The sequence below is a fragment of the Anastrepha obliqua genome, chromosome 4 (assembly GCF_027943255.1).
Source record: "Anastrepha obliqua isolate idAnaObli1 chromosome 4, idAnaObli1_1.0, whole genome shotgun sequence".
NCBI classification, from domain to species: Eukaryota; Metazoa; Arthropoda; class Insecta; order Diptera; family Tephritidae; genus Anastrepha; species Anastrepha obliqua.
In genome coordinates this window covers 3301062-3589419 of record NC_072895.1, presented here as the reverse complement: position 1 = coordinate 3589419, position 288358 = coordinate 3301062, and the positions used below count along the sequence as shown (strand labels likewise).

General features: G+C 37.3%; 11 protein-coding genes and 1 long non-coding RNA gene across 14 annotated transcripts; 4 read left to right on the top strand and 8 right to left on the bottom strand.

Annotated features, from left to right (window-relative positions):
- Nucleotides 1–56311: 56311 nt before the first annotated feature.
- LOC129245402 (uncharacterized) lies at nt 56312–57383 on the top strand. The gene is made up of 2 exons (XM_054883529.1): nt 56312–56802; nt 57048–57383. The coding sequence occupies exons 1-2, from the start codon at nt 56649–56651 to the stop codon at nt 57302–57304; spliced, it is 411 nt and encodes a 136-aa protein (XP_054739504.1). The 5' UTR covers nt 56312–56648; the 3' UTR covers nt 57305–57383.
- Nucleotides 57384–112101: 54718 nt separating this feature from the next.
- On the top strand, nt 112102–113543 carry LOC129245928 (transmembrane protein 177). The gene is made up of 4 exons (XM_054884374.1): nt 112102–112364; nt 112434–112570; nt 112649–112968; nt 113026–113543. Exons 1-4 carry the CDS (start codon nt 112192–112194, stop codon nt 113365–113367), a joined length of 972 nt encoding a protein of 323 aa, XP_054740349.1. The 5' UTR covers nt 112102–112191; the 3' UTR covers nt 113368–113543.
- Nucleotides 113398–114029, bottom strand: LOC129245929 (gamma-secretase subunit pen-2). Its single transcript, XM_054884375.1, has 3 exons — nt 113869–114029; nt 113695–113799; nt 113398–113626 (listed from the first exon to the last, which is right to left on the bottom strand). Exons 1-3 carry the CDS (start codon nt 113927–113929, stop codon nt 113487–113489), a joined length of 306 nt encoding a protein of 101 aa, XP_054740350.1. The 5' UTR covers nt 113930–114029; the 3' UTR covers nt 113398–113486.
- Nucleotides 114030–114447: 418 nt separating this feature from the next.
- LOC129245603 (otefin) lies at nt 114448–115898 on the top strand. The gene is made up of 2 exons (XM_054883870.1): nt 114448–115176; nt 115227–115898. The coding sequence occupies exons 1-2, from the start codon at nt 114535–114537 to the stop codon at nt 115770–115772; spliced, it is 1188 nt and encodes a 395-aa protein (XP_054739845.1). The 5' UTR covers nt 114448–114534; the 3' UTR covers nt 115773–115898.
- A 123-nt stretch (nt 115899–116021) lies between these two features.
- On the bottom strand, nt 116022–116963 carry LOC129245604 (peptidyl-prolyl cis-trans isomerase-like 3). Its single transcript, XM_054883871.1, has 4 exons — nt 116834–116963; nt 116527–116763; nt 116359–116477; nt 116022–116308 (listed from the first exon to the last, which is right to left on the bottom strand). The coding sequence occupies exons 1-4, from the start codon at nt 116864–116866 to the stop codon at nt 116182–116184; spliced, it is 516 nt and encodes a 171-aa protein (XP_054739846.1). The 5' UTR covers nt 116867–116963; the 3' UTR covers nt 116022–116181.
- Nucleotides 116964–121795: 4832 nt separating this feature from the next.
- LOC129243488 (ornithine decarboxylase antizyme) lies at nt 121796–155096 on the bottom strand. The gene is given in 5 exon segments (XM_054880540.1): nt 121796–123010; nt 123109–123347; nt 123416–123470; nt 123472–123637; nt 154906–155096. Coding segments are annotated over 5 exon segments (771 nt in total). The 5' UTR covers nt 154932–155096; the 3' UTR covers nt 121796–122725.
- Nucleotides 124442–125236, top strand: LOC129243489 (small nuclear ribonucleoprotein Sm D3). Its single transcript, XM_054880541.1, has 2 exons — nt 124442–124960; nt 125022–125236. Exons 1-2 carry the CDS (start codon nt 124642–124644, stop codon nt 125147–125149), a joined length of 447 nt encoding a protein of 148 aa, XP_054736516.1. The 5' UTR covers nt 124442–124641; the 3' UTR covers nt 125150–125236.
- Nucleotides 127999–129003, bottom strand: LOC129243490 (uncharacterized). The gene is made up of 2 exons (XR_008582321.1): nt 128895–129003; nt 127999–128661 (listed from the first exon to the last, which is right to left on the bottom strand). It is a non-coding gene; the product is annotated as an uncharacterized LOC129243490 (long non-coding RNA).
- Nucleotides 155097–165775: 10679 nt separating the features above from the next.
- On the bottom strand, nt 165776–253873 carry LOC129246153 (calcium release-activated calcium channel protein 1). 3 transcript variants are annotated; one of them, XM_054884725.1, is made up of 6 exons: nt 253407–253873; nt 252498–252682; nt 239904–240056; nt 190523–191050; nt 170172–170318; nt 165776–166741 (listed from the first exon to the last, which is right to left on the bottom strand). In XM_054884725.1, the coding sequence occupies exons 4-6, from the start codon at nt 191012–191014 to the stop codon at nt 166202–166204; spliced, it is 1179 nt and encodes a 392-aa protein (XP_054740700.1). In that variant the 5' UTR covers nt 191015–191050; nt 239904–240056; nt 252498–252682; nt 253407–253873; the 3' UTR covers nt 165776–166201. The 3 variants fall into 3 exon arrangements, with proteins under 3 accessions (XP_054740700.1, XP_054740699.1, XP_054740698.1); XM_054884724.1 differs by lacking the exons at nt 239904–240056; nt 252498–252682; nt 253407–253873 and having other exon boundaries at nt 190523–191385; XM_054884723.1 differs by lacking the exons at nt 190523–191050; nt 239904–240056; nt 252498–252682; nt 253407–253873 and having other exon boundaries at nt 170172–171934.
- LOC129246154 (GATA zinc finger domain-containing protein 10) lies at nt 214430–217975 on the bottom strand. Its single transcript, XM_054884726.1, has one exon. The coding sequence runs from the start codon at nt 215944–215946 to the stop codon at nt 214777–214779; it is 1170 nt and encodes a 389-aa protein (XP_054740701.1). The 5' UTR covers nt 215947–217975; the 3' UTR covers nt 214430–214776.
- A 5389-nt stretch (nt 253874–259262) lies between the features above and the next one.
- Nucleotides 259263–263679, bottom strand: LOC129246204 (alkaline phosphatase-like). Its single transcript, XM_054884805.1, has 4 exons — nt 263518–263679; nt 263121–263452; nt 262047–263055; nt 259263–259984 (listed from the first exon to the last, which is right to left on the bottom strand). Exons 1-4 carry the CDS (start codon nt 263606–263608, stop codon nt 259794–259796), a joined length of 1623 nt encoding a protein of 540 aa, XP_054740780.1. The 5' UTR covers nt 263609–263679; the 3' UTR covers nt 259263–259793.
- Nucleotides 263680–276225: 12546 nt separating this feature from the next.
- LOC129245425 (membrane-bound alkaline phosphatase-like) lies at nt 276226–278359 on the bottom strand. Its single transcript, XM_054883584.1, has 4 exons — nt 278286–278359; nt 277900–278219; nt 276821–277835; nt 276226–276735 (listed from the first exon to the last, which is right to left on the bottom strand). Exons 1-4 carry the CDS (start codon nt 278347–278349, stop codon nt 276557–276559), a joined length of 1578 nt encoding a protein of 525 aa, XP_054739559.1. The 5' UTR covers nt 278350–278359; the 3' UTR covers nt 276226–276556.
- Nucleotides 278360–288358: the final 9999 nt, after the last annotated feature.

Sequence of the window (288358 nt, the reverse complement as noted above, 5' to 3'; positions counted from 1 at the left end):
TTTCACGTGAAAAGAGTTACAACAAATCAGTGAAGTACAGTGAACAACACTTGCAGACAATTCATAGACAAAACAACAAAAAAGAAAGAAATATTGAACACCTATAAATTGGCTCAAAAAATCGTTGGTTTTTCTTACCATATAAATTTGTAAAGATAGAACCCATTGAATATTGTTGCAAATCCACTACATATATACAATATAAATTTTAAAAATATTTCAACAAATTTGTTTTCCAAACAATACCTACACTGTAAACTGTAGAGCTGTATTCCTCGATATGTCTCAAGCACTCAACTGAGTATGGCAGAATGGCTTACTTTATAAAGTGAAGAATATTCTCTCGATTAACTGTTATATTTTAATTGAATCATGCCTCAAAAACCAATTCTTCTTTGTTAATCAAAGAGAAGAACAGTCTGTACCTAAAATACTTTTTCAAACTGTGCCACAGTTAGGCAGTTTCAAAAATAAAATTTCTTAATTTTCAATTGAAACGATGCTAAGTTTGTTAGTTGCTTGAAACAAGTGATTACTGTATGCCGCAAATGCAGTTAAGAGGAAATAAAACCGCAGACAAACAATTTGAACTTCTTTCATTCTTTCATGCAAAGACAGTACAAGACACTACAGATTTCGTGAGCTCTGTGACGGTTAGTCGCTAAAACAGTCGCTTGCACACATTGGTTTTTACTAGGTAAGCTACCCTGTGGGGAATGGTTGGGCTCTCACCTGTTGCCTTACAGGCGAATTTTGCTGCAAACAAAAAATCCAAATTTAGTTTGTGTTGCAGTTATTGCATAAAAATTAATTTATAAAAAAGTCTGTTTGTCGGTTTTCATTAAAAATTGCTACCTATAGAAGCTGGAGGAGCACATGATGATGAGATGGTGAGAAACTATAGAGAAAATGCAAATAAATTCATCTTTGAGAGCTTGCGACAAGTTTTTAAATATTATTTTTTGGACATACTTATAGCGCTAACTTATTCAATCATTTTCCGTATAATAGTTGTTGTAGTAGTTTGAAAAATAATTTCCTAAGTTTTGACTGCAAAATTTTGAAAATTGCGCGAGTGACAGTAAATCTCCGGAGGATACTCTGCTATGTACTTCAGAACTCGCAATAGAATCGCCGGAAATAAAAAAAATCAAAATGCACTTGTAAATGCCGGATGTTTCCTTGTGAGGAAATTTGTGCTCGATCTCCTATTTTTCGTAGCACTTTGAAACCAAAAAACTGATTTTTGCTAAAAAAAATTGTTATTGTTACTATAAGATTAATAACACAAAAGCTCCCAAGAACACCCTGGGAGCTATGTGAAGAAGTAATGCACACAATTTCAACACGTTTGATCCTGTACACTGGCTTCAAAAAGAAAAAGTTTAAGCAGGACGCTTTAAAGACGAGTAGGTATGGAAATCTAGACGGACGCTCAAATAATCATAACTTCGTTAATTTCGCTACGATCGACTTGTAATTTTGACACAATATTCTCGAGATATTATTCCTTCATTAAAGTACAGTGTCATATCATTTAAGCGGGCACTTTTTAAGTACATACCACCAATCCTTAAGAATTTTTTTTCTCTTGAGCGGACAACGCGCGCATAACATGTTAACCCTCCCATTAATTTGGGGAAAAATAAAAATATTATTTTTGCCAACAATTTTTGCGTAAATGGTTTAAAACTGTTTTATGGTGGATCTTTAGCTCCTGGATAATTCTACGACTACTAACATGCCTGTTATCTTTGATTATTTATGTGAGATTTTATCGACATTTTCGACGACGGGTCTGCCTGTGAGAGGTGCATCTTTAATTCCCTGAACCGAATCAACAAAACCAAAATTGCACGTAATGGTTGGTTAATGGTAGTAAAGGGTTAAGGTATGGCCCTTTAGCCCTGAGACCATATTGATCTATTGTGCACCCTATGCTGTCTATTGACTATTAAGTATGCTTATGAATTGTACCAGCTCCTTCTGAGGGAGTGATTGTAGGTCTTCATCTATAAGCATGAATTTGTTTAAAAACTTTTCCCTTCTATGCGTCAACCCCGGACATTCGATGATGAGATGTTCTATAGACTCCTCATCTTCGCAGCAGAATCTGCAGGTGCTGGTGTTAGTTATGCCTAATTTATGTAAGTGTTTGTTGCAGGTGAAGTGACTCGTGAGGGCGCCTGTGAGAGTGCGGATGCTCTTTTTGTTTAACGTGAGGGCCATGTTAGCTCTTTTAGCATTGAAACTTAGGAACTTTTTGGAGTGTCTAAGACCCTCTACGTTGTTCCAATGCAGATTTAATAGAGTTTTGGCCCAGTATTTTACTTTTTGTTTTAGGCTGTTTTTGTTGAATCCGAACATGGGACTAGGTCCGATGAAGTTTACATCTGCCCCTTTTTTGGTTTGAAAGTCTGCCTTTTCATTGCCGTCATATCCCTCACGTCCTGGTACCCAAATTAATGAGACATTGTTTTTGGATGCCAGGTTATTGAGTGCCTTGTGGCATTCTAAGAGAGTTTGTGAGTTGTAGGTATAGCTATCTTAAGCTTTTAGAACTGATTGGCTGTCTGAGAGTATTTTGATCTTTACTCTCTTGTGGTTTCTAGTGAATGATTTGTGGATTCTGGGCCCACTACTCCTCCTCCTACACCGAAATTGCACGTAACTCCATTCACAATTTCAGCGACCTGGTTTGCGTTTGCGCTTTTATCAAATAATTTCCTCTTTGTTGACTTCCATTGTTAACACTTTGTTACTCACAACCGAATGGAACAAACAGAAAACAGCAAACGAATATTTTTATTGCGAAATGGCACCTTGATAATGAGCATAAACTTTAATTGATACTTTACGAGATATCGAACACTACATCCACCTACCGAGAAAATAATGGTTTTCTTTTATCCCAAGCTAATATTTAGTGACAGTAAAAATCTTCAGTGACAAATAACACTTTTCAGCAGCATAGCACTGATTCTTGAAAATAAACCATAATTTTGAGTTGAAACTTTGAATTAAACCGCACCAAAAATAGGAAAATATAATTAATTTTTATTTGCTTTTTGTAATACCAATTTGATTAATTTCAGTTGGCGCAGGGGAAGGAAGCGGTGTGTTGTATTTTAAATGCATTTTTTATAATAGGAAAGCAGTGCGAACCACCAATGCTCTATCATCGTCCTTTAAGTACAAAATTACTGCGGCTGCTAAAGGTCCGCCATGAGAGTCTACATATAATATTAATTTCCATCTAAAAAACGAAGTTATTAACAAAAATTTCACAGAATTAATTTCGTTCAATCGAAAACCTCCTCGAGTTCGAGAAATAAAATATAAATTTTAAGTTTTCGTAAGCTAAACGTCCCATTTTCGTATTGATGGACACTAAAGCGGGAATAAAATAACCAAAGAACATATTTTGTTCTGTTTGAAGGAAGTCTGTAGGTTCTGCGATACGTTGCATTACTCTTGCATATTCTTTCAAATATTCAATTTCTTCCTCATGAAAAGTAGAAATTTCCAGCTGTAGCAAGTTTACCTAACCTGTTTTTGACTTATAGAATTTGGAGAGCGCCAAATAAATGTGTCTGCTGTTGACACCAATCAGCACCACCGTAATTTATTTCGCTAGATTGGCTTAAAAGCCAATGTATGGTCCGGCTAACACAATAGACCGCATTTGCTCCAACAATGAAATCGAGAAATTCTTAAAAGACAAACTGTAATACGTTTTATCAAAGCCCAAAAGCTTTTATTTTAACACCCATTGGGGGAAGAAAAAGAAGACGCTCACGAAAGAGATGGCTAGATGACGTCGAATTAGATCTAAGGAAATGAACGTGCGAAACTGGAGAGATCAAACCATAGGTGGAAAGTGGAGAAGAATTATTGATGAAGCTATGGCCCGCCACGTGCTGTGAAGCTACGAAGAAGAAGATTTGCTTTAATTACACCGTCTATACACCAACAACCATTTTTATAAACAAAGTGGTGGACTAATATATATATATTTATATATATAATTGACGTGTACACCCTTTTAGGGTGTATCGCTTCCTATTTGTGGCATGCGTCTTGATGTTGTTCCACAAATGGAGGGACCTACAGTTTCAAGCCGAACAGCAGATATTTTTTATGAGAAGCTTTTTCATGGCAGAAATATCGGCATTATATATAAATGCTAATGTATTTAGTTAAAAATCATATTTCACTGAAAATTTATTGTTAGTGAAAAAAAGTTGCTTTTTCACCAATATTTAGTAATAGCTAATTTTTTCTCACTATCACTAAAAGTTAAGACTGAATAGACAATGGTAGTGAAATTTAGTGGTGGTGCAAAAATTTCCAACCCTGGTATTTAGTACCATTTTCTTACAACCAAAGCTAGTCGAAGTTCCAAACTTACTGGGAGCGCATCAGTTGTCAAACAATTGATTTCCTACTGGGTATTTACATACTTTTATGTACCTACAAGTAGGACCAACATTGCAGTCAGTCTCCGCCACACTTTTACGACTGTTGGCTGCATTTCTTTTTCTATATTTTATTTTTTGCATCATCATCAACATAAACAACAATACTAGATACAGTATACACCTTCCTATCAGCGACTTTAATGTGTTCAAGTGTTTCAAATGTACATTTATAGGTATGTTGGTGTGCTGGTATGTCGGGGTAGATTTCGTTTTGAAATATGAAAGAAAAAGAGAACAAAACAAGGAAGTGTTGCAACTTGGTTGTCGGGGCATATTGGTCCAACTATAACTTGAGTGGTCTAATGAAATATGCGCTTGGGTGGTACAGGCGGAAGAATAAATGCAAGCCGCTGGAGAAACGCATATGTGTAGTTAAAGGCTAGTATTGGCGCACTTGGTGTACCAACACAAGTCGGAGGGTCTAGCATTTCCTTGCGGTTTCGAATTTGGCTGTGGATGAATGAGAAAATGACTGTGGTGCCGCTTTTAGAGTGTCAATTGAATATGGCCGCGTTACAAATTAACAAATTCATCTCATTAGAATTGATGACAAAATCCAACATCTGCTGTGATTCATCTCTTCGACTTCCACAGTGCGCGATCAGCCGGCCGGTTCATTTGCCAGCGCTACATCACCAAGGTTATGGGGTTTTAGCAATTGGAAACAAATCCGCAACGTTTCCGTCATTAATCAGCGATAAAAGCTTCTAATGCATTTCGAGCTGTCAATGTTTTGTGTTTTACTATGCGGCGAAAGACTACGCTCGGCTTAGCTGCGCCGCTGAGGACGGCTTGCTTAGCTTTTGCTTAGTTGGGTCTGGGTCTGGCATTTTTTTATCGTTATTTGATTCCGAGAATTTACGACACTCAAGCGGCATTCGCGTTTCGCCAATCCTAAAAAAGTTATTAAAATTCAGAATATGGCTAAGGTGATAAAATGACAGCACAACACCCACATACGGACAGACAAACAGACAAACAGCCAAACATACATACACGAGGACGCATACAAGGTAGAGGACGCAGCGTCATACAAGCCGGCACAAGAGAGCCAAGTATGTGGCATAGCGACGCACGCATGCGCGAATTTCTCAAAACGCTGCACTAGGAAAATAACAAAAACAACAGAAACACAAGCAAGTAGAGTGGCAATAATAACAACAACAAACATGCATAACAAACCACTAAGCAAGGCTTAAAGCAGATTAAAAGAATTGGCAATTTTTACGACGACATTCGCGCGATACTCGTTGAATGAACGGAACAGCTTCGCAAGCAACAAAAAAAAAACAAAAATCAACAACATTATACAACAAAAAATACAACACAAGCATATATAAAATCAGAATGAAAGCAAAAAACGCATGCAAATGCAAACAAGTCTAAAAGAATTCTGTCGCTCGCCACCCGCCGCTCGTCCCAACTTGTGTGTGCAGCCATAGCCCCAGAGCCCCAATGTGGTTATGAAGTGATTGAGGTTTGGCGTCGGCGTCGGATATGTGGCCGGTCGGTCGGTTGGTCGGTAGCAGGCAGCCTTGCCTGTTTGCCAATCGAAACGATTTCAGAGTGGGAAATACTTTATTTTGATATAAATTAATGGATTAAGTCGCATCAAGATGCATCGAATGGGGCACAGCTTGGCGAAGCATTCCCAAAAACTAAAACTAAAAAACAGCGACCGAGAGAAAATTAACAAGACGACGCAAATCAGGTCCCGCCAGCGACATCACTACTGTGGAATTTATATTATGAGTTTCTTTTTTTTAGTTTTTTGCTTAGTTGTTTTGGTGCTTTCGAAAAAATCAAAAACATTTACGGTTGAATTAAGCAATAAATGGATTGTGAATGAGAAAAAATGACAATATCCAGTGGCGCGCCAGCCAAAGACTAGTGTGAATCATCGTCGGCTATATTGGCTTTTGTTAATTTGTTCATTCCTTTTTCATTTTATGGCGAGGTTTCATTAATAAACATCATATTAATCCGTTTAAGTGATATGAAAATTTTTTATTTCAAAAATTTCTTAATAAACATCTTAAATTGTATCTGTATGATATGACCTTGTGTTTATAAGTCAAGGGCAAGGATACACTGAAACACTGATATCAAAATAGGAGAGGTGTGAACTTTATGGAGTCATGCACAAATTTAACTAATTTTGAAGTAATATTAATTTCCATAATTTCCACAGCGCCAATGTTCTGTATTGGTAGATAGCAACTCTCTGGGATATATTATTAATTATTAAAACCGAGTGAAGCTACCACAAGGGATCGGTATTGAAAACAATTAATGCGTTTGTACCAAGCACTGAAGGAAAATTGCTACAGTATCAAAATAGACCCGTCAAAGTTATTCCCCAGCATGATAACATTCGATATCATGCTGCAAAAGGTGTGAAGTCGTACTTAGAAACATTGAAGTAGGAGGTTTTACCTTACACGCAAAGTTATTAGCACTTACATCCTTTATTGGGAATTTCCTCAGATTTTTGGTGTGCATCTTGACAATTCAAAAAATATTTTTTTTTTATCTTGTTCAGCTCCTCCTTCGATGCCGTTTTCATCTCGTCAATCGTAGGGTAGCGTCGTCCTTTCATCGGCCTCATTATATTATCGTGATGCAAGAGCCAATTTCTGTTCTTCAACAAATCCGGGCCTTCCTGGCGGATTGCTTCGCGCAAATTGCGCATAACTTTCCGGTAATATTCCTTATTGACCTTTTTACCCTGTGGCAAGAACTCATGATGCACAACGCCCCTGCAATCGAAGAAAACGGTAAGCAAAACTTTTACATTCGACCGAACTTGGCGCGCTTTTTTCGGTCTTGGTTCATGCGGTAGCTTCTATTGAGATGATTGAGCTTTGGTTTCCATGTCATAACCATAAACTCACGATTCGTCACCAGTTATGACCCTTTAGAGAAACTTTGGGACGTCGTGGACAGCGTCCAACATGTTCAACGTTCATGCGATGCTGCTTTTGGTCGAAATTGAGCAGTTTTGGTACGAATTTTGCGGCGACCGGTCTCGTGCCCAAATCTTTGAAAAAAATCGAATGGCACGAGCCAATCGGTAAGTCTAGATCCTCAGCAGCTTCTCTAACGGTGATTCGGCGATTCGCCACTACCATTTTCATCACTTCATCAATTTTTTCGTCGTTGCCTTCTGAGAACATTTTGTACACCGATAAACGTTGCTTTGGTCCCTAGTAGCTTCTCTGTATGACACAGTTGACATTCATAATGCATCCGCGCACTTAATTTCGTTTTTCACACAAAATTTGATACAGGTTCTTTGATCTATCTTTTTGAATAGGTAAAAATCGAAGACGAGCCGAAACACGTGCAAGCAAAGCAGCTGCCAACAATTAACTGAACATTCAAAATGGCCGAACTCGTCCGCATGAGTGAGTGACATGAGTACCAACATCTCGCCACAAAAACAATCGAAATTTGAATATACGTAAAGTGCGAAAATTCAAAATTCGCGATACTTTTTGAACACACCTCGTATGCAGTAAAAAAGTCGCAGTGACTCCTTATAAATCTCGACGAAATCACCACGGTCTTGGTTTTGTTTTAATTTGTAGTAAACGATTATTCTGCTCCGTTCCATTGGTTCCGTTTTGTTTTTGTCCCACTCCATGGCAGCAAGAAAAGTAAAAATGTTCAGCAATAGAAAGAATTTATAATGCAAGAACCAAAAGTATTTCTTAACGGCTAAAATGAGAGATAAATTTTGGCTTATGCACCCATATGTTTCATTTAATTCAGAATTTCACATGGTTTCAAAATCAGAAAGTACGTCAGGCTACTCGAGATGGAACATTAAGGTCAACCCGACAGACAAAATTGGTCTATTCATACCCTGAGAACAGTTAAGCCATAAATAATATTTCCAGTATCTTGCCGCTACCAACAAGAGTGGAGAGATTAATGAGTTTTAAATGGCTGTTATGGAAGATGGGTAGAGAGGCTCTATTATATAGAGAACCCCAACGAGAATTGCTTAAGTCAAAAAGTGGAAAACGTCGTTGAATAGATCCTATCCTAGCTGCGTACAATTGAAAAGTCAGGCTCTAGACAATGGAACCGTATTCCAGAATCGATCTTATTAATGTTGTAAAAAGCGTTTTAGTGGTCCACTGCATTATTCTGGCAACCGCTTTACAAATGCCAGATCAGCTCGAGTTATGTTAAGTGTAACGATAGCTGAATATTAAATTTAACTTTGGCTTCCATTAGAACGCCCAGGCTGCATACTTTTTCTAAGCGTGTTTTCTTCAAAGCCAGGTACTCCTACTCTTCGAATATTTTATGATAGTAGAAATATCGTTTTTATAAAGCGAAAACAGAATTGGCTCAAGATGTCTGCTCTGGAGAAGCACTTAACATCAATTATGTTGGGGCAATAGCTTTTAACAGCAATTCGTTGTGTGAGACCAGACTGGAAGCCAAGAAGATCTAGTTGACGAACTTATGCAATGCGTCATTGAGGTCGGTGTATATAACAACAGGTGGACACATTATCTAAGTCTGTTTATGATGTGTGCCGTTGATGTTTATTCTTTTTTGCATTTTTAACTTTGGATAAATAAAATATTCCCCAAAAAATACTCTGTCTATGTTATCTTCGGTTGATTTAAAGAGAGGGTTTTAAAAAATCATACGCGAGTAGAGGACGTTACCTTAATCTGAGTCCAGTGACACTGGAACGTTGAAGGAAACGATAAAGTAGGCGAAGGCATACAACTGTAAATCCAATTATTTTATAATGCAACATCAAGACTTAGAGCACAAATTGGAGGAGAAGCTTAGGCAAACATCTAACAAAGGATGTGTAATATATAATATATAAAAACACGTATACCTACAAATTTATATTCAAACTATTGTACTTGAAAGGAGCTATGCGCTTAGTAAAAATCTCCTCAATGCTTTTGTCAACTCCTGACACAAAATCAAGCAAACATCCTCTAAATATACTGGATGCTTCCTATTCATTGTATTGTCGCGGCGAATTCCCACTACTGTCCGAAAGGATGCAGTGTAATCGATACTCAGCACAAACGGAAAGCTGGTCTTTTGTTTGCAATTTCCGAGAGAGCGCATCGAAGGCGTCAAAGTTGAAGGATGTGCACATTGTTAATGGTGTGAAATTAAAGTAAATTGTTTTTAACACCACGCTGGAAGGCAAGCGCACGAACGAACGCAAGGGTACGAATGCAAATAAATATTTATTTGCACGTAAGCACACATACACACACACTTGTTGGTAAAAGGAATACTGCGGCCATTTAAATGAGGTGTTAATAGGAAATTTTGTAATTTTTATTTTCGTGTACTAAATGTCCCTTTATGGCGCTTTGATTTGAAGGTGCGACACTTAGCACAACGATACACTCATACGTACATAATAGACATAAATATGCATAAGTATACCCGTAGATGCGTTTGTGAGTATGTAAATATTTGTAAATATGTGTGTGTGAGTAGTTGTATGCGTCTCCTCGAACATATGACGCATTTGCATTCTCCACGCTTCAAAAGCAAACAGCCTCAACGTCACAATGCCGAACCCCAGAAATAAAAAATTGCTGGGAAGAAGAATGAAGGCATGGTAAAATATGAGAATGCATCAGCGCTAATGGAAGCCGGCAATAGCTGTGAGGCGTCTGAAGAGAACGAAGATGAAACTCAAGCATCAAATGCGAAATGCGAGTGTGTGTAGGTACTCGTACTCGTATGGGTACGACGCAGAGGAAGGAAGGTAAAATTGAAATTTAAAAAACCAACGCCTTTCGCAAACACAGCATGTCGTCCGCGTCAGAGCAAAAAATTAAATAAAACAACAACAACAAAGCAACCAAAAAAATACTAATAAAATAAAAGAAATAACAAAAGGAAGGAATCTTAAGGATACGGTGGCAAAAGCAAACCACCTCAAGCGTGTATAGAACCAACTGATGTGACCGAAGCGTTCGGCAGGAGGCAGTGGAAGTATTCAACTAAAAAGCGCCGAGACCGTTGCAAGAAACAAGCCAAAAAAGAATTAAGCAATGAAAAGAAAAAATTAAATAATATAAGAAATAAGCTACAACAGTAACAACAGTAACAACAGCAGCAACCATCACAACGACAGCAACAACAACTATAACAACAGTCAAACAAAGACAACAGGAGTTCTTTCTAGCTGTTACAAAAATTATGAACAATTCATTTAACACCCCAGCAATGCTGGCAGCAGCGACGCAGGGGGAACAGCCCCTGTCACAGTCACAGCCACAGCGACAACTATAGCGGAAAAGGTAGCAAGCGGTAGGTTTCTTTTTTTTCTTGCCTCACAGACTGTGGCGTGCCTCAATATTGTGCGGGTGCGCGGGAGCACTTGCAGCATATTTGCCAGCTTGCGCGAACGACCGATTATAAGTACTTCAATGAAGCCAGGAACGCCAAGAACTACTTTGTTCGAAAATTTGTTGAATATTTAAAAATTGCCATCAACAGATCCAACGCTTAGCTGTGCTGCCCTGTTCTTGCATGTTAAGCTAAATGTTTTTGTAAAGTGCCTTTCTTTTTTGCCTTTTTTTCCTACTTTCTATCTCAGCGCGGCAATAAGGGGAGCAAAAACAGAAAAATGACCGACCTCGGCGTAAATGAAGTGAACTCATATCCAGTTTAAACTTCACACCTTCTGAAATTTCGCTTCGTTTGTCGCTCACTTGCTGTGCTGAGCTGGTGCTGGAGCCGGTGCCGGTACCGGTGCTGTACTGGTGTTGTATTGCATTTGGGGCTGTGCAGCGGTGCAGTGATGTATGCGCCAGTGATCGAAGTTTGCGCAGGCGCAATCGCAGGTGGTGGTGGCGGCGGCGGCAACGGTAACCCTGGTGCTGGTGTTGGTGGTGGCAATTGCACGGAGTGGCGGGCAAACACGCTCTGACGCTGGTATAGAATTTCAAAACCGAAACGCACTTGCCTCCAGCGGCTGACCGACCATTCTAGCAGACGCAGACAGCGAAAGCAGCAGCAGCCGCATGGAGTTTGTGTGGCTGGTGTAGTTGACCGCTGTCGTGGGAGCTCTCATATTTAAAACAATGAATATTTGTACTTTCACACTTGGAGTGGGAATTGTTTTATGTTGGTGGCTGGTCTGCGAGTAGTAGGTATTTTTAATTTAGCTAAAAAATGTCACATATTCTTTATTTGTATGTATGTTTATGCGCTGGAAATTTTTGGTTGTAGACTGCCGCTGAGTTTGACATAACTTACAACAATTGAAATGGGAAAAGCACACGAATCTGACTGAATCCACTTATGTCTAGTAAGTTTACATTTCAACTAGGTAGGTATTTTCCACATCAAGAATTTAGTTTAAGGAAATAGTTAAATAATTTGTATTTTTGTGAATATGTGCGTATGTATGTATCTTTGAAAATACCAGTTGGCCGAAATAATTCATAGATTCCGACTTTTTGTATAACCAGAAGCTAGAATTTATCCTTTGACACGGCAGAAAGCTACTGATCTCTGAAGTTTGGGAAAAAGTTCTCCCTCCACACAAGCAAGTGGAGTATTGGCGGTCAATATTTATCCCAAAAGTCTTGAAGAAGTAACTCTTTATCTCATTCACTCTCTCTCTCTCTGGGATAAGTAAAAGTGCACTTGAAATTAGTCAAGGAAAATCTGACCTCCTTGACCCTGATATAGGTACCAAGGCACAGTGACTCTGCAGGAAGCTGAAGACTGATAAGCTGACTAAGTTGGACACAATTGTGGTAGTTTCAAGAAGCAAATAGATTTTAAGAGATTTCCTTAGCTGCTTGCGACCATAGTGAAAAAAATTCAAAAGGTGTGACTAATATCAGACCGTTAATCGGCTATCAGCGAATTTGAAAGAATCGGCTAATTGGGTGACGTCACCTAGATCATGATAACGGTTTGTTTACGAAAAATCTGAGATTGCGTTAGTGATATACGAAAAAATCTACACAGCCCACGCCCATATGGCTTCGTTGCCGTCGGAACTATCGAACTGATTGCACGAGTGTGTCAATACGTATGAAATGAATGGGCAGAATGCCGAGTAGCCGATGACGCGGCAGTCCAAGTTGCAGATGGCCAAACCTGGTAATCTTTCATCCTTGGCTTGCAACATATTTCTGACAAGAGAAGCCATACGTTAGCTCAAACATCAAGTTTAACATTGAAAAAACGGTTGCAAGACCCTTCCGTTGATGGTCATATCGAAGGCGGCCAAGGGCGCATCTTGGTGCAGATTTTAACCGGACAAGGGAATTCATACAGATAAATGATTGAAGTGGCATCATTTCAACATGTATTCATCAGCACTTCTGATTTCTATGACGCCTATGATTGCATTTTCCATATATATGCCGAAGGAGCTTTCAGGGTTGCATATTAGCCACTAGCAGAACTTTTTTTGTCAGCAAGCGAAGAATTTCCTACTCTTGTTTCTTAAAATATCGCCTTTCAATAATTCTTTTGTCTACTTTTTATCCTTTCCTCTTCTTTCTAAACTACAATGCTGCCATAGCAGACGTTCGAGTGTAGCCCTTTCGGAGTTCCCACTATGTTATGTAGCTTTTGTAGTATCAGCTCATTTCTGTCTTTAGGTCCAACAGGTAGGATCTCATCTAGATTTGATAATTTTAAGTTAACAAATGAATATATAAAAACCTAACGGCATTATCACACCAATTCTAGCAACAAATCGGTCTTATCTAGCAACTTAAATTTTTTCTTGTTACCGGACTAACCTTCTTGAGATTGGCAGGCGCTTCCAGAGTTTCACAGGGACTATTTTAGCACCTAAGTCACTTACTTTTCACACTCACACTCCGGTGTTTGCTTATTCTCACATACAACAAAAAGGTGTCGCTCTGCTTTCTATTATTTAAATTTGCTACTTTAGCCCTCCCAGTACTTTGAAACATCTCAATATAGAGTTCTTATACTTACATCGAAACAACCTTATTTAAAGTACGAAAATTTTGAAGAATCTTCTTATACGACTGACCTTTGATAGCTTCCAAATTTAGAGAGCCAGATAGACCTTAGTCATGTAAAATCACATGAGGGAAAAAAGGAGCTCGATCCCGGTAGTTATTGAATCGAACATATATCAAACTTGAGAAACTTTCAAGGCATCAGTTTGCAAATGACCTCTTTTCCCCTATGGACTTCATTCAAAGGCTATTTTGGCTATTGATCTCCAGATTAGTGGACGTATTGCTGATGGTGAGAGCGAGAAGATTTTCGTTTAAGATGGTAACTGACAAGGGACATGGTAGAATTTTTGAGCAGTTAACACCGTATTTCTCTGAACTTCCGACAGATCTCTCTATTCGCAAGCTGGAGTTTGAGGGTCGACCCAGGGCAATCTTTCCAAATAAGCAGCATTGAACAAGGGAAAAATCTGCACCAAAGCTGGTACCTCTGTATTTACTGACGACTCCAAGATGGAATCGGGAGTCGGTGCAGGGTTTTTATTTAAACCAGCCAATTTATTTATTCCATTAAAATTGCCGAATACTGCTGCAACGTGCTTAGGGAGCTTGAGAGCGAGGAAGATATTCACTTTTTTTCTAATAGTCAAGCCACGATCAAGGCTCTGACGACGCCACGGTGCTGATCCAAATTAGTCAACTTATGTATGTATGTAAAGAGGAAATCAAATATCTTAGGTGCGCAGGTAACATTTCTCTGATCTGGGTTCCAGGACATAGGCACATAGAGGGAAATGAAATTGCTGATGAGCTTGCCAGGAAGGGGTCTCAGAGACCTCCTGCCCGGTCATCGGGATACCCTTGACTGTTGTCAGAGGGGGATTGCACAACTTATTTCTTAGGAAAGAGCAGAAAATATGGAGCTCTATTTCTTCATGTGCTATTTCGAAAACCCTTTTGCCTCAGTACAATAAAATAAGGACTCAGAGGACTCCACGTCATTCAATTTCCAAACTCGTAGCTGTGTTTACGGGCCATTGGACGATCGGTACACACGAGGAAAAACTAGGTTTACCATATAACCCCCATTGAAGAAGCTGTGAATATCCGGGCTTGGCAGCTAGACAATTTAGTTCACTGGGTGCTCCATTCTTCGACAGCCTGGAGCAGTGCACCAACATAAATCCCATCAATCTTCTCCATTACATCAATAGCTCTGTCTGCTACTTGGGGCATGCCAAAGTGGTAGTTCAACCAGTTCATTTATCTACCTAGTAGCTGGCCAGAAATAATGGATTATTCGAAAACAATTATTTACAGAAGCTTGAAGTTTGGTATAGACCGTATCAGTCGCTTTCCATATTTCGATTCCATCCAGAAGAGCTGGCTTGATGCTCGATTTTTTTTTTTACAATATAAAAAAGGATGCGCGCGCTTCTGGATAATGATCGACCATAAAACTATTTTAAACCATTTGCACAACAATTTTACGCAAAAATAATGGATTTCTTTTTTTCCCAAATTAAGATTTACCTGAGCCGGACACATTTGAAAGAATTTGTTTTCCATTTAAGAATTTGTTTTTGCATTTTGTACATTTTAAGAATTTGTTTTCCAATGGATCACCGCACTTGATAGAAAAGTTTGAGCTCAAACGGCCTGCATAAAAATATTCAAAAATTTTAATAATAAAATTAAAACCCTGATATCTAGGAAAAAATTTAGACATGAATGGAATAGATTTCCAAGAAATAAGAAAGGTCGAAAGCTACTTTCTAATATTACCATAGAAGTCTACATTGCTTAAGATTTGACTGGGTTATTTAAGTTTTACGTAAACCTATCTTCCCAAAAGGTTCAAAATTGACTTCAATGAAAATTAAATTGAAAATCTTTTTGGAATGCACTTAGCAACTTCTAACCGACTTGCCACAGCTGGAAAACAAAGGTGTTCTGCGCATACTTAGAAACGCATATCTCTGTGTACAAGCACGAAATACTAGCTAAGTAATCTCCAACCTGCCTTTGCACGCCTCTGCGCCACTGTCCAAGTCAATTCAATGGCATAAATCATTTTAATGTAAGTAGCGCTTAATCGCACCAACATACACACATACATACGTATGTGAATATGCAAGAGCACACCAACACATATCCGTAAATAGGTTTACATTAATTTATGCCATCCAATAAACCAAGTGCAAGCCAAACGTCATATGTTGACACAGCAGCCGTGACCAAAGTAACACCTTATTTGAGCAACAAGCCATCCAAACATATGTCCGTCCATATGTACACATATATGTGTGCATGTATGTTGGTAATTTACCTGTGCGAGTATTTATTGCCATTTTGGTGCAACTTGCCCACCACACACCACATATCGGCACCACATGTGCACACATTCTTATGTACAGAAGTATGTGGTGTCGACTCCGCGTCATTCAAGGCTGTTGTTGGCGCCTTTGACGGCTGTTAAATTCGTTGTTTAATTAAATGTTGAATGAAGTGTTTTTGCTGCAATTAGATAACAAATCCGTGGTGGTAAAGTGGAATGTGTAAATAATATTTGCAGCTACTGTGCACCGATCACTCAAAAATGTTTACATAAATACGAGTAATGTGAGTTATAAAAGCACGGGAAATTTTTGTTTTAAAGTTACATACTAGGTTGTTTAATAAGTTCTGCGGTTCGGTAAAAAAAGCAAAATTGTATGGCTTGAAATCCACTTCATTATTCAGTAAGTCTCCCTGGACCTCAATACACTTATTCCACGTAGAATGAATTCCAATCCTGAAGTGAGAATATAGAAGGGCTGCAAAATACGCTTCCACAGCTGTTATGACCTCATCATTTGATGAAAAATGCTTTCCATCCACGCATTTTTTTAGGCCTGGAAGCAGATAGAAGTCGTTAGGGGCCAAATCTGGTGGATACGGTAGATGCTCCAATATTTCGAACTTTAATTCATGGATTTTAGCAATTGCCAAAATGCTCTTGTGTATTGTGCATTGCTCCGTGCATTGTCCTGATGAAAAAGAATTTTTTTCTCAGCTGGTCTAAAATGTTACAATAACACTGCGTTACACACATTCTGTCCTATGAACCAAATATACTTTTTCGGAAAGGAGATAAAAAATAAAAATACACATGTATCGACGATTTTCATGTATATCTGTATAGCCACACGATCTCAGGATTAGCTTAATGGATTTGAATGAAATTGGGCACACAGATAGTGTATCACATTTCTAGACTTTTCACCTAGGTGTTGCCACTGACAATGTTTCACAGGGTTGCCACCTGTTCGAAATTAAAAAAAAAAATTACATGTGGGTATCAAACGAAAGGTATTTCACTCCGCATTACAATAGAGATATAAAACCCCGAATTTTTTTATTAATTTTATTATATTAAAATTAAAAATTGTTACATTAAAAAGTTTAATGCTTTTAAAGAAACTTAGGCCTTTTATTTTTGCGTTTGTAAGCATTTGTGTCAGTATCGCGACAAATAGACCAACAGTATTCGCCAAGCATATGCATAATGTATTGTCCTTTAAAGGGCTTTTCAATAGCCGCAATGTCCTGATGAAACCTTTCGCCATGTTCATCGCTACAAGCTCCTAAATCACCAGGGAAACAATCTAAATGATTGTGAAGGAAATGGATCTTTAGCGACATTAATATGTCCATTTCGCCATATGCCGAAATCATTTCTGCAACAATATTTTTATAATTGTCAGCTCGTTTGTTGCTAAGAAACTGCTCAATAACGGCAACTGTGCCTTTCCATGCACGTTGTTCGATAGCATTCAATTTTGATGAAAATTCATAACTTGCAACTATTTTTTTTATCTGCGGACCACTGAAAACACCTTAAATTATACACATCATTAAAAAAATAAAGTTACTAAAAGCCTTCGTAAAAAAATACCTGCATGAATCTTTGCGCCGCTCAGTTTCGGAAAAATATTGCGCAAACTTGCAATCGCCTCGCCCTCACGATCCAGTTTTTTAACAAAATTTGATACGTCACCGAGCTTAATGTGTAGTGATGGCAAAATGATTTGAGATGGCTGCACTAATGGTAGATTTTCTATACTTTCTACGCCTACTTTGTAGCATGTTCGCGGCTTCCACTTAAATTCAGTGTAATGCTGGTGTCAACTGTCAGATGATCGGAACTTCCGGAACTGTAACAAACACACAAACGTCACAGAGTGTGTTGCATGAAACAATAAATTAAAGGTTAATAAGTTGTTTAAAAATTTGGAGTCCCTTCAAGTTATGCCGAAAATAGAAAAAAAAATTCAAGAAAATCTGAGAATTGATAAAAATTTTTTTTTTTTAATTTTACATAATAAAAACATTTCCACGAGGCTGCCTGCAGAAATTCAGCGCGATTGGATCACGGAAAAAGGGTTAAGAATTGATCCAAAGTTTTTCACACAGGCAGACTACGAGCTCTATATTTTATACATAAAAAAAAAAATTTTGACGTGTACATGAAAATCGCCGATACACGTGTATTTCTATTTTTTCACCCCTTTCCGAAAAAGTGTATTTGGTTCATAGGACAGAAAAAAGTTCGTTTTTGTAACGCAGTGTAATATTCAGAATTTATTGTTTTACCAGTTCGCAAGTAATCCACAAACAAAATTCCTTTCGTATACCAAAAAACTGGTGCTAACACCTTCATTCGAAGGTGTTTTTGTTCCATTATTAGCGAATGCGGTGCCCATTGTGCACACAGCTGAAACCCAATACTTCAGTCAACATATAGTACTATATTGCTTACACTGCCTAATGAGATGCCTAGGGCTTCTACTAAATCTCTTTCAGTCACAGTTTTCCAATACAATATTCTGTGTTTTGCCTACGATTTCTGGTATTGTTCCTACTTCTTTATCGTCCTTGACGTGGATCGTCTTCAAGACTTGTACGACCGCGTTGAAATTCAGCAACCCATCTTTCAACTGCACTAATTGATGGTCAAAAGCCCTTATACACTTTCAACATTCGTTCATAATTTTTCTTTGCTTTTAAACCTTCCAGAAATAAAAGTTTAATCACTGCACGATACTTGATTTTTTCCATTGTAGAAAATACGGCGACTCGTCGATACTAAATGGCTTGTAAACAAAGAATAAATTGACAGAATGAAATGAAGCTTCACATATATTCATATGAAGAATGTACCAACATAACAAAAAAAATGTAGGCCAGTAGGCCAGTAGGCCAACGCCCTCTCTTATCGAATCGCAAAACTTATTGAACAACCTAGTATGTGTATATCTGGTTTATAAAATTGTTCATTAAAGAATAATAAAAATAAAACCGTATGCGTGTGCTTACAGAAATCAATATATTGCGTTATGTGATTTTTGGGCAATGTATAATATTATGGACCAATAGAGGTGTGGAGTGCATATTTAGATTTGCATACATATAAGTGCATATGTGTTTGTTTGACCTTGTGCAACAATATTTGCTTTTTTTCGCTATCTTTCAAGGTAACTTTTTGCTCTCTTGAAGAAAGAAATGCATAAGCATAAAATTTTTTATTGGGACAAACGTAACGACAAATAATGTAACTTTTTGGATGAAAAATGGTTAAATGGTTTTCTTGACGCGTGTACATAAGTGAACACATACACACACACATATATTTATGTAAATAGATACATATATGAATTTTTTTATCTCCATTTGTTAAATGCAGTCATACATAACATTAAGATGGCAAATGTAAGAATTCCCAATAGAGTCCATTACTTAAAGTCTACATTTTAAATCTTTGTGGCAGATCTGCGTGGGATGTTGGTTTGGTGTGATAGGATGGTCGCCCGAGGATTTGTGGTTAGCGAGCCGGTTGTTATATCTTATGCTGATGTCGCCAATTTCTTCATGTACTGATACCACTCCAAGATCACGAAGAATTATATCGTTGCAGAAACCCCATCTGGCACCTCTGTATAATGTGAAGATTTGATTTTGAAGCTGAGCTCGAGATTTGCACTCCGCTTTGGTTTATGGACAAGTAGCTAATTAGGGGAACGAAGTTTTATTCCAAGCTGCTTCCGCTTTGAAAATATATGATATCGCCACGTAAGACGTCAATCAAAATGAATGCTTAAGTATAGAATTTAGCGTGGTCCGTTTGGGGTTAGGTGTTGTTAAGATGAACTGTGAAGGAAGTGAGAACTGTATAAAGTACTGGACATTTCCCTGCGGCACACCTGCGTCTGTTTTGTAAGTTTGATTTTAGCAGCAGAAAAAAATTGTGAGGAAGATTAATTTTTAGTTTATACCTATGCAGGCCTTCGTGCCATACCTTATGAAATGCTTGTGCTATGTCTAGGAAGACGGCAACACATTCTTCTCTATTTCCGAATGCTTCCCTGGCGAAATTGTATACAGAGTTGACCTGCTCGATGGTGGAATGGTATTTCCTGAATCCAAACTGATGGGTAGGGATAAGATTTCTTTGTGAAATTATAGGATTGAAGCAATATAAATAGTAAAAGTTTTTTTAACATACTTATTGGTCTCTAAGAGATTTTTTTAGTTTTCTATTATTGACAACAAGCCTTCGCTCCTCAACTGTGCAATGCTTTCGTCTTAGAAGACAACTACTGAAATTTCAAGAGGAATTTTTTGTGGAACATTTCAACCCTCTATAGACTCTACAACTTTAATATTTTTCTAATTTAAAAAAATAACTGTCAAAATGATCTACTCCCGTAAGAAATATTGGGTTGAAATGATCTACTAAATTTTATTATCGACTTTTAAATAAAATATTAATGTTAAATGCAGTTTTACACGAGTTTTTCTAATTAATTTAGATTAATCGTTAGTGTCTATTAATAAAATATATGTATAAGTATATATCAATGCCGTTCACATTTTCCGTGTTGACTTATTTCTGGTGTAAAAGTTGAATTTTGAGTTTTGAGTTATGAGTATTTTTTTGCTTCTCCTGCTCTTTTCTGCTCGCTTCACGAAAAATTTGTATGTTAAAGCAATAACAAAGTTATCGAGCAAGATTTGCCGCTAGCGAATAAAACTGTTATAACTCATTATTTTCAATGCTGCCAGCTCTCCTTCAAGATCTCATTCATACAGGGAGATTTTTGTTGCTTCAACTTTGCGAATTCTCTCTTAGTGTTGCCCTTCGTGCTCACATTCCTTGCAATTGTTAGTTTTTAATCTACAATCAATAATAACATCGAGAAGAACGAGAACTCAAAGGGTATTGGCAGAGTACGATCATCAGAAGTAAGGAATTAAAGTAAAAAATGTTTACCTGTGCGAACGCGGTCTTACTAACACTCTTTAAGTGCTTCCAAACAAATGTAACTTTTGACAGCTCTTTTCCAGTGCTACCAACAAAAGTTTATTTATGCCAGTTGCTTATTCTAGGCGCTAGTTGCTCGAAAGCGACTATGACATCCTCATTTATATTGCATTAAACTGGCATAATACCTCAGATATGCTTAGCCTACGTTCGATCTGGTGCTCAAGGAAGAGAATAAACTTTAACTTGTGTATTTTTATTCTCTTCAAAGCTCTTCATCGCCCGGGTGAACACGAATCATCCAGATGTGACTCCATCTCATTATCTTTTGCTACGGTGGTTGAAGAATGTAACCTTCGAGCAGGAGTGTCTTGCAATTACTAGACAGCAAGAGGTACCCTACGTAAGTCACACCAGAAGTATGCAACATTGTGGGGGCTTTTGATAATACCACTTTTGGCTCAATCTATGTTCCTCTGGAGTTAATTAAACCGTTGTAAAGTGCGTATACTCCATGCTCTCTGAGAGGCTACGATGAACTAATCATCGTTAGGGCCAAGCAAGGATGTCCCCAAGGGGGTTTCCTTCTTCATGTCCTAGCATATGCGCTCGATGTCTGTGCAACATCTGATAAATCCCTAAGAGGGCTTTGCATGAAAGTGCAGAGGATTCTGGACCAAATCGATGACTGGTGAATAAGACAAAGTCTTTCCGTCAATCCGAAAAAACCATCATAGTCTTGTTCACGAGAAAACGGAAATTGGATGGAATTAGTCTTCCAACACTGAAAGGTGTGACACTTGGTCTTTCCGACGAAGAAGCTGACTGGGAGACACATGTTTCACTGAAGGTGAATGGCACATTAAGGATTTTTTTAGCAATGCCGCAGAGCCTTTCGTAAAACTTGGGGTCTGAAACCTACTGTGTTCCTATGGATATACACAGCACTTATCACACTGAAAATACAACAGGAAGCAATAAAAGCAATGTGCCAACTCCATAATTATGGTTTCTGGCACGAAGACGGAACTTCGGGACACAGAGAAATCTTTAAGTTGCTATTTGAGCAGTATCCACTGTTTTTGGCACCTAAAGACGACCTGATACCCATAGTTTCATTTGGAAGGAAATTTGATGTCAGATTTCCACTGCGTGAGCAATGGAGCAATCCAGAATGCATTCAGGGAGGTTTTCTTTACCGATGGGTCCAAGAATGAAATAGGGTATGGAGCCGGATGGTACTTACTATGCGATATGGCAACTCTTTTCTAAACGGATTTTTACCATCTTGAAAGTATCCGAATGGATAATCGAGAGGAGATGGAGAGGAAAACAGATTGGAGTTTTCAGTGACAGTCAGGCTGCACTGAAGGCCCTGGAGAATACGAAGCAAACCTCAAAGATTGTTCAAGAATATAAGAAGAAGCTTAATTCTGTCACAAGACAGAACAGGCTTGGACTTATATGGGTTCCTGGACACTCCGGTGTTCAAAGAAACGTGATTGCCGATGAATTGGCCTATCGTGGATCAGCGGTTCCTCCACTAGGGCCAGAGACAATAATCGGAATCAGTTCCGCAGGAATCTGGAATTGGATCAGCGATTATGTATGCAATTTATATAAAGAGCGATGGACCAGTCTACAGTGCTGCAGAACTGCAAAGTGTTTTGTGACAAATTCGAACAGAAAACTGTCAAACTTTATACTAAAACTTGAAAGGAAAGACGTCCGATTGATGGTCGGTATTATTACGGGGCACAACCCATGAGGTCAGCATACGACCACCATTAGAATCATTAAGGACCCAATGTGCCTGTCTTGCTTGGAGGAAGCGGATAACACCGAACACTTTCTCTGTGAGTATCCTGCCCTTGCTAGAGCAAGACTACGAGTTTTGGGTTCCGATGCCGTGAGAATGAGTAATATTCGCTGTCTAAAACTCGTTCTTCTTCTCTAATATTTACAGATTTACCAAAGAATCTGGAAATTCTCACAGGACTAACTACCCCTGTCTCTGTCTCCGTCTCTATTCTTTCCTATCTCTTTCTCTGACACTATTCTCCTTTCCTCCTTGACTATCTTGACTATCTACCTTCTTTCCCTCTGTCTGAGTGTTTTAGGAGCCACCAAATCTCTTGGCGCTCCTTGGCTCGAGCAATTCAAATTTCAATTCAATGCAACGCTAGATGCCATTGGACGATACTAGGAAAAAAAGAGGAACGTGATAAGAGACTATCCGCGGGTGAATCCAAGATTTGCATCAAATACCGGAGCATTAGATTTCGCCATACGCTAAATGACTTGTGCTTGTGTAAATGTAAGGGAATAACCCTAAGAAATTATAGAAAAAAAAAACATTTAGAATAAAAGCACAAAAATAAATGTTGAACCTGAATGTGCTGTGCATCCTAATAAAATTTTAAATTTTGTTGTGTGAAATGCTGAAGTCGCCAGCGGAACACCTCACTCAGCTCAATAGAGAGACAAGTTGCAAAATTCCTTGACCTCAACCCAAATAAATATACGAATGTGGAAGTTTTACTCTAGAATAAAAAAATTCGAGTGCTCTATTTTCAAACCAAGAAAACTCACAAACTATGCCTCAAAATTTATTTCCACCTTCTTCAACTTCCTGTTTTATAAAAATAAATCAATAAATAATGAAGCATATTCCCCTTCTGAATGCATGCACACATGCACACATACAAGCACACACATTTGACACTTGGTAGTAACTATTGTGTCCCATAATAAAGCGGTAATGGCCAGAGCAGCTCACCAAATAATAACCAATACCCAATCGTAGCTAAAGCGGAAAATCACAGCTTCAATTGCAGCAGCACTCACCTTCTCTTGCCTTTACTCCATCTTCTTCTTATTCTTCTAAGTCCCTAAGCTGCTTTGTAGCTTTTGTTAAATCACCCTAATTAATTACCAACTCATTTGACAGCGATTTGAATGAGCAATAAATAATAAAATGATTCTATAAATCATCTTCATTCGCCCAGCTATTGCAGAGTAAACGCATCTAAGGCAATCGGCTAGCCAAAGTTGAAGTTGAAGCGTTTGCGCTTGCGCTTGCGCAAAATATTGGCGCGGCGTGACGCTGCCACTGACAACAATACCCGTACTTAGGCATATGAGAAAGTGTAATGCACATCCACGAATGTGAATGTGTGTGTGTGTTTATGTACGTTGAATATTTGCAAGTTGAATTTTACGAGTATATGAAAGGCATTTTATGACCGGCTCCTGATCTACCACCGCGCAGCTGTGCGAATAATCGCTTCTGCATTAAGGCCCAACACAAAATAGTCGAAGTACAAGAATATCTGCGTATGTAAATACTTATGCATAAAGAAAGCCAATAGAAGATATTTTCACGCTGTACTGCACTAAATGTGCGCCGTTCAATATTTATAAGCCAAAGAGCCAAAGGCCTTTTAGGGTAAAAATAAATATACCTAAGTGGACACACATAGTCGGGCAGTGTATGTGGAAGTGATTGTCCGTATGTTTAGCATTTTTCCAACTTTTACGAATTGATCTCAATGAAATTGCCTAACAAGACAGCCAACATACATGCATACAGGTACATACATACATACATGCATAACTACATAGGAATGTATGTAGTTGGTCAGTTGCCGATGCGGCATGCCAACGACCCAGTAAACGACGTGTGGCGAAACGAGAAAACAACAATAAATACTGCAGCCGCCACACCATGAACTTGGTCGATGGACAAGAGTTCTAACTAGTCAACCATTCAATCGCTTCTCATATGATTTAACGCACTAGCCGCAGCTTCAGCGGCAGCGACAGCAGCAGCACTAATGCTGACAGAATTAAGTACATCCATACACATACATACATATGTACATGTACATATAAATATGTTGAAAGCAACAGCATCAAGGAAATATTCAGCGGCAACAACAATCAACAATTTGTTGTCGCTGGCTTCTTGATTTGAATGCCAGAATCTTTACACGTGATCTAGCAGCTTGTATGCACATGCGTAGTTATGTAGGTACATGTGTATGTGCATGTGTGGGCATTTGTATACATACATACATATATAGCCATCCGATACAAACTTTGGCATCCCCATATGGATCTTTTCACAGTTTCGCGAACAATTAACAGTTTTTCTAATTATTTCATCTTAGACACTGGCTCTACAGAGCATTTAAATGTAATTAAGAAGCTTCAAGTTTGTGCGCAGGCATCAGAAGAGTTGTAATTATTATGAATAAGTTGCGGTCAACATTTGAAAGGGATTATCTCCAAAAAATAAATGCCAAGAATGGTTCTATACAAAAATAATAAAGATTACCCGATCAGTTTGAATTTTCATTGTTTTATTTCTATTTAAAATCCGATACCCCTAAACTGATCACCCTTTATAGAGTATATATTTTTTATTTTTAGTTTTGTATAATTTGCGCGAACCGAGCTACTGCTCCTATTTGTGGTGTGCGTGTTGACACAGTTCAACTGCTAAATTTGTAACCAGAATAACCAAATCGCAAGTTTCAAGTGACTACTAAATACCGTTGATTTTTGACACTTTCTTTTCGCTTAGGTGTCACGCCTTTTCTTCCACACAAATGAGTGTTTGTACTCCATATACTTCCAAGTGCATAACAATAACAACAATAAAGCAATTCGCAAATTTTTTTTCCAATTTGATTTTTTATTGAATTCTTAATTATATAAAATAACTAGCATTTCCCAGTGGGCTTCGCACCACCATACATAAAATGTTTTTTTATATCGCAAGAAATTTTTCATATTAAGTTTTCTATATAGAACTCGTAAAATGTTTAAACAGTTGAATTAGTTGATTTTTTTCATTCAACATACTTTCTAAAGATGTCACAATAGTCTTTTCTGTACTTTTTTAAATTTGATTGTGGTGGTCACCTATATACAGGTAAGGTGAAAGAGCCGATAAAAACTTGTAATTAAACTTTGATTCTTTAATTTCCATTGCAATTTTTTACGCTAAATAAATTATGCTAAAATAAATAAAGTTAAAAATGTTTTTCCAGTTCCTTGAATGCTCCAGTTTTTATTATATTTTCGTCCAAAATTAATATTAACATAATACACTTACAACCACAACAGTACAACAGAAACGCTCATAAGCGGCTGTGTATTTGTTGTTGTTTCTCCCATACAGGCATTTCGTATGAGAGGAAACCATTACTCACATAAAATGTCATAACTCAGGAACGGCTGCACCGATTTCAATCAAACTTCACACAAACCACCTCCTTAAAGATAGAAAAGAACTCTAAAATTTTTGTGTCAATCGGTTCGGCGGTTCTTGAGTTATAAGATTACCAAGGAAATGTAACTTCTTTTTATATATATAGATAACACAAAACAAAAAATAACAAGTTCTAGAAAGTAAGCGAATAAAACAAAAACAACTTCTCTATACTCAATTTTGCACCTTTCAGCAATGGTACGGACGGAGTATGTATTGGCCGGGCCTCTTTGATAACGTCCCAACCGTCTTTGCACGGATAACCACAAGATCTTAATCGGATTGAGGTCAGGACGTTGAGCGGCCCACTGCATCGTCTCGAAGATTTGCCCAGCTGGCGATTCTTTTATGATTTTGGTCGTACGCTTGGCGTCGTCATCCTGATCAAATGTTTCAGGATAGGCGGCATTGTCAACAAAATCGAATTTTTTAGATGGAAAAAAGTTTAAAGTTTTGACGAAATTTTGAAAAATTTTCTACAAAATTGGAAAATTTGCATTATATGATTTTTATTGTAATATGAACTACTTTTTAATAAAAAAAATAATGGCTTGCTTGTCACGGCGTGTATAGGAGTTGAAAGCGTGGAGATACGCATTAATAGTAGAAGGGGTTTCGGCAAATTGAAGTACATACGAGGGTTGCCTTCTGCATTTTGCACCTAATAATGAAAACACAGTAAAATAACAATAAAAATAGCTTTATTGTTTTTCGAAATATTATCCTGCGAAGTCAATACACTACAAAAAATGTTCAAGCACTTTTGCCACTCAGAAATGGATACCTCAAAAATGAGCTGTTTAAAGGCTTCAACTGCTTCTTCAGGCGTTGAAAAACGTTGACTCGCATTTTATTTTTGATATTCGGGAACAAAAAGAAACCATCAGGTGTCAGGGTTGTAAGACGGATGTCGCATTAATTCGATATTTTGAATGTTCAAAAACTCTCCTGTGTGAGTCGATACGTGAGAGCTCACATTGTCTGGGTGAAGAATGAGCTTTACGACGACATAGACATTGCGCAGCGAATAAAGATCCCGCGGCTACGTCGGCTGGGTCATGTCATCCGAATGGATACAAACGCTCCGGCTCTGAAAGTATTCGATGCGGTACCAGCAGGTCGTAGCAGAGATAAAGGAAGGCCTTCACTGCGTTGGAAAGATCAGGTGGAGAACGACTTGGCTTCAATTACTGTGTCCAACTGGCGCCGGTTAGCACGAGAAATAAACGACTGGCGCACTTTATTTAGCTCTGCTAAAATTGCGTAAACGGTTATCGCACAATCAAGAAGAAGAAACCCTCTATAACAAAGAATTTAACACTGCAGAATATTCTCGGTTCCTTCTATTGCAAAATAATGCATTCTTATACCTGGAATATTGATATCTCATTATACAAATTAATTTAATAGAGTATCGTCATTTCCTTTACAGCTTTCGTTGTGATATTTTTCAGTTAACATTTTTTGCAATTTAGACTTTGCTGTTACCTTAAAACTCAAAGTCTGTTGTGACTTAAAACTGATTAAAATTCATCAGCATTCATAAGACATTCGAGACTGGCGAGAATGCAATTTTTTTCTTGCGATTGCCGATAAGTTCGTGAATGGGACAATTCAACCACTGATTTTATACTTTTTTTTATCTTGTCCTAAGTCATTATTCGGTTGTTTTTGCCATGTGTCTAATTCTTTATTTCATAAAGTTAATTCTTGACTTCTTAAATGGAAAGTTTTTTAAAAAAGAGAACTCTGAAATGGTTTAACTCTGCAGTCCACACGTATTTAGCCGTCAGTGTCACCTTTACAAGTTCTTCATCAATACAGGACGTTAAAAAGAATGGAAGAAAGTGAGTGACCTGTGTACAATTGCCTATTGTTAAGCTTAACGATTCCGTTATGATTTGTATGTATGCATGTATATAGATTTTAACACCTGACTACCCTCCATTTTACAAATGCGTATCTTTCTTTTAATTCAATAAACACATTTTCCTTTTGAATCAAAGAATTTCTTTTTGTCTACCACTTGAAAAATTGATTATCATAAAATTTTTCAGTTATGTTTTCTTTTCGAAATTAATCAAACTCATAAGTTCTTAGTGCATGCATACATACATACGTACACACATACTCGTATGTAGATATGTGCATACGTAGCGCCACATGAAGCGTCCAAGTCGAAATATAAAATTGAAACCAAACCAAAAGCACAACCGCAATGTATGTAATTGAAGATTAATTGACATCCAGCTGTGCAGTTTGCTGCACAACAGTGTAATTCAAAAGTCAAACAAAAAGAAAGAAATATTTACCCTGCTTATGGTGGTTATAAGTCCACGCACTCATATGCACACTCTTCATATGGAAATAGTACCATTTTGGACTTCAGAGCGAGAGAGAGAGAGAGAAAAACACATTGATCATCAAATATGCACTTGACATTAGTTTTGAGACTTCTCAGTCTTGCATATGCAAGTGTGCACTTGTTCAGAAGATTGAATATCAAGTTCGTTTTTAATTCGAAAGAAATTTTAATTTTATATTATGCAAATTTTACGAGCATTCCTGTAAGAGCAAATATTTCAAATCAGCTATTCGTAATCCCCCTTTAGAAAGCTCAATTTTAGAATTATGTGAATAACTTGTAAATACCCGGCATTTGCTACTTTGCTGTCAACGCAAAGTTGTTTCTTCTAACACCTGCTTTGCTTTTCCATCTTCTGGAAAAAAAAAATTAATTGTTTGAATTTGCCATACGAGATTAGGGACAAATAACCGACCATGAAAGTAAAGTTTTCTATTGCTCGTATTCGGCGTTTTGATAAAAGAAGTGCGTTAAAGAAATTTTCTCCATGAAATTTTTGACTTTCATGTACGCAAAAATTACTGCATTTCCATTTATCTGGCACTATTTTTATGGATTGAATCTGGAGGGCGATATTGGCTAGGTTTTGAACCGTAAATATTTATTTCAATAAGCATCCCAATTCCACTCAGATTTCCAACTCAATCAAATCAAACCATAAATCGAATGGAGCCATAAAAAGAATTAAACGCCAATTGAAAAGAAAGGAAATGAACCAAAAACAAAGTGGAAATAGTAAGAAGGTTTTTTGGATTACTGGATGATGACCAACAGTTGCTAATTACGTGCATATTAACCGCTTCAAGCTTTTTATGAATTTCACCAGATGTGGGATAATGAAACCTGCCATATCCAGAGGGGTAGCAAACAAGTGAAAGCCAAGATGTCTAAATCTTTACCCTACGAATACAGGGCTGCTGAGATGATTCCACCTCGTTCTCCTAACAAGAAGGACTTGAAACAATCCCAAGTCTTACCGCATGGCTACCTAGCCGACAATGTTCGGTAAGGACACCCACCAAATTCGAGAGCTGCGGCTTTGTTAGTCTTAGAAGTTTCCTCGAGCGTCCCCGAACTACACGTAGCCAGAAGCATCTCGCGACCTTGCACACCTGCGCACTAACTCAGCGCTCACTGAGTTGATGCGAGGCCCATCTTTCCAGGAGTAGACCACAGGATCTTCATCCTCCCGTTTTGCGACGAACCATCTCCAGGGTCACCTATCAAGTCAGCTCATCAGCCTAGCAGTTTCCCTTTATGCCGCTATAACCGGGAACCCAAATGAGCCTAATATCGAATTATTCGCATGCAGTCAAGAGAGAAGTCAAGCATTCTTCGACTGATGCCGAACGCACAAATAACGAGCCCAAAGCCCTAATTGACGCCTGGCTGTCAGTTTAGATATTTAGGTCCATTACAGTAATTACAGAAGTACGCAACCAATTCAATGCTTCTTTAATTGCGGCTACCTCCGCTTGCAAAAAATTACATTGGTCCGGAAGCCTAAAAAATTATTGCAACTAATGGAGATTTTATTGAGTTATTTTATAGACATACAAATATAATATTATAAGTTAATGGTGTGAATAAAATTTCGTGAAGTTAGTTCAATTTTGTTCAAAATAAAAGCTAATTAGTGTTACTCTCAAGCAAGTGTGCGGGTATAAAAATACCTGCCGATATGTTAATTGTCGCAGATATGAATGGCTGTGAGAAAAATCACATCTTCGACAATGGGAGCATAGACGGGTCCCTTCGTTTTGACTTGGGCGCTAATATGCAATAATGGAGTTCCGTATAGACAAATGGTGGATTACAAAGATATCGATAAGACAGCAATGCACCATTGCGCAAGCACCAATGCACCATGGCCAATTATAGTCATCCAAGTGTGACGGCTCCTTTTATCCTTTAGTTGAGTTTTAATTTATCAAATTTCATTTTAGAAAATAAGAAAACGAGTGTAAATAAGCAGCATTCGAAATTTCAATATTTTCAAATAAAATATTGCAAGCTAGGACCTGCTTCAATAATAATACATAATAATGTATATACATATAATTGGCGCTTACACGCTTTTTAGGTGTTTGACCGAGCTCCTCCTTCTATTTGTGGTGCGCGTCTTGTTGTTGTTCCACAAATAGAGAGGACTACAGTTTCAAGCCGACTCCGAACGGCAGATATTTTTTATGAAGAGCTTTCTCATGGCAGAAATACACTCGGAGGCTTGTCATTGCCTACCCAAGGCCGATCGCTATTAAAACAAAAGTTTTTTATTTAAGTGTTTCGCGGAGACTCGAACCTACGTATTCCGAATTCCGAACGGTTAGTTACGCACCAACCCATTCAGCTATGGCGGCCTCCTACACAATACACCTACATAAAACACATAGCTTAAATAGATATTTTTCAGTAGTAGACAGAAGCCGTAATACTTCCGAGGAATCTGTACGTATCTCATAAAAAGGCGTTTTCTTCAGCAGCCACTCACAAGTGTCTGTATTTTAGGAAAATAAAAACAAATATCAAACAGAAATGCCTTCACTTCGCAAAAGGGCGCTTCATAATTATGGTATTTAATCCATAACGCGCCTTAAATATACTAAAGAACGCAGAATAGAGTAGTTAAATTGAATGTTGTCACGGGTGAGACTTCTGCCACACACAGCAACAGCAACAGCAGCGGCAGCAGCACCAGCAACACTCCATTTGGTCTGGCTTGGCTTCGCTGAATGCGGATTTCAATGCAAACACAACAATTTCTCAATAATCCGGCAAGTTGGCCGATATGGGCGCATGTTGATCAGTCATTTAATCCAACACCACATCATGCGGCCCCTCACCCCACCAGCTTGCCGCCGCATGACTCTTCCGCTCGGCATTTGCCGCACGCAAAGCACTGCAAATCAAAGGCAATGAATAAAAATAAAAATAAAAATAAAAATAAAAATAAAAATAAGAACAGCAACAACTACAACAGCAGCAACAAGTTGATGGCAGCAAGGTAAAGCGAGTGGTTGAATGCTCAAAAAGCGCTTACAGTAACATCCACCCATTTGCTGTAGTTATTTATCGAGCATTAATAAAAGATCAGCGTTTAGATAAATTCTCTCGAGCGCAGTTGTGGCCATATGGAGACATCTACATATTCGAAAACTTGTGTCTACACACTCATGCATACACACATACGCGTCGCGCTTACCAAAAGTGCCACACCAGGAACGGCCGAAAGCACCGGCAGCACGTGTTACCTACACGACCAGACCCAGGTTAACAATTGCAATTGCAACAAAACCAACAACAGCTAGTCAATGCGCCGTGTGGCACTGCAAGGAAATACTCAGCCCATTCCTTTTGCATCTGAAACTTGTCGTCTTCCTGTTCGGTCGATGGGTCGGTCGTCCGTTCGTTCGGTTGGTGCGCGCGAAATTTACGATTTTTTAAGAAGTGTCAAAAGGATACTGTGTACCGTCAATATCCGCCACTTCATGTCGCCGCAACCCCACCCATCCTCTTCTCCACTGCTGTATGCAGGCGTAATATATAAACATTTATATATAGTAAGTAGTGTTCCAATTGATTTGCACTGTCTGTTGTTCGGTCGCTGATGAGATTACATGTGTTATTATTGCTATTGTTGTTGTGGTTGTTGTAGTTGTCATTGCTGTTGGTGTTTGTAATGCCGGCGGTGGCGGTGACGGTGGCGATGACGATAGTCAAGGCGATGACCAAGGCAACGGATAAGCTGATGGCAATAGCGTAGCTTATGTTACCGCCGCAGCCTTTAATTCCGAGTCAAGGTGATTGCTGATTATCAAACTATGTCCATCGCGAGCGTCATTGGTGCTAAACAGGCTGGTCAGCCGAACGCCGAACTTGACTTCTTCGAATATGCGGCTAAACATATGTTCCATAGACACCCAACTCTGCATAAATGCATATATTAATATAGCAGCCTAGTAAGGGTGAGTGTGCATGTGTGAGTATGAATGTTGCATGCGTGTGTTGCATGTTGGATGTATCAATTGGAAATTGATATCAAATAAAATTGCTACATTACAGCTTAATATGAGTTTCGTTAGATTGAAAAATTTACGAGCTGTTTGCGGTAAGAAAAATTGTGAATAATGGCGGGAGGATGAGCAGACGCACACGCAGACGAAATGAACGTGTGTGGCAGCGGTGGCTCCTAGGTGGTTCAAAGGAAAAACAAATAAAGTTGCGAGAGTATAAAAAATGAATAGAAAAAACAAATTAATTAAATTTAATAAGAATGAGATGTCGTAGTGTATTTGCTGATTCATTACTGCGACTTCTACGACCATGCGCTCATGCATCAGGGTAGTAAAAGCGGAACTGTTGAATTTTATCACCCGCGATTTAAAGCTATGTTTACACGTCATAACAAAACTCTAATTAAAATTGTGATAGTCGTTTTCAGCGCCGTAGGTTAGGTTAGAATAGGTAAAGTGGCTGTCTTACAACGTAGCTGGGCCAAGTAGAAGCCCCTTGTGATACCACCGGAACCATCCCATCTTTACTCCACTTGGGCCTCTTCAAACCATCTTGTGAGCTTTATAAATCTAGTTAGTCTAGCTAATTGTATATATAAACATCCAGAAAAGCTATTCCGAGCTAATTCAATCTTCTTCAACACCGAAAACAAACAATCCCCAGATAGCACTTCTACTAATATTCTTAAGTCTTTCCTAATAAATTTAAGTAGACTGTTAGCGCGACCCATATTCCATTCCGGCCATGTCTGTCTTTAGTTTTTTTTTTATTTATTTTTTTTTGTTTTTTGTCGGGACAACTAGCAAGTGCAGCACTCAGACATTAATTAACTCCGTTATACTACACTTGAAACACGTCTGTCTAATAATGCTACAGGTATGTAATTATCTCCAGCGATTATTGGCAATACTTAAAGCGAATAAGTATCTATCTACAGGGTGGGCCATATAGCGTTTGCTTTTTGAACCACCTATTTTTTTGGGAATGGAAGCAAAAATGACATGTCAAATGTGTTCGTAATTTACTTAGGGGTTCGACATTTACGAAATGGGACGCTATACGCTTGAACAAAATTGGGAAATATTGAAAACCTATTTCCAAAGTGGGATAGTCTTCTTCTTCTTTTCTGATGAAGCTCATTTTCACATCGGTGGCTACGTCAATAAGCAAAATTGTTGGACTTGGGGCTCAGAAAATCCACACGTTGCTGTAGAGAAGCAAATGCATCCATAACCAGTCATTGTTTGGTGCGGTTTTTGGTCTGGCGGCATCAGCAGGCCATTTTTTTTCAAAAATGAGCGAGGAGCCGCGGTTACAGTAAATGGCGAGCGTTACCGTGACATGCTCAACGAGTTGTTTCCAAAAATTGAAGAGGATGACATGGACGATATTTGGTTTCAACAGGACGGTGCAACTTGTCACACTGTCAAAGTTACACTCGAACTTTTGGCTACCGTTTTTGAATTCCGATATCAAATGGCCGCCTCGGAGCTGTGATTTAAGCCCGTTGGACTATTTTTTGTGGGGAGCCGTTAAGGACAAATGCTTTGCGAACCATCCAGATACGATTGATGCTTTAAAATACGAAATCGAAGTTGTCATTCATGAAATTGGAGCCCAAACAATCGAAAATGTGCTTAAAAATTGGGTTGATCGAATGGCCTACTGTAAAGCCAGTCGTGGCAGTCATTTGAACGATATTTGTTTTCAATCATAAATGACAATGTTCAATCTTCAAAATAAAAAAAGGGTTTGAAAAAATATTGATTCGTTTTTTTTTTTTTATAGCCGATTCAAAAAGCGAATTTTACATGGTCCACCCTGTATTTGCAGCTTACATGTTGCCAAGGGCATAGGTATATCAACTTTGTCTTGAGTAATTTCGAGCGTAGTGCCCAGTCTAGCTAACTCATAGCACCGCGAGACATCGCATTGAAAGCCAAAATCATGATTTACTCTTCCAACGCAAAATTCACCAACTATATAATTTTTAACACTGTGCTGTGACTTTCGATGACAAATCGATTCATTCAATTCAATTGCCTACTTAGTCCAAAGTAGCACCTGTTGGCAAGGGAGTTTCTACGTTGAATTTCAAGGCTGACATTATTATCGAAGTCTCTGACAACCTCAAAATCATAACTGTCAACAGTGACATGGGTGCCGATACGCGCGTGCGCCGACCCATTCGCTTTACCTCTTTATACAGTTTGGAGAAAGTAGAACTAACAGCGCAGTTACTAAGGCCTATGATGTCAATATCATCGGCATACGCCAACAATTGTAACATACGCTCTTATAAAAAGTTGTGCCAGAGCGATTAAGTTCGGCTCGTACGATGCTCTCCAACATCAGGTTAAAGAAGTCACCCGACAGCGAGTCACCCTGTCTGAAGCCTTGTTTGGTATCAAACGGTTCGGAGAGGTCCTTCCCAATTCTGACGGCGCTGCTGTTATTAAGCAACGTTATTTTTCATAACCGTATTAGTTTTGCGGTGATACAAAACTCAGACACCGCGGCATATAGCTAACTCCTTTTCTCCTTTCATCGGTATTTTCCAAGACTTGACATATTGGCCGCCTTACAACGCCATAAATCGAGAAGAACAAAGCTTCTGGTCTTCAGCCCTTCGCTCGCACTGCTAAACGCCCACTTGTATTACGATAGTAAAGAGCACGTGACCAAATCGGCGGAAAACGTCCACGCAATGTTGTTTTTCACTTTGGATTATCTTAAAGCATCGCGAGGCATCGCATGGGACCAATCATGATTTGATGGGCCAAACTCATGATTTGTTCATCCAAAGCAAAATCCTTCAGCTATTTTTTAACAGCGAGCCGTGACTTTCGATGACAAATCGATCCATTGGATAGATTAAGTGAGATTAATCTGACTGATCAAGAATGATATCACATAGGTAGGTTGTTGTTGTTGTTGTTGTTATATCACCATAAACATTTCTCACACATATACGGGGAGTGCTGCTGAAGTGACAGTCCTTGGCCGGATATAAATCCGGGTGGCTCCGGCTATATAGAACCGACTGTCGTGGGAACGCAAGTTAGTGGGCGGATGCGTAGGCTTCTGATCTTAATTATGATGTGCTATTTCGCAAACGGTATTAGAACGATAATCCTCTTATAAGCGACATTCCTCCATAAGGCAGTACCGCGGCTGGTGCACCCTGGGCCCTAACAAACACTTTCATTGGACATGCTAGACATCCCTCACTTTGCATCAGTCCAATTTTTGTCGCGTAAGATCGTGTAAGTCAGTGTCCAGTCAGGAAAAGATACAACAGCTTACTTACTTATGTGGCGCTATAACCGTGTGTCGGTTTTGGCCGAACCCAAAATGGCGCCCCAGCTGTTTCTGTCCTGCGATTATTGGTGCGAGTTGGACATCTCGAGTGAAGACAGGTACTGCAGCACTTGGTATTTCCAAAGGAGATGTCGTCTTCCTCTTCCACACCTTCCTTTTTGGGGTACCGTGTCGTAAATTCCGATTGCTGGAGCGTCTTCTTTCATACGTGTGACATGGCCAAGCCAGCGTAGCCGTTGTATTTTTACACGCTTAACTATGTCCATGTCCCTATATAGCTCATACAACTCGCTGTTGTATCACTAACGCGGAGGGGGCCAAAGATCTTACGCAGAATTTTTCTCTCGAAGGCTCAAAAAACTTTTTCATCCGCTGTTAACATCGTCCATGCTTGTGTGCCATATATTAGGACGGGAATGATGAGCGTTTTGTAGAGTGCCAGTTTAGTCCTTCGAGAAAGAGCTCTACTTCTCAATTACCTACTGAGCCCAAAGTAACACCTGTTGGCAAGAGCTTTCCTCCGTTTGATCTCCAAAAATACAACAACTAATAGTCTAAAATCTACGCTTGGGATTGTTAAAACAATGCAAGAAACATTTTCTGTATAGCCGTTAGAGCAGTCAGAAGGTCAACCAGAATCCTCTCAGCTCTACTCGCCATCGTTCTCAGTATGATATCATTTTGGTGTTTCATGCACGGAGATTCGAACCTGCGCAACTTTCGAATGGTAGTCACACACCATCCCATTCAGCAACGGCGGCCGTCAACATGTACTTACAAACAGTATTTAATCACAAGTAATAAAAATATTCCCAACCTCACGTGTGGACGCTTGTTACGTAGTCGGATGTATGTCAATACCCAAGAGTCGTGTGTAAGAAAAATATTTGTTTATACATATTTATATTTTTTAGTTATTAAGCAACCTAGTAAAACTAACAAACATGACGCTCTGGGTTAAATAACAAATGCATCCAATTAATAAAATTTCTTAACAAGGGTGGTCCGGCTGAGAGTGCACGATAATCAGGACCAAGAGTGCATTACATACGCACTCGCACATAGGGGCTCCTTTCATGAATACGGAGAAATTGCTTAAATGATTCGTTGTAAAAATAACACAGCGAGCCCAAGCGAATGCAATGATAAATACGAAAGCACCGAAGCAAACAAAAATACAGGAATACTTAATCCCAAATGATGCTTTATTCTAACGCTGAAATTTGTGACTGAGAAAACAAAAACAAAAATTTTCAATAAAAAAGTAACAAGTTTTGGATACATTAGGGGTATTCACACCACTTTCGTTACTTTGGCGGTTTGCTAGATGGGAGTTTGGCAAATATTCGTTTGGGGAAAAATAAATCCATTATTTTCTCGGTAGTTGGCTGTAGGGATCGATATCGCGTAAAGTATCGATCAAACAACAAAAGTTTAAGCTCGTTGTCAAGGTGGCATTTTACACTAAAAAAATTCGTTTGTTGTTTTTTTGATTGTTCCATTCGTTGTGAGTTACAGGGCGTTAACAGTGGAAGTCAACAAAAGGCGAAAATACAAGGCAGGCCACTGAAATTGTGAATGGTGTTTATGGTGTCGATACTGTAACAAAGAATTACCTGCACTTTTGGTTTCGTCGATTCCATTCAGAAAATATCGAAAACGTCGATAAAATCATAGAAATAATCGAACTTGGCCGGCATGTTAGTAGTCGCCCAGGAGTTATCGATCGACCAGGAAACTGCTTTAAACTATTCGCAAAAGTAAAAGGTTTCATTTCTTTACTTTTCACTTTACCTCTATTAACCTTGTTCACTTATTTCTGTTAGCTTGGTGATGCTTTCTTGCATCAGCTGAATCACTTGCGAATTAGCCTCGTTTCATCCACAAAAAAACTATTCTTGAAATATAAAATTTTCGGCTGCAGAAATAATTTGCTTATTGTTTTCTTCACTTTTTGATATTTTGAACTTAAACTTCGCGCCTTTATGGTCAGGCGCCACTTGTTGTCAAATTGTTTGTCAAATTGCCAACAAATTGCCACGGCGACGCTTCATTACTTGGCGCTCTGGCTATTTCATTAGATTTACAAAAACAAAATATAATACAATTGGCAAATAGTGAAGCAACGCGCTCGGTATGAAGACCCCTATTATTTTTCCTCAAAATGCGCAAGAAAGCCGAAAATAAATGTTTGTAAAGTGATATGGATATTTCCTTTATGTACTTATACGCATACCAATATTCGTTATGATTGTTTTTGTTGTTTTTTTTTTTCTTTTATCAATTCTTTAGACATTTCAATCTTTATTGATACGTCGAGGTAATTTTTTAAAGACGAAGATTAGTTTTCAAAGGCGTGTCTCCATTCTCCGTCGGTTTGGTGAGTCATGCCAAGAAACATATAATACGATGCGATACGAATCTTGAATGAGCGCGGCCAGAGGACAAGTGCTGGGTAGGGAAGGCAATGAAAAGAATTAAAGGAAATTGGTGACATGGGATGGCTTTACACGTCCAAACACACTCACCCACATGCACTAACAGATAAGCCAAGCACACACGCACACACACGTTTGTCGGCTTCGAGGCGCTGCACCCAAGCGCGTTATTGTCGTAAATTTGTGCCTTTCATTGCTTACACTTTGACAAAAGAAAGATGATAAAAAAGAAAGTAAATTTTCCGTCAATTTTCCACGACGATAGGAGAGTGCCCCTATTTGCTGTCGCTGCAATTAAGGCTGAAAACTCAAAACTCGAGAAACGCTACTTAAACGCACAAACGCACCAACGACATGTCCGCCTTTCGGGGTTTTTGCTTTTGTTTTGTTGTACCTTTCTTTTTTTGTTTAGTTTTTGAGTAGTTGAAATCCAAAGCGAAAGGTGTTTTGTGCTGTATTATGAACTCGAGGTAAGTGGCTGCATGAAAGATTTAATAATTTAATAAAGAGTTCATTTAACCTGGTTACTTTTAAAATACTTATGAATATAAAATTTAATATGCTTATGCACTTAGAGTCATAGTACGATAAGTCTTTTTTTGACGTTGATGTTCGATTGCTGATTAAAGAAACCAGTAACATTTTTTTTTACTAATTTTTAATTTTTAGGGGAGTTAAATTTACTTTACTTATTTTCTGATACTTTTCGCAATGATAGCATAGAGAAGGAATCCAAGGGATTGGGCCACTGCAGCAGCAGAAAATTAGAATTTCTTAATTCTCAACGTCACATGGGATCCGTTTTCTACTTTAGCCGACGTGCCGTTGCATAAACTATCAGAAAATAGCTTCTATATCTACCCTTAGCAGTGCCAATTTAAGAAACTGCACAGACATTCTTGGTTACCTTGTAATTTATATATCCTAGTACAAATATATCCTTTGCTTACTATTATTGGTGTATGATTCGCGTGCATGAAGGCCAGATGCCAAGGTTAGATTAGGATAAATGGCTTCCCAAACCAGGGCTCACTTGGACAAAGAATCAAATTCGCCCATTGTGATGCCATACAGAGAGGAAAAATAGAGGGAACAAACGAAACAAAATCAGAAAAGAGGGGCTGATCAAACAGTGACTAATTACGTTAACCACTTAAATTTTCTAATGAAATTCACCAGGAGCGTAATGCTTAAACCTCCTGTATCCGCAGGTGTAACAAAAACGTTACAGCCCAGATGTCTAAATCTTAGTGCGACGAGGGCGGACCAGCTGTGGAAAAGGTGCTGAGATTATTCCACCTCGTCCTCCAAACAGCTTCCGCAAAAACAACGTAAGGCAACCCTAAGTCTCATTACATGGACACCTAACGGGCAATGCCCCGTAAGGACACCCACCAAATTTGAGGGCTGCGGCTTTGTTAGCCTTCGAAGTTCCTCGAGCGCCCCCGATCGATCCGTGACCCAGAAGGATCTCGCGACTTTGCACGCCTGCACACTAACTCGGCGCTTACAGATTTGACGCGAGGCCCATCTTTCCAGTAGACCAAAGATTCTCAAGGGAGCCCCAATCCTCTCGTTTTGCGATGAAACTATCTCATCAGCCCAGCAGTTTTCCTCTGTGCCGAACCCAAATGAGACTAATATTGAGTATTCGCATACAGTAGAGAGAGAAGTCAGGAATTCTTCGATTATTTCCGAACGCATAAATAACGAGCCCAAAGCCCTAGTTGCCGCCTGGCTGTCGAAGTAGATATTTACCTCTCTCATAATAATTGCAATGGTAAGTAAGGCGGCCGCCGTAGCCGAATGGGTTGGTGCGTGATTACCATTCGGAATTCACAGTGAGGTCGTTGGTTCGAATCTCGGTGAAACACCAAATTGAGAAAAACATTTTTCTAATAGCGGTCGCCCCTCGGCAGGCAATGGCAAACCTCCGAGTGTATTTCTGCCATGAAAAAGCTCCTCATAAAAATATCTGCCGTTCGGAGTCGGCTTGAAACTGTAGGTCCGTCCATTTGTGGAACAACATCAAGGCGCACACCACAAATAGGAGGAGGAGCTCGGCCAAACACCTAGCAGAAGTGTACGCGCCAATTATTTATTTTTTTTTTTAAGTAACCAATCAACTGCTTCTTTTTGCGGCTACCTCCGCTTGGAAAACTTTACATTGGTCCGGTAGCCTAAATTGGACATGATGGACATGATGGAATACTTCCCCACCAACCCGAGCCATCCGTCCAACTTCTAGCCATTCTTTAATAAGTTAGCTATGCTCTGTTTCCAAATTTTACACACCGGCCACTCCACCCTTGAGGAAATATGGAAGGAAAAAGTACCGCTCGGCCCCAGCGAGGGTGGAGATGAACTCAAAGTGTCTAAAAATACTTTAGCATCCGTAGCTTACGTCTAGCGTGTGGCCCAAATAACATAATGTGATTGCAGTGCATGCAACGGCAGTTTTCACTGCGATATCCACGGGATGACAAACAGCTCTTGGTTTTTCCACCACGATACAACATTCATTTCTTGTGACCAATTGGTCGAAAAGTCAACTTATACAGTTCCACAATTACTGTTTTGCCTGATTTAGCTCCGTGCGACTTCTAAATAACTATTCAATAAACTGAAAATGTCGTCTCGAAGAAGCTCTTTCGAGTTAACAGAAAAGATTCAAAGTGGATCGCTGCTTGAATACCTTTTCGTGAATCGACTTAAAAAAATTATTCTAGGATTAAAAATAAAACTTTGACATTATAATATATGAACTGTTAGAAATGACGATAACACCGTATTCTTCTTACGCTATAAACTGAATGAATCTTTATTTCTGCAAAACGGCATATCGTACCAAACGCTACCATCAACGAGTCTTAAGGTCTAATTACAACGAATGCTTAGCGAGTAAGTCTTAAGGTCTAATTACAACGAAAGCTTACTAAATAAGTCTTAAGGGCTAATTACGTAAGTATAGGGTGATCAATTAAGAGGAGTTTTTTTCATTTGCGTTTTTTTTACAGATCGCGCGCGAGTTGTGGCAAACTGTCATCGTGGATTTGTTGAACAGCGTTTGGCATTTCATCATGGAAAGACTCACACCGCAACAACGTCTACAAATTGTTCAACTGTATTATGAAAATCAGCGTTCTGTGCCATACAGCTCGTGAAACAATGACTTTATTGAGAAGTCATTTCGGAGAGCAGCTGATTTCACGTTTAGGACCTGTGAGTTGGCCACCAAGATCTTGTGATATCACACCTTTGGACTTTTTTCTTTGGGGATTCGTGAAGTCCAAGGTCTATGCTGATAAACCAGCTACGATTGAAGCTCCGGAAGCCAACATTACGCGTGTTATTCACGACATACCAGTCGAATGATTGAAAATTGGACCTTCAGAATGGACCACCTTAAGCGTAGTTGCGGCCAACATTTGAATGAAGTCATATTCAAAAAGTAAATGTCAAAGAATGTCCTTTCAAATGATAAATAAAGGTTTTGAACATAATTTACATTTTTGTTTTTTTTAACTATTGAAAAAAGCACCTCATGATTGATCACCCTATATAAGCACATGCCTACAACTACTGTTTACAACATAAGTGTTTTTTGTTTCGGGGGTGAATCGCTGTAAGAGATTTGGTGAAATAAGTGAAGTTTCTAAAATTTATAGACAAAGTCACGTGCTCATCAAGAAGCCATAAGAAGGAATGTATGAATATCCGTACCGGTTCTAAAATATATAAATTTAAAAGCAAATATCTGAAAAGTTACTGGTTCCTAGTTGTCCTCTACATATTTAAGCTTGCTAATTTTAATTTTCGTAGAACCGGTAGCGATCTGATTCAAATATCTAATGTATGTGTCGAGCTTGAACCTGGTTCCGGACGACTAAAAAACTATATTCCTTTAAACTATCCCCAAGTCTTCCGGACTAGTTTGCTATTGGTTGTCTTTTAATCAATCAAAACACATTTCTATTATAGATAGACAGTATAAATCTAACTTAACTTAAAAATAATAACCTACCTAAGATTTTCCAGCTGGAGAGAAGTGGCAGAGCGGATGAGTGGGCAAGGCAAAGCTCTGAACTGGACCTTCCGCGACTGCTAGAGGGCATAAGAGTTCCTCTAAACGAACTGTATACTGCGATTGACCACAACTGAATCTTAAAAGAACAAAATGTCGGCTCGCTTCAACACATCAACCACCAGAGTCCTCACAGGTGTTATAGCGGCCCACAGCGCTATTGGCACCCTAGCCAGTAGAATGAGTGCCCCTCACAATGACTTCTGCAGGAGTTGTGGAGATGAGGAAGAAATTGAGTCGATACAACACCTCCTCTGTGAATGTCCTGTCAAATATCTTGGCGATTACTTCTTTGATACCTGAGAAATTTGCAAAATGTCTCACTGGAGAGACTACTTACCTTCTTAAACAAATCTAAGTGGCTTAAGCAACTCTGTTAGGGGGTGGAAATCAAACGCTGAGAACACAAAGGGCCTTAAGGCAACTGAGACTCTTGTCTTAGCCAAGAAAACTGGCAAACCTTAGTTTAGGCCTAAGGCTCAAGTAAAGCGAAAAAGTAGGAAATTTTGATGTGTGTATTTTTCTCTGAAATTTGTTAAATTTTTGTGAAATTTTTGTACAAAGTTTGGCGATTTGAGCTCCATGGTGTTGTAGTGTGAATTATAATTGTATAAAAAGACAAAAATAGTTAAACGTTGATAATTCGTCGCACTACCATTATTTTGAACATAGGTGTACGAGTCGTAGTTTCCTCGCTCCAAATTTCTTTTTAAAATTCGCACTATTCTAGAAACACATCCACTGCTGTGTAGTAAGTTTTCAATATTTCTCACCGTTGTTCAATGGCAAAGCAATCACTGAGTCTCTTAAACTCACGTTTCAAAAATACACCTACCAGCTGGTGACCCACCTTCTAAAAAATGATGTAAGACATTAAAACGTGATTACAATTTCAACTAACCTAAGTAGCACTCGGGCCATTTACTTGTACTAATATGCCATATTTGTCACCACCCTAACGGTCCCTCAATATATTTATTACCCCTTAGGGTGATTTTAAAGTAAATGGTGAAATCATTTCACCTAAACTATGCTACGTGATCGGTTTAGAGAAATAACTTACCGCAGTCTGTGACTCCTGGCCAGCTGCTTTTACTCGCTGAGCGTTGAACGGAAGCCACACGTGCGCCACGTACAAAATCACGGGCGTACCTTTTCATAGGTTAAATAATCAACAGCCGCAACAAAGAAAACGTGAGAAGGACACATGGGTTGGAAAGAATATAAAATAACAAAATTTTTATAAAAATCTTGGCAAAATTCTAAAAACTGCACAAGTAGGCAAGCACACGGGAGTCAATGAGTCATCTTTTGCGAAAGAATACTGTTATAGGCAAGTCATCCCACCGTCGCAACTATTGTTCAGGAGTTTCTGTTTTTTGTTTTTGTTTTTTGCTATTAACATTAGGTTTGTGTGACGCACTCCCCGTTTTTGTTTTTTTTATTACAGTTTTTGTTTTTAAATTTTTCTTATCTAAAACCTTTAACGCCAACGCATCTGCCTCTCCCGTTCTGCGCGCCGCACAAGCTTAGTTGGTCGTTTTGGAGTTTACAACGATTTCCTTACACTTAACTACCGGCTGCACTCATTCATACCCATATTTATCACTTCGCTTGGCGACAACATAATTCTTTCAGTTTGGCCCATTTGCGTGCACGCGCATTTATCCATCGTCTGGTCGAAAAGTCAGTCATTCAATGGCTTCGGCGCAGCATTGCGTGCGCAAACTCAAGGCATAACATTTTCGCATAGGCATACCTACATATGAGACATACATATGTACATACATTCATAAATATATACAAACAACTAAAAATATTAAGGGTATTTCAAAAGTGACGCTTCGATGTTAGTATTGAAAAATTTCTGACGGTACCTTTTTTAATGTCATCTTTGACAGTTGTCAAGCAGACAGATGTAAATGAAAAAATGGTCGATCTTAAGGAACAACATTTCGAAAAATTTGTGATTTTTTTTGGTAGAGATAATCGTTCAATTCAATTCAAAGGTTGGGAAACTGATTATGCTGAGGATAGAAAAAGGACTGACAGACCAAAAACTGGTCGCTCTGTTTGGAATATTGCCGCTGTAGTGCAAAGTGTTGCTGAACAACCTTCAACATACTAAAGATATCTCAACGTTTGGCGGATTTTCCCTGTAGACGAGCTCTTGGTGGCCATTTAAATGATGTAACATACGATTGTTACAAGTAGCACTAACGCGCAATTTTGAAACCATTATGAGCCCTCAGACAGACAGAGCTGTAAATGTAATTGAGAATATTTATGGAATTTAGGCTGGCATACTGCCCCAGGCTGTCGAGGAATGGAGCACCCAGTGCCAGCTGCCAAGCCCAAAACATTTACAGAAAAAGTGCTCAACAGCCTCCTCCCCATCCGCTTCTGCAATGGGGGTTAAATGGTAAACCTAGCTTTTCCTCGTGTGTACCGATCGTCCAAAGGCCAGTAAACAAAGCTACGAGTTTGGAAATTGGATGACGTGGATTCTCCAGAACTGTTTTCCGTCTATTATACTGGGGCCAAAGGGTTTTCCAAATAGCACATGAAATAGCTCCATTTGTGGAACAACAACAAGGCGCACACCACAAATACGAGGAGGAGCTCGGCCAAACACCCAAAAAGGGTGTACGCGCCAATTATATATATATATATATATATATATACATGAAGAAATAGAGCTCCATCCTTTCTGCACTTTTCTGAGAAATAAGTTAGGCAGTTCCCCTTAACAACAGTTAGGTGGATGTCGTTGACCGGGTAGGAGGTCTCTGAGACCAATTCAGTCCCCTTCCTAGAAAGCTCATCAACAAGTTCATTTGCCTCCATATTATTTGAACCCAGATCAGAGACATGTTACCTGCACACCCAAGAGATATGATCTCCTCCTTACAGGAGTTGACTAGTTTTGATCGCGGCTTGACTATCGCTCGCACATTTCCTAAACATTTTTCATTAAGAGTCGTATTTTGAATAAAAAATAGTGAAGCCTGAAATAATCTAAATTTCTACATGTTTTATTGTAAAACATCATCTAAGCGCGCCTTTTGAAATACCCTTTACTTGTACAAACGTATGTAGATGCAGGGCATCTGCTTGTTTGACCAGCCGGGAGACGAAAAGTTAGGATGTTGCCAGATTTGTTTTGGATACATTTTAAAATAGTTAGAAAATGCAAATCCTTCCAAAATCCATTTCCTTCTAAAAAGTTCGATGCTAATGAATTCCATTGTCCAGAACATCTCAGATAATAAACATATATTCCGCCGATAGTCCCTTATAAGAGAATAAAGAGATTAAACGGCGTTATTCTGTATCTTTCAACTGCTGTATAAAATAACATTTTGATATTTTTGAAGCGATATGAAATTAACCAAAAATCACAGAGCTGTGCATGGCTGAAGAGCGAGAAAATGGTGGCGGCCGATTAAAAAATCAAAACTTTCCATACCATTCCGCTCCATTTGCTCTGCGAGACAGTCTCAGCTTATGTTCAGATAGAAAAGAGAATCTTAAAAGAAATAATACCAAGATTATCATAACAAAGGCTTCAAAGGGACATCAGGTCAAGCTCGGCAAAGTTACAATTCAGTATTCGATGATAGTTTCCATGTATTTTGTTTTTATGAAATTAACCAAATATTGAATAAACTGTGTAAATGTAACATTACTAAACTGGATTTATAGTTTGCAATTGAAAACGAAAGGTACCATTTTATAAAAAAAAAAATCAGCTTTTGGTTCTGATTTGAAACTTATTCTGGTGTAGAGGCATGCATTTCGCCTGCTTTTTGAAACGCTGTACAAATGAAGCAAAAAATATTTTACTATCAATTTTTTTATCATTCTTTTATTTATTCTTATGATATTTATTACAATAAAAACTAACCCAAAAAAAATTAAAATTGACAAAATTATGCGCGATCAAAGTAAGGCGTGCCTGATTCCAGCCCTCCTGGAGATCTGAAAAAGAAAACCCAAGAGGACAAGGTAAAAAAAATTGTTTCCACAATATGGCGGCTGTTTGAAAAAAAATTGTTTTTGCATATTTTTTTCAATAACTCCGATGTTTTTTAATACTAAATGAAAATTCAGTTGAGCCATCCGATGAAGGAATGTATAAAGAACATCCTCCCTAAATTTAAAGTAAATCGGTCCGTTAGAATTCGACATATCCTTAGCGCCAGCTCGAAAAAAATAGTTTTGAGAAAAACGCGTGCAAAGTTTTCAGAAAAGACGGGTCGGAACCGATGATATGTCACCCAAAAGGCTATAACTCATGAAATAATAGAAATTTTACAAAATCCCCTTAATGACATATTCTTAAATGTCTAAGCTTTGAAAGTATGCAAAAAACAAATTTCGGTTTTTCAAAATTCTACACTAAAATACCCCCTTAACTAGCTTTGGGTGAGCTCTTATTAAGAGATAAGCTAGTAAGCCCACGCGCAGCAAGAAAAGGAAGGTTCAATAAAAATATACTAAATCGGTAGTCTCCCAAGACCGTGCCTTCATTCGTGGTGCGGTAACTCCCATCCCTGGGCACTGCCACATGAGGATGCACGGCAAGCTGCAGAGCACGTCGAACACAATTTTTACAACTATCCCGCGCTCTATCTTAGTGGGTTTTTCTTTAAATGCCTGGCCGGCTTCAAGTCTATGGGCATTCGGAATCTCCAACATTCGTTAAAAGAAACCACATGTGCCTTCACAAGGGTTGTTGGCCTAAGCGTGCCATTCTGCGTTAGCCACCACAATCTAACCTAACCTGACTCAAATGCATGAGTTAAAGTTAACTTCAGCTTAACCCGCCACTGTGGGCAGGTCTTTTATATGTAGTATTTTGAGTACAGAAAGTTTTTTCTAAACATTTAAATTAAAAGTGCATTTTTATTTACTCTTCATGTATGATTATACTTTAGGCCGGTCGATTTGTGGGGAGGCAAAAAAATCGCCCATTGCTCTGTGAACATCATATTCTAGGGATCAAAATAAGAAACTTTGCCGAAGAAACCATTCCTCTAAAACGAATTCTGATGTCCTCCAATTTAAAATAGAATACAATTTCACAGAGCACGATTTTCACAGAGCAATGAGCGATTTTTAAATCGATCCGCCCTATTATACTTATATTTTGTAAATTAAAATTTATTGTTGCTACACTGGCAACCTTCTTGCACTTTGCTTGAAAATTTCTTAATTGATGTTCCTACATCCTCCATACTTTTGTTGGTATTTTTATTTTTTATTAAAACCATTGATTTCTGGTCACTTTGCGCAATAAATGCCGACGCGACAATTTTTTTACACACCTTCTTCTCAATTTGCTTTCTACTCTTGCCTACCTGACCGGATCCTTTCCCTTTTTTTTCCTTTTTAGTTTTGCTCACTTTTTTGAAATGTTTTTCTTTCAGATTTTTCTCGGCTGCATTGCGGCATTTTGCCTGTCAACTTGGGCCGCGGCATTTCGGGCTGTCTGTTTGTCTGTCTGTAAGTTCGCTTCGAAGTGCGCCTGATAAGGCTTTAAGTTATGACCTTTTTAAATGTCCAAATGCCTCGATAACATTTGGTTACTACAAATGTAAGAGTTTTTATCATCGATGGGTCCTTTTTATTTTCACTTCACTCTTTCATTTTTGTGAGTTATTCTTTTGTGCAGTTGGAAATTGTCATGAATGCAGTGAATCTTGTATTTCCCATGAATCTGATCCTTCAGGGCGGTTGTTCGTGTCGGAAGCAGAAATGTAAGTATGTAGGTATATCAGCATGCAATGCAAGAACGGCCACATGAGTAGGGGATGTGCACGAGTGTGTGTGTGTGCAAGATTTAAACTGAAATTTGGCGTGTAAATAATTTGATGTAGGTACTTATGAACACTAAATGCTGACAATTTGGGAAATAAAATGACAGGATATTGAATTCGCAAAATGCACACAGGAGTATGTACATATGAGCATGATGATATACGGGTATGTATGTATGTGTATGTTCGTACAAAACTGTGTTCATTTAGAGAAGCTGCCGACATTTCATTCTAAGTTTTTTTATGTTGAGTAGATTTTTTAAATTCCATGGCACAGGTCACCAAGAAAAAGGAATGTATTAACAGAGAGATTGGTACTTCTAAAATGAATGAACAGAATAAGTAGATAACCTCAAAGAAAACTCAAATTTAGGTATAGCGGATTATTAAGTATCAAATTTAATTTGAAATAAGCGATGATCCGTCTAGTTTTTATTTTAATCACAGAGAAGCAGCAACTCAAACTGACTGCAAGAAAGTGACTTATGGCGCCTAAGACATCAAATCTCTTGGGTGTGCAGGTAACATTTACCTGATTTGGGTTCCGGTACATAGGAACATACAAGGAAATGAAATTGCTGATGAGCTTGCCAGTAAGGGGTCGACTAAATTAGTTTCAGAAGCCTTCCGCCCGGTCATCGGCATCCCCCTGACTGTTGTCAAAGGGGAATTGCACTTATTTATCAAGAAAGCACAGATCAGATGGAGCTCCATTTCTTCATGTGGTATTTCGAAAACCTTTTGGCTCCAGTAAAATAGACCCAGGACGCAGATATTGCTGGGGAATCCACGCCATTCAATTTCCAAACTTGTAGCTGTGTTTACCAGTCATTAGACGATTGGCGCGCACGCAGAAAAGCTGAGTGTGTAACCATGCAAAAAGGTTGGGAGTTCTATACTAGGATTATTGTAGAAGTTGCTACAACACGGAAGAAGAGGAAATTATTAAACACCGCCTTTGTGAGTGTGAAGGATTACCCAGAAGAAGAAATCAATTTTGCCCAGCCTCTCCTCTAATTTTGGTGGAACTTAACGTTGTTGCCATGTAACGAATGCTCGGTATATTTTTTTATTCAGTAAAAAAATTGTCAGAAATCAACGCATTTTTGGAGCTACTTGGAATTTGCATTTTATTACACAAAATTCAATAGGCTGTAAAACTACAAACATACGTTCAATTTTTTCTAGAAATTCGGATTAAAAAGTTGGAAATTTTGATTAAAATCTTTTATCTTTTGTTTAGTTTGCCGGTAGTTTGAAACTTGGATGTACGAGTATTTATATGTTTTTTGTAGGAAAGCAAACTACAGGGTGAACGATATGAAGTGTTACCAACTTCACACTGCTTGTATCTGTAAAACAGCTCATGACATCATCGTCAAAATTGTTCTAATGACAGTTCAATATATTGTTTATAAGCCATCAGAAGCATTTGCGTCTCGGTTTTGTTGAATTTTTTTTCTGTGATGGAATTCAAACGTTATAGTGTGATTGCGTTATATTTAGCTGGAAAATCACAACCAGCCATTGTTCGTGAGCTCAGTCACCTCAAAGTGAATAAAATGTTTATGTATAGCACTATAAAACCTTACTATGATACTGGTAGCATTGGAAAACGCATGGAGGTGGACCAAGAAAAACCGCCACAACGCCAGAAATGGTTCGGAAAGTGAAGGCTCGACTTGAACGAAATCCACGTCGAAGTGGAAGAAAAATGGCCAAAGAACTGAAAATATCGCAAGACAGCATTCGATATTCATATTGAAAAATGAACTCAAGGTCAAGGCTTACATCGCAAGTAATGGTTTGGGCCGCAGTGACCGCTGATGGACGCTCTCCAATCGTTTTTATCGATCCTGTAGTCAAAGTGAATGCGACTTATTATCGGGAAAATGTTTTAGAAGCTGCTTTAGAGCCGTGGACACGCAAACATTTCGGTCGTAGACCATGGACGTTCCAACAGGACTCGGCACCGTCTCATAAAGCTCGTGTGAACCAAGAATGGTTAAAAAGTCATGTTCCACACTTCATTTCGTCCACACAATGGCTTTCGAATTCGCCAGACGCAAATCCGATGGACTATTCCATCTGTTCCATTTTGGAGAGCAAGGTGAGGACTAAAAAATATGCCAGTATGGACGTCTGGGCCAAAATACCTCAAGATCACATTCGTGCAGCATGCAACTCATTTTTTGACTGTTTGAAGGCTATAGTCAAGGCAAAAGGTGGTTATATCGAGCTAAAGTGAATATATGTTAAAATTGTAATCATTTTTGAACAATTTTGTCTTTGAAATCAATAAAAACTAATTTCACACACAAAAGTAATGGTGTTTTGAATAGGTAACACTTCATATCGTTCACCTTGTATATTTTCGTGAAAAAATTAAATAAGAAATAAAAAATGGGTAAAACTTGTCAATGAGCTTTCGTGCTATAGTTTTTTAACACAGTGTAGAATTTGGTGTCGTTTCCGAACAGCTGGTTGCTTTTTGTGACAAGCCTTTAAATGACAGAAATGCATCCAGTGGGGTTGCAATTCGCTGCCAGATGCCGACAAGGATTAGAAAAAAAAATGTTCCTATCATTTGCTACATCAAGCCAACAAGTTGGGAAGCTCGTACCTGCCACTCGCTTCCCAGCGTCATGATTGCCATTTACTTAATTTAATTTTTCAATCCGAAATGAGGAAGAATTTCGATTCACCGACCGTAATGCAACCATTTCCTTTACATGTGCGCACATATTGAAGCAATTACACATACTTACTTACATACATAAGTAGATTAACATATCGAACTTGTTGTTTACGAGACAAATTCCATCACTCGCCAATTCCTCGAAACCATTGCCAAAGTACGCCTGAACGCATTACCACAATAAAATAAAATGTGAGCTCACATCCGACAGGAAAATTGTAAATATTAAATCCTTGTATAATTAAATGATGTATCGGCGTCATGTGAACTAACAATAAATATCTATCAAAACGTCAATTTTTATCTATTCCTCAAATCGATAGTTGTGAACAAGAACCGAAAGCAGCACCGGCATTGGTATCACTTTGGTTCCAGCCCTACACAAGACGTAGCAACGGCAGCAGCAGTGCTGGCGCATGCGTCGACTGCGTGGCTTCGTATGACGACACTCGTTTGCATCCGCTCGCTGGCAGGCAACCAACGAAACTTGCAACCAAGCTGGCCAACTGCTTATTCATGCGATCATGCCGATCAACTTTTGTCGATCGGTAGATGGCAGATTGGCAGGTCACTGGAGCTGTTGTTGTCGGCCACTGCTCCTGCTGCTGCTTTTGCTGCAGCTCAGCAATCAATGCAACGATCACCTTCGAGACAAAATACTTACACACATGTGCACATGCATGTGTATGGCAACAATGCGATGGATAACAGCAAATATTCCACTCATAATTTTTATATAATTTATTCATTTTGGTAGTCGCGTTTAACTTTTGCATATGCAGATTGTGCAGCCGATATCGTAAGTTGCTGCAGTTGCAGTTTCGTCTTTGTCGCTTTTGTTCCGCAGACACTGGACTGACTGTTCCTTGTTGTCCAATATGCTTTAGAACTCAAATATGGCTTAAAGGGATTTCCCGGTTCTTCTTCTTTTTTTAATTTACTTTCTCGTAACTAAGCGCATACACACATACACACACGTACACTTGCATATTTTGGCATACTTAGGTGCATGCATGTGAGGCATTTGCATGAATGTATGTATATAAGTGTGTGTGTGTGGATGTATGCGGAGGGATTGCTGGTGCCGGAGGAGGTGATTATTATAGAATCAGACGATAAAACCAGTTTTTGTATATGTTACCTGTAATAACAATAATAATCATTTACTTATCAAAATTGATGTCAGATTAAGATGGTATGACGAGGTAGTGGCTTCAAGAAAATTACCTGTAAGTGGTGGTGGTGGTGGTGATTGCAGCGACCAAACGACAGAAAACAATCGGCCACGCCAAATGTATGCAAAATAACGCCAATTTGTCAGGAAGCGACTTTAGGTAGTCATAAAAGTATCTTCGCATGAATTTAATATACGAGCGCACGTAATACTCGTACTGTGCGGACTCTGATGTGCGAATAAAATAATGTAGGACACGTTAATGGCGATCACAGCAAAGTCATAAAGTATTATATTTTGAACACAATTATTGTCAGGCTTTTACGTTGTTATAATATTCGCGATTTCCCCCGCAAATACTGTGCCAAGCGTTTGAGTAAATTCTTTTGTGGCTACCATTTGAGCGATCGAAGGCTCGCGCTGTGTTTGATATTTTGGACAAAATGTGGAGATCATCACATAGGTATATCCAGGTGCACGAAATTAAGGATCTGTGAATCAAATGTAAAGTCGGTTGTTCTGTATAGGTGTGAGACATGGAACACAACAATGTCTGATATCAATCGCAGTTTTCGCAAAATTGTGCGCGTTTTCTGCCCTGATACCATCACTAAAGCCAATCTCTGGGTATTAACGAAGCAGATACCTGTTCACCTGGAAATCCGATGGCGAAAGCGGAAATGGACCGGTCACACACTGCGAAAACCACATGGAGATATCTCAAAAGTAGCCCTAGACTGGAACCCGCAAAGCAGTCGGAGATATGGTGGGCCATCTAACACGTGGAGGCGATTAGTGGTAGCAGAAGCGCTACAAACTCGTCGGACTTGGCGACAAATCAAATTCTTAGGTTTAAATAAATCGAAACTTGTTTATTGAGCCCCTTTGTTCCACCTAGGAACTACGGGGAAATACCTGTATATACTGTGGGCAAAAAGTAAGGGGAATTTGGTTGTAAAATGAAAAATCTTTATTTATTCTTGTAAATCAATTTCATCCCGTTCAAAATAATCCCCTCTCGATGAAATACACTTATGCCAACGATTTTCCCAATCCACGAAACATGCCAAATAGTCCATTTCCGGTATAGCCATCAGCACCTTCTTCGATTCAGCTTTTATCTCCTCAACCGACTCGAAACGCGTTCCCCGGAGTGGTCTCTTGAGCTTTGGGAATAGCCAGAAGTCACACGGAACCAAATCAGGTGAATACGGTGGTTGCGGAACGATATGCGTGGAATTTTTGGCGAAATGATCACGAAGAACGAGTGCAGTGTGAGACGGTGCATTATCGTGATGCAAAAACCAAGAGTTGTTGGCCCATAATTTTGGTCTTTTTAGACGAATTGCTTCACGTAAAGGACGCATATCGCTCAAATAATATTCCTTATTAACAGTTTGGCCAGGTGGAAGGAATTCATAGTGCACCACACCACGAAAATCGAAAAAAAACTGTCACCATGACCTTTATTTTTGAACGACTTTGACGTGCTCTTTTCGGTCTCGCCTTTAGCACGATATTCGCTTGATTGGTCGGTTGTTGTAGGGTCGTAAGCATTAATCCAAGTCTCATCTCCCGTAATGATGCATTTGAGCTTGTCCTGATAGTCTGAAAGCATTGTTTCACACACATCAACGCGACGACTTTTTTCCAAGAAATTGAGAGTTTTCGGTACCAAACGAGATTTGACTTTTCGTAGGCCCAAATGGTCTTTCAAAAAGGCTTTACAGATCCTTCTGATATTCCGATCATATCAGTAAGGTCTTTAACAGTCAACCGACGATTTTTGAGCACTAACTCCTTCACTTTATTGACGTGTTGGTCATCTGTTGACGTCGATGGTCGTCCGGAGCGCTCCAAGTCATCAACACGTTCTCGACCCTCTTTGAAGTCTTTGTACCACTTATAAACATTTTTCTGTGACATGGTCGAATCACCAAATGCCTTCTGCATGCTAAACGTTTCCGCAGCCGAAATTTCATTCCGCAAACAAAATTTGATGGCACTTCTCTGCTCAATCAAATCAGACATTGTAAAAATCGAAAAATGCACTCTTGGTCGTTTGGTAAACACAAGCGTAAATGTATTACTGATAATGACATTGTTATTAACAGTGCTGCCAACTCATGAAAAAAATAACTAGAGTGAAATTTTAATCCCGCGAAGTTTGACAAATAAATTCACCTTTCTTTTTGCCCACAAATATATTCGGTTGGTCCCGATTGCGATGGCCACTGTAGGACAATATCAACCCAGCAGTAGTACAAATGGGAGCACTAACTCTGACCAACGGCCTACAAAGGATGCACTCGGCAATTATGTGTGTTCGTCCACTTGGTCAATGAAATCACCAAAATGTTTTATCTTCCAGAACAAACGTTTTTGCTCAAATTCCTATTTATAGATACAAAAGGACATCAATGCGACTGGAACCGAGCTTGATATATAATATAATATGTATGTCATAAGCTTAGTCTTACTTAATAGTTCACAATTAAAACAACACTTACAGAGCTTTCTACAGAATGATTTTGCATTTTGTAGCTTCCAACAGTGATTATGAAATTATAAAAGATTAAATGAAACGATATTTCGTACCTTTACCCTTAGAGTACGATGTCTATTTTATTACATAAAGGACGGAGTGGTGTCACTAAAGTCCCCCAAACGAACTAACCTTATAATTATAAATAAATTAATAATAGAATGCCACTAATAAGTGTTTATACAGGACTATCGTAAGGGAAAAAGAGAGAAAGGAATTATTTACGAAGTTATTAAAGAAAAATTAATCTTGGGGGACCTTAAGTCCCCCACTCCGTACTCTAAGGGTTAAAATAATAGCGTAAACATTACCATGGGTGAACAAATTTCTCACCCGAAATAAACGAAGTAAGTTGTGTGTAACACAGCGACTCAGTTTGAGGGCATGACACCAATTTCTCCCATAAAACTTTAATATAACAAAAAAACAACTTTTTCTCTAAAGAGGATCAGCAAAGCTCGAAGTGCATTTTGGCCTTAGAAAAGCGGTTTTTAAATCCACTTGTTTTTAGAGGCGACATGAAATTGCAGATTTCCCTATTTTTACGGAAAAGTCGATGGGTGCAATAAATACACTGGATCACAAATTTCAACTTTTTTTCTGCACCAGAGACGCCGTTATGAAATTCCTATGTAAAATCACCGTCTGATTCCGAAAATCAAGGTTATTTTTTATTCTATGGTAACGTTTTTGAGATATTTATGAATTACCGTTATTTCAAAAAAACAAAAAATTGGGCCCACTTAATCATATATATCTCGAAAACGAATTGAGCGATTCCAAAACCGTTTAAAGCTTTTAAAAGGTAATAAAATTTGCTATAAACTGTGTGTAAAACACTTTCTGCTAGGTCCTGCAGATTCAAAGATAACGAACTATCATAACGGATTTTTTAAATTTTTTTTGTAAAAATATAAAAAAATTTGTACTTTGAGAGAAAGGATCTCGAAAACTGTTTACTTTTTCGTGTATTTTTTGTTTTCACTCTAAGCTCTGTTTTATTACAAAAAAAATAAACTTTGATTAAACAAAATCGATGAACTAATACAAAAGTTACAAGCATTCAAGGAAATATATCCATATAGTAAAACTTAAGTACCCTACAAATAATAGCATGTGTACATATGATTCTTAAACTATCTATTTAGGCGACATATGAAATTTATTACACCAATGAAGTGGAGGGAACCAACTTGCCATTCAACGGACTGCTATATTTGTACTACAAAAGTATTTGGGGTAGGAAAGTCTAGAAAAGTAACCTATGCGAGCATATCTACAGTGTCATTACCAGAACTAAATTCAACGGAAGCTACATTGCCAGAATCAAATTTAACTTTAGTTTCGGCTCCAGTTTCATTGTCAACAGCAGTATCTGATTACGCGGCATCATGTTGTACTGAATTGCAAACGGAAAACGAAAGAAACCCTTTGTCACAAGCACAACTCACTGATTGGATAAGGGATTTGGAATTGTCAAAAGAAAAGGCCGAACTACATGCCCCTCATATGCAACAATTTAAATTTGTTTCATCCGATGTTAAGGTAACATATTATAGGACTCGTCACGAACAATTCTCCCAGCACTATACGAAGAAGGACAGTGTTTGTTATTGCAAAAACATTGCTGGTCTATTTAAACAGTTTGGTAAACCATATGATTCAAAAGAGTGGCGATTGTTCATAGACGGCAATTAAGGCTGTATTATTGCATATTGGCAACCAAAAGCCATCTATCCCGATCGCGCATGCAGTAAATACGAAGGAAACATATGAGACAATGTAAAAATTGCTTAAATTAATTAAATACGAAGAACATGATTGGAAAGCTATGTGGTCTACAATCTGGATACACAAAATACTGTTGCTTTCTATGCAAATGGGATAGCCGAGCACGTCAAGACCACTACATCATAAAGGATTGGCCAGAACGAATCGAGTTTCAAGTTGGGGTGGATAACATAAAATACTCACCACTTATAAAAAAGGAAAAAATAATTCTACCTCCACTCCACATCAAGCTCAGCCTTATCAAAAACTTTGTCAAGGCTTTGGACAAAGAAGGCGAAGCTTTTCATTATTTGAAAACAATCTTTCCACAGATTTCAGAAGCAAAAATATAGGAAGGGATTTTTGTGGGGCCGCGAATAAGGAAAATAATGGCCAATACCCATTTCAAAGAACTATTGTCACCAGTGGAGGCAGCAGCGTGGGACTCTTTTGAAAAGGTCGTTACTTCTTTTTTAGGCAAACACAAAAGTCCTAACTTCGAGCTGATACTGAACGATTTAATCAAAAACTATGCGGAAATGGGTAAATAAAAAACACATATAAGACCGTTTTCCCAGTTAACTTTAAAACCAAACAAAAAACTTCAAAGCAAATTTTTAAATTTACATGAGAATATATAGCCCTTAATCTGAATTTATTGCCCTGCTCCGAACAAACAAGAACGACCAAAATTTGTTCTGAATTGGAAGATTAACCCAGCTTAAGAAAATTATATGCTAATGTGTCACTTATGTATATATCTAATTCCCTTTTTAATTTTCTTTCAGGAGTAAATATGTCTTTCAAAATTCATTTTCTGCACTCCCATTTAAATTTTTTCCCGAAAAATCTTAGCGACGAAAGCGACGAGCATGGCGAAAGGTTTCACCAGCAAATGAAAATGATTGAAAGTCGGTATCAAGGATTCTGGGATGTCGCTATGATGGGTGACTACTGTTGGTTTCTCATAAGAGAAACCGATCCTTATATAAATAAGCGTCAAAACAAGACACATAACTTTTTCAATTATAAAATAAGATCATAGAGTTAAGACAGAGTCATATGTACATATGCTATTATTTGTAGGGTACTTAAGTTTTACTATATGGATATATTTACTTGAATGCTTGTAACTTTTGTATTAGTTCACCGATTTTGTTTAATCAAAGTTTATTTTTTTTGTAATAAAACAGAGCTTAGAGTGAAAACAAAAAATACACGAAAAAGTAAACAGTTTTCGAGATCCTTTCTCTCAAAGTACAAATTTTTTTATATTTTTACAAAAAAAATTTAAAAAATCCGTTATGATAGTTCGTTATCTTTAAATCTGCAGGACCTAGCAGAAAGTGTTTTACACACAGTTTATAGCAAATTTTATTACCTTTTAAAGGCTTTAAACGGTTTTGGAATCGCTCAATTCGTTTTCGAGATATATATGATTAAGTGGGCCCAATTTTTTGTTTTTTTGAAATAACGGTAATTCGTAAATATCTCAAAAACGTTACCATAGAATAAAAAATAACCTTGATTTTCGGAATCAGACGGTGATTTTACATAGGAATTTCATAACGGCGTCTCTGGTGCATTTTGGCTGTAAACCAGTGATATTAGAGAAACAGCTTGGCCAAAATCTATCAACTCTCCCGCATACGCTCTTATGCAACTATCTGTTCATCAAGGGATATCTGCTTTCTATCGGACAGCCAAGCTGCCCTACGAGCCCTGGATGCATTCCAAACAACATCAAGGAGTATCTTACGTTGTCGCCAATCTCTAAATGAGATGGCCAATCAATATCGTACAATCTTATGCTGGATTCCAGACCACCGAGATATACCAGGAAACTGTAGGGCAGACCAACTTGCAAGAGAAGGTACCTGTATGCCAGACATAAGTAATTTTATGGAGATACCTCTCGCAACTTGTAAGCAATAATGCAATAATCAGCTCTGCAAATCAAAGATGGATTAGCGTTAACACCTGTGAAATTGCTAGGCAAACATGCCAAGGCTAAATTTACTTTTGTCCAAGAGTATTATAAAACTGAGTAGTCTTCAAATCAGGACCTTAGTAAAGGCCCTCACAGGACATTGTCTCATAGGAAATCATGCAAGGAGATTAGGCGTTTACACGCATGATTTCTGTCATAGCTGCAGAAATGAGGAGGAGTTGGAAACAATTCAACACCTTTTTTGTACATGCCCAGCTCAAGCCAGAAGTAGGAACCGATTTTTAAAATCCTACTTCTTAACGAATATAGATAATCTATACTATATTTAGGTATCAACAACCTTTTACACTTTATCAAAAGCTCAGGATGGTTCAATATGGAGAGGGAAATGTAGCCCAGCCCCTGCGGCTCACAACGGGCCCATTCCGTGGTCTAAGTGGCATCGTTTTCTCTATGTGCGATGCGGCTGCCAAACCTAACCTAACCTATCTGTTCAATATTCATTTGCTAACAAACTTGTATGCCTTATATCAACCAAATTCGAACTTTTACTCCTCTTTGGCCTCGACTTATTCCTGTGCTCGACGGTATTCGTATCAACTCTTAATGCACTAACACATTAAGAACGCACTTCACTTAACAAACAATTATTTATTTTATTTTTTTATTTATTAAAAGAGTAATAATTATAAATAATTATTCCACTTAAAGAGCTAAAGCCTTCGGCTATTAGTATAATAAAAATGACAGCGTGTCTTATAGCCTTAACTTACATCTAGATACATAATCATAAATCTTATTTAAATTGCATACCGTTGTCTGTTTGATGAGTTCCGTTGGTTTGATGCTTGAGAAAAAGGATGTTCTGATATTTTGTAGGGGAGGACAAGTATCTATCAGATGAAGTGTAGTAAATTCTTTGGAGCCACAAAAAGGGCATGTAGGCTTCTGTGAACCGCTGAGCAGGTGGGCATGTGTCATGAGTGTGTGACCGATTCTCAGTCGAGTAAAGATTTTTGCTTGGTGACAAACAAAAAATTAAAGTTAAGCAAATATGATTAAATTCTTTGAAAGCTGTAAATGTAGGAGCTACTTTTAATGGTCTAATTTTTTCATAAATTTGAAGGATTCTATAATGAGTATGAAAAAAAAAAACGCCTAAGTTGGAATGAAGTGGCATTCGCATCTTTCATAAGATCGAAGATAAAGGTGATGGAAAGGATAATATTTTTACTTTGTAGTGATTTGAAGTAAATTAGGGAACATTTAGCGCTACACCAAGGAATCAAATCAGCGAACTCTGAGCATGAAATTAGCTTGAGCGCAGTTTTAATATTATTTTATTTATTTAATTGATTCTTTATCATCATATATTCCCTTATTTATGATGATAAAGAATCAATTAAATAAATAAAATAGTGTTAAAACTGTGCTTTTTTACTGAAGTGTTTGTCCATTGTGGGGCACACCCAGGATCATAGCCAATTGTGATGCCGTAAATGAATGAATTTGCCATCTCGTTAATAGATGTGCGGCTACCTTGAATGTTGTCGACTGCTTTGTGTAAGATTGTGTACATATGTACATATTAGCTCCAGGTGTCGCATCGCACTGTATCAGCGTCACAGCTTTTATTATTTTTAAGGCGCTACAGTATTCGGAAAGCCGATAACTAAAGGGGATCCACAGGTGTTTAAGCTGCCCTCAAGTTTTGGACTTCGTGCATATTCATGGATGAACTCGCACTGTCTTACATCGTCCCGTTTCCACTCTTTCTTCGAAGGTAGGAGGATAATGAATGTTGTAATGGCAATTGTGGGCGAGAGTGTCACAGTCCATCAACCGCGCCTTAACAACCGCGCTGTTAATATAGTTCTGCTTTCTCACAAAATGGAGAAGCAATGCGAATGGGTCTGGTGGTGAACGAAGACAAAACGAAGTACTTCCTGTAATTAAACAAACAGTCGGCGCACTCGCATATCGACACCCACGTCACTGTTGACAGTTATGATTTTGAGGTTGTCAGAGACTTCGTTTATTTAGGAACCAGTATTAACACCGATAATAATGCCAGCCTTGAAATTCAACGTAAAAACTCTTTTGCCAACAAGTGCTTTTTTGGACTCAGTAGACAACTGAGTAGTAAAGTCCTCTCTCGACGAACAAAACTAAAACGAAGCTCTTATCATGCCCGTCCTAACGTATGGCGCAGAAGCATGGACGATGATAACATCCGATGAAGCGACGCTTGGAGTGTTTGAGTGAAAGACTCTGCGGAAGATTTTTGGACCTCTGCACGTTGGCAACTGCGAATATCGCAGGCGATGAAACGATGAGCGGTATGAGCGACGTAGACATAGCGCAGCGTTGGATACAAACGCTTCGGCTCTGAAAGTATTCAATGCGGTACCAGCTGGTTGGAGCAGAGAAAGAGGAAGAGGAAGGCCTCCTCTACATTGGAAAGGTCAGGTGGAGAATGACTTGGCTTCACTTAGTGTATCCAACTGGAACCGATTAGCACGAAAAAGAAACGACTGGCGCGCTTTGTTAAACTCGATCCAAATCGCGTAAGCTGTTATCGCACCAATTAAGAAAAAGAACTTAAAAAAAACAACTATTTATTTCTAATTTTTAAAATTTTAAGGTATTTGGTATTATACTTCGTTGGGTATCCTTTATTATCAATTACAGCTTGAAATCTACGTGGCATGGAGTTCCTCAAGTTTATTTTTACCTCGTCTGCAAAAAGTGTCGTCTTCCAAAATGCTAGAGTTCTATTTAGATGGTCACGCGCAAACTGCAATCTCTTACTCCTATCGCTTGCGCTTACGAAAGTATTTTTCGAACAGTTTCTGGACGGCAAGTCTTACCTAAAATTTTTTTGGCTATTTCAGTTAACTTTGGAGCGCTTGTCGCTGGGTTTTTCTGCACTTGACGCATTCACCACTGACACTCTTTCTCTGTGGAAGTTTTATTTACCACACGATTTTGACGAACTTAAATGAACAATTACAGTTATTTTAAGCAACGACATTCCTTTTTTGAAATGCTCCAAAACTAAATGACGCTGCTTTTCTATCGAAGTACGTGACCCCATGGTAAAAAAATCAAGCGTTCATAAATTTAATATCGTTTATGTCAAACTCACTCTACAAGCTCTCGCATACTAAAAATACAATTTCGTGAAGCGAAGTGGTGAAGCAAAGTAGGCTCGCTTCTGCATAAAGAGAAAAGGCAACGGATGGTAGGGCGTCATAGAGCATGCAGAAACTGCACGAAAAGGCTCAAACGTGAAATAAGCAACATTACATACAGGTCAAATTACTATAGTACAACGGTACTACTGCATAAATTCTATGATCCAGTTTACCGTTATCTTCATAGAAAACTGAAAGAAAATAGTTTAAAGACATCACTTTTAACTTTCCTTTATCGCTTCTGCAGCAATAAAATCCAACCCAACCTTATCCGTTCGTGCTCATTTGTCGATGCCTTTGGGCCGCACCATCGGCAGCCCTTAGTTTTATAAACAATTGTTAGGAGTAGACATTTTCACATTTGCCGCGTGGGCTTACGTATATTTATACATTCATACATATGTATGGATGTATGTGTGCATGTATGTGCGGGTGTGCAAGCCCCATCAATTTCGGAAGTGAAGCAAACTGCATAGTGACTTTCGAACAATGCAAAAGTGGAGAGTCAAGTCAGTCCCTGATGTTTGTAAGTTAAAATGTATGCGCGTGTTATTATTTGCTTTACAAAAAATTGCGTGCGCAGTTCGAAAAAATGGTAATGACAAAGTTCCCGCCTTTTACTCGCATTTGTATTTGCTGATTGCAAGCAAATCTTTTGTGTCAATGTTTATCTCGCCGCGCGGTCACGCTTACACTTAAAGCAGCGTATCTTTAACTTTGTACGCATATAAATACGTGTATGCGTATGTATGTACATATATGTATGTGTATGTATGTGTGTGTGTATGTAAATAAGTCAATATGTATAAGCGGAACGTGTTTTCTTCTTTCCCTTAAGCTTCGAATGAAAAAGGTGTGTTTGCTTTGTAATCGCACAAACAAACATGCACTCATGCACACATACACATGCAAGTAGATGCAACGGCAAAGAGGCTTAAACACCTACAAATTGTCAACAAATGAACGCAAGTCCGCAGGAACATACGCAACTCAGACGCATTCGTGTTGTACATATATACTCGTATGTTTGTATGAGGTAACATAAAGGTACACATGCACATACATACGCACATACATACATACATAGTACAGAATAATAAATGTAAAGTGACAAAAACCAAATGTAACTTCATTCGAAACCGCTCGGTCAATTGGAGCGTAGTGCGAACTCATTTGAAATATGTCTACACACATACATCCATATGCACCTACCAATATACATCACACGTATAAAAAGTGTTTGGTTTTAATTTTTTGTTTGTTTGATTTCAGTTTGCTTTTCCCAGAAAGTAAACACATGTTTTCCATGCTTACCTTTCCTCATTACCAAATTTTTTTAAAATGTGAACGCACACAGAGATGTGCATACATACAGTGTATCGGAAAAGTGTGCATACCATAATCTAAAGTGTTAATCAAATCTTTGTTTAGTCAGTACATAATTACATATAAATACTAAATATCTAAGCAAAATCCTGGATGGCACTTTGGGGCTTCCCGGACAGGTGGAGTATACAGTCCCGTCTACACTTGCCATTACAACGTTCAAGACCTTCCTACCCTAGAGAGAAGAGTGGGAACGGAACAGTGTAAGACAGGACGAGTCCATGTTTGTATACACAGATAGCTCAAAGCTCGAGGGCAGGGTGAGCGGAGGTGTATATTCCGAGCATCTGGGGATCTCCTTATGTTTTCGGCTTCCCGATTACTGTAGTGCCTTTTAGGCTGAACTGATGGCAATAATGAAAACCGTGACGCTGGTACAGTGTGATGCGATACCTGGAGATGATATCTACATTTTCACTGATAGCCAGGCGACGATAAAATCCCTTGACAGTCGACAACCTCCAAAATGCCGCTCATTTCTTAAGAGAGGTGGCTGAGTCATTTCACCTAATGATAACATGGTTTCCTGGCCATTGTGACATTGAGGGAACTACAGAGCCGATGAACTAGCGAAAATCGGTACGAAATTGACTGATGAGTACATAGCCAATGATATAGGTATACCCTTGCAAATATGTAAACTACGTATGCGCGAAGAAATTGTAAGAGTAGCGAATGAAAGATGGAAGCCACTTGCAAAATCGCCTGACAGCTGTGACCGAATCTCAATGCAAAACGCAAGGAACTTCTACTAAGAAGAGATAAGCACATTCTTAACACACTGATTTCAGTTATTACGAGGCACTCCCTAATCGGTGCGCAAAAACAGACAATGGGCACGCAAACACATAACTTCTGCAGAAGTTGTCTAGACTGACTACGTCAATAAGCAAAATTGCCGTGTACTAACAGGTTATTGTCTAATTGGAAGGTATGGAAGTACTGGGGTACCACATAAAGACTATTGTCGAAGCTGCCAAGATACTGAAGAAGAGGGAACTGTGGAACACCTCCTGTGTGTATGCATTGCTCTATACAGAAAAACGCCTTCCACGCTCGCTTTCAATAAAAACAACGGTTGTGTTTTCAGTGGGACTATTCAGGCCTAAGTGTGTCGGATGACAAGTACTCAACCTAACCTAACGCACTGGTGGATTACCACTGATTTTTTATTTTTAAGATAAGAGGCGTTAGTTTTGCATACTAATAAATTTACATCGCATCCATGTAATTGAGTTTAAATTCAGTTTAAATATATGCAAAAGGTTTGCGTATTAAAGCGGCGTACGAAAACTTTCTAAACTCACTGTACATTTATAGGTGCGCATCCTATACAAATGTGTCTATTTAGTTAATAGACTTTTCTGATGTTTATTGTTGTCGTTCGCCGAGTCGCTACAATCACTTAGAACTATCTCAATTCTTTGAACTCATTCTGCTCATTTGCATTTCTTTTGTGTAAGAGTATGGAAATTTTCGTGTAACTCTTCTTCTGAATAGATTGACTGCGCGCCCCCACATTGACTGAATGGTTAAAAAAGTTTGTATTTTTTTTTTTACTAACTTGTTAGGCACCACGAAAAACATTTACCCCCGCAAAGATATTCTCATAAATTTCCAATTTTCAATTGTTTCGCGAGTTCATTTATTTTCGTATCCATATTATGTAACGTTTCAAATACTTGTCAAGAGCCATACAAATATTACATCTCAACCCCATTTCAAACCCATCTTTCAACGCATTATTACCAAGAAAATGAAAGAATCTACTTGGTAAGGTATACTATGTATGTATGTATGTAGTTGATTACAGGCAACAATTTTTATGGAGGAAAATGATATTAAAGCAACCGGGTTTGATCTAGTCACATATTGGTTCCTGATAATTCAAGTGAATACTGTACTTTGCTCGAAAATACTGTAAACATGCATAAAAATATTATTCCATGTAACGGTATTTGCGCATTAAAGCTATGAAAGGAGAGCATTTTTTAAGCATTAATTGTGTTTGGTCGAACTACAAAAGCAGAAACTGGCTTTGACACCGAAGGTAACCAGTAAAATCCTTATATATATATATAATTGGCACTTACACCCTTTTTGGGTATTTGGCCGAGCTCCTCCTCCTATTTGTGGTGTGCGTCTTGATGTTGCTCCACAAATGGAGGAACCTACAGTTTCAATCCGACTCCGCACGGCAGATATTTTTAAGAGGAGCTTTTTCATGGCAGAAATACACTCGGAGGTTTGCCATTACCTGCCGAGGGGCGACCGCTATTAGAAAAATGTTTTTCTTAATTTTGGTGTTTCACCGATATTCGAACCGACGTTCTCTCTGTGAATTGCGAATGGTAGTCACGCACCAACCCATTCGGCTACGGCGGCCGCCATCCGCATAATCCTTAGGATTGCATAAAAATCCACCCTTCACACAGCAAAAATTAAAGAAATGGCAAATGTTGCATCTGAAGCATAAAAAATTACAAAAAAAAAACAACTCTGAATAAATTTCTCAAAGAACACCATCTCGGTGAATAGATCCCGGTGAATAGATAAAATTAGTATTTAGTGACGAGAAGGAGTTCAATCTGGATGGGCAAATAAAATTTCCATCACATAAGAAAGGAGTAAAGGTGCTTGATTCGGCAGCACAGCCGACATTACTTAATGTCTTGTGGATGACTATGCTAAATCAAATCCTTTGATCCTTCTTTGTTAGACATACTACTTTCATAGGCGTCGTGGTCACCAATTTGTGTATGATTATGCCAAATCAAACACAATTGCTTTTAATACCAAAAATTAAATTTAGACTTTATTTGAAGGAATCAGAAATGTAATGCGCGATGTTTCTGTATGATCGGCAAACAATAGAGAGCGAACGAGTTTTTTGTGTTTGTCAGAAGCCAGGTTTATGTGCTAGATCAATCAGTGTTGTTTTCTCGTTGTACTGCCTCTTAAAAAAGATGTTATTTCTTGCCCTATTCTAAATGGGCGTTGTGGTATAATATACGGGTAACTTGAATCCGAACTCAAACTTTTTTTTTGCCACTTTCTCATCTTTACTTGCGGTACTCATTTTAATGAAATTCCACTCAGATCTTCCAAAAATTTTCAATGCAATCCGTTTTTTTATTAAGGGTGCAAGCTTTCGCGAATTCCGTGTTTCTAGAACTTCTGCAGAAGTCGTTATGGGGCGTTCTCAGCCTCCCCGCATGTTTTCTGTAGGATTATGTGACCTGCCGCGTGTGTTTTTTTCTGTACAGACTGAAGAGCTCCTGTGAGTTTTGCACATTCCACTTTGGGCACATGAGTTTAGTTATATTGGCAGTGCCAAGTTGTTGCTTTTGTCGATCTTCACAGGGTGTCATGCTTAAAATGGTAAAACTAATCCGAAACCGTTAATGAAGAAAAGTACTAGCTTATTCTCCAGGAAAACCGGGTGTCGACCATTTGATCAAAAAGTATCGCGCACGTGGGCACCGGTCCATATTTTTTTCTTATGTTGGTAGGACTGGACTTTTCTATTATTGGTAGGACACGCATCTGTCACTTTTTAGCATCTGTTCTTGGATTTTGCATGGTGTTAACGCGCCATCGCACCGAGCCCAAATTGTGCTGAACTATTTGACCAAACAAGTAAGTACCATTGTGCAAGCACCGTATTCACCTGATATGGCCCCGTGAGACTTCTTTTTGTTTCCCAAGTTGAAGTTACCGCTTCGTGGAAGGAGATTTCAGTCAATAGAGGAGATCAAAGAGAATGCGACGAAGAATCTGAAGGCCATCCCTTCGTCACCCTACCAGGGGTGCATGGAGGATTGGGTTAAACATTGGCACTTGTGTGTTGCTTCAGACGGGTAATATTTTGAAAGAGATAAAATAAATTTGCCTGAAATTTAACTCTGTTTTGTTTTATTTAAACACTCCCGGTACTCTCTGGTCATGTCGGTTTTACGACTCTTGAACGATTTTCATCATTTAAATAATTTCGTTCAGCATTTTTTCAACACTCAACCTGCTCCGCGCTTTAATGATGCATTCAAGGATAAGGTGCATTGGAGTCCGCTGAGATTGGACGCAGAAACGACAAGACCAGTAGACCATATCCCGATTATGAGCAAATGACCGCAGTCTGCAGTGGCCGGTTAGAATGGCCCTGACCTTTCTGAATTTGTCCTCGACAGAGTCTTGAGTGACGTCTAAATGTCGCTCAGAATAGCAATTCGCTCATTCCGAAAATTCCTGTCTAAGTTTATCTCTGCACACAGGTAGATGGCACAGAACGCTTGATTCTGGGGTCATATATTCCAGCGCGATGCCTTCTAATGCCTTCGGGCCATCTGTGTACCAGTGCAAGGTACACTCCTAAAGTTTCCTGTCAATTGCAGGTGTACTGCGGTTTACCTTGGCGTCCAGCTCGATGCTGAACTTCTTTTTAAATTTGATGACTTTGGTGATATAATATCTGAGTAGCTGGGTAAGTGGGAGCTGCAGACGCATGTTTTTACCTGGCAACACTTTTCCTCTCCGAAACCTTCCCTTCTAAATATTTAACAGGGCGCGCTTAGCTGATTGATGGATAACTAACAAGCCAAATGTGCATAATACTGGAGCATTCAGCATTATCAGTGGCAGCCATTTTGTTTTGGCGACATCTGTCAAATCTCTTGTTTATTATTCAGTTGTTTATGCCAAATCATCATGGCAAGTTACACGATTGAACAGAACGTTCAAATGATAAAACTTTATTATCAAAATGAGTGTTCATTAACGCAAACGTTGCGCGCATTGCGCCCATTTTTCGGTAGACGTGGTGGCCCTTCAAAGCCGACTCTTCAACGTTTGGTGGCCAAATTTGAGATGATCGGGTCAGAAAACAATCAGCCAACACCCGTACGTTCAAGGAACGCAAGATCAGCCGAGAACATTGCCGCGGTCCGTGAAAGTGTACAGCAGAACCCGAGGCAGTCTATTCCTCGCCGTGCACAAGAACTTGGCCTTTCGCAGACTTCAACTTGGCGAATTTTGCGTCGGGACTTGGGCCTACACCCGTACAAGATCCAACTGACCCAGGAGCTCAAAGTTGATGACCATAGACAAAGCCGTTTGTTCGCTGACTGGGCTTCGAATCGTTTGGAAGAGAACCCCAGTTTTGGGCGAAAAATCATCTTTAGTGACGAAGCACATTTTTGGATGAATGGCTGTGTTAACAAACAAAATTGCCGTATATGGGACGACACCAATCCATACGAGGTTCACCAGGTGATAATGCATCCTCAAAAAGTTACCGTTTGGTGTGGATTTTGGGCCGGCGGCGTCATTGGTCCGTACTTTTTTGAAAATGACGTTGGTGAGGCGGTCATCGTCAACAGCGAGCGCTACACAACGATGATAACCAATTTCTTATGGCCCATATTGAACCATATGGGCCTAGACGACATGTGGTTCCAGCAGGACGGCGCTACGTGCCACACAGCAAATGCCACGATTGACATTCTGTATGAACGATTTGAGGGTAAGGTTATCTCTCGCAGGGGTGATGTGAATTGGCCACCAGGGTCATGCGATTTGACCCCACTAGACTTTTTCCTGTGGGGTTTCTTGAAGTCTCAGGTCTATGCAAATAAACCACAATCGACCGATGCTCTAAAGGTGAACATAACACAGGCCATCGCTCAAATTCAGCCGGATCTATGCGGAAGAGTCATTGAAAATTGGACCACTCGGATCCGTTCCACCGGAAGAAGCCGAGGCGGGCATTTGAATGATGTCATATTCCACACTTAATGGCATATATGCGCCTTTCAAATAAAAAAATAATTTTGTCAATAACTCACTCACAGCTTGTTTTATTCCATTTCAACATCTACCCGCCCTTATTTAAAATATCTAATACAGGTTGGTCCGTGTGACGCGTAAATGCTTTTCAGTTTTTTTTTTTTTTGCATAAAACAATACCACTAGTATCTTAATTGTGCATGAGTACATGAGTAAGGGTTATGATGTAGCCTCTTATTTAAATTTTTGTAGTCGTTTATTGCCTTTAAATTTTGTTCCTGACCGCCCATGTGCCCTTTTCTCTTGGGCTGTTGTACACACATAAGTAAGTATGTATGTGTGCATGGCTTTCGAATGCAAATAGCCCGCATAAATACTTCCTAGTAATTATGAGATATATTCCCACATCCACATCGCCAACTTAAGTATGGTAACGGAGCTCAAGCTTAACTGACGAATGCAGTTACGGATGTGTGTACGTCCAAATGTACATATGAAACACACATACATACATATAACACATGTTTATATTGCAACTCATTTAGTACTGTGTCAATGGTTAGAAAAACTAGACGCACGACGAAAGGTGAGCGTCGACCGACAACCAACAACCGACGATGGCGACAAGATTTCAAGTTTTCGGTTTGTAAGCCATGAATTCATATACTAACCATTAATTTTCATTTATTCATTAAACACTTTACCTCGCCACAACAACAATAAAAATAAAGCAATCAAAATCAAACACAAGCTGCAAAATAATAAAGTATGATGGGGGAATTTTCATGCATACTTTAATACGAGTACATCCTTACCTATGTACATAAATATGTAGATATAAGTATAGTACATACACCTGTGCTCACCTAATTAAGTCACTTTGTCATTTTGCAATATTCGCAATATTTTTCATAGTAACTTTTTTGCACAACATTGGGAATTTTCTTCCAAATAAAATTTTCTTCCCACCACCATCGGCAAAAAATTGTAGAAAAATCAACGGGATCTTTGAGCGACTTGAAACTTACACTTTATTGTACTACAATTAAATGGGCTATAAAACGGCACTGGCAAACGGAAGCATGCTCGGTGATTGGGCTCTCAGAAAGGTGACCCTACGAACTGCGCCAACTGTCGAGGAATCAGCCTTATCGCTATCGCATATAAAATTCTATGCTGCCCGCTATGTGATAAACTGAAATCTTATGCACATTCCCTAATTGGGCCGTACCAGTGCGATTTCAGACCTGGTCTCTCCACCGTCCAAGGACCAAGCTAACACGCACCACCTATTCGTCGACTACAAGGTAGCCTTTGATAGCCCAATTCGCGATCAACTATATCGCATAATGTGTGAGTTCGGTATCCCTGCTAAGCTGATACGTTGCGGCTTCAGACAAGGTGACCTGTAATCATGCGATCTGTTCAACTTTGTTATGGAGAGTGGTTTTCACAGGGCGGGGGTAGAACGAAACGGAACTTTTTTCTGAAAAGTGTAGGTACAGCTCCTTGCATATGCTGGTGACATCAACATCATCGGTCATACCAAGCGCGATGTCGCCGGCGCTCTTACGGCTTTTGAAAAGAAGTCCGCACGATTGGGTCTGACGGTAAACGAGGGCAAAACCAAGTGTTTGCTCACGTCCTGTAGGGAGTCGCGGCATCTTGACCCACAGATCAAACTTTACAATTATAAATTCGATGTGGTCAAGAGCTTCATATATCTCGGTTCCGCTACTACCAGCAACAGTGATGTCAGCCTTGAAATCTAGCGAAGGATAATTCTTTCCAACATGTGCTACTTTGGGCTAAGTGCGCAATTGATTAGTAAAGCCCTCTCTGGACGAACGAAAATAACACACACACCGTCACCATCACGGTGCTTCTCTATAGCGATGAAGCCTGGACAGTCAAACAATCAGACGCAACCGCTCTTGGAGTTTTCGAGAGAAAAGTGCTTTGCAAGATTTTTGGCCCTGCTCGCGAAGATAGTAAGCGTCATTTGAATGAATCACGAGTTTTTCGGACGTATTGACATAGTCAAACGAGTCAAGATGGCTGGGTCATGTCGTCTGTGCGGAAGGAACTGCTCCGGCGAGGAAGGTATTTGAGACAATAATTGGCGGTTGACGACGAAGAGGATGTCCTCTTAGCCGGTGGAAGGACCAAATTGGAAATTACCTGTCTTCTTTTGGCTTAAGAAACTGGAAAAGGCATTCGAGACATTAGGCCTCTTCTATTCGCCATTTCCCCGTTCACTACCTCTATGTTCGATTAACTTTACGAAAAATTTGCATGCGAAAGCAACAACAAAGAGTAAGATTCCCCACTAGCGAGTATGGCATTGCCGCATTGCCTTACCAACACATGCAGTTTAAGACAGCTCTCTTCCCGCGTTGCCGACATATGTTCACTTGTTAGGTTAGGTTGATATGGTTGCCCAGGGAATGGGCACACTTGGACGAAGAAAGATTCGTCCTTTGTGATGCCATTATGGAGGAGTGAGGCGGGAGAGAAAGACCGATGGGACACAGGGAGAGGGCGGGGAGAGGTGGTGCTGGGATGGTTAGGAGCGTGCGGATTACGAACGATGACTATGTTTGCGTCGACCGCTTTATGCTGCTGATGAAATTCATCAGATTTTTAATGTTAGCGCCAGCTATATCAGCAGGCGTGGCAAAGAAGTAGGAGCCAAGATGCCTAGATCTTAACCCCGCCAGAGCAGGGTAGCTAAGAAGAAGGTGCTGAGATGATTCCACCTCATCCTCCATACATCCAGCGCAAAAGGGACTCGAGATGAGAGGTGAGAGAACCCACGAGTCTAGAGAGCTGATATTTTGTCAGCCTCAGAAGCCCCCGAGCGCCTCCGGTCGACACGTGGCCAGAAGGATTTCGCGACCTTACACGTTTGTGTACTTGCCCAGCGCTCGCTGAGTTGGTGCGATGCCCATCTTTCCAGAAGCAGACCGCAGGTAGTCATTCTCTCCCTTCGCGTTGAAATCCCCTCGCATGCCCCATGTCTGGCCAGCTCATCTGCCTCACAGTTTCCAGCAATGACCAGGAACCCAGATGAGGCTGATGTTAAAGAATTCGGACGCAGTCGAAAGCGAGGTCAAGCATTCCTTGACCAATTCCGAATGCACCGTCATAGACCCGAGGGCCCTTATTGCCGCTTGGCTGTCGGAGTAGATATTTACTTTCTTGACCGTTAATACGCATTTGAGTAGCCAATCAGCTGCCTCCTTGATTGCGACAGCCTCTGCCTGGAACACACTGCAGTGGTCCGGTAGCCTGAATTTGAGTCTGAACCAGTTCACCAGGCCCTGTTCACTTGTAGCAATTGCTTCATCTATTCGCCACTGCTAGCTCTTGGTGAAAAGAAGAGGCCTATTGTTCGGCAGGCTGTAACTCGGTAGCGGGTTGTTACGACCAGTTAATTAAGTAAGAAAGTATAACATAAAACGGCTTACCTAAAAGTTTTCTTAACATTCGGATAAAAGTTGCAAATGGTGATGACAATTTTTCAAAAATTTTCTGAATTTTGTACAAAGTTTGGAACTTTTATTTGCATATAAGGTTTTTGTTATACAATGGACTATATTTTTATTAAAAATTTACGAAAAAACATAGCATGAAAAATATTGCGAATATGGTAAAAGTACAAAGTGACTCAATTATGGAAGCAGAAGTGTATACATATATAATACAAACATACGCATAGAACACTTCGAAGCATTACAACGCAAAGCTGCAAACAAACAAATGTCAAAAACAAATGTTGTGTGGTGGCAAAATGCGAATCCATTACGAATAGCGCGTACAAATGCACACCTATTTGCAACCAAACAAGAACACACACTCCAATACACATACAAGCATTTGTACATAAAGTTGCAGCAGAACGTTAGTTGTTCGTGGAGTACATCTACATAATGCTCTCGCCTGCACTTGATAGGCAACAACTTAATTTCGCTATTGAGTCGCAGCGCATTACGCAGGAGGGTGGGCCAAGAGGAGTGGCAACAACTTTGCTGGCGCGCTCACACACATGCACCTAGATCAATTGATTCCTCACTAGTGTTGGCCAACATCACCATAGCCACTGCCATTCGCCAACACCAACACAGCAACGCCACCGCCATAAGTAAGCAGCAGCACTATAATCGCGCAATGGCCACTAATGCGCTTCCGCGGCGACCCACCCGACAACTGGCCGCACAGCCAACCGAAAGCAGCCGGTTAACAGTCGCACCGCATGGCTGGAGCCATCAGTTCTTCTTTACAAATGTCCAACAACTGTAAAAACGGCTGCCAGCCACTGTTGTCGCCTTTGCACTACTGCGTTGCTGTCGCTGCTGCCGTTCCGAGCCGTTACCAGTTGTGCTGTGGCATGGCAGGGCATAGCGTGGAGCATCCTTATCAATGCCGCAGCTTCGCGCTAGCAACAACAACACAAATGAGCATTCACTGTACACCTTTATGCATGCATATGCCTGTATGAATGTGTGTATATATGTATGTACGCACTCGTGATGCATTGACTATTCTTCGCTTATTTTCATGCGATTCCTCATCGTATTTTTACTGAGCTCATGTTGTTGCAGTTGTGTGCGCTTTGTTTGCGTTGTTGTTGTGGAATAATCTTTAAAAACTGCAAACGCAATTTTTCTCTTTAAACTTTTTTAAATGGGGACTCTCTGGGATTGGTTTGTGTGGAATGTTTTGATGGTTCGCTTTTGTTACGCTCGGTGTGAAATATGTGGAAATATGTTGTAATTGCAAGCTGAATTGCGAATTGCAGATCCGCAGCTAACGATGTGGCAGCAGAAGACGGAGCCGTGACCGAAACGATTGCATCGAGAAATAGATGTTAGGACATAATTTGAAATCTTAAGTAATTGAAATGTATGTGCAACTACATAACTACAACCACGCATACGAGTATGCACCGTGCCCACATACACACACACACACATAGGCATTTAGGTGAACATTGCCAGTCACGTGAAAGCAAATATGGGGAAGGAGAATAGAGAATTAATCATTGGGGAAAGGAAGTAGACAATAAATATTACACGTCCGCTCAGTGGTGAGTCTTCGGGGACATTACAATGGTGGTCAATAAATGAGACTAATCGTTGGACCATATGGAATACCAACGACGTTTCGCAAATCGGATTTAGATTCTTACTTCCAATGAAAAGTAGCACAAAGACCATTAATTATCGGGAATTAAACCTCTGGGTAAAATGCCGTAGCAAAAACGTGAAGGCCCAATGTTCCATGAAATGCACTCTAAACTTCCGGCGCCTAAATAGGAAAGATGTTTCCGTTAGGAGCATAAGACCACGCAGTTGTGCTACACCTTTCATCTGAAAGTCGCGTTAGAGGCTTTGTGTGATGTTTATTGCCAGTTGTTTATACGTAGCGGTTCCCAGTTTAACGCACAAAGACATTTTTGGATATTTTGTTGTGAGACACCTTTCCAAAGCGAGCTGCTAGCTCCAAGACACGCCTTTCTGCAGTCGCACGTACAGGCAAACAAACGCTGGAAATCCTATTCAGCCTTCAAATCGAAAACTTCGGAGTGGCTTCACGAGAGTGTTTGGTTGCTACCCAGAGGAGAGGATGAAGTGGTGTACTGGTGAATGGCAGTCGAAAATAGTTCTCACTTGCGTCAACTTCAGCGCAAGAAAATACTGCATCGGAGAATCCTTATTGCCAACAAATAAGCGGTGGACTAAATAAACAATTGATCAAACTAAAATCATATTGTATGGATCCCTCATTCTGACTGCCCTGCTATATAGCGCAGCGGCAATGGATGGCAATACAATCTAATTGGGCGGCTCGTGGAGTGATTAAAAAAATGGTTTTGTGGAGCATTTACTGAAATTTTTGCATTGGTAGGCTCGAAGGGTTTTTTATCTTGCATGTGATGGGTTGTAAATCGGTATTCTTATCGAAAAGTAAATATTTTTTCAACAAACGTACATATAACGTATTCACTTACGAACTTTATTTGTTCTTTTGCAGTGTGTTGAAAACTACATCTGACCCAAAAGATGGAATTAACTCGTTCAAGTCTGCAGCAAGCAGCAAGTTGGTTGCGACAGCATAATCCAACAAATCTTCTGGGAACAGCTCGAAAACCTACTTATCTGTATTCCCACAGATGAAATAAAACTTCTATGTGGTGACCCAAACGGCCATATTGGCGAAACCAATAAGATGTGTGAACCAATACACTGCAGCATTGGTTTTGGGGTTTGAAACGCACAGGGCGTTAAAATACTTGATTTCGCACAAGCGATTGAAGTGGCAGTAATTAACGGCTATTTCACAAGACCAAATGAACACTTCATCATTTCCGAACATGCGCGTCCGTAACTATGCTCAATTTTTCAAAAGACTGCAAATTCATTCCTGGCGAGGCACTCACCGCGCAACACAGATTGCTAGACGCAGATTTTCGCCTGGAACACTAACACAACCAAGCCGCGGCCAGCGAATCTAACGGGCTAAGAATAAGCCGCACAATAATCGTAGCAATAGAGTTCCGTTTTGCAGCATTGGTTGCGAGTGGCCAGCTCTAACAACCGATACCGTCCCTATCAGAATGGTGAAAATCTATAAATATGTAATTGGCTTCGCATGCTAGTGAACATAGTACTTTCGAGCGAGAAATGACACACGGAATTCAATGCGGATGGCAAAGCTGGAGAACAGCTTCTGGTGTCCTGTGCGACAACAAAAAATACCACAACACCCGGAAATGAGCTGTACGAGACAGAAATGCGGATGCTGAGTTGAGTCAATGGCATAACTCCGTTGGATGCAGAACAACTTTTATCTTGGCAGGAGCAAAGTCGCTCCAATTAGCTCAAAACTTTAAGAAACTCGCCTTCGTTGGTACGACCATGTTCTGAGAAGACCAGAAGATCACGCAATGAGCCAAGTGTTGCAGATGGAGGAGTTAAAAAGAGGACCAGACAGGGCACCAAAATTATGGAAAATTACTATTAAAAACGAGATGCGATGCAGAAGCTTGAGCGAAGAAGCAACTCAGGACAGTATGACCTGAACACATCGCACAAGGAGAGCCGACCCGAAATACGATAAGGCTAGGCAAAAGAAGAAGATGTATGTGCATATTCATTTAATCGGCGGATATTTGTAAGTCAAAGAAAGCGAGATTTTTGAAGAACGAGGATCTTATAAAAATTTAAAAAATTAAATTTAATGATTAAATGTCCTTTGGTTTTTTTAGTCTTTCGCAAAATGCAGAACTTTCGTTACACTTTCCGAAGAATTTCACTTTTGGAGATGCCATGCCTATGAAATGAAAATGTTGGGATACATTTGCTAAAAATTGTGGTCATTCATTTTTTCACACATTTAGACAGAATGTAGTGGGAAAACATTAACTAAATAACCGCATCTCAAGCGGACATACATACATACATATATATGCGCAAACAATCACAGCGCCACGTGTTTCCACAGTCTCCAAATGAGCCTTGTGTGCCGTTGATAAGCTTCACTGCGCCACGACAACCGATCAATTCGGCCGCCTTCCCTGTTTGCCTGGCCGCCGGCCATGCAACCCTGTGTGCTGTGTGCCAGGAACCACAAAAAAATCACTTCGCGGCTTTCTCCTTGACATATGATCGCATACGCAAGTGATTATGCTAATGGAAAGTGGACAGCCCTATAACCTCCACGCGCACACAAACACACGCAAACCAGAAGGTAGCGCATGGAGTTGTGGACCTACTGCCGCACATTCACACTCCAAAGCACGATATCCACAGACGCAGACACAGCCAGTGGTCGAAATGTGCTTAAAAATGAACCAGCAGCAATAGCAGCAGCACCAGCAGCAGTGGAGAAGACAAATGTAACAATTCACCAGGGAAAACACTCACCAGCTGAGCATGCGATGAATATTCCGACTATGAATACAGTAAAAGGTAACCGTAGAGACACACATATGAATAGGAAAGTGTAGACATAAACGTAAATTTCGAGAGAGCTCTGTAGGAAATGGTAGGCGTGGGAAAGACGTTAAGTCTAAAAAAGATAAAGACAAAATTAATATTAGATGCCTAAGTCTAGGCCAGTGAGAGGCCCCCTCGTGTTACCACCGGAACTGCCGTATCCTCAGTCTACTTGGTCCCTCTAAACCGTTGTTTAATCTTTAAAAAGCTGGCTATCCTAGCTAGTTTGAGATTCGCAACATCCGCAATGTTGTCCAAAAAAACGAGACCGAGAAATCTTAACCTTCTTCTACAGAGAGCCAGTCGACTGTCTCTTCCTTTTCTATATCCTGACTATATCCACATTGGTGACGAAAAAAATTTGTAAGGTTTATGGGCCCAGTACAATAACGTTATGCAAAGCAAAAACCTCGAAGATGAGGCACGATATGGTAGACTAACCGTTGAAGATGCTGTTGAGTCATGGAAATCAACGAGTCATGGCGACATTTCGTTCATTCCATTGCACAGGAGCTGAAGATAAAAATTTGAGAACATCGGATAATCCTTGTAGAAATAAAGTGAAAATAGTTGAATCTCTAAGGCAAATCAACTAATCCCAAGTATGATAGATTTATTGGTTCAAAACTATCGATAGTGGACATCATTAATAGTGGCCGATAGTTTTTAAAATATCTTCTGTAATTTTCGATAAAGTAGCGAATTAACAAAAGAGGAAATAAGGGGACAGAATAGTTGGACTTTCTGCAAGTGATTAATAGTTTTATGTGAAAATTTTAAAATATCCGTATATTTTGGCTTTTATCTTGGCATAATTCGTTAGATAAAATCGTTTCACTAACTTTATTGGCGAGCAAAAACATTTCGTCATAAATATCCTTAATGGTTTTCAATCCTCTACTGAAATCTGGACAATGATTATTTTTTTTTTACTGGTCTCTAACTCTTGAAGTAACTCGAACGCACAAAATACTGCCGAGGAGCAAAAAATAAAAAAGCAAAACCGGAGGTTCTGACATGTCAAGATGTGTGGCCTCATTACTTTCATCGGTTCTGCTTTCCTATGAAACTCTTTTGCTTAATTTATTTGCATTATTTTTGTATTGTGAACCTTCTTCTTTTAACTGAGGCTTCAAAAATTACGCTCTTGTTTAACTGCAAATAGATAAATAAAATAAAAGTAGGGCCAATTAGTTGAGTTTGACATAAACAACCGTTGAAGTAGAGAGATGCGAAAATACTGTGATAGTATTGAACCGTTGCACCATTAAACCAAGCGAGTTTTCAGAGCTCTTTATTAGTCTTCTTTGCAAATGTTACTTTCACTTCTGTAAATGTGCGATATCGACATGGGCAGTTCAGCATACCATAACATTTTGGATTTCCATTCATCAATAAGTTATTTGCCAGAAATGGCAATCTGTTTGCGTGCAGTTCGCGTGCAAAAATGGGGCGGGAATTGCGACACTGTGTTAACTACCAACGGGAAAGTGATGTTGGACAAAAATTAGATTAGATTATTTCACTTCGAGGTTTGCACTTCGCCCTCATGGCCTTTTGTGTCGTCTACTTATCACAGTACCTCATCCAGACCCAGTTCCCTTATTAACTCAATATAGGGCTGGGTTGGGTTAAGCGTATGTGTTTTGTTTCTGGCTGCAGTTGGCCGAGATGTCTTAACCTTCTTCTCGCTAAAGCGCTGCATTCAAGGCGAAGGTGCATTGGAACCTCCTGGGACTACTCGCAGAATCAGTGGACCATATCCCGATCAAGGGTAGAAAGCTACGCAGCTGGCAGTAACCTGTAAGAATGCCATGAGAAAAAAATTGTTTCTATAATTTCTGTAACAGTTTGCTAGTACACCCTCGAATGTAAGTATACATCACCCGCGACTGCCGGGTCGTAGCCGAATGTGCTTGCGCATGGCTGCCATTCATTGCCTAGGGTTCGAAATCGCTGCACGCATAAAATATGAAATGATAGAAAAAATTTATTTCTAATAGCGGCCGTCACTAGGAAGTCAATGGCAAACCTTTTGAAGAAATACCCCCACGTTATAACGGGTGGAAGACAGTAAATGGCGGCGATTTCACACTGACAGTGAAATTGACACCGATGCTTCCTGATGCTTCCTTCTCTAAATAAAAACGTTCACGATAGTTCTTAAAGCAAAACGGTGCCGATTATTCGATCGAAACTCCGACCTGGAGGTCCTCGAAAGTTGAAAAAACATGCGTGACGATATTGAAAGTTAATTTTTGATTACCTTGACGAACGATGAATGCAGTGCAACCCTCACACCCTTACAAAAAATTTTTTGAATATGGAAAGCAACCATTTAAGGATCGGCTGTTTATTCTTATTTCGTAATATTTTAATTAGAAGCTAATTAACTGTCAAAAATGATTCCCATTGGGTCCTTGTACATTTTTTTTCGTCGGTACACCAAATTGAGGAATATTTGCCTCACTAGTTGATGGCAAATGTTTGGAATTCCTGGGTGTTCTACTTCACGGTGAGTGCATCACAATTGTAACGCCCAGAACTTCAGTGCCACATACGAGCTATGGACACTAATGCGGATGCAATGGGAGCAAATAAACAATACACACATCATACACAAGCACACATGCATTGAAAGAAGATCACAATACATACGTACACACGTGAGTGTATGCATATGCATGAGCCCCACAAAGCGCGAGTAAGTGGTAACCGAAAAGCACGACATATGAAATTGGTCTGCAAGGGGTATACGTGAATTTGCGGATGAATTGGTAGGGTTTGGTGATATTAATGCGGTCCTGTCCGACTGGCAAATGAAAGTCATCAATCAGCACAGACGCAGTGTAAATCCAGTCACACTGTGCGCATGCGCGCACGCTCACAAACATTCTCATACTATGTACATATGTGTGCCTTTGTATTTGAGGCAACAAGGCTTTCGAAAACACTGGGGACACTTCTGTTTAGTATTGTATCCAAGTTGATATTCTTGTTTGTATTTGCATTGTGCGCGTTGAGTACTTTAAGTGAGCGGTGCATGGTGTCTAGCGACTGGTGGGTAGGTTGAGGCGAATGTTTGCCGGCAATGATTGGTGCTTGATGGGTTTACTAAGCTTTGCTTGAAAATGTTGGTGGCGGTTGGTTGGGCTCGAGCTGCATGTATGCAAATCCACTAAAGAAAATATGCAAGTATGTGCGTATGTATGTCCACTTATGAGTTGAAGAGTGCATACTTCAGCTTTGGTGGAATGTTTGTACACATTAAGAAGTGGGCAACGAGTGAGTGAAGCGAGATTAGGGCGCCATTTATGGTCCATTTGAACGAAATATTGCCATAATAGCAGTAGCAATGGCATTTAGGCCTCTCAGGAAGCCATCACGAGCAAAAACAAAAACCATGACGATACGCTAAAGTTGGTTTATTGTGCTTCTGTGGAATTAGTAGTAAATTGGATGCTTGGAAAAAAATCTATTTGAACATAATGAAACTACTAATGTTTTTTCACAAAGCCTAAAAAACTTGATCTTAAGCAATGGAAACTTTGTTATTCCGTATAGAAAACTTGATGTAGTTCGGATCGGAACAAACTTTTTCACAAGTAAATTGTTTTTTTGATTCATATAGGAAAGATAAACAGCATAGCTATAACACTCGACCAAGAAATATACAGGGCGGTCCATTAAAAATTAATAATAAATACAAGGTGGCGCAATGTTATTTGGCTTGCGTTGTTTTTTGGCTGTAATTTAAAAAAAATGAAAAACTTTGATTCTTCTTGTGGATTATTTTTATTTGGCCTTTTAATTTTTTTTACATCAAGTCGAGAATATGATGTCATGTAAATGGCCGCCGCCACAGTTGATTGCCATTTGAGCCCTTCTTATGGCATTTTCCATCACTTTGGCCAAAACTTCCGGCGACAGGTCCTCATATTCTTGACGGATATTGTCTTTAAGAGCTGCAAGAGTCTGAGGCTTGTTGACATAAACCGGCGACTTCAAAAAGCCCCACAAAAAGAAGTCTGGAGCGGTAAAATCAGGCGATCTTGCTGGACAAAGCAAATCGCCAAAACGGGAGATTAGGCGCCCGGGAAATGCATCTTTCAGCATATCGGTTGTGGCACGTGCAGTGTGTGCCGTTGCACCGTCCTGTTGGAACCACGGATTTTCAGTGCCCCAGAAGCGTAAATTTTGCTTATTTACGTACCCGCTAAGATGGAAATGGGCCTCATCACTCATGATTATTTTTGATGAAAAATCATCTTCCTCTTGGTGGTGATTAAGGATGGCTTGAGCGTATGTTAGACGCGATTGGCGGTCAGCAGCTAACAGCTGATGCACCGTCTGGACTTTATACGGAAACATCTTCAAATCTTATACCAAAATTCAATGTAAAGACCGTCGACTGATACCCATTTGCGTGGCACGTCGTCTGGTCGATGTCGACGGCGCTTCCATGACATCCTCGGCAACAGCAGCAATATTCTCTGCAGAACGGCTACTCTGGGGTCTTCCACGCCTGGCAGCATCTCGTGTAGTGCCAGTCTTTTCGAGGCGAGCGGCTAAACGTCGCAGTGTTTCACCAGTAGACGTTGGACAGCGAGGAAATCTGCGACGAAATTCACGTTGTGCCAAAGTCACCGACCGATTATTGGTCAAATAAATAGTCAGCAATATTCCGCGTTCTAGAGCAGTGTAGCGTAACATTGTTTATTAACGTGTATTTCACATGAGTTTACTACACAAATGTCAAAACAGAACTGGGGCAAACGCAAAATTTATAGCATTTTCTGATAGGAGGATTACTTTAGCGCCACCTGTTAATTGGCGCGTACACTTCTGTTAGGTGTTTGGCCGAGCTCATCCTCTCATTTGTGGCGTGCGTCTTAATGTAAGCCGACTCCGAACGGAAAATGGCTTTTAATGAGAAACTTTTTCATGGCAGAAATACACTCGGAAGTTTGCCATGGCCTACACAGGCGCGACTGCTATTAGAAAAAACTTTTTGTATCATTTTTTCCATTTCACGCACGGAGATTCGAACCTACACGCTCCCGAATGGTAGTCACGCACCAACGCATTCGGCTACAGCGCCCGCCATTAGAAGGGTGATCCATTGGCTTTTGAAATTGAATTCAAGTTTTTAATCGTCTTCGGATGGTAGACGTAACATTTACTCGTAACAGCGGCTTATAAAAATATGGATAAAAGTAAGGGGCAAATATGTTGAAAATTGGTACATGGAAAAAATTAACTCGATTTTCCGAGTCAGCGCATTGGAAATTGAATAGTGGCATCATGTGCGCATTTTTGGTGTAAGCCAGTGTTATTGGATTTTCGAGTATGCAAAAGATCGGATGTGAGTGCATTTATTCAAACGAAAAGCAATCCATTTTGTAAATGTCTGACCGAAATTTGTCTTACTTAGCCGAAAAACTCAAAAACACAGTCTATAGTTCTAATATCAAGAAATTACCTTAAAGAATATTATTTAAGCTGTTTAAGCAGGTTTCAGAAACTTAATAGCCATACCTCGTATGTTGGTCAACTTTTAATAAAACAGTTTATCTTGGCTTTAGCAGTTTTTTCATCTGGATCAGTAAATCTCGACACTACACAAAAAAATTAATACTTTAATACAATTTTTAGTAAGATGTACCATCCCATTTATATTTATCGGTCATAATTGTCGATAATACACACCAAAAGATAGAAAAAGTTGATTTTGTAACGGCGGTCGCACCTCGACAGGCAATGGCAAACTTCCGAACGTATTTCTGTCAAGAAAAAGCTCCTCAAAAAAAACCACAACGCTACCAATTACGAATCATAAAATCAATGTTTATAAATTTTAAAGTTTTCTGGAACTTAAAACAAATTTCAGCTTAGGAAACCTTTATGGAATAATTTCTTTTCATACTTCAAAATTAGGTCCTATATAGGTTGGGTTAGGTTAGCAAGACAAGACACTCGATGACCCTAAGGCCCTTTGTGTTACCTGCGTTTGATTTCCACCCCTTAACTAAGTTTCTTGAGCCACTTAAATTTTTTTAAGAAGGTAAGTAGTCTCTACACTGAGTCATTTTGGAAATTTCCCAAGTCTTCAAAGAAATAATCGCCAAGATATTTGGCACGGTTTCTTTGAAATGCAGGATATTCACAGAGGAGGTGTAGTATCGACTCAGTTTCTTCCTCATGACCACAACACCTGCAGAAGTCATTGTGAGGCGCATCCATCCTACTGGCTAGGGTGCCAATAGCGCAGTGAGCCATTATAACACTTGTGAGGATGCTGGTAGTTGATCTGTTATATCCAAGCAGGCATTTTGTCCTTTTAAAATATAGTTCTAGCCAGAGCGCTTTGGAGACCCTGCAATTGGTAATCAGAGACCACCTTCTAATAGTTTTCGTGATTACGCTCAAATCAATCGCAATGTACAGTTCGTTAGAGGAACTCTTATGCCCTCTAGCACTCGCTGAAGATCAAGCTCAGATCCTTCTCTGGTTCTTTCGTTTCCGCTCTTTGATTTCCCTCCACTCTAGAGCGGCCGGGGATCCAACCCTGCATTCTTTAACACATTTTGAATTGATGCCCACTGAGGTCAGTGCCTTGATCACAGCTTGACTGTGAACAAAAATAGTAACGTTTGCCTGAGGTAAGTCTTATCGTCTATAGCGTAGATCTCAGCTTGGAAGACGCTACATCGGTCTAGGAGTGTAAAGGAGCAATTTAATGATAATTGTTCCGAGTACACTCCCGGGCCAGTGACATTGTCCATCTTTGAGCCGTCAGTATAAATATGGGCCCATATAAATTGCTTAAGATTTTCAACTGAAAAAAGATGATAAATAATAAGCCACTCTTACACCACTCAACTCAGTGGTAGAAAGGGTAGTCATTCGATTAGAGAGATGGTGAGAAGAGAAAATATGCTGGAGAAGATAAAATATAAGTGTATCTGAGTATCCAGCGTTATAAGAAATATTTAAAAGAAATGCTGGGTCTGTTAGGATAAATAAGTCACAAAGTCTTCGAAACTACGGTAACCTTTATCTCCATAACTGTACTTGTGCGTATGAATATTAATGTCAGCCATACTTTCAAATGCACGCACACACATACACATCCATATCTGTATGTATATGCATAGTTTCATATGTATGTAAATTCGCTCGCATAAAAGTATAAAAATTTGTTCTATGCCTTCATCTAGTTGATATTTTTACGACTTTCGGTCACGGCCTAGGTAATAAAAACAAATTTGTCGCTTCGACGCGCAGACACCAAAATTCAACACGCTTCCTAACACTGCATTTGACATTCATAAAAACCTATTCTGACATTCGCATACAACAAGAAAGTATTAAAAATTCGTCGTAAAAGCATCACTGTTGCAATTGCATATTTCAATGTCGCAGTCAAGCAGTCAGCCCAATTGGGGAAATACTCTTGCACATACGAACTATTAAGTACCTATCCGGCCTATTAAGTACACCATACGGCGTGTTAGCAACGTTTTATGGCATAAAAGGCCGCTTTACGATGTGCGGCGGTGACACCCAATTTTTTCACCATACAGCGTTGGGTAATAAACATTTGATCCCAGCAAGATTTGGTAAAGCAAAAAGAACGCGAATTCAATGTTGCAAATTTTCATACCTTTCCAGCCAGCATCTTTATTTCAAGCATAGTGCACCAGCATATCCCGTAATATGCAAATTGATATTCTCATGCAAATATGCCAAAGAATTGTAAATTAAGCTGGGCGTGAGGTACGATCCTCATAGGATTTGGTACTTAAATCGATTGCTTGCTTACAATGTAACAACTGAGCAATATTTTGCAATTTGATCACATAAAACTGGGTAAGAAGTACTTGAATAATCATGCGATTCTTAAGTTGCCTCACTAGTGCACCTTTACAGTCATTCGATCAATGTCAATGCAACAAATATGCTGAACAGGTTTCATATTTTAGTGTAGCTGCAGCAAATCAATCAATCACCGAATGTCCTCAATTACACACTCAAAGATTCATACAGAAATTTGAAGGGAAATGTCATTGATTTTGTGAAATTTGTCGCTACTCTTCACAAGTTGGCGGCTTCAACTTCAAACAACGTGCAGCCAAGTAAATTAGCAGCCTCAAAAGCACGAAACAAAAACAACAAATTCTTTCACAACAACCATTTTAATTAACAGCAAAGCAATTAGCAGCGTATGTATGTATGTATGTATGTATGAATGTATGCAATCAAAAGCAGGCTCCTTATTTCTTCACTTAATTTTGCACTGTTATCGATAAGCTGCTTCAATTTGAACAATCTTGCCACATATCAATTACTCAACTATTTCTTATGCGCATTTTCAGCAAATTGTCGCCGCAAATTACTGGTCTTTAAGATCTAATTACAAGCAATTGAGATTTAAACTATTTTGCTGAAAAGCTCAGTTATTTCAATTTAGTGAGAATATGGTGCGGTATCCATATATACACACTTACATATGTATGTATTCGTGAGCAATATTTGGTGGCGTATGGAGCTTAGGCGAATACTTGTTTATAAATTCAGTAGCAAAGTGATCCTCAACCGGCCGGCGTAGTCAAATGGGTAATTGCATGATCAATATGCGGAAGGTCTCGGGTTCGAAATCCACTGGGAGCATAAAACATTAAATTAGAAAAAAAGTTGTTTCTAATAGAGGTCCCCCTTGGCAAGCGGCAGGCAACGTTAAACCTCCAAGTGCATTTTTTCCATTAAAAACCTTCTACTAACATCCGACTGCCGCTTAGAGGCGACATAACACTATACTTCCTCTATTTGTAGAAAAATATCAAAAAATACACCACAAATTGGAGGAAAGCTGGACCAAACACCCAATAAAGGGTGTACGCGGTAATTACAAACACTATTTGATATTAGTTTGTGGAAAAATAAATCCATTATTTTCTCGGTAGTTGGCTGTAGTGATCGATATCGCGTAAAGTATCGATCAAACAATTTAATGTTTATGCCCGTTGTCAAGGTGGCATTTAACACTAAACAAATTCGTTTGCTGTTTTTTGTTTGTTCCATTCAGTTGTGAGTCACAGGGTGCTAACAATGGAAGTCAACAAAGAGAAAATTCGATACATTTTACAGTTTTTCTGTGATAAAGGCGAAAATGCAAGCCAGGCCGCTGAAATTGTGAATGGTATTCATGGTGTCGATACCGTAATGGCTAATAGTTTCGGCAATTTGGTTCAGGCATTTTGCAAATTAGATTCCGGCAATTGAGTTCAGTCAGGCAGGCCTGTCGCCGAAAATATCGATCAAATCACAGAAATCATCGAAGTCGGTAATAGTCGTAGCAGCCCCCAGGAACAAACAAAAACATTTTTAAACCATTTGCTCAAAATAAAAAATAAAAATGATGGATTTCTTTTTCCCCAAAATAATATATGTACAGGGTGTCCGGTGGCAGAATAAGAAATTAAAAACTAAATTAAAAAATAATAATAACGATAAAAGTTTATTTCAATACCCTATTACAAAGAATAAAAGTGTGGATTTTTTTTTTAATAAAAAAAAAATAAATAAATAATTGGCGCGTACACTTCAGTTAGGTGTTTGTCCGAGCTCCTCCTCCTATGTGTGGTGTGCGTCTTGATGTTGTTCCACAAATGGAGGGACCTACAGTTTCAAGCCGATTCCGAACGGCAGATATTTTTATGAGGAGCTTTTTCATGGCAGAAATACACTCGGAGGTTTGCCATTGCCTGCCGAGGGGCGACCGCTATTAGAAAAATGTTTTTTATTAATTTTGCTTTCACCGAGATTCGAACCAACGACCTCTCTGTGATTTCCGAATGGTAATCACGCACCAACCCATTCGGCTACGGCGGCCGAATTAATTACTTCCTCTAAATGTTGACTATTACGTGGGATACACTATTGTAATCTAAAAAAAAGATAGTTTTTTTTTTAGTGCTGAGACGGTCGCTCTAGTTGTTTCATATCCCTTACTTTTGAGCTGCCCCACAGATTCTCAGGAAATCGCAGAAAATATGGAGCTCTATTTCTTCTTGTACTATTTCGAAAACCCTCTGGCCTCAGTACATTATACGGAGGAATCTGAAAGGGGACAACACGCCATTATATTTCCAAACTCGTAACTCTGTTTATCGATCATTTGACGCTCGGCTCAGACGCGGAAAACCTTCTACGTTTACCATTTAACCCCCATTGCAGAAGCTGTGGGGACCTTTTAGAGAATGAGACTGGAGACTGTCTCTGTAAATACGCGGGTTTGGCACCTAGACGCTTAAGGCCACTAGGTGTTATTTTCTTCGACACCCTGGGATAGTGCGCCAACCTAAATCCCATCAACCTTCTCCATTACATCAACAGCTCTGTCTGGCTGTAGATATCTGCCTGTTCAAGGTCTCATAATGATATAAAAACGGCGCTTTAGTGCTACTTGGGGAGTGCCGTCTGGTAGTTCAACCATTTCAACTACCAACCTATCTACCCCCGCAGAAAAAGGTCCAGAGTGGTAAAATCGGGCGACCCAGAATATGTCACCGAAACGACTTATCAATGAGTTAGGAAAGAAATCACGAACACCCTGTTTATAGGCGGTAAATTTCTCTCACAACGTTTTAAAGCACATGCGATAGGTTCCTCAGTTTCCTTCTCTATGGAGCACTTACGCCGAGACTGGAGTGTGCTAAGAAGTACTAATCAATATTCGAACGTCAACCTTGAAATGGTCTGAAATGACTGACCAACATAGTAACTCATTATCTTGAAATATTTAGTAATGAGTCTCTAAAACCTGAAAATGAACCAAGTTTCGGAGGCATGCGAAACAATTGTTTAAAACAATTGTTATTCAGTGCATTTATAAAGTGCATTTATAAAGTTTTCAAGTACAATAAAAAACTATCTATTTACTGGGAAAATAGTTCAATACGCTTGAAAAGCTCATGAGGGCATACTATACGCCAGATTCGGAGCCTTGTATCTGATCTTCCTGTGCGATTCCTTTGTATTTTATTACACTGCCCTGCATCGGTTTTGCGAATAAGATGTGACCTAGTGTTCCCGAAGGGAATTTTCGCGCTGAGCACGAATCCGAGTTCAAAAATTTTCCATCACGTCAGGTTTTCAAAAAAAGGGTGTTGAAACCCCTAAAAAATAGCGTATTTGGCCATTTTTCAAAAAATTGTGGAGCAGAACCCTGACGTGCTACGATCTTCAGTATTGTCAGTAATTGAAGGTTGAACTTTGCTCTTTGAAATAAGCCCAAACCCAAATTGTTCGCATGCACCCTTAGAGTAGGGGGTGTACTTATGTCTACGGGGGTAGGGAAAAAAATGAACATAGGAACTTATCTACACCCAAGATTTTTTTTATTTCTTTTTAAATGGAATGTTTGACTTCAGATTTGTAATCAGCGACACTAAATACCTTAGGAACACTGCACTTTTCATTATATCTTATCAGAAAAATTGAAATTTGCAGGGCAGTGTTATCGGCTTCTTACATTTCATTCCACGAGTAAATATAAAATTCATTAAAATCACAATTCCAATATATTAAAAATAAAATATAATAGAAAGTATTTTATGTGTCTTCAATTGACGGAGATATCCAGTTCTCCTTCCATCGTTTTGGAGGTATACCCAGTGCACGCTTCCGCTTGGTTTAGAATCTCTAGCAATCCTTATTATCCGATCACTGGGTGCCCTTGTTATATTGTCATTCCAAGCTCGCCTTCTAGTCCTTACAAGTTTAACAATATCAGTAACTTTTGTGTCCTCCCTTAGTGCTTCATTTCTTATGCAACCTAAACGAGACTTTTGACGTGATAACGTCTTATAATTCGATTTAGCCGGCTGCACGCACGAAAAAATGTGTCGTTACCTTGCTCATTTGTCGTTACCTTGCTCATTGCCGTTACCTTGAATGAACTGCAAGCGAAAGCGCGGAACGAACAAAGCAAACGAACGGCAACGTTCGACATCTTGTTCTCTCCTACTTAAGTGAGCGTATATATGTATGTATATGCGCATATGTACATATATAAATTCACGTATTTGTATTTGCATATGCCTTCTTATTGATTATTATTAATTTGATTTACTTGAAGAATTTTAATGTTATTATTATTAATTTTTTATTATATGTTATATGAAGGAAAAAATGTATGGTAATATTTACCACATACCTTATAAGATATGTTGTATACTAATATATGTATATAAACATGCATATACATATACAATTTCGCGCAATTTTCAAAAAGAACAAATCTATATGTAAAGATGCATACAAGTCATATGGGCATATCAAATAATCTAATCGAATCTATTCCGTACACAAGCAAATGTAAGCTAATGTGCTTGAACTGCAAGCGAGAGCGCGGAACGAACGACAAAGAGCACAATCGGCCCCCGCGTTCGGCAACGTTCGACATCTGGCTCTGTCCTACTTGAGTGAGCATATATATGTATGTATATGCGCATATGTAGGTATATAAATTCACATACTTGTATTTGCATATGCCTTCTTCCTGTGTGCATGGTAATGAACCATTTCTCTGTTGAGAATAGGACGATGATAGAAAAAGTAGGAAATGAAAGGGAGTGTTTCGAGTGTAAAGTGTCTTGAAGAAGGCAAATCGATGATGGTGCCTCTTAGTGTTGTTGACTTATTAACGCCTGATGCACAATCGAAATTGAAGATATCTTTCATGAATTTGATAAATGTTTCGTCATTTTTCACGTTTGTGTAAATGTAACTTGACCTATTCCATTGCAATTCCATTTACCTCCTCCTCTATATCCATACAAAATATCTATCAAACAAATAAAATTAAAATTTTGTTTTGAAAATTGCAACCGTTCCATCAATATTTTCTTATGACGTTGTCACGTTAAACTATCGTCAGTAAACCGACTTTACAGACGACCTCTTTTTTGTTTTGAATGTATCGTAAAACTTGCATTACTTCAGAATGTGTCTTATCACAGATTTGTATTTTCGGGTTTTACCTTCCGTTTTTAAGTACTTTTTCCTCCATATAATGTATTTAAGTCATCCTGATACCTTGCCCGCTTGAGCACATCTTTCACGTACTTACTTAATAATGCTGCGGTCATTGTAGATCTCGATCCAGAGGTATTTAAACTTCATAACTTGTTCAATAACAGTTACAGTTTGGACCTTATTGAATTTTTTGATACGACAAAGCTCTTTATCTGTTCAGTCGATACCCCCATATTAAATTTTTTGCAGTGATTACAAATTTGTGTAATAGGAGTTGCAGGTAATTCTCCGAGTAGGCTATTAAAACAGAGTCGTCCGCAAAGCATATTATGAGGATGCCTGAGTATTGCATTCGGTAACCTTCTAGTTGCTTGACCTTATTTATTATCTGTTCCATCAAAACATTGCAAAGTACGGGACTAAGTGAATCGGCCTGGCAAATCCCCAACATGCATGGTATTTCCTCAATATATTCTCCATCTCTCTCCATCTCGCTTCAGATTTCTTGTAAATCACTTCTTGAAAAAGACAATTTAGGTAGCCTCGTTTGTTAGGCTCTGTGGCCACTGAGTCAAATCTTTTTTAAATTCAACCAAGGATATCCACTGCCCCACAGCAACAGTCCCTCTAATTTGGCATAGAGGAAGATCAATTATTTACGTCTATATATAAAATACCTGCTATTTGTGGATACAAGGTAAGCTTGTTTGTCTCCTTTGTCAATACATTCGCTCCGATTTGCAAGAAAAAAAAGAGATTAATCAAAATGCACAAATGTCAAAATTTTTCTATTTGTTGAAGATGTGAATTCAATCATTTATTGATCTTAAATTGAAGAATCCGTAAATAGTTAAAATAGTCGTAAATAAAATTAGTGCTTTATTTTAACATTTCTACATAAAAATGTGCATACACCATAAAATTTATATATTCCTTTCAAAATAATAAACATCAAGCTACTGGTTTTAGTTTTAATAGCCACCATTTGGCTATTCCAATCACTACTCAACTAACCAGTAAAATATTTATGTTCTCAAAATATTGTCATAACTCACACTCACCTGCCGAATAAACCCGAAGCGATAATAATAAAATTGGTCGGCACATTCTGATTCAACTAAAGAAGGTCGCTGGAATATTAATGATGGATCATTTGAATGCACACAACAACACAACGAAATATGTATGAGGATAAGTACACTAAAAAAATAAAAGGGAAAATCCATAAGTCAAATATGAAAATAAAAAACACGTGACGCCACCGACAAAGTGAAAAGGCATTCATAAAAAGGTGATAAATGTAAATAAAGGTGGAGAAAAAAATCCACAGCAGGAAATCAACTGTCAATTACTTATGAGGTTTATGAGCACTTCCGAATTTCCTCACAGGAGGCAGAGAGAAATTATAAATGCAGTCTTACACTTCTGCCGGTATAAACACATAAATATTTTTTAAGTACACACATACATAGAAATATCCATCAGAAACATTATAAATGGTATTTTTATATTCAAAACATAAATTCCATAGGGTAGTATAACTTCATTAGAGTAACGATGGTTTTGAAGAATGTAGAGTAGACGTCTAAACTCTGCTTAGGCCTCTTAGCGTTAAGTGCGTTTCTACAAAAATGGCATATTTATAATATAGGTACGCGTACATGTGTGCCACGCCTATATTTTTGTTTAAAACTAAATAATATTAGTTTGGTAAAAAAGAAATGCACTATTTTTGCGCAAATGATTTAAAAGTGTTTTATGGTCGATCTTTAGCTCCTGGGCGATGCACCGACTACTAACATGCCGACCGAATTCGATTATTTCTGTGATTTTATAGCCATTTTCGACGACAGACCTGCCGGTGCGAGGTGCATTTTTAACATCCAAAATTCCTGAACGGAATCGACGAAACCAAAATTGCACGTAATTAGCCGTTACAGAATCGACTGTCGGCTGCATAAACACCATTCACAATTTCAGCGGCCTGGCTTGCATTTTCGCGTTTATCAAAGAAAAACTGTAAAATGTATCAAATTTTCTCTTTGTCGATTGAAGCCTAGCTAAAGAATCCTTCAAATTCAGAGTCGTTTAGACTTTTTAAGTAAATAATTTGATATCCTTGTGTTGAATTGTCATCAGACTGTTAGTGTGAACTCTTGAAGGCAGTGTCGATATTTCTAAATTTAGTTGCACTCTGTCGGCCACATTAGTCGCATTCCTGTAGATAACCGACATATCTAAAATGACGGACCCTTCTAGCCAACCCACTTTAGAAATATTCCCCTCTGATATTTGAAGGGCAAATGGTTCACTTTATTACGCCGATATACATATATTATGTTGCTAACTGACCATCATGGCTTGAAATGAAAAAGGAACTGGCAGTGTAAAATTAGTCTATGAATCAAAAAATATGAATAGCTTTTACTTGGTTAAGCGTAAATGTGAGATGTAGTTTTTTTACAAACATGGCATACAAACATTAACTGAAATAATAACGAATTTCAATATAAAATTGTAATAAGAATTCCTCACTTTCAATTTGAGTCTTAAATTTTGTATGCAAATTTCATTCAGAGCGCGGCGTCATAAACTGTTTTTTGTTCACGTTTGCGTTCTTCTTTTTGAACATATATACATATGTACTTAAACATTCATTCGTGTTTATGGCTACACTCATGGACAATAAAATAGGTGTGCGGCATTTTCGTCAGTTATGGTTATTTTACTTTTGTTTATTTATGCAGTATTGCTCTAGTGACGCCCTATGCTCCATATAGGAGTTCAAGGACCCTATATATTAGGGCGGGTCGATTTAAAAATCGCTCATTGCTCTGTGAAAATCATATTCTTGGGATCAAAATAAGAAACTTTGCCGAAGGAACCATACCTCTAAAACGAATTCTGATGTCCCCAATTTAAAAATATCACCATTTTTGGCCTTTACATGAAAAAATCAGCTAAATGGCTATGTTTTTTCTTTATTTTTATTTATTTATAATAATATCTATTTTTTCTCTTAAGAAATTTATTTAGTCAGAACATGTGTAAATGAAAAAAATTAATTTAAGTGAGTTATAGAAAAGAAACTAAAAAGTTCGACCCAAATTGGGGGACATCAGAATTCGTTTTAGAGGTATGGTTCCTTCGGCAAAGTTTCTTATTTTAATCCCAAGAATATGATTTTCACAGAGCAATGGGCGATTTTTTTGCCTCCCCACAAATCGACCCGGCCTACTATGTATATATGTATGTTATTTAGTGTAAGTTTTTTTAGTTAAAGTTTTTTATAAAATTTTATCTCATTATACGAAAAAAACCCATATAAAATGTTTTTGGGAACTTTGTGCGAAAATTATGAGAATTCTGCAAATGCTCACCATAATTTCAACCTTTTTTATCAAAATGTTTGGGAAAAATTTAGTATAATGTCTATCACTTTGAAAAAGAAAGGTTAAAGAGGCAGGGGGGATAGAGGGGTGTAACCCCATCTTAAAACTGAAAACCACACCCTCTGGAGCTTTATAGTTTTTAAGTAATTTAATGTTAAAGTTTTGTAATTTAGTGAAAAGTTGGTGTTGCCATACACCTGAAATAAAAACGAAGTTCGTATGCAGAGATGTTCAGTGGAGGGTTGATTGTAAAACTACGGTATTTTTTGCTGTAATTTAAAATTAAGAAATATTTTTCAAAATAAAAACATATAACTCATCGAAACTTAAAAACATTAATATTAAGCGTATCACAAATAATAATAAAGTAATTAAAACCCAAAAATTACGGTTTATAAGCGTATTGTATTGCTTCGATCAGTTTTACAAACGGGTCCTCATGCTTTTTATAAACGGATTTTCTCCATAAAAATTCGACTATCATATCTGTAAAACAAATAGAGTGGTTGCGTAGAACTCCTTTTGGCGTGGGCGGCCTTCGGCCGCGCTTCAAACAAAGAACCCTCATCAGTCCAACTCCGGCTACGCAATCCACAGTATTTTTGCGTAGAACTCCTTTCCGTGTTAAAACCATTGGACCCGAAATTAAAACGTCATATGCGTGTATGTAGTAAGGAGGCACAATAACCCCCACCCCCATCATTAACACTAAATTGAAATACTTCATTTTTGTTCATATTTTTGTTTTCATTTGCAGGCATCCGGCAACATCATACTGTTGTCATTCCAATCTTCTTCTTATTCGCGTTTAAAATTGTAAAGTGATTATATGGACAAATGCATTTGCATATAATTTTAATAAAAATAATTCGAATATAAGAATAAAAATAAGTAAAAACACGCGTGTGAGTGTATATTTAGTACAATAAATTTTAGTGAAGTGTAAAAAAATATATAATGTAATGTGCTAAATTATAGTGAAATTCCCGAGGGCATTTTGAAAGCAAATAATTACGAAATTATTATTTCCCGAATAATTTGGGGTTATAAAGAGTGTTCCTTAACACCTCACTAACATCTCCACCAAGTTTCATTAATAAAGACATTATAGTTTGTCAAAAGTTGCCCAATAGAAATGATTGCGAATCCCAGTCGAATTTTTAGAATAATTTTTGGTATGCAGTTCTATAGCTCATTCAATTTTAGTGAAATGAAGTAAGTGCAAGTTGTAAGTGGCTGCAAAATACCACTGGTTTTTGACAATTTCTTTTTTTTTTTTTTTGTTGGCAGTATCACGCATTTTCTTCCATATGTTCTAAAATTTCTTTATATGGCAAAATTCAATTATAGCCTATTCAGCATACAAAAAATTGTTTTGAGGGTTCTGAATAATAAGTAAGGAATTTTTGGTGAATATTTGCAGAATTTTGAAAATTTCCATAAGATAGAGATAAGCTTTTATAAAAATTAATAGACACAATTCATGATTAATAACCTGGGAAAATACTGCGCTGTGTGGAGTATAGAACTAAACCCAAATAAATCGGAGATGATTGTCTTTGGAAGAGTTGGACGACTTTCTCAGGCAGAAAAATGGTGGTGCCAAAGTGAAGAAATCAAAGTGGTGCCAGAATATATAAGTCAATATCTTGGTGTCATTGTCACACACAAAATGACGCCTGGCAAGCACTTAGAAGAAAGAAATACTTCAGTTAAAGCTAGTATTAATTGCACATGAGCGATTTCTTAGCCATTCATCCCACTAAAATCAAAATGGAAGCTGTTCCAAGCTGTATGCAGAGCTATACAAACTTACGCCGCTCAAATGTGGGGGTATACCTTATTTGATGAAGTAGATACACTTCCAGGTTACTTCATTAAAAGAATCCTTGAACTACTCGAGTTCACCCCGAATTATGCAAAAACACTAGAAACTAACGTAGAAGATAGCCGCATATATTCTTCAGAGCTGCCCATGAAATATATTTGGAAAATCATTTATGAATACAATGCAACAGACTCCCATCAAACTATATTAACACAAGACATCTTAAATAAAAATGTATTTTGGCTTAAGGGGTAACACCACTGTACATGCGTAAAATAAACACGATTTTTAAAGAATTTTTCTGTATAGAAGGAAAGAGGAAACAATCACTCTGATTTGGGAAGTTATTACTTACATACTAAAATACAAAACTACAAAGTTTGATCGAAAAATTTTACAAAATGGCGGCATTGGAGACATTTTTGTAATGTGGTTTCTCTTGAAGGAGCTCCGCGGCACGCAGCACAGAGGTTGCAAATTTTAATCTGGAACAAAGAAACATTTTTTTTTCTTAATCTAGATAATAATAGCTAGAGAAACACGTAGGGGATTTAAAAAATATTTATTTTTGTGGAATTAGCAAGCATTTGAAGGAAAAAACTCTATTTTGGACTAAAAAAACGGCACTTAAATAATTATAACAATCGTTTAAATTAATCTATCGAAAATCCCCTACGCTCTTCTCTTAATAAGGTTATTATACAGACGTAGTGAAAAACCTGATTAAAAATATTTAAAATTGTTTGAGTTATGCTGCGTGCCAATTTCAGAAAACGTGTTTTGAGAAAAACGCGTTTAAAGTTTGGAAATTTGGAGAAGTCGTTAGGTAGCAGTCACTAACGCTTGGTTAAAAGCTTAAAATATTCAAGCATCTGAACCACACGGGAATGGAGTTCGGCCTGAAGTTTGAAGAAAGCATCTCCGCTACAGTCTGGCAAGATCGCTGTGTGCAGCTTCTTACCAAAATGAGGTTAAAAGATCTGAACATGGCATGGCAAAAAAGCAATCAAGCGCCATGCGAATTTAGAAACAATTAGACTACGCAAAAGGGGAACCGTATATTAAAGAAGATATGCGGCTAGCTGACAATATGACAATTTTCAAAACAGGATGTGGTTTACTAAAGCTAAAAGCGTATGGAAATGCTAAGAAAATTTACACCCTTTGCAATTTATGTGAAGAAGGAAGATGCCCGGTATTAAACGTAGCGAAGCTAATTGAAGCAGAAATAATAGATATACTTAATGACGACTATAGGAAAATACTAACTTGTTTTATATACTCAGCCTTACGCTATAGAGAATTTCTTTATGGCATAGTTTAATTATTATGAGCTGCGACAAACAACATTGTTATTGCTACAAATTTATTATTTAATTCTTTATGTATTTATATATTCAAATTAATTATTGCATAAATTATTAAAAAATATTAAAATGCAGAATTTATAAATAAATAAAGAAATTGTTTTTAATATTACTATATTAATAGACGCCAATTAGAGAAAAGGATAAGTAAAACAGCCAAAACTGGTAAAAATATCACACACCTATTTTATAGCCCATTAGTGTACATATATACATATATTCGCACTGTCGTTTTTTACTATCACATTTTGCTTTTAAATCAAATTTATGGGCTTTTGGTTTTCTCTGCGACAATAGCGACCCAAATGTTTGTTACGCAAGCGCCATATGAAATGTGACTGTCAGTTAGTTAGTCACTCAACGGCGTCAAATGTGTGCTCACGTACTTTCATGGCATGAGGATTTCGATAGAAAGCAAAAGTGTGGCACAGTTAAACCATAAACTCGTTACCTTCAACACCTGAGCGTTTTCCAGCTGTCATAACAGTTTGGGTAGTCTCGGGCGAAATTTACAAGTCTTATAAGAAACAAGGAGCATTTTATTAACTGCTTCTTGAATTTTCTGCTTTTATAACTACCTCATATATTTTTTACTATTATTGCGACTTGGCGACGAGGCGCCAATGCAGCTGCCCGAAGTGTGAGCAAAGGTTATCTGAGTGTGAGTTTTGATGGTTGTTGAACAAAATTAAGGCTGCTTAGTCGTTATATTATTATTATAAATTACATACAATAATAAGAAATAAATCAAAATTAGATAATTACTTTACTGGCTACAAAAACAAAAATCCAAGCCATATCCAAATATTTTTCATTTGCCTTATAATTCGATAGTTTTTGGTTTGAAATACGGCGGTTCTGATTTGACTTAGTCATCTCATGGCTCCAAAAGTGTAAGATGGTAAATTCGTTGGTACCGCAAATTGGCCAGACTGGTTTATTTAGACCTCTTAAGCATAGTACACTATTCCCATTTCACTTGAAATAGCAGTCAAAATCCATATACAATTCGTGGTCTTAAAATTCCACTCCAATTTGACGACAAAATTGTACTACTATGTTCAGGCTATAAAAAAACTCGCAACATGTAGTCGGCATAATGCTAGCAACATAATAAAGAGTTTTCCAATAGCAGGTATTGGCCGGAATTGGATGGTATTGATCTGGACAACGTTTATTTTGAAGAAGACGGTGCTACGGTGCCACACAAGCAACGAAACCATTGATCTTTTACGGGAAAAGTTTCCGGATCGTGTTATCTCTCGAAGAGGAGGTTGTGACTTTTTTCTTTGGGGCCACGTGAAAAAGACGGTCTACGCCAACAGCCCAGGGTCGATTCAAGACCTCTAAGATCGAATTCGTGAGGCTATCGAGGACATAGGGCAGCCACTTTGCAGCTCGGTTATGGAAAATTTCATAAAAAGAGTATTGTCCTGTAAGCGTGGTCGTGGTGGTCATTTACTTGATGTTATTTTCCACTATTAACGGCATATCTTCCTCTTTATAATGAAATAAACATTCGATCATTTATATTAAAAAATTGCATTTTTCTTTGAATATCAAAATAACACCTCTTTGGGGAAACCCTTTACATAAAACCATTAGCGAAAAAAAATAAAAATAATCAAGAGTCGGCATCTAAAAAAAACTTTTTTTAATTGATCGTTTAATGGGCTTTAAAACTACAAACTCGTATTTTTTCCAAAAAAACAGAAATTTTCTAATTTAGATGAAAATTTTATAAATTTTCCCAGAATTTATATAAGATTTGAAAGTTTGATTTATATGGATTTGGTTAAAATATGAAATACATAAAAAATATCAGAAAAAGTTTACCTCGGAAAACATTGTAAATATTAAAAAGTTATGCCCGCTGTTGAATATTTCCAAAATTGAATACTAACCATTTATAATTTTTCGACTGCATTTCATTTGAAGGCGAAAGCTTCACTGAGATATTCTTGGCATTCATCCGCATATACATATTTATTAAGATCGAAATCTGTTTTTAGTTAGGTTGCTAACCTCGAAATAAAATTAATATGAATTTCAGCAAAAACCGTACTATTTTCCTGCATAAGCTATTTCATAAGCCACAAATTTATTAAAAAAACTTCGATTTCTCGTTTTTTGTTTTTGTTTTTATTTTTTGAAATTTCACCAGCCAACTTTATGGCTCTTCACTAATCTTACTAAGCCGCCAGAACGCACGCAATGCTCGTAGATGTCACATGGCCAGCAAAGAGATTCACCGTTTTACAAACGACAGCCGGTTGCGCCCTCAACTGGGTATTGGGTATTTGGAACAAGCCGACCAAACTGCAGTTCGACATGCGCTATGCAATACATTTTCCATAGGCCATATGTATGTTTGTATTCCACATGTAGATATGTTTGAATGTAACTTGTGGCAGATTTTATTTTATTTTATTATCTTCCATTTGACTTTTCCAAGTGCGTTTTTTCTTCAATTTGCAGCGAAATTAGTTGAAAAAGTTGAATCCTTGCATGCATATGAATGCATAAATAAATCCCCGCATAGTTAGAGATTTACAAATATATTTACGCATATTTGCTTGCACAATAAACTAGCAAGGCATAAATACAAGTATACGTATGTATGTGTGTAGCATAGCCATGTTCACTTGTCCATAGTTACAAGTGAGATGCTGAGCGGCGGCGCTGCCAATGCGATCTGGGAGGAGACAAAGAGACAGTTGTAAGCAAATCGGTTTGTAATGAACGATTGACTCGCAGGCAAAAGTAATTGGGAACTGTCATGCAATCTGATAGTGTTCGAATGCCAAATGGACATAAATTTGTTGTTGCCACTCAGTGTGGTTGCACATAGTATGTGTGTACGTGTATTAATATATTCCTAGGCATGCATGTGGACGCGTATTTGGATATGAATACACACTAATACTTATATACATGCGTATGTGTGTAAATTGATAAGTTTCTAATTTTTTTTTTTTTTGTATAGCTTGACTGCTTTTAGACTAGAAATGTACGTGAGTGCTTACAGGGCTTTATAGTGTCTAAGTATTTACAAAGGCACAGCTGTAACTACGCATGGAGATGTATTTATGTGAAAACATTTGTAAATGTGCAATTAACACGCGTAATCGGCGACAAACCGATATAAGCTCGCCTTAAAGTGGACACTTTCTTGCATTTGATGGCGGTTTGCATTGACACTTTGGCTCTTTTCATCAGCTCCATTACATTTCAATAATTTTTTAACAGCACACATGCGTAAATATAATATTTTTTTTTATACGAAAAGCGTGAGAAAGATTGGTTGGCCGCATTTTTTCGAGAAATAATATTTTTCTAGAATTCTTTAAATTTTTATTATGGAATTAATGCCGGTTTTTAGACAGCAGTCACTAGTCACTATTACTGAGTTATTGGTGACTTTTAAACACTCTCGCATCTGAACCCCTGTGACAATACTTTGAAGCATAAATATATATGAAAAGTTTTACTAAAAATTTTTTATTTTTAAAAAATCTATTATATAAAATGTAATCACAGAACGATGTGATATATATATCTATACTCTGTGAAGCATATTTTTGGTGGATTGTGCTTAATACCCTTGACACACATTTTTTTATTAAAAACTTAGACTTTTTTAACAAAGAAATATTGAGCATCGCCTTCAATTGATAACCAAAGCATATTTATTTTGATATTCAAACAGTAATCGGTTGTGGTCAGTAGCCACTTAAAGTAACCAGGGAGCTGCCTGAACTCTAGCATTAGTTGCACTGAACGAAAGACTCAGGAAACAAACCTGTCATTCCACTTTATCAATTTGTTAATAAAGTTAATGTAATAAATTTTAAGAAATTTAAAATGGAACAAAAGAGGAATTTTTCAAACGAATGTGACCGCTCTGGCAGCCAGTGTTGACTTGAAAGATTTTTGTTGGTAATAAAACCAACGCCTTATAAAGCCACGTTGTGTTATGGATACGTGAACTATCGGCCCTGTTTTTTGCAAGACATACAGGACGCCTGTCCAGCGTAATTTTTTAATAACAGAAAAACCTGAATACGTACCGTTTTTCCAAGTGTCTTGCTTTTGCTCCGCATTTTATTCAATATCTTAAAATTCACAGCGGATGCCCTTTACTGATGAAAATATAAGCAATTATCGGTAATGACTACTATTGCTAAGGGACACATGAAGATGTTATCGGAGGATGGGTTAATTTTTTCAAATGACGTCGTGCGTCAATCATATTTGACCCTTGTGATTAGACAGCTGCAGTATCAAACAGACAAGCAACAGAGCGCTGAAGGTCCAAATAAAAATTTCCATTACTCAAAATTACTTTAATTTTGCTTAGTAGAAAAGTTATACAAAAACAATTTGGTGATAAATTTTGCCTTATATTTGCAATATCATTTACGTGCGTGTTATGCAGCGATTGATCATCGAACAAAAATTGCTAAAAAATTCCGTTAATTTTCGATATTTTTTTCTGGAAGTGCTGTTGGTCTTCACTGGAATCGAAATTTTTGTGTGGCAGCTCCCAAACCCCGCACACAATCAGATATCCCAGATTGCTTCGCCTTCTCACATTAGCTTGCTCTCAAAAGGATGTTTGGAAGCTACCCAGAGGATACTTGGACTAAGCCCGGAAGTTGTGAGCTGCTTGGACGATATGCAGAAGAATCGATCTGGCCACTCCCAACTGAATGGCGGTCAGGGGTTTTCCCCACTTGCGTAGACTTAGGCACGGAACCATCTTCGGTCCTTTTCGTGTTGGCGAAAACTAAAGGGTGAGTTTTTAGGAGCTATAGGAAGTTAAAAAAAACACACTTAAAATTCAAAAAAATTCATGAAATTTTTATTTAAATTGGTAGTACAGTCCATATTATTTAATGTTTGCTTAGTCCAATTTTGGCATCCTCATTCCAATGTTTCGGCAGGTATCTCACATATAAATGCTTTAATGTTGTCTTCCAATGCTTTAATTGAAGCAGGCTTGTCTGAACAGACATGAGCTTTAACATAGCCCCACAAAAAATAATCAATAGGACCTATTTACAGGTCCCGAACGTGAAAGAAAATGTTCACCGAACTCGCCCTCAACAAGTCCATTGTTATGCGTGCTGTGTGGTATGTGGCACCGTCTTGCTGAAACTACATGTTGGATATCATTTCACGGTAACGCTCACCATTCACAGTTACGTTACGATTCGCAGCATCTTTGAAGAAGTACGGTCCAATGATACCTCCAACCCATAAACCGCACCAAACTGTGACCTTTTCTGGATACATTGGTAGCTCTTGCAATTCTTCTGGCTGATCTTCACTCCAAAATCGAAAATTCTGCTTATTTACGTACCCATTGATCCAAAAATGAGCTTCGTCGCTGAACACAATTTTTCGATAAAAAAGTGGATCTTCGGCCAACTTTCCAAGAGCAAATTGGTTCTAAATTTCGTCACAATAGCTCGAATAGCCGCTTCAGTGGGTCGATTAAACTGATCATAAAATGGAAGAAGCGCGCGATAAACTTTCTTCACAGAACACGCATTTTTATAATAAAATACAATGATTTTCAAGCGTTGCTCGTTTGTAAGACGATTCATCGTTAAATTATAGACCAAACTGAAGATGTTTGACAAAACACGAAATGTGCGTCAGCTGTTTAAACCAACTGTTTAAAAAGATAATAGCTAAAAAATCACCCGTTATAATAGTTAAGCGCTGGCTGGGCCACGTCGAGCGTTGGATGCAGAAGCTCCAACAAAGAAAGTCCTTAGATGGCAAATTAGATGACAAGGGCGTAGCGCAAGACCATGCCTCCAATGGAAGGATAAAGTCCAGAGAGCCCATATAAAAATAATTTATATATTTTTATAACTGCAACGCAAAAATGTGCTACAAATTTTAATGGAAAACATTGAAATTTTCATGAAATTTTACGATTTTTTTGCTTTTATAAAAAAAAAGGTTTAGTACCAATGAAGAAAATGTAGTTTATGTTTTAAGTATTAATAAATAATAATAATAAATAAATACTAAAAATGCACATATAATCAGTATTTTTATATTGAAATACAAATTTTAATTTAAATAGGTCGAGCCAAGGAGCACCAAGAGATTTGGTGACTCCTAAAACACTCAAGCTAAAAAGCCCATTGTATTTAGAGCTCTCGAAAGAGGGTAGATAGTCAAGGAGGGAGAATAGTGTCAGAGAAAGAGATAGGAAATAATAGAGACAGAGATAAAGGTAGAGAGAATTTTCCAGATTCTATGACAAATCTGTAAATATCCTCCGGTTTATGAGAACGACTATTTCTCATTCTCACGATAACGGAACCCAAAACTCGTAGCGTTGCTCTAGCAAAGGCAGGACATTCACAGAGAAAGTGATCAGTGCTGTCGGTCTCCTCCGAGCCAGACGGGACATTGGGTCCACAATGATTCATTTTTATATTACTTTTATTTTGAATTATCCTACATTTTCGAGTGATATTTATGGTCAAAGTATTTATGGAGATATTAAACTATAGCTTCGAAGTGTTAATCCTTAGCATCAACCAGCCATTTGCAATAAGGAAATATGGCGGTGGTTAATAAAACTCGGTGAGGGAGCTGGAGATGGTTGAAAATCATGATTACCAGTCAGATTAATTAATATTATTCCAATGCAGTCAGTAGTTTTTCTCTCGTGCTATCCGGCACCAGTTGGAAACACTAAGTGAAGCCAAGTTCATATTCATCTGAAAATGTTTAGTTACTCTTGATGAAATAATAAAGGGTTTTTCAATTGGCGCGGGTCGATTTTGGCGCCCTGTGGCAGCCATTTTGTTTTGGTGACATCTGTCAAATCTTTTGTTTATTATTCAGTTGTTTATGCCAAATCATCATGGCAAGTTACACGATTGAACAGCACGTTCAAATGATAAAACTTTATTATCAAAATGAGTGTTCATTTACGCAAACGTTGCGCGTATTGCGTCCATTTTTCGGTAGACGTGGTGGCCCTTCCAATTTCTTATGGCCCATATTGAACCATATGGACCTAGACGACATGTGGTTCCAACAGGACGGCGCTATGTGCCACACAGCAAACGCCGTTTTATTCCATTTCAACATCTACCCGCCCTTATTGAAAAACCCTTTACAAAATTCAACTACATTCGTTACGATCTGATTGAGATGAAAATTGCATTGAGAACATAACACTTTTGATAGCACAAGCCCTCTGCTCTTAAGTTACTACAGTTATGACCTTCCCAGCTGAAGATAACATTTGTATGAGAAGACTCTCCTATTCCTCGCACTTTTTGACAACTGATTCTCCGTAGTTTCACTCAATTTCATAACTGTCAACAGCTTCGTTAATTGAGTAAATATGAAACTGGCAGTTTATTTGAGATACTTCATCTTTTTCTTGTTCACCTTCAGGCTCACTAGGCGCTCAGAAAAGACAGCACTGGAAGCCCGGATGTTGTGGCTGATGATTCTAACATCATCCGCATTCGAAAACAATAGCGCACCGTTGTGCCTGAGTGATTTAGTTTTACAGCTCGAACAATCTTCTCCAACATCAAGTTAGAGACAACATTGGCACACGAGGCCATACAGCGTACATCTCTATCAAATTAAACCGAAAGTAGAGAAACTACAAACTAAAATTTAAAAAACCCTCTCCAAATGTGTATATACGTCATTACTTTCAGACTCATTTTAACCACACGTGAAATATTCGTATGTACATATGTAGCTCGTCCATTCGTCTGTTCGCTATAATAATTTATTCACACATTTATGACAAATCCGCAGCACTTAAAAATAGCTTCCCTCGCCAAAACCAGAGATCAGCGCCATTAAAATTCGAAAAAGCATACTCACATACGTGCATACATATACATATGCATAGGTACTTTTATGCATTCACTATGCACATTTCTATGCAGATATACTTCTGTGCGTATCCTACAGCCATACTCGTCCACACATACACATGTACATATACGCCTGCACTTACACATGTATACTTGTTTGCACACAAAAACATATGTTAAGATCGATGGGATTACGTTAAAAGCGATGCAGGATAGACGATGTTGCCGTAACAATGACAACATAAACAACTACAACAACCAAATAGAGAAAAGAGCAAAAACGACAGCACTGTAACGACAAATGGTGTGTTGCGGATGACAAAAATATTAATGCATTTTCGCACACACATTTGTCGCACAATTAATGCAGTGTTCCAGTCAGTGTTGTCTGCGCTGCTCCAACGCTGTCGGCCTTTTTATTTGTTTCTGCGGAATATGCGAAATAAGCGAACAATAAGAGGCTTGCCTACACCCAGCATTAAGAATTGGAACAGGCTCAGAAAATATACTAAATCGATGCGAACCATTTTGTGCTTCATATTCCTGTTTCCTTTCTATTATCAATTCCTAGAGGTTCAAGTCGGAGTATCCTATGGTTTAGGGTTAATCGGTGGAAAAATGCGCGTTTTTAATATTTATTGGCGATACTGATAGTGCTAGTTTATTCAGTCAATTTCCATAATGCAACATTTAAACAATATTTTCTTAAATTTTCATTGAACATATTGAAAATTGAGCAAGTGACAGTGTACTTTTGGAGCTGTCTCAAAGAGAAGTTGTTTCACGGTATACATCTTAACTTGAAATAATAGAATCATCTGAAACAAAATTCCGAATTATTCGTAGCATTTGGAAGTTGAAAAACTAAGGACACCTGATGTATGTATGTCGTGAAGAAGACCTATGCAAAATTTGAAAATGATTGGTGTAGTGGATTTTGAACCATGTCCCACATGGATTCCAAAAATAACAAATTTCGGAAAAACGTCTCATGGTCTGGAATTGCATTCATTTAAAAAAATAAAAAATGCAAAAAACAGTTTAGTTAATAAATTTAATTTAATAAATTATTGCCTTAATGAATTTTTTATTTTTTTATATTTTTATTATTTTTTTATTTTTATTATTTTTTAATTTTTTATAAATATTTATAGTGGTACGTAGGTAGGTAATATGGTTGAAGTACTACCTGGCACTCCCCAAGTAGCACCAAAGCGCCGTTTTGGTACCATTATGAGACCTCCAATAGCCAGAGCTGTAAATGTAATTGAGAATATTGATGGGATTTAAGTTGGCGCACTGCCCCAGGCTGTCAAAGAAAGGAGCACCCAGTTACCTTAATCGTCTAGGTGCCAAACCAACACATCGCTTGATTTTGAGATATAATTACAGGGATATAATTACATACAGCACCACATCGACTTGTTTTGTATCTACTTTTTTTCAAAACTTGTAACTTCCGTATGCTATTTTTTTAAACTGAGTCTGCAAAATATTCATTCTCACAGCGACATACATATACACAGAGCTTAGGTTAAAATGGTTGTCCAGAGAGAGGTCACACTTGGACGAAGAAATTAAATTCGTCCTTCGTGATATATACATAGATTTACAATAGATATTTGAGTTTAAAGTCATACATCAACAATTTGTTATCGACACTATTAGACTATCCATTATTAGCATAAATAATGCGTGACGCAAGAAGTCGTATCCCTTGTTCAAGCTGTAAACAGTTATTGAACCACTGGGGTGTATTTACATGATACATTAGTATGTACTTGTCCCCCCCGCCCCCCACAAACGCATGCACTCACACATATGCACTAACAGTCTTTAAAAAAGTCAACAGTGTGTGTCGCACACACCTTTCTGCCACTTGGTTTGGTTTGTTTCTCCGCAAGCTCGTCTTGTTGTTGTTACGGAACAGCACTCAAAATCACACCACCTTAACCCACCTCACCTTTTGGCTCTGCATCAGGTAAGGCAATATGTTCATATTTGCTTGACTTTGGCGCACTCTTTGTTATTGTTTTTGTAGTTGCTATTTTTCCCATTGTTGTAGTTGTTATTGAATTTTAGAGTCCCTTTTTTCTCTTTTAACTATCTTTTTGTTTTCATTGTTGTTGGTATTATTGTAAGCTTAGTCGATTTTACTGCCACAGCCACAGCCGCTGCCTCTGTGGGGCATTTTGTTGTTGGAATGATTTTCGTTGTCGCTAGCTGTTGCCGTTGTGTTGTCGTCTACTGCTGTTCAACATGCGCCAAGTATCTGAACGATGCACTTCAATGTCATATCGGATCACATCTTGTCGTATCGCATCGTCTGTGCAGCGGCTGCTTAGAGGCGACCGCGGCAGGAGTGCTCAGGAAATCGGAATAAAGTCAGAGTAGAGCAGATTTGAGTAGAAGTTTGAGGAATTGTAAGAGTGTGCCGACGAGTGGGAAGAGGTGTTTCACATTTGTCTGTCCGTCTGTCTGTCCATTTGTCTACCAATCGACTGGCCGACATTGCAGTGACATAACAATGGTGTTATTTGTACGACTTTGTGGCACGGCGGCGTGTCGCAATCTGCGACAGCTCTGCGCGCGATTATTTCGCCTATACAAAGCACAAACACCGAAACAAAGCTTTCTTATACTATATACACACGTATGCATGTATGTTTGTATGTATGTGCATATGTATATTCCGCTTGCTTTGTGATGATCAAAGTTTTTCTTCTTTATTCTCTTTAATTTGGTTGCAAGTTGTCAGTTTCAAATTGAAGAGGATCAGCAGTGAACGATCTGATCGCAGGGTTGGTAGATTCATTACATAAATATTTGCAACTGCGACACTAATTCGCGTTCAAGCAGAGAGATGACAAAATTGTTTTCTTTTTGTTTTTTTTTTTGCGCACTTCTCTTCTTTGCAATATTGATTCAGTGAACAAAAGGCGTTCAGTAGGAATTGATCGGAACAAATTGCAACACTCGTCTTGACTTATGTACTAACATTTTCATTATTTGTTTTCCTTTTGATTGTCATTTATGCAGGCTGATCTTTGTCATATTTAAGGCATTTTTCACCTTTAGTTGAGATTGACGAACATAAAACTTTATGACTCCGATTGACATAATCATTTATTTTAATGTAGAAACCATTAAAGAAATAATACAATTTTTATTACAATTATTAACTACTTAATTACAATTTTAATATAGGACAACTACTCGTAAATTGTTTTCCTTAATTCCAGGTGTATCGGCCTACGCAATTCTCGCTGAGTTCAACAAAGTATTTTTCATCGTACAGGGGTCACAACTCCACATACTCTGGCCCACTAGATGATAATGGAGCAAATACTTTCGGTGCTGGAGCATTTATTCTTTCGCACGACAAGGCCTGCATGCTTTGCTCTTTCGATCCTTCTCGAACTGCCTTAAATGCACTTAAACTCCTACTCTTCGCTTCCGTCTAAGATACTCCCGTATTAGTGCAATTCAGTAAGCAGTTCTTCGGTTCGACCGGTTTTTTATATAATTTCGCTTTGAAATCTTTTCCATGCCCGATATTTACGCTCTTATTTCGCAAAGTGCAAAGTGTGGCCAACATCAAACCGCTACTTGGCTCTCAATGGATTTGAAGGAATCAGTTGATTTTCTAGAGTAATTTTAATGATTTTTTTATGAAAACGCAGTTCACTCTCCCACAAATTTCATATAAATCTTAGATTCAAATTAAAACAAATAAATAAAATAAATAAATAAATAATTTTTATGAAAATACAGTTCATTCTCCTATAAAAGCCATATAAATCTTAGATTTGAATTTAAAAAAGTTCAAAAAAATTTCACACTTTTGAATCAGTATTTAAAAAATTTTGGATTATCCAGTTTTATAGCCCATTGGAATATTGTAGCAAGCTTCAAGTGGCTCAAAAATCGCATTGATTTTCGACCATTTTTTCCGACGGTGGTGGCTGTGTTCGTCCATATAAGAAAACAGATGTCGAGCATTCTGATTAAAACTTTGTAATTTTTTTTTGTTTGACACTTGGATTCATATGGTTTTTGTAAGGGAGTGAACTATATTTTCAAAAAACATTATTAAAATTAATTGAGACTAAACATGCTATATTGCTAAAACCGTGAACATATCCTCCAGACGAGTGTACCACCATAAAAAAATAATAATCGAAAGTCGAATGTACGTAGTCCCCCAAATTTGAAACCTTCACCTTATTGTTTGAACACACCTCGTATTTAGGAAAAAATGTTTAACATAGAAATTAGTAGAGCACTGCAACGCTGGAGTTTCCAACTGGCGTACAAGATACAGCTCGTTATTATTATCTAAAGCAAAAAATTCAAATGGATTTCTAATTATCATGATTTTTTATTCTAGATGAACTAAGAAAACTGAGAGAAATTCCAAAATTTCAACTTTTTGGAGGTTTTAAAGAAAAAAATGCCTTTCTATAAAAAAAATTTCACTTCAACTTGGTATAAAAATCTTGAAAATTTTTTATCTATTTTGTTAGTTCAAATAGAAGAGAATTTAATACTGAAGGGAACAAGCTATGATTCATTTCAAAAGGTTCATTAGTTTTTTTTTCATTAATGTACGCCAATTCAAAGAAATCATAAAATTGAAAAGTCGAGAAAAGAAGATAAAGTTTGTACTATAGCTGTCCGGTCACAGCGTAACTAAGTAACGCTCGCCTACCTTTGGCTTTGTATCTACGGAAATATTGAGAATTAGGCTCTGTAACTTTGTGGGAATATTCTGAAATATATTAGGAATCGCTTAAAACGAAAAAAAATTGATTTTTTTGACCCTATAAACCAGGCTCCTTAAGCGCCGTGAAGCCATCAGTCATCGTTGTCAATCTCATCGAACGGTAGGCCCAGGAAACATTCTGTTTCGCTAGGACGGGTCCAGAGCGAAAAGGTGCCAGAGTAAAGTATACCATCATATACTATATAGTAAAAAACAATATATGTACTATAATACTTGTAAAGTGTGGACAATTTATAGGTATCTGCGTAAGAAAACTGATAGCCGTCTTAAATCTAAGAGCTTTGCGGACTATCTGTGACTTGTGCTCAATTTCTGTTGACGCTTCTTTCGTCATTAAAGGACTAATTCTGATACACATTTTGGCAAAAGAAATGCAGAGTTTATATAAAGGGTGATTAATTTAGAAATAATACAACGAAAATTCAAATTGATTGGGCAATATTTTTTGACTACGTTGCCCCCTACTGCAGAGCCCAGCATCCGCAGTCGCCTGCCGCGGCGCGGCCGCCCACCATCATAAGACCGCAACAACAAACAGCAGGTCCAACGTACACGCGTCCCCACACCCCGAATTACAACAGTCCCACCGAGAAGATGATAATCAGATAAACCGCGAAATTAACCAAAACCGCCCCTGCGAGTGGACTGTCCTAGTAGCGTCGGACTTGAAGAAGATTTTCGATAATATCAGCCAGCAGTTTATCTGAGTGATAATGACGGTGCGTGCAGTGGTACTGTGCACTCGTCGGAAACCATGCAGATGTGGGGATGAGGTGTTTCGTGTAGAGTGGGAGTAGAAGGGCTTCAAGAATCTTCACTTCTGGGGAAAGGAGAGTTATCGGACGATAAGAATCCCCTTGGTTGGCGGGCTTCCCAGGTTTCAGTAGTGGGACCACTCTCCCTGAATTCCATTTGTCAGGAATAATGGTAGTGGTCATAGACAAATTGAAAACCCTTGTGAGGTACTCTACTCCCAATTGACCCAGTTTTTTCAACATCAGTTTGGTTCGTCAGGACCATTGGCTTTAGAAGATTCATATGGTTAATAACCCCCTGAACCTCATCGCTGGAGAAAACAAGAGGCGCACTGTTGCTCGTCAGTTTGTGCAGCCGTCTAGTGGCACTACGCTTGGATCTGTCGGCCGGAGGATGCAGTATGACTTGCCGGCTAAAATAGCTCGCGCATCTCTTCGAATCCAACGAAGTACAACCGTTGAAGGTTATATCCACCTTCCCATCGTGCTTCCTCGGGTTCGACAGGGCTCTTACGGTGGACCAGAGCTTACTAAAGTAGCCCTGTCTAGGGTACCGTACCCTATTCCAATAGTAATTATATTTTATCTAATCATTTTAAGTTCTCAAGCTCTTAAAATTACACCCGGTAGATGGCTTATAATAAGGTTTTCCAATAAGAGGTGTTATTCCCGTAAAAGATCAATGGTTTCGTTGCTTGTGTGGCACGTAGGGCCGCCTTGGTGAAAATTAAAAATCGTTAATCATCTCTCCATAGCGCAATCCATTCACCGTAACTGTTGCTCCAGCTTCATTTTCGAAAAAGTAAGGCCCTATGACTCCGCCGGACCATAAACCGCACTAAAAAGTCACATGTTGAGGATAGAGGCTTTTCAACAATAACTCTTGAATATTCTGAGCCCCAGATACGACAATTTTGCTTGTTGATGAAGCCACCGAGGTGGAAATTGGCCCCATCTCTCAAGATGATTTTTCGATGGAATTCCGGATCATTTTCATGCATTTCAACGACCCAATCAGCAAAGACACGACGTTGTTGATGATCGGCCGGCTTGAGTTCTTGTGTTAACTGGACTTTATAAGCCTTAAGACCCAAATCTTTATGCAAAATACGGTCTAATGACGTTTGTGGAATGTCTAATTCCAAAGAACGACCAGGAATGGACAAACCTGCGTTTTCTTCAACATTTTCGACTACAACAGCAATATTTTTGGTGTTTCTTGAGCGACGTGCACGGGTTTTATTGTTCACATCTCTAACTTGTCCCAACAGCTCGAATTTTTTCACCAATTTCTGTATTGCGGTCCCACAAGGTGCTTCACAATTACCCAAAAATGTTCGAGTTTTACGAACCGTCCATCCGTCTAGCAAATTTTCACCATTTTTATAGTGAATTTTAATAATTTCAATGCGTTGTTTTTATTAACGTTCCATTTTTATTAACGGCGTAGTTTCTACTTGTCAAATATCAAAAAATGACAGCTTCAAAAGTGACATCTACCGAAATATCGGGCTATTGAAAACGCTTTATATATGAATGCTTGTATTATTTACAAGCGTGCTGAAGGTGGTAACGCCAGTCCTCCATTCTATTGTTTAGTAAAGGCTTTCTGCCATGGTTCTGATATAATAATAAATATATGTATATTAAGGGGGAAGTCTACTGTGACAAGGGAAAAAACAGGCTTATTTTCCGAATTTTATTTCTAACAAAATATTGCTCGTACATAAAATCTATTTAAACTCTTATCTTTATTATATATTTAAGTTTTTGAAAAAAAAAATTTTAAGTCAAAATATTCAAAATGGCCGCTGTGGCACTTCTGCAAGCGCAGGTCCGCTTTTCTTAGGTGCCTAAACGGTGTACATGAAATCTTACGTTTCGGTGATCTAAAACAAAAAAACAAAATATTGTTATCATATACATAGTATTGACTCTCGTCTGACGTAGGATTATGTCGATAAAAAATTTTGGCGTTGAAAAAAAAATTCTTGAAATTTTTTTCTTTTTTTTTGCCTAAAATTGATGTTACTATTGTTTATAACAATTTAACAAATAACGATATCAAAAAAATCCTATGTCAGACGAGAGACACTATTACAGAGAATATATAATTAAATTTTTAAGCTGAAGAATTTTTATCAGAACTCGAGATATCGTGTACACCGTATAGAAAAGCGGACCTGCGCTTGCAGAAGTGCCACAGCGGCCATTTTGAATATTTTGACTTAAAATTTTTTTTTTTCAAAAACTTAAATATATAATAAAGATAAGAGTTTAAATAGATTTTATGTACGAGCAATATTTTGTTAGAAATAAAATCCGGAAAATAAGCCTGTTTTTTCCCTTGTCACAGTAGACTTCCCCCTTAATTCAAAAAAAAAATTTGACAAATTTAAAATTAACTTTTTAAGACTGCTAAACACAGCTTATCGGACTGTAATTATGCAATTGAGGAATTTTTGTATTCTTATAATCAGCTGTCAAAATATTGCCTAAATCTACTTTTATAATTCATAACTTTCCGGCACAATTTTTAGTATTTATTTAATTACTTATTTATAAATAAAAATGAGAAAGGATCCGACGCCAAAACGTGGCTTGATGAGTTTCTTTCAAACCCCCACTGGACGCAATGTGGTGGTGTTTGCCACCGGCGCTACTACTTTGGGGCTTTTCGTAGTTAATTATTTGCCGCATACATTCGGTTTGAAGTACTACAAGGATTTCGTTCAATGCTATCTGTAAGTTAGAAACCGAATTCCTTTCAAAATCTGCGAGTGTTTATGTGGGCTGTGAAATTACTGTTTTAGAAATGGCATTCCACGTCCGGTACCTGAGAAGGTGAAAGAACGGTTAGACAGAGCATTGGACATACTACAGTTACCAGAGTTTGAACGTAAAATTATCAAACCTTTTACCGTTTTCGGGTTCGATCTCTTCGAAGCAGGTATTTAAATTTCCACTTTCTACCTCGAGATGCTCATAATTTGATATACATTTATTGTTGTGTTTGTGCATGAAACAGGTTCAACCAAGTATAGATTTGGTGCTGCATTAGGAGTTCCCGTGAACTATGCTTATTCTGAAAAGCAGGAAATAAATCGACAGGATATACGTTTTCGTGATCAAAGTATTCAATGGAACTCAGATGCTGGAAAATTACTGCAAGACGCATTAGTTTTGACTGAAGATGAGCAACTGTTTGGCTTTTGTAAATCTATTTTGCAATTGCAAACGCACCGAGTTTTGTTGAATTCACTGTTTCCAAGTATTTCCTTTTTGTCCGTGTATACAATTGGCCATTACTTGAATATGCGAATGAACCTGCTTGCGGGACCTTTCAGCGTAAGTTATTACAATTGGTTAGACTTTCCAGAGATTGAAATTTGCGTTTATTTTCAGTTACGTCTTGTTATGTACTCAATATTGGGCTTGTTTGGTATTGGCTCTTGGTCTTTTATGAAAGACTTTAATCAAGTAAATTATGACACAGAAATCGACAAACAGCTATGCAGTTTGGGTCCTCAATTCGTCGAAGCGGGATCGGGTTACTATGATAAACTTCTAAAGAAAAATATGGCACTGCGCGAATTAATTGGTGACGATACTTATACCGCGAAAGGAAATGTGAATTACTTCATTCGGCAAAAGTCACTCCCTCTGACATTTCATAAAGCCTATTTTGAACAAAAACTGAAAGAACTTCAACAAAGTTCAAAAGGAGCAGCGGAAGTTACGAATTAATATAGATTTTGCAAATAAGTACACAATGTGTTTGTTAATATGAAAAACTTATAGTTATGAATATTGTTTATGACTTTAAAGAAAATTTACACAATGATGAATGAATTGGTGTTTTGGTATTAAGCTTTTCCCAATGGTATAATAAAACTCATATAGTCTGCCATTGCTCCCCATTCCGCACGTTTTGTTTGGAATACTATAATCCAACTGATTAAAATGGCTGCCCATACCAGTGAGCCTATCAGTGAAAAGATCACATCTGAAAACATATTTTTCACAAATTAGTTGAACTTAGAATGTGTATGGGAATGGATATACATCTCTTACATTTCTTAATTTTTGTCTGTTCAGGATAAGGAGTCACCCGAAATGCTTCGTTAAAGAACCAGCACACATTGATGGTCCATACAAATGGCAAAAACGCCCACCCAGCTGAGTATAAGTTGAAAAGTGAGTCGAAATTAAATATTGTTTGGAAAGCTGAATTTGTCAATAATTTACCTCTGAAATAGGTTCGGCACAACTGCAATTTTTTTTCATTTGTAGCCTTAGAAATATCCATAATTCTGTAGACTAAATATAAAATACTAGTAAAGCGAAATTATGTTGTACAAGACAAATAAAACTTAATCTGATGACAAGTGCCCAGCTGGTTATAAACATTTATTTTTATTGGATGCACTGTCATTAAAATGCAATAGCAGCGTTGCCCAACCTTCAAAAGCATTGATGTAGGTTAGCCGGCTCTCAGCTAATTTGACAGAATCAGCGGACGGGCTGACGTAGAAGGAGTTATGAATGGGTTTGTTTACGAAAAAGTAACTTTAAATTATCTGTTTAGTAATGAAATGGATTGTAAACATAAACGGAAAATTTTATTTAACAATTTATTTAACATCTAAATTCTTTTTTTTTTTTATTAACTTTCGTTTATTTGCAATCTATTTTTAAAATAGTAAGCAAATTATATAACTATTTAACAATTTGACTTATATATATTATTGAAAGAGATAAAATTAATATGATCAATGTGGCATCAATGGTCGATCACCATTTTTCACATTTGTGCTTAATTGGTCTTCGTGAAACGGCGTTGGTGAAATATTTAAACGCGCAAAAGTGAAGCGAACGTTTTGAAAGGTTAAAAGTAGTAATTAGCGCGCTGAAATGTCTGAAATAGATAATTTGGAGTCGTTGAGCAACGCAGATATACGAAAAAAGTGCTTACAATATGGTTTGCCTAATGTGCCAGTCACGGACTCCAGCCGAAATACGTTGATAAAAAAATTGCGCGCTTCGATATCTGGTTCGCAAACTTCGCAACCAAAGAAGACTCCGCGTCGTGAGACTATACATGTCTCTAAAACAACCGAGAGTAAGGAAGATGTAAAAGTGGACTCTGAGCGACGTACTCCGAGTAGGGGAGCAGGCAGGAGAACAATTGCGGGAACGCCAACAGCTGAATTACAGAAAGCAACTGAAATTCAAGCACAAGCACCTGAAACGATAGTGCCGGCTCCCATTGGCGCACGTCGAAGATCAACCCGCGAATATGAAATTCCACCAACACAAAAGGAGTCAAAACCGGCTAAGATCTATAATCCTGTTATACTTGAGAGTGATGAAGAAGATAGTGAGTTGTTATTGGCTGCTGAGCAAGCAGAACAAAGAGATAAGCCAGTTCCGGCAGCACAAGATGAAAGGAATGTACGCTCACGTTCATCGCGATCAGTTTCTTTGTCAAAGACGGGCGTGGTAACCACATCGTATAGTCAAGGGATATCTAAGCCTTTAGCTCAAGTTCCTGAGGTATGAATTTGTTATAATTTGATATACATATTTAAAACCTTATTCCTTAGTTACCCAGTCGCAATCTACCGTATGAGAGTTTATCACGGGAAGTATATAAACCTCAAATAAATGCAAACATTGGACGCTATAGCTTGCACCCCAACTTTACACAGCAGACCAGCATTGGAGTGAAGAAAGAAGTGCCAGCCATTTCGCGCTACAGTACAAATACACTATTATATGCTTCAAAGGCTACACCTCTTTACAATGAGCAAAGTGATGATAATGAGGAAACCGAGAAACAAGATTACGAGACACCATTTTTGAGCAATTTTGCTCGCAATTTGAATCGCCTCAAATCTGAAGGGGTGGTACTTGGTAAATCCAGCGCTTTTGGAACCTCTGAGTTCGGAGAAGACTATGCATCGCCTCGTCCAATACAACGTGCAAAACGATTTGAAATTACTGGACGACGTCCGGCAAAGGATTCCATTGCCGAGTCTTTTCGTCAATTGCTCATTGCACTGGACCGAAAGTATAACTTAAGGCTTTATGTAGTCCTTGCGACTTTGTTTCTAATAATGGCGCTGATTTATGTTATTTTGTATCAATGAGTTTATGTAATTTTTTCAATTCAAATATTTTGTCTGTGAAACCATTTATGTCTAAAGTTTCAATTCGCATGTCCCCAAAAATGCTTTTAAAATGTCTCTTGTAGTAAATGTCTCCTTTGCAATGTATATCACTGTTTGGCATTTTAACTAAAGTTGTAAGTTTTCAAAAGGTTCGTATTGAGTTTTTCAGCGCATTGACTCTGGCAATTATTACTGGGAGGAATTGTAGAAATAATTTTCTTTACATGGTTAAGTTGTTAAATAAATCTTTCATGTCTCCATTTTTTTATTTTTTATGTTTCTACATATTAACAGTAAATTTTCTTGAGTACCAACGTGGTAACGTAATGCAAAATTAGAAGCACGTAGAACTTAGGAAATAAAATTATTAAACTCCTTACGACTGGCTTTAACCCGCTATAGGATTCGCATGTATGGTGACACTATTAATTTTCTTCTCAACGTGCGGGCGATAAGTTTTAGGATTCACAGGCAGTTTTTCCAGTTCATCTAACGCATCAAATCCATCTATCACTCTGAAAAACAATTCAATGATTGTCGAGGCACAAAGTATTGTTTTACTAACCTTCCAAAAAGTGTATACTTCAGGTCTAGATTAGGTTGCGCCGCGTACGTAATGAAGAATTGGCTGGCGTTCGCATTGGGACCATTATTTGCCATTGATATCATACCACGATCGGAATGCTGTAAATAAATCGTTTACTCTTAGCTTTCCTTTAAATATAAAACTTACCTTAAGTGTGTCCTTAAATTCATCTTCAAATTTTGCGCCCCATATTGATTTCCCATTTTTGCCAGTATTTGTAGGATCACCGGTTTGCACAATGAAGCCTTTTATATTCCGAATAAACGCGCATCCGTTGTAATACTCGCTGGCACAAAGTGCCAAAAAATTGTGGCATGCCTTTGGACAATCCTCACAGAAAAGTTCGATTTTGATGTCGCCCACGTCTGTATGTAATGTAACGGACTGAAAGTAATTAAACAAAATAAATGCTTGTATTGTAATAATACGCAAACTAAAATTATAACTTGTTTACCATTGCGAAATTATGTACAAAAACTAAAAACATACGGTGTTTATAAAAAAAGCGTTCGCATTATTTAAGGATGCCGTATTGATGGAAAAAGTATTACAAAATAAGTTAAAGGGCTGCGCTTTGTGCTGCTTTGTGTTAAAGCCCGAAGTCACTAGTCAAGCGGCAAGGTAAAATTCCGGTTTGAACAAACTATATGAGTAGCGTAAGCCAAGGCGCATTTATTAAAGGTGATGTCACTAGACCAATATTGTTTTGTATGTTTGATTGACACGGCAAAGTAGAAAACAAATGGCCTCGGGTGACGGTCAAGCATTGTTTGACAAGAACTTTATATGTGTGCGTGTCGGCTGATTGACGCTAATATCCAAGGTGGATTTAATAAGGTGACAGCATTCACCCAGCTGAATTTTTCGCCGTAGTGATGGCTTACGTCAAAATGATATGCTTTGTTTGTATGTATTGGTATGTTTACATTCGTATGTTTACATTTGCTTGCTGATTTTGACATGATGCTTGCACCAAACGCAACAACAAATACATCTAGGGTTTTACTTATATGTGTTTGCTGTCACCTGTAATAAATTCGCCTTGCTAATATCTAAAATTTTTGATTTTCATCATTCAAAAGCCGACAACAAGTATGTGTGACACGACGACACCCGACTGCACTAACACACACAAAGCTCAGTCAAGCATGCTGGACCGTTCGCGAGGCCAAAAGAATAAATTCGCCGTGTTTCTTTATGTGCTGACAGCTAAAAATGATAGAATACACGATTGCGCCTTGCTCAATCAAACACAAACAAACTGCGGAAAAACTTTAGTATAATGTATATCGCTTTGGAAAAAACGGTAAAAAGGGGGTGATAGAGGGGTGTATCCCCATCTTAAAACTGAAAACAGAACCAGCCGGAGGCTTATAGTTTTTAAGTAATTTAATGTTAAAGTTCTATAATTTAGCGAAAAGTTGGTGTTGCCATACACCTGAAATGAAAACGAAGTTCGCACGCAGGGATGTTAAGTGGAAGGTTCATTGTAAAACCTCAGTATTTTTTGGTGTAATTTAAAGTTGAGAAATAATTTGGAAATAAAAACATACAACTTATTTAAACTTAAAAACAATGTTATTAAGCGTATCACAAAAAATAATAAAGTAATTAAAATTAAATTAAATTAATTAACACAGTATTTTTGCGTAGAACTTCTTATCGCGTGGGCGGCCTTCGGCCTCACTTCAAAAAAATAACCCTCATCAGTCCAACTCCGGCTACGCAATCCACAGTATTTTTGCGTAGAACTCCTTTTCGCGTGGGCGGCCTTCGGCCGCGCTTCAAAAAAAAAATAACCCTCATCAGTCCAACTCCGGCTACGCAATCGACAGTATTTTTGCGTAGAACTCCTTTCCGTGTTAAAACCATTGAACCCAAAATTAAAACGTCATATGCGTGTATGTAGTAAGGAGGCACAATAACCCCCACCCCCATGATTAACACTAAACTCAAGAACTTATTTTTTGTTTTCATTTGCAGGCATTCGGCAATACCATACTGTTGGCATTCCAATCTTCTTCTTATTCGCGCTTAAAATTGGAATGTGATTGCATAGGCAAATGAATTTGCATTTAATTTTAATAGATATAATTAGAATATTAGCATAAAAATCGGTAAAAACACGCGTGTGGATGTATATTTGGTGAATTTTAGTGAAATGTTAAAAAATATACAGTGTAATGTGGCAAATTATAGTGAAGTTCCCGAGGGCATTATGAATGTAAATAATTTAAAAATTATTATTTCCCGAATAATTTAATGTTATAAAGAGTGTTCCTTAACACTTCATTAACATTTCCACCAAGTTTCATTAAAAAAAACATTATAGTTTGCCAGAAATTCCAAAATATACATTGTTCTAAATTCCAGCCCAAACTGCATTTGGAGACTCTATATTAATTTGTGCTATCTCAATTTAACACACGGCACTTCGTTCATTTGTTTGTTTAGATTAAATGTCAAAAATCACAATATTACCAAACCATTCACTGAATTTTCACAAACATTTAATTTCTTCTCCTTTTGTTTGTTTTGTATTGTTAAGGAGACGGATATCAGACTCGTCAAAATCGCGAAAAATAAAGTAACTGACGCCACCTTCTGTATTCAATTCGCCTTGGATGTATATGCAAAACACGCTGAATATAAGCGTTTTGGAAGCAGTGTAGCCTATATTACACTTGCCGTCAAACTATCGCAATTGCTTGCAAACAAGGTGGATTTAATTAATAAATTCGCCTTGCTTGCAAAGTAGCTCTTGGGAAGAAATGTTTGAAGACATCGTATTTATGGTCCAATTGTCGTTCGGTCATGAAATTAATGCCTTTATTCCCTTTACAAAATCAGCGGCCGTCCTATTTGCAGCCTGAACGCAGAAGGTCAAACTTGATTTGAACATCCCGGTATAAGTAAGGAATAAGTGCTGTTTCGCTAAATAAAGGAAATTGTATGCGAAAACTAAAATGTCGAAAGTTAATGATCAATTTTACGAATTTTAAAAACGTTATTATTTCAAAAACTACTGTGTGAAATGAAATACCACATGCTTAATTTGCTTTTGACTACACTTTGATAAACCGCATTTTTGGTGGAAACGGTAGCGAAACGGTTTGTATTCTTTATTTGGTCCCTCTTTCTCATAAAAAAAAAAGAAAAACAAAAAGGTGGCACGTGTGTTCATAATTAAGTTGCTCCAATTTGGGTGTTGGCGACTATTAGGACGCAATGGTTGAAGCTTGTTTAAACACCCCACTGAGAAGTTTTAGCGAGGGGATTTACTCAGGTAGTCAAGGAGCAAAACATAATGGTAACCATACAACGCTGGTCCAACTACGTTTTGAATTTTATTCAATATAAGCTTAATTTACTATCTATAGACCTAGATTGACCTCAGCTTACCAGAAATCCGTTCGATTGGTGAAGAAATCCGCACCATACTAACTCTTTACATGCCTGTTCAAACCAGCTTCTCCAACAAAATTTTCCTTATTATTTGAACCCGTCGAAATGCCAAATTTGAGTTAACCCCGATTACAACACTTAGAGGAAACCCTTTCTTCGTAAGACTACTAGAACAATAACAGTATGTATTAAGAATTTACTTAATGAAAATCGCATTTCTGTTATGAAGTTCACGCACTCGACTTTCAACATTTAGACTCGAACAGAAGTAACTTTTTGAGACTATTGCTTCGTCTTATATATAGCCGTTTGTCTGCGTATGTTTTTAAATGGTAAACTAGAATAAGTTTATCCTCAAGCTAATTAGAAGAAACCGTAGGGTTTTCCAAGAGGTGGCTCTGTGATCTGTACATCCTTAAAAATCGTGTTTATGGTCCGATTTCAAATCGTACAATTTTCAGCACCTGTATATACCAACGCATATTTTAGTAAAATTTAATCTGGGCTGGCGATTTCGCCCATTTTCTATTCTAAACTACCTTTGACAAGAATAATATGTGTACCAAGTTTTTTTGAATTATATTAATTTTTATTGTGCATGGACGAACGGACAGACACGACTAAATAACACGACAGTCGGTTCTACGTTACCGAAACGACCCGGATTTATATCCGGCCAAGGACTGTCACTCCAGCAGCATTCCCCGTATGTAAGTATGGGGAATGTTTATGCTGCTACAACAACAACAACTAAATAAAGTCCGCTCATCATTATGAGCATATTTTTATATATTTACTGTCTATATCTGATCTTTGTGATATAAAGGGTGTTTTTTTAGAGGTTAGGTTTTCAAGTTGACACTACTTTTTTCGTAGATGGTCCGAAAATATAGGTTTTTGTTCAGCGATGAAGCTCACTTTTGGTTGAATGGGTATGTCAATAAGCAAAATTGTCGCATTTGGAGTGAACATAATCCACAAGCCATTGCTGAGACGCCGTTACATCCTCAAAAAGTCACTGTTTGGGGTGCTCTATGGGCAGAGGGAATCATTGGTCCATATTTCTTTAAAAATGAAGCCGGCCATAATGTTACAGTCAATGGAGAGCGCTATAGAGCCATGATTAATGACTTTTTCGTGCCTGAATTGGACGATGTTGACGTGGACGACCTTTGCTTCCAACAAGACGGCGCTACATGCCATAAAGCCAACGCAACAATCGGTTTATTGAAGGAAACTTTTGGTGAGCGCATTATCTCGCGCCGTGGACCTGTGGCGTGGCCTCCATGATCGTGCGATATAACACCGCTGGACTATTTCTTGTGGGGCTATGTGAAGTCGCTTGTCTACGCAGATAATCCCGAGACGATTGACGTCTTGAAAAAGAATATTCGGCGCGTTATTGCTGACATACGGCCCCAATTGCTGCAAAAAGTGGTCGAAAATTGGGCCTCTCGGCTGGAATTTATTCGAGCCAGCCGCGGCGGCCACTTGCCCGAAATCATTTTTAAAACATAATGGCAAACCCTTATCTTTATAATAAAGCTAAATTCTTGGCCATAACATTAAATTATATACGTTTTATTTCATCTTGAAAACCTAACCTCTAAAAAAAAACACCCTTTATATGCACAACCGTTTTGCCGCCCATACCAACGGTTTAATATAATATTTCTCACAAATTTCTCCCTTTCTTTGAATATAAAACTCTCACTTGTCGCTCATCGAAATCGCTTACAACAATTAGTCGATCAAGCACTTGAGGAACTTTTTCATGACTGAAATACATCGAAGGTTTCCCATTGCCTGCTGAGTGGCGACCGCCATTAGAAAAAACGTTTCCTAACATTTGATGTTTCATGCTCGGAGATTCGAATTACGCACCAACCCATTTGGCTACCGCGGCCGCTTACGCGCTAGTTATTTGGGGTTTTCTTATTATTTATGTTAGCCGTCAGTAAATATGATAATATGTGACATTTTACCTGCATTTGCACTCGAAAAAAAGACATTTTTTTGCTTTTTCTTCCGTTTTATTACATAAGTTCCCTTACTGTTTAAATAATTTTTATAAATATGTGTTAATGATGGCTTCTGTTAAATACTTAGTTATGTAGAATGGAAACAAATTCAATGATGTTGTACTTTTAAAATGAATCAGATAATTTACGAAATAATTAATAATGTATAACTTTTGTTACGAAAATTTTTAGCAAAACTTTTGTAATAAACGGAATTTGTTACAAGTAATCGATAAAAGAAAGTAAAATAAAATAAGTTCATTTTCAAGTAATCGATAAAAGAAAGTAAAATAAAATAAGTTCATTGAATAATAAATTTTGCAGTTTGTTTAAAAAACATAAAATCAATTAAAAAAAAAAAAAAATATACTTCATATATAATGCGTAAGATAAAATAAGTGGAAATTTTGCAGTTTGCTTAAAAAAATTAATTAAATTCAAAATAAAAAGAGACTTCATATATAATGCGTAAGATAAGTTCAAATTAAAAAAAAAAAATTATTCATTTCAAAATAAAAATATACTTCAAATGTAATGCATTTTGTTAGTAAAATTAATCGACACGTTCATATGTGTAGGAGCTGAATATTAATTCGCCTAAAACTATACTTTTTTTTGGATTTTTTTGTTATTTGACTTTTTTTTACATTTTTATTTTTTTAGATATATAATTGAATTTGAATAAAATACGATAATTTTGCCTTTACTCTTAACTTTCTCCAAGTTGACATTTGGTATGTGCGCCAGTGTGAATTGCATAACTGACTAAATAAGGATGTATGTAAGCATTTCTTTTGTTGTCCCTTTTCTTTAAAAAGTGCTTCAATTTGGTGTTGGTGTTGTTGATGTTGTTTCCTTTGTCGTTATGAATAAGCTAGCGGCACATACATACATTTTCAAGATGTTTTTAATATGTCAACTTAGTCTTCAATGTGGTAGATAAGGAAGAAATTCTCAGAATCGTCAGCAGTAGCTGGTGGTGCCATCGGCGATTTCCTTGACAAAGGTTGGAATCCCATGATCAAGAAAGTCTCTAAAAGACATGCACGATCTGGTCGGTTCTTGTTTACACACAACACAACTGCATCCACATCCAACTTCTCCTCGGCGAATTCTAGCAAGGATATGAATGTATCCTTTGAAGCCTCTGGTGGAAGCTCCTCAGGCATTGCAACGTACAAGATGTTATTTATGGGGTTCAAAACCTGTACAAAAAGTTGAAAAAAAAAACACACACACATACATTTAAAGGATACGTATAAATTATGTCCAGAATTGTGTCTTGTGACATCCGTGTACTTACCGACTCCCATTTCGTATATTTGTTTTCAGTTACGTGCAATTTGATGGTAATGCGAGTTGGATTGTCGTGTTGCAAAATGTGTTTGACCATCTCTTGGCAATCGTCTTCAGAATACAGTGAATGCACATCACTACTATGCTGTGAGTCACTGCCGTCCGATTCAGAGCACTCCGACGAAGAGCGGATGCTTTCGAATGCATTGCCACCACCTGAATCCACAGAAGTCTTCCGAGAATAATCTGCAGCAGATGTAAAAATTATGTCATATTTTCTGGGTGATTGTAAAGTTTTTTGTTGTTTAACGTACCAGTTAAGAGTGACGCCCTATCGTGATCAGTTCTGTGGTGGGTAGGGACATCAAAACCACCACAGAGGCCCTACGCCGAGAGAGATACAGAAGGACTCAGTCGACATGTTGGTAGCGCAAGAGGAGGTGGAGACGGTACGCGCCTTAGATACACTGGGGAATCCAAGCGCATTTTCATTAACTTCTCTTCTACTACTGATACTACTACTAAACGTTGGGTCGCTGTAATATAAAAATATATCCTTTTTATTAAAAATCAACTTTTCCATACAAAAATATATATGATCTGCCAGCAAGGAAGTCAATTGTAGTGATACGAGGATTATAATGGGTGTTTAATAATATCGAAATGAGCATTTAACGTTTGTTCAATATATAAATTGGAAATTATTTCTAAGAAATATTATCACAGTGATTTTCTTGGTCATAGCCAGGTTGCTAAGAAGCATTTGTTAGCATTTTATGATGCTGTGTTATCTTTATTATTTTATCAAGTGGCTGTGCAGCGTGTTTGCATTATTTTGAAATTGTTAATATTTAAATTTGTTATTCCTTTATTTACACAACCTCAATACCTGTGGTGATGATGCACTAAAAACGAGTCAGAATGGGTAAACACAAATAATGCGAAGATAAGATTATGAGCAAGAAAATCCTATTATGTATACTATTCTACGGTAAGAAAACTTGTTTTACGATCATATTTCATGGAGTGAAGGGAATCACACGTCCCCCCTAGTTGAAGGCAACAGCTTACCACATAAACAAACAATTTACTTAAAAAAATAATGAAAATATGAGATAAATTAAAATTTAAATTTTTTCAAACCACAAAATGTTTAAATCTAATCTAAACTAGGGGTTACCGTTCTTTTAAAATTGTTAACTGTACTTTGTATGTTTATAAATAATATTTATAAATAGTGAAATAATAAAAATAGGGAAATCACGAAAGAACTAAGTTAATAAAAATTATAGTTTTTATGTACTTTCATTTCCGACAGTTTTGAAAGCACTGGCTTCGTTGTTGCCAACGCCTCGCAAACTGTGTGTCAAGCATAATGGCAAGCACATTCAGCATGCAAATGGCGAGCTCGTGCGAGTTGCTTTTCGGTTGTCAAACGAGTGTAAACGTTTTAATTGTGGTGTGTGAAAAAAAGCGTTTGCCCCACGTTCACGATTAAAAATATTCTATTTCCGTAGCAAATAACACAGTTTAAAGAAAAATGTCTATTGGTGTACCAATAAAAGTGCTGCATGAGGCAGAGGGGCATATTATCACGTGTGAAACAATAACCGGTGAAGTTTACCGAGGCAAACTCATCGAGGCGGAGGACAACATGAATTGCCAAATGACACAAATCACAGTCACGTATCGTGATGGACGTACTGCAAACTTGGAAAATGTATACATACGCGGCTCTAAAATCCGTTTTCTAATCCTGCCTGACATGCTGAAGAACGCGCCAATGTTTAAAAAGCAAACGGGTAAAGGGTTAGGCGGAACGGCTGGGCGAGGAAAAGCGGCGATACTACGCGCGCAAGGTAATAGAGCCGGCATTTGTATTTAGTGGAGAATTGTACGAAATAATTTTTTGATTTGCAGCTCGAGGAAGGGGACGAGGCGGACCAGGTGGTGGTGGTAGAGGTGGGCCGCCAACGGGCGCGCCAGGTGGTGGCCGAGGAGCTTGGCAAGGAGGACCGACGGGTGGACGTGGTCGTGGTGGTCTTTAAGCAATTAGTATTTTAATTCCTATAAATTAAGTTTGGATTACAATGAAGTAAAGGCGTTATTTGAATAAAAAACAACATCAGCTGAAATCTCTTATCTGGTTATTAAGTTTTATTCAATTCTGGAAGATCTATATTTTTCCGGCAGTAAATATATCAACGGACAAATCCACAAATATGTGACTTTAAAAGCAAGGTTGCAATAACATCTATACACATAACTATGTGCCGTAACCCTTTGCACTCGGAATGCCAGCACTGCTGGCATGAGCATTTATTTCGGTAATTCGAAATGCAGACATTGCTGGCATGAAGAAGATGAGACAGGGCGTAATAAACAAAACAATAAAACGGGCGATAACATGAAAGAAAAGGAGATCCTTTTTGGTAGTTTGCCTAAGAATTGGGTAATTAGTTAGGTTAGATGTAATAAGGTACAATAAGATGTTGTTAAATTTCAAAGGATGTTGAGATTCATTAAACTTTTGTTCGGCAACGTGAGCAGTTTAATTTTCCTACAATTTTTTTTTTGTGCTTGTAACAATGGATAAGAAAAAGCAGAAAGTGGTTAATAGTATGGTAGTAGTGGTGATAAGTATATCTGTGAAATGGACACTGAACTCCAAGATTTATTGGAAGATGAGAATTTTCATAGTGAGTTGTTGGAAGGAAATGTGAAAATGGTCTCCGAGTGCAAAGGGCTAAAGTTAATCGCCCGTTATTTCTCTTGGACAGTGTTTTGCGGAATCAATAGAAGATCATTGAAATGATCTGAATATATAGAAATAAATTATAGCACATGTCTTTACACTACTGGTTCGAGGTCTCCGTTCTTTGAGTAGAAATCGCGGTTTTCAGGACAAACAAAATACAGACAAACATTGAGTTTTAGTAAGTTTCGATGATTGTCGAATACTATACAAAAAGAGCAATTCCATGACAGTATATTATAGAACTTGACTGTCGATGGATAGCTCTCTTTATTTTGCCATTCGTTTTGTGGATTTAGATCGGATTAGATCCATCACCAAAAAACAAGCAAACATATACACATACATACACACTTTTTTTTTATAAATTCTCTAAAAATAATCTCTCCATTCGAATTATTTAAGTCAAGGACAAGACAAGTTAAACAGTTTTCTTACATACATATATATAGATATATAATTAAAATGATTAGTATAGACAGATACAGTTAGTAGAAAAACTGCTGCGATCAATTGGATAAAATATAAAGAGAGCAATTCCATGACAGTATTAAATTGGTTGAACTGGACTGTCGATGGACAGCTCTCTTTACTTTTTCGCTGCTTGCATTGGGCTTTGTACAGCCCTATTTGTGTTACATTTATTTCACACGAAGTACATAAAATCAAATTCAAACACGCAGATGTAAACAAAGATTTGACTCAAAGAGGATAAATGCACACAAATTGATGCATGACTTTAGTTTACCCGGCTACACAAATGGGCTAAATATTTGTAAACTGTATTAAATTCAGGGTAAACTGAGAAATAAAAATAAAACATAAGACGAAAAAAAATTTAAAAAAAAAAAATAAAGGCGGAATTTTCATTAGCACAAATGACACGCAACATATAGTAACTTATTGCGCATTTGGCAAACGATATGAATTCACACTAATATATAAAGGGTCTTTCAAAAGACGCGCCTATATGTCGTTGAAATTATGTAAAAATTTAATTTCTCTCAGGTTTCACTATTTTTAATTAAAATACGGCTCTTAGCAATTACATATGAGAAATGACATCAGTGAAATGCGCACCACGGGCACGTCTACAGTCGATTCATGGATGCCTAATTATTGAGAACCTCGAGATATCGGTGTGTTGAAGGCTGTTCAGCAACTCTTTGCGCTACAGCAGAAATATTGTCAACGGAACGTTTAGTTTTTAGGCTGATAGTTCTTTTTCTATCCTCAACAGAACCAGTTTCTTGAAATTATTTCACCAATCATTGGATTGTCGACTCATTCGGACGATTATTTCCACCAAAAAATCACGAATTTTCGATATGTTGTTCCAATAATTTTGACGCGTTGTTCTATCGTGTAAAATTGCACATCTATCTACCTGACAAATGTCAAAGATGACATAAAAAAAGGTACCGTCTAGAGGTTATTCACTACTGACATCCAGGCTCCACTTTTGACAGACCCTTTATAATACGTATATGTAGCATGAATTTTATTTTGATGTATGTATGTGCACGAATTATTGAACATATCGCACCCTAAATACAAAAGGGTCACAACTCAAAATACTAAGATTTTCAGGAGAGACGAAAAACGTTTTATGTGAAAATTATTGTAATATTTAAAGAAAATATTGTTCCATCATGAAAATATACAACATTGAAGAAGGTTCTACTATATTTTCTTCAATTTTATATTATGTTTGCGAAAATAAAACAAAATTTTGACTTATGACTCTTTAACTGAAATTTTTTCGATTAACTAGTGATATTATCTTAAGTTGTGCCTTTTTAACTGATAAAATGTTTTAATTTTATAAGTTTCCTAACCTAATTGAACTCACTTTTCACAACTAAAGAGGCACAATGCAATATAATATACCACGAAATTTATCACTTTTTACAGTTATAGAGGCAGAACTCAAAATAAAACTCTTTATGTGTAATAAAAGTAATCAGCTATTCTTGAGCCCATTAACGCAGCTCAAAATAATTCTCTTTAGTTGATCGTGCAAAAGCAACACAATTGACATAAAAATAGACATAACTGTATTTTTCCAGTTAAAGAAGATAGTTACATATGTGAACGAAATATTTGCAGCAGTTAGAAATGTGTACTCTGAATTAATTTATGCAAAAAACTCAGTTTTGGAAATTTTTGAGTTGTGACCCTTTCGTATTTAGGGTGCGATATCTATGTACATGTGCATATTTCTTTAAGCAAAAAGAATTTTAGTAATGGTAAGATTCCAAATGTAAACTTTCGAGCTCATGTAAAATATGCATACGTACTTATAAAGTATAAAAATACCTCGGGAAGAGACCTACAGGTACTATAGTATGCCGTAAAAACCTAAGATTGATAACAACTTTTTATGAATTTATTAATTTATTCCCTTTGGTTTTAAATTCTTCTCATACATAATGCATGAACTGGTTTGCAAATTTACTTCCCTTGCAGCCTTAAGCATGTCAATGCATTCACACACTTGTGTATGTACATATGTATATGCACGTATTGTTATTGTCACAGGCAATTACTTGCATCTCTGGTTTTGCAAAATTAGCAATTTTTCTCCAGCTCAATTACAATCTTGTCACGTACGATTAATAGTACACTAGATATATGTACATACATATATTAAGTAGAAGCTCACATTGTGGGTGTCAGTTTGTGAGAGTGCACCCTAAATGGGATATTGTTACACGAGTGGACAAGTATTTAATTCGCAACGCCTAGTCGATGCCTGCTAACTTGCATCTGTATTTCACGTTCATTGGCTTAATAGGTTGATTTCTATAAATTGTGTTTGTTGATTAACATGCATTGTGGGGTTGCTTTATGAAAGCCAGTTAAATTGCTTACATAAATTTCTAACGAACTGATAAATGAATTCAAATTGCGCAAAAATTTATTAAAAAATGCAAATGAGTATACCGATAATTTATAGCAAAATAAATATTAAAAAACGCATGCAACTCTTTCCAAAACAAAAGAAGAAATCTGCTGAAACCAGTATAGTGACGTACCATGACGCCGAATTCTCATTAGAGACTACTGAAACAGGTGTATTGTTTGAATTTTGCACACACGCACTCATTTCACTTTTTTAATACTAGCGGCAAAAATTAAAAAAAAAGTTAATAAATAATTTCGCCTTTGCCTTAGAATACAATAAATCGACGTATTTTGTTTCAAACTAAAGTAAGTTGTTCCTTCTTAATATTTAACTACGCTTTCTTTGTTCGTTTTTATCACAGCTGCGTTGCAAATAAACCCAAAAGGTTAGCTTTTGGACGAAAGTTTTCACATTTATAAATGTATATGTTTTGTGCGTATGCTTATTTTTTCATTTATTTCAGTACATCCCACGTAGTGCACACGTAGTTGAATAAATATATGTTCACTTTTGTATGTATATGAATACACAATATTTAGTTACTGTCTTGAGTTTTCATCTGATCAACGTCTCATTTAAGACTAACAAAGCGCCAAGAATATTAAAGATTTTTATAAATGAGGAAAACACATCCTATCCCAGCCATTGGCTACTATACAAGTAGAGCGGTAGGCAGTCGGAGCAGTGCGGTGAGAGCTTGCAAGCTTCAACACGTTAAAACCATCATCGGCACTCACATTAGCACTAAGGAGCGCGCTGAGCACAACGAGATCAAGGTAAAAAAAGTCAGATAGGTAAAATACACAAAAAATCGGCTTTTCATCTAGTGATAGCGCTCATGTGGGTTTGGAAGGAGGCTGGCTGCAACCATTCGGGAAATGTAGATGAGAGAGCGTGACATGTCGCTCATCGTTCGAACGATATGACATAGATGAAAATAGCAACAACTTGTTTTGTTATAAAACAATGCAATGAATTTACATATATTCAGTTGTGCAATTGTGTTGCAGCGTCAACAATAATACACTGTGCGCCACAAATGTGCGCAAATGCACGAACTGATTATATTTGGATTGAAAAATATTAACGTAGTACGTAAATATGTATGTATGTATATGATTACGGTAGCATCCAGAACTGGAATATTTGGCGATTTACTTCGCGTCCTTTCGAAAGCGTTGCATTTACTCAGCAATTTTGGCATATTTACATTTTTTTATTGGAATTTGTAATTTGAGTGCCATATTTTATTACTTTAGAATTTTTTTCGCTTCTTATAAAGTTTAATATTTTAATAAGCGTAGCTTTTGAAAGTTTATTTTCAATACAATACATCAATTCAGAAATCGCTTTAGTTCTAGTGCACAAAATGTAGAAGTTCGGTTACGAAACCAAAATATATGCAAAACGTCGAATGGGGTTCAGTGATAAATTCGTGAACAAACAAAATTGTGGAACCACTTTAAACTGGCATAATATTATACCAAAATGCAATCATTACCATGCCAGTCGATTCTACGTACCGGAATGGGTTTTCCCGACCAAGGGCTGTCGCCCCACTAAACTAGCCCTCTACCCCTCACCAAAATTCAATCGGCTACAAACTGCACACCCATTTCAAAAAGTTTGAAAGCATTCCTCTTAACATTTATGTGCATTATTTATGCTTTTGCTTGAAGATGAACTTGATAAAAAGTCTTATTGGTGATCCCGCACGGAGCTTAGAAAGGTTGTTGCAACAACAACAAGAACATCAATAACATATATTCAAATATATTCATCCTTAGAGAGTCTCTCAAACGGGAATAAAATATGGCCTAGAAAACCTTTGTTTTCACCCCTTAAGAAATTTATTTTGTAAGCTTTAATGTAATTGGGTTAGCTTGATTATGTATGAACTATTGCAAACAATAGTTTTCCTATAAACTTTTAAGAGCTATTCGATGTTGATGGCGTGACTGCTTCTAGTATAAGTTAGCATGCGAAGAACTTCTAGCCTTAAGTTGTATACGTGACATGTGTAGGTGTAAGGGTATGCCTTTCAAAAATTGTAGCTTTGCTTATTACCTCTTTGGCTTCTTTTTGTGCCAGAGTGTAGGAATATTACACTAATAAGCTTATTTAAAGGATCAATGCATCGAAAACAGTTGGTTGCCCGGGTGCTCAACGCAAGCAGCAAATCGTATTTTTATTTGTTATTCTGCACATAGTATGCATGTATATGCGTCTCTATGTATGGATGGAATAATAATAAATACTACAACAAACTACAGCTGACTTTATTTATGGGAGAGGCGAATATTGTTAATTAACAATACCAAATATATTATATATGCAAATATACATACATACATACGAGTATATCAATAGAAAAAATAGGCTGAATTAAAAGTGAATTTAGTTGCATGCACGCGCTAATTAAAACAAAAACAAAAGTATTTCTTAGTGAAAATAGGGTTGATTCAGGTTGAATCTGCGCCAATTGTGCTACTGCTACTCATGTCATTACTCGCGGTTTGCTTAAGAGAAAATATTAATTTTATGTACGTAAGTGTATGTACCATATATGTATGTATATTCATGATGGTGCTCGGCTTTATCGTTGCCTATACATGTATTTTCTTAATTTCTATTTATTATAGATAAAGAAGTGCAGAATTTTTACATTTTGCTGACGTAGCTACATACATACATACAAATGTAAGTATAAGTACGTATAAATCCAGCGAAAAATATAGCTTCTCAACATTTAGACCAGTTTTAACTTGATTAAATTTAAATGAAAAATTTTACCAAATTAAATAATTTTTTTTTGCTCAGTATTCTTTCAATAAAAGTATAGTTCATTTTTCAAGAAAAAATTAAATAAACCCAATTTCTAAGCTTTATACAAATACTCTACTACATTCTAAACTTTTTAATCAGAATTAAGAAAAAATTGGGTACGAATTTTTATAGCTCATTAAATTGCAGGACTTTATAGTTGCCAAAAAATCTTGTTGATTTTTAATAAGTTTTTTTCCTTGACGATGTTGCGCATTTCTTCTATAACAAATACAAGAATTTTTTTATATAACTTGTCGATTTTTTATAAATCTTGTATAAAGTTTGGAGTAATTTGGTCTTTATTTTAGAATAGTCTTTGGTCTTTATTATATTATAGATATTTTAAAAAAAATATTGTGTATGGGAATAAGTTTCCGCCCTCGGTGTTGCTGCTGATATTATTTTTGTGTTCGCTCTGGTAATATATTGGTGATTTGAAGGTGTATATGTGAGGTCTAGATCGTAGTAGTTGACATTCGTTTGAAGCGTAAAAATCCTTTTTGTCTGACGTCAAAAATGTATACGTTCGTCATTATTATTCTTTAAAGAAAACTTACTTAACTTCATTATTACCTTTTAAAGAAAACTGCAGTTGAAACGTGTCGTATATTGACCAATATTTTCGTTAATCACGTTTCATCAAACACAACTTGTAAAGAGTGGTTTCGACGCTTCCAAAGTGGCAATTTCGACGTGAGTGATAAAGATCTCGAATGCGGCACCGAAACAATTCGAAGATACTCAACTACAATAATTATTGGATGAAGACTTGGTGATATGTCTAAAATGTTGGAGACTGTCAGGTGAACCAGATCCACGCGTTCCCACGGCAGTCGGCTCTACGTAACCGGAAGGAGTCCGGCCAAGGACTGTCACTTCAGCACCATTCCCAGTATATGTATGGGGATTGTTTATGCTGCTGCTACTACAACAACAACAACATCCACCGGCAGCGAAATCCATGCTTCAAATATTATGTTGTGCATCTGGTGTGATCAAAAAGCTGTCATCTATTATGAACTCCTTAAACCATCTGAAACCATTACTGGCGACAGTCGGTTCTACGTTACCGAAACGACCCAGCATTCCCCGTATGTAAATATGGGGAATGTTTATGCTGCTACAACAACAACATTACTGGCGATCGTTACCGACTGCAGATAATGCGTTTGAATTGAGCTCTCAAAGAAAAGCTGAAAAGGCCCGAATGGGACGGTAGCCATGAAAAATCGATTTTGCTGCATGACAACGCCAGCCGACACATTGCTAAATCGGTCCAGAAATATTCAGAGGGACTGAATTAGGAAATCTTGCTCCACCCGCCGTATTCCCCAGACATTGCACCTTTGGATTACCATCGGTTCCGATCAATGCAGTCAGCCCTTATTGGAGAGCGGTTCACTTCTTGCCAGAGCATCGCAAACTGCCTCAATGAATGGATCAAGTCAAAAGAACTCCAATTTTTCGTCGTTTAACAAAGCGCGCCAGGCTCTTTTTCTTATGCTAACCGACGCCTGTTGAAAATACGAGTACATAGGATACGAAAATTATTACACGAGACTACTTTTTCGGTAGGGCCCGGGTTCGAAACTCAGTGTGAACATGAAATACCAAATGATAGAGAAAGGTTTTTTCTAATAACAGCCGCCCCTCGGCAGGCAATGCCAAATCTCCGAAGTTTATTTCTGCCGTGAAAAAGCTCCTCATAAAAACCATTTGCCGTTCGGAGGTGGCATAAAACTGTTGGAAGATGAACTCGGCTAAACACCCAACTAAGAATGTGCACGCTAATTATATATGTATGTATGTATGTATGTGTACATATGTATGTGGCAGTAACATACATATCTGCGCAATGTGTTTGGATTCAGCAATTAAAGGGAGATAGTTCAAATACAAATGAACGTTTCGCGCATGCGCAGGTTTTACATGTGTTGGAATCTGTAAATATATATGACAAATACATTCAAGCGGGTGAACTCATGTGCCATTCGATTACTTGCTACCCATATAGAAGTATTACATATACATAGATATGCATGATATCAATAGAAATTCCAGACAAAACAGCAAAATAAAAACAAGTTAAATATTCAGAAATAGTTGTATTACATTTGGATGTATGCGGAAGGTATGTATGTACATATGAACGTATGGACGAAAAAGGGGAACAAGATCAGAACTTATAAAGTCACAGCAAAAGAGAACAAAGCGTTTTCAAAATCAACGGCACAGATAAGATAAACTACAAATTTATGACACACAGAGCACCATCACAATGGATTCACACTGTAAAAAGTAGTAGAAGTCAAATTTTTGAACTCCTAATAGGAAATTTCCGATTGTTCTATTCTCTTTACACTAGTGCCTCCTCACATACATATACATAAGTACATATGTTAATATTCCCAGGTATAAATACATTCCTATACACATCTTCCTATGTGTACCACAATAAGCGATTGGAATATTAAGTTGAATTGTTGGTATTTTTTTATGTGTTTAAGCCGATTTGGTTTGAATATACAAAGACGGTTTTTAACAAATCTCTCTCTATTAGCTTTATAACAGTACATAGGTATGTATGTATGTACATAAGACTACGATTGTTAGGATATTTTGCCCGACACTTTTCGCTTTTGCATAAATCAATGACCTCAGCAATGTCGTTTATTAATTAATTTGCATAGAAGTTTGTATGTATTTATATACTTATAAACAAATCCCATATTAGGGTGCTCCTATTATGCGATATAGATTTTTTAGAACTTTTTTCACTTTCCCTTTTGGGAGTTAAGTGAAGAATGTAGCGCTCATGTATAGGGTTTTTCAGTAAGAGCGCTTCAACTTTTGAACTTTTTTGAATAAAACACAAACGGTTTGACTTTTTTAACTAATTTTTTTTTCATTATCGAGTTTGAACATATACATTTAAGTATGAAATTCGATTTCTTTTGCATGACCACCGCGTGCACGTTTTACGAAGTCCAATCGTTGAACCCAATTTTCGACCACTCTTTTGCATAAATCGGCCGAAATTCCAGTAATTTCGCGTTCAATATTGGCTCTGAGCTCACAAATCGTCGCCGGCTTGTTACTGTAGACCAATGACTTCACATAACCCCAAAACGGGACGGCTTGTTAAATGGACCGTAAAATGGCCGATATGCTTTTAAAGTAGCAGCAACAGAACGATTATTTTCATAAAAAATTTGCACGATTTGCAATCGTTGCTCAAGTGTGTAGCGTTTCATGATGAAATGTATACTAATGAAGTTTACAAATGACAAGCGAAAAATAAAAAATATTGCGTCGTTCGCGCTCCCTATCGGAAAAAAGTGGAAGCGCACCTATTGAAAAACCCTATACATAAGCACGCATATATTACAAATACAAGGTGGCCATCTAGCGTTTAGAATTTGAACTATAGATTTTTCCAACACTGATTCTTAAAATAGCATCCGTGATGTGTCAAAAATTTCGTTTATGGCTAAATATTAATGAAATGGGCCGCTTTTCGCTTGAAGCAAGTAGGGAAATATTAAAATCGAATAATTACCCGAATGGAAATAGGAAATCAAAATAATCATTGGGCGAAGCTTGCGAAATTAACGTGGAAGTCATTTGAATGAAATTATGCACCACGTTTAATGCTGTATTGTCATATTGCTAATATATTGAAATACAGAGAGAAAATACAGAAAACATTCGCAGTTCATTGTGTCGATGGGCAAGTTGATTAACGTCTTGCTGTTGGCCTACACATTCCCCAGGCATGTACGGGCAATGCTGCTGGAGTGACCGAAAATAAATCCGGGCCGTTCCGGTAACAGAACTGATTGTTGTGGAAACGCTGCTTAACCTCTTTGGACTCCTCGGAGCACATGGCGCTCTTTCTTCAAAAGAGCCGCAACTCAAAATGTGTCCTTTTTCAGAAAAAGCAAAATTTATTTTTGAGGTTATAAATAAAACGTTGCTTATTGGGAGTAAATGCTTTTAAAAGATCATCTCTATTTTTATTAACGATCCTTATTAATTTTTTAGAAGCGTTGTACAATTCCTTTCATTTTATAATTTTATTTGTTTTAAGAAAGCATTTTACAATACTATCGCTAATCGCTCTTGTTGTTGTTGTTCACTAGGCCCCGCCAGTGTGGTGTAGTCACCGACCGTAATCGTTGGGTCCAGAGGGAGAGGGGTGTTAGGTGAGAGGGCTTAAGAGGGTGAAGTAACCACTTGCCGAATCTTCAAATTGAGATCCTTTACTCGGGGTTCCCTAGGATCGGGCTGGAGCAGACGGGTCGCGCTCATTTGCTAGAACGGCTGTTGCGGTTAAGATATTGGGGCGTATGTCCCCGTTCCTTTCAGCTCGAATGAAGCGAGCTGCAGCAGCGATAATTGCCTTGCGTAATGCGCGTTTGCCTACATGAACATTGGTAGGGATGGAAAGAGCGGCGAATGTGTTCTCGGTGAATTCCCCGGCAACCAGAGTTCGTGGTGCATCAAAATATTGTAACTTTAATATGAAGAAATTAAGAATGGAAGAAATTAATTAATCACTCCATTTTGTTCTGGTATAACATTTACAAAAATAAAAAAAATAAAAAAATGATGTGATGAAAGCCTTTATTTTTACATTTAAGCGCTCCTTTGCTTGTCTGTTCGCATACCGCAGCTGCCTAGTTCACAAGTGCCAAATATGACCGACGTACAACGCCATTTGTAAAAATTCTAAATCTTCCGATAAGACGATTCACATTGGGCCACCTTGTACGTACATATGTATGTATGCACATACCCCCGTTTATTAGTGCAAACTAGAATGTACAAAATGCATGCCCTCTTTGACTGTCGAACGCTAGCAAACACGTAAACTGGAATTGGCTCATTAAATATGGAATAGCGACGATGCTTTTAAAATAAGGTTTGTGTGTATGCAGAAACAATATTGATTTTAAATTGTGATTGCCGTTCGCAATAGACAAATGTATGGATCCATCAATAAGTGCATGGCGGCCGTTTACAATATGCAGATATTCGTATGTATGAAGTTAATTATGCAATGTCATCCTATGAAATAATTCTCGCGCATAACAAACCAGATTACCTAAAAGAATAATGTGGCTTTATTTATTGAAGCATTTTAGCGAGACAAAATTAACTTAAGTCGGAATTCTATGGTTATTTACTTTCATGTAGATATTTATACAAAGTAATAATTGATGTTTACATGGACTAAACCTACATACATACATACATATATTATGTACATACATATGTGAGTGTACATTTGCAATTACTAATCAAATTCCATGCACTATTTTTAACAATCCGCTAACGTTATTGTTTTTGGTTCATAATAATGGAAGTCTAGGGGTGTCAAATTGAGATACATACAAACATAAATATTCATAGAACTCATTGAAATTTTATACGTACGCACGACACATAGTACATACATATGTAAGCACATCCGTATGTGTGCTAATCACGTGCAACTAATTGAATATACATACAAGAATGATAGAAAGAAGATTGCGCCCATCAGAGCGTACGTGACGTCACGTTTGCTGAGTTGTGCAGTATTGCCAACCATTTGCTTTTCGCAATAAATTTAGTGCTTTTTGATACCTAAAATGCAAAAATTTTTAAGTTTCATGTTTGTTTCTTTTTTTTAATTTAAAGCTACCGAAACTTTAAGTTAAAAAACAAACTATATTATTACAATAAACAAACAAAAAAAGGTTAAAAAAGGTCACTCTGAGAAGATTTTAGTGCTAATGAAAATTTTTTTACTCTTATAAAATTTGATAATTTGAAAGTGCAAATTTAATTTTTGGCTCCATTTAAGGTTATGCAAAAATATTAAATGCCCCTCTCTCAACTCTTCTTAAGGGGGGGGGGTAACGTTAATTCATGGAAAAAAAGGCACATTTTTATGATTTTTTCTTGATGACACAGTTAAAATTTATTCGTCAAATCTTTTACTACATAAAACTATAGCATTTGAAGTATATTTTGTGAAATTTTCATCGAAAAATATTTAAAAATACGGCAATGGCAGAAATTATTCGGACGCATCTCAAAAAAAAGTAGTTTTGCGGTGCCCCTCATAACTCGGTGTTAAATTATCTGAAATCAAAAAACCAAAGTTATTTCGTTAGATAATCGTTTTCTCCGGGTAACGCCGAGAGAGTTTTTTGAAATTAAAATTTTTTCGATTTTTGGGAACACGTTAAAGTCAAAAACACGATTTTCGCGTAAAAAATCGGTGAATTAGTTACCGTAAAAACAAAAGTATCAACAAATTCGAAAAAAACTCTTCGGCGTTACCTTGTAAAACATCTACAGAAAAAGTGTTCAAAATTTTAAAAGGATCGGTGCAGTAGTTTCAAAGTTATGAGGGGCACCGACTTTGAAAACGTAAGTTGTGGGAAAAACGCTTTAAAGTTCAAATGGCGCGCGGTTGAGCCAGGTAGGTAGCAACACTTACATGGCTGTATCTTTGTAAGTTTTGCTCCGATTCATCTAAAATTTTCATAGAATATTCTTGAAAGGTTCTTCATTTAAAAAATCAAATAAAAAAAAATGCAAAAAAAAAATTTAAAAACGTTACCCCCCCCTTAAGATTGAAAACCTTTTTACACATTTTAAAAAGCCTTTGAATTTATTGAATGCGAATTAAAACCATAGAGGTGTAATCGCTTCTTCCGGTCATCAATCCTTAGTGAGACATAGGACATTAAGAGTTATATTCATTGTAAAAATAAACAAGAAAATACCAGAAAATTCTAAAGAAACCATACTGACATTTTTACAAAAAGAGTACCTTATCTAGTTACATAATCTCAAATATAGCAAAAAAGTCGTTCCCTTAACAAAAGAGTCTCACTTAACAAAGAAACCTCATAAATTAAATTGTACATAAGCATAGCACATTTATTTAAAAAAACGCACATTTTAAAGACAATTTGTCACGCATACAAATTTCTTTAAGTGATTCAATAAAAATTTATTGGGTTATTTTCCTTGAATGGGCATTTTAGTGCGTTTTTATATCTAAAGCTGGCAACACTGCAGTAGCGAGAGAGACATTTGACTGCCGAAAGCAGAAGAACACCAACAACACCCGCAATCGCGGGCAATGCCACCAGATGTTAAAAAAAAGTAAAGCTAAATAAAACTGAGTGAATTATTTAAATAATTATTAAAAAATGTATATTTTACAAAATTATAAACATGACATTTTAATTATAACAGCTAGAAAAATGTCACGAAGAAAGAACTAAAACTCCGAGACTAAATAACAAAAACAAAAGCTAAATCAAGTTACGAAAATGGTAATCTGGCCATACTGGAGCTAAAATCACGTAACTAGTTGTCAAATTCGCTGAGCGCAAAGTAACGGGACCACGATAGGCGCCATCTCATTATTCTTTCCATCATGTTAAATATACATATCAGAAAAACACATTGCAAAAAAAGAATGAGAGAGAAAGAATATATATCTAAATAAATTCACAACATTTGCAGAGAATACAAATAGACAAAATTTACAAAAAACGGAGAAGGGTCGACCGGTGTAGGTAATCGCCGGACACAAATCGTGGCAACAACGCGCACTACTCCGAGCGTTTATCAGCCGCAAAAACGCAGCGATTCCATGGCCGCAGTAACGGCACAAATTACCGCAAGGCAATACCAATAAGTCCGACGTCGGAATAGATATCACTTTATAGTACGCACAAGCACTAGCCAGGAAACGGATATGAAATTTTACTCTCCATTCTCGCTCGTCCATCGACGAAAAAATTTATAATTTCAGATATTAATAAATGTACTGCGTACATGCTTTACACTTTTGTTGTTGTAGTTAATTTAAATTTTTAGTAGAAGTTAAGCGTAATAACATTTGAATAGTTTATTTAACCCTTCTGCTATGTTAGGAAAAAATTACACATATAGTGTTTTGGGTCAATTTGACCCACTTATAAAAACTCCACTAATAACACTATTTTATTGAAAGAATTAATATTTTTTTTATTTGAATCAAGTTAAGTGTATGTTAATGGTAGAAAATAATTGAGATATGTACGTTTTAACGGAAATTTTCACAAACTAAGCTGCTATGTTCCTTGCAAACAAATTTTTGGCACGAACTGCAAACAGCTGAATATTTGTTCGAATTTTTTGTATGATGACAGAAGAAACATCGCTGTCGTTTTTCGGTGGATTCATTTCTGGCAGAAATATTAGAAGTAGACGCTTCTTCTGCAGATTTGGAGTTTTCTTGAATATTTTTTACTATATTCTTAGCAGCGATTCCTTTAAATTAGTCTCTCTCTGCGGACAATATTTGGTTCGATCATTTGCTTTCCCAGCCCTTCAAGAAAAAGTCTTCGCTCATAAAGCTTGTTGGAGTTCCATGAGGGATTTATCTCTGTCCATATTACGTATGCGTTATATGCCGAAATATCTAACATATTCGAAAAGAGGGCAACTGGCTAACGTTTGGTCTGACGTTTACATGTATAGTTAGCAACCAGCTGATCAAGCGCATCCACACCAGCTTTTGTTTCATTATAGTGAAGTATATTATTATTTCAGGTTTTTTTCTGTCACCCTCATCAACAAGTGGAGAATGGTGAAGGGAGCTCAATGCTACAACAAATTTATATTTTTTTGGGACGTACGATACAATAGTTACATTATCCGTAAATAAAAATTGGCTTTCTAAAACGTTCTTTTTCTTCATGTCGACAATTTCTCGTGGCAAAAAAAGCTTATTTTTTCCCACTGTACCGACTAAAGTAATGTTCCTGCGAAGTAGCTGAACGGCGAGATTGTACGTCGTAAAAAAGTTATCGCAAGTAATAGTGTGACCTCTGGGAAAGGGTTTTGATAGGGATAGAAGAACACGTTCACCTAAAAATATTTGTATAGAGACGGCTTATTTATACTGTACATAGGTTTGAGACATACAAAAAGCCAATTTATAAATGCCGTTCTAAATAAACTTCCATGTTCCAGGCATGTTTGCTTTTTTCATCACATAGAGCCCATATTTTTAAGCCGTATTTTGCGGGCTTCGATGGAATGTAATGCCTGAAGATGCAACGACCACGAAAAGGTACTAACTGCTCATCTATTGTTACATTTTCATGTAAGTGATAATATGACCTGAACTGCCGATTCCATTGATCCCAAATGTTCCTTATTGGTGCTAATTTATCACGCTGTCTTCTCTCATCCCTGTCTGCAGCGGAGTCAAAACGAAGGCATCGTGATATGTCATAAATCTTTCCAAGCTCATTGTGGCCCGAAAAATTGGTCGGCCATTATTTTCATCCCACAAATGAATTAGACTTTCATTGTGCGATTTTTATACTCCTGCTAAGATGTGCAATCCTATGTATGCTTCCAATTCTATAAGGTCTATAATTTTCCAATTGTCTCAAAAAAACTGCAATCCTTTCATGTTGCTCATTTCTACCACTATGTTTTTTATACTTGAGGGCATGAATATATCAAAAGAGGATCTTATATCTGTGACCATAGAAATAGCACGCTTTGATGGGCCAGGACTTTGACATAAAATTTGATTTCGAGGAATTTTGCCTCTTGAAATTGGAAGTGGCTGATCATGCCATATTATGCTCTTATCTTTCGATAAAATATTTGGAAAATTGCCTTCTTCTGTCGCATTGCTACCTTCAAAAACGACATCTACTTCACTTTCACTGGATGAAGTATTTGAATCGTCCGTTTCATTTTCTGCGATAGGTACAAAGTCTTCATTGCTATCACTTTCGTCGAAAATATCCTCAGCATCAGAATTAATAATTTGGTGTATTTCTTCAATACTTAGTTTCTTTTAAAAAATAAAATTATAAAAATGTGTAACAGCAACATAAACATAGTAAATTAAAAAAAAACTTGACTTACTCTCTTCCTTTGGGACATTGTAGAAATATATATTTAGCAATCACTTTCTTTATAAAAACTTTGATAAGCTCCTTACTGCGCGATAATAAATTACTAACTAAGCAAACAATCGACACTTACTCTTTGCACAGGTGCATAAAACGGGAGTTCCCCTTTTTCGAAAAGGCTATAAATTTATCGAGAATATACATATAAATATAGAGCTGTGCAAAATATACTCGATCTCTGATAACTAGCTTTCTTTGTCTGCGGTTTTGATCGAGTGATGTAATAATAAACGGCAAAATGTTTCAAAATACTAGGTGGGTCAAATTGACCCAACAACGTAATAAGTGTAATGAAATTACATTTGGCATCCTCCAACAACATAAAAAACTGATGTTATATTAATTTTCATATTCATCTATTCCTTTTACTGCAGTTAACAAATAGAAGAAGAATCAATACAATACGACTAGACTAATAGGCGAATTTCGATGCGTTTTACTGAAAATTGGGTCAAATTGACCCAAACATAGTAGAAGGGTTAAACAAATGTATAAATTATATGTGCGTACGTACATACATGTGTACTTATGTATGTAGGGAGTCCCAATATTAGGCTAAGGAGTAGTATAAATAAAAACAAGCAAACAAGTCAACTCAAACAGAGCACAAACACAAACCAGGTCTATAGTAAGCCTTAATGCCTATTGGCAGTAAAATCCAATGACATTCACAACTTCCATATGCTCATACATGCATATGTATGTATTGTTTAATATAATATTTTTAATAAATAAATTAAAGCCGATTGGTTTTAATTGACAATGTTCTAGAAACAGTCAACGGAAAGTAATTTCGTGAAAGTGGGATTCCTGTAATATGAGTGTGTGTGCATTTGTATACATACATATATACACATAGTAATATATGCCTTGTTTCCTGAGCAAAACATATTTACATATGTAAGTATGCAGAAATGGCCGCTGGTGAAAGAAATACCTGCATATATAAATTTCTAAGTAAAAATTTTCTTTGCGCTAAAGCTTATTTAATGACATATGAATGCATGCACATACATATTTATTTTCTGTATATGCACATCCATAGGTATGTACACACGTATGTATGTACAGTGACTCACAAAAGTATTTTGCATGAGAAGACAAATAAGTTCACGCTTCAATTCCTGTATATTTTTTAAATTCATTTGTTAATTATTTCATAAATTCTTAAACATAAACCTTATATCTACATAAACAATGTATTAAAACTTTAAAAGAAAAATATGTTCCAATGTAAACGTAAAAAAAGTAAAATAAAATAGAATTCATTGCTCACAAAAGTATTTTGCTTTTGACTAGGTGGTGTACAAATATACTAATTTCTATTAATTCAATATTTCGTATGATAACCATTATTTTTGGAAACTGCTTCCAAGCGACTTGGCATAGATTCTATTAACTTGCGACAAAAGTCAAGAGGTATTGTTTCCCATTCTTGGAGTAAAACATCTTTAAGGTCACTTTTTGACGAAATTTTGTGTTCTCGCACTCTTTCTTCGAGATAGGCCCACAGATTTTCTATGGGGTTGATATCGGGACTTTGGGGAGGTGTTGGCAAATGTTTTGTATTAAAAAGTATCCACATTTTGACATCATGAGCTGTATGCTTGGGGTCGTTGTCGTGTTGAAACAAAAAGTGGTTAGACGACATTCCCATTTTTTCTGCACTGGAATGTAAGTTGTCTTTGAGAATAGACAAATAAAGATGTTTATCCATCGTTCCATCTATAAACACCAGCTTTCCGACTCCTTGGGCCGACATACAACCCCACACCATGACGGAACCTCCACCGTGCTTAACAGTGGATTTAACATTTTTTAATCGCAGCTCTTCATTTGGCTTCCGCCATACCATACGACGTCCGTCCGGACAAAAATGTTGTATTTGCTTTCATCAATAAATATGACGGTTTTCCAAAACTCAAAACTTTTGGTTTTATAGGTGTTGGCGAATAAAAGCCGCTTTGCTTTATTGACTTGTGAAATCAGTGGTTTTTTCCTTGCTGCACGACCGTGAATATTGTTGCTTCTGAGGGCTCTGCGCACTGTCTCATCGGATACTTCAATCTGAAAGGTTGCTTTTATTTTGTCATTGATTTTTGGGGCTGATAAATGTGGGTTTTTGCGATTTTCTTTCAATATTTGGCGTTCTTCTCTCTCAGTTAGCAACTTTGTCGACCAAAACGGGTTAAATTTTCTAAATTACCGCGTTCTTTACACCGTTTTATTACATTTTCTATCGTTTGGCGGCATCGACTAAACATATTGCAAATATATTTCGTAGATTTTCCTTCATTATGGAGATGTAAAATAATTTTTTTTTTTCAGCTGTAGTTACTTCTTTACCCTTTGGCATTTCCGATATGCACAGTACCACAATTACAAACGAAATGAACTCAATTACAAATAAAATTGATTATAATACGCACTTGTAGCCACAACTTCAGCGAAAACAGAAAAAGTAACTGAACTGCGTCCAGTAACGGTATCTATAAACAATAAGCAAAATACTTTTGTGAGCACACATTTTCATTGCTACGCACGTTTTTTGTTATATGCACCTAACGGTACAATTTTTGTGCATGATGTGTAGCCCAATTGCTAAGACAGTGCTCAATAATGCGTGTAAGTATTAACATTTTTATTTTCGGATACTTAGTACATACAAAATCTTAAATTTGTACATACGCGCTATTATGCAAAATACTTCTGTGAGCCACTGTAGGTGGAAAGTGAATAGTCTCAGCCATAAATGGCTTTATCGTGGAGTGGAATAACAAAACACTCATTAGAATCAGATGATGCCTGTGTATAGTAGATGTACAAAGCTCAGATAAAGAGTTCCATTTGACAAAAGATTAAGGCACGCTATGTGACTAGTAGTGGCGTGTTTTGTTTAAATGAAAGCTATTTGAATGCAATTATTATTCGAAAATATGTTCTTTGTTTGCATACAATAAACACACTTAGACTTAGACACACTTTTTTTATGCCTTTTAATTTAACCAAATCGAGTGTTTCTGAAATTTTCCATTGGCGAATGCGAGGATAGCTCGCAAGGTGAGGAATGCGAGAAACAAGTAAATTCAATTCAATGCTTTCAAAGCGTGAATGTGCATACATACATACGAATGCGCGTACATTAGGTCAGATTGACTGCAATTTGACTTACGCCGGATTTTACATATAACTTATTTGATCATAGTCTACTCGTATAAGTATGTAGGCAGTTATGCACATACAGCGGCACACAACTAAAATGGTGTAGCCAAATTGTCAAAACCAATAATGAGATTAAACGGAAAATAAAATACTTATGCCCAAATTGACATGCCAATTGGTAACAACACAAGTTTTTTTAATTAAATTATACAGAAAAAATCATTTTGAATATTCACGATATATTGCATAGTATGAAAAGCCAACTCACAGCCAAAATGGTGCCCTTCTAAAAAACGTTGATTATAACTATTATGTAATAAAAACCAAAAATATATTTACCATTAATTTTGTGTTTAAGAGTTTGTAGTAAAATTTAATTTAATATACATACGCCATATTTTTGTGAAACATTTTGGCGTAATAGTTCTTACTCATGCCGGTCAGTGGAACAGTTATTTTCAACCTTCGGAAGACACATCAATTTTTTTTTTCTTGATGTAAACGACACACTGTGGTAAGTTACACCCCAATTCATAAACTTTTTCCCACAAACAGAGTTAAAATTTTATTTTCACATTTTTTTTGTAAGTATTTAGATAAAATAAATTTAATTATATTAATTAATTAATTGTTTAATTTATTCAAAGATATCAGATAATATATAATAAGAACATGCTTGTATTTTATTCACATAATGAAAATTTTTATAAGAAATAGGCTTTGCATTCTAAAGAAAAAAATATATATGGGAAAACTATCGGGTACATCGGTAAAAAATGTAATTTCATAAAAATTAGTTAGTTGGTCAGTTAGTTGCATTATATGGTAGTTTGTAGTGGTATGAATTATATTTTTGCATATAATGAATTAAAATTTAAAAAGTAAGTATTCAAAAGTTGTGTGGTGTACACTTTCCTTTGACGCTGACAATATGTACATATACATACATATATATTTAGCTTAGTTTTATCAAAGATGAATTTTTATCTTTTTTAATTCCATATCTATATTGAGTGATTGATTTTCTTTTAAAGCAATACTGGCAATGTCGTCTAGAAGTCGGCCTCTAAAAGAAAGCGAGGTGAAACATTTATTATCTGATTTGGATGATGAAATACTTGACTTTGATGACGATGAGGGTTGTTGTTGTTAACAGCATAGGTAGCCCTGTCAGTGTAGGCATATCATCGTTCGTCTTCGTCTAGCTCATCTAGGGGTAGGCCCAGGAAACATGCTGTTTCGACAGGTTGGGTCCAGAGGGAGAGGGGAGTTAGATGAGTCGGTTTGAGGGGGCATGTGAAGAGGTGGTTAGTGTCGTGCGGGGTACCTTCACATGCCGGACATGTGTTTGGTATGTCGGGGTCGATTCTGGATAAGTAGGAGTTTAACCTGCTACAGTATCCAGATCGTAGTTGTGCCAGTGTTACACGGGTCTCACGGGGAAGCTGGAGCTCTTCATCTGCAATAGGTGGTGGTTGGACTTCGATTGCGGCATTCACAGAACGGGAGTTCATGAAGGTGGTAACGGTCTCCCGGTGAATGTCGTTTATAGACTGTCTAAATATTGTTCGGTCCAGTAGGTTTCGGTCAGTCTTGTCCTGGATTTCACCAGCGTAGTCAAGGAGGTGTCTCCTGACGTGCCTGGGAGGCGGCTCGAGCTCAAGCAGGTGTCTGCAGGGATGAGGGCTACGGTAGCATCCGAGCAGGAACTGCTTGCTGAGCAATTTGTTGTGCTCCACAACTGGGAGCATTTGTGCCTCGTTATGAAGGTGTTGGATGGGTGACATCAGGAGGCACCCGGTCGCTGTCCGAATGGCGGTATTTTGACAGGTCTGTAGCTTTGTCCACTGCGAATCACTAGTTCCAGGCGACCAGACAGGCGCAGCATAGTTAAGAACCGGCCGGCCAATTGCCTTAAATGTCGAAAGCAACAGTTCTTTGTCTTTGCCCCAAGTGCTGCCGGCCAGCGATTTGAGGACCTTGTTGCGATTTTGGACTTTTGTGGCAATTGCGGTTGTATGCGCAGAGAAGGAGAGCAAGCTGTCAAAGGTTACACCCAAAATTTTGGGGTTATTTACCGTCGGAATTGGTGTATCATCGACTTTTACCTTAAGGGTGAGGGTGTTCATATATGGTATACACTTTCTTTTGACAGTGACTGTGTATGTCAAAAAACACACCGCTATCTATACACACTGGGGAAAATTTTACGCAATCACTTTTTAGATCTGCGTAAATTCGGTGCGCACCAACTACTGAGGACTCATTGCTTGAATTCGAAGAGTAAAATTGGCGTTGCTAAAATAGAACTACGGGAATATTTCCAGATGTTAGAAACAAACACACCCCAGTTTGCCTGCCGAAGGTTAAAAGTCTGGAAAGTTAAAATATTCCACTAAAATATTGTCCGTGCGCGATAATGGACAAAAGTACACCATTAATTTGTTTCTGACAATAAAAAAAGAACTGGCATTCATATAACAAAAGTCTCAAACTGGCTAAAATTTTTGTTATCATTGGAGGCTTAGAAGTTATAATGAAGTGTCGCTTTAAAAATGCTTTAACCGCATATGATCCAGTTTTTAATAGACAATTTTTGATTTCCATGTCTTTAGTATGAAAAATTTGTTACCTGACAGATTCGTACACCCTAATATGCTGTTATACCAGTGTAATATATTTGTGCCTACTCTATTAGGTGATACACAAGTTGTCATATGTGACGACAAGTCATAAAATTGTTAACGGTTTAATAAATGTTTAGAATACTGAAAACCATAACCAAGTATTTGTTAATGGGGTCAAAATTTATGATATGACTTGCACAGTACATGCGAACTTCCTAAATATAATACCTTTTATTTTTAGCCGTTTAAAGTTTATGAAATACAACAATATGACACTAAAAACACTCTTGTGAATGCGCTGTATATGTACATATGTATGTTTGCACGTAAGTTTAGAAAAATAATATTTGAACATGTTTTGAGTATATCAAATTACCTAAGTAAATTCAACTAACATACATACATACATATGTAAGTGTATGATATGCATTTGAGAAGGGGCGCAATAACATTTCTGCAGTCTTAGAATATAAAATCGGGAAAGCAAATAGATATACATATGTATTAGAGCTTGCTCGCTTTGTGTTGAGCACAAATATTTACAAACGACGTATGAAGGGTAATGTAAGCTGTACAGCATCCACTGATACGCCTGTAAACTTTATCAAAAGTCACGTCCGCAGAAAATGTTGCGCTCATCAGAGCTCAGATTGTTGATCTAAAATTCTCTAGAGCGTAGCAAGATGGCCACATACACTGGTGGCCAAATCATATGCAACTCTTGCCCTATTTCAGAATAATTACATTAAATACATTTTTTTGTAGTTAAATTTTGTAGAATGTTGATTGAAAGTAAAATTATTTTAGTTTGGTGTGCGACGTACTTTTATATATAATAATATTTTCAAACTAAGCAAACTCTATACTTATGGAAACTAATACTCGTAATCATATTTTTAACAACTCAAACTTGAATTGGCTACAAAATTGCATACGAGGCATAACTATAGAAGGTAATATCAGTAGAACAACCGATTAATTCGCCTGCGGGCACTTGTCAAAAATGTGTGCTTTGTTTAAATATTTCGTTGTTTACTTACATTATGATTGTGAAGAGGAAATTCTTATTTGGGGTGGAAATAATGGTGTTCAAGCCATTTTAATTAAATCCAAATAACCAGAAAAAAGTGGAAATATTATTTTTGATAAAACTTAATATACATAAGTAAAAAAATGGTCAAAGTGTTTTGAGCGCGAAAAGAATGAAAACCAGATTGGCTTCTTTCGTTCAAATATAGCGTTTTTCAATAGGTGCGCTTCAACTTTTTTCCGATAGGGAGGGCGAACGACGCAATATTTTTTTATTTTTCGCTTGTCATTTGTAAACTTCATTAGTATACATTTCATCATGGAACGCTACACACTTGAGCAACGATTGCAAATCGTGCAAATTTTTTATGAAAATAATCGTTCTGTTGCTGCTACTTTAAGACTACTTTTTTCCAAAAAATTATCTTCAGTGATGAAGCTCACTTTTGGCTCAATGGCTTTGTCAACAAGCAAAATATGCGTTACTGGGCAGAAAGCAATCCACACGTGATTCATGAGCCACCGTTGCATCCCGAAAAAATCACTGTTTGGTGCGGTTTACATGCCGGCGGCGTAATTGGCCCATATTTTTTCGTTGGCGAGAACGATCGCCACGTTACTGTGAATGGAAATCGATACCGCGACATGATAAACGATTATTTTTGGCCGCAATTGAATGGTATGGACTGTCATCTAAGTCTAAGTGGTTTCAACAGGACGGGGCCACAAGCCACACAGCACACGCTACAATTGATTTGTTGAAGAGTAAGTTCGATGAGCGCATTATTTCCAGAAATGGACCGGTCGAATGGCCGCCGCGCTCGTGTGATTTGACGCCTCTAGACTATTTTCTTTGGGGTTATGTGAAGCCATTGGTCTACAGTAACAAGCCGGCGACGATATGTGAGCTCAGAGCCAATATTGAACGCGAAATTGCTGGAATTTCGGCCGATTTATGCAAAAGAGTGGTCGAAAATTGGGTTCAACGATTGGACTTCGTAAAACGTGCACGCGGTGGTCATGCAAAAGAAATCGAATTTCATACTTAAATGTATATGTTCAAACTCGATAATAAAAACAAAATTAGTTAAAAAAGTCAAACCGTTTGTGTTTTATTCAAAAAAAAAAAAAAAAAGTTGAAGCGCTCTTACTGAAAAACGCTTTACATAGAGCGAATTTTGGGCTTTGAAATGCATATTTTTCTAAAATGAATTATTCCGGTTTATTCTCACAACCAAAGTAAGTTGCAATATTCTTATTTTGATGTAAATATACTCGTAACTTTTTTTTAATTTATCTGAAGTTTCTTGCACATAAACTTTTCGTAAATACTCACGCAAGAGTTGAATTTGTTGTAGCAGCATAAACATTCCCCATACATATTTACATACGGTGAATGCTGCTGGAGTGACAGTCCTTTGCCGGATATACATAAATCCAGGTCGTTTCGGTAACGTAGAACAGACTGTCGTGGACACGTTGAATTTGTATATATCTCTGCTGTTTGCACTTTACCTATTACCGGATGGGCAAACAATGCAATGCGAATTGTGTTAAGATTATTAAAATTAAATTATATTTCTTAAGAAATTATTAACTCATTTCAGATTGTACCTACTCACAGAGCTTCTGTTGCAACGGGTTAGTGGAAAACTTCTGCTTTTTAGAATGATTTGTCAGTTGGTTGATGAGCAGTTGTTCGAGGATACTTTACTACGCGTGTCAGAAAAGATGTTCAACAAAATCAATACGATTTATGCGCAATTGTTTTAAATATTCTGCTCGGATCGCTTGAATTTATATTTCAGATCAAGGCTACAGCTGGAGCTTCAACTTCTTGCGCATCGTCCAGGAGTAAATAATATATTCGGGCAAAGTTTTACCAATAATGAATCCGAACAATTTGTTTTTTATTTGAGTACTAAAATTAAACTTTAAGTTATGTGGTTTTTCTTATACAGTACAGTACAGTAGTATGAACAATATTCTAGTACAAAAAAATTAAATAAATAGTTACTGTAATAGTTGAAACTTTGTGTGACCACCTGTGTGAACACAGGTGTATATAAAATTAACCTGACAACTTAGTGCTTAGTGTCAGTTTCTGTATGTGTTCTCTTGCATGTTGGTACCACTTGTAGAAATATGTGTACGCGTGGAAAAGTAAATTAATACTAATGTAAATGATTGTACCGATATCTCTAAAAACATACATATCTACATATGATTGTAACTATGTACACATATAGTTCATACAATTATACTTTTTTTGGAAACACTAAAAATACTCCATTATAAATACATACATACATACATACATTCTCAATTACGTGAAAACCTCCAATTGGATGGATTGGATTGCTTTCGCCATTTATTGTGAGGTCCTTCAAAAGCTTAATTTATAAACAAAAAATTTATTTGGAAGGATTTCTGAAAATATTTTGGTCGCTACAAAAGAGAAATGTTCATTAGAATGAACATATACTATACGTATTTGTTTATTCATCTTCCTAGAAATACCTTTCAACATAAGAGAAAAAGATACATCTTAAAAATTTGTTGCAATATGTAACGAAAACCGTTCCTTTGGAAACCTTTATTTGTGAAACAAATAGGGAAAATTGGGTCTCTCACATGTTTGAAAATGGCAGTACTTTTTGTTAGGGCGAGTTTCTGAAAACTGTCAAACTGTTGTTGTTGTAACAGCAAAAACATTCCCCATACATGCATGGGGAGTGCTGCGGGAGTGGCGGTCCTTGGTTGGATATATAGTAAATCCGGGTCGTTCCGGTAAAGAATCGGTGTTAAAACTTTAATTTTATTTATTGTAAAAGTTACCTTGTTGTTGTGGTAGCAGTTTACCTCAATTTTATTCGGTTCACTATCCCGTTTTATATTTTTAAGACAGGCCAAATAAAAATTCTCTTGGGATTGAATGCAATCACCAGAAGTCGAAATAAATTATTTATTGCAAGGCGTGATAGATTTCGATTATCTCGAGACAACGACCCCAGACACAAATGGAATATTGTTCCAGCATGGTTTAACCTGGAACTGTTCCCAAAGGGGTTGAAACACAAGCTCAATCACCCAGACTCAATGTAATTGCGAATTTCTTGAGTGAAATATAAGAAAGCATCACATAAGGGGGCGTCCATAAATTACGTGAGATGTTTAAGGGGGGGGAGGGGGTCGAGTCAAATCTCATCTAGTCTTACGTTGGAGAGAGTGGGGGTCTCGGCAAATATCACGCAATTTTTTTTCTGATTGAAACAAAAAAAATTATACTATTTTGGTCCATTATCCAGATTGAACATGCTTAAGATTTAATCTTAAGCGTAATCGTAGTATGATTAAGATCATTCACTAATTCGTTCGAAAGAAAATAATTTCATTCATACTTTGACGTTATATGTACATTGCTACTGTCAAACCACCATATTTGTTTTATACCAAATAGCTCAATTTAATCTGAATTTACCGTACAGTGTAGCCCGTCGTTTGTTTTCGCGCCACTATCAGCCGAACGCGCGACTCAATGAACAAGAGCGTACGAGCTGAGTGGCAGCGACACACGGACAGGTTCCAACCTTCTTTGTTTATTATTGTAAATGTTTTACTCGACTCAGTTCATGCTCTTACTAATTTAAAATGAGTTATCCAGATTTTTATAACGCATACGTCAAAAGATACGTCTATAAGGCGAAGAAGTCCTGCCACGACGATGTGATAAAATTATGAAATATCTCGAAGCAAAAATTCCCGAAGAAAGAAGAGATTGAACGGCTTCTCAGGGAATCCACTGAGAGAAAAGTTCGGTCTACTTTAGCATACCTTCAAAAGGTAGGTTAAATATATATAATATGTTTTTAAGAAAATACTTTTTTTATATAAAGTTTATTGTTACATTTAATAGCATAAAAAAAACTGAAACAGTGAAATTCTTGATAAAATATGCTAAAATCATAACTACAAAATATTAGCGCGGTCATTTCCTTCAGTGTTTTCACATAATTCAAAATCAGCTTCATGTGATCAGGGATGATGTGGATGAAGCTATGTCGAGCACTACACCATCTAACGTACGTCCCACTCCAGCACAAGATACTATGAAGAAACAGATCGCTAAGCTGCATATGGAGCTTGACCTAAGTGCTGCAGCGCACGCCGGAGTGATCTGCATATGATTCTTTACGACCTTTTTCTGCCACCTCAATACCCTATCACTCAGGTTGATGGACGTTTGACAATCTCGGACTTTAAAGAACATGACGAGCTAAGCAAGCGCATATGTTCCGCAAAGTGCGACCCTCACGGATCGTCACAAGACGAGCTAATGAGTTACTGTGCGCAAGCGTCAACGGCTTAGAGTGGCTAGATCAGAAGGAAGTTGAAGGAGCAGACAATTTTACTGAAAATCATATGGACATGTTGGTCCCAATAGTCTCTCTTGAAACCGCGCATGATTCTCCATGGACTGAATTAGAGTAGATATTTTTTTTTAATCGCAGTAGTTACGATTTAAGTCTTCTATTGTTAAATTTTTATTACACTTATAACTCTCAGCAATATTGATTACTAGTCTTAAATAGTCGTAAATAAAAGCACGGAGCAAATTTTTTTTTTCTTTTTACAATAACAATCCAACGCGTTTACATAAGAAACCCACATTTTGAAAAATCTCACGTGAGATTGGGGAATGGGGGAGGGGGTTGAATAAAATCTGACGACATCTCACCAGGGGGGGAGGGAGGTCCAGAAAATATAAAAAAACACCTCACGTAATTTATGGACGCCCCCTAAGCAACCGACATGACTTAAAAAAGGCGGTATAAGAGGAGTGGGAGAATATAAAATCGGAATGTACCAAAATATTTGTATGCCCTATGCAGTCTGGGATAAAGTCAGATTTGAAATAAAGTCTTTACTACAAAATATTAATTAGTAAAAATCTTCATAAAATTTGTGTATACTTTGCATTTTACCTAAACACACGAAGTAAGCTGTGAGGCAATTTTACGCTTTATTTTATTTTTGTAATAAATATTCTTCTTAAATTAAAGTCTCTTTGAATTTATTTGTTGAGGTTTATAATTTAAATAAGTATATGTATGTTTAAACGTAAATTTAAGTGTTTTCGAAAATATAACTTATATAATAAAAAATCTCATAATTTTCTATGAAATAAATGAAAACGTAAATAGCTGTGAGCCACTGTAGGTAAGAACGTTTAACAGTGAAAAAAGAAAAAAAAACGGAAAAAACTGTTGTTTTTTAATGCATATGTGTGTATGTATTTAAAAAAATTTGAAGAAAGAAAAAAAAACTTGACGAAAAAAACCGTACACTGCAGGAAAATTAATTTAAATAGGTATTTTGCATGTGCATACATACATATGTAAATGTGTAGTATATACGGGCGGAGAAGAGGATCAAAACAAAACTCCACTGTAAACAGACTGTTGAGCAAAAAAAAAATCTAGCGAATTCTATAAATATTTACAAATGAAACATAACCTCACACTTCAATAAAAAGTGATGACATAGTGGTTTCAACAAGCAGCACAATGTAATGCATTGGACAAAAACGTATTCGCTTGCTTATACTTATATGTAATAACATTTAAACATCGAATTTGACCGGAAAATGAGAAATATCGTTTTGATAGCAAACAACGCCTTTATTAATAAATTATAGCATTCGCCACATTCACTTAACATTTTGCAAGAATTTATATACATATGTAGTTCCAGAAAGATAAGGCAATATTTTTGGTACTTGTTCGGAATATATTGTGTACATACACATACATACATATCGGGTGTATGTAAATTGGGTGTATACAGAAATGTTCGTAAAATGAAATGGTGGCTCAACGAAGCTTGGGGAAACGAATAGAAATAAACATTAAAAATAGAAACAAAAAGCATAGAAAGCACTACAAGCGCAACGACACGTAATGGTCGCCATGGGGCCATGTGTATGTACATACATATGTAATTGTAAAGTAAAGAAATAAAATTTCAAAAAACAACGCCAAGGAAACGAAGTATTTGAAATGGATTTATTATTTCATCTACTTTACTTACGCACAACCTGCATGTGTGAATTATTACAAATATATGCAATAATTTTTCGCACGTGAATTGCTAATAAAAACACGTGGCAGGGGCCAAAAGGGGTGGTGGGGGCACAAAAGCTTCAATTATTTTCTGGAATGTATAAAATCAACGGTATTTATAACCACTAGCACAGCAGTAACCCACAATACATTACAGCAAAGCAAATATTTTACACATTTGTTCACTTAATTTAACAGCCACACCACAAAAAACAACCATTACAAATCTTGCCATCTTCGAATTGGAACGAGATCAATCACCATCGCACTTAATTATATAGCACTGAACCTCTAAATTTTCTTCGTTCCTAATTTTCTATTTCACTACAAATTGATTTTTTCTCATTGGCCTCTTTACAATTGCATCCACTTTATTTACTTACAGTTTATTATTCATATTAGATGGCATTTTTACACGTAATGGTTGCAAACAATATTCACTTGAAAAAAAATCAAAATAAAATTGGTAGTTTCGTTGAAGTTTATTAAAAACTGGGTTTGCGACAAAAAATCTCTAGGGATTTGGTAGCTTTTAACCTTTTCTCTGCAAATTGCAAAAAAGACTATCAAGTTGCGTAGGGTGAATTTTCATTTTATGCACTCGACAACCCGCTAATAGTGCGGCCAAGTTACAGAAGAAGAAATACGATAGAAAGGAATGTCAACATTTTTTGGGCACGACAGGGAACGATGTGCTGCCAATGTGAAACGGAATATAACACATATTTTTAGGCGTAAGCATAACTAAATATTTTATATGACAATAATTAGTGCATGATATGTTAAGTTAAAATATAATTTATTGCTTTTATTCGACTATTCTTTCACTCCTTTCATTCATAGGGATTATTTTACTTTTGTGTGAATTCGTAGAATTGAAAAAAGAGGTTGTCTATAAAGTTGGTTTACTGACGATAGTTTAACGTGACAACGTCATAAGAAAATACTGATGTAATCGTTGCAATTTTCAAAACAAAATTTTAATTTTATTTGTTTGATAGATACTTTGTATGGATATAGAGGAGGAGGTAAATGGAATTGCAATGGAATAGGTCAAGTTACATTTATGCAAACGTGAAAAATGACGAAACATTTATCAAATTCATGAAAGATATGTTCAATTTCGATTGTGCATCAGACGTTAATAAGTCAACAACACTAAGAGGCAACATCATCGATTTGCCTTTTTCAAAACACATTACACTCGAAACACCCCCTTTAATTTCCTACTTTTCCTATCATCGTCCTATTCTCAACAGAGAAATGGTTCATTACCATGCACACAGGAAGAAGGCATATGCAAATACAAATATGTGAATTTATATACCTACACATGCGCATATACATACATATATATGCTCACTCAAGTAGGCCAGAGCCAGATGACGAACGTTGCCGAACGCGGGGCCGTATATTCGATATGTTCATATGACTTGTATGCATCTTTACATATAGATTTGTTCTTTTTGAAAATTGCGCGAAATTGTATATGTATATGCATGTTTATGTACATATATTAGTATACAACATATCTTATAAGGTATATGGTAAATATTACCATACATTTTTTCCTTCATATATAATAAAAAAATTAATAATAATAACATTAAAGCAACAGGTATTATTAACAAACTTGGTTTTATTTTAAATTCTTCAAGTTAATCAAATTAATAATAATCAATAAGAAAGCATATGCAAATACAAATACGTGACATACGTACATATGCGCATATACATACATACATATATACTCTCACTTAAATAGGAGAGAGCAAGATGTCGAACGTTGCCGTTCGTTTGCTTTGTCGTTCGTTCCGCGCTTTCGCTTGCAGTTCATTCAATGCAATGAGCAAGGTAACTACATATGAGCAAGGTAACACTAATGAGCAAGGTAACACTAATATGAGCAAGGTAACGGCAATGAGCATGGTAACGACAAATGAGCACGGTAACGACACATTTTTTTGTGCGTGCAGCCTGTTAAATCGAATTATAAGACGTTATCACGTCAATAATTCGTTAATTTTCTCCCTCGTAGCAATTCATCAACTAAAAACTTCTAAATTCAGATTTCTTTAATTTTATTAGCTCCGAGAGATTTTTTATACAGTCCTTTCGGAAGAAATAATTTTTGTTGTGGCCGACAGAATCTAGAAAGCGGCAGTACTTTCCAGGTGCCAACAATAACAGTTATTTCGAATTTACAAATTGAAAACGTTGAACGGATTCTGGAAATTAACGAAAAAGTTACTTTATAGATTAGATTAGATTCCCTATGAGGTTTGCAAGCTAGTTCATAACAATGATGAGAAATATTTTTCCGTTGCCGGTAAAAGTTATTTCCCAATGTTAATTTATTTTTTTTTTTTTTTTTGTCGCGTGATAACTGTTATACGTATATAAGAGAAATATTCGTTCCCCTGATAGTCGGTTCTACGTAACCGGAACGACCCGGATTTACTACAAATATATCCGGTCAAAGACTGTCACTCCAGCAGCACTCCCCGTACATGTATGGGTAATGTTTTTGCTGCTACAACAACAAGAAATATGTACAAGTACGAGTATAAGAATATGGGTGAGTGTCAGACGAGAGACGTTTAATAAGCTTGCGATTTCTGAAAATCGCACTTACGGTACAGATAGGAATCGTTTGGCGCGGAAAAATTACATCTCCTGCACATTACTTATCAGGTAACCGAAAAAATAAACGTAGGGGTATAACTCTTATCGGTGTAATAAAAATATTTCACGCTACAAACTATATATTACGGAGCAACGTTGTTGCGAAAAAATTTATAACTGGAGTGAGTTTAGGCTTCGGCCACGTTCGGCCACAAAAGTTCTGTCCGGTTTCGGTTCGGCTTCGGCAAAAAAAGTCGTACTTCGGCCGATACATTTTTAATTTGTATGCCTTCAGAAACAGAAAACAGTCTTCGAAATGTATGTACATGATAGCGATACGATTTGTACGAATAGGGCACTTATCTTAATCAATATCTGCTGCCAAGAAGGCGTGGATACTGGAATCAAAGCTCACGTTTTCTGTTGAAAAAAGTGCAGTAAAATATCTATCTGCTCCTCCATCCAGTATGTACGTTAGCTCTATACTGCTTGAGGGTACCGCTTGCAAGGTGAAAATGCCGTTAAGCTACTCTTTGTGTATCACATTCCGAGTAGGAGTAAACGGATCGGTCTGCTGCAACCAGAATAAAAGCACATATGCTCAGTGCTACCCAGCTCCGTCATAGTTTTATTGGGAGTACTGGCTTTGGATGACGTATTGCGATGAGTAGATGCACACAAGATCTAACAAGGCCAAACGCAAACTTGAAAGGGCTATTCATATACGGGGAATGCTGCTGAAGTGAAAGTTTTTGGTTGGGTATAAATCTGGGTCATTCTGATAACGCAGAACCAACTGTCGTTGTTGGCTTCTTCGACAATATTGAAAGATAGGGGGTACTTTGTCAAAATTCTCGTTGCGGAGCGTTGAAAGAGAGGACAGTATATTTTATTAAAAATTTGCCTGGGTTGTCGGCCTCGGTAGTCTAGTGTAAGTGCAACTAGCCTGCCATCCCAGACGTTGTGGGTTCGAGTCCCACGTAAAGTATAGTTCTCGCACTTTGCCAAATTTACCTACTTTCCCAGTTTCTAAAAAAAATCTCATTCCTCAACTCCAAAACCCTATTCTTTCCATCCTTACTCACAATAGTCAGCGCATTATTTGCATTGTGACGGCTAAAACAAGCAAAAAACAAAGAAAAACACACAGTTACATATTGCATCAGTGGCGTCAGCAAGAGGAAGCGGGCAACGCGGTAATAGCGCAGGCACACTAAATTTAGTGAAGTCCTCAACCATCTGTGCGATCCTTCTGGCAGGAAAATGTGAAACACAGATGGCGCTCTAAACAGTTAGAAGGCGTTGTTCCTAAGCAATGACAGGTGGGCATTCTCACTATTTAGGAGCAGGCAGGCTAATCACCTACCCTGCCATGAATCAAAATATATTAAAGAAACCAACGCAAGACTGAGTCTTGTCGAGGCCTTTCTCGAGTGGAGTGAACAAGGAAAAAAAAACAATTCGAGGCAGTAGAAGGTATAGTGAGTAAGTAGAAATGGTCGCTTCCGTGGAGTTTATAGAAGAATTAAACTTTCTACTATTTTCCTTTTTGGGTTTTCCGAAGTGCTCCCCCAAAGGGGCTACAAGTATTCAAGTACCGATTAGCCTTTAAGAAACCTCATTTTGGACTATTACGCATACGCCTTGCTTGCGAGTTGAATTTTGTGGTAAATTGTGAAAATAGGTTTGGAATGAGTTCGAGATAGGTGCAGTTTTATTGAAAGGGATGTGGGGTATGCATATTCCTGTAAGGAAGCAATGAAAAGTAATAGGGCTTTTATGATCTACTTTAGTTAGTTAGTTCATTAAGATTATTGTATATATCGTTTATGTTTGGTGCTGAAGTACTCATCTGAACATCATCAAAACGTTCGTTATCAGAAGTGGAGCTGTTTCGAGTTTCGGATTTTGAAGATTTTTGTTTATGTAATAGTTCTTGAATTAGCGGGCGATTAAGAACGATTGGTTTGGGTTAGCGATGCTTGAATTAGTTGACGTTTGAATTGCAGGTGTTGTCAAATAGGGTTTAAAGGATGATTGGTTTATAGATTGGGGGATAAATGGAAGTGCGCTGATGGTGTAATTGTTCAAATTTGTGTTTTTAGTAATATTTGTTGAAGTACTGGGGCTGTTCTAGTGTGGTACTGTGTTCTTACTGGGTTTGTTATTGGGAAATGAGACCTTCGAAGTAAAATGGGGCACACGTGGAAGGTAGCTGAACGTAATTCAATTCCATTGCTTGCTTTAATGTACATTTACGTTGAGTTTGAATCTTAAGGATTTCTTTCTGTTGTAGAAATTTTGGACATTTATTTGCTTTGGACGAATGGTCCTCGAGGCAGTAAGCGCATTTTGTGCGTATGCATTCTACGTTTGGATGTGGAGGAAGACTACATATTTGGCAAATTTTGACATTTTCGCAATGTTTTAGGTATGACCCAAGAGCTGCCATGCGCTGTAACGCATTGGATTGGGGAAGTCTTCTCTTACCTTCACTTTATACCCAAAGATGTTGAAAGCCTCTGGGATTCTGAATGCAGCGAATGGAAGAAATATTACTCCACTTTGAGTTGACTTGTTATCAGTTGTCTTCATCCGAAAATCTTTAAAGCACTTTGGTTTGTTCGGAACGACGGTATACACAGAGATCAGCAGGTGAACACAATCATCGACTCAATAAACTCTCGCAGCTAAGCATGCTAAAAGAATACAACAGCACGCCAATGTTGAAGCTTCCTCTCTTTGCAATTAAGCAATATACACAAGACGGTTGAAAAGGAACAAGCCACTGGAACTTGTGGTTAACCCATTGTTATAATATGTCCATTAGGGCGGGTCGATTTAAAAATCGCTCATTGCTCTGTGGAAATCGTATTCTAGGGATCAAAATAAGAAACTTTGCCGAAGGAACCATACTTCGAAAACGAATTCTGATGTCCCCCAATTTGGGTCGAACGAAAAATCCCACTTTGACCCATTTAGAGTGCTCCAATCGAGTCCAAATGTATGACCGACCCCCACTAACTTTGGACGGCCGATCCACCCATGCCTGTGGCACACCCCCTGGGGGGTTTCCCATACAATCATTTCAAAATATCACCATTTTTGGCCTTAACATGAGAAAAGAAACTAAAAAGTTCGACCCAAATTGGGGGGCATAGAATTCGTTTTAGAGGTATGGTTCCTTCGGCAAAGCTTCTTATTTTGATCCCTAGAATATGATTTTCACAGAGCAATGGGCGATTTTTTTGCCTCCCCACAAATCGACCCGCCCTAATGTCCATGTGAAAATATATTGCTTGTTAGTTTTGTTAACTAGATGTAAATGTTAATAAATGTTTAATTTTTCAATAAAAAAAAAAGTTGCCTTCATGAATTCCAACACGTCAACTACGTCCTGCGCTTATAAATCCTTCAGAACATCCTCATTGGAAATATATTTGAGGATTGGCGCAAATACCGACCCTTTTACAAAATTGAACTTTTCGTGGTTGTTGTTGTAGCAGCATAAACATTCCCCATACATATACTGGGAATGCTGTTGAAGTGACAGTCCTTGGCCGGATATAAATCCGGGTCGTTCCGGCTACGTAGAACCGACTGTCGCGGGTATTTACATTTTCGTGGTATTTACATTTGATTTCGGAAATACCTGCAAAATGGTTGCAAGAAATGAATTTTTCTGCTCTCTTTTCTTTACTTGCCTTTGACCAGTAAAAATAAGTTTCCATTTTTGAGCTCAGAGATTTTTTGAATATCCTTATAAAGTTTAGTGATTTATGGACAGCGCAACATGAATGGGTAGACGCTTCTGCTCATTAGTGGAAGATACACCGACAGATATAAGCTAGCATATGAAACCCCTCGGTACCACGACGCCACAGAGCGCACGGTGGATCAGCGATTCTGCCAGATAGTAAGTGGGAGAACCGCTCGCTTCAGCTTGTTCGTACGCCATATAGATGCAAGCTTATCGGCGAATGCTACAACAACAACGCCAGAGCAAACTGCACCACCAACAAAAACACTGTTACCAACACAAGCTTAGGGACAAGTGGACAGGTGAAAATTTTTTTAAATTAGTTATAATTAGCCCTTAAAATAAAACAGCAGCGCACATCGCTTGACCTTTGCTTTAAAGAGCGCATACCGCTTAATGCTAATAATTTATATGAAAGTTTAGTTTAATGTAGCCTTAAATCAGGCACGTATTCTACACTTGTCAATTTAAATGAGAAAATTCAATTAGTTGTTGACCTTCAACTGTACAGTGAATGAAAACACAGAAAACACTATCGAAGACACAACCGTTTTATATAATACGTTCCCATATGCATTAATCACCCATAAACCCACCAAATTAATCTACCCGTTCACATATGGCAGATTACCTGCAAAATTGACCACCAGCTGTCAATACTGCTTTGAGAGGTTTTTCTTCTTAGGAATTATTTTGGTGGAATATTTCGGTGTTTTTGGTTTAATTAATTATTACTAACGATATGAAGAAAATACCCAGAGAAGGAATAGCTAATTTAATTGCGCAATTGGCTGCTAATAATAAACAGTTGGAGGAAATCCGTATGCGACGTTTACTAAGGTTGCAAAAAATTATGGCAGCAAAACGCATGGGAAATTCTATATTACATACAATTTGTAATAAGTAATAAGAGGACAAAACGTTTATGGACACACGCTTTTTTCTGTGAAATGAATCCCTAATTAATTATATTTAATAAAAATTTTATTAGAATTATGTTTACAGACCTGTTTGCTTTGCCGGCATCAATTTCATTTAGTTTTTATTTTGATGTTTCTCCTTACATACGCAATAATAATTATCGATAACACAGAAAACACAGGGTTGTATATCAAAAAGTATCGTTTTTATCTAGGAATATTTTATAAGCTCAGATTTTGGGAGAGAAATTTTGTATGGGAAATCGCGCTTTTAAATTACGGATTTTGAGTTAAGCGCGAAAAAGTAGATCATCGCCTTATATGTGAACGTATTATTAGTCTATGACTGTGATTTAAGAAATAAAATTTTGCTGCACAGTGCTAATATATATTTAGTATATATGTATGTATGTACATACTTTGTGTGGAGTTTTTACAAATTATTCGAAATAAATTTCAGTTTTTTGCTACTTTTTGAAAAATATAAAAAACTATGAAATGTAATGTGATTTAAAGTAATTGGTCAAAATGACTGGTGGAAGTTTCTATGGGATGAAAATGCATTGCGGCAGCTCACCGATTGATAGTACTGCAACAAACCACTCGGGACAAAATATGTGAATGCGAGAAAACTTTATTCTGATGCAGGAAGTGTGGCGGCCCTTTGCTGCAACTTATTTTTATAGTCATCCCCAAATTCTGAAAATGGCAAAATGAATTAAACGAATGCGTACTTGGAAAATGGGGTTTGCAAAGCCATGGAATGTATTATTATTATTATTAATTGATAATGTCCATAAATCTATTTATGTATTACAATGAATATTATTCAAATTATTTTGTCGCTTCTAAAGGCAGAGGCTGGAAACCACGCTAAGCACTTCTTTTAAAGACCAGTCATTTTGACTGGTTTTGGTTTCGGACATTCTCATGGCTGCCGGCTCTACCTTACCGGAATCACTAGCGTTTTTCCCGACCAAGGGCTGTCACCCCAGTAAACTTGCCCTGTCCAGTGTACCGTACTTGTTTTGGTAGAAATAGGTATATTCAACCAACTGGTGAACTTAGTGGTATCTGCCGTAGCCGAATGTGGTCGTGCATGACTACCATTCGGTGTGCGTAGGTTCAAATCTCCCAGAAACACCAAAGTGAAGAAAACGTTTTGTCTAATAGCAGTCGCCCCTCGGCAGGCAAAGGCAATCCTCCGAGTGTATTTCTGCCGTGAAATAGTTCCTCATAAAAACCATTTGCGCCTTAAACTGTCTCACTATATCAACATGATTATATGGCAGGTAGGTTTACAGTTTCCAATTTGGCCGTTTTCACAGAATACTATATTGCGGCTTTCTCAACACGGCATCAAGTCGACTGTATCTATAGCGATTTTCAAGTATCGCATACAATTTGAATAGATAAACTTCTTTTTCTGGGCTTTCACTCAGTTTTCCTAGATTGGCTCCGATCTTACTTATGTAATGGACATTGTGTAGTTTCTATTGACGGTGCCTTGTCACCTCCTTTTTCTGCGTCCTCTTGTGTAGCTCAAGGATGTATATTGGGTCCCTTCCCTTTTGTTGTATTTATCAATGATATTCGTAGTTGTTTTTCTTTTCCCGATTTCCTCCTTTATGAGGACGATTTAAAAGTTTATTCTATTATTTCAAACTCGGCGGATTTACATAAATTGTAAGCTGATGTTAATTAGCGTAGTGTCTCTCGATTATTGTTTAAGGCGGAACACCACTATGAACGCGTGAAAATTAAGTGATTTTGATGAATTTTTTTTTTATAAGTAGGGATGATTATTTGAGGATCGGACAAGTTATAATTTGTTTAACATATGTTCAACTATACTCACACAAATTTTTATTAAAAAATATTAAAAATTACAAATTGTTATTAATATTAATGCTATCACCTCAAAAACTGATGCACCCTGGTGGCCACGATACAGCGGTGAAAAACCTGAAAGCAAAAAACCAAAAAAATTCTTAATCATATACATCTATACATGGCTATCGTCGTACGTGGCGGTTGTTATTATTTTTTTTTTTTTTGAGAAAATGGTGCAGGTTTGAAAAATGAGTTTGTGTTTCTACCCTTTTTTTGTTTCCGAAATGCTTGAAAAAATATTAATTTTTGGAATTTTTAAAAACGGCTATGTACGACTGTAGCCAATAAATGTACAAAAAAAAAACAAAAAATGAAATCGGTTCATAAGCCTTCGAGAAATCGAGGCCACCGTGTTCAGAAAAGTCGTTTTGAGAAAAACGCGTTTAAAGTTTTCATTGGCCGTTTTAACTCACTACTACCTGCACTTATTGTATTGGGTATAACTTCGTCAATTTTCAAGATTTTAAGTTAAATTTTTTTACATGTTTTTGAATATATCTATTTTAAGAAAATGCAAAAAAAAAAAAATCGATTTTTTTGAAAAATCACAGTGGTGTTCCCCCTTAATATTAAAAAATGTTTTAAATTAACGTATTCAAAAATATCTAACATCATTTCTACTCGTTATAACATCGGAGATGATATACTGCAATCTGCTGAAGAAACCAACGATCTAGGGGTTATTTTTGATGCACGCTTTACGTTTCTTAATCATATAGCCTTTATCCTATCTAAAGCGTATTCTACTCTTGGTTTTATAAGAAGAAATACTTCGAAATTTGCAGACCCTTATACCTTTAAGTTGCTATTTACTACATTTGCTCGATCTATTGTACATTAGAATATGCCGCGTTTATTTGGAGACTTTGCCACCAATTCTCTATTGACAGAATTGAACGAGTTCAAAAAGGGTTTCTTTCTTCCCTTAATTTCTCTGATCCGTTCCATCATATAAATCCCGCTTACTTCTAATTAATCTCAAATAGCTAGAAACAAGAAGATCGATTTTGTTCCTCTCTTTTTTGCTTAATAATTGTCTGTTCCGTTCTTCTATATATGATTAGGACCTACCAGGTCTTTATGTAATAAATATCCGTTCCATTTGTATAGGTGCAGAACAAATTACGCCTGCAATGCTCCTATTGCTCGCTCTCTTCATGAACTCAATGAGATCTCGAATTCTATTGAATTCGATTTTACAGGGTGGGCCATATAGCCCACCTTTTTTTTCCCAGAGACGATTGATGCTTTAAAACACGAAATCGAAGTTGCCATTCATGAAATTGGAGCCCAAACAATCGAAAATGTGCTTAAAAATTGGGTTGATCGAATGGCCTACTGTAAAGCCAGTCGTGGCAGTCATTTGCCCGATATTATTTTTCATTCATAATTGACAATGTTCAATCTTCAAAATAAAAAAAAAGTTTGAAAAAATATTGATTAGTTTTTTTTTATAGCCGATTCAAAAAGCAAATTTTACATGGCCCACCCTATACATTGTCTAAACTATAAAACATAAACGATATTTTGGTAGCATTTAGTAAGATAAATTGTAATTTAACTCAATTTTCTTTTTCTGTTAAATTAACTTTTGTAGTAAGTGGTCAGTAAGAACAATTGTTTATTAATTTCTTAAAATAAATAAATAAATCAATGTAATTTAGTTTCGAGTTTGTTGTTATTTTTGCTTTTTATTCAAATTTCTTAGACCTAACCTAAAAGTAAATAGATACAAATTAAGTATTTTTCATATAGTTCATTGAACGCGTACAGGAATCATTTTCAGTTGATACGCAGAAATTGCTTTTGAATTAGAAATATGATAAAAACGGCTTGGAAATTATCTAATGTTCCCTGCGACAGTTTTTATGTTGATAATAACTCCACTTAAATATTTTCTTGTAGTTTAGTTGTAATAAACAGCTGCTCAGAATTTGAGGTTAGCTACGCCATCAGCTGCAAATGATTCTGCCACAGCATAAGTTTACAATATTGCTGGCAAATAAAACGTAATGGCGATTCCACTTTGCACAGCTGCGGCACACATTTATATACATACAAGTGACTTTTAACAATGCTTACACTTTAAGCTTATAAACAAAATTTACCTATTTATTGTTTATTCAGTTTTTAAAAATAGTCGCTAAATTAAGATATGCCAAAATGCATTTTATAATTCGAATAAAAAAAACATTTACCAATATCACAATTGTATTTGAATTCTAGAGAATCCAATTCAATTCAATTAAGTTTTCATTTACATAGCATAACAATACTAACCTACATACAAATATTTATATATGTACATAATGTTTTTATTATTAATCGTTACCAACGTCTTTTCTCTTGTAAAAAGTAGCGTATAAAAACTTTTGCCGCCTAAATGTATGTAGTCACGTATAAAATGTATATTTTCCAGTGCATGTGTGTGTGTGACACGTAATTTTAGTGGCAACAAATTCACCACACACTCCATGCTGCTTACACAATTTCACCACTAGCACCGTAATGCAAACCGTTATTACGATGGTGATGATGATGTGTGTCGATGTGGTCTTGCTCCATTTGTTCCTTCAAAATCTCTAGCTCTCGTATGCCCGAGACGGTGACCTCGTATTTGTGTGTAACGAGCGACCGATAGAAATGTATTGCAAATGCTAGGAAGACGATCATTACCGGGATAAGTACGATGCATGCCGACCAGGCGGCGGGCTGACTTAAATCATAAAATTTCACCCAACAAAGTATTGCTATCTCGAGTAGGAAAAGTATGAGTCCGAGGAGAGTGGAAAAGGCCCACGCCGTTTCAATGTACCAATGCAGGCGTTCATGTGGTGACTCGTGCACCAGCGAGATGCTGTGTAAATTGCAGACCGTTTCAATGTTTGGCAAAATACAGGTGCTGATCATTAGCGCCAACATGTGAACGGCAACGAGTAGAGTGGTGCAGATGGCGAATGCGACGAGCATACCAGCAGGCACTTTGGTGCTACTGTCCAATTGAACCTCAACCATGGCGACCTATAAATAAACAGTAAGTGGCGGTGTATAAATCATTAAATACAATACGAAAATGTAATAGAAGTCAATAAGTTCTAGAATTACGGAGCAAATTGATAAATTGATATTAATTGAATGAGGCGCGAACGAAATCGATAGCGTTGGACTGTTTATGAACCCATGACGCATTTTTTTTTTATCTTTTTAGCATTTATGATAACAAGAGATAGGGTGTTTGGCAGTAAATCTGCATGTGAGTGTATGCCAGTAAATACCATTTTATTTGTGGTGTGCGACTTATGAATGATCCGCTCTACTCACAGCTCAGGTGGAGTTTGGTGGAGTCAATACGTAGATTTTGTTTTTGAGAGATGCAGCTCCGCATACACATCTACATCCACTTACCTAGCTACCCAGAGATGATATCACTAAAGTCATCAAATTCGAAAAGAAGTTCAGAATTGAACTGGACGATAAGTTAAACTGGAGTAGACCTGCATTTGAAAGGAAACTCCTGGAGTGTACCCTGCACTGGTGCACAGATGGTTCGAAGTCACCAGAAGGTACTGGCGCTAGAATATATGGCTCTAGAATTAAGCGTTCTGTGCCGATGGGTATTTTTCCAAGCAGAGGTGTATGGCATTTGTCTATCTGCAGAAATAAACTTAGACAGAAATTTCCGAAATTGGCGAATGCCATACTGAGCGACAGTCAGGCGGCACTCAAGGCTTTATCATCCTGTGAGATAAATCCTCACTGGTCTTTGGGTGAATCGAGAAATTGAATCTACTAGGAACGTACAGTCGCATCCAGCTAATTTTGATCCCAGGACACAGGGATATAACTGGGAACGAAGTAGCGCCAGGCACAAGATATCCATACCTCTAAGCTTACAACTGAAATAGCATCGAGGGTTTTCTCAGTGAAGTACTGTAACGGATAATGGTCTGTTATAAAAGATTCGTCACTAGTCGCATTGACTAGGTGACTAACATCCTCCTCTTAGGACTTTTTTATCTACTCACTTACGTTTTGTTACCAAATTGACATTGTTTACTTTATTCTAAAAGGTATACCTCTCTCTATATTACTCTCAGTCTCATTCTTAAGGAGATTAGCTTAATGAGAGAAAGCGGACCAGAATAAAGCTATCGGGAGAGTTACCTGAGTTACGGCGTGAGCGAATGAGGCACGGCTTACTATGTTTGGTTTAATTTATCAAGCCTTGTGGACTCCGTAAAGTAGCTTGATGTGATGCATATTTCTTTATTTGGCTTTGAGGCTTTGAGTACGTTGTGAATTTAACATTTCAAAGGCCATTTGAGAGGTTAAGCGATTTGCTAAACTAATGATGTAATAAAGGCAGAGCGTAAAATGATGCATACTTACAGGCGGGAAGAAAATTAGGAAGGTATTCTCGGGGTATTTGAGAAAGAATTTATGTAACTGAAACCAATACGCAGGGGTTCTCGAAGTTCAAAGATGAGAGTTTTTATTAATGATCGGGGGAGAAAATATAAGAGGATTATGAAATGGAGATTGCTGCTTGACAGAAATCTACGAAAATAACGGAAGATCTGAAGCAAAAGTGGCAACCGTGATGCCAATCAACTAAGATCGAAAAGAGCTGAAGTTATTAATTTTATAAACAGATGACTTGACCACACGCAGGCCGTTGTATTAAGGACAAGTAAGTAAATTACTTGCCAACAAGTGCTACTTTGGACTAAGTAGTCAACTCAGTAGTAAACTCCTCTCTTGACGAACAAAACTAACAATTTATGAGGCTCTCATCATGCCTGTCTTGTCGTATGGCGCCTGGGCGATGTGAACATTCGATAAGGCTTCTCTTGGAGTGTTTGAGAGAAAGATTCTGCGGAAGATTTTTGGACCTCGTTAGCAACGGCGAGTATTGCAGGCAATGGATCAATGAGCTGTATGAGCTTTACGACGACATAGACATAGCGCAGCAAATAAAGTTCCAGCGGCTGCGTTGGCAGGGTCATGTCGTCCGAATGGATACAAACGCTCCGGCTCTGAAAGTATTCGATGCAGTACCAGCTGGTGGTAGTGGAGGAAGAGAAAGGGCGCATAAATATATGAGTACTGTTTCAATATTTGCTATTCTTTTAGATATTTTACAATTTGCAACGGTATATTTATGTCATTTAAATACAAATTTGAGCAGTAAACTGGTTAGTCACTAGCCAGGTGTGTATGCTGTTATAACCCCGCAGTGAAAAGCCAGACTACGCAGCAAACATTACATTTCATGCACTGGCGTTTGATGGAAGAATTCATACTAGTTCGAAAGTGCCTAGAATTGGGCCAGTTGCGAAATGGTCCATGAGAGGCATAGACTCTTCTATTCTTCTGATTCCATTACTTAGATAATATTTTACATTTCATTTCTTCAGCTTGTAATATTTCAAATGTTGGGAATGCAAGAAATGAGGATTAGACTAATATAGATGTTGTGTTATGAAGTTTTTTTAACTTAAACTTTAACTGGTATAAGACTGACGGGTGGTCCTACTAGTTCGTCAAATGGTATAGTACTGCTGCATAGCTCAAAAATACCAGTTGCTGGCATTGCAAAAATATGGAACACGAACAGCTTCGGCTACAAAGCAAATTGGCTGCAAGGTAGATAGTTCAGAACTACTTATAGAAGTGACTGCAGGGAATTTATGCTTTAGTAAATGAATAGAATCGCTTTGCATTACTTTCTGACGTGTCGCACATGAAAAATCAAAATTAATGCTCTTAACATTGCATTGCCAAAAAATAAGAATAAAAAGGAAAAACAAAAAAGAAAACAGAACAGATATGCACCTAATAATAAAACAATGTAAAGTGCGAGACAAGTTGCAGCGTAATGAATTTCATGAAAACACAGCATGACTGACTGACTCGCAACCGGGTGGACGCCGCTATACATACATATATATGTATGTCTGTTTGTATACACATCGAGGGACAGGAAGTTTCTTCTATGAATTAATTAAAATAATTCGTCAACAAATACAAGCAAAAGTACTGCTAAGAATCCGCATAGTTGTTTTTGTTTGTATCTATGTAGATGATAGTGTTGTTGTTTATATGCAACTATAAATATCAAGAGACATGGTACATTTATTATCTGCACAAGGGGTTCAAGGTTTTATTTGAAATTTTAGTACTCTGATAGAAATACATTTAAAACTCAAAACTATCTGCGTATTTAGTGGGACGAATTGAATGAATTGAATGACTGGGACTGCAAATTCAACCAGGCTTACACTAAAAAAGTAGAAACATCGCTGCTTATAGCTAAACTTCAAGGAAGCAATGCTTTGTTGAATCATACAATTTTCACTTTTGTTACCTCCTTTTATCTTAAATGGTTTTCGAGTTGATTCTAATGAAAATACGAGTGCAAGCTTTCAAGATAAGCATCTTTTGTACTCACCATGGCAAATCCTGATAGCAATGCCGATGTCTTGCTGGACGCCTTTAGTTTGGCTCGGCTCAACTGCAGCTTCCGCCATGACAGATAGCTGGGCGAATGTAGATCGTCTCCGGATTGCGACATGCTGGTGCTGGTTTGGCGTCGTGGCTGTAAACGAGAGAAGTGATGAAAGGAGCGCAAAGAATGCGGCGGTGGTGCTTGTTGCTGTTGTGGTGGCGGTGTTGGTGTCAAAATCGAAGATGGTGGCAGTGAATTGAAACGATTACTCGAACTTGAATTTAAATTGAGATAACGCGCCGAGACGGTACCGAAACTTTTTTGCGATACTGAACCGGGACTACCGGATTTAATGAGGGAATTCTGAAAACGTGGTGGACGACACGAGTCGCAGAAACTATAGTCGTGTGGCAAATACGTTGAATAGCCACTACAGCTTAGAGCGGGTGGCACACTGCCCGTTGTGGATGGTGGCGGCGATGACTGCGTTAGCAAAGCTGGTTGTGGCGCTGGTGACGGCGTTGATGTGGAATGCAGACGCGTTCCAGTAGTTATATTTTGTTTATCTGAAGGTGTAATGGCTCTATAGCCACTGGGCACAATTATCGGTGTGGCGGCCGATGCAAATGTTAATGGCACAATAGTCTCGAGCGTTCCGTTGCACTCGTCCGCTGCACTGTCGTGTGAGATCTGATGCAGCAGCAGGCTGCTGTGACTGAGTTTGGTGCGCTCATAACGCAAGTTGGAATAGGTTTCACTGTCGAGCAACAACATTTGCTGCATTTGTTCGAGCTGTTGTTGTTGGCGCAATCTTTTCGATATTCTTGTTGGTTTCTTCGACAATGGCGATTGTTCCTGCGCATGTGTTCGTGGATCCGCTTGAGCAGCACCACCACCAACCAGATGTCGTAAGGTGGCGAACATTTGGGATGATGTTTACTGTTACCGCCAAGACGAAAAAATCTTTGTATGCGTACTATTTTACTCGTATTTATGTATGTATACGAATGTGAGAGCTTATTTTGGCCTCAGCGCTAGATTCGCAATGCTTGCTTAGTTGTTGCTAATATATGTATACATTCATACGCTGTGAGCTAATATTTTGTTGATTAATTAAGGGCACGACGGCGTTTATGTGAAATTATCTTTGATGTAAATTATTTGAAAATACACTTCTGAAACGTTTTCGCGAGAGAAAGTCTATGACACTATCTACGTACATACATGTATATATCTGTATATATGCACATAAACAACAACATGCGAGTTTCTATTTTTTTGTGGCGTTTTCTTTAAAAGTTCTGCAATGTAAGAGAAGTTCTGTTAAGAAGAATGCTAGGAAGAGGTGATTCAAAAACTGCCGTTTCCGTCACGGGATTCACTAGAAACCTGGGCTCATATCTTTCAATAGGTGGATATACATTGATATTGTTCTGACAGACGCATATTACACTTTTATCTGGGTACAAAGTAAGTACTGCGTTTAAAAAGGGAGCGGAGGAAGTGGCAGTCAAGTCGTCAAATGGCGAAGCTTGCGAAATGTGAGAGGTTAAAAATGGAAAAACCATTAGCACGCTTAGGAAATATGGCGGCTTTCACGTTTTTGGTGTTGTTGTAACAACATGAAATACTTCCCATACATTTTTGGAAATACTGCTGAAGCGTCAGTGCTCTACCAAACATAAATCAGGGTCGTTCGCGAATCGCCGATAACATAGACTCGACTGTCGTGGAACTGTCACTTAGTTGATTTTCCGAAGGATAGGTTAGGTTAAACTGGTTGACTTGCAGTCACGCATAGACCGGTTCGGGCCATATCGATACCAGATGGAGTTCATTAGTCATGTGTTTTAGTGCATTCATAGTGCATCGGCATGGTGACAGTTTCTATTGCGAGTTTAAGGAGAAGTTTCCAACCAGCTGCTGAGATATCTTCCAATCCATCAAATTGTGGTGGCCCCAGATATTTTAAGGTTGTTTTGAGTAACGCAGAACATCCGCAAAGGAGATGCTCATCACTTTCCCTTGGGCCCTGCTGCCTACATTTTCTGCACTTCTCGGTGTTCGAGTTTGTTATTTCGTTGAAAAAATCCCCGTTTTTGGGGATCGTCTACTATAATGCTTCCTTCAATGTCCTTAAGGTCTGGAACCCAATAGAAATGCAGCTTACAATTCGCTGCCAACCTTTCTACTACCTCCCTGCTCTGAAGAACGACTTTGGAGGTTATACTAAACGATGGAATTGCTTTAATGGCCTGACTATCTATGTAAAAGTTAACCTTGGAGTTGGTGCCAGTAGTATCACGAGCTAAGTCTAGGTCACACTTTTCTCTACATTTCCGTTCCACAGTAGCTTGCTGTCTAGTACTCCCCCAAGGTACTTTGTGTGTTGTTTGAGAGTGAGTGCAGCGCCGTTTAGTATTGCAGACGTTAACCGTGGGATCTAATACTTTCATGTAAACAGCTTTGTTAGCCAAGACTTACACATAATTTTACATAACCAACCTTCCATTATTAGAGGTGTCATAACCATAACCACATAAATCTGCTGATCGAACCAACCTATGAGTAACACTGTAATCGATTAGAGGAGACATGTAGCCGTACAGACCAATTGATTTTGGTTTTTCGCCGTAACCATAAACAGCTGATTGTTGATTTGCTGCATTGTGGTATATAATGCCAATATTCCTCGTCACTGGTCATGTCGTTGTGTTTCTTTAGTTTCTGCACATTCGAAATGCACAAATCAAGGACGATGTATGTAAATATCTGCTGCATATAGCTAAGGCACCAATAATAGCCGACGGTAAATATGGTTAAGACTACAGTTAAGGTTATAACCCCTCTAATTTAACGATAAGTTATGTATTTTACGTAGTTTGAGAGCGATGAGAGAATCATGCTGCCATTTCACTGGAAAATTATTGAATAATGTTCCTCCATACTAAGTAAAGTCTAAGTCTTGGCTAACAGACCACTTAGCAAATGGAAAACTGAGTTTAGGTCGACGACAGAGTAGGTGCTATAAGAGAAGACATAATAAATCGTTATGACGAGCTAAAATAAATCACGGCGTGTATTTCCTTATGCGATCGTGCGAAAAGTGTCATACTATGAGCGGAGTGAGCAGCGCTTGCTTGTTCTCGGTACCGTATTGCCTTCCCGCACATATTTTTTCATAACTTTTGTTAGGTATGTAAAGTTTGAATTACCGTTTTTCGCATTTATTTATATTTAGTTTATTTTGTATTCAATTACTTTTATTAGCCATACTCGGCGTGCGTTACTACGGTTAAATTTCTTTTATTGTTGGATAACTCAAAATCAATTTTTGCATTTAAAGTTTGCCTTGCTTCTAATAAGCAAATGGAAATAGCGACGGAATCACGCAAAAGTTTAAACTTTTTTGTGAGATAAACTGTGAAAATATTAAAACTTATATTGTACGACTCTGTCATTTATAAACATGTATATGTATGTGTGTAAGTAGATCACACATAAACAGCAAATGCTGATTTAGCAGGAAGAGAACCGGAATTAGCAGTTTAGAATTTTTCATGGGTACGGTAGGTGCCGATCAATAGTTGAGTGTAAGTGGGAAGGAAAATTAAGATATTTCGGGTTTGTCAATTACAAGAACGTTTACGAGACTATTTGAACTTCTCCTAAAAATGTATCTCTTTTATTTCTAGAATGGGAAGCTATGGAGTAAAAATATGCCACAAAAATGATTCGAATATAAAGATCTCCTGCATATGACTAAAATGTGAAAAATCTGAAACACTATAAAGAAAACAAAAAAAAAACTGAGACTTGCTGGACTATTACTTTGTTCCACAAATGTGACATACTCATCATGTATTTTCAGGATTATATGCCAACTTTTCACTTTCGAAAATGCTGTTGGGCAGTGTTGTTTATATTTTTATTTTAAAAAGTGGAGGTAATGTAGATTCTGGGTGTAAGCTCTGCTCAGAATTATCCATTTAGAGATCTACCAGCTGATATTTTTAGGTTTCACCTGAATTAGAGCATAAGAGAACGACACCGCAACAATGACCATTGGTCCAAAGCGGTAAGGCTCGTGGCCTGTCGAGCTTGGAAAACGGCAACTCTACAAAAACATAGTTAAATCGCATAGCACTTTAGCAGTATATGCCAACAAGTTTCTACCAAAAAGAACAGGCTACGAGTGATTACAATTCGTTCTCACGACAGCCGGTTCTATCAAGGAAAGTCAACCGCCAAACAAGAAAATAAAGCTCAGAGAGAAAGGGGGAACTGGCATATTGGTTGTTCTGCTTGCCGCAGAAGGCTTTGCGGCGCATTTTTTGGCCATGTTGTGAATGTGGCTACGGCGGCCTAGTCGACGAATGCGGCTGGCTTTGACAAGTTGATGCGAAGTATACGTTATTCCATAGCCATAAATGATACGAACTAAGGCAAAAACAGCACACGGAACGGACTATGCAAGGAACCAAACACTGTTGACTTAATCTCACACAAGAGCCAGAGTGAGATGAAGCATGGAAAGTTATGTAGCGTAGAGCATTTTGACCGTAAAGTGCGTGACTCCTACGTGCATATTATGGCCAGAACAGCTCTTACGATAGATCTACCCGTTGCTCGAAGTGCTTACAATCGAAGTTGAGCTCGAATGGGGTCGACTGCTATGGGGAAAATTGCTATCCACAATAAAATCAACAACTGTGAATGGAACTGAAGAGTTAAGAGGAGTTTATTTAGATCACATGCATATCCACAAAATGATTTTTGCCTTTCAGCGCTTAGCATTATTGGGGGAAGCATTCAAATTCATAGCTTTCAGAATATAAGAACACTTTGTAGTCACAAAACCACTATCAGAAATTCTAGCCAATGTTTATTGAGAATAATTTTATTTGATCCAGAAATAATTTGATCTACACAAATTAATAAATTCAGTTTATAGTACATTTTATTTATTTTGAGATGCGTAGCTACTGATTTTTATTAGTTTTAATTTGTTAATAGAAGCGAAATCACACATCTAAAACACTCTTTTATTACAGCTCGCATTTTTAGAATTCTTTTATTTTAAGTTTTTTTTCACTCTTCTCAATCCAGTTAAAAAAATTTGTGTTTTGCGGTTTCACTTTTTTTTAGATTTTTTTTTGTTATATTTATATTGGAAAACTTTTAGAGGCAATTAGCAAATTGATTAAATCACGTGAACTCCACAAATAGTTATATTCACAGCTTTCGATTATTAAAAATATGTTCACAGTCCATAAACAAATCAAATATTATTTCTTTAGCTTTGTTGGTACATACACATGTGTATAAGCACAAATTCGAGTATAAGCACTTTCATGTACGTAGCGCATGGAGAATGGGGAAGTATAAAAACAATGAATGGAAAATATATTTCAGAATTTGTTGTTAGCAACCACTCGGCAAAAACATATGTTTTCGCAACAAATACACTTAAACTGAATCCACATAAATTTCTTCTCTTTCCCACACACAATTAAAGACCACAATGACTTTTCTCAATATACAGTTAACTTTACGATGTAGGCGATAAAGTGGGGTTTAATTAAAAAATTTGAATTTCATTTAGAAAAGGTTGCTTTGTCACTTGTCACAATTAGCCTACAACACTTCGACAATGGGCAGTGGGCAGTGTCGGAACGCTTCAATCGATAGAATATGGTGGGATTTTTACACATACATATGCACATAAATAAGCATTAACAATGTATGTATGTACTTGCAGGGTGCTCGTTACCCAATGAAGCGCTCACTCCAAGTTGTTGTTTAATAAAAATGATTACTTTTTAATTTGAATTCTTGATAAAGACTAAATCGAGCGTAGAAGAGAAGCTGATACACAGAACGCGGCGCTAGAATTAGCGAGTATCGATCATGCTTTGTGTATGCAAATACGTCTTAGCCGACGTTAGAGAGCTTGGCTAGTCAGGAGGAGAGCTTACTCTTAGCTCGGTTTCACGAAGTGAAGTCTTTGGCTTTTGCTGTATTGTTTTTGTTCCTTTATTTTTTTGATTGTTATTGACGTCTTCAGCGCTACGGCATGTTTGCATATATACATACAGTGGCGAGCATAACTAAGTGCGTGATGATTTTTTTATTTAATGTGCACGAATTTTTTTGTTACTTTTTTAATATTGTTAATTTTTTTAACCAAAACCAAATAACTAAAATTTCCAAACTTTTAATAAAATTTAGAAAAATTCCAAAAATTTTCATCAAAGTTTTGATTATTTAATATGAATTTTCAGAAAATTTTATGGTGCTCACTAACATGGCTTACAAAATTTCAGTAAAAGTTTGTCTTTTAAATCCATTTCTTTATTGCCATTTGATTTTTGTTATTACATAGTATTATATTATCAAATAAATGCAAGTTTTCAGTTTAGATTTAAAAAAAAAAATTAAATAGGGTCAACTCCATTTTCTGTGAATTATACTTGTTATATGAAGAGCATTTGTTTTGGTGTTTTTTTTTTAAATCAACACGCTTAAAAAATAAAATAAAATAATTTGCACTTAACCAAATTCAATGGGTCATAAAACTTCTAAAAATTGAATTTAAAAAATTAAAAATTTAGATGAAAATTTATTGAATTTTTCTAAACTTTGTATAAAGTTTGAATGATATGGTTTTCGTTAAAGATTAATGAATATTAAAAGAAAAGTAACAAAAATATTTTAACTCGAAAAGTATTGCAAATATTACAACCGCTTGACGATTTTGGTTTTACTATTTAAAGCGTTTTCCAATCACAGGTGTGAGAGGTGAATGGATTGCGCTATCGAGAGATGATTAACGATTTTTTATGGCCGGAATTGGATGGTATTGATCTGCACAACGTTTATTTTCAACAAGACGGCGCTACGTGCCACACAAGCAATGAAACCATTGATCTTTTACGAGAAGTTTTCGGAGCGCGTTATCTCTCGAAGAGGTGATCGCAATTGGCCACAGAGATCTTGTGATTTAACAACTTATGATTTTTTTCTTTGGGGCTACGTGAAAGAGAAGGTCTACGCCAACAGCAATGGAATTCGTGAGGCTATCTAGGTCATAGGACAGCCACTTTGCATTCGGTTATGGAACATTTCATGAAAAGGATATTGTCCTGTAAGTGTGGTCGTGGTGGTCATTTGCCTGATGTTATTTTCCACAATTAACGGCATTCCTCTTTATAGCGCTTTTCTTTGAATATCAAAATAACACCTTTTATTAAAAAACCCTTTACAATATTTTTCAAATTGGAAGTATTTTTGTAATTTTTTTTATACTCAGTTTTGCTCGCTACTGTATGTACATATATACATATATGAGTATGCATGTATGTATGTTAAAATAAATTTACACATATTTTTTAATTATTCCACACTTTGTCTACCTCATTGGCGAGCACCTAAATCGACGCTTAACACTGGAATGTTTCGCTAAATTTATTTTTATAGAGTATTGCACCGATTTCACCGCTTATGACTTTGTCTCTTCGCTATTTTTATTTATATTTTTTTATTATTTTTTTTTTTAATATCTTTTATATTATTGTGGGATACTAAGCGCGCGCTTTGTAATGTTGCAAATTTAGATTAGCCGGCAAGCAGTTGGTTGGCAGGTTCGCGTATCCGCGAGGTATGGCAGGCGCAGTTGTGGGTGTGACATTGCTAAAATTCTTTGCATAAACGATGATGAGCAAAACTACAAAATACTGAATTCGTCAGGCGCTGTCTCGGCATTTTGTGATAGAATTCAATTTTATTTTACACAAATTTATTTATGTTATTTTATATGTCGCTTTATTTTTATTTCAAATTATTTTACGGTAGCTTTTTCATGAAATCGCCGAAACTGCTGTTCGGTTCTCTATGACAGCACGCTGCAGGCAAAAGTTAACAACTGAATGAGTTGTGAACGCGCTGATACGGCGGCTATGAGTATTAAAAGTCAATTGAATCACAACAACAACAACAACGATGGACCTAAAGCAGTAGCAATAGCTAGCAATAATAAGAGCCAATAGCAACTACAAACAAGAACAACACAATGAAATTTGCAGTGCTTACAAATTCACACAAAACCTACATTTGCATGTACAACTGTATATATTTATTCATGTATGTACATATGTATGTATGTATGTAGCGACTAAGTGAATGCCGATTTGTACAATTCTGTAAAATTCTATGTACTTGGTGACATATGTAGATACGTAAATACATGTCTCCAAATACTTACATTTAAATCACTTGGACGTAAGGGTGGATATGTATGTGGATATGACCATATGGGCAGCAGCGTAAAAATCGATCACTTCGCGGTTAATTGAAAACTCGCAGTTCAAATGTCTCAAAGTGCCAAATGAATACAACAACAAGCGTTCAGCAATTCTACATAATTAATGGCTATAGTGGCAAAAACAACACTAACAACACTTGATTTGGTAGCACGTGAGTGCACTAACAAAAAAATAGCGAAAAAACGTATTACACAAGCGAGTGCCATGAGAGCAACTAACCAACTAAAACTAAAAAAAAAAAATTCATTTGCATAGTCGCAGTAATTGGTGAGAAGTAGCGAAATCCGTTGCAACAACAAATACTACCTGAACGATCGATTTAGGCGGAAGGCTTCGAGCCACATAGTCAATTTCAAGTTGGTACTACATACAAATTTAAAAACTTGACATGTTTGTAGCAGCATCACCTGTGATGTTGTTCAGGTGACTATAAAAAAAGGTGATCTTTAAAGCATTTTTTTTTTCTATCTTCAAAAAAAAAAAAATACCACTGCACAGTGAGAGTGAACACTGCACTAATCAACGCTTTCACGACAGTCGGTTCTACGTTACCGAAACGACCCGGCTTTATATCCGGCCAAAGACTGTCACTCCAGCAGCATTCCCTGTATGTAAGCATGTTAAGTTTATGCTGCTACAACAACAAGAACTGCACTAATCAAAGTTAGAAAATAATCCAATCAAACAGTCAAATATTTCCCTTTTTTCATAAGCAGTTGCCTTCTATTTATTTACATAAAAATAAGAAGCTGTGCTTTAGTTAGGAGGAGAGGGCAATCGATTAACAGTTTCGGCAGTAAAAGAAATTCAAAATCGAATAAGTCTTCCTCGAACGTTTACTCTCTAGCGAGAGCGACTACTACTCAACTAGTAGTACGATAATTTTTTTTTACGTTTCTATTAAATAGTCTCGCAATGTATTAAAATTATTTGAATTGCACTTTCTTTTATTGAAATAAGTTATGCGGACGAAAAGTCTGAGTACACCATTTGACGATTCACAGTGTGGACAAATCATATGCAACTATTGCTCTATTATGGAATAATTATATATTTCATCCGCATATCCTGAACAGGCGTTTAGTCGCAGTGATATTGCCCAATATGAGGGAAGAGCAAGCCGGGTTCCGGCCACTCATGTCTGGATCAGGTCAAGAGCTTATGGCATTTACATGGCATTTATCGACCTTGCAAAGGCCCTCGAAACCTGAGAGCACGACGCCATTTGAAAAGTGTTGGCGTGCAACTTGCCACATTCTTTATGAAAATCAACTTGGTGACAAAGTAGCTGTTCAATGTGGGGAAACTGTGTTACTTAAGGCCAGTAAGGCCTCGAGGATTTGGACTATGCTGATGACATCTACTTTTTAAGCAGTACCGCTGCAGACATGAAAAGGAAAATGGAAGTGGTGATTAACTTTGCAACGAAAGTAGGACTGCGTTGGCAAAACTAAAACTCTCCGAATTAGCACCGTATGTAACGTGCAATTTTTCAGCATTCCCATGGCAGCCGGTTCTATGTAACCGGAAGGACCCGGATTTATATCCGGCCAAGGACTGTCACTTCAGCAGCATTCCTCGTATATGCACGGGGAATGTTTATGCTGCTAAAACAACAACAACAATAAGCATTTTTTCAGCATTCCCATGGCAGTCGGTTCTACGGAATGACTCGGGTTTTTCCTGACCAAGGGCTGTCGCCCCAGTAAATTAGCCTTATCTAGTGCACTGTATCCCACCCACCAGCAATTTTCCAGCTACAATAAGTCGTTGGAAAACGTATACCGTTTTTGTGGCTTAGGCTCCATTCTTGACAAATGTGGCGGCTCTTCACATTAGACAAGCATTCGGCGCCCTAGGCCCAGCGTGGAACTCACGCGTCATTTCCCGCCGTACAAAACTAAAAATCTTCGAATCGAGCGTAAAATCAACATTGTTGTACGGATGTGAAACGTGGAATGCAGCACCAAAAGACATACCGCAAGTACAGGAGTTGGGTCAATAAGTGCCTTTGACAAATCAGCAAAATCTGTGGCACTTGATATAACAGCAACCGAAGTGGAATTGGATTGTGCATAGACTACGCAAACCACCCGCCGAAGTCGCTAGATGAGAGGCATTACATGGAACCCACAAGGCAGCAGACGTCGAGGAAGACCAGGCCATACCTGGAGAAGGCAGCTAGAAATCGAAATGGAGAATCTCCAGCTACGTTGGGACGATACCAAAACTCATGCAAACGACAGAACAGCTTGGAAAAACCTTGTTACGGTCCTTTGCTCCTTACCGGAACGATAAGAACTTATATATATTTTTTTTTATTTAAGTAAAATTTTGTAGAGTTTTGATTGAAGGTAATTATTCTGGTTGATGGTTAATGGTTGGTTATTTTGGTTGGATTTCAATGAAGGAATGACACAAGAGTGTCTACAAAATATAATATATTATACACAAAAGTACGGGATCGATAATACATAATAGGTTCATTAAAAATTAAAACAATTCTATCCTATCTATATTTATATTCGTCAGTAAGCAAAAGGAAAACTGTTCTCTACAGTGATGAGTCCAAATTGAATATAATGGGGCTGTACGAAGGCTGGTTAATAAGCGATATGGAAACAAAACAGTAGAGCAGGGTGAAGGTAGTACAATGGTGGGAGGCTGCTTTTCAGCAAGCGGAGTTGGAACATTACATAAAATTCATGGAATTATAGTCCAGTATCAGTAGAACAATATTTTAGATCCTGTTTTGTTGCCCTATGCGGTGCGGGAATTGAATGAGATGTCGAGTTCTATTCCGCTGGACTGTTATAATGAATTTTATATATTTCTGAACTCTTTTTATTAAGTTATTTACTTAACTATCTGTTGTAATTTAAGCCTATATTAGTTTTGAGTGGTCCGTAATAACTATAATTATAAAAGTTAACAAAAGGAATTGTGTCTACTAACAGGACAGTGACACTGTAAAATCCTTTAAGTCATGGTTTAGCGCCAAACAAATTCAATGTATGGGATGTCAACCGCAGCCTCCGTATCTTACTCGAATTGCGCACTTATGGGACTGGTTAATAGACCAATAGATAGGAGTAGCGTAAGAAATGGCGATGATCTCTTCTCTGACAATCAATTCCGATGGAAACCATTGACAATTTAATTGCTTTAATGCCAATACTGGTACGATGTGGAGCAGTGAGAAAAAACAACGGATTTGCTACGAAATATTAGTTTAAAATATTTTTTTTGGTTTCCAAAATGTTACCTTTGTTTTGTCAATGCAATTTTTGAGCCGTTACAAATGAGGTATTTTTATATATTTATAAGGATGGATTTTATTTAATGTGACCATATATTGGCCACCGTAACCGAATGATTAGGTGCGTGACTACCATTCGAGAGTACTTAGGTTCGAATCTCTGTGCATGAACATCAAATAAAAAAAAAGTGTTTTCTAATAGCGGTCGCCCCTCGGTAGGCTATGGCAAATCTCCGAGTGCATTTCTTGATCCATGAAAAAATTCCTCATAAAAAACCATCTGCCGTTCGGAATTGGCTTGAAACTGTAGGTCCCTCCATTTGTGGAACAACATCAAGACGCGCGCCACAAATAGGAGGAGCTCGACCAAGCACCTAACAAAAGTGTACGCGCCAATTACTTATGCATTTATTTATTTCAAGCGGCAATAAAGGCAATAAACTAATATGAAATTTCATCTAAAATCGTTCTTAGTACCAGGGAAGCCATAGAGAGACTAGCCGCAGACAGACGGTTACACATCTATTGGGTACCTGGACATTGCAGGAAACGAAATTGTAGATGAGATTGCCAAAAGCGCTGTTTACATATAATTCGAACAAAAAACGACGCACTGAAACCTTTAAATACGGTATACAATGACATGGCTGTGCACATGAAAATACGGATCGACAGGACGGGAAATAATCTAGTCACTTGTAAAACCGCGAAAATCATGGTACATAGAATGTAGATAAATACGTCCGATTCGTGCTAGCTCTGTCTAGAAAAGATAGCAGAACTATTGTAGGTATACTGATAGGCCACAATTTGCTGGCGGCGCACGCAGATGAGATAGGCAAAGACGCAGACGTATTACAAAGAAACGTATAGGTCTAGCTCCATCTGGTAACACTAAGGACCAATGTGTCTATGTGATGGCTTTCAGCCAGCCAGGTCAACCTAACCTAACCTAGGTACCTAGGAGTGCAATTAGATACAAGGCTAACCTATTGGGCGCATATAAACCAAGCTGCCACAAGAGCTGCCAAGGTAAGCGGCATGTTAAGTAAGCTCAGGCAAAAAACACAGGAATCCCAGTACCACACTTCTCCGATATTAGAGTTCAAACACTCACACTTTGGCAGGCAAGATGGAGCTCTGAACGGTATGGTAGATGGACAGCGAGACTAATACCCAATCTAAAAAAGTGGGTAGAAAGAAAGCACGGTGAGGTTAACTATTACCTCACACAGTTTTTGTCCGGACATGGGTCCTTCGCAAGTATTTGTGGCGAATGGGAAAAGTGAGCCAACCAAACTGCATATATGGAGATACTGAGTATGATGATGCGGAACACACCTTCTTTAAATGCGAGAGGTGGAACGTAGAGAGAACAGGTCTGTAGCGAGCTATTGGTGTATTTACACCTGAAGAAATTATCGAGAAAATGATGATAGACGAAGAAAAATGGAATGCCGTCGCAAATTTTGTGGTAAGTAAGTGTCCTTCTTAGGACGCCGTCTTGGCCGTCTACCTCGAAGCGATGCGGAAGCAGTCCCGGGGTGGAGGGCAGTCCCAAGAGAAGAGGAGGGATATTTTTAGTGGAATCACCACACACGTAGTAGCGACGGTTACTATATGGTGCGAAGGCATTTTTAACCCAACCTCACCGCAAAAAAAAAAACCTATAAGGATAGATTTTATATAATTTGACAATATTATATAAAACTACGCACATCTAACAAAATTATTTTACCTTCAATCAACGTTCTCCGAAATTGAACTAACAGTATTTAATTATTATATAACAGCCCAATAGTTGCATATGATTTAGCCACCACTGTACGTTTGCTATTTTGAATTTTGTAATTTAGATCTCAGACGCTTTGGAACTAATTTTCGTTGAGAATGGTTTTATTTCCATTATTTTCGTCCTCCGTATTGGATCGCTCGCTACGAATTTTTAAATTGCAATCACAGACTTTGGTTCAGCAACCCCATCAACTTCAGATATCAGTCAATTACAACGAATTGCCCACAAAGGTTAAAAGGCAAATCGAACTCAGATGCTGTCACATGCCAATTATGCTTTTATAGTTGAAATGTAAAAAAAGAACTAAATTTGCAACCAGCTGCCGTGGATGGGTGTGCTTTTGGACGACACGTCAGCTTGTAATACACAGGTTCAAATCTTACCCAATTATGTTTTAAGGACTCTTAGCCAAGCAAACTTTCGCAAAATTAACTAGAATGAGGATTAGGTATCTTGAAATTAATATACATAATTACATCATAAAATTACAGTTATTTATAAAATTAGTTATGGACGTGCACGCGTATGCATATGTTTGAGATTATAAATTTATATATTAGTATGTATGTATGTATGTACATATGCACGTGCATGTTCGCGTAGATCTGCTTATGCAAAGGCTTGTAAATATTTATAACAATACACATACATACATATACAAATATGGACATAATTTGTTTTACAAATCTGCTACCAAATCCAGATAGTTGTTTGATTACTGCGAAAACTAATAAAAAAAAAAAAAAAAAAAAAATTATAAGAATATGTAACAAGCGACAGTAGCCTAGCGCAAAAGCTTTTACTGAATGGTTATGGAGTGAGTGCCGGGGAAAAATAAAGAAAACAATAGCATAAAACAAGGTAAATTGTAAAACGCAATAAAACAATAAAGTAATTCTCAGCGAATTGAACAGCAGTGAAATGATGTAGCAGTAGAAAATAAGAATTGAAAAAAAAAAAAAAACAAAAAAAATAAAAAAAAAACAAATAAAATATCTGAATGACTGATGCAGTCGAACGAAATTTCATTGATTCCGCTGTAAACCAAATTACTATATATTGCTACTCGTTGTTGTTGTTTTATTGTATTACATAGTATTGTTTTCAGTCGCTGGGCACAAGTTTTTCTCTCATTTGGCAAGTTTCCAATTGAATGAAAATGAATATGTCATTAAATATGTTAGTAAGTGAAGATTTCCGGACTGACATTAATTAACGACAACCAAATTAGAAATTACGAAGAGATCAATCGTATTTTCGGTTCGCTATGAAAGAAAATCGTATTTGTTATTGTTATTTATTTCCTTAAATAAATTTTGTGTGCTTGTAAATATTCAGGTGTATATATTAAAACACCCTATACAATATACAGCAGGAATACATGTCAGGAAAGTAATAGAAACAAGTAAGGAAGGCTGAATTCGGTCCGAACCGAAATGTATATATCTGCGCGCATTTTAGTAAAATTTAACTTGGATTGGCTGTTCATTTTTGGAATCAAACGAACTTATAGAAAATGAGAGTTTTAGCTTGTAACATCAAACAGACGTACGGACGTAAATAAATTTGGTATTAACACATAAAAAATGGGTGTGGTTTTTATCCGATTTCAATAATATTTACGTCGGCTCTAAATGGGGTGGGGCGCAATACGCGTACGAAATGTGAGCGAGTTTATTTAGTCACTAAAGATATATGTATGTACATGCGTTTACTCAAAAGAGGGCAAGGCATCGCTCATTTTATAACATTTTTCTTTCATTCCTTGTTTTGGGGTTTATCACGTTTTTTCGAACAGATATTAGAGATTTTTGTTTTTTAAAAACTTTCGTTATGGGGGAGGCGAACGTGGATATTTACCGAATGCGCTTGGGCATACAATTTTTAAAAAATTTTAATAAGCGATTCTAAAAACTTGTAACCGAATATTTCACAACAGAAAACGGGTAACGAAAAACAAATTTTGAATCAAGAATTAGATTTCAATTTTGCAAAGAGGTTTGACGTACCGAGCTCGAATCTGAGTTTTCGAGATATTTCGTTCGAGGTTTAAAGTGCAAAAAATATAAAAATCTGGCTATATTTGAGGTTATATAACGTCATGGAATATATTTTTTTATGGTGTAACAGTATTTAAATTTATTTTGATATTTAAAAAAATCACTTGTCTCCAAGATATTGTCAAAAACAAATAAGATTTTACAATTCCCAACCTTAACTTCAAGGAAGATTCTAGAAAGAGTCTATCGGATCCACGGAGGTTATTGAATGCATTTGGAAGAAATCATACCAATAGTATTATAGACATAGGTTAGGTCACGGTGGTTGCCCCTCTCCATGAGAATTTAGGCGGGCCTACTTAGGAGTGTAAGGGCCCTTGTGATTATACGCCTGACAAAATAAGAATTGTCCTTTGTCTCAAAAGGCAACTTCTATATGCACATTTATATAAAAAAAATTAAAATTAACCCTTAACGGCCGAAAGGCCCCGCTACGGGGACATAGTAGGTACATAGTGCGATAGAAAACGGAAGACCCCAATACGGGAACATGAAAAGAATTCAGTTCCCATTTAATTTATTTATCATCGCTGTAGATTTCTTTAATAAATACTGCAACTTTGTACATCCCTGGTTTGTTGCACATACACTGACAAGAAATATTTACCGTAATATAACGTTTCAAGGCGTCAAATATCGTGGAATATTCACAACATTTAGAAGCTCACAACGTGCAAATATAATATATTGGCGTCTTCCAACTTTCGAGTATTTCTATTATAAAACAGTTTTTTCCGTGAAAATAATTTGTTACTTAATGCCTGGAAAGATAAAAGACAAGTCACTGTGTTCAGCACTTGGGGCCAAGCGACGATGCATACTGTTACGAGAATAAATCACGGTGGTAATGTTCAGACTGTTCAAAAACCCACCATAGTTTTAGATTATACCAAAAATATGGGTGGTGTTGATCGAGCAGATCACTATGCAGCTTTCTACCTCTGTAACTGAAAATCGACTTGATGGGAAATTGTATATTCCTCGGTTTGGAAGTAACAGAGACTGTCGAGTATGTTCCGATAGAAAGATTAAAGGCGGCCGTAAACGAACAACCACATTATTATTATTATTACAAACTGAAGCTTATAATTAAAATTATAAGCCTAGTTAGGAAAGCTATGGCTGCTAAGGCCTTCAGCTTCTTCTTATGATGTAAAATTAGTGCTTAATTAATGCTTAATACTGAGTGCTTATGCGTCGTTTAGAATTTTATTATAAATTACGAGATATAATATATTTATTCGACATGTTTGTTTAAATTTCGCAATATAATTTTGTTATTTTTAAGAAAGCTATAATTTTTTTAATATTATCGATTGTGGGGTTGGAAATGCATTGAATGGGGTCGGTGTTATGGAATATATGGTTTTTTAGTGAGTTGGAGGGCTAACATTCGGACATAACGTGATTAATGGAGATCGGCGTGGAGTTACAAAACTGACATGTTCTGGGGGTATTGCTGTCGATAAGGTGATTATGGGTTAATTTGAATGGCCCAGACGTACTCGCGTGAGTTTAACAAGGCCCATTCTAGAAAGTGAAAGGATAGCGTGTTTTAGGAGGTTGCTTAAATTAAGCTTTTTAACATTTTGCGCTTTGTACCAAGTTGAGCATTTTTGCCAAGTCTCAGATTTATATTGTTTTATGAATTTTTTCTTGAGAAATTCAGCTATATCATTAACATTTAGATTAGTAGTTGTTAATACAGGAGCTATGGTAGCGTATTTAGCTGTGCTATCAGCAAATACGTTACCCTTTATAAGGGCATGGCCCGGGGACCATATCAGTAAAATATTTGGGTATTTTGTTTGTAAAATACTACGGATAGAACTGGGATAGTAATCATTGTTTTCGATATTGGATATGGCATCGAGAGATGAAAGTGAATCGGAGCAAATTGCAAATTTACCTTTTTTATTTCTAATTATATTAACAGCCGACATGATAGCAATTAATTCAGCAGAGTAGACTGTACTGTATGCAGCTAGGTTGGATACTATTAAGTTTTCATTTTCGGTAGTTACGCCAAAGCCGACCACATATTGTTCAACATGCCCCCACAAATCCATCACAACACATTGGCAATTGCTCCGAAAAATATTATACTTTTAAAAATTATAAAAATTTCTTTTATAAATTTATAAATCAAGTAAATTTATTGAATTTAAATGTTTAGTTTAAGTTTCATCCTTATAAACATTTTAGAATTTCATTTAATTTTCCGTCGTTTATGGGCAACGGCCGTTACAGGTTGAAGTACATCTAATAATATATCGTCGAAATTGGATCAACTCAATTTTTGTTTATTTTTAGTATTCATTTATTATTTGCAATCTAAGAGACAAGAAGCAAATTTGCTAAAACCAATGTTTTACTTAAAATGAAGATTTACTGTAGATTTAAACTCTATCAGGGAGATCTAAAACCTGATATCTTTTCAGTCTTCTATTAGCAAACTATTGTCTAGCAAATTTGAAGATGAGTTATTAGGTTATTAGACGTTTCCACGACAGTCGGTTCTACGTTACCGAAACGACCCGGATTTATATCCGACCAAGGACTGTCACTCCAGCAGCATTATCCATATATAAATATGTATGGGGAATGTTTATGCTGCTACAACAACAACAATGAGTTATTAAGGTGATTATGTAGTCTATGGATATGTCCATCACTTAATTTTCGTATTTCATATCTTATAAAAGCTACTCGGCATTAGTAATGAACCGAGACATGCTTACAATAGAGCGAAGGGTTTTCGAGTGATATCTTTGTAAAATTTCTACATTTGAGTGACTTGCTGTACCCCACAGTTGAATAGCATAAGTCCGGAGAGGCTTTAATATAGTTTTGTGTAGGCGCACTTTGCTTTCAAGACTGACTTGGGGATTTCGACCCAAAAGAAAATACATTTTTTCGGTTTTAATTTTAAGTTGCTTCTGCTTTTCTTTGATGTGGACTTTTTAGGTTAGTCTTCGATCAAGATGAACTCCAAGATATTTAACAGTATCGCAGTGGGGGATTTCAGAATCATTAAGTGAAACTTTTGGGCAGTCTTAAATTTGAAATAATTTTTATGAAATACAAATGTTGTTGGCCTTCATTGAAACAAAAAGTGGCGATAATGATAAATTAAACCCGGCGCAAGTTTGGCTGTCTTAATCAATCAAAACAGGTTGCTTTCTTTCAGTACTTTCAAACCAGTTTTTGTGGTTCGCTGTTTATTACTTACAAAATACAAAATGTGGGTTAGCCGCAGTTGGAGATAGGGTATTTGACCTTCTTATCGCACTCGGCGGACAGACACAACACAAATGTGCGACACATGAAAAAATTACATTATCAAAAATTGTAAAAAAAATAAAATAAAAAAAAACATCGTTATCGTTCCTTAATTGTTTGGAAAAGAAAGAAGCAATGCAATTTAACGACCAACTGTTTACCCGCAAAACGTGTTCGCGCATTTGTTGGCATTAAAAAATGGATTTTCCAGCAACATTGATGACTAAATACAACGAAAAATTAGCTGTGTGCCTCCTAAGTGAAACATATAAAAATATATTTAATCTGCAGACTTCTTCCACTGAAAACAAAAAATTAGCATAATTATATAACCCTGTCGAAGTTTAATTTCTTAAGGACTAATAAAATTGCTAACAAACGCCGATGATCTTTACGAGTAAACAAAGGGTGAAACAACTTACAACCTTGTATTTTTCCTTTGCTTTCGACTGGTAAAACTATTTATAAAATTTTTATTAAGGCACGACTCTTATTCATCGCTTGAAAGTTCTATTCCACAAATAAGCGCCGATATATAGGTACATAAACGTTATACATATATGTATGTATGTTTGAATATATAGGAATGTATTTTCGTACCCAGGTGCTGAGCGTGATTCAATAATAATTAATTTGGGTTGGTCTTTTATCAGTGTTTATAAGCTATAACATTGCCGTAAAGATGCAAAAAACACTGAGCTAAAGAGGAAGCAAATTTTTCTTCACGTTTTTTAGATTATGTATTTGTCAGAGAAACAAGTAAATCTTGTAGTAAATAATTGGTGCAGTGGTGCAACAGAAATGTACAAACAAACATTATTTAAATGGCACTCTTTTTAAGCTTATTTTACTTTAAACCTCGACGATATTTGAACTATTCTATACTCTTCTAAGCAAAGTGACAGATCTGCATATATTTCTAGCGCTGGTGCTGGCATAGCTCATACGGTGCCAACACGATTATTAAGTATTTTTTGTTAAATTAGAGTGCGATACAAATTAATTCGCTGCCATTATTATGCACTGGCAAAAAATATGTTGTACAGTTTAATATAACTCTCACATTCATTTCCACAATAAAACGCCCACAACGTCGTGATTTGATTACAAATTTGGCACTTAAATATTATGTACATACATACATACATTACCAAAGCAAGTAAAACTTTCGCGTTCAAAAGTTTCGAGTGTGTAAGTACTCGTTTGTTGATTTTTTCAATTAAAAGCAAGAAGCGAAATGAAATTTGAAATGGAGTTTCTGAAACAGATGACGTAAGCGCATTACTGGCGGCATCGGAGAATTTTCGCTAGCCAATATTTTCGAACGATATTTTGTTAACAAAAAAAACTCCAAGTTTAGATTAGACCTTTTGTAATTTAACCTGCCTTGAAGCGTAATGACCCGTATGAAAAAACCACACAGATGTACCGGTATTTGTAAGCAGGTGGAATACGAAGCGAACGATCGGTCGGCTACCGGCCGCTTTTGTTGACAACCAACACACACACCACATCGCATTTCTGTTTCATATCTTAAACAAATAGTATTTGATATTAATTATTCAATTATAAACCTGCTTATTGCCCCCCAAATATCTACTGCGTTTTTTGAAACCACATGACCCCGTACTTACCCTGGAAGTTGGTGGCGTGTACTGGGAGATACTATTATTTCGCTGATAAGCGTTGGAATTGTTAATGTTGTGATTGCCGTTGTTGTTATTACTATTATTATTATGTGAGTTCGGGTGTCCTGCTGCTAATGAGGCCGCAGTTGCGGCAATTATCGTTGCGGTGGCAGCTGATAGTGCCGAGGTGTGGAAATGTTGTCCCAGATGTGGTGTACTGCCTGAACCAGTGCCTGAAGTACTTGTAGCGCCACTGCCGCTTGGTGAATGATTGATGTTATGCAAATGTGCGAGACTTCCAATTGTCGTGAGACTTTGACTGGCTAAGATTTTACTCTGATGGTTATAGGCGTGGTTGTTGTTGGAAGCACTACTGCTACCTGCATTAGCACTCTGTATGCTGTTGCTGCTTGTGCAATGGATTGCCTTGACTTGTTGCTGTTGTTGTGCACTCAAAGCATTCTCTACTCCAGACGCTGTTGTGCTCCAGACTGACATGTTGTTGTAGCTGCGCTAGCAGTAGTCTTGATAGAGCTACGCAACATGTTGTCGTTGTAATTAATTCCGCACATTTTGAATAATTTAAAAAAAATCACAAAATAAAATTTTGATTAACAAGAAATGTACAAACAAAAGACAGATTTTTATATGATGAGATGTTCAATGGAGCGCTTCGAAAGCACCAAGCTCGTCTGTTGAAATGCAATTGCGTTTTGGAAAGTTTCTGATTCGTGTAAATATAATTAAAGCGAATACGGCGACTTCAAAACCAGTCGCCAATGAACACAATCCGGTACAAAACACACACGAAAATAAAGACAATGAAAATGCACAGAAAATCAAAATAGAAAATGCAAGCGCAAGCAACTTGAAAACAGATGACAGCTACATATTTGTTGGGACATCTGGTGGAGTGTGAAGGAAACTTCTTTATGACAGTTCAAGTAGTTATGACAGCTGTCGTCAGATGGCGTTGTAGCTAAAGGTTGTAATTTCAAAATACACGGTACAAAATTTTTATCAGTCTTCAAGCATGAAAATGGAAAGAACAATTGTAGTTTGGAAAATATTTTATTTACCTTTATTTATATTATGTGGAATAAATGCTGTTCCGTTATAGGTAATACTTAACTGCCTATTACAAACCCTTAAAGGAGGGTTATAGGTAATACTTAACTGCCTATTACAAACCCTTATGCATTTTGCATAGTAGCAGTAGCAATTTATATATTTTGGCATTCTATGGACAAAATGCAAAAAAAAAAAATACATATTTTGTTTTTGTTCCCCTGCTATTACCTGGTTATTGTGCCTTGTGGATTTCTAAATGATAGTATATAATTACATTTTTGTTGTTTTGAAAAACACACGTAAATTTAAAAAAACAGGGCTACATGAGTACTTTTTAACAAACTCTTGCTTCTAATACATTGCCAATTTAAGAAATGCATTTTTCTGTATTTATGTGTTAGGTGCGCAACTAAGTTCCCGCTGTTTGTCAATAGATGCCGCCAGCAGTCTGTGCTAGTCGATTCTAACATAACCTAAACGTCATAAACCAAGCTTGGACATATGGTAAACAAACTGCTTCGACACATTAATGATTTTGTTTTGGTATCATTCATATACTTTTGGTTATGTGAAAATGTCTGCTTTTGTGCCGAATAATCGTCATTTGCGGGAAGTGCTGATTTTCCTCTTTCTTTCGAAAAAAAAACGGCGGCCGAGGCGCATCGAGAGCTACAAAAAGTTTATGGAGATGCTGCTTTAGGCGAAACAACGTGTCGAGATTGGTTCCGTCGCTTCAAAGGCGGTGATTTTAATGTTGACGACCGTCCGCGTGAAGGAAGGCCAAAAACCTTCGAAAACGCTGAATTGGAGGCATTGCTCAATAAGGATCCATGTCGAACACAAGAAGAGCTTGCTTCACTATTAGGAGTTACCCGCCAATCCATTTCCAAGCGATTGCATGCTTTGGGAATGATTCAGAAACAGGGGACTTGGGTTCCTTATGAGTTATAATAGTTATTCATCGTAATGAAAAAAATGCCAATGTTATTTAAAGGATTAATAATAAATAATTAATTTTAGTTGATAAATTGTTTTATTTGTTCAATTACAGTGAAACCTCCCACAAGCGGACACTGACGGTTCCACAATTTTCGTCCGCTTATGGGGAGTGTCCGCTTATGAGAGAAAAAAAACCCCTAAGTTAAAATTACTATCCCACCTCTTTAAACAATTTTTTTTATGTTTTTTTATGGTACGTTCAGTTTTTTTCATATTTATTGAAAAATATATATGTATGTATGTACATTTTTATATTGGGAACAATGAGTATATTTACACATTTGAATATACATATTTAATTGAACATATTTATATTTTACGCTTCAAAAATTCATATACCGTAGTCTGCCGTAGATTTTTCTGTTTATGTTTCAGAAAAAGGTTTTCAAGTTGACATTCTAAAGTCTTGGCGTATTGGAATCCAGTAATATCGTATCTTAGAAATTGTTTAATGCGACGCAGTTGTTCTATTGCTTCAGGATATGACTTGATCAGACATTCATTCTGGACACATAGATGATTTGAGTCTTCGCTTTCTCCTTCAGATAATTCCTCAGTATTAATTTCGTCAATGACAACGTCAATATTATTGTCTTCTGTATTAACAACTTCGTCGATTAACAAAAACTCTTCTGTATACTGACCTTGCTGATTTTCATTTAAAATCTTTATCAAAGCCGCTAGTGTCGATATGGGAATATCATCCTCTGCCTCGAAGTCAGAACATTCAAGCGGAGCTTTTTGAAATCCGGCTTTCGAAAAACAATTCTTAATTGTTTCTGCCGTTACGTTGTCCCATGAAGATTTAATAAAAAAAACAGCCTCCAAAATGTCAAAAGTTTTTGAAAGTCTGTCCATTGGAATGTCTCCTAATTTTGTCAAAATATGTTTGATTATCATCTGTAATGACACTTAAAATTTTGTATTATACCCTGATCAAGGGGCTGACAAACGGATGTTGAATTAGCAGGTAAAAAGATCAACTTTATGTTATCTAGGTTAATATCTCGAGGGTGAGTTGTAGCATTGTCCAAAAATAATAAAAATTTTCTCTTCTGGCAGCCCATTTTTTTATCAAGCATTTCTAGCCGCTCACACATAATTTCACGAGACATCCAAGCTTTCCGGTTTGACTTCCATTCCGCTGGCAAACTTCCTATATTATCTCTTTTAAAGGCGCGTGGGTATGCTGCTTTTCCGATAACCAACGGCTTTTCTTTATCTCCAACCATATTGGCACACAAAAGCACAGTTAATCTCTCTTTTGATAACTTACCGCCCACGCATTTTTCATTCTTCAGAGCAAGAGTTTTATTGGGCAAAGCACTTAAAAAAAGGCCAGTTTTATCCGCGTTGTAAATATTATATCTTTTGGGCTGTAGCCTAATAAAATATTATATTTGGTAGTTTTTGTTTAAATTGCTGCACATCCTCGAAATTAACCTCGGAAGATTCCCCACATATTCTTTTGAAAGTCACATTATGACGCCTACGCCATTTCTCCAACCATCCAGTTGACGCAGAAAAATTTGAATACCTAATCGGCCAGCGATTTCTTTTGCTTTTTCCTTTATAATAATACCCGATATTGGTATATTTTGGCTTCTGGCCTTAACGAACCATTCGAAACTCAAATGGTCAATTTTTGAGCCATCCGCGTTAAAGAACCTTTTCTTAATGTTGACGTTATCATCGCCCATCCATATTGTTTTAATAACTTTTATTTCAGCTATTGTCAATCTACTATCTTTGTTGTCCGTGGATTAGAGTATCGCGTCCGCTTATGAGAGGTTTTTATTGTTTTCTTTACACATTTGTTCAGTGTTATATTTTGCTTGTCCGTTACCGAGAGGTGATTAGAAAAAAAAAAATGAGAAAAAGTGTCCGCGTCCGGTTATTAGAGTGTCCGGTTATTAGAGTCCAACAACAACATAAAGCTTGGTTCCTCAGTTTTTGTCCGGTTATGGGGAGTGTCCGCTTATTGGAGATGTCCGCAAGGGGAGGTTTCACTGTACCTATTATGATACATCCTTTTTCCTTTGATTAGCAAGGAAACCGCCTAACTTGGCGTTGACACGGCTCAATTTGTCAATATGTACATATCTATGTATTCTCAATTGCCGAATTCAGCAAAGTGCGCGAATTCTAAATATGTTAATCCCTTAATCAGAAGTTTATGGTTTAGTAGGAAGAGTAGAGTTTGTTTATAGTTGTTCACCACAAGGGGGAAAACAAGGGGCAAGCCCAAGTTGTTGAAGGCTTTCCACTGAGCACTTTCTAACTGTCAAACACTAAGTTACTTGGTATGAAGACAATATTCAAACTTTTAATAATTCTCGGCTGAAGCTTGAGGACTCTTCTTCAAACAAATTGCCCGCTTAATGCAAATATTTAATAATTAATATCAATTTTAAATATCAAAGAGTGCCAGGCATAAAGGCGAAATTTTTAGAACTATACAAAAGTCTATACAAAACTAAAGGGGCTTTCAAAAGACGCGCCTAGATGTTGTTTTAAAATAAAACATGCAAAAATTTACCGTTCACTATTTTATTCAAAATACGGCTCTTAACAATTATATGCGAGAAATGACTTCATTTAAATGCTCACTATGAGTCTACAGAATTAAATTTTTCAAGGACACGCTCACACATTAGCGCATTGAGTTCAGTAATCCAGATCCGAATGTTGTGTTTTAGCTCTGGAATTACTGTTAGCTTGTTCATATAAACTTTACTTTTCGAAAAACCCCTTTTTCAATACTCTATAGAGCCAGTTTCTCGAAATTTTTTCACCAACCTTTGAATTATCTACTCATTCGGACGATTATTTCCACCAAAAAAATCATGAATTCTGCGATATTTTAAGGATCGATCAATTTCATAATAATTTTCAATAATTTTAACGCGTTGTTGTATCGATACAATTGTACATCTGACAAATGTCAAAGATCACATAAAAAAGGGTCCCGTCTAAGAATTATTCACTATTGAGATCTAGGCGTCACTTTTGAAATACCCTTTATATGTATTAAAAATCATTTAAATATTTGTAATCCAGATATTACCCTCAAATAAAATTCATAGCTCGTCCCTTTTCTTTGTTTGGCTCCTAAAAATTCTGAATTTTATGCACTGCTGGACTTTACACCAAACGTTATTGCTTGTTTTTTTTCTAAATTAATATTCATTTTTTGTTATTTAATAAAGAATAAAAAAACAATGAAACATTCCGCTGATCGTGCACAATTCGCTGAGCAGGAGACCTACATACATATGCATGTATATATGTATGTGCGTATGTATGTATTGCAACACCATCTATTGAATTGCGACAGCATTTAAATATTTTTAAATTGTTTAATTGCTCTTCGCACTTGAGATTAAAAAGCTGAAGCGGTCCAGAATCATTTTGAGTGTTGAGGGTAGTTGTAACTAGACATTCAACTAACATACATACATTCCCATCATCAACTATTTACGGTGTGTCAAAATGAGTCTCATTCTGACACTTAACGCTGGCTGTGAGTGGCGCGTGGAGATAAGTGGCAAAAGAGGATGTGGGATTTATTTTGGATCAAACTGGCGTTCTAATTTGAAACATTTTTTGTAAACGTGATATAAAAAAAATATCTGTACGTGAAAGTAGGTTGACTATTAAACTTTTGCTTAAATTAATATGTTCCTAGTAATACATACTAAGGGTTTTAATTTAATTCACATTTATCTTCTCCAATCCATCGATTTTGTTAATCCAGAATTAATGCAGCACACCGAAAGTTAACTTTGAATGGCTCGGCCTCATATTCTCATAGACATAAATTTTAATGAAAGTGTTAGTACATAAGCAAAATTACCGTTATTGGCTGCCTAAACGTAAGAAGCCACTATTAAAACATCAACAGTCACTTCACAGTTACAAAGTGTCAGTTTAGTGTGCATTGTCAAGCGGTTGAATAACTGAACCATATTTTTTTGAAAACGTAAATCGTTCAGGGCAACCAATTTCTGTGAATGGTGTCTTTTAGCGGCGCATGCTGAACGATTATTTTCTGCCAATAATAAGAAAACATTCTTTTTTCAGTACACACAGACTGGTTTAAGCAAGATGGCGCCACACTGCATGTGACCAGAGAGACCATGGCAATACTGCGTAACTTTTTCCCGATCTTACCTCTATGACCTTTTTACTGCGGAGGTACCTCAAAAGTAAAGTCAATGAAACAAACCCAGCGACCATTTCAGCACTAAAAGAAAATATCGTTCGCGAGGTTAATGGCATCCCGACATCACTTGTCCAGTGAGCTGCACAGAGTACGGACGTCAGATTCCGTATAATGGTCAACATTTTGAGGAAATAACAAGAAAAAATAAATGCGCAGCTCAAGCCACAGCTTCTGCAATGGGAGTTTTACGGGAGTCCAAGTTTCTCCGCAAGAGTGCCGATCACCCAGTAACTGGTGACCACCGCTATGAGTTTGGAAATTGAATGGCGAGGGATCCCCAGGCCAAAGTGTTATTGAGATAGCGCACAATAAAATAGAACTCTAACTGTCTTGGGTTGTTTTAAGAAAGAAATGTGCAGTGCCCCTTTAACAACGGTCAAAAAGACAACGACGGCTGAGACGGGGTTCTGTCGACCCCTTTCTGGGTAATCGGTAATTTCATTTCCTTCTAAGTTCCTATACCCTGGAGCCCAGATGATATAAATGTTTTCTGTGCATTAGATACGTTTGATCTCCTCCTTACAGGACCAGAAACGAGCTGTAACATGGCGACGACAAGACATGGCGTGCAAGATCGCGAAGATTTCTGATTGAAAAAACTACTAGTTTTCGGCAGTTTAAAGGATGGTTAATGGTTAATGGTTGTAAAGGGTTAAGGTGTGGCCCTTTAGCACTGCGACCATATTGATCTATTGTGCACCCTATGCTGTCTATTGACTGTTAAGTATGCTTATGAATTGTACCAGCTCCTTCTGAGGGAGTGAGTGAAGGTCTTCATCTGTAAGCATGAACTTGTTTAAAAACCTTTTGCTTCTATGCGTCAACCCCGGACATTCGATGATGAGATGTTCTATAGACTACTCATCCTCGCAGCAGAATCTGCAGGTGCTGGTGTTAGTTATGCCTAATTTATGTAAGTGTTTGTTGCAGGTGAAGTGAGCCGTGAGGGCGCCTGTGAGAGTGCGAATGCTCTTTTTGTTTAACGTGAGGGCCATGTTAGCATTGAAAAATAGGAACTTTTTGGAGTGTCTAAGACCCTCTACGTTGTTCCAATGCTGATTTATTAGAGTTTTGGCCCAGTATTTTACTTTTTGTTCTAGGCTGTTTGTGTTAAATCCAAACATGGGATTACGTCCGATGAAATTTACATCTGCCCCTTTTTTGGCTTGAAAGTCTGCCATTTCGTTGCCGTCATATCCCTCATGTCCTGGTACCCAAATTAATGAGACATTGTTTTTGGATGCCAGGTTATTGAGTACCTTGTGGCATTCTAAGAGAGTTTTTGAGTTGTAGGTATAGCTATCTAAAGCTTTTAGAACTGATTGGCTGTCCGAGAGTATTTTGATCTTTACTCTCTTGTGGTTTCTACGTTGCATGATGTTTACTGCTTCCATTATTGCCTATAGTTCCGCTTGGAAGATAGTGGTGTCCCTGGTTAGAGTGTATGATTTGTGGATTCTGGGCCCCACTACTCTTGCTCCTGCACCATAAGTTTAAAGGATACTGAAATATTGACTGATTTAGAGAAAACTTACGCTCCCACTCTAGATTACATTTTCAATCCATCGAAGAAAATAGAGGTACAAATGAAGTACTGCCTCAAAATGCTACAATGTCCTACAGGAGGTTGCCCTCTGCCTCTGCCTTTAGAGGCCAACGTCCTTGAACCTAAAGCGCCCTGAGCAGCAATGGATTGAAGTTGAGCTCTGAATTCTTTTCACCATGTTGAACTCTAACGATGTTGAATTCTAACCATAGCAAAAAACAAAAAGCAACATCCACACATTCGTACATTGTTTGTTTGTGTGGAACGTGTTCGATGTCACTGCATCTGTTTAGGAAACAATTTATTGTGGTTAGTGAGAATAACTATTGGGAAATGTACGTACATACATATGTATGCATGAATGTGTATGTGCATACACACGTATATAAATTCCGATTGGTTCTGTTGTTCAAACAATGAGTTGTGTTTCGCCTTACAATAACACCTGTTACGTGACCAAATGCTAATCTACATCTTCAACGGATTTCTACACGAACTTCGAGAAAAGCGAAATGAACGAATGAACGAAACAGACTAACATTGCATATGGAATTGGCATTTTTTAAACAAAAGCCAGGAAATTGTCGAAGGGTGCCAAATCTGTAGTAGAACTAAGCGCATTTGTAAATCAAATTCCGGAGTTTTTTGCATGTCGCTAATAGCTCTGCACTGGGGTGGTGTGTATGTGTGAACATATGTATATATGCATGTAGAACACACGGTGGCTGGATTTAGCATTTTAGCGGTTGACATGATTTCAATTTAGGATTTTGAACAATAAAAGTCGCTATCGAACATTTTCTGGCACAATGCTTTAGTTAGCATTTCTAATAAAATATGTATGTATGTATGTGTGAATGTAAATATTGCTTTTATTTGCATATATTTTGTATAAGTAAGCGGGCTGAAATTGATTCATACAATTCTAAGCTGAATAATGTACGATTCTGATACTCTAAGGCTCTTCTCTCGGTGCTTTTCTATTTTTTAGGCCATGCGTGGCATGAGTCCACAAGGCACCTGCAGCGTCGAGGCCCATTCAAGTTGAAATATTAAACTCTAAGAGCACTCGAAAGTAGTGAATACTGCTGAGTACTTGTAAAGATGTTGATCGTACAAACATACATACATACATACATACAGCTGTTGTCAGCTAATTAGAAACGCTCCCTTTTGATAAACGCTTGATGAGCATAATATTAAACTGTTTAAATTTACCGTTATGTTTTCTCTTAAAATCATTTGCATTGCTTTTGTTACTCTATTTACTACCCAATGCGTCTAGTTTTGTAGTTGTGAAATTGAAGTACCGTTAATATTATCCACCGCAGTGCATGGGTTACTTAGTTCAAGGTAAATAAACTGAGACGATAATTAGAAACAGTTGTTCAATGGAAGCATATTCGGCAAGTTGTGTTATTTTAATAGTAATATAATCGACTTTTTGGTATGTATATATTTTAAATTGGTTATTTAAAAGCAACTAAAATATTCGTCTTCAAGATGTGTAATGGGAAAAAGCAGCAGCTGTACACCTGCCATGCGCAGCTCCATTTTTGACCTTCGTAAGGCTGGAAAGTCGTACAGTGAAATTTCTAAGCAAGTCAAATGCTCAAAAAAAATGGTTTTTAACGCCTTAAAGCATATCCAACTTTTTAAGACTGTTGACAATGTTCCACGTAAGAAAAGGCCCCGGAAAACTTCAGCAGAAATTGGCCGCAAGATAGCAATCATCTCCAAAAGAGACCCAAAAAAGACTTCCACTGACATCCAACGGGAAATTCAGGATCAATATAATTTCGAAATATCCAAGAAGACAATTGCTCGGCGTCTGGTCGAATCTGGACTGCATGGCAGAGCAGCACGCAAGAAGCCCCTTCTAACCAAGATACAAAGGAGACGGCGAGTAGTCTTTGCGAGATCCCATTGGTCATGGACTCCAAATCAATGGAAATATATCGTTTGGAGCGATGAAACCAAGATAAATCGCATAGGCCCAGATGGTAAAAGGTATGTTCGACGGCCAATCAACCAAGAATTCAATCCTCGCTACGTTTCACGGGTAGTGAAGCATTGTGGAGGATCAATTATGGTGTGGGGATGTTTCTGGTGGAATGGTGTTGGCCCAATCCATTGGATTTATGGAATTTTAAATAAGGAGAAATACGTCGATATACTAAAAAATGTAATGTTGCCGTGGGCTGAGGAAAATTTGCCTATTATATGGAAATTTCAACAGGATAATGATCCAAAACACACGGCAAAGTTGACGAAACAGTTTTTCGATAAAAACTCCATCAATGTTTTGGAATGGTCATCATCCAGTCCGGACTTAAACCCAATAGAGCAGCTCTGGGGTGACGTTAAAAAAGCCGTGAGTGCCAAAAATATCCCAAATATGGATGTCCTTTTTGCCGAAGTAAAAACGGCATGGCAAGCAATACCTGTGGCGTGCTGTCAGAATCTCATTACATCAATGCGCAATCGATGTGAGGCAGTGTTGAAGCAAAAGGGTTATGGAACCAAATACTAACATAATCTTTATGTTGATCTGATAATACATTACTGTTTCTAATTAGTTGCCCTATCCAAATCGTGCATTTCACATGCTTTAAAAAAATATATATATATTTAATAAAGAATTGCGATTAAATTGTTTTCCACTAGTTTTTAAGTTTATCATATGTTCAAATAAAATTGGCAAAAAGTTATGAAAATACGTGTTTAAAAGGAAAATCGAAGATTTATTTTGAAATAAGTGTCGTTTCTAATTAGCTGTCAACAGCTGTATATATTGCATGGGCACATTTATTTGAATAAATCCAACTCTCCATATGCATACATACATTTATTTGTATGGATGTGTGTATGCACACTTATCGTATCACTTTGCGAAAATCGTTTTGCAGCAACGCTTAATGATTGCTTTCAATTGCCTTTGATTGGCCGCAATGCAATCTTGTGCAGTAGAAATTTTTATTTGCGGCCCATTCTGAAGTGGGCTGAAGTGCCAACCAATAGATAGAGAATTCAATGATTTCACACATTCCATTCTTTATGAAAGAAAATCTCTACTCGTATAGCACGTGAATATTTTCGATTTGGTTTCTATTGCGCGAGTGTGCAATACACAGCAAACACAAAATGGTTATACACAGATTTATCTTCTATAAATTTATTTATTTGTATTTGTTCTTCACTGGCATATCGTTGAACAGCCCCTTGGTGCGTCTACGCATTCTTGGCCTTTGACGTCGGTACCTTCGCGAAGATAAGTGAATTGCTTCGCGCTTGCCGTTATTCATGTACGGCCGTGTTTTTGTGGCCCCTAATTGTATAAGGTATGCAAGTTATTGTTTGATTTTCTATTTTTAGCGGTTACAGTGTTTATTTTTAAATAGTTAGCTATTTATGTATGTACATATGTACGTAAGCAATATGGCAAAGAGTTGCATCTATACATAAAATCAAAGCGAGTTCAAAGGCGACTCTAATCAAATTAACACAAAAAATGCATCTAAGTATTTCGAATAGAAAATATTTGAAATGCCTTAAGAAAGTATAAAAAATGCTGCGATGCTCAAAACTATTGCCTTAACCAAAGTCTGAATCAGCTGACTATTTTACTATTAAACTACTAAACTTTTATTAGGAGCAGAACATATTTTGTCAATATAGGAATTGCCAATATATTTGGATCCGACTATGACGAGGTGAGAATAACGATAACGCGGCTAAAGAACAACAAAGCCGCGGGCGCCGACGGACTGCCGGCTGAGCTATTCAAACATGGCGGCGAGGAGCTCGTAAGGTGCATGCATCAGCTTCTATGCAAAATATGGTCGGATGAAAGCATGCCTGCCGATTGGAATTTAAGTGTGCTCTGCCCAATCCATAAGAAGGGTGATCTTGCAATCTGTGCCAATTACCGCGGGATTATATATATATATATATAATTGGGTGTTTGGCCGAGTTCCTCCTCCTCCTATTTGTGGTGTGCGACTTGATGTTGTTCCACAAATGGGGGGACCTACAGTTTCAAGCCGACTCCGAACGGCAGATATTTTTATGTGGAGCTTTTTCATGGCAGAAATACACTCGGAGGTTTGCCATTGCCTGTCGAGGGGCGACCGCTATTAGAAAAATGTTTTTCTTAATTTTTGGTGTTTCACTGAGATTCGAACCAACGTTCTCTCTGTGAATTCCGAATGGTAGTCACGCACCAATCTATTCGGCTACGGCGGCCGCGGGATTAGTCTTCTAAATATTGCCTATAAGGTTCTAGCGAGCGTATTGTGTGAAAGGCAGAAGCCCACCGTCAACCAACCGATTGGATCTTATCACTGTGGCTTTAGACATGGAAAGTCTACCATGTTCACAATACGCCAAATCTTGGAAGGAGAATCGACACACACCATGTTTTCCTCGATTTCAAAGCTGCATTCGACAGTACGAAACGGAGTTACTTGTATGCCGCGATGTCTGAATGTGGTATCCCCGCAAAACTAATACGGCTATGTAAGATGACGTTGCTCAACACCAGCAGCGCCGTCAGAATTGGGAAGGACCTCTCCGAGCCGTTTGATACCAAACGAGGTTTCAGACAGGGTGACTCGCTGTCGTGTGACTTCTTTAACCTGATGTTGGAGAGCATCGTACGAGCCGCAGAACTTAATCGCTCAGGCACAATTTTTTATAAGAGCGTACAATTGCTGGCGTATGCCGATGATATTGACATCATCGGCCTTAACAACCGCGCTGTTAGTTCTGCCTTCTCCAAACTGGATAAAGAGGCAAAGGGGTCTGGTGGTGAACGAGGACAAAACGAAGTACCTCCTGTCTTCAAACAAACAGTCGGCGCACTCGCGTATCGGCACCCACGTCACTGTTGACAGTTATAATTTCGAGGTTGTAAAATACTTCGTTTATTTAGGAACCAGCATTAACACCGATAACAATGTCAGCCTTGAAATTCAACGTAAAAACTCTTTTGGCAACAAGTGCTACTTTGGACTAGGTAGGCAATCGAGTAGTGGGCAAGCTGAAAAATACATGACACAGGTTTGAAATACGCACATACAAATTTCCTTATGCAGTAAACCGGTTTCACACCAACAAAAAAGTCAAGTGTAGGTTTCGTTTAATTCAAGTCTAATATTAAAATTTAATAAAACCAGGTTAGTACGCTACGGTTAAATAGAAATTGCTTGTACGCATGTACGAGGGTCATTTGAAAAGTACGTGCAAAAATGAGAACTACTTAATTGTTTGGCGCAATTTTGTATTTTATTTTTCGACATAGTCTCCTATTGGACTTATGCACTTCGTCCCGCTCAACGCTGTTGTAGTTTGCTGATCCCTTCCGAATAATAGGATTTGTCCAAGTTCAAAAAATAGCCATTCGTTTCTACAATCACCTCCACGTTTGAATAGCTATTTCGCGTTTCCCGCCAGCCATTTCTTCGAATTGGGGAACCAATAGTAGACCGAAGGATCCGAGGGTGCCATTAATTTTGTGACCACAACTGCTGAGGCGTGAGCTGGTGCATTGTCGTGATGCAAAAGGGGAAATCACTCGGCATCCCGAATTCAATCGAATGCCAAACACAAAGGAATATACCGATCTAACTGAAACTTGGTTTATGTTCTTCCAAGGGATGCTGCTAACTAAACATAAACTTGGTACGCGCCAGTGGCGCCATCTCTCTGACTTGTACAGACTTTTCAAACGACCCTCGTATGTAAGAATATTTCATTTGTCTTTTTCCAAAACTATAAGTATTTTAGTTTGTTTCACAAAATATTGCAAAAGTGGAAAGGGAAGAGATTATTAAATTATTCATAACCCAGTTGTAGTATTTATGTATGTATTGAGCAAGCAGCGCTATGGATGACGCGCTGAGGGACTCTTTCTTGTAAGCTTTGTTTGTGCTAGAAGCGAATGTAAATGATTTTAATAGTACTTAAAGAAACATTTCTTTTTTAATAAATTATTGTCTGGAAATACTAAGAAGTTTTATCGAACAGCTGTTCATTTATGTTTGCATTCCTAACAGAGCCATCTAAGTTGGCTCAGCTCTTCCTCCGGCTCAGGCTCCAAATGGCAGCTTTTTAATACAGAATTTAAATTATTAAGCAGTCATAGTTCATTTGAATGCAGTTTAAATTAAGATATGTATTTTTTTTATGAGTTTCCAATGTTTATTGATTTAAAAGCAAAAACGTTTAAAGTCAATCAAGTTTTGTTTTCAAATGAAATATTAAAAGATATTTATCTTTGAACAGCGAATGCATTTGCGCTGCAGCCTTTGTTGAATTCGCAAAGCAACAAATACTTTCGGAAATAAAATTAATTATAACAAATTTTGTTGAATTGCGTTCGCGTACTCCGTGCACACACCTACACATACTCACTTCACTAACTGCTGCCCGGCGCGAGTGCACAGAATTGTAAGCAAGTTTATGTCAGCAAATTGAATTGATAAAACAAGTGATTTCTCATTTAACTGAAGTGATATATCTCAAATTAAATAAAGACAAACAAAAACAATTTTTTTTGCATTCGATTATTTAGCGGCCTTTGCAAAGTAAATCCCCTTTTGGTTAAAATTATTCATATTGCGCTATATTTAAATTATAATTTTTGGGTTTGGATCAGCTGTACTTGAAATTAGGTTCAGAAATAACTGTAACATAATATTGGGTTGGGAAGAAATAATTGCAATGTATTATTGCCTTGAAATATAACTGAATATTTTTAGTCGAAAATTTAATTTTAAGAATTCATTTTAAGAATTAAATTTAGTTTTTTTCTCTTTGCGCCGATTGTTTGCCTTTCCATGTTGCCTTTCCATGATTCTGCTTTCATCAACTTGAGATTCTTATTAGCAGAAAACCAAAGCAATTGAAATTTCAGGTCAAAAGGATTACACTTCAAAGATATTTGCAAACTGCAAAATAATTGGTTAATCTAGTGGTGCAATGGCAGGGTTACGATAAACGGGTGAGATCTGAAACTTATACGCTTGGATAAGATCATTTTCAATTGCTGTTATTGTAGGTGACCCACTTTGCATCAACAATAATGACTTCCTCCAAAAAAAAAAAAAAAAAATCCGATTACAATTCGTTTGCAAATATTAGGCTCCTTCGATTCGCCACTTTTCTGCTCGCTCTGATCACTTGACAAAAAATTTGTATGTACAATAAAACCAACAAAGTTATCTAGCAAGATTCGCCGTTAAGGGGTCTGCACTACTCACTAGTGCAATGCAAATTCTCTCTCAAGAGAGTTTCGTTAGACCGCCTTCACATAGCGAGACTTTTGTTGCTTCTCCTTTTTGAAATCTCCTTTGATGTTCCCGTCTTGTTCACACACCTTGCAATAGTTACTCTTTAGTCTACAATCAATAACAACATTGAGAAGAACTAGAACACAAAGGGTGCTGACAGAGCGCGAGCATCACAAGTAACGAGTTGAAGCAACAAATGTTTCCATGAACGAACGCGGTCTTGCTAATCCTGACGCGCTGCGTTGGGTGAATATCTTTTTTATTATGACCAAATATCGAGGTTATTAAACAACTAACCGAGCCGATTCAGTTATGGATTTTATTTTAGCCTCATCAACTTCGATAGAAGCATCAGAAAGCTGGTCATCTTTGAGAGAAAAATCTCTATGCCGGAATATGTGAAGGGATTAGGGATAGTCAGAATTAAAAAAAACATTATTGTAGTATATAAGTTAATTTTTCATTTGTTAATTTGAGTTTTTTAAAAAACTTGCGTGGACAGGAGTCCACGTCTTTACAGTTTATTGTTCACTTAAAAACTAAATTTACAAAATATTCTTACTTCTATATTACAACTAGAATTTTGCCAGGTCACGTTGCATCAGCATGTGCTGGGAAAATTCGTAAGTTTGGGAAATGCGCGGTCAGCGCTTTAGTCTTGCGCGTGTGGTGTCGTTTACCCGTGAGACGCAACTTTGTGATATGTTCACAATATGATACATGATATTATATTATGTGCCATGAACATGTGTCATGGTAACAAACCCCCCCCTAAGATTCAAACGTCCTCGTTTGAAGTCTTGTTGAAAATTTGGTTAAGTCCTTTTATTGCAGCCTCCGTTAAATCGATGGACCGTGTTTCTTTGTTTTTTCTAGGTGACAGGATTAATTTGTTTGAAAATATGGCAATGATTATAAGTATTATCATAACGCTGATGCTTGCAGCATACTTGAGCCGATATGACGATCCTGTTAGTCTAATTTCTTTTGTATTATTGAAGTTTAATTGTTTTAGCATTTCTAAAGAAAGAATTTCTTCACTTCTGTTTGATATCGATATTGGTTGGAGAATAGCAGGTAGGGGTTTGTTCGTTGATTTTTGCCCATTGAAAAATTTCTTTCCGTTGATTTGAATTGTGGCGTTATTGAAGTGAATCACAAAAGTACCGTTAAGAGTTGTATAGTCTTCATTTATTAGGACACCGCCCCTGAAATCGTTTAGGAATATAACTCCAGGTGACAGCTCCTCGAAGTCTGGGATGTGCTGGCTATTTGTGACCGTGCAGTTTGGCAAACGACTTGTTAAAAGGTTACTAATACAATAATCATTACTTAAATCTAGCAAATTATCCCTTAAACATATTTGTAATGAGTTATATTTTTTACAATTGCTTTTTATTCCATAAATAATTTTTTCGCAGTTAAGAATTGAATTGAAACTGATTTTGTTAATATTGTTGTTTTTCTTTACCGCTCTGATATCAATAGTTTGACAAATTTGATTTTCTACAGTTGGTAAACTTATAATATAAATGATTGTCTTGCCATTAGTCGCTATTTTAATTTCAGAAAATTCCAGAGCTTCGTCCAAATTTACAAACGGGATGTTATCTTTATCAAAAATTTTTTTTGCAATATCGATTTCTTCGGTTGACATTATGTATGAATTTATTATATTGGCTTTTGCCCAATGTATCGCATAAGCGATATTTACGATTTCCTCTTTCATAATTTCTAATTTGTATTTTAATTTCAAAAATGATTCTATTTCTTTACCTTCGTTGTTTTGCATATCTTTCATAATATGGTTTGTGATATTTGTGATTTCATTAACTTTTTCTATCGTAAGCTTATTAATAAGAACTTGATTATTGTTATTTTCTAGAAGGTTATTTAATTTGTTTACAACTATTTCATGGTCTTCATGGTCTGGACTTCCTGCAATCCATTTCCATGCACTGCCCAAAAAATTTAGTGATCTTTTAGATTTCCTATCTATTCTTAGGTTATTAATATGGGCCTTTATTTGAGTTATTAAGAGTGATATGAAGGGGTAGTTCGGGTTTCTGTAGAATGTTTCTGTTTTTGCCGTTGCTTCTATATGTTCCAGGATTTCTGTGTATTTGTCAATATCTATTTCGTGTATTATCCTAAATTGTCCTGTCTGTAGTTTTGCTGTTCCTTTTTCTATTGTGATTAATTGGGAGTTCGAGTAGTCTAGTATCTGCACCTCTGCGAGGCACAGTGGTAAAAAAAACCTGAAAAAAAAATGTTGTAGTTAGTTCCGTATTCTGCTCTTGTGAATGATTTGTCCTCTTTCAGTCACTAACGTGCTATTCCTATCTTCCTTAACTATTTCTTTGCTATAAGGTTTACTTAGCTTAGTACCTAATCTTCTATTTTTCTTAACAAAAATTACCTGTCCCGGTAAATATATTTTATTTTCTTGTTTGTTTTTATTGTGGTAGTCGATGTCCTTTCTTTGTTTTTGTGCTATCTTTTCTAAGTTGCTTTGACGTGTCCTTTCAATGTCTTCTGGTGTGAAGGTCACGTTTCTGCAAAAAAATAGATCTACAGGTCTCTTTTCGGTAACGGAATGGACACTGTGGTTGTATTCAGATACTGCCCTCTCTAGCAGCTCCTCGAAATTTCTATGCCCGCCATTCTCCTTAATGCAGCGCATTATTTCCGTCAGCGTGGAATGGAATCTTTCCACTTGTCCATTTGCCTGACTTTTATAAGGTGGAGTGGTATAGACTTCAATTGCTAGCTCGTCCCTCATCATAAACATAATTGAATTAGAGTTGAGTGATGGCTCATTATCTATTACGACAACTTTCGGGACGCCAAAGGAGAACAGAATTTCTCTTAAAGGTCTTCTAACGTCTTCTATAGATCTGCTATTTAACATTTTTGTTACCGCGTATTTCGTAAACTTATCTAAAGCGGTCATAACTCTTTTACCCTCTGTCAGGAATATGTCTATGTGTATTGTGTGACCAGGGAAAGTTGGTAGTGGAGTTGCTGCCAGTTTTGGTTGGTTGGGATGTCTTTCGTACTTACTTTCTTTGCATACCGTGCAATTGGCTACAAGCCGCTTAATCTTGTTCGTCATACCGGGAAAATAACTTTTTTCAAGAATTTGAATTTTATTCTCTTTATCGTTTCTGTGGGCTCTTAAGTGCTCCCTCAGGATAATTTCTTCCTGTTCTTGTTCGTTAACAATGTCCTCAACTATTTTTTGTGTATATCGGCATTTGAAGTTTCTAAAATGTAGTGGATAGATGTTTTGGATTAAACCCATCGTTCTCTCATTTGTATGAATTCCGTTTATAACCGATGGATTCAGATATCTTTTGAGGAGCGCCAAAATATTTTGCTCATTGAACTGTGGCTCCTTGATTACGTGACGATGCATCGTTGGAAAAACTATCTTAAACTGGTACGAAGCTGTGTCCGCTTCCTCAAGGAAAATTTGGTTCTTGAAGGCATTCACCGGCGCTTCTGTACAGGGTATAAGGTCATGGCCTGAACTTTCGTCACTATGGGTAGTAGGCGTAAGCGAGTTGACTTGGTTTAGTATCCTCGAAAGTGCATCTGCTACTACGTTTGATTTTCCCGGTTTATATAATAATTCATGATTATACTCCTCTAATATCGCTTTCCATCTCTTCATTTTGCTATTTGCGTTTTTGTGGCTGAGTGCATAGGTCAATGGTTGGTGGTCGGTAATTATTTTTACTTTCTTCGAACCGTACAGATAGCTTCTTAGGTTGTTTAAAGACCAGATTATAGAAAGCATCTCTTTCTCGTTAGTTGCATAACTTTCTTCCGTTTTATTAAGAGTCCTCGAGATGAAGGTTATTGGGCGATTTTCTTGCGATAGGACGGCTCCTATAGCAAAGTCGGATGCATCCGTTGTAAGTTCGAAGTCTTTTTCAAAGTTGGGATGTGCCAGGATAATATCCCTTGATATTAGAGCATTTTTAATCTTATTGAATGATTCGATAGCTTCCTTATTAAGGTTTATTTCTAACTTCCTTGAGTTTCTTTTTGAAGTATTTCCAGCTTCTCCGCGAAGTAGCGTCGTCAAGGGCTTGGCAATTTTGGAGTAATCCCTAATAAATCTCCTGTAATAGCCTGACATTCCTAGGAAAGATCTCAACTCCTTCAGAGTACGGGGAATTGGGAATTTTGCAACGGCTTCAACCTTTTTGGGGTTTGTTTTTATTCCTTCTGAACTGATGACATATCCTAGGAATTCTACTTCCTGTTTGGCGAATTCGCATTTGCTTAATTGTACTTTCATATTCGCACTTTCTAATGTTTTAAATACCATTTCAAGATTTTCCAAATGCTCTTCCTCGTTCCTGCCGAAAATTATAACGTCGTCAATGTAGACGTAACATCTGACTCCTATATGTTGACGAAGGATATCATCTAGTGCTCTTTGGAAGGTTGCGGGGGCATTCTTCAGCCCGAAGGGTAGGCGGAGGAATTCATACTTTCCATTATTAACGGAAAAGGCAGTCTTTTCTATATCTGACTTCCGTAGCGGAATTTGATGAAACCCGCTTTTGAGGTCAATTACTGTAAACAATTTGTTGTTACCGAGGTTTGCTAGGACCTCGTTAATTTCGGGAATGGGGTATTTATCTGGGATGGTTATTGAGTTGAGCTTTCGATAATCAATAACCATACGGTATTTCCTCTCGCCGGATGCATCTGGTTTTTTGTTAACTATCCACACAGGAGAGTTATATGGAGATTTAGATTTTCTTATAATTCCGTTGTCAAGGAGTTCTTCCACTTGCTTTTCTATTTCTGCCTTCAAAGCCATGGGATAGGGGTAAGGCTTGGAATACACAGGATTATCATTAATAGTTCTGATTTCGCCTTTAACTAGAGTGGTGTATGTTAATTTTTCGTCAGGATCAGAAAACAATTTTGGGCATTTTGCAATAATATTATTTATTTTCCGTTGATGCTCTTCAGGGAGATGTGGAATTTCTAATTTGACATTATTAACTTGCTGGGATATTCGCTGCTTGAGTGGGATAACAATCCCTGGAAAAATGGTCATTGTGCCTTTTTCGGTATCTATGATAGCTTTTAGTTTTCTGAGGGTGTCGTTGCCGATGATCCCATGAAAAGAATTCAGGGGTGGCAGAATAAAGAACTTAATTTTTTCTATATTTGGTCCGAAAATATCTATAAATGTATGATGTGTTATTTCAATATTACCCGCAACTGATTCTACTTTAAATGGCTTATTTGGTAGTGGATTTCTTATCCTAGTTGATTGAATATAGTTCTTATTGGATCCTGTGTCAATAAGAAAATCCAATTGGTCCCCACGCCTTGTTGTAAATTCATAGTACGGAAGTGAGGACGGCGTTAGTCTAAAAAATTAATTAGGTCTACTTCGGAGTGGTTTTGTTCGCTAGTATTCAAATTGCTTTGCCCTTCTGGAGCTCCGATTACATGCTGCATTGCTTCGTAGTAGTCGTCATGTGAATTACCGTAATAACTCTGATTTGGGTTTGGCTCTGTAGGATAATTGGTTACATTTTGTGACACTGCATTTGCGTGAAAAGTACGTTGCATTTTATTCGGAGGGCGAATATATTGAGAAGATAGTGGACGTTTCTGCGGTTGAGTGTTTTGATTAGGACTTGGCCTATTTTGGTAGTTAATCTGTCTAGAGTGTAGAGAAGAATCCACGTCCATAGGGACAGGTGGTTTTGGGGGTAAGTTGGAGCGATTGTTGAATCCTTGATTTAATTGTTGTTGGGGGCGTATTCCAAAGTTGTTGTTAGACTGATAATTATAATTTGGTCTCCTATTATAATACGTTGGATTACCCTGGTTCGGTTGCGTCCGGGGTGTCGTGTTAAATGGCCTATTGTTGTAATTGTTTACTTGTCTCGGAGGATAGTTATACCGTTGCGGGGATACCGCATATGTAAGTTCAGGATAAAAAGGGCGGTTGTTTGACATATTTTGCCGTGGAGGTCGCGGCGGTGGTTGATTTAATGATCTATGCACGTTATGTGCATGGTTCATACGAAAGGACATGTTGTCTAATTTTTGACAGAGATGAAGGGCTTGAGGCAAGGTTGTAGGTTCACGGATGCTAAGGAGTCGCGGTAAGTCGCCATTTAGTCCCCTGATGAATGTATCGAGAGCTTTCTCCCGATATGAGTTCGTCATCGTCCTTATGGACTCGTCGCCAAGATCCAAGCATGAGATCTTGTCTAAAATAAGCGAAAGGTGTTGGTAGACTTTTTGGTAAAAAGTTGCAATGTCATCTTGTCGTTGAGCCAAGGTGGTCAATTGGTACTCAAGTGTACCAATATCTCTCTTATCCGAATAATGCATCATTAAGCATTTGCGGATTTGAGCCCAGTCTAACGGAGTATTGTAGGACTCCAAAGCGGTGTCAGCATCGCCGACGATTTTATGACGTATAATGTGTAGGATGGAAAAATATTTAGGAGTGTCTTTCAAAGTTTCGTATGCTCTTAAGATCCTGTCCACACTTTTCCGCCAGGAGCTAAATTCCCCTGGTTTACCTGAAAATTCCCGTAGACATTTGACCATGTCGGGAATCCTGTCTATTTCGTGCATATTTCCTACATTTAAAGCTATATTACAGTCCTGTCTACTAAACTCAGTAATGTTTGGTGTATTTAATCTGTCGAGCACTTCTCGCACTATTGTTTCGACAACAGTAGTGTTAATGGAAGAGGATGGTTTTGTCTGATTGCTACCGTAATCAAGCCGGAGCTGGCTCAGTTGCTCTACTAACTGTTCAGCAGATTCTGTCATTTTTTTTTTTTTTTTTTTTTTTTCTCTTTAGCTCCAAGTAAAATTGATCACCTACGAAATTTTTCACTAATAAAAAAATCTATTTTTTCCTTTTCTCAGGATTTTTACGAAATATTCTTTTCAAAAATATTAATTTTCTTACTTTCCGCAAATTTTACAAATATATAATTTTTCCACTTTTTTCTTTTTTTTAAAAAAATATCAGTTTTTCTTAAATTTTATAAAAAAATATTTTCCTTTTCCCAGGATTTTTACGAAATATTCTTTTTCAAAAATATTAATTTTCTTACTTTCCGCAAATTTTACAAATATATAATTTTTCCAAAAATATCAGTTTTTCCTCAAATTTTATGGAAATATTTTTTCACTCTTACAAATGTTAATTTTTTTAATTTCCTCAAAGTTTAAAAATTTTTTTCACTCTTTAATTCTTTTTCAAATTTTCACTAATTTTTTTTTTTCACAATATTTTTTTTATAATTAAGAAATAATATATCTTAAAAGTAATCTCACGTTAGGGTCCAGCGCTGCATGTGGATGTTTGTTGGATGCTTCAGTATTCTCCTTTTTCCTGTGGTACTCGGGTCCTTCGGCGTCACTTGTTGTCCCACTTGTCTCTTGCGAATTGTCGCTTTTACTTCACTTTATTTTTTCTAGCTTAATCACGACGTTTCGCGTAGCCGTACTTTTTATTTTTCGGGCTTTTATTACTTTTCGCGCGCGGTCCCTGCTCGGGCTCCAGTTAATTTTTCATTTGTTAATTTGAGTTTTTTAAAAAACTTGCGTGGACAGGAGTCCACGTCTTTACAGTTTATTGTTCACTTAAAAACTAAATTTACAAAATATTCTTACTTCTATATTACAACTAGAATTTTGCCAGGTCACGTTGCATCAGCATGTGCTGGGAAAATTCGTAAGTTTGGGAAATGCGCGGTCAGCGCTTTAGTCTTGCGCGTGTGGTGTCGTTTACCCGTGAGACGCAACTTTGTGATATGTTCACAATATGATACATGATATTATATTATGTGCCATGAACATGTGTCATGGTAACATATATTGTAGAAAATATGTGGTGAAATATTTGCTAGTTTAGTGGCTTTAGGATTCTCGATGGCCGGATTGGACGGATTCTCTGGCGGCAAGTGCAAGTCGTAGTTAGTTCCTATGTGTTTGTGTATTTCGCGAAACTATGTTTTCGAAACCAGTGATCGCTCTTATTCAAGCGCTACTCGATAGATTTTATAGAATTATAGAAAGTTATAGAATTTATTTAAAGCATAAAAATTGGTACTAGATCGAAAGATTTTTGGTTTTTTTTTCAACAATAAATTTCATAAGCATTATTCGGAGTGTGGACGAAGTTATTTAATTAATTTTCAAAAATAATATATGAATAAATCATCAATAATCGATTGATTTTAGATAATCCCATACAACGGCTGATGGTCACCGCAAACCATTACTTGTGAGAGGAGGCCCAACAAAGGTTGCTACAGCTTCGTCTAAAATTTTTATTAATTTCTGAAAACTTGGTGACATCAAGTTATAAAATAACTCTGTATTATTTTCATTAAAAAATAAATTAGCTGCTGAAAATTTGAAATCAAAAATTTTCATTTCTGTGGCTCCTTTTGTGGCTCATTCATAAATACTGAGAACTGGTTTATATTATTCATTAGTTTTAGCAGCCTGCTGAAAAAAAAAAACTTTTATAGGTATATTAATATATTTAAAAATCGAAAAGTTCAATTGACTTTCCTTATAAGCCGATATTTGATATTTTATTGCGTCGATATTGAACCATCTCCTACTTCGATTTGGAATCGAAATGGAAAAATTTCATTAGTGGCGGCAATATTAAAAGGGTGGGTAAAGCAGTTTGCTAGCCTGCCTGTTTGAGTGAATAGCCCCAGTAAAATTTTTGAGTTTGCTAAAGCTAAAAAAATCTATTTTAAAAGTTTGACAAAATATTGTATTTTATTATCAATAAATTAAGTAACATTTTTTTAATAAATCTTCTTACATATACATCTTTCATTTAACGGGACTTTTGCTTCAACCTATGTTAAGTACAACGACAAATTACAGTATCGATTTTTTTTAAATTACTCACTACAACTACCAATAACAAAAACATTATTATTATACTACATTTATTCAAAATACTAAAAATATCTGATTATGTTTCTTTTTAATTTTTTGCTATTGCTAAGTTATTTAAATCATTAAAGTACTCTTTTTTGGCACTGGAGACAATGTACATATGGATTCCCGGTATCCTCCTTGTCACCTGCGGTCAAATGGTGTGCTCAATGGAACTCATCGACTTCTTGCGCTCGTTCACCTCGAAACGTTGCATGATCTTGGCTACAATACGCGACGGCGGTATATCTGGATTGCCGGTGAGTCCACGATAGCCTAACACGCTGTGATCGGCAAGATTGTTGGCCAATTGCAGGCGACGTATGAAAGCCTCTGTGTCAATGCCGCGTACCTGCGACGGCTTGAGAAAACGCTTCGGTATGCGCGAGAGAATATCCTCCGAACCGACCGGACCAAATCCCAAGTTAATCAATATGGCCTCGGGGTCTGGTTTTCGTGCCTCCAATAAACTATCCACACTCGAATAGCGACTAGATGACTCTGAATGTGTGGAATTGTCGCGCTTAAGCAGAGCAAAATGATGGCGACGCAACGATGGACTCGCCGGACTGGTGGCCGTGTCGGTGGTGTTCGTTGTTGTAGTGGTGGAGGAGTCAAACGATTCCTCATGTTTAAGGCGATGGTCGCGATGGTGGTGATGGTAGTGGTGCTGCTGCAGCTGATGGTGATGAAAGGCGTTTGCGGGGATGGCGGATGCAAAGCAGTTTGGCAAGGATGAAGGCTGGCCGTCGAAGGGTGTGCTGTGGCTCTGCTGCTGGAAGTGATGCAGCCGTTTCTCCGCATATGAGGGTACAACATGTTCATCATGTGCAGAGTCTAGCATTGGGGCCGTATTGTACATTGCTGGCTGTTGTTGTTGCACAACTTCTTCTTCTTCATCCTCCTCTTCCAGATCGGCGGCGTAGGCGAAATCCGCATCGTCCAGGTCGGTGGGTTTTTGGCGTTGTAGACGTTTGCGACGCGGCAACCGATGTGGCACCGAACTGGAGCGCGACTTTTCAACGTTGAAGGGAAATGCACTTTGCGCAGCTGGTATTTGACTTGGAATCGGACTTAGATTTGGGCTAGCTGTGAGTGACTGTGAGAGATGCTGCTGTTCGTGTTGACGTTGTAGACGCGTCTGGCGCAGTTCGGTTGCCTTGCAGTGATTAAATGTGACTTGAGTGTCAGCTTTGTTGACGTTATCATTGTTATTTCTAATTTTGCTGTTGTTGTTATCGTTGTTGTTTTCATTATTGCACTTGTTGTCGTGGCATTGCGTTTCCTCATTGCAACTATACCAGGTGGAGAGAGTCGTGTCCATTTTGGTCAATGTGACACAAAGGATTTAGTTTTCCAGAAATGCGTTTGTGTCTGCCTTGCCGACTGTGTCTGATTAACGGTTAAAATGTTTGAGTGATTTGATTTTGATTATTTTTGTATTTACTTTATTTGGCATCGGTCGCTAGTTGACCTTGCCTGTGAAACCTGTTTGTGGTGGCGCTGGCGTTTGACGAGCAGTGAGCAGCGATAAATTAGTCGCTTAGAGCTCTCTGCGCTGATTCGCTGCTTGTTGTGGCGTTAGCTGCGGCTAATGACGTTGTTGTTGCTGTTATTGCTTAGTGTTAATTAGTTTCGTCTGTTGCAAGCGTCAATGTCGTTTGTGTAACTGTTGTTCTGCCATAAGTTAAATGTGTGTGTAAGTGTGTTTGCACGAAGTTTTTTTGATTTTGATTTCTACTTTTATTTTTATTCAAGTTTTATGTTTTTATTATTTCTAATTTCTCGTTTGTTTCACGAAAAACAACAACAACAAAAATACGTGTTTTTTCACAGATGAATTAGTTGTTTACTCTCAGCCGGTGCTCTGCTTAGATTGTCTGTTGACTTGTCGCTGGAATTTTCCGAAATTTATTTTGCTAATAAACAATTCATATACATATTGTTGTTATTTTTGTAGTGGCTTGTGCTTGGTTTTATAATCTGTAGTTTTGTTTTACAATCTTTTGTTTTCTCAAAATGTTATTTTCGGTATTTATTATCAAACATTTTTTTATTAATGTTTTTCCCTTAATTTATACAACTTCTTATATCACAAAATTACTGGTCACTATTGTCGTGCTTGTTGTATTTGCTACGCTTTTGTGCGCCTGTTCAGCGTGCGTCGTCTCAACGTGCTCCGGTCACGCTGGCTTGTTTTACCGCTAAACTCAAATGCCCTGCTCCTTTGCTCCGTAGCCCTTTGCCGCTAACGGATTGCGTGCCAATTGCAGGTGAGGGAAAGTTTGCGAAAACTTATTCTAAACAGATTTTGTCTCGCTTGCCTGGATTTCGTTATGCACTCGTCAGCTTCAGTTGTGTCACTAAGTTTGTAATTGGGTTTTCAGAATTTTCACACTTGTGCCTACACACCAGTTGCTCTCTAGTCGGCTATTTTCATTTTTTATTTAATTATTTATTTAGTATTTCTGTTTTTGTGCACCTCCACACTTGTTGGCTATGTTTTGTTGTTTTTCTATTTAATTAACGTCACTTGAGCTGCGCGGTAGTTGTTTTCGCTTAAGCCTTTTAACGCTCGACAACCCTTTTTTGCACTGTCTTCGAACTGCTTTGCAAGTTGAAATGTTATCTCTTTAATATTTTGGTACCTTTTTCGTGTCTATTTTCAATATTTGATTTTGGTATTTAGTGCTTACTTTTTCTCTTATTTTTGTTTGGCTTGGTTTTGTTGTGAGTCGTGTGTGTGTGTAGTTCTTGTTTGCCTTCTGCCTTTCTGTTGGTTCTCAATATTTTTCTTTATTTGGTTAATAAAATTTACACAATATTTCCATATTTTTTAGTCTTTCTTATTTCACTTCTACTGCTGCTTCGTTATTTTGCACTTTGCACTACTTTTTTATTTTTCTATTTATGAACGTAAGTGGGTATGCGCATATGCGCCGTATTTGTATTTGCCATTAAATGTCATTGATTGTTCGTAATCAGCAAAAATTGCTACACTCCCCTTTTTCCACGCGTGTTCGAGTCAAAATCAGTCTTTATTAAATTTTATATTATTGATTACGGTATTTCAACACACTTCCGCAACCCGAAACTGTACTGTTGTTCTTCATCAACATTCTTTATTGCTTTTATAGTCTTGACTTTATTTTAATTATTATTTGCTTATTAACTTAATTCGTGTTTTTTTAATTTTTTGTTTTATTTTAATTTTTTCTCTTTCGAGTATTCTCCGCCTCGTTTAAGTACGTTGGCGCGTCCAAGCGATCGCGTTTGCTCAGCTCAGCGACGGCAGTTCAATATGTTCCAGTGTTTTCTTCTAAACGTCTACCAATGTACTGTTTATTGTTTGCGGTTGTGGCTGTGACCGCGACCGCAAAAAGCGCATTGGAGTCGCAGCAATAAGCCAGCCAACGACGAGTCAAAGCAAGTAAGTAAATACGTACATATGTAGAGTATGTTTGTTACAAGCTTGTCGTATGAGAGACGAGCGCACGATCGGCTGGCGACCAAACCCTACCACCACATTGTTGTTCCAAAACGCGCCAGCCGTGAGCGCAGCTCAATCGGAGCACACGTCTACGTCCCACACTCCACTTGCCTTTGTAGGCGCTCACGTGGCTATCACTTGGGCTTTTGTTGCTGCTGTTGCTATAGATTGCTCCTCATTGCGCTCATCGATCGTCTATCTGCGTTCGCTAAAGCTAAAGCTTTCAAGTTTTTTATGTTTATGTTTCGCAATTTCTCACTCACAAAATTTGAAGTCAAATGGAATTTTGCATTTTTTGTTGTTGTTTGCTGCTGCAAGAGGTTGGAACCCATAGTGCATTGTCTTACTGGTTTTGGTATTGTTTTTCTGTTCATGGACTTTGTTTTGGTTTATTTCCTGTTGTTCCTGTTGCTGCTGCTCTCTGGCTCTGCCAAATGTCGATAACTCGGTTGCCAGTGTCTTAAACTTGTTTTGTTTTGTTTTTGTAGTTTGTGCGTTTGCAATGTTCGCAGCTGTTTGACTTCCCCATACGCTCTGCTCTCTTTAATAGTTTTAAACTTTTTTGCACTACTTTGGGGGAAAACCCTCTCACCGTGGGATATTCCGGCTCTTATTTTGCTTTTTTATACATACATACAGACGTGTATATGTGCAAGCTGAAGCCGTCAATTGGTTGTTGCGCTTTGCCTTTTTTGTACTGAATTCGATATGGGTCTTTGGGTTGGATGGCACCATTATTTACTCACAATACTCTTTAAAGTAAGGTTGCTTCGAGTGCGTTGTTATTACTACTCTTGTGGGTATGGGAAAATGTGTGTAATTTGAAACTCACTTTCGATGTGCTTGGAGAATTTCAATGCATGCTTCAAACAATTTCGGTGAAGAGTTGCACTTATGCAAATATTTATGGTTTAAGTGCATACAAAATTTAATTTAATTTATTTTACAACTGCAATTAAATTTAAAAGCGAATAATTACCGTCTAGCACGAAAACCAACCTTTTTTTCATATTTGAAACTATAATAATGTTACTATGAAACATTCCTTACAATATTTTTCTGAATTCTGATATTTTTTTTGCATTTTGTATAGCATTTATGTATCTTTTAGAAAACGCGGACCTAGGGTATCGCATTTCAAGAAATACATTTTAATTCCAACTTCATATATTTTTCTTATTTCAGCTTTTTTAAGGTTTAGTTGCAACTTAAAAAAAATCGAATTTTATGAAGGCATCAATTTCTAAAAGTACGTTCAAAAATTTTTATAAGCACAAAATTGGTCGATACAACGACTGCTAACATGCCGGTCAATTCGATGTCTGGGATTTTATTGACATTATCGACAATTTCTTTAACACCTGCAACTCGCATGTGAATGGAGCAAACAAAAAAAAGCAAAATAATTTCTTTCGTGTGAAATATCACCTTGACAACGAGCATAACCTTTAAATTGTTTGATCGAAACTTAACGAGATATCGATCACTACAGCCATCTACCCAGAAAATAATGGATTTCTTTTTTCCCAAACTAATTTTCTTGCATTGTTTTCATGCAAAGCATTTGTAATTCTGATAAAAAAATTCCTATTAAAGCCAATTTTAGACATAACTCCTGAACTTTTGGATATGTACAATTAAAGATTATATTTTGAAGTACTGTCGAAAGCAATAGCCGCTTTCAATTCGCTACTTCTCTTCTGGCCACTGCTCTCTTGCTGAAAAATTTACATGCGAAAGCAACAACTAAGTTATCGATCAGGATTCGCCGTTAGCCTCATAGAACTGGTAGAAATCACTAGCGCAATGCAGATTCTCTCTCAAGAGGGTTTCGTTAGATCGCGTGCACACAGGGAAACTTTTGTTGCTTCAACTTTTCGAATTCTCTTTTGATGTTCCCGTCTCGTTCATATACCTTGCAATTGTTACTCCCTAGTCCACAATCAATAACAACATTGAGAAGAACTAGAGCAAAAAGTGTGTCGACAGAGCGCGAGCATCACAAGTAACGAGTTGAAGCAACAAATGTTTCCCTGTACTGATTAAGTGGTTCCAGACAAATGTAATTTTTGGCTGCTCTTTTTCAGCGCTACCAACAAATGTTTATTAAACCAGTTGCTTCGTCTATGCGCCACTTGCTAACGCTTCGCGAATCAAAGAGGCTTTATAACTGTATAGGTGTTAGAAATGATAAACGATTTCGAGCATATTTTGCAGTCCATATTTTTCGGGTACCTACTAAGACGTACCACAGTTGAGGAAATACCAAAATTTGCGCATTCTTGGTACCACTACTCGGTGCTTAGTGAATTTGACAGAATCAGTTCTAGAACTGACATAATTTAGAGTTTCCTCTAAATTTGTTTGTTCACAAACTCAATTCAATTCTCTTCCATGTTTATATTAATCTAACGCTATTTGAATTTTTGTTAATAAAAATTCTTTAATTTGATCTTGAACGGGGAGGTCTTCTGTGGGAGAGATCATCTAAAATTGCGTCATGGCAAAATTACTCTCAAAACTCCACTTAAATTTTCTATTATAATTTATAAACAATTCTATCAGTATTGGGCATATTGGCAACAGTGTCGTATCGTCGTCGCGCTCAGCATTTTGGCGTCAGTGAAACCACAATGCGGCGCATTTTAAAGGTTGATTTAAATTTGTTTCCGTATAAAGTGTAATGGACACAAATAATATTGTCGACAGACCATTCAAGTCGCTTAGAATACAGCTAAACAGTCGCTCGAATGGTTGACACCGAACCCAATTTTTGGAAGCAAATGACTGACGAAGCAAATTTTAACCTCTCTGGCAGCGTGAATAAACAAAATTGGCGCATTTGGGGAACCGGGAATCCACACGAGATCCATGAAACGCCATTGCATGACCGGAGAGTAATTGTTTGGGCCGCCATTTGCGTCAAAACCATCATTGGGCCATATTTTTATCGAGAAAACGAAACGGTCGATGGAAACCAATATCGATAGATGTTGGCTCATTATGTCTGCCCGCAAATGCGTGAGAAAGGTTTAGACGGTTACTGGTTTCAACAAGACGGTGCGCCATGCCACACTGCGAATGCAACAATTGAATTTCTGCAACGAAAATTCCCCTGTCAAAAAGAGGTGACATCGATTGGTCCCCCAGATCACCTGACTTAACCCCTCCCGGACTTCTTTTTGTGGGGTTAACTGAAAGTATGGTTTATGTCAATAAGCCGCAGACTATTGGCCAGCTTAAGACAAACATTCGTGCCGAAATCGACGCTATTAAACCCGAAATGCTTGACAAGGTGATGACAAACGCAGAAAAAGATCGCAGTTTGTGATTTCTAATAAAGGTGCTCACTTGATTGATATTGTATTCAAAACATAGTTTTAATAAATTGTAAATAACCAATCCAAATAAAAATACCTCACTTATACAAATCAGTTTTTTTTTCAAAGTTATTCAATGTTTTCATACCGACATAAAAGATGGCGCACCCTGTATATGTATAATACTAAATTGGTTAACAGCACTTTATTTACCAAAATGTGCCAACTTGCTTTGCAGCTGTTCATAAATTTGACGTTTCTTCCCATTTGAAAATCAATGTTGCTAGCAACATTTCACACTAAATAAAATGAATGTTGCTGACGCAATTCGACCACTGTAAAATTAGTATTAACCTTAAGAAATATAAAGAAACGTTATGGCCGCTAGAGCGCAACTAAGTAACTAGTTCTGCAACTAGTTACTGGCACCACTTAAACCTCACTTTCCTAGAGGGCAGCAAACCGCAAAATTATAAAAATTTACATAGAAATATACGCTCACACAAACCCGCTCACATTTATAAGTTTAGTACTCACTTCATTTTTATAGTTTCAAATCAAAAGCCACTCATAAATGATAAAGCGTTCGGATCATAAAAACAACAATTAATATGATAACGACAATTAATTCCGGCACGCGGGTGCGATATGCGTTGAGATATTTTGATGGGTGCTTAAGTGGTAATTAAGTGGCAACAAGCTACATTTTGAGATAAGTTCGGCGCGGTATTATTAAAGAATATAACAAATAAAGTCGAGAGTACACAAACTTAAACTTCTTTCGAAAACACGAAAATTTATGATAATTCTAAAGAAAAACGCGATTTTGCTAAACACTTTTCAAAGAATTGGGGAGTTTGTAAAATTGGCGAAAATAAAGTGGAATTTTGCATGGTCATATAGACTGGTATGTTTCTTTTAAAATGAGATTTATCTAATACCTACTCTGTTGCTGCAATTTGCCGCAAATAAACTCGTATAAAAAAGTATGCGGCTTTGCATTTCACGCCTCACGCTGGCAAACTGAAAATTACTATTGAAAACTAAATTAAAGCGGAAAGCAATTAAATTGGCACGACGTGCGCATGTATGTGTGCGTGAATAAACATAACTTTTGTTCAAAAAGTATTCGGAAATTCTCATTCAAATGAAGCGGAGTGAGTGAGTGAGTGAGTGCTTGCAAGAAAAACGTTTGAATAAAATATTATATAATAGTAGTTTGTGGAAAAAGAAATCTATTATTTTTTAATTTTTAATTTAATTTTTTTAATTTTAAATTAATTTTGCGCAAGTGACTTAAAACTATTTTATGGTCGACCTTTAGCTCCTAGGCGGTACTACGACTACTAATAGCCGGTCAACTTCGATTATCTCTGTGATTTTATTCAAATTATCGACAATTTCTTTAACATCAAAATGCCTAAGCGGAATAAACGAAACCAAAATTGCACGTAATTATCTGTTACAGTATCAGCACCATAAACCACAACTGTGAATTTATCCACCTGGCTTGCATTTTCGCCTTTATCAAAGAAAAACTGTAAAATTTCTGAATTTTCCCTTTGTTAACTTCCAATAACTTCCATTAACACCCTGTAACTCACAACTGAATGGAACAAACAAAAAACAGCAACATAATTTTAAAAATTTAAAATTTTTTTTATCGAAACTTTACGAGATATCGATCACTACAGCCATCTTAGCGAGAAAATAATAGATGAATTTTTCCCAAATTTCGTGCTCACAATATTTCAGTGCTCGCAAGCGCAATCTTCGAGCCCACTTTATTTTATGTATCGTAATCGATATTTCTATGATAAAAATAATCTTTTTTAAATCTTCTTCTACGAGGGCGGGCCAATAAGTCCGCGACTTTTTGTATTTCTGACCTCTTTACTGAAAAAGAAATACTGCTCCTGTCAACAGGCATCTATCAGTTGACTCCTGTCAAAATTTGAACGTCAGTTAGTTTGTGTTTTACAGCTACCTTTATCGGACTACCCAGTAATTCACAGTCGACCACAAACGCAATCGTGTAACAACTTCACAGGAAGGTTTGGCGTTGTTTAATGGCAATATGGAGGAGTTTTTGCGCCATTTTGTAACCGTGGACGAAACATGGATCCATCACCACACACCAGAGACCAAACAACAGTCGAAACAGTGGGTTTCTAAGGGTGAATCGGCTTAATAAGCACACGAAATTCAGTTTTTTTCCATTTTCTCCTCAAATTACTGGGTAGCTGTAAAACACAAACTAACTCACGCAGCACGTCCAAATTTTGACAGGAGTCAACTGACAGATGCCTGTTGACAGGAGCAGTATTTCTTTTTCAGTAAAGAGGTAGTACAAAAAGTCACGGACTTATTGACCCATCCTCATACCTTGATAAAAATAATCTTTTTTAAATCTTCTTCAACACTACCTATACATAATCTGTATTAGAATTAAAAAACAAAACTATTCCTCTATTCGTTTTTAAGAATTATTGTTCATAAGCTAAAATAAATGTATTTTTTCCGGGTACTTTTTGTACAGATTTATTGCTAACCGCTCACTGGCTTCACGCAATTCGCCAAAAGCGAAGGTTGTTGCATGAAATTAATTGTGAAAATTTTAATTGCATATTACTTGAAAAAAAATACATTTTATGTATTTATTATAATTAACATTTACTAGACAGTTTCAGCAAGCAATTCTCAAAAGCGTTATAAATAACTGTATTGTATTGCACTCGCATGTAAATGGAATGTTTCTTTCACTAATTGGCCGCAATAAAGCTATTTGCGTTTAATTGTGCTGAAACTATTACAGGTGGCGTTGCGGCTTTCAGTTGATTTTCGTGGTTTAAATATTTATGCATACAAATGCAATTTAATGGCTTAAAATAATAAACTCTTCCAAACACAAATTTTTCACTTTCCTTTGACCACTGGAAATACTTGTTTGTACGCCTGCTTTCTTTATTTTGGCCAGCATTTGATATGAAAATGGGGTCAATTGTTTGTTTGCCCTTCTAGCTATGCCTTTAGCTACTCTGCGCTGCTGCTTGTTTACCTTTTCAAAAACTGATTACGTTGGTTGTTGGCTTTTCATTATCTGTTTTTGTTTTTATTTTCGGTATTTTGAATAAATTTATAAATGAACTACTTTCGTTTGCTAAGTGGAAGGGAAAGAATTCGTATTCAGCGCAAAGTCGCATGAGAACAAGAAAAAGTGTACTTAGTCAAGACTTTGGTGGCATGCAAGGAAGAGCAGGTATAGCAGCTGTTATCCTAGGTGCACTATGCACTGAACGGAAACTTTATTTCTTTGATCTTCAACCAGACAACGGGTAACTAGTGGTAATACGCAGAGAGTGTTAGTCATTATTAAGGGGGAGGGAAGGGTTAAGTTTAATTCGGTGAAAAATATTATTGTTATTATTTGTTTTTGTTTTGTGATATTATTAATTGGTTTTTCTAGTAATATATATTACATAAGTAAATATATATTTTTAATTAAATAATAATAAAGTTTTTTTTTCATTCTACTGCCAAGGTCTTATAAATCCAAGTTAAAGACTTTGTGCATATTAAACAATAAAAGCCACAAATTTTCATAAACTTTCACACTTTTTAATCAGATATTTTGAAAAAAGTTAGGTATGCAGTTTTAAGGGGGGAAACCGGTTTAGATCGATTTATTGCATAAATCGTAGTATAACTACTCAAAAATATGTGGTAAAAATTCTAAAGCGAAATTCGTATTATTCCCGCTTCTATGAGCACTTAAGTGACTGCCCGTCTGTTCCGCACCATAGCGCGCGCTAGTTAGAACGACGTTTTTCTCGAAACTACTTTTTTTTAACTGGTAGGAATTCTAGCTTAAAAAGTTATCGATCAATCGTTCTAAAATTTGTTGGGATTTTTTATTTATTCAATTCTAATCTATATGAACCTAATTCCGGGATTATATAATATTATTATTTAAAATATGGGCTTTTAAGCAAAATAGATGAAAAAATATGGTATAAAAACTACTTTGTGTTCACACACCTCAAAAGCATTCAATTTTCAATATTTTTTTTACCACGATTAGGTTCATATTCTTAGGAAATATGTTGTTAATGAAAAAAAAAATTGCTGTTGATTTCAGATAAAAATTGCAACTTCGGGATGGCGATCGTCCATGGACAGCACGCTCTAACGCCACTATCTCGCGCGGAAATAGCACAAATTTAAAAGTGTACCTAAAAATGTAAATAAAATATCCTCTAAACTTAAACAATTTCTGATTATTCCTTCTTTGTTCAAAAAATTCGCGAAAAACCCCAAAATTTTGGCCTCCCCCCTTAAAGCATATTGAAAATGATGAAAATTGTTAAATTTGCAAAAAGTTTAAATCTTCGATTTATTAGGGGTTTGCAGGAGAATGAACTATATTTTCATAAAAAAATACTAAAATTAAATAAATGTTATAGTTATTACGAACATTAAAAATCTACCGTACGTATAAGAAAACTCTATCACACACCTTTTCAGTGCGCTATGGCTTATGAGCGCAAAGCCCAAGCACTTTCAGCATCTGCAGTAAGATCTTTCGTAAAGAACCGGCCCATTTTGCTGCAACTGCTTGGTATACTCGTGCAAGTAAATTGTTGTCCTCATTCTACAATAATGCACCAAAGTCTGTTTGTTTTCTTACATATTTGAATACCTAACCAGCTTCTCTTAACCAATTCAATGCAAATGAACTTTTCTCTGGCATAGTCGGAAGAGCATCACTGCAGGATAACTTCAAATTCGTCATATTCGTCAAAATTTGTGAATAAGCCCCAGTGCTATTATGACACAATAAAACAAAATCGCACTTTTTGTCTGATGAATGACTTTTGATACTTGATGTTTACTAATTTGACAACGCTGATTCTAAATATACCCTAATTTTTTTTGTAACAGCTCTTGTTTACGAGTTATAGCTATCACAAAAAAATCACTATATTTCAGTGTTAATTGACGAATATTTAAACAAATATTAAGTTTTCTTAATATTATTTGTTATGGCATCGTCAAGACGAGTTTGTATAAATGACCGGAATAGTTTTTGTTTTATTTGCGGAGAGTATATGTTTCAAGAAAACCGTTTGAATGTGACATCGTTCGTTAATGAGGCGTACAAAAATTACTTCGGTCACCCAATGGAAATGAAAAATAAAAAAAATAAACAATTTTAGTATCAAGTGATCGTATAATTTTACCTCCGTTACATATAAAACCGGGGCTTATAAAACAATTTGTTAAAGCTCTTGACAAAAATGGAAATTGTTTTCTTTTTCTGTCTAAAAAGTTTCCAAAATTGAGTGCAGAAAAGATAAAAGCGGGTATTTTTGACGGGCCACAGATAAGGTCGTTAATAAAAGACTCAAATTTCATAGACACTATGACAGTGATTGAGAAAATGGCATGGAATGAGTTTGTTTGGCTTGTTAAAAATTTCTTAGGAAATAAGAAAAGTTCTGACTATTCTCAGCACGTCGAACAACTAATGGGTCACTTCTAAAGGGTTCTAATGGGTTCTAAAGGGTTGGATGTAATATAAGCAGTAAGTTACACTTTCTTCACAACCATCTGGACTATTTTCCAGCCAATCTTGGGGATCTCAGCGAAGAACAAGGCGAGCGATTCCACCAGGACCTTCGTACGATGGAGGAACGCTATCAAGGTTACTGGAACACACACATGATGGCCGACTATTGTTAGAGCATTAACCACAGTTCTATGCCTTCAACTTCAGCAAGGAAATCATATAAAAGAAAATTTTTTTAAACTTAAGAAGGCAATAAAATAAAATAGTCTTTAAATCTATAGTGTTTTATTACAAAAAGTCAAATGTGTCATATAGAGTCATATAGAGCTAATACAGGAATTACAGTTTCAGATTTGAAATCGTCATTAAAAATTGGACTAAAAACATGTATCATAACCCAATCAGCAGAAATGCTGTTGTGCAGTGTTATTTAAAGCAGTGTAAGTTATTCGAGTGAAAAACTGTCAAGTAGTAAAGAAGTTGGAGTTTCGATAATAATAAATATCTTATGGCCAATTCATATCTTTACTGTTAGTAAGCTCAGTTTGGAGAAAATGATTTTCCACTATGTTAAAGTGACATCTAGCAGCAATTTTCTTAACAGAACGCCCCGTTTTTGGTCTACCAGTCCCCTTTCTACCCTCGACAGAACCAGGTTCTTCAAATTTTGAACCAACTTTTGAATTGTCGACTCATTCGGACGATTCCACACCACTAGATTTGAAATATATTGTTCTCTCCCGGCCCGTAATTTTCCTATTGAGTTTCAATAATTTATCGCGTTTTTCTATTACTTAAAATTGTAAATCTGCTGCTTGACAAATTTCAAAGACGACATAAAAAAGTATCGTCTAGCAATTACGAGTATTCACTACTGACATCTTTGACAGACACTTTATGAGTACTTTAAAAATCTTATTGTTCCTTCGATTGACCACGCATTTTTCCATAAAATATTTATATAATAAATATTTGGCTATACTGCATTGTGACCTCTAATGTTGCCTACTTCAAGCCCCTGTGTAAATGGATGTTTCTTATGAATTTGAGAACTTCCTCTAACTTCTTGTCCCATATCGTCAATGGATTAAGAGTTACACTACTTAGATGTGCGAGTGTTCGACTTGCGAGAGCTATACATTCCTGGTTCCATCATCCAGCTGGCAAAAATGGCAGACGCTTGTTTTAACTAATCCTTGTTTTCTGAAGTGACAACGAATACCAAAATGTGCCATATACAAAGTGAAGTCCAAAATAAACAAGACTGGCGTCGTAAAAATGTTTTTGTTGGCGCCAGCTTTTTAATGAGTTAATGGAAGTTACATCCCTAGCTGACTTCCAGTAAAAGCTTGGTGACATTCGCTTCAGTGGAAGCGAAGTTATTGCGTCTAAAGTGTCAGTATGTTTGTGTCATCGGTACAAAAAATCGAACAAAGGGCTAATATCAAATTGTTTTTTAAAACATTAAAACGTTTACCGAAACATTTGAATTGGTGAAAAAAGTTTATGGCGGTGATTGTCTATTTCGTGCCAGAGTTCATGAGTGGTTTACACGTTTCAGAGATGATTGTGAAGACATAAATGACAACGAACACATGGGCCGCCCAAAATCGGTAATCAATTTATCAAAATTGAACCGAAATCATCGTTGAAATTCATTCAATCGGAGTTGAATATCTCAAAAACATCGATCTATCGTATTTTAACTGATCATTTGGGCTTACGAAAGGCCTGTGCACATTTCATTCCGCACAAGTTAACTGAGGACCAAAAATTCCTCAGAATTCAACCATCGAAAGACCTCATTTAAGAGACGAGAAAAGACGAGAGCTTCCTTTAAATCAATGTAACTGGTGATAAAACGTAGTGTTTCCAACATGAATCTGAAACTAAGCATCAAAGTGCCGAATGGAAGGCCCCAGACGAGCCAACACCCAAAAAATCGCGTTTGGGGAAGTCAAAAATCAAGTCGATGTCTATTTCATTTTACGATTCCAGGGGAATTGTCCACAAGAGGTGCGTGCCAATGGGCCAAACCGTCAATGCAATTTTCTATCTTGGTGTTTTGAAGCGTTTGTTACATCACATTCGTCGAATTCGTCCTTAATACCGCGAAGGAGGAAGCTGGCGCTTATTGCATGATAATGCACCATCTCATCGATCTACTTTTGTGACTGATTTTTTGACTAGAAATCGCATTTTAACCATCAATCACTCACCGTATTCGCCTGATATGGCTCCCTGTAACTTCTATCTATTCAGAAAATTGCATTTAGCTATGAAAGGAAAACGTTTTGCGCCCGTAGAGGCCATCCAAAAGGCTTGTATCGACATCCTGAAGGGCATTCCGGTCAATGACCTGAAACGCGTTTTCGAAAAGCTTTTAGATCGCGCATAACAGTGTATTGAGGCCAGAGGGGACTATTTTGAATAAATAAACTCGAAGTCATCAGAACAAAGTTCCTGTTGTTACTATTTTAGTTCAGTATTGTTTATTTTGGACTTCACTTTGTAGTACTCACTGAGAGTTCCTAAGTACATACTCTCTTTTCAGCTTAAGGAGCCTACCTCTAGAAGGAGTATTCAATTATGCCATATGAAAGTCGTATGAATTCAGTGTCTTCCCAATAGTTGATGACTTCATTTACCTGGGCTTATAGTGAGAACTTATAAACAAAAAGCGGTTTTTGGCAAATTTAAACATTTTACTGCTACTCGTATTATTACTCAGTCATAAGAACTTCGATAAGTAGCTGGTTCCTTTATGTTGTTTGTGACAAAAATTAGGATTTGATCAAATTATTCTACTTTCAAATGTTAGTTTTTGTCAGTACAGTTAACTTTTGTTCCCAACTTATAAATCATTAATAGGAATATAATTATATTGCACGCCAAATAATAATTAAAAATAAAAGCTCAGTTATGTGATACAAAAAAGTATATAAATATATACAGTTTCAGACGAAAAAGTAGTAACATGTAGGGTTTTATTATACGATTTCTATGGTCAGATTTTAACGGTAGTTCGTAATAAAAACATTAGATTTGGAATCTAATTCAGAATCAGCTGTCGAAATTATTTTGAGTCTCTTGTATAGTGACTTTGAATGACTATTAGTTGTGAACTGCATAAAGAACCGTTATATTGAGATATTCATTGCTAAATCACTACTTACGCAGGGAAATACAGGGGGAAAGCCCCTGCGAGTACCTCTTTTTTGAAAAAAAGTGCGTGTAGCAAAAGTGAAACTTTCAAGACAGACAAAGAAAGAGGGAGAGACCCGAGAGAGAATAAGAGAGAGAGAGAGAGAGAGAGAGAGAGAGAGAGAGAGAGAGAGAGAGAGAGAGAGAAAGAATATATATCTAAATAAATTAACAACATTTGCAGAGAATACAAATAGACAAAATTTACAAAAAACGGAGAAGGGACGCGCCGTGCCAACAACGCGCACTACTTCGATCGTTTATCACCAGTACAAATGCAGTGATTCCAGGACCGCAGCAATGGCAGGCACTATCCAGGAAACGGAAATAAGCACCAAAAAGTAGGCACAAAAAAAAAACGCTAAAAAAAATTGGGACCAAAAAACGCCCCAAACAGTAGGCACCAAAAATATATTTCCTATATTTTACAAGTTTGCACCAACAAACAAGCGCCAAAAAGTAGGCAGTGTTATTTTTCACTAGAAATTAGCAACCACAAGGAAAAACTCAGGATAAATGGCCTAAAGTGTATCTTAGATATATGTATATAAGGTATATCTCTCTTTCTCCTTTTCCTCTACGTTCAATCTTTTTTCTCTTTCGCGCAACGAAAATGCCCAAAACGTTACATGGCCCCGAAATTATACTCTCCATTCTTGTTCGTCCATCGACGCCTAAGAAGTTTCCCTTCAAAAAACTAAAAATAAATAAATAATAAAAGGATTCATTCCATAAAAAAAGTGGCATAGAACTGTAGGTTCCGACTGGTATGATGTGAGTATTGTGGCCTGTCAGAAAATCTGTGTACCTGGGCTAGCCCAAGCCACCGGTCTGGAGTAGTATGGGATCTCAACTGGTAGTAGCATAGGCCCCGAAGGAGCATACTTAATTCTGGTACCACAGGAACTGGATCCCTTGGAGTTTGCAAACCTGTTCGGGAAAACGGCCGCTCGTGGAGGTTCGCGGTAGCCGTGGTTTAACTATCAAACGCGGTTAGAACTTAGTTCGATGTGAAGCTTTATTGCAGCCAGGTGTCACGCAAAAAGGAGGGTAGAGGTTTTAGATATACGCTGAAGTTTACCTAGGCCCGCAGTATGACTTTCAGGCTTCCTAATTTCTGTAGCATATTTGAAGGTGAGATCTAATTTACTCTCCTCGACACTCCCACAGACATCTTTTTCGATTTCCAAACTGCTATTAAAGCAGTAATAGCTGTAAGGGCACCCGTCTGCCTAGGATAAGCACGTCGAACGTATATTCCTCACACTCAGTTTTAAAGACGGAACTAGACGAGCAACTTACTCTGGAATCAAAGCCTATATGGAAAGTCTCGACATTCCACAGGATTATTTTAATACTACGAACCTGGAACACGAAAATCACCCATTTTATTCTATCACTCCCAAGGAAGGAATGTAAAATATTGGTTGGAGCACTGACGGCATATTATTTCACTCCATATAGCGCAGCTTAAATGGGAATGGTCCAAAAGGATGCGTGTAACTTATGCGAAGAATAAAGGGGTACGTTAGAAGACCTCCTTTGCCACTGTCCGGCTCTAAGCACAACCTCATTACAATTGCCTGGGAGCGGTATACTATGATGCTTTCCATTTCAATTCAACCGGGCTACTCGGGTCATGTTCTTCGATTTCGATGTAACTTAAATATGTTGCTCTCTGGTCAAAATAATGAGACACGTATTTTTTTGTTCGCCCGAAAAAAATTTTTTTCAAGAGTTATCGGCAATTTTGTTTTTTGCCTCAAACTCGATTTTTTTTAATTATATGAGAAAAAAATTTTTTGAAATGCCCATAACTTAGTCAAAAATGAACCGATTTTAATAATTCTGGGTTCAAAATGATCGTAATTACTTACACAAGCGACTTCATGTAGAAACAATTGCAAAAAAGTAGTTGAAAATTTTTTATTTAGCAAAAAAGAAAAAAAATTGAAATTTTTTCGAAATTCAATATTTCAAAAAGGGCATTTTTTTTTTTTTATAACTTTTTCCAAATCAAAAAAACATCTCAAACTTTAATTGAGCTGCATGCCTAGTAGCTAAAATGCGTTGTTTTTGAGTAATGAATTTTTAAGTAAACACCCTGTTTCGCACTTTTTGTTTTTTGCAAAATAAAAAATTTTCAACTACTTTTTTGCAACTATTTCTACATGAAATCGCTCGTGTAAGTAATAACGATCATTTTGAACCCAAAACTATTAAAATCGGTTCATTTTTGACTAAGTTATGAGCAATTAAAAAAAATTTTCTTATATAGATTATTTCCATTTCAATTCAAAAGGGCTATTCGGGACATGTTCTTCGATTTCGATGTAACTTAAATATGTTGCTCTCTGGTCAAAATAATGAGACACGTACTTTTTTGTTCGCCCGAAAAAATTTTTTTTCAAGAGTTATCGGCAATTTTGTTTTTCGGCTCAAAATCGATTTTTTTTAATTATATAAGAAATTTTTTTTTTTAAATGCCCATAACTTAGTCAAAAATGAACCGATTTTAATAATTTTGGGTTCAAAATGATCGTTATTACTTACACGAGCGATTTCATTTAGAAATAGTTGCAAAAAAGTAGTTGAAAATTTTTTATTTTGCAAAAAACAAAAAGTGCGAAACAGGGTGTTTACTCAAAAATTCATTACTCAAAAACAACGCATTTTAGCTACTAGGCATGCAGCTCAATTAAAGTTTGAGATGTTTTTTTGATTTGGAAAAAGTTATAAAAAAAAAAAAAATGCCCTTTTTGAAATATTGAATTTCGAAAAAATTTCAATTTTTTTTCTTTTTTGCTAAATAAAAAATTTTCAACTACTTTTTTGCAATTGTTTCTACATGAAGTCGCTTGTGTAAGTAATTACGATCATTTTGAACCCAGAATTATTAAAATCGGTTCATTTTTGACTAAGTTATGGGCATTTCAAAAAATTTTTTTCTCATATAATTAAAAAAAATCGAGTTTGAGGCAAAAAACAAAATTGCCGATAACTCTTGAAAAAAATTTTTTTCGGGCGAACAAAAAAATACGTGTCTCATTATTTTGACCAGAGAGCAACATATTTAAGTTACATCGAAATCGAAGAACATGACCCGAGTAGCCCGGTTGAATTGAAATGGAAAGCACCCTATACTTTTCATCTCTGAAGGATATTGCTGACAAAAGTTTAAACTGTTTATTATAATTCGCCAAGCAAGTATTACGAACTATGATTAACCCGACTCTAACAGCACTGGTAACACTACGGACCCTTGTGGTCTATGTGTGAACTATTCAGATCAGCCAGATATACCTAAACTATGCTTAGCCAAATGGTTAGTGTGTCTATTTCTCACAGCCACTTGGTATCGAAAATGCCAAATTGGAGCAAAAGCTCAACCAAACACACATATCAAACATGATTGATGTACGCGCCTGTAATTATTATTTTTTATTCAATTAAGGAGTCCAAAATATTATTTTTTGAATGCTAATTTTTTATTTAAATTTAATTGTAAAAATCTATTTTATTTATTAACAATATATTAATTTATTTTATGGTATAATTTAATTCACTTGTTTAAATGAATATGCAAAGAAATCTAAGGGCTACTGCTCGTATTATCTTGGGTTTGACTTTTCTCTGGGCGTAGTACTATTATTTAAATCGCAACTGTATGCGCAGGAATGCATGCATATCAGTAAATATGACTATGAGCACATTTACAGTTGCGTGCGTCGCAAATAGGGAAATAAACAATGGAAAAAATGAAATAAACAAAGAAAATACAGGAAAAAAACGCATTGTCACACAAAACTGCATTGCATGTTACCCAATTATTACGAATAATAGCAAAATAAAGCAAACATAAGTAATAAATGAAATATTTTTCAAAAATTCTAGATTATTTTGTTGTTGAACAATTAACAGTTTGTGGAGAATAATGATTGCATAGACAAATAAATTTATAGACAATTCACAATCAATACATACACATACACATTCATAGAAATATATTTATATAATATTTATTGCCATTGCAATGCAATCGATTGCATAGCTAATGCATCAAACAAAATATGTGTATGTACATATTTATATACATACTAAGCCAAAACAAACTCTGCAATTCATTCACATTTGCAGTCGTATGGCGGTGCGTATACGTAATATGCACGTGAGCACTTGAACGATATTTGAACTGTTTCACCAATTAATTGACAATATACGAGAATATTATTGCTTAAATACGTGCTTACGAGCATACAAATGCCACATTTCCCATGCACGAGTAGATGGGTATGGAAGCTGAGATTTGGATTTGACGAGCTAATGTCAAAGTAATGAGTATACATATATGTACATATGTACATGTACACATGCATATATGCACTTCCATTTCTGAATAATAGCTGTTGACTGTGGAGAAGAAAAAGTGCTTCCAAAATATCATGAGATTTTGCTGGTTTGATTTTAATTGCATGCTATATATTTTTTTACGGTTGAGATTGATTCATTTTTTTGCTGCTAATATTAGTTTAGTAGCTTAACCCACTAATTTGCCATAAATGTCAATTAAATAGAAATACAATTTACTGGTATATTCAGGTGTGGCTGAGTATATTATTATTATTATTGTATTATTATTAGAAGGCCATTACGCACTGCGACCAGAGCTGATCTATTGTGAAAGGCCTATTTTGTAACCCTAGAGTTTTAGGCTTTTTAAAAATTTTAGCACAATTTTGGGCTTGTTGTTCCAAAGATTGCATGGAGATACTACGATACCACCAAGGTGATGAAGTCTCTGTCTGCCCAACGCTGGACATTCACAAAGCACATGTTCTGAGCTATCTATGTCCATTTCGCAAAAGCGGCAGACATTGGTCTCAGATAGACCAATATTATTTAGATGATACCTCAGGCTGCAGTGACCTGTAAGATATCCTGTTAAACGACGCAGATCTACTCTGATTAGTGAGATAAGTTTATCAGATATTCCTTTGTTGGGACTTAGGAATAGTTTGGCTTGACGCTGACCGGCACAGTTTAGCCAGTGTGCAGCAAGTTTTCTTTCTTCCCATTTCCTTAGGAATTCATTAATGTGGCCTTTTTTGAGTCCACAGAAAGGCTCAGGACCAGTAAGTTGCATATTTGCTCCTTGTTTTGCAAGGTCATCAGCCATTTCATTTCCCTCATGCCCTTCATGTCCCGGAATCCAGCATAGTGTTGCTATGTTGAGGTTCCCTAACGTGTTGAGAAGGTTTAGGCAATCATTTACCAATTTGGAGGTGATAGTTGTTGATAGAAGGGCTTTTAGAGCCGCTTGGCTATCTGAAAGTATGTAGATGTGAGTACCTCTCATTTTCCTGCTAAGGCATTCTCTCACACATATTTCGATGGCATGTATTTCTGCCAGGAATATTGTTGGGTAGAATCCCGTCGGAATCGATTTTTTGAATTTAGGCCCATTGATTCCTGCCCCTGTTCTACCATTTTCCAATTTGGACCCATCAGTAAACCATAGCTGGGAGCCAGGTTTGAAAGTGATAGAGTTAGTTTTCCAGTCTGTTTGTTCATTGATTATAAATTGGAAGTTCCTGAAGAGTATTGGTTTGGGTGATAGTATATCATCCCTGTGAAGAGTGGGACTATGTAGGAAGTCTTCTAAGATCTTTAAATGTCCTTTCATATCCCCACTTTTAAGTTCAGTTATACCTTTTAGTCTTAAGGCACTCGAGCGAGCTTCCCTTTCAATTAGAATTGGAAGCGGTGGTATGTTCAGGAGCACACCCAATGCATCCGTGGGACATATTTTCATAGCCCCTGCAATACCAACACATACCAGGCGATGCAGTTTGCTTAATTCGTTTGCTGCCTTTCTTTGCTTGACCTTGGGCCACCATGCTAAGGATGCATAAGTGACTATGGGTTTCACAACTGTGGTGAATGTCCAGAAGATCATTCTAGGGTTTAGTCCCCATGTCTTACCAAAAAGCCTTGTGCAGGCAAAGAATGCCCTTGTGGCTTTTGAAGTAACTCTCTCAATATGGGAATTCCACGTAAGCGTTTTGTCAAGACTGACGCCAAGATAGTTCGCTTCTGTCGAGAGTTGATGTGTTGTTCCAGTAAGGGTCGGACATTTGAGATTTATGTTCCTTCTCCTAGTAAACGGTACAAGTGTTGTTTTGGATGGGTTAATGGAGAGCCCTTTTTCCGTGCACCATTTATTTATTATTGTAAGGGCTTGCTGCATGCGATCCGAAATGGTTTCCTCATACCAGCCTAATACATAAACTACTAGGTCGTCAAAGTAGCCCTGAGTGTGAAATCCTAGGTTATTCAGTTTGTGGAGAAGTTCATCTATGACTAGAGTCCACAAAAGAGGAGAAAGTACGCCACCTTGAGGGCAACCTCTTGTGGATTTAATAGATTTGATTGTTCCTCCTAGTTCTGATGCTGATCGTCCTAGATTTCGGCAGGAATATTATCCATCTAGTGATGGGTTCAGTTACCTCCTTTAGATATAGGGCATTTAGATTGCCTCATAGGAAGTGTTATCAAAAGCCCCTGATATGTCAATAAATGCACATAGAGCTATCTGTTTGGACTCAATAGCCTTTTCAATAACTGTTACCAGGCTGTGTATTGCAGTCTCAGTGGATTTTCCCTGTTGATAGGCAAATTGAAGTCGATGCAGTGGGAAGTTAGCTAGATTATTTTCCCTAATATACTGATCAACTATCTTTTCCATTGTTTTAAGGAAAAATGAGCTGAGACTAAAATTCTTCGCTGCGAAAAAGTTTTTTCTAAAAGTCGGCGAAGCTTCGAGACCATTTACGTTCTTGTATAAAAAACCATCTCAGATTCAGTTCCGTTTTAGTTGACGTAATGCCCGAATTCATTCGGACACATTCAGCTATAGTTAGCTACGATTACGAATGCTAGCATTTTTAACTAAGTAGTTGAAAAATGATTGGAAATTCGAGGGGATAAAATTTCAAAAAAAATTTAATATAGGTTTGTTAACTTAAGTTAAAATAATTTTAAGCAATTAGCCTCGGGTATCAAAAATTGATACGGTTGCCAAATTTTATTTATTTATTTATTTAAGTCTATGAACTACAATCCTTACAGACTATGATACAAAAGTTGCTTAGATTAAACTACTGATATATTACATGTATTTTAAAACAACTACAATATAGAATTCAAGAGATTTAAAAATGCTACTCTTGAAAGCGAAGAATCGAGAACAACATCAGTATGAACGGAATTTAATTCCCGTAAAGCACGAGTAATAGGAGCATTACTGTCGTTCTTAGTTTTGGAGTTTCCCCCCATAAAACGGATAGAAGTTCCTAAGAGATCGCTGGGGATCATTAAATCGAATCCGAAAGACACAGTACCTACACACACAAGACCTACGAATTTCTAAGGACTTGAGATTTATAAGCTGAGACGAGCAGAATATGAAGGATCAATAAAATTCAGAGACCGAAGGGCATGTTTGAGAAATATTTTTTGCACACGTTCGATTCTATTGATAGCTTGCTGTCTACAAGGTCTCCAAATAAAAGCAGCAAATTCTAAATGAGATCTAACAAAAGATGTATAGACTAACTTAATGGTATAGGGATCAGAGAACTTAGTGGCGTGCCGTCTGACGAAGCCCTACATCGAAACAGATTTTGAAGTAATATAATTTATATGGTTATTGAAAGAAAATTTGTTATCAAAGATAACGCCAAGATCATTAAACTCGCTGACCCACTGCAGGACACATGTTTTCGATGTTTTCGAGTAAGATATTTGGAAGCACTTAGATAAGTTCAGCGAAAGTCGTGAATTCTGACATCACAAGTAAAGCGTATTCATATCGGCTTGAAGTTTAATGGCATCCTCTTGAGTCTTGATCGCTGAGAAGATCTTAAGGTCATCAGCATAAAGCAAAAATTTAGCAAATGAGAAACAACTTTAAACAACATTAATAAATAACACAAATAAAAGCGGTCCCAAGATACTTCCTTGCGGAACACCAGAGGTGGCAGCAAAGAGGGTAGTTGAAATACCATCATTTATTAGAACACAGCGTCTATTGCTCAAATAAGAGTTTATCCATTGCAGAAATGCAGAATGAAAGTCGAAACAACCTAATTTTTTAACTAAGATTATATGAGAAAGTTTGACAAAGGCTTTCGAAAAGTCTGTGTAAATACAGCCGACTTGGAAGCCAGACGAGAAAGCATCAATGCAGTACTCATTAAAAGCAGCCAGATTAGATACTGGAGATCTGTTAGCAATAAACCCATGCTGATTAGGGCAAACTAAAGATTTAACCGCAAAGCTCAGCTATGCATTGACCGCGTGCTCGAAAAATTTGGAAATAGTAATAGCTTTGTAATAGGAATATAATTTATAACGTCATTTTTATTGGTACTCTTAAAGAAGGGCGTAATGAAAGAGAGCTTCCATGCGCCAATGAAACACTCCGACGATAAAGATTTGTTGAAAATAATTTTCAGGCGATAGACCAAGGCCGGACAATGTTTTATTAAAACTGCTGAAAGTCCATCAGCATCAGTTTGAGAGGATGAGATCAATTTAATTAAAGCGTTACTACATAATATCCTCAGGAGAGAGGCAAGTACCTCCAAAGTTCAGGGCATAAAATAAGTAAGAAAAAAAGTCGGACGGAGGATCGAGTTCTTCGTCAACAAATTTAGATTTAAAAAATGCAGTAAATAAGTTTGTCGCTTCACTTAGGCTTATGGATATGCCATTAGCCTTTTAAAGCCTCAGGAGTTGCAAGCATGACAAAAATGGGTGATTTTTTTAGAGGTATCAAAAGAATATTTGCTTTTTCCAAAAAACAACAATAGTAGGAGGAGCTCGGCCAAATACCTAACAGAAGTGTATACGCCAGTTATTTATTATATTTATGTTTAAACATCTGACATACAGGTCAACCATAATCACCAGCTGATGTACATACATACATACAGTTCATATAAATACAAAAGAATTGGCTTTATAATAGTATTATACATCCAAAATACAACTCTAGGTGAGAGACCCCATCTTTTGCCAATAGCGCCCTTGAAACCTTCAAGGCGAATGTTTCATATCCTATCCCAATGTTGCACTTGCACCTCGCCCTATGTGAAGGATTAGACTTAGATATTTCACCTTTTAAGAAGCACCAACAGAGCGCCCCTTTTGAGAGGAGTTGAGCACTGGGCGGACCTTTAGAGGACTCACCGATAGACCGGAAAGCGCTGCCCAATTAACAACTGCCTAGTACACTGTACTAAATATTACTTATGAAAAAAAAGAAATTTATAAATTTGAAAATTCTTTTCTCAAAAATTCCAAAACAGTCCTTTTTTGATAAGAAGTAACAATTTTAAAGAAAACTGTTGGTCTAATATGATCCGCTATTTTAAAATTTTCATTTCTGACTTTCAACTTTCATCGAACTTATAAATATTTAACATTTTGTATTATCTTTTTTAGAGTTCGCGCAGTTATCAAAGGGTTAAGCGCACTATTTTTTACTTAATACACCACCCCAAAACTGTCATCTGCTTTCAATGTTTGTTGCCACGTGAAACAGAAAAAAATTTAAGCTTTTTCAAATAAATGCAAATATTGTAACAAAATTCAGATGAGCAGAACACAGAAAAGATATTTGCTTCGAAGCTTACCTGTCTGAATAAAAGATGAATTAGCCGATGAGTCGATATGCAAAATCCAGAGAGGAAGTTGTAGCGGATATTTGTGAACCTAATTTGAATTACTTATAGGTGCATTCAGAATATTCCGAAACTGATCTTCAACCGGCTGATTTCGAAAGTGCTCTGAAACGATAGTAGAAATAAATAAAAATGCAAATATAAATAAATATTCGAAGTAGAATGAGGAATAAGTGGCATAAAATAGGCAAATAATAATACAGAGAATATTTTCCACAAAATCGATGCGAATATTAAAATATTTGTAAAAGCTGAAATGGCACCCGTTCAATTTTTTGAATAACTATGGAATTTCCAATAAGTTACTGTTGCTGTGAATGCAATGGCACACAACATTGTGAATAGCTTTTGAACAAAAGAACTAAATGAGAGTTATTATTTGTAATTTTTCAGTTTGTGCAAAAGTGTTTTACGATTTGCCCTGCAATTTTGAGCAGTGAGCAGCGACAATTATATTTCATATGTTTAATCTTTTGCAAAGGAAAATTTTAATGTTCACTTTTCGAAATAAGTAAGAAAGTAATTTCGATTGATAAGTCTGCAGTCCTACCAGTAGACTCCAGAAATTAGCCTTACTCAGTTTGCATTGCTGCGGCTCAATTTTTTAGTTCATGTGCAGCTAGGAATTTCTTTCTGCACTTAAAGTTTTTGATGTTTCTTATAAAAATGGAAATCACACTGGTAAATTTGTGTTTAAAAAGCTTTTAAGTATATTGGAAGTAGAAAAATTATAATTTTTTTAATAAATAGATATAATTGAGTTGAACTAAACCGGATCATAAATAAAATGTTTCAAAATATTTCGGTATGAGCGCCTCAACTCCTCTTTTACAGGGTGGGCCCTATAGCGTTTGCTTTTTGAACAACCTATTTTTTTGAGAATGGTAACACAAGTGACATGTCAAATGTGTTCATAATTTACTTAAAGGTTTGACATTTACGAAATGGGACGCTATACGCTTGAACAAAATTGGGAAATATTGAAAACCGATTTCCAAAGTGGTGAGTCTTCTTCTTCTTTTCTGATTTTCACATCGGTGGCTACGTCAATAAGCAAAATTGTCGGATTTGGGGCTCAAAAAAGTTTGGTGCGGTTTTTGATCTGGCGGCATCATCCGGCAATTTGAGCGAGGAGCCGCGGTTACAGTAAATGGCGAGCGTTACCGGGCCATGCTCAACGAGTTGTTTCCAAAAATTCAAGAGGATGACATGGACGACATTTGGTTTCAACAGTACGGTGCAACTTGTCACACTGCCAAAGTTACACTCGAACTTTTGGCCACCGTTTTTGAAAACCGAATAATCAGCCGAAATTCCGATATCAATTGGCCACCTCGGAGCTGTGAGCCCGTTGGACTATTTTTCGTGGGGAGTCGTTAAGGACAAATGCTACGCGAACCATTCAGAGACAATTGATGCTTTAAAACATGAAATCTAAGTTGCCATTCATGAAATTGGAGCCCAAACAATCGAAAATGTGCTTAAAAATTGGGTTGATCGAATGGCCTACTGTAAAGCCAGTCGTGGCAGTGATTTCAACGATATTATTTTTCATTCATAAATGACAATGTTCAATCTTCAAAATAAAAAAAAGAAGTTTGAAAAAATATTGATTCGTTTTTTTTTATAGCCGATTCGAAAAGCAAATTTTACATGGCCCACCCTGTAGTATAGGTATATTTGTAGTAGGCAGATGAACTTGCTCGAACCGGTACAACGCTTGACCTCCAAGTGGATAAGAGACTGATACCTGTGCCAAAATCCACTTGTAAACTACTTATAGATAGGGAAATCATCAACGAGGTAAATACAAGTTGGCAAAACCTCACAACATGCGAACTAAGCAGACAGACATAGCTGAAATGGAGCAGCGGTCGATCAAAAAGCTTATTAAGATTTAACAGAGAAGCTATAAGAAAACTGATGGGGGTATTAACTGGTCATTGTTTAATAGGCCGCCACAAACTGTGGGGTACAAGTAGCAAGTAGCATTGCTGTCTCATATGTCGACATGCTCAAAGATTCAACGTACCTCATTTTGACTATTGCAGAAGCTGCAAGAATGAGAAGGAGGAAGACTCCATTAGACATCCTCTCTGTTACTGTCCCGCGTGGCATACCACTAGGTTTAGATATTTTGGCTCAGCCTTGTTAAATGATACTGATGAAAAAAAAATTGTTTAATGAGGAGTAGGCGATAAACTACTACTGTGGCATCACAATGGACCGCAATGGACTAAGTGAGTTGGCTTAGAGACCGACTGCCCTTTCTACCTACCTACCTGCGCCGCACAGAGTAAAAGAAATCTTCTATAGGCGTAAAACCCAAAACTGCTAATTTATAATAAAGGGTTTGGCAAAGTTTACCAGAGACACTGAATGGTTCATGAGGAGGGCTTGTAAATTTAATGCAGGCATCAGAAAGGTATTCAATTTTTAGACTAAGTGAGCCGTACAACAAATGTCATAAATTGATGTAGTATAATTTTGTAATGGCGCACATTCAGTCACGCCAATGAGCTTAATAATTAGCGCCAATGAGTGTTATTAAATTAGATCAGACAAATCATCCAGTATGCACAAATATTGAAATTTCGTTGAAAACAGTTGAATGTAATTAAGAGAAAAAAATGAAATGATTGTTAAAATTTTACACTCATTTTCGTAAATATTCATACAAAACTACATACCACACTAAATAAAAACATATTAATTTGATGCTTACTTTCCATACTAATTATAATAAATTTTCACATCGAAATGAATAAAATAATTATTTTAGGCGCTAATATATTTGTGTGTGCCATGTGAAGTTAGCTACGTCAATGGTGGGAAATATGTAATTATATTGTATAAAATTAAAATAGTGCCAGACAAATAGAGTGGGCACACAATGAGCTGGCTATATAAATATACAAACCCATTTATAAAAAACCTTTTATTCTACAGCTTAAATTAAAATTATTTCGAGGCAGAAACAAAATAGAGGCGGGAGGTGGATGTCACAGCTGACGGAACGCTAGTGTGGCATATGACTTGCTTGGTTATCTGAGGTTTGTGAGCTCGAGAACGACCCCGCGAATATGTAAAATAAAATATAGGGTCTTTCAAGTTTGAGTTTCTTGTTTAGCTATGTTTTCTTTTTTTTTGTTATGTTTTATTTACAGTTGTCACGGCTCGATGGCATCTCTGAGAGGCAGTTGTTAAGCAGAAAATATACAATTTACTAAAATGCGTTCAAAATTTTGGATTCGATCCAGCATCATATAAAAATAATGCCGTGTAACAACCGAAACCAATTCTCGTTCTGTGTAAATGTGAAGTGAAAAAAGTTTCGTTTCGTTTTCACAGACATTTTTCACTCTGCCTTTTCACATACGATTGTTTAGCGATTCTCGTTGGTGCTATCATAAAAGTGTTCCGTTTCCACTGTAGCCACGAAGTTTTTGCAAGTTTCGAATTTCAAATTTCAAAACAACTGTCAAGATAAGTAAAAAAGTTAGTCATGGGGAAAAGTACGATAATAATTTTTGGTAAGCTTAATCCTCGTTTGAAAATAATTTAATATTTATAGGAATTTGTTGAGAGTGCTGAGACGCTCGTTTCGCATTGGACAAAATCCCTTTGAAATTACCACCAATGATGAGGTTTGTTTCCAGTACTTTGAGGAATAAGCAAAATATCCGTATTTGGGCTGAAGAGCAATGCGAAGCCATTCAAGAACAGTCCTTATATCTATTAAAAACTACCGTTTGGTGCGGCCTATGACCTGGAGGAGTCTTCGGCTCATATTTCTTCAAAGACGATGCTGTGAATCCCGAGCACTACTGCGCCATCATAAACGACTTTTTAATGCCGGAAATTGAAGCCTGTGATCTCCACAACATTTGGTTCCAACAAAACGGCAGACGGCGCTTCTTGCCATGCAGTCCGTGAAATAATCGATTCTTTGCGTCGTCGTTTCGGTGAGCAAATTATCTCTCGTCTCGGACCAGTGGATTGGCCACCAAGATCGTGTGATATCACACTTTTGGATTTTTAATTGTAGAGGTATGCAAAGTTTAAATGCTTTGTGAATAAACGGGCTTCGATTGAGGCTCTGGAAGCTAGCAAGCCAACATTACTAAAGTTATTCACAAGATACCGACCGATGTAATAAATTTATAAGATTTAAAGAATACACTAAACCAGACGTTTGCTCCGGTCATTCAATAGAAAACATCGCTGCTGTAAGCAAAGCATTGGGGAATATCAAAGTTGTCAATTGAACGGAGTTCAGAGCAATTGGGTTTACGGAATAGGTGTTTTAGCATCGTTTTTTTACCTATTTTTTGATGGTAAGAATATTGCCAAGAAGGTGTCATGTTAAGCTAAAATCTATTCTGTGAACTTTTGACTAAAACCAAAGAAACTCATGCCAATTTAATAAAAACTTCCTACTATGCACAAAATCAATTCTAATGCAATATTTAAATTATTTATCATTCATATTTTTAGCTTAGAAACCTATCTGAGCGAAACGCGAAAAATCATGTTAAAATTTTTAGTAATCAAATCGTGACTTGTTAAAGTCAAAGAAGCTGCTTTGCCAAAAGTCTAGGGAATTCATTGCGAATAAGTTCCAGTGAAGAATCATCGACCGATTCAACGTCTTTGGGCTATTTTCTGAGAGCCAATGCAAAAGATAGAAATTATGTACATGACTTACAAATAACTGAAGCTGTGGAGAATAATATTTGTTTAGAAATTGCTTAGGTAGTGTCCTGATGCTGTATAAAATAATAGAAAGTTCCAACAAAATTGTAAATTGTAGATCCTCTACTTCATACTTCCTTGAACAGATAATGAGTTTCCAATAAAAATATGTTTTTCATTGGAATTGAAAAATAAAAAAACTCCATCTCCCAGTACTAAGAAATATATTTTTAAGCAGTCTCATGAATGCCATTTGTCGTTGTTCTGAAATAATGAAAAATCTTCATTTATAGCCGAGAGACGGTGGCATTAGAGAAGTGCCATAAAATTTTGTTTACGGAATGAAATTTCTGCTGCGGAAACGTTTAGCATGCATAAGGCATTTGGTGATTCGACCATGTCGCAGAAAAATGTTTATAAGTGGTACAAAGACTTCAAAGAGGGTCGAGAACGTGTTGATGACTTGGAGCGCTCCGGACGACCATCGACGTCAACAGATGACCAACACGTCAATAAAGTGAAGGACTTAGTGCTCAAAAATCGTCGGTTGACTGTTAAAGACCTTACTGATATGATCGGAATATCAGAAGGATCTGTGAAAACCATTTGGGCCTACGAAAAGTCAAATCTCGTTTGGTACCGAAAACTCTCAATTTCTTAGTAAAAAGTCGTCGCGTTGATGTGTGTGAACCAATGCTTTCAGACTATCAGGACAAGCTCAAATGCATCATTAGGGGAGATGAGACTTGGATTTACGCTTACGACCCCGGAACAACCGACCAATCAAGTGAATATCGTGCTAAAGGCGAGGCCAGACCGAAAAGAGCACGTCAAAGTCGTTCAAAAACAAAGGTCATGATGACAGTTTTTTTCGATTTTCGTGGTGTGATGCACTATGAATTCCTTCCAGCGTTATGCGTCGTTTACGTGAAGCAATTCGTCTAAAAAGACCAGAATTATGGGCCAACAACTCTTGGGGCCATTTCGCCAAAAATTCCACGCATATCGTTCCGCAACCACCGTATTCGCCTGAAACTCAAGAGACCACTCCGGGGAACGCGTTTCGAGTCGATTGAGGAGATAAAAGCTGAATCGAAGAAGGACTGATGGCTATACCGGAAATGGACTATTTGGCATGTTTCGGGGATTGGAAAATTCGTTAGCATAAGTGTATTTCATCGAGAGGGGATTATTTTGAAGGGGATGAAATTGATTTGCAAGAATAAATAAAGATTTTTCATTTTACAACCAAATTCACCTTACTTTTTGCCCACCGTAGTATTCAAACTTTAGACGAGTTTTTCTCAAAACTATATTTTTCCAATTGGCGTACACGACAACTCGAAAAGTTATTGACCCATCTCCCTGAAATGTTGCACACATCTTTTTTATGATATTAATTTCTATGTAAACTTACAATTCGAAAATTTTTCGAAAAATATTTTTTTCGAAGCAAAAATAGTAGGAAAATTCGCTCCAAAATTAATTTTTTTTTAAGAATTTTATTTCAGGAATTTTTTTTACCGTTTGTTTTTAATTCATATAGAAATTGTGACATTAATAAACAAAAAAAGTTTTGGTTTTTTGTATTCAGGTCACTGACGCCGATGGTACAATGCCCGCCGATTGCGAAGCCCCGCTGCGACCTTCCTGGAAGAATTGAGTGTGCATCCGCCATTTTAAATGATTAAAATAAAAAAAAAAAACAAATTATTATATATTATTTTAACGTATAAATAAACTGTAAGCCAAATTTGAGAAAAATATATTGACTTCTTCATTTTAAATAATTTTAATGAAAATCAGGGAAAATATGGCCGTTTGCAAGTATCTGTCCCCTTAATTCTCACAATTTAAGCGGATTAGGGGAATTTTCGATGGGAACATTGCCAAAAGAAACAGTTAATATCTATTGTGAATGAATATTATTTAACCATTTTAAAGAGAAGAACAAGAAAGACTGGATGCAATGCTAGTTTGCACTAACACATTCGATTTTTTTTTTTAATAAATTCTATTTTTTAGTATTAGGCCAGCTGATATCCACGGTCCCTCTATTACTGACAAAACTACCCAATAAGCAATCAGAAGGCTAGGACTCCCGTACTTCGATTTCTGTAGAATCTGTCTTAGGAAGCTGTCAGAATAAGCTCCAGTGGTATCACAATGGACATGCGAAAGGTCTAAGTGTGTCTTCACGACTACCTAAGCAATCAGCTGTTGATTAATCCGTGTAACAATCGTCGGTCATACTGCAATTTTAATCAGAATTAACTACACCGGTAATCCCGATGAACGACGCCGTCTGTCTAGGCTATTACGCAACCATTTTTTCAGTTCTTTAAAACGTAAGAAAATATTTTTGGCTCGAGTTATTTGAAGTTTAGTACCGAAAGATACTTAAATTTCCACAACATCATACTTGAATTATAAATTATTTTTGAGTCCAATGCATTGCCAAAGCCCCGCTGTTTTTTGTGCTTCACTCTTCGATATGCTTCAGTTGTAGTGTAAGTCATTTTGTTTGGCACATTTCGATATGTTAAAGAGTTCACAAGTGCAACCGGAAAAAGTCAATATATGCAAAAATATGCAAGAAAGAGGATAAAATAAATAAGCCGAAGAACAATTCAAAATTGCACACCCATCAGCATTTCTGCCCAAAAATAGCTCACATGCACGATGGGTGTAAGGGTGTCGATGTGTAATTCTGAATAGCGATTAAGGCAAAAGCGATTGAAGTGGATTCGTTTATTGGTTTGTGCACACCTCGTAGGAAAATTAATGACAAATGTTAAAGTAAGTGGAATTTAGGTCTATATCAATATCTATTCCGGTAGACGGTTTTCTAGCTTAAGTTACATAAAAAAATTATTTAAAATTACTCATACATGTCAAGTTGGCTGAGAGCTGAAAAAACTATAAAGATTAATGAAAATTATCGTATATTGGCTACAAGGAATAGCAGCATACGTGACCCTAAGAAAAATTTCAATTATGTGATAGGATTTTCTAATGGGTTAAGTCGATGTTTACACTGATGCCAAATCATCATGGTGAGATACATATGTAAAATTAAAAAGATAAATACAAGATTTAGTATGAAAGGTTAAAGGATGTGGTTCTCTAATGTAAAGTTCGGATGAGCCATCAGGATCATGAAATGTACGGATTTGTGGAATTTCTGTAGTCTAGGTACATACCAATAAATCAAAATTGACCGATGTACGCGAAGTCAACATAACAAAGGTTATTGCTGAAATTCAGCAGCACTCTATTGAAAATTGGTCCACTCAGTTCGGTGCTACTATTCGAAATTGCGGCAAGTATTGTAATGATTTCATATTCCATACCTGATGGCATATAAGGAATCTTAAAAAAAAAACAATTTCATCAATTCGTCACACACAACTTGTTTTACCCCTTTTCAACGCACCTAAAATATGCTGTGAAGAAGGCATCGAGTGTGCAGTTGATGGGACAAATAATACCCAACAACGGTTGGCCTAGCCATAGCAGAAGACTACTATATAGTGGGGTTGCCAGTTCGGTTCTTCTGTACGCGCCACCAGTCTGGAATATAAATAGCTACTCAATGAAACTAATAGCCATCTATCGACTTTGCGGACATTTTGGCAAACGAAATGAAGGCTATCCGAACACGATGTTTAGTAAGACGTAAAGGAATTGCAGCAGAAGCAGGCGTACTGGAAGGATTGGTGGAACAGATCACCTAGATGGACGCATGAGTGAATACCCATTCTTACCCTTTCAGGGTACGTGGTATTTAGAAAATATCTTCACAGATTTGGCAATGACAGTTTTCAAACTGCCCAATTTACCCGGAGAGAGAAAAAGATATTCATCATGTCTGAACCCAATGTCCATGCTAAGCTTCCGAAACCTTTAAAATCTTAAGCAAAGAAATATTTTATGCTGAAATCGGCTGATAATTGGGAGAGAATCTGCGCTCAAGTACCTCATATTCATAATGGTTTAAGACGCGCGCGTTTCGTAGGCCTCAAAAATAACTAGAAGCTTGAGCTTCTGAGTGAGATAATACCTTTTTGGCAGTACTCAAGGGAGTGTCCTTTTCACAGGCGGCTTCTTAGAAAAATAACCCTTTTCAACTTGTTCTTATTGGAAAAATCTATATGCAGCATTAAATGACTACCGCACAAGGACAACAATTGACAAGCTTTTAAAAATTATTTGTTTCTTATTTAATTACCACCATAATTGGCTTTTAGTCTGATGGAGAATAATAAGCCAAAATGGGCATCCTCACAACACATACTGTCACAGTTGTAAACAACCGGGGAAAAAATAAACAGTTTTCCATTTGCTTTGTGAATGCCCTGCCCTATGGAAGGACAGAATGTTAACCCCGGACAAACTGCTGTTCGAGAGTTTCGAATAACTGTCTGGCTTATATGTCAACAACCTAATAAGGCTCTTGAACTGCACAGACTCGATACAGTATTACAGCATTACCGTTAAACAAGTTGGTAACGAGGATGAGGCAACAAAATTGTGCGGAAGCGCTAGTTGGGTTCTGGATGAATCACAATTTCAACCAACCAACCACGTTCCAAACTTCCAAGATTTGAGTGTGCATTTTTATATATACAAAAAAGTTAAAGTTTGAAGTGGCTTAAAGTTGGATGGGGTTTTGAAGTTTTTGTTACATAATGAATGCTCAAAAATTTGTTAACCGAAAGAAAACACCCAAAACTCAGAGCAAAAAAACAGAAAGTTGTCAAAAGACAATCCCATTTTTGAGTATCTGAAAATTACACCTTATTATATGAAATTAAGTGAACCATAAAACTGCGCACCCGAATTATTTCTGAAAAATCTGATTAAGATGTGAGAAATTTTGATGAAAATTTACTGAATTTTTTTATTTAATTTGCACAGAGTTGGGAACTTGGATTGAAATGATTTTTGTAGTGGAATGAAATATATTTCCATAAAACAATAATAAAATATAATTAATCTAAAAATGAACAATAAAGAGATGAAATATGAAACGAATAATTTGGCAGTATCGCTCAATAAGTCCCTGGGCTTTAGTTACTCAACGCAGTGCATTCCACCTGGTAAATATTTTTTTGGTAAGTTGTATTTTATTTAAATGAACAGGGTCAGCATAGGATCTTCTAAACAATATTTTATTTTTTTATTTTTTTACGAGGTGTAAAATCAATCGATAGCCTTAGTCAGTGTCGGACTTTAACGCTACTAAAACACGTCAAATCCGACGGTTCATCTCACAGAGATATCTGTGCACTTTTCATATAACAACTCAAGCCAACTCTGTACTTTTTTCTATCAGACACTAAATTGCTTGCTTTTTTGTGAAATATTTAATAGGTGAATAATTCATAGTGGATGCTTGAGTAACTATTTGACAAAATTGCAATTAAATTTTTATTAATTTGTTCTGTGATACATCAGAGTTTATTGACCTTAGAGCAAAACTTGTGAAAGTCACATACGTTGTTTTGGCAAAAGCCCACAGATATATAAGACGCATGGTCTCTAAAGCTGATTTTCAGTTCGGGTCATGATAGATATACGAATATTAGTTATACAAGGAGGCGCAAAACTAGTCAATTTTGTTTTTGAATAACTTTGTTTACTAAATATTATAAAAAAACAAAAAAACTATTTTGAGTGATGGAAATCTTTATTTTGACTCCTACGTGCCCGTGTGTATGTTTGCATACCGTGGTTGCAAAAATTATAAATAATCTTCTCTTAGGGTGATTAATTTTGCGCCACCTTTAATATAGATATATGTATTTGGAAAGTTTGAATGAAGCTTGCATTAGGCTAGGCGGTTGTCCTAAGAGTGATGCCCTCAGGCTCCCAGTTCCTTGTGATGCCGCAGGAGTTTTACAATTACCTTTGTCCCCTAAAATCAAAGTGTAATTAAAAAAACTTGCATAACATTTGTGGTGTGCGTCTTCACGGTACCTAGGTGCTCAATTTTCCTTAAAGAAGAGTGTTCGAGCGTTTGAGTTCTTTGCCCTTCGTTTTGGTAGTACTAGAAAGTGGCACGTGATGGTGTTGTACACTTACTTCCGCTTCCACATCGCGGCAATTGCAATAGAAGTCGTACCAGTAAAGTTCAATTTGGCATCGAGTCAGTCAGAGTGAGCAGAGATTTGGTACGTTGAGCACTTATAGTCGACCAAGGTTAAGTTAGTCAGGTTGCTTGTTTTAGACAAGACACCCGGTGGCCCTAAGGCCCACCTGCATTTGATTTTCATCCACCCATTCATCCAGTTGCTTAAACCACATAGATCTTTTTAAGAACTAGTCTCTCCCGTGAGACATTTTATAAATTTCTCAGGTCTTCAAAGAATTATAGCCGAGATAATTGGCACGACTTCTTTAAAATGCAGGACATTCACAGAGGAGGTTTTGTACTGACTCAATTTCTTCTTCACTCCTGCAGAAGTCATTGTGAGGTACACCTATTCTACTGGCTAGGGTAGCCACAGAGCAGTGACCCATTACATCACCTGTGAGGGCTCTGGTAGTTGATCTGTTGAATCCATGCAGACATTTTGTCATTTTAAGATTCCGTTTTGGACAGAGTGCTTTGGCGACCTTGCAGTTAGTAGTCAGAGATCACCTTCGATTGGTCTCCGCCACTACGCTCAAGTCAATTACAGTATACAGTTCGTTTAGAGGAATGCGTATGTCCCTACCCCTCGCTGAAGGTCAAGCTTAGAGCCTTTTCTAGCACACTCATCCGCTCTTTCATTTCTCTCCCCTCCAGAGTGGCCGCGGACCAGATAAAATATGCGATTTTTTTTATGTCTTGGGGAACAATTTGAAGTCAATGACAAAGTCTGCCTTGCAAAAGCTCCTCATAAAAACCATTTGCCGTTCAGAATCGGCTTAAAACTGTAGGTCCCTCCATTTGTGGAACAGTATCAAGACGCACGCTATTCATTTTTGATTTTATTGAACAAATTTGGGGACTTTTTGAACAGAAATATTTTGTGAAATGCGTTTAAAATGGTGTGGCGATCAACAAAATTCGTATATTTTAAGCTAATTTTTCTCCTACATTTTTACGGTTTTTTATGTTTATAAAATTTTCTCTAATTTGGAAATGCGGTACTTTTTCCCTTGAGACTAAGTTCAAAATTATGAGAATTTTTTTGTTTTATAAGGGTATGCTGAAAATAATCTGTCTTTAACCAGGTACGTATCTAGTTTTCACCCAAAAAGTTCCATTGGGTGTTTAACAAAACTGATAAATGTCACTGCACTGTGCGTAATAACGAGAGAGTGGGGAAAAAGGGGGGATAAAGAACCAACTACAATGTTGTTATTATTATTTTTTCAAATAGATATGCGGGTACATATGTATGCATGTATATGTGTCGTCGCATGCCTGAGAGTACAGCTGGCACTTTCGGAAAGTACTTACATATATATTTACATTATCATAGACTACACACATACACTTGCTTGCACAATGTTTCTCAGCCTCATTAGAAATTCAAATGCGTGTGCACGCCACAGACAACAAAAATACGTAATACAAAAGAAAAAACTAAAAATGCTTACAATAAAAAAATACAAAGCCTGAATGTGGACTATGAAGTGCATAAGAACTACTCGTAAATAGGTATGCAGGCATGCTTATTGACCGAATATTGAACGAGTGAGAGTGCGCGATGCCAGAAAGAGAAAGACGATTCATAGCGGGAAAGTGCAGCTTGCAGCAAATGGACACATTCATAAATAATATTACGCATACAAATAAATATTTATCACAAAAATAATAAACTAAAAACAGAGAGCTTGAAAATGTGATGGACCTACCTGTTAAGTTGCACTGAGTTGCAATGGCTTGGCTGGTCGGCTCACTTGGCTCACTTGGCTCACTTGGCTTGGCAATAAGGCTGGCTGTCAATGCTTTTAGGTGGCTTTATTGTGGCGCTGCTGCCTTTCGTCGCTGTTTTGTGTGCACGCGTGCGTTTGGACGTGCGGCGCGTTGTGAATGCAAACTGCAATTAAGCGAATGAATTGTTGGAATATTTTTGGTGCAAATGTGCATACAGAGGTTTTGTGAAATATATTCGCTTCCTGTAAAATATTGCACTTGAACCGATACGCTTTTTGTTGTTCGTGTGTTGCACGCAGAAAAAAAAGAATGTCACAAAAACAGACGCTGAGTAGCTGAATTTTTAACCGGTCATATAAACACTGCAGATTATTTAGGAGCCCAACTGTTTTGTCTGAGTTGCAAAGAAATTCTGAATGGGTTATCAGCGGCGTCACGGATGTATAGCCACTCAAGTGGCAGAGTACAATGGCGGCAGACCAGACGGCATAAGGCAATACAGAAGAGTGTAAGTATGTGTGGCTGTTTAGTTGTATGTAACCATCCGTCAAGTTGTTTATTTTTGTTTTCGTTTTTTTTTTTTTGGTATTTTTTTTTGTTTGCTACGCTGTCTTGTCTGCCAACAATTTGTGTGCTTTTCGAATGCCTCTTGGTTGTTGGTCTGTAATTTGTTACGCTTATCTCATCAGCCGCGCGTTTTTCTTGTTGTTTTTGTCGGTGATAAATGCGATAAATTCAATTGGTGTTGTTGCCGGCTTTAACTAACACCTACTGTTGATAGTAATGCGCCATAAGAACATTAAAAAAAATTCACATGCATACAGACATATGCAAATTTTATAGATGCACCTGCTCGGGGTGGTGCTGAAATTACGCTCGCTGCTTACCTTTTCTGTGCAAACTCCAGTTGGAATCATGCAGCTCAACAAGTGGACGACGTTGTTTTTTGGTGTACAGTGAATTGGCGTGATAGCGTTTATTTTATTTAACGGTAATAAGCGCAACTTCTATAGTTTATTTTGTTGTTTGTTTAGTTTACTATTAATTTTTACTACTATTTACGGATTTATACAGATAACGAAATTTTATTTATACTAATTATATTTTACTTTGCTTTTATTGTAGTTGATAACTAATTTTTTTTTTCAACCGGCCGAAATAAGTTATGGCACAACACCTTTCTCATTCAACCACTTTTCAGTAACACTTTTTGACAACCGAATTTTTTTCACTGCAACGGCTTTGAGTTTTTTTTTTTGTTTTAAATTATATTACTTGTTTTTTGTATTCGCTCTCTTTTTTATCGTTTTCACTTTATCGCATTATTTCGCTCGCCTCATGCAACAGCCTCCAAAAATGTATGCTGCTGCCTCAATGAAAGCATCGCTGCTGACTGTTTATCGTCGGCGCTTACCAATTGCCGCCAGGTCGCATGGCCACTTGCTGGCTGCGCTGTTACTTCCGTCTCTGCTGCTATTATATTTGCTGCTCCTGTTGTTATTGCTGTTACTGTTGCTGTTGTCATAACATGGCCGCATGTCTTGCTGTCAGTTGCTGTTATGTTAGCAGAGAATGTTGGCTGTTATTCTATTCTTAACGGTATTGAGTAAGCTGTTAATATCTAATCTGTTAAAATTGCATCTGCTAAAAAATTATCTGTTAAACTTGAAGCTGTTGAAGGTGCGAGCGCATTTTGCGCTCGAATAACAGCGATTTGTACAGAATATGGCGTGTGAGCGAGCTTTTTCGCTATTTATCTGATAAACTAGCGGAGCTTCATCTACGTGCGTACTCGTATATATGTAAGAATTTTTACCTGAGCACATTTTCTTTTTTTCAACCGCAATGGGGTGATAAAAACTACCTTTGGCCGAAACCAATTTAATACCAAAAGTGGTTGAGTGGTAAAAAAAAAAATGCATGGGTCCTAGTTGTTCAGACAGACATATGCGTATATTAAAGACGTTTTATTTAATCCAGCAACTATTGGACGATATATGCATTTTTATTTTTATTATTACATTTCATTGTTATGTCGGTCTCCGTAGCCGAATGGGTTGGTGCGTGACTACCATTCGGAATTCACAGAGAGATCGTAGGTTCGAATCTCGGTGGAACACCAAAATTGTGATAAGGTGAATATTTATATTGTTCTAATAGCGGTCGCCCCTCGGCAGGCAACGCCAAACCTCCGAGTGTATTTCTGCCATGAAAAAGCTCGTCATAAAAAATAATCTGCCGTTCGGAGTCGGCTTGAAACTGTAGGTCTCTCCATTTGTGGAACAACATCAAGACGCACACCCAAAAAGGGTGTACGCGCTAATTACATATATACATATACACATTGTTATGTACTCAGTTGTTGGAAATTTTGGTATTTAGCTTTTTAAGATTTTTTTCCAAAAGCCTCATGGGAACTGCACAAGTCAGTTCTTATTTTAGGTATTTTAAATATGCAAGCAACCTATTCAGTTCTTGCGGTTTCACCAGAGATTAGTCCATGGACATAGTCCACATATGTCATCGATGTCTCTCAGTTATTAAAGGGCCATCGATCTTTCTAGTTTTCGAAGGTACACGCAAATTCTTGCACATCATCTCTTATATCCTCTTTATAACATAATTCATGACCACAACGACTGTGTACCTTGATGTGGTCGAGGACTTGGCGTATTCAAAAGAAAAGTTCTTCAGAAGGCTTTGTAATTATGCGTTATATGACCTCCGTAGACATAGCTGTATATGAGGCGCAGCTAATTAAGATGCAAAGATCCCACTGGTCGGCTGTTTTAATGAGTAAAACGTGAAGTTTTGATGAATAAGACAAATGCTAGTGATAACAAGAAGAGAAGAAAAAGAAGAAGAATCAGAATTGTTTAGCTTTTGCCTGTGAAAGAGAAGTATTTTAATCAGTAATTACAAGTACTATTTAACCATCTAAAATTATGAGTTGCAATAATTTATATTAAAATGTAAGGAAATCTGCCCAATGACCATTCATTTGAATGTAATTTTCTCTTATTAGTTATGCAACCCAAAAAATTAAGAATATTCTGGATGTTGGACAAAGTCCCTTGGGTTATTAAAGTTCCATTGAAAGAGACGAAACCGAGTTATTAATACTCAAATAATCCATTGCCATGGGTGAAAACCAAAATTTCCAAAAAGCGAAAGAATTTTATGGCAGATGCTATGATACGAGTATAAAGGGTTTTCCAATATCAGGTGTTATTTTGGATAGCCCGCTAATTCGGTAGATGTCACTTTTGAAGCTCATTTTTTGATATTTGGCAAGTAGAAGCTACGCCATTAATAAAGATGGAACGATACACGCTTAAACAACGCCTTGAAATTATTAAAATTTACTATAAAAATGGTGAAAGTTTGGCAGAGATGGTTCGTAAAACTCGAACATTTTTGGGTCATCGTGAAGCACCTTGTCAGACCGCAATACAGAAATTGGTGCAAGAATTCGAGCTGTTGGGACAAGTTAGTGATGTGAAGAATAAAACCCGTGCATGTCACTCATGGACAGCCAAAAATATTGCTGTTCTAGCAGAAAGTGAGGAAAAAAATCCAGGTTTGTCCATTTGTCGTCGTCCCACAAACGTTATTACACCGTATTTTGAGATTTGAGTCTTAAGGCTTATAAAATCCAGTTAACACAAGAACTCAAGCCGGCCGATCATCAACAACGTCGTGTCTTTGCTGATTGGGTCGTTGAAGTGCATGAAAATGATCCGAAACTTCATCGAAAAATCATCTTGAGTGATGACGCCCATTTCCACCTCGGTGGCTTCGTCAACAAGCAAAATTGTCGGATCTGGGGCTCAGAAAATCCAAGAGTTATTGTTGAAAAGCATCTCTATCCTCAACGTGTGACTGTTTGGTGCGGTTTATGGTCCCGCGGAGTTATTGGACCTTACTTTTTCGGAGAGGAAGCTGGAGCAACAGTTACGGTGAATGGATTGCACTATCGGGAGATGATTAACGATTTTTTATGGCCGGAATTGGATGGTATTGATCTGGGCCACGTTCATTTTCAACAAGACGGCGCTACGTGCCACACAAACAACGAAACCATGGATCTTTTATCAAAATAACTCCTCTTATTGGAAAACCCTTTATATAGTAATATATATTTATTTTTCAGAAATTCAAAAGTTCTTAAAATTCATTTTGTTTATAATATAAATAAATATATTTGTTCATAAGACATGACAATTTGTCGTCTGCCATCTTTCTTATATAAATATAAATAAAATAACCCATTAGTTAAATTCCGCTATCAAATAATTTCTATAACGTAAAGCTGCATATAAAAAACCCAAAATCAGCGAGTACAAGACATCTTCCAATAAAATGCTTCACATTTTCTTCTTTGTCCAGATTGCAGAGGCTGCACATTTTTGACACGTTTCCGAATTTCTTAGCCTTTAACATAAGCAGGCCATATTCACTGTGAAAATCATTGAGATTTCTTCAATCCGCATTCCTTCTTTTATGTAGGTTGAACCCTTTGTTTGGTCCAAGTATTCGTATATACTTGATGCCCTTACGAGTGTCTTTTCGCTATATTCCCTGGTGTGTTTGGCTTTTAATTCTGTCAGCAAAGGCTGTGCCACTGCGAACTCTTGATACATTCATTGGAAGTTAATCCGAATTCGGAGCCTATTTCATTTCGAGGTTCATACCATAAAATGTTTTTTCGTATCACATACTGACACAATTTATTCACATAATGTAAAAAAGTGTCTTTCTTCAGCTGGTCTTTTCAGCAAAATTGCTTAGTTTGGCGTGAAGTATTGGCCTTAGGATCCGTTTATCGTTATAAAGTATAGCCCCACACTTGGACAGTATAAGGTTGTATGGATCTATGAACAGCTTGAAAAAGTTTCCATTTATTTTTTAGCGATACTGACGATTTATCAAGAAAGTCCTTCCAGGTGTAATTAATGGTTGCCTTAGCCGCGTTGTTTCTGACTTCCAAATATTTTCAGAAGGTATTATAATTTTTTTCCAAGAAATTAATGAATATTATTTAAGCTCTAGCTCATATATACTTTTATGATATACGCAGTAAAATTTATACTACAGCAATACAAATGGAAAACAAAATTTTTGGATTTCTTCTAGCTCTTACGACATTATGTAAATACGGTAATATTTTTGTGCCACCCACAACACAGTATTGCCTCTAAAATACATATCTGTAAACCAAACCTGAGAAAAGCTTTCATATTTACAACTTTGCCTTTAATGCTAAAAAGCTTTATTATTACTTTTTTTTTAATGGCAAGATCACAAGCAGGTTTTTGCTGGTTCTAATAAGAAGTTTAAGTGAATATTTCAAATATTTGGCCGCAGCGTTTAATTTAATTTCGATCATTTTTTTGTAACTAAGACTGTTCGTAGAAATTTATTACTGGCTTGAGATAAATGCTTACAAGACACACACAGAAATTTGCCTAAAAGTATGCTAAGCTTAATACTTTATTGAACGTTTCTTAGTTGTATAGGTGTTAGTAAGAAGCGACTGAAATGAAATTATTGTATATGCAGAATAAGGCGGTATTTATGTAAAGATGATGCAAAAATTTTCACTTTATCGGAACAAAGAAAGAATAATCGAAGTTAGAAGTTCTTCTTCTTCTTTATTTGCATGTTCGTGTTCGAATGTAAGCGATCGTACAAAAGTGTGCATATATATATTAAATATAAATTAGTGGATTTCCTATAGATAAATTTATGTTTTTAAAAAATATTTGTTGTAATTCCGCTGAAAACTTTTCTGTCTCCTGCTACATACCACAACTCTCTGATATTGCCGATTCCCGACCAGTAATAGGCCCGTCACAACGGGTCCGTTGCGGCAACGAATTTGACTGACAGCAAAATAAATTATGTGTACTCGTATTTGAGTCGAAGACGTCACAGATGGCGTACAGCATACCAAAATGGATAGCACAAAAACGCGCAACTTTATACTTTTGCCGTACGGCAAACTTTGGCAAGAAGAACAATTTTGTATCGCGCAAATTTTTATCGATGGTGCTTTTTATTAAATCAAATTAATTGCAGAAAATAAATGGAATTTAAATTAATAGAGTCAATTCAAATGCACCCTCATCCTTTCAATAAAAGCTTGAAAGAATAGAGAAAGACTAGGCTTAACCAAGTTGTCCAGAAAAATAAGTGTGTGTCCTGATCTCGTCTACGACTAGCATAAGGACGAGATCCACGACAAAACACACCGACAATTACTGGATCGGACAGTGTACAGACAGACAATTAACGACATTTATCGGGAGACTCTTACCACCTACTTAAGCTCCCCGACCCCCGAATGCCGGCATCGGAGTCCAACCACCACCCACTGCAGAAGAAGAGCTCCAACTTCCTCGAGAGTCCCGCGTAACCTTGGCACAGTTACATTCTGGATACTGGACCAGGTTAAACTCCTACCTACCCAGAATCGTCCCCGACATACTAAACATATATCCGGCATGTGAAGGCACCCCGCACGACACTAACTACCTTTTCACATGCCCATTAAACTCACTCATCTAACACCTCTCTCCCTCTGGACCCATCCTGTCTAAACAGCTAGTTTCCTGGGCCTACCGTTAGATGAGTTGGACGAAGACGATCGGTGATTTACACTACACTGACAGGGCAAAGTTACTGCTACAAATTTCATTAATTTTTTTATGTTTATTTAAATAAAATGTCTATATCTCTAAACAAACACCCTTTAGGGTGTAAGCAATCTTCGGTAAATTTATATTTAATCAAGTGAATTCGTAATTGCCAGAAAACAGAAGCTGAAATATGCGAAAATATTTACAATCACACGAGATATGTCCGTATGCATGAGTGAGTGAAGTATAAATCTTTACAATAAAATTATATTACATTGATAACCAGCTTCATATTTGACATTCACTCAAGTTTGTTGATACAAATTTCAAGGTAGACCGAATGCGAATGGATTAACATTTTTTTTATATCAGATTGGGTTCAAAAGTTTTGGAGATCATAATTTGTATTAATATTCTGTTTTCACGTTTATCGAAAGAGGAACTTTTTTTCTAAAAAAAAATCAATTGATAAAATACAATATGAACTTCGAAATAAAAGAAACTACGCCATTTTCTTTTAGTGATGCCTTCAATAAGTGGGACTTTTATATCTGACTGTTTTAATTTTCTGTATTGATACGTTAGCACTTATGACTAATATATTTTATTAAAAGAATAAAGCCTCTTTTTTTTCTAAGCCTTCGTTTTATCACACATTTTCGGCCCTGTACCCATACAGCTCGCGTAGGCCATCATGTGGGGTAGGAGATTTTGCTGCATTACGCCACGAAAGAGGTGTTCCCATGGACCGGATGCGTACACGCCCACATCATCACCACTATGAACGCCTATCTCTTTATTTATATAGCTGGGGGAAATGAAATCTACAACAAAAAAATAATACGAGATTTACATAAAGGGATTAAATGGAGAGAAGATGAATACACACATTTTTTTTATTTTATTAATATTGATTTCATTGAGCGCTATTGAATGCTTAAAATATTTGATTTTCTCTGAACTTAAAAAAAATTGGGAACATTTATGCTAAAATATGCACCTACATTATTGGCACTGAAATTTAAAAAAATCCGAAATTATTGGACTATATTAAGCAGATTTTTTTCAACAGGTTTTTCAAAAATACTAAGCTGCAATTCAACTTGGAAAAACCGTAGCAATTTTATTTTTCAACAATTGTAACTCCATATTTAATATTTCCTTTAAGATGGTTTGCGTTCGAATGCTTCCTTTTGCGTAAAAAAATGTCTGTTTAACACGAGTCTGACGCTGCTTTAGAGGAAGTATGCATAGCTCAAACTCCAATACTGCCAAAATGCCAATCTTGCCGTTTAATATCCACATCTCGGACATGTAGCCGTGTGGTTGTTGTGCACTGTATGGTTCACAATTTCTCGACTACGATATGAGCTTGCGCAAGAGTTGTCATAAGAAAATAGTGTACTTAATTACGGATGTTTCGATATTAGGAGCTATTTAGCATTTACAGTAGGTTTGTTCTTCAAGGGCTAGGAAAAACGCATGCACGCACTTATTTTCTATTATGGCTTTTCTTTCTTGATGATACCTTCGAGAAACCAACCGAAGAGCTGCTACCGCTTTTTTTCTAGTGAAGGAGCTTTTTGCGAAAGTCGTGTTCAAAGTTAAGTTATTTTGCTGCTTTAAATTGATTAACTGCCCAAACTGGGAGAACTGAAATTTTCGCTTTGGCCTCATTTCCGAATTTCGAAACTTTTTCACGTAAGCACAACGAATTTTTTTTTTTAATTTCAAAGACTTGTGTCAAATTCATTTCCATACCTATACGAAAGTTAGGTGAGACTGGGGTATTAATTTCAATCGCCGACCATACACCCCGATATTATTGACCATATTGACCAATTTTGACTATTTACTTATCTATTTTTTAATTAAAATTATTATTTTTTTATAAATTCAGATTTCGAAATATGTATAGTAGGGCGGGTCGATTTAAAAATCGCTTATTGCTCTGTGAAAATCGTATTCTAGGGATCAAAATAAGAAACTTTGCGAAGGAACCATACCTCTAAAACGAATTCTGATGTCCCCCAATTAGGGTCGAACGAAAAATCCCACTTTGACCCATTTAGAGCGTTCCAATAGAGTCCAAATGTATGACCGACCCCCACTAACTTTGGACGGCCGATCCACCAATGCCAGTGGAACACCCCCTGGAACTCCCCTGGGGGGTTCCCCATACAATCATTTCAAAATATCACCATTTTTGGCCTTTACATGAGAAAAGAAACTAAAAAGTTCGACCCAAATTAGGGGACATCAGAATTCGTTTTAGAGGTATGGTTCCTTCGGCAAAGTTTCTTATTTTAATCCCTAGAATATGGTTTTCACAGAGCAATCGGCGATTTTTTTGCCTCCCCACAAATCGACCCGGCCTAATGTATAGGATATACCACCACTATACCCCTTTGAAATATTAAAATGTAATGGATTATAAAACTATGCACTCCGATTTTTTTTTAATTCTGATTAAAAAAAAATTGAAAATTTTACGAAAATTTGTCGAGCTTATACTTTTATAAAAATAAATGAAAATATAAAATAAAAAAACAAATAGTCCAAATTTGTCAATATGTGGCATGTTAAAACTTCTATATTTCGAGATAAACAACCAGTTACTACTGAATTCCTTCAATGGGCTCGGTTCGGATGGACAGAAAATTAAAATAAAAATAAACAAATGGTTTGGCCGAGCTCCTTTTACTATTTCATGATCTGTATAACCTCAAAAAAGAATATCTGGAATATCTGAAAAACCCGACGTGCTGTGACTATTCTGAGTTCATTCAAAAAGTGTACCCTTATTATTTTCTCCACACTCGATTACTCTCTTCCAATACCTCTCTCGCTGTATCCCCAAACCCCATTCACTTATTTTCTTCTTACCTGCTTTGCCTATTTTGCCCGTCAAATCCATTCTGCTTAGGTCCGCATTCTGGTATTGCTCAGGACCTACTGCATAATTCAGTGTAGCATAGGGTACTCCCATCGAATCCTTACCCATCTCATTTAATCCCAGTATACTGTTCCCTCTTTCCGGATACCCAGCTATACTTAACGGGTGCCCGTGATCTGCCGTAACCACAATCAACGTTTCTGCTGGATCGGTCATAGCGCGCGCCAGTTGAATTGCCTTATCAAATTCTAAGAGTTCATCCAAAGCGATGCTTGGGTTATTCGCGTGATTTCCATAGTCGATAAGTCCACCTTCGATGAATATGAAGTATCCATTTTTACTCTGATTAAGGAATGCCAACGCCACTCCAGTCATTTCGGCCAGCGTCGGCTGCTCATCGTTCGCATGCAAATGGTACTGCATCAACTTGGATTGGTAGAGTCCCATAATATTGGATACTTGTGTGATATTGAGACGCAGCAACTCATCGCGATTTTTCACAATTATACCTTTAGGGTGTATATTTTGCCAGCGTGTAAGCAAATTTTTGCCATCCAACCGTTCACCCGGATTGCCAAATGCGTCCGTGATCGTATTCGGTAGAAATTTGCCCATGCCGCCACCCATTAGAACATCCAAATTTTTACCTGGTAGCTTTGTGATTAACTGTTGTGCTATGTCCATACATGTGGTTGGATCTACGCCATATGAGAGCACATCTGCATCACATTCCCACAAACGGTTAGCGACGTGCGCATAACCACCCGATGGGCTGGCGTGCGTAAGCGAGGTGGTGGTGATGAAGCCCGTCGATTTGCCAGCTGCCTGAGCCCAACTATACAGCGAGGATACATGATTGTTGGTATCCATGCTGGCTGAACAGTTATTGAAATTCACTCTGGCGTTCACGCCAAGTGTAAGCGTGTTCGCTTTCACGCCGCACAGGTAAGCGGTGGAGGTGCATGCCGAGTCGGCCACTTGAGCATTCGTGCAGTAGGTCTGGATGGAGTGGAAAACTGTGTAAAGTACGTTGAATTGCGCGACACCTAAGACAGCATACTCACTCTGCTTAGTCCGGTGTAGGGAAACTTTTCGAATGACAATAGCTGCTCTTCACCTGTAAAGCCCAGCCGTTGCCCCTGAAGGATTCTCGCCGCCGTAATGGTAGTCAATGGCATGCCATCGCCGAGAAAGAAGATCACATTTTTCGCTTTATTCTTATTCAGTTCTCTATCCAGGCGCTTTTGTAACTCGTCCTTCGCTTGATCGCGCCAGAATTGGGCATTCAGTTCAGCTGCCGGCACCATACGATTATTCAGTGCCATGCCAACGCCCATGCCATTCGGATTGTCTCGCTGCAGCTTGTTGACGATGTAAGGCGCGTGGATTTCGGGCGCTGAAATGGTAAACTAATTTGTGAGTGTCAACTTTACATTTATTCTGTAAACTATTTGAACAAACAGTTGATATCCAATGCCTTTGCGCGGATCAGTAGTTGCGCCAGTAGTAGGACAGCCAAAGTGCTGCTTAGTACGTTTTGCATTTTCAACATTTCGCTCTGGTGTATTTTCGAAAGAGGTTAAGAATTAACCGAGCACTGCTCACTGGCCGTTGCCTGCTCGAACTGCCTGCGAAACTCCAAATCAACAGTCTTTTATCACTTGCAAACATTTGTAATGCGGAAGGTAGAATTGGGAGAATTGCAGTGCTTACACAATTTAAAATTATTTGCACTCTTGTAAGTAAGGCAGTGTATTTTACAGTTATGTCACCTTAATGCACGTGTGAATGTATGAATTTTTATATGCATAGCGTAAATGTTTTATTTACTTGCTTATTCTTAGATTATTTTAATAAATAATAAAAAACTTTGATAAAAATGTAATTCCATGAGCCTCCCTCATGGCCCGGCAATAGGAATAACGCACGTGTTTTGAAGAAACGATTATAAAAATTATAGCGCTTAATATAATTTGCAAAAGCAAAGCTTGAAAGCCACCAACTCGTTTATCATCTAATATTATTTTATTATAATTGCAATTGCATTGCCCTGCGCTTGTGTGAAAAGGTAAACAAAATTGAAATAAATGTAAATAAATTGAAGAAAAGGTAAACGGCGGCCAGTTATTTTTTGTATTGTACCTAAAGTGCATATTATACATTTTGAGTTATTTAATGCTTAGTTAATTATAATTTTAATTGCAATTAATCTAGATAAATTAGTAAATAAATGAGAAAAAATGTTTTTAATAATTTAACACTAATAATCGAAATGAGTGAGAGAAAGCTGTTCCAATGAGAGACAGAATCAGATGCAATATTTTCCTCAATTTGAAGACTGATCAAATTTAACAGTGGCAAGTGAACAGAAAGCTTATGCGGCATCTAACGGTAACACATATTTACATGTACATGTATGTATGTGTATACCCTACCCAGTGTAGGCAGGGAGGCTGCACATCCACCCGCACTACTCTCGCACCACCGGACAATGCGGTCTTTTCAATTGAAGCTTTTCGGCATTCGGGCCAACACAGGTCAATAATTTTTAATTTCAACTAAGTAGTGGCAGTATAACGCAGTCGATTCCGGCCAAAATGTTACGGCAGCTGCTGCTCTTCAACATGCTAAGCGATTTGAGCCGGAAGTGGTGCAGCTATGGAGCGGAAATGACTATTTTCAAAAGCGCAACGGAGGTATATTAATACAGTGAGTGGCGGACGTGCAGAGGGCAGCGGAATTGAGTGTATGAAAAATTTAATTCTATGGTGCTAAGAAAGAAGGAGAAGGTAGAAAGAGAGATAGGGGAGAGAGGGAGAGATAGAAATTGTGTCTACTTATTTTTTTGCCAACAAAGCATTAAAACGAATTTTTGATGAATGACATTTAGTTGTGCTTCGAGGACGTCCGCCGACACGCGGGCATTGAGTGCATGTAAGGAATGTGCTTTTGCATGTAAGCATGCTTTTATAGACACACGCACGCATACACACGTACGAATGTGAGATAATAGAGCTATGGGAAATCTTGAACAGGGTGTTTGTTTGTTTTTATGCGTATAATTGACATATCTATTAAATGAATTAGCTGCCCTAGTAAACACATGTTTCTGAGTTTTCGGCTTACGCCACGAGAGGCTTTTAGAGATTCTAGAACATTAATTTTAAAATCAGTGTTCACAGTGCTGCGTCCTCCAAATTCTGACCGGTGTTGAGGCTTTTCATTTATTTGTGCTTTATTTGATAAAAATATTTTAAGTCTATCACAGCACCCGGTTTGGGGCATATGGGTTTTTAGGGTGTATGCATGGCTACATTTCTTTATATTTAAGTTTTTTTTTTACAGCATATAGTTAAAAGTTGTGGGTGCCGATAGCTTATATGTATGTGTGCATGTCATTGGCCATTTGGCTGCCACACTGTGGTGGCAGGTGTGGCAATTACTTACTACATTTACGCCAACAGTTCCATGGCTCAGCGCCAGATTCGAGTGTAGATTATAAAATCAAATGTTGCTCACAATGCTGCTGTGACGTTAATAAAAGTAAATCAAAAGTGCTTTCGGCGGCAAATCGTGCTAGCATTGCACAGTCGATTGCATTAACACCTACACACATACATATGTAGGATGTGTGAGTTACAGGTGTGTTTATGAAGCAAGTAACCTGTAACAATTCCTACAAATTATCAAGTCTTGATATTCATATATCCCCACAAATCGACCCGGCCTAATACACATATATATACTTTATACTTCTATTTGTTTATTTTAGATCACTACAACGGTTGAAATCATGGAGCACCGTTTTTTATGTAGCTCCCACTCCGTCGGCCTGTAATTCCACGATTTTTTTTATTTTTTTATATTAATTTTTTTTATACTTTTCCAATATTAATAAAACCATAAAAAATAGTAAACATTTTTAAAATTTTTTCTTTATCTTAGTTTTAAAAATACCTAAAACTAAGGCATCTAGACCAGAAGACCCCCTTAACTCAATTGAAAAAAAGTTTTAACTTTTGTAATTTTTTCGGCCAAAAACTGTATCAGAAGAAGACGTCAAACTTTTAAATTGTTATTGCTTTTGCGTTTATGTACTTTTTTGATATTTTTTCTCTTTAAGAGCGATTTCGCGGAAATTAAGCTTATGGTTGTTAGGCATGGACTCTTAAGATTGATGACTGCGCGCTGACTGCTAGCGTAGAAAGAAAAGGTATAAGAAAGATCTCTGGCTCAATAAGAATGTATGATGGTGCCTACAGAAGATGGCTTGATCATGTGATCCGTATGCCTGCTCACTGTACCGTGAAGAAAGCTTTGACAGGAAAGCTAATGGGCGTGAAGGCAAAAGGCAGACCGAGGAATGATTGGATATACGCAGTGGAACACGATCTTAAGAAGTTGGGAATACGTAACTACGAAGTAACAGTTCAAGTTAGACCGCTTTGGAGAAACATTTTGAAGGAAGCATTGACGCACCCAGGGTGGTAACGCTATGAAAGAAGAAGAAATCAATTTTAAATCGTTTGAAATAAAAGGCAAAGAAGGAAAATCACATTTTGTATTGTAATATACAGAAAATAATTTATTATTGTTATGGAAGTAGCTTACCCAATTTGATCAGCAACACTTTGTGGTACAGCAGAAATATTCTCATCAGAGCGTCTAGTTTTTGGTCTGCCAGTGCTCTTTCTATGCTCGATCGAAGCAACTTCTTGAAATCTACTCATTCGGATGATTATTCACACAAAAAATTACGACTTTTCCGATATGTTGTTCTTAAATGTCGACCATTTTCATAGCAAGTTTCAATAGATTTAACGCGTTCTATTGTATATAATCTGCTCACTTGACAAATGTTAAAAATGACACGAAAAAAGGCAACTTTTGGGAATTATTCACCACTGACATCTGGGCGTCGCTTTTGAAAGACTCTTTATAAATATTTTGCTTCCAAATATTAACCATACGGCGTCCGTTCATGTAGAAAAGATAATGCAAAAGGAAGAATGTAGGAGGGAAAGAAAACAGTAATTGAACAATGCGAAGGTTCAGTTATTCGTTGACTTTCGAAAAGTATAAACGCCTTATAACAGTGAATATTTAATTGATAAAAACAGAGGCGAAAAGTAACTCATAACGTGAGCGGGATCACTGCAGTTAACTTGACCTATTTAGAATCTTGCCGAAATTTTCTTACGGTTATCTCAAGATAAATAAGTGTTTAGAAGAGATTGTAGCCTATTTGCGTAAACTTGATAAGACCAACGAACCGTAATCCAGTATGTTGTCAAAAGCGATTTAGTGATATCAAATTTATTTATTCATTTATTTATTTATTTATTTATATCAATAGTACAGCCTAGGACTTGCGTGTTTAATAGTACTTCAACATTATTATGTGCAACAGGAGCAGGAAAATTTCTTAAACTAAACTACAACAACTACTCATTAACCAATCAATACAATATTATATAAATAACTGTAAATTTTAAGAAGCTCTTTAAGCTTAGTCCACACCTCTTAAGAGCTTAGTTTGAATTATTTTTTTGCATTCTACAGGGTGGGCCATATAGCGTTTGCTTTTTGAACCACCTATTTTCTTGAGAATGGTGACCCAAATGACATGTCAAATGTGTTCATAATTTACTTAAAGGTTTGACATTTACGAAATGGGACGCTATACGCTTGAACAAAATTGGGAAATATTGAAAACCAATTTCCAAAGTGGTGAGTCTTGTTATTCTTTTCTGATTTTCACATCGGTGGCTACGTCAATAAGCAAAATTGTCGGATTTGGGGCTCAGAAAATCCACACGTTACTGTAGAGAAGCAAATGCATCCACAACGAGTCGCTGTTTGGTGCGGTTTTTTGTCTGGCGGTATCATCGGGCCATTTTTATTCGAAAATGAGCGAGGAGCCGCGGTTACAGTAAATGGCGAGCGTTACCGTGACATGCTCAACGAGTTGTTTCCAAAAATTGAAGAGGATGACATGGACGACATTTGGTTTCAACAGGACGGTGCAACTTGTCACACTGACAAAGTTACACTCGAACTTTTGGCTACCGTTTTTGAAAACCGAATAATCAGCCGAAATTCCGATATCAATTGGCCGCCTGGGAGCTGTGATTTAAGCCCATTGGATTATTTTTTGTGGGGAGCCGTTAAGGACAAATGCTATGCGAACCATCCAGAGACGATTGATGCTTTAAAACACGAAATCGAAATTGCCATTCATGAAATTGGAGCCCAAACAATCGAAAATGTGCTTAAAAATTGGGTTGATCGAATGGCCTACTGTAAAGCGTGTCGTGGCAGTAATTTGAACGATATTATTTTTTATTCATAATGTCAATGTTCAATCTTCAAAATAAAAAAAAAAGTTTGAAAAAATATTGATTAGTTTTTTTTTGTTTTATAGCCGATTCAAAAAGCAAATTTTACATGGCCCACCCTATATATAAAATACCATATTAATCCCCATTTTAAACTTGTACAAGATTTATTAAAATTCGACAAACTTTCAACAAAACATCACATTTTTTAATAACAATTAAAAAAAAATAAAAATTATGCAGTTTCATAGTCCATTAAATTAAATTACGCACAAAAAAGTGCACGTTTGGCGTAGCTTATGATCCTCGTTGATTTTTGATCATTTTTTTCTTACGATGTTGCGAATTTTGTCCATGCAAATCAAAACATAACGGCATTCATTATTGTGTGGTGACCTTATCATTATGTCACTCGCTTTATACTTGATGGCATATGGCAGATAAAAAATAAATTTCGACCCCATTTACACTCCTCACAAAAATTAAGGGAGCAAGAAAAAAATTCAAATTTTTTCAGGTTTTTTGACGGACTGTATCTATGTGAAAAATGATCGTACCAGAAATTTAAAAAAAGCATTTTGAAGCTCCAGGGCTCTACTTTTCGAATCCGTGGAGCAAAAATTTTGCCAGGCCACGGTTTCAACGCAATCTGAAAAAGTATGACGAAAAAAAAATTTTCCAAATTTTTATCTTTCTTTCTTGGGCTCCACGGGCTCGAAAAAAATTTTTGCGATAAAGCGATCATATGGACCAGAAAGCCTGATTATTCAGCTTCATTTTCCTTTTTTTAAATTCTTCCTACGTCCATGTGTCACGGAGATATCCGGAATTGAACAAGAAAGGACCCTTTTGTCCTCAAGCAGCGATATCTCGACAACGAATGGTCGCATCGGAAATTGGAGGACGGTTTTGGAATCTGCAATAAATTCCCCATAAAATTCCGTGTAGACGTTTCACGGCGAAATTTTTTTTTCTTTCAGTACTTCCCTGCAAAAAGTGGAAAAAATTGAATTTTTCTCTTGATTTGGAAAATCGGCTGTATCACCGCAAATATTGAGCATTGAGCAACGGTTTTCAGGGTTTTTTTCACCTTAATGTATCCCTAATAACCCTGTAAATTTTTAGATTGATCCACTGAACCGTTTTTCCGGGCCGATCAATCAAAATTTTTAAAAAAATTAAAGGAACAAGATGTTTACCCGTAAACATTTTGTAATTTTTTTGAAATGGAAAAATCTTTTTTTCTCTCACTTTTTTTCTCAATTCTGCACCAGATACTGCATTAGTTCAAAAAAAGAAACACAAAAAAAAATTTCGAAAATTTTCGAAAAAAAAATTTTTTTTTTGAAAAAATTTTTTTTTTAAATTTGAGTCAAATACTGAAATTATTCCACATAAAAGTGGATTGGAACATCCACCGCCGGCATTTGCGTTACCCAAAGCGCACCACGTGGAGGTTGCTCGGTCGGATTCACGCTTCTTTTGTGCTTACGCACGTGTATGTGTGTGGTTTTCTCAGAGAATGAGACCCCGTGGCTCGTCACTTCCACAGTATTTTGAGACTCCAAACTCATTCTCTAAAGATTGTGTGTGTGTGTGTGTGTGTGTGTGTGTGTGTGTGTGTGTGTGTGTGTGTGTGTGTGTGTGGGCTAATACCGCGTATTGCCACCTCTGTTCCTCTTAACAGCCTGCAACCTTTGAGGCATATTCGAAATGCAGTTTCGAATCATTCTCTGCGGAATCCGTCGCCACGTTTCAACTAACGCCCGCTCTAATGCAGGTAAGGTTCTAATGTTGGGGTGAAAAAAAATTTTTTTTTCGAAAATTTTCGAAATTTTTTTTTGTGTTTCTTTTTTTGAACTAATGCAGTATCTGGTGCAGAATTGAGAAAAAAAGTGAGAGAAAAAAAGATTTTTCCATTTCAAAAAAATTACAAAATGTTTACGGGTAAACATCTTGTTCCTTTAATTTTTTTAAAAATTTTGATTGATCGGCCCGGAAAAACGGTTCAGTGGATCAATCTAAAAATTTACAGGGTTATTAGGGATACATTAAGGTGAAAAAAACCCTGAAAACCGTTGCTCAATGCTCAATATTTGCGGTGATACAGCCGATTTTCCAAATCAAGAGAAAAATTCAATTTTTTCCACTTTTTGCAGGGAAGTACTGAAAGAAAAAAAAAATTTCGCCGTGAAACGTCTACACGGAATTTTATGGGGAATTTATTGCAGATTCCAAAACCGTCCTCCAATTTCCGATGCGACCATTCGTTGTCGAGATATCGCTGCTTGAGGACAAAAGGGTCCTTTCTTGTTCAATTCCGGATATCTCCGTGACACATGGACGTAGGAAGAATTTAAAAAAAGGAAAATGAAGCTGAATAATCAGGCTTTCTGGTCCATATGATCGCTTTATCGCAAAAATTTTTTTCGAGCCCGTGGAGCCCAAGAAAGAAAGATAAAAATTTGGAAAATTTTTTTTTCGTCATACTTTTTCAGATTGCGTTGAAACCGTGGCCTGGCAAAATTTTTGCTCCACGGATTCGAAAAGTAGAGCCCTGGAGCTTCAAAATGCTTTTTTTAAATTTCTGGTACGATCATTTTTCACATAGATACAGTCCGTCAAAAAACCTGAAAAAATTTGAATTTTTTTCTTGCTCCCTTAATTTTTGTGAGGAGTGTACTTTCAGGCATCACCACTCGGTACCACCTTTGAAATGTTATGGTAATAGTAAATGTGTCGCTTCAGTGTTTCGCGTAAATCATACGTCCTTATACTTTTTTGCCTATGTATGTATGCATGTGTGTGTGAATACATATTTTCCCCAGTTGATGTTTGCGCTTCTCGACTCACATGTAATCACCTACTTACAATACATTCATACATTTTTTTAGTTATATTTATGCATGAATTATTTGGCTGCAAAAGTCCATTTCACCTCGTCTGTGCATAGCTGGCTGGCTTGCGTTGCACACGCCGCTCTCCTTCTACTTGTGTGTGAGTGCATTAAATGCTTATAAAAACTGCGATTTATGCAAATATTTTTGTTATGGCATTCAGGCACTTCAAACCAGCTTTGGACAGTGGAATAACTGGCGCTCGTAGTCTGCCGGTCAGTCGCATGGCAAGTGAGTGCCGGTGTGGCAGGCAAGGAAATAGCAACTGGCTGCAAAGTAAAGTGTAAAATTCCACACTTTCAAATGTGAATGGCCATAAATGTGATTTTAAATGCGTGTTTGGGCGAAACGGTTTTACTTGAAAGTGTTAGTAAATTTCCCAGGCATACAAGCAAAGAACATTTGAATAGCGCGAGGAATTTTTCAAATTTGTAACTAGCCAACTGGTTTAAATAGACGAGAGAGCATTGAGGTTTCTCAAAGGTCCATATCTCTAAAGTTGTTACTCATACTTGACGACTTTGGAAGTCGATTGAATTAGCGATGCAGGTCGAATATTACAAATACAATGCCCAACGCCGCCTATAGTCACAAAGACTAGCTTTGTAAGCTACTTTTCTCTATCTCTCTAATTTCGAGGGGTACTTTTTCCATTCGTATTCCCTCAAGGGAGGGATGGGCGGTACGCAATACATGGCAAACATGTTTTCGGATGGCTTGAAGTTGGTCGGAAGAGTATTCTGCAAGGAGCTCCCTATCAAGTTCAGATTTAGGCTTTTGGACCACTGTAGTGTTTTCCAAGCGGAGGTAGCCGCAATTAAGGAAGAAGTGGGCTGGTTGCTTAATTCTGTAATTACTGTAAAGTATCTACATCTGTACTCCGACACTCAAGCGGCAATTAGGGGCTTCGGCTCGTTGTTTGTGCGTTCGGGGTTTGACGGGGAATACCTGACTTCTCTCTCGCTTGCATCCGAATACTTCGATATTAGGCTCATTTGGGTTCCCGGTAAGAGCGGCATAGAGGGATACTGTTGGGCTGAGGAGTTGGCTAGACAGGGGAGCCTGGATACAGGTTCAATGCAAAATGAGAGGATTGGAGTTCCCTTAAGAACCAGTGGTCAGCTCCTCGAAAGATGGGTCACGCGAGCGCTGGGCTCTCGCGCAAACGTGCAAAGCCGCGAGATCCTTCTGGCCACGTGTAGGCCGGGGGTACTCGAGAGAACTTCTAAAATCAATAAAGCCGCAGCTCTCGAATTTGGTAGGTATACTTACCGGACATTGTCCGTTAGGTGTCCATGCGGTGAGACTTGGGATTGCTTCAAATTATTTCTGCAGAAGCTGTCTGAAGGGCGAGGTGATTTAGCCATCTGGGGTACACCATCTGGGTTACACATCTGGACTACTCCTTCGGATACTGCGGGTTTAAATATACCACACTTGGCGAAATTCATCAGTAGCGTGAAACGGTAAATACGAGCGTAAGTAGCCACTGTTGGTCATCTTCGTTTAATCCGAAGCACTTTCTTTTTTATACCTGTTTGGTTCTTTGCTTTTGCCTTCCACTCTCTCAAGTTGATTGCGGAGTGGCGGTCGATGTATTTACGGGGAAACCAATAGTAACTCTGCTTAAAAAATTAGCTTGGATTAACGTATTCCTGGCACCCTTTTGATTGATGTTCGCATTGAGAAATCTATTGTACCTAAATACAGGGTGGCTGATGAAAGCCGCTACCAAAAAAAAATTGAATAACTTTTTTTCTTTTTAAGTTATCTGTTCCATTTTTGTTTTAATTTGCAGATTGATCTTTAAAATTTATTAAAATGGATAACTGGGACACGCAAACAAGAATTTGGATAGTCCGCCGCTATCACGCACTGGAGTCCGTAGTTTTGGTACAGAGAGAGTACAGGCGGATGTTTGGCGGCGATCCCCCGAGCAGATGGACCATAATGAGACTGGTGAATAATTTTGCTGAGCAAGGAACAGTCGCAAGAAGGCCTTATCATCGAAACCCACCAGTTCGGACGGAGGAAACGATCGCTGCTGTAGCTGCAGCTATACAAAGCAATCCAAGGGTTTCAACAAGAAGCTTATCTGCTCAACTTGGTGTCAGCCGACAGTCTTTGCAAACAATAATGCACAAAGATTTAGACTTATTTCCCTACAAAATTCAAATGGTTAACAAACTGAATGCAGCAGACTTGCCGATTCGCTTGGAGTTTTGCCAGAAGATCCTGCAAATGGTGGAAGAAGACCAAAACATGTTGAACTGCCTTTTCATGTCTGATGAGGCCCATTTCGATTTAAACGGCAATGTGAACAAACAAAATTGTCGAATATGGAGTACTTCTAACCCACAGATACTCCACGAGACGGAATTGCATCCTCTTCGCGTGACAGTGTGGTGTGCGGTTTCTTCACGCTGCATTGTCGGTTCTTATTTTTTTGAAGAAAATGGTCACATCGTTACGGTTACTGGAGACCGTTATTTGAAAATGCTGAAAGAATTTTTCTATCCAGAACTACGCCGAAAGAGAATTCCTTTCAACTCTGTGTGGTTTCAACAAGATGGGGCAACGTCTCACATAGCCCAGACTGTTATGACAGAGTTGCGACGAAAATTTCCCAATAAACTGATTTCAAGAAACTCCGAATTTCGTTGGCCCCCCAGGTCGCCTGACCTTACTGCACCTGACTTTTTCTTGTGGGATTTATGTAAACAAGAAGTTTATAAAACAAAGCCAACAAATTTGGATGAACTAAAACAATCCATTCGGGCAACAATTGCGGCTATTCCTGTCGCAACTCTCAAAGCAGCAATGAACAACTTTTTACTAGGATGCCGCACTTGTGTCAACGAGCATGGGGGGCATTTAAATTCAATTATTTTTAAAACTAATATAGTTAAACTATATTTAATAAAATTTAATGACCTTCAACTTGAAAAAAAAAAATAAATGAATTCCATACACTAAAAAAAAGTTATTTGAGTTTCTTAATGTAGCAAAATTCATCAGCCACCCTGTATCTTAATAAAGTAAGTAATTCTATGAGAGGTCTAAGCCGTGTATACTCTGGGTGTAGTGTCAGAAGTAAGCATCTACTCATTTACCAGAGGCAGGTTCTGAACAGGTTTTCATTGGTTTTATATATCTATAGAATATCCTAACTCCTAGTTGAAGCGTAGGGCGCCGACTATGGAATACATTTTCGTCCGGCCCGTTGGAAGGGGTTCCATCGCAGCGCTTGTTAGGCGATGCTGTCGTCACTCTTTCTCAGGGTGTGGCCGATCCATTGCCATTTCCTTCTGCAGATTTCAGTCGCCACATCTAATTGATTAGATTTCCTCAGTAATTCCGTGGGGTGTTTTTTTTAGAGGTTAGGTTTTCAAGTTGGCACTACTTTTTTCGTAGATGGTCTTTTTGACAGCTGTCACTTGATTTATGCTCAGTTTGGTTTACCATTTCATAATGAATAGACTTACACCTGAACAACGTTTGCAAATCGTGCAATTTTGGGCCCAAAACGAGATGGCCACCGATCCCGATTTTCACAAGAAAATTTTGTTCAGCGATGAAGCTCACTTTTGGTTGAATGGGTATGTCAATAAGCAAAATTGTCGCATTTGGAGTGAACATAATCCACAAGCCATTGCTGAGACGCCGTTACATCCTCAAAAAGTCACTGTTTGGTGTGCTCTATGGGCAGAGGGAATCATTGGTCCATATTTCTTTAAAAATGAAGCCGGCCATTATGTTACAGTCAATGGAGAGCGCTATAGAGCCATGATTAATGACTTTTTCGTGCCTGAATTGGACGATGTTGATGTGGACGACCTTTGGTTCCAACAAGACGGTGCTACATGCCATACAGCCAACGCAACAATCGATTTATTGAAGGAAACTTTTGGTGAGCGCATTATCTCGCGCCGTGGACCTGTGGCGTGGCCTCCAAGATCGTGCGATATAACACCGCTGGACTATTTCTTGTGGGGCTATGTGAAGTCGCTTGTCTATGCAGATAAGCCCGAGACGATTGACGTCTTGGAAGAGAATATTCGGCGCGTTATTGCTGACATACGGCCCCAATTGCTGCAAAAAGTGGTCGAAAATTGGGCCTCTCGGCTGGAATTTATTCGAGCCAGCCGCGGCGGCCACTTGCCCGAAATCATTTTTAAAACATAATGGCAAACCCTTATCTTTATAATAAAGCTAAATTCTTGTCCATAACATTAAATTATATACGTTTTATTTCATCTTGAAAACCTAACCTCTAAAAAAACACCCTTCGTTTGTAGACGTTTTCTGATCATTGCGGTGACCTTACACGTGGTAACTTGACGTAGTTATGTTATTATTTTGCCAGAGCGGTGCAAGAATGCCGAACGACGCTTTGGCTTCGGTAATTCTGCTTTCAACGTCAGTCTCACTTCCTCCATTTGTGGCAATCATACATCCCAAGTAGCAAAAATTATCCACTCTTTCAGCAACCTGCGCACCCACTCTCAAAAATGGGGTAGGAGCCAGTTAATACCTTTCTACCATCAATGGTCAAAGCCAGCGTCAGAAGGTGAGTACATTTCCTGTTTGGTGGATAGTGGAAGGCTTCAAGTGACTGGTGGGCTAAGATTTAAGATTTCTGCATTTCAGAACATTCATTTTAGCTTAACTTTACTTTCACTGAAGAAATGAGATTGCAGACAATAGAATTGAAATATAGTTTTTTCAGTTCCTTATTGATAAGAGTAAAATATATGCTCGATGCTCTTCTTGCACAGGGTCCACCAATGAATTGGCAAATTTGGCAAGAGAGGCATATGTCTGGGCTCCCTGTATTGGTAAACCTTTTCAGCTTCATGCGAAATTTTGACATTGTTAAAAAATGTTGTGAAAATAGCTCTGTTACTATTTGAACACTTAAGCGTTAAGTTCTTTATTAAACTAAGATTTAAACAAGCAAACGAAAGTATTAGCGACTTAACAAACGCTAACTGCCAGGCTGCAAGTGCTTAACAAATTTAATATTTCTGTATACTTTGGCTAAGTAACAAATCCATTAGATAAATATAAGGTAGTGCGCAGCCAAAGTAGGCAAACAAAAGATATCGCGGGTAGAAGTGCTGCTACTTTCGAATTGTTGGTAGATGGGAGATGGCAGCAAATGTGTGGTTGTGCTGGTTGCTCTAATATAAATGGACAATTATCATTTTGTTCTAATTTGGTAGGACTGCTTTAATGATAAACAACAACAACGCGTAGCTAGATTTAGTCGCATGCTTTGGCGCCATCGCCAATACATGCGGCATACGCCATCATATGAGGCAGGCTATTCTGCTGGAGTACGCCACGGAAAAGGTGCTGCCAGGGGCCGGAAGCGTATACGCTGACATCATCACCACTGTGAACACCATCACTTACCGAAATGTAGCTGGGGAAAATGAAATCTTCGAAAAAAAAAAATGAAATAATTGATTGCCATTAATGAGTACTGGTTTCTTGTTTGGCTTGTTTGCGCCTACAATAACTTACCCACGTCGCCAAACTGGCCTTCCAATTCAATGCGATCGCCGTACTCATCCAAATATTGGTTAGGGCCAGCTGCGTAATTGAGTGTTGAATAATGCACACCATTTCGATCGTAGCCGATTTTATTAATATCCAAAATATTGTTGCCACGTACCGGATAACCGACGATGTTGAGTGGATGTGCATGGTCGGCCGTGACGACGATAAGTGTGTCTTCGATACTAGTCATGTTGCATGCCATTTCCACAGCCTTCGAAAACTCTAAAGTCTCGTCAAGACTGATTCCAGGTTTGTTCTGGTGATTGCCATAATCGATGAGGCCACCTTCAATGAACACGAAGTAGCCATTTTCGTTTTTGCTCAAGAACTTAATAGCGGTTTCCGTCATTTCGGATAGAGTAGGTTCTCCTTCGGTCGCATGATGATGGTAATTCATCAATGATGACTGGAAGATACCCAAAATACTCTTGGTTTGCTCAATATTGAGTGCCTGCATTTGTTTTCGATTACTAACAAATACACCACCCGGATGTCTGCGTTGCCATTGCGAGAGCAAATTTACGCCATCCGTACGTTCACCAGCCGCACCAAATGAGTCGATCATTGTTTTTGGCAAAAATTTGCCCATTCCACCACCCATTATTAAATCAAGATTGCGGCCTGGTGCTTCAGTTATGAGTTGTGTGGCAATATCAGTACAATCTGTGGTGTAGTTTTCGGCGAGATACGAGCGCACATTCGTATCGGACTCCCACATTCGGTTCGCGACATGCGCGTAACCACCGGAAGGACTGGCGTGCGTGAGTCTGGTAGTGGTGATAAAACCAGAGGATTTGCCAGCTGCTTGAGCCCAGTCGTAAAGCGATGTGAGATCATTAGCCGGATCCATGGATGCTGCGCAATCATTGTAGTTCACCTTTGGGCCAACGCCCAATGAAAGAATGTTAGTTTTAACGCCAGTCAGGTAAGCTGTGGAAGTGCAAGCGGAGTCGGGTACTTGAGCATTGGTGCAGTACGTCTATAAATAGGACATGCTGAGAACTAAATCACTGAGCTAGACGGCAAGAAATGTACATGCTTACCCTGCTCAAGCCAGTGTATGGGAACTTTTCGAAGCTGAGCTGTGACTCTTCGCCTGGATTGCCTTCTCGTTGTCCTTTGAGTATGCGCGCAGCAGTGATTGTGCTCAGCGACATGCCGTCGCCTAGGAAAAATATGACATTCTTCGCTTTGTTGGTGTTGGGTCCGGTGGCTAGACGGCTTTTAATTTCCTCACTCGCCGATTTACGCCAATAGTTTGGATCGAGTTCGTCAACGGGCACGGCCGAATTATCCAGTATCGTACCACTGCCCAACATATTTGCGCGACTCATACTTCGCATGGTGAAGTCGTGAGGATCGCCTATTGTGAGTGGACATTGGTTAGGAGTGCTTTAAGGAACACTAAAAATTTTAATTGTATGCTTACTCTCTGCATTTGCGGCGATCACTAGTGCCATCAAAAGGATTAACGTCTCGCCAAACTTAAACATCCTGATAAGATTTTTGGTACTTCTTATGGTTTTTAGTGTAGTGCCTTTTTATCTCTACAGTGTGCTTGGCTAAGTGACTTTCACTGATTTTCAAGAATTGCGGCACCAGAATTTATAGTAGCAGCGCGCGCAACCAACATGAAACTTACACAGTGCGACATCAAAAATCAAACCGCACCGGACCTTTTTTTTCTGAAAATATACCTATTCAATAGCAAAACCCTCGCTGGGTTTTTAAAAGTTAGCTCGATTTTTTTTTTTATTGCGTTTTGAAGTTTTCTATTTTCATGAGATTTTGGAGTTTTACCTGTACGCTAAATTTGACTTATAAATCGACTTTTGTTTGATTCAATCGATTTATTTTGTCATAGCTTGATGCAGAAATTTCGTACATGTACAAATAAACTTATTTTGAGAAGAACCTATATCTCAATACGCAATTTTGAATACCAAAATTTCGAAAAATTGTATGTTTTTACCATTTTTTACTGTAATTATGAAAATAATTTTATACGTAACCACCCGTTATACACATTTTCAGATTTTTCTATTTTTGCTAGTATTTTTTCCAGATACGGTTTTCCAATGAATATTGGATGTAACAAAATGTAATCGTGAGTAGTGAAAAGCAAGATTGGTCTCACAAGACTTTTAGCCTGTTAAGTACATAGAAAAGTGGCTAGCACACATTCCAAAATAAAAAGTATAAAGAAGGTTGTTGTCTGTCTTATCAGGAAATGTTTGTTTTAGAGCGCTACCATCAAACTGCGATGCCATTTGAGTCAAGATACCGAGGAAAACGAGCTCCAGGTGCCATACTAGCCGAAATATGTTGGTGGAGTAAACATATTTTTCAATACGACCAGGAAGAAAATGAAGGAAAATGGAGTAACCAGGAGGAAAAAGAATATGAGGTAGAAGAAGAAGAGACAGGCATGGAATTCTTTACTGATGAATCTGATTACTCTGATAATGATGATGTTGAAATTCAATCATTGTCGAAAAGAGCTCGTCTCTAAGGTTTTAGTACGTAAAAATTCTTTATTTTAATAAAAAAAAAAAAAATTATTGTATAAGAATTCAAGTCTATATTCTTTTTACTTAATCTATTTCGTATTTTTACCTACAGAGTTTTTAGATATTTAAAAAAAAATTTAAAGCAGAGTATAAAAAAATTATTTTTATGAAGAAAAACCTTGTTAAAAATTTATTTTTTTAGAAAATAACAAACTTAAAGTTCAGTTTTATGTATTTATCTTATAAATGACTTTTTTAGTACATTTTGCAACATTTTTGCTAGAAGAAATAGTGAGAAATTTTAATTATTTTCATAATTACAGTAAAAAATAGTAAAAACATACAATTTTTCGAAATTTTGGTATTCAAAATTGCGTATTGAGATATAGGTTCTTCTCAAAATAAGTTTATTTGTACATGTACGAAATTTCTGCATCAAGCTATGACCAAATAAATCGATTAAATCAAACAAAGGTCGATTTATAAGTCAAATTTAGCGTACAGGTAAAACTCCAAAATCTCATGAAAATAGAAAACTTCAAAACGCAATAAAAAATAAAATCGAGCTAACTTTTAAAAACCCAGCGAGGGTTTTGCTATTGAATAGGTATATTTTCAGAAAAAAAAGGTCCGGTGTGGTTTGATTTTGATGACCCCAAAATTGTCGCACAGTGTTATCTTTGGAGCATTAGATATTTTCGGACTTTGTTTGCTAGAGTATTATTTGTTCAAGCTTTCACGTTTTAACTTTAGGGTACAGACAGACTTCGAGCATGTGAAAAATTCATTTGGCTATGAAAAAGTTTCTGGTTATCTTTTATGTCACATAAAGGAGGGGTGTTTGGGGAAGCTGGGGCTCAATCCCCTTAAATCCTATTTTGGCGGCCGTCGTAGCCGAATGGGCTGGTACGTGACTACCATTCGGAATTCACAGAGAGAACATAGGTTCGAATCTCGGTGAAACACCAAAATTAAGGAAAACATTTTTCTAATAGCGGTTGCCCCTTGGCAGGCAATGGCAAACCTCCGAGTGTATTTCTGCCATGAAAAAGCTCCACATAAAAATATCTGTTATTCGGAATCGGCTTGAAATATTAGATCCCTCCATTTGTGGAACAACATCAAGACGCACGCCACAAATAGGGGGAGGAGTTCGGAGTTCTTTGCGTACTTTACGACAAATAAATTTTTTTACTTTAGGTGTATAAGTGCGCGGTACTCAGGTACCATGGGCGCTCATTAGTGTGGGGGCTTTTTCGTAAACGTATACTGGGTCTTCATAATGGGCCTCACCCTCACATACACACGGACATATTTTTTTAATTTATTTTTTTTTTACTTTGTTTGACTGATTCCTTAGCCGGGTGTGAATTATACAGTGATACAGCTTTACTGAATAAGCCGGGCATTCAAGTTTTAGTGATATTTATGTCTTCTCTCATCTAAACATACATACCTATACATTAGGCCGGGTCGATTTGTGGGGAGGCAAAAAAATCGCCCATTGCTCTGTGAAAATCATATTATAGGGATCAAAATAAGAAACTTTGCCGAAGGAACCATACCTCTAAAACGAATTCTGATGTACCCCAATTTGGGTCGAACTTTTTAGTTTCTTTTCTCATGTAAAGGCCAAAAATGGTGATATTTTGAAATGATTGTATGGGGAACCCCCCAGTGGAGTTCCAGGGGGTGTGCCAGGCATGGGTGGATCGGCCGTCCAAAGTTAGTGGGGGTCGGTCATACATTTGGACTCGATTGGAGCACTCTAAATGGATCAAAGTGGGATTTTTCAAAATTTGCCCCTACCCAAAAGTTCGACCCAAATTGGGGGACATCAGAATTCGTTTTAGAGGTATGGTTCCTTCGACAAAGTTTCTTATTTTGATTTCTAGAATACGATTTTCACAGAGCAATGAGCGATTTTTAAATCGACCCGCCCTACTATACATACATAAATAAATTGAAGTACATATCTGTGCGTTATGTGATTTTGAAATAAAGGCTTCTGACGTCATTGGTGAATAACTTTAATGTAGCCAAGCATTTCTGTTGTTGTTTTTTGGAATGCGGTTAGATTCACAGATATAATACCATGATATAAATCCGAGTCATTCCGACAATAAGAAACGACTGTAGTAAGATTTTTTTTTGGTTTATCTCTCTTTGTTTGCGCTTGCCAATCTCCGAAACCAATTTTTATGGGACATTCACCAAGTGAAAGCGGATTTTCTGAAAATCTTATGAGTGATTAAGATAGCGACTCCTTTTGAAAAATTTTAAAACCATATATGCGGCCCGATTTGGCTTATACAAAAGTAAATACTTTCCCAAAAATGGTACCGCTAGACAGCGCTAAAGATGAGAAGAACTGTATTTATTTGGTTCTAGCTGTAATTTTTAAAAAGTATGGTAAGTCTACACCCATTCCCGTTCTTCATGTTGATGATTAACCTGATCAATTTGTTAACGAAGTAAGGAATCTTGACTATGTTATTGCTTCTAGCCGTACTTGGGTCTACGTGGTCATATTCAATCATATCCACAATGTATAATATTTGAAGAAATTTGAGAAAGTCTTGAACTTTGCCCCAATTGGTATCAGCCTGTTTTGTTCTGGAACACTATTTTGGCGTCAATTTGCAGCAACTTAAGTAAGAGCAATTTCAGGAATGTAATTTAGTCTTACTTGCGTTAATTCATATTAGGTGCGCAACTAAGTTCCCGCTGTTTGTCAATAGATGCCGCCAGCAGTCTGTGCTAGTCGTCATAAACCAAGCTTAGACATGTGGTCAACAAACTGCTTCGACACATTAGTGATTTTGCTTGGGTGTCATATACTCATTGTTTTGTGAAAATGTCTGATTTTGTGCCGAATAATCGTCATATGCGGGAAGTGTTGATTTTCCTCTTTCATTCGAAAAAAAACGGCGGCTGCAGCGCAACGAGAGCTACAAAAAGTGTATGGAGATGCTGCTTTAGGTGAAACAATGTGCCGAGATTGGTTCCGTCGCTTCAAAGGCGGTGATTTTAATGTTGATGACCGTCAGCGTGAAGGAAGGCCAAAAACCTTCGAAAACGCTGAATTGGAGGCATTGCTCAATGAGAATCCGGGACAAATGCAAGAAGAGCTTGCTTCAGTATTAAGAGTTACCCGCCAATCCATTTCCAAGCGATTGCATGCTTTGGGAATGATTCAGAAACAGGGGACTTGGGTTCCTTATGAGTTAAAACCAAGGGATGTTGAACGTCGTAACGTCGTTTTTTCTTCATCGCATCGTGACGGGTGATTAAAAATGGATTCATTACAACAATCCAAAGAAAGAAAGTCATGGGGACTGCCCAGTCATGCTTCTACGTCATCACCACGGCCGAATATTCACGCTGCGAAGGTTATGCTTTGTTATTTATGAACTGTTTATTATTTATTTATTATGAACTGTTAAAATCAAGCGAAACCATCACTGGGGATCGGTATCGACTTCAATTGATGCGATTGAACCGAGCACTGTACGAGAAGCGGCCGCAATACACGGAGAGACATGAAAAATTGATTCTACAGCATGACAACACTCGGCCACACGTTGCCAAACCCATTAAAACCTACCTGGAAACACTGAAACGGGAATTCCTACCCCACCCGCCATATTCTCCGGATATTGCGCCGCCCCATTATCACCTGTTCCGATCGATGGCACATGGTCTAGCTGACCAGCAATTCCATTCATATGAACACATCAAAAATGGCTTGATCGCTATCCCCGGATGCAAAAGATCCAAAAGATGAACAGTTTCACCGCGACGGTATACGATATCTACCAGAAAGATGGAAAAAAGTAGTAGCCAGCGATGGGCAATACTTTCAATGGTTCACTTGTAACCATTTTTTCATAATAAAGTTGAATTTTCATCAAAAAATCAGCGAAAACTTAGTTCCGCACCTAATACGTACTATTGCACTTCGAGTATTGTTATCTGCATGTGTCCTGGTCGAGTATACAATCACTTGGCCTGTTTTACGGATAGTCATGCACACCTTACTAATTTTTTTTCTCTACTTGTGATGTACCATAAAAGTTCATTTCATAATAATAGGACTATGGTTAAGTTCGTGCGGTTTTTTTTCGAAATTTGAAACTTTATTGACGTAAAATGGTTACAAATTTAATATTCAAAGTATTGTCCATCGCTTGCTACTACTTTTTCCCATCTTTCTGGCAATTCACGGATTCCCTTTGTGAAAAATTCGGTCGGTTTTGCCGCAATCCACGAATCGATCCATTTTTTGACTTCATCGTAATTACGGAAGTGCTGGTCAGCCAGGCCATGTTGCATCGATCGGAAGAGATAGTAATCGGATGGCGCAAGGTCTGGACTATACGGCGGGTGGGGTAGGACATCCCATTTGAGCGTTTCTAAGTATGTTTTGACCACTTGTGCAACATGTGGCCGAGCATTGTCATGTTGCAAAATAACTTTGTCGTGTCTATCGGCGTATTGCGGCCGTTTTTCTCGCAGTGCTCGGCTCAAACGCATCAATTGTCGTCGGTAGACATCCCCCGTAATCGTTTCATTCGGTTTCAGTAGCTCATAATACACAACACCCAGCTGGTCCCACCAGATACACAGCATAACCTTCAGGCCATGAATATTCTGCGCCGACGTCGATGTTGAAGCATGGCCAGGGTATCCATACGTTGCCCGACGTTTTGGATTGTCGTAATGGACCCACTTTTCATCGCCAGTCACAATTCGATGCAAAAAACCCTTTCTTTTGTGCCGTTGAAGCAGTTGTTCGCATGCCATAAAACGGCGTTCAACGTCTCTTGGCTTCAATTCATACGGCACCCAATGGCCTACCTTTCGGATCATTCCCATGGCTTTTAAACGTTTGGAAATGGTTGATTGATCAACTCCCAAAGTTTTTGCAACCTCTTCTTGCGTTTGAGCCGGATCTTGATCGAGCAATTCCTCCAATTCGGTATCCATGAACTTTGGCGGCGCACCCTCGCGTTCTTCGTCTTCCAAGCCAAAATCACCACTTTTAAAGCGTGCAAACCACTTCTGGCACGTTCGCTCAGCTAGAGCATGCTCACCATAAACTTCCACCAAGATACGATGACTTTCGGCTGCTTTTTTCTTCATATTAAAATAATGAAGAAGAATTCCCCGCAAAAACACATTATTTGGCACGAAATTCGACATTTTCAAGTGTGGTAAAAATATTGTTGTTTACGCTTCAAATAAAAAACTTATACTGACGTTTGTGCCTTACGACAGTAGCTCTCCAATGAATGTTTGGAAATGTGGATCGATGGAATAATAATCAAGTTACGCCATCTGTTGTAAAACCGCAAGGAACTTATTCATAGTCCTATTATTAAAAATTTTCCATAACATTTTTTTTTCTAATAACACTGGATCACAAATTTCAACTTTTTTTCTGCACCAGAGACGCCGTTATGAAATTCTTATGTAAAATCACCGTCTGATTCCGAAAATCAAGGTTATTTTTTATTCTATGGTAACGTTTTTGAGATATTTACGAATTACCGTTATTTCAAAAAAACAAAAAATTGGGCCCACTTAATCATATATATCTCGAAAACGGATTGAGCGATTCCAAAACCGTTTAAAGCTTTTAAAAGGTAATAAAATTTCCTATAAACTGTGTGTAAAACACTTTTTGCTAGGCCCTGCAGATTCAAAGATAACGAACTATCATAACGGATTTTTTAAATTTTTTTAGTAAAAATATAAAAAAATTTTTACTTTGAGAGAAAGGATCTCGAAAACTTTTTACTTTTTCGTATATTTTTTGTTTTCACTCTAAGCTCTGTTTTATTACAAAAAAAATAAACTTTGATTAAACAAAATCGATGAACTAATACAAAAGTTACAAGCATTCAAGTAAATATATCCATATAGTAAAACTTAAGTATCCTACAAATAATAGCATATGTACATATCGCACTTGTTACGTTAAAGCGTAACAACTCAAAAAGAAAAGGAAAAGAGTAACCACTCAAAAATTTGTTATTTTAGCGCAACTACTAAACAAATAAGAATGAAACAACCGTTATATTGTTTTTAATGATATTTTCGTGCAATTACATATTTTATCCCTTGTAATACCTATATTATGAATATTTACGGAAACAGTTTTTCGTCTCTACTGAAAATGTTCAGATTTTGAGTTGTTACGCTTTAACGTAACAAGTGCGATATGATTCTGTCATATGTACATGTGATTCTTGAACTATCTATTTAGGCGAAATACACCAATGAAGTGGAGGGAACCAACTTGCCATTCAACGGACTGCTATATTTGTATATTACTACAAAAGTATTTGGGGTTGGAAAGTCAAGAAAAGTAACCTATGCGAGTGTATCTACAGTGTCATTACCAGAACTAAATTCAACGGAAGCTACATTGCCAGAATCAAATTTAACTTTAGTTTCGGCTCCAGTTTCATTGTCAACAGCAGTATCTGATTACGCGGCATCATGTTGTACTGAATTGCAAACGGAAAACGAAAGAACCCCTTTGTCACAAGCACAACTCAATGATTGGATAAGGGATTTGGAATTGTCAAAAGAAAAGGCCGAACTACGCGCCTCTCGTATGCAACAATTTAAATTTGTTTCATGCGATGTTAAGGTAACATATTATAGGACTCGTCACGAACAATTCTCCCAGTACTATACGAAGAAGGACAGTGTTTGTTATTGCAAAAACATTGCTGGTCTATTTAAACAGTTTGGTAAACCATATGATTCAAAAGAGTGGCGATTGGTTATAGATGGCAATTAATTAAGTTTAAAGGGCGTATTATTGCATATTGGCAACCAAAACCCATCTATCCCGATCGCGCATGCAGTAAATACGAAGGAAGCATATGAGACAATGCAAAAATTGCTTAAATTAATTAAATACGAAGAACATGATTGGAAAATATGTGCCGATCTAAAAGTCGTTGGAAAGCTATGTGGTCTACAATCTGGATACACAAAATACTGTTGCTTTCTATGCAAATGGGATAGCCGAGCACGTCAAGACCACTACATCATAAAGGATTGGCCAGAACGAATCGAGTTTCAAGTTGGGGTGGATAACATAAAATACTCATACTCCGCTCCACATCAAGCTCGGCCTTATCAAAAACTTTGCCAAGGCTTTGGACAAAGAAGGCGAAGCTTTTCATTATTTGAAAACAATCTTTCCACAGATTTCAGAAGCAAAAATAAAGGAAGGGATTTTTGTGGGGCCGCAAATAAGGAAAATAATGGCCAATACCCATTTCAAAGAACTATTGTCACCAGTGGAGGTAGCGGCGTGGGACTCTTTTGAAAAGGTCGTTACTTCTTTTTTAGGCAAACACAAAAGTCCTTCGAGCTGATAGAGAACGATTTAATCAAAAACAATGCGGAAATGGGTAAATAAAAAACACATATAAGACCGTTATATATATATATAATATATATAAGACCGTTTTCTCAGTTAACTTTAAAACTAAACAAAAAATTTGAAAGCAAATTTTTAAATTTACATGAGAATATATAGCCCTTAATCTGAATTTATTGCCCTGCTCCGAACAAACAAGAACGACCAAAATTTGTTCTGAATTGGAAGATTAACCCAGCCTAAGAAAATTATATACTAATGTGTCACTTATGTATTTATCTAATTCCTTTTTTAATTTTCTTTCAGGAGTAAATATGTCTTTAAAAATTCATTTTCTCCACTCCCATTTAAAATTTTTCCCGCAAAACCTTGGCAACGAAAGTGACGAGCATGGCGAAAGGTTTCACCAGCAAATGAAAATGATTGAAAGTCGATATCAAGGATTCTGGGATGTCGCTATGATGGGTGACTACTGTTGGTTTCTCATAAGAGAAACCCATCCTTATATAAATAAGCGTCAAAACGAGACACATAACTTTTTCAATTATAAAATAAGATCATAGAGTTAAGACAGAATACATACAGTACATATGCTATTATTTGTAGGATACTTAAGTTTTACTATATGGATATATTTACTTGAATGCTTGTAACTTTTGTATTAGTTCATCGATTTTGTTTAATCAAAGTTTATTTTTTTTGTAATAAAACAGAGCTTAGAGTGAAAACAAAAAATACACGAAAAAGTAAAAAGTTTTCGAGATCCTTTCTCTCAAAGTAAAATTTTTTTTATATTTTTACTAAAAAAATTAAAAAAATCCGTTATGATAGTTCGTTATCTTTGAATCTGCAAGGCCTAGCAAAAAGTGTTTTACAGACAGTTTATAGGAAATTTTATAACCTTTTAAAAGCTTTAAACGGTTTTGGAATCGCTCAATTCGTTTTCGAGATATATATGATTAAGTGGGCCCAATTTTTTGTTTTTTTGAAATAACGGTAATTCGTAAATATCTCAAAAACGTTACCATAGAATAAAAAATAACCTTGATTTTCGGAATCAGACGGTGATTTTACATAGGAATTTCATAACGGCGTCTCTGGTGCATTTTGGCTGTAAACCAGTGTAATTGAATATTTTTTTTTTATTAATTTTATTAATTTTTTTGTAATAACGGAATGTTTTTTGCTAATAGTTCCATTTTTCTTGGTAATTCCACTTTAATTTTCTAATAATTAAAATATTTTTCTAACAATTAAAAATGTTTCACACAACATATTATATATTTTTCAATGTTCAGTTTCTACTTTTTCGAGATATGATCCCATATTTGAGTAGGGCAATGAAAAGCTGCGATGAGAATATGAATACACAGAATATAGAATTTGACTTTATATGAAATTTTGACCGCGATAGCGGAAGTTTTAGTTCAGTGAATTCATGAAAATTCACAAAAATCCAAGGGATACTCATCAAGTGCCTCTATAGGCTGAAACAAGTTTTATTTAGTGTAGATTTTGGCTCGGTGGTAATAATTATCCCCCTGATGGACAACATAACTCATTTATGCGAAGAAGCCATCAAATGTA

Bases quoted from the DNA above. Each gene is read 5' to 3' on its own strand.
- LOC129245402 (XM_054883529.1), top strand. From the start codon at position 56,649: ATGGCCAATACCCATTTCAAAGAACTATTGTCACCAGTGGAGGCAGCA. The intron at 56,803-57,047 runs GTAAATAAAAAA...ATTTTCTTTCAG, and splicing joins CAAAAACTATGCGGAAATGG to GAGTAAATATGTCTTTCAAA.
- LOC129245928 (XM_054884374.1), top strand. From the start codon at position 112,192: ATGAGAAAGGATCCGACGCCAAAACGTGGCTTGATGAGTTTCTTTCAA. The intron at 112,571-112,648 runs GTATTTAAATTT...TGCATGAAACAG, and splicing joins GTTCGATCTCTTCGAAGCAG to GTTCAACCAAGTATAGATTT. The intron at 112,969-113,025 runs GTAAGTTATTAC...GTTTATTTTCAG, and splicing joins TGCTTGCGGGACCTTTCAGC to TTACGTCTTGTTATGTACTC.
- LOC129245929 (XM_054884375.1), bottom strand. From the start codon at position 113,929: ATGGATATTTCTAAGGCTACAAATGAAAAAAAATTGCAGTTGTGCCGA. The intron at 113,800-113,868 runs GTAAATTATTGA...ACTTATACTCAG, and splicing joins GTGCCGAACCTATTTCAGAG to CTGGGTGGGCGTTTTTGCCA. The intron at 113,627-113,694 runs GTAAGAGATGTA...ATATGTTTTCAG, and splicing joins ACAGACAAAAATTAAGAAAT to ATGTGATCTTTTCACTGATA.
- LOC129245603 (XM_054883870.1), top strand. From the start codon at position 114,535: ATGTCTGAAATAGATAATTTGGAGTCGTTGAGCAACGCAGATATACGA. The intron at 115,177-115,226 runs GTATGAATTTGT...CTTATTCCTTAG, and splicing joins CTTTAGCTCAAGTTCCTGAG to TTACCCAGTCGCAATCTACC.
- LOC129245604 (XM_054883871.1), bottom strand. From the start codon at position 116,866: ATGTTTTTAGTTTTTGTACATAATTTCGCAATG. The intron at 116,764-116,833 runs GTAAACAAGTTA...AATTACTTTCAG, and splicing joins TTGTACATAATTTCGCAATG to TCCGTTACATTACATACAGA. The intron at 116,309-116,358 runs GTTAGTAAAACA...ATTGTTTTTCAG, and splicing joins AAGTATACACTTTTTGGAAG to AGTGATAGATGGATTTGATG.
- LOC129243489 (XM_054880541.1), top strand. From the start codon at position 124,642: ATGTCTATTGGTGTACCAATAAAAGTGCTGCATGAGGCAGAGGGGCAT. The intron at 124,961-125,021 runs GTAATAGAGCCG...TTTGATTTGCAG, and splicing joins GGCGATACTACGCGCGCAAG to CTCGAGGAAGGGGACGAGGC.
- LOC129246153 (XM_054884723.1), bottom strand. From the start codon at position 171,092: ATGTTCGCCACCTTACGACATCTGGTTGGTGGTGGTGCTGCTCAAGCG. The intron at 166,742-170,171 runs GTGAGTACAAAA...GTTTATTTATAG, and splicing joins TGCTATCAGGATTTGCCATG to GTCGCCATGGTTGAGGTTCA.
- LOC129246154 (XM_054884726.1), bottom strand. From the start codon at position 215,946: ATGGACACGACTCTCTCCACCTGGTATAGTTGCAATGAGGAAACGCAA.
- LOC129246204 (XM_054884805.1), bottom strand. From the start codon at position 263,608: ATGTTGAAAATGCAAAACGTACTAAGCAGCACTTTGGCTGTCCTACTA. The intron at 263,056-263,120 runs GTGAGTATGCTG...CACTCCATCCAG, and splicing joins CCTACACCGGACTAAGCAGA to ACCTACTGCACGAATGCTCA. The intron at 259,985-262,046 runs GTAAGAAGAAAA...TTTTTGTTGTAG, and splicing joins GGGCAAAATAGGCAAAGCAG to ATTTCATTTCCCCCAGCTAT.
- LOC129245425 (XM_054883584.1), bottom strand. From the start codon at position 278,349: ATGTTTAAGTTTGGCGAGACGTTAATCCTTTTGATGGCACTAGTGATC. The intron at 278,220-278,285 runs GTAAGCATACAA...CACTCACAATAG, and splicing joins GATCGCCGCAAATGCAGAGA to GCGATCCTCACGACTTCACC. The intron at 276,736-276,820 runs GTAAGTTATTGT...TTTTTTTCGAAG, and splicing joins AGGCCAGTTTGGCGACGTGG to ATTTCATTTTCCCCAGCTAC.